Raw genomic sequence first — 205,225 nt, forward strand, 5'->3', positions numbered from 1 at the left:
TTGTTCTGATCCCCCTGTTTCACTTCTCCTTGCTGCTTTTATCCTTGCTTCTGTGCCTCCCAAGCATAACACTCGTGCAGTCTTTCAGCCCCTCCATTTGCAGGAAGGGACTCCCTCAGCTCCAGCAGACCTCATTGGGTTTCACTCTGCAGCATGAGGTTCTCTTACGAGGTTGTGCATCATTTCCCACGATCTTGCTATAGGAAGCCTGGCTTTTGTGGCTGATCAGTTAGCTCACTTTCAATCTGCTATATTAGATGCACAAAAGTAGTCTGAATTGAACTGGTTTCAGCAAACACCTCTAGTATGTAAAAACAAAGACATTAGACAGATGTTGGAAGAGAAGCAGCAGCCACAAGTGACTGCAGAACTATTACTCAACCAATACATATCATGGTTAAAATATGTTATCAAAATTTGGAAATAAACTGGAATAAAATCACCAAAGTGAGTTAAAATGGGTGAGCAAAAGTTTTGACAGACAGAAAGCCCACAGAGCAATTACCTACTTAGTCTACGTGCCACTAAAAATAGTCATCATGTCTGCTGTGGAAAACAGAGAGATTATGCACAAATCTACTTAGAAATTTACTGCTCTGTTGCCTTCTAAAAGGATGAGTAATGTTTTATTGCTCTTCCCCCGTTCTCCAAGTACCCCTATAACAAAGCCTTGAAAGAGCTGGTGTCACATTCACAGAGCATCCTTCTCATCTTCTCCTTGCCACGCTGAACAATATTCCACCTTTGATCAGTGGGTCCTCTCTTTACTTCAAAGAGCCACATAATGCTGTTTAAACCCTTTCTCAGCCACAGAACATTGCATAGGTTGCATTCAAACTCTCTGATTCCCATAAGCTTTCTACATTTGTTAGCCTTAAGAGTTTAATAACGTTTGTATTGTACCTTCTAAGAGGCATATATCTCTGTGAAAAGAAATTCCTTCATAATCAGAACTATATGAATTTCTGTTATCTGCTTTTCAGATATTTGACCAAAGACCCTGAGCTATGAAAAGGAAAATGTCAGTGACTGATGTCATGTGCAACATTTTTAAATTTAAGCTTTTATTTCCTCTGCAAGTATTTTTCTGCCTTTTTTGCAGTGATTTTAGAGTGAAATCAGATTTTACCTTTACGGAAAGTCTTTTCCAAACTAACTCTTTTGCCATTGTTTAAAGGTTGTTTAAAAGTTCATCGTCCCTCTGGTATGTCCAGAGAAAGCAAGACTATACACTGACACAAATACTGAGACTGGTATTAAATGAGATTTCAGATGTAGTTTTGATAATACAAAGCATTGCCATCCCTGAACTAAAAAGCATGATGATGATACCACCATCCTTCCTTGCTCTCTTTTTCCAGAGAATTTCTGTTTCTTGGGGCAATTGGCAGATACAAAAGGCTGGCAGGTTCTCAGGAGCAAATACGTGCTACCACCTTGTTTCATTGTGTTGGGTGTTTAACTATGTTCATTTTTGGTAGAAAAGTGTAAGTATCCTTATTTTCAGATAGAAAGAAGCAATCTCAAACACCTGAGGCTGTTAAGACTCCTTGGAGTCATACTGTGGCAGAAGTATGGTATAAACCAATATCATATCAGTAGTGACTGCTGTTTTAACTGTACAGCCCTCTAATTATGGTGCCTTTTTTAATTACATGCACATGTTCTGTCTTCTAGTGGTCACTGAAACAGTAAGTATAACAGGCATTGATGTCTTTTATTCTAAGGGTTATCTAAGTAAAATTATGCCACTCACAGAGCAAATGAACAATTTCTTTCCAACAACCAAAATTACAGATGTTGCTGACCCATGGAAAAACTCCTGAATGATGACATTACAAAGTATCCAGATTTTTTTGTCAGGTGACTTGAGTCCAGGCATTCCCCATTCTTCATACTTCAGTTCATAGTCAAGAGATGTTTGTGGTAAAATGAAAGGCAGGTGCTCTCACCATCTTTTCTAACCACGCAGCCCCACTGATGGGGCAGGTCCAGCACTCTCAGCTGTCCCTGGCTCACCTGACATGACGGGTTGCAGCTCAAGAGCTGCATCCCACCCTCAGTCCTGCCTCTGAAACCAAACAGAAGTGCACTTGTAGCATCTTGCAAGAGTATTACAATTCCTCACTGAGGAAGATGAAAGGCTGCTAAAAAATGGTGTAAATGGGACTCTGCCTTTGCTCAAAGGGTGGAGAAGATTCATTCCTTACCTAAGAAATACATCTATTTCTTACTTGAGTCCACTCTTGTGAAGCGGCCTGAGTCACCACATTCACCAGGACAAAGTTATTTGTAGCTACAATGGCCGTGGTAAACATGCATTAAATTACAGCTAGACATTTGCAGGTGAAGCAACATTTCCATGACAGCAAAATTCACGTGGGCTCAGATGATGCAAAATTAATGAAAAAAATCAGCTATCACTGACAATAAACTTCTGCATGTTATACTGTTTCAGAAACCTGGGGATTACAGGAGATAAGCAACAACACCTCTTCTTGTTCAGATAAGATTATACTTGGAAGACTTCGTTTTAACTATATTTTAGATCCAAGAAAAATGAGGGAGACTGGGAGATACCGTGAGAATATCCTGCTTCAAAAGATACTCTCCTGGAGCCCCATATCTCTCCTTGGCAATCTCTTTCCCTGATCCCAAGCTTAGCAGGGATATTTAATATAATCTGTTAAGTCCTTCTCCTTCTCTAACGTCAGATATATATGTGCGTTTTGAAATGGGGAATTACAAAACTATTTGCACAGCACAGGGAAACCTGGATTAAGTCTTTCATGTGTTTATTTGTTAAAGAAAATGTGCAATAGCAGCTAGAAACAGAAGAGGGAGCCTTTAACCACAGTATCAGCTCTTTTTGCAGTTTTTCAGAAAATGAAACAAAACATGATTCTGTATGTAAAATTATTTCCCCAGCTGATGAAGAGAGTCCTCAGTCAGCTCCTGAATACTGCTGATCTCCCTGGGCTTGGGCAGAGAGCTTGGCTGGTACCACTTCCCCATACTGCAAGTCTCCTTAAGCTAGGAGGTTAATATGCAAAAGTGAAGATGTGAATTCAAAGTGGACGCTCTACTCCATGGAAACACAAGAGCCAAGGAGATGCTCACATCTCTGACTTCAATGCAGTGGCTTTGGCTCCTCATGTAAGTAGTGGAGAAGTGGATGCTCTGGGAGGAAGGAGGGAGGCTGCTAGGTTAGCCATGCTGAACTACCCTCTGCAGATGTCTACCTACCCATACAGGATGCTTAGATACCAAAGCAGAGATGTGTGTCCTCACTCCTGTCCCAAGTGCAAACTAACTGTGAGGACCTCACTCTCCTTTGAAGTGGGAATGAACTACACAGCACAAAGGCACTGTGAGTTCGTGCTAAGGGGAACTGTGCATTAGCTGGCACAGGATACGTGCCATGTGCACACTACAGTGACCCCACTAAGTGGACAAGCCCCCAAATGGTCCTCAGGCCACGGTGCCCTGTGGAGCCCTTGTTCTTCCTGATCACGTCTGACCGGTCTGGTTCAGTGTCTTTGGGTGCCCGCAACCAGCAGTGACTCTAGGGTTGGTATTCGTACCAAATGTTGTTTAAACTTAAACCACACATGGAAGACAAAAGGATCTTGAAACAACAGGGCTGCTGACAGCTCTCTTATCTAAAGCCCCACCATCTTGATTTGAGGTGTAGGCAGTGGAAGCCGCGACCTTAGCAGCAGAGTCAGGCACTGACATTTCCCCACTTCTGGCAGAGGTATCTCCACTCTGTGCCGTCCCATGTCCTAAAGCCAGGACCTTCCCTATATGCCTGCCGATGCCCTGCCATAACACAGTTACCAAAGTGAATGTAGCTGCGGGAAGACTCTCTCCCCTCTCTCCTGCCTTCTCTCCTTCTCCAGCCCCTTCTCGGCTCCTGCCACAGAATTTAATCCTTCAGAGCTCACCCTGGGCTGAGTTTTGTCGATGTTGGAGCCAGCTCTACATCCTTCAGTAGCAAACCCGAACAAAGCCATCTGCACTCTTGAGAGACATCAGATCAAACAGCTCCTTGACAAACAGTTTACCAGTGATAACCTTTAGAGAGCTCCTTTGTGCTTTCCATCGCTGGCCCTGCTAACAAACTCATGCTGGTGGACTCAGAGTTGAGCAAGGCTCCTCGGCCTTGGCTACTCGCCCAGGGTCTGGCAGCAACTTAGACATTTAGTGAGGATTTTCTTACCAGCTACTATTGTAGTATTCATGACTGTACCAATTTAACCACATGTAGTGACATAGGGAGCTTCCAGGCAACCAGGCTAACACAAACAGCACAGTCTTCATAATTTATGGACAGAGCAGTTCCACAATTTCCTTTTAGCATTGCATTTTACCATCAAATCACTCTTCACAGTAACAGCACCCTCCATCCCAGCTCACAAATAGCATCACCACAATACAGCCACCTCCAATGTTTCCAGTTGTACTCCTGAAGTTAAGGGAGAGACATCAGTGATTTTGACCAAAAGCAGGCAACGTCATTTGAACATGATACAGCCACCACTTGCCTCCAACGTGTCCTGAATTAGTGCTAAGGGCTCACCCTGGATATTTTTACACTGTGAACCATGTCGCTCAGTTCATCTGCTCACAGAAAGCCATAGGGGTTTGCCTGACTGGGATTTGAAGATAAAAAGTCAAGGGGTCATGATGTGTCAAACGGGAAGTATGCACTAGTCCTGAGTCATTGCCAGCTAAATCCAGTGAGCACCAGAGCATAGTGTTCCCTCCCCAGCCGACACTGCTGTTTTGACTCATTGATTGCTTCTTGTGTTTTCTTCATATCCCCCTGGCTTTTGTAAATGCATGACACAGGAGACTCTTCAGGACTTTCAGGAAACTCCCTCTACCCATTGCATCTTATTTTTTTAATTTATGTTGTACAAGTTAATTATTTCCTTCATTTCCTCTTATTCAGTGGGTCAGCCTCTCCAAAGAAGCAGCATATCCTTTGTTTTCCCATGTTAAATTACTCCATTTTCCCACGTGCTCAGAAATAGACACAGGCCCCATGCAAACAGGCTCTACCTCCCCGCATCCCGCAGTCCACAGGATTATGTGACAGCACAGTCCCCATCGCAGACATTCAGCTGGGGGAAGCACGAACCCAGCTGCTAAACCACAGCACCAGGAGTACTTACCGCCCTGAATTCAGACTCAATGTGGAGAAAGCATGAATGCTAACGGCGTTCCACACTGCATCACGTCCATGCATCGCTTTCTTCCAGCAGCTGAGAGCTGGCAAGCACTATAATAGGGGGAGAAATCAAATAAACTGCACAAAGGTTTCAATCTCAACCAGGCTGAACACTCAGTTCCTAGCAGTTTGCTCCTTGAAGGTGAGGCACAAAGCCAGCGTGCAGCTGCTGAACCAAATGTAGCTGTTAACTGCAATAGAGAGACATCCACTCATGTGCCAGCTCATGCTCATTCTCAGCCGGAGCACTTGTCACTTGATGAATGCAAGGTTTGGCACACAAGGTTTGGAAATTAAAATCCTGCCAACCTTAAGAATTACTGTATGTTGATTTTCAGAACTGCCATAAAATATAGACGTCTCTCTTGTCCACTGTTTCCACAGAGCTCATTAATTTTCATTACTGCATATTATTAACACCTTCAAAAGAAACAAAGGAACAAGGCTTAGTCCACGTGATGAGTGTGCCACCAGCAGACTGCACTGGTAAAGCACTCCTAACACAGACATAACGTTAGCAGCAGGACTGTGCTTTACAACAAACGTAATAGTCCCATGGAGACCAGATGGAGCAAGTTTTACCAGCAAAGGTGCAGCCTCCAGGTTACAGCTACATTAGGGCTCTTGCTGGTATGGCTCTGGCGATCAGAGATTGCACCAGTTCTCTCCTGCGGGTGCTCTATGCTGTGGCAAAACACAATACCCAGGTGAGCATTAAGCCACCACAGGTAGCACGTAGCATTCAACAACTGGCAGTGTATGTGGCAGGGAAGCAGGGTACCCAGAGAGATGGGAGTGAACACATTTTAATTATCTTTGCACTTGGGAATGCAGCCTCTATATTGAAGTGTAGACACTGGAGCTTGGCTCTGACAGAATTTCGTAGCTCAGTTATGGCAGAGATAATCCCAGGTAGACCTTGGTACCCTTGAGCTGGCTCTGTTCTGGTGTTTGCATCACATGAGCAATCCCAGGTGGTTTATGAACTCCAGTGCAGCTATGAACCTACCTAGCTCCATGTACACACAGACAGATACGCCTTTCCCCCTTTCCCTGGCCACCAAAGAGCAGGCCGGACCACCAGGGAAGCTGGCTGCAGACACATTTAAATGACTATGAAGCCTAAGTCACACAAGCTAGCACTGAGTCAGTGAGTTCTGATGGATTCAAGGGGGTTGTCACAGTGTCTCTGCACGGCACTCAATGCATCCTTCATAATCACTAGTCTTTTTGCCATTATCTGAAGCATCTCCACCTCCTTTGGCCTAGATGACAGAGAGCTGACTATGTAGCCAGCCTGTTGTACTGGTCCTGCCAGCAAACAGTGCCTGGAGAATGTTCATCTGCAAGCCTACAGTAGGTTATCGCTCCTGAGAAAAAATGTAGGCAACATACTCTCCTGGCTGTTTTTGAATCAAAATGACCATGACTACTGTGTTCATGCTGAATTTAACATTGATGCTGTATATTAACCATGTGTAAAGTGCCCATGACAGATCAAACACATCTGTAATGAAACCCGAGTCCCTAAGGGTTGTTATGATAGGTAGGCATTATGCTGCTTGATTCCCACGACAGCTACATGTCTAGACATGTGCTACATGTCTTCAGTCATCACACCAGTTAGACAAAATGAATGCTAAACTTGGTGGGCCCAGATGGTGTTCATTGAGGGGTCCTGAGAAAACTCAGGGACAAAATAGCTGAATTAGTAACAGAAGTGTGTTACCTCTTGCCAAAATTATACTTGAATACTGGGAGCCAACTGTAATCAATAATTAAAAGAAGGTTCTGAGGTGTCCAGAGAAATACAGTCCTGTAAGCCCAATATCTGTACTGAGCAACTAGTGAAAAGTCTAAGAAGGGACATCACTAGAACTTCTGGACCTTTCTGGGAAAAGCCACCACGGCTTTTGTAAAGGGAACTCTGGGCTTAACAGCCTTGTGGAGTTCTTGGAAGAGGCCAGATGCACATGGAGATAAGGGTGATCCAGCAGACCCAGTCTACCTGGATTTACAAAAGGCTTGTGGCAAAATTCCTGATCAAAGCTTTTTAAAGAAAACTAGGCAGACATGGAATAAGAGGGAAGGTCCTCTCATGGAAAAATAACTGATTACGAGAAAAGAAATACAGGGTAGCAGAAAAATGATCGGTTTTCACAATGCCAGTTACTCACCAGTGTGGTGCCAGACCTGGACTGTTCTGCATGTTCATAAATGGTCTGAAGAGGGTTGAGCAGTGAGGAACAAATGTTTGCTGATAACACAAAGTTAGTCAAGACAGTAAGCACTTAGGCAGGCTGCAAAGAATTGCAGAACCTTGTAAGACGGACTGAGCAATGAACTGGTGGATGAATTGAGTAAGCGTAAAGTGAGGTGCATGAGGGAAAAACATCCTAGCTTGACATATAGAATTATGGCTTACAAAATGACTGTAACCACTCAGGAGAGAGACAGATTTACAAGCAGCTGCACGAAAAACATCAACTCAGTGCTCAGGAGTAGGAAAAAATAAAATAAAATTGAATGTTACGGGCTATTGGGAAAGTAACAGGGAGCAAACCAGAAGTCATCGCTGTACCATCCATGGCTTGAACACTGTGTGTAGCTTGGTGACTGTATATGGGAACAGGAAGGTCTCAGAGAAAGGAAACAGGATTATCATGTTTTGAACAGTGGCTGTACTGGAAGGACTAAATTGGCTAGGACTCCTCAACCTGGAAAGTAGCTGAGAGAGAGGAAATACAATACTGGCCTTCAAAATTGCAACCGACTGGACAAGACAGTTAGGGACTCATTCACATCCTCTTCTCCTTCAAGAACCAGGGGCCACCAAGTGAGGATAGTGGATCCTGGTTCAAAGCAAATAAAATGAGGTCGATTTTCACAGCAAGACACCCAACAGGTGTTACTAATTAGACAAGCCAAATCAGACTTAAGGAAACTCTCATGCTGAAAATAGCTAGATGTTGGGAGAGTACTGTGGGGGATATGATTCATGCCTGTACTGTTTCTACTCCTCCCTGGGTACCTGCCTGTAACTTCTTTCTGTTGCTGCTACGCATGCTCTTTGAGTTACAGATTAATCCTCCTCAGCAGCAGCTTTCCTCACAGCTGCCAATGAGCGTAGGTCCCCGAGCCTTCATTTGTCTCCTTTTTTTCTGAACTTCAGAGCACATTTCAACAGTCTCATAGCACAGCATGGTGCAAAGCAACAAACTTCCCTGGCCACATCTTATGCACATCTGGTATGTTGGCCAGGTGCCTTGTGCAGCAGTCCTACTGTTTTTTGACACGTCACTTGACACCTTGCTGTCTTGTTGACCTCCAAAGGCATGGGTGAGCAGATTACCCTGGCTGAGCTGGATGGACTCTTGATCTGAGCCAGCAGAGCCATTCCTACAGTCATAGGTGGAGGCTTGCTCCCTGCTGCTTAGGAGTTTAAGTAGAGGCTTCACAGCTCCTGTGCTTCAACTTGCCTTGTAGTTGCGCAGCGCAAGCAGGTGTTGGTGGTAAAAGACACAGTCTGACCCTCTCCCTTGTACTGAGCCAAGAGCTCATCCAGCAAACCAGCCAAACACTGTTCCAAGTCAAAAGTAAACTTTCCTCCCTCCGCCTGGTTTAACTTTAACCCAGGACTGATCCAATCCACTCCAAGGTCACACATGCTTGTGACAGTACAAGGTAACAGTGTGATCAAGTAGTCAGGATACGGGAAAGACTAGTCCACCTCTCTTTAGCTGCAGCATGTCCTTGAGCTGCTTGTGAAACCATGACACTGTGCACATAAATTACTCCTGGGCTACTTGTTCTTGCACCATCACTACCTGGCTGTGCAGGCACCGATTCAACGAATTTATTCAAATCGATTGAACAACCAACCTGGTCTATCTGCTCCGTTAATTGGAGCAAAATAATTCACACTAAATTCAGGATGAGGATTTGCAATGCAGCTACAGGTGGGAAAAATTTCCCACAATTTGTCCTTGTTTCAAGGACAAATAAAAGCACAAAGCAAAACAATTATGCAGATTAGTTTAGTCCTCATTGCACTTGAGTTGCAGCAAAGACAGACACACTTGCAGCATTGTATATCTAGAAGATACAGATCATAAAAGCAATTGGATGCTTGATTAAATTCTCAATACCAGTTCTCTTCCCCTCCTAACCCCACAAGTCAGATGCAGAGGAAGACGCTCCTCCCTACCCACCCCCCAAAGACACGAACCCAGATGGTACCACTAAAACAGCAAATGAAAAGCAAAAACCAACTAGACTTAAAAGATCTTTTCAGCTCCCAGTGAGCATAGTCTGAAGGAATAAGCTTCACCTAGATGACTGGTCTCCTTGAATAGTATTCTCCGAAGTTTGTCACATGTAGTACAGCCTCCTTTTAAAATAAATCTATAAATTAAAACTTTTTCTCAAAAAGCTTTCAACAACACTGCAGTAATGTCTAACTCTTACGCAGGTCATTGGCAGACCTCTGCTGTTGCTGCAGGTAAGAGATCAAAGATTCCTCCTTGCAAACTGCTTTGTCGATCCACAGATGAAGAAGCCTAGAAGGGAGAAGTGGTCAATGAGCTGCAGCGGGTAGTCTGATTGATTATTTGATAGTCCCCAACTCTGATCCCATCAATAACGGGAAAGGAAGAACAAAGAGTGAGAGTATAAATACAAGCATTATTTTGTGTACTTCTGATTAAATAATGACAAGAAATAAATCCTGTCCCCCAAAAGACTGGCTATATTAAGCATATTCTTTTTCAGCAATTTAACAGTGATCCATTAATCATGAGCAATATCTTTGTCATATTATATAGACATACACAGACAATTCATCATCTTTACAGCGTACAACCTGTAACCCTTGGACCCCTGGCAGAACACAGGTAGTGCTGTAATCACATGAACTGGATGCCCTTCCTTCATGTTATTCACTACCGTATACAGAGCAGGAAGCACACTGGGCTGTTCAGCAAGACAAAGGACATTCTCATATTCTGTTTATCACACACAGGCTAAAAGAAGAGTTCAGACAGCAGTTTGTGAAGATGGTGCAACCCCCTTCTTCCCAAATCCTTTCGGTGAACTATGGCCTCTTACGTACAGTTATCTTCCAGTAAGGATGCTGCATTACATCTTCAGTTCAGTAGTAAATAAGCAATTATTTCCCTGAGTTTTTGTCAAGAAACAGGAAGAACAAACTGTTCATGCCTGAGAAACATTTGTGTTCCACGTCACCTGAAGAACTGTAAACTCTCTGCTCCTCAATGAGACATTGATTAATACAAGTTGTCACTTTAGCTTGGACCTCTGAAATACCACGACACAACATCCTACTTTCATACTAAGCACCTGCTAAGAGTTAGTAGACAAGACTGCAGCAGACAAAAGGAGAGCTAGAGCTTAATTAATCCTTAACATAAGAGAGCAAAGGCATTAAACAAACCTCTTAGTCTTTATTACATTTAAGGAAAAAAAAAACATTGTTACCAAAGCAGGGAAAGAACATGGAAACCAAAGAACAAGACAAGGGAAGGAACAGACTAGTACACAGAAAAACATGATTTATTATGTAAATACTTATGGCCTTTAAGCTGTACAAGACAGCTCAAATTCTTGCTACAGTTCAATCTACCTTCTTCCTTACTCTCCATATTTGAAATGGTGAATATTTCCTATCTATATACCAGCTGTCCCAGAGCACTTTTTGGACTGAGGGCTTTTCCATTTGCTTGTGTTTGTAAGGAGCCAGCTACGCCTAAGTCCCAGATAGGTCACCTGGATGCGAGTCCAATGTACAACTTGGTGAAACTTATCAGGGCTGCAAGATTTGAAAAAATGCATTTAAATCCTATGACCAAACATACACCCATTAGCTTTTCAGATTAAAAGTACATGCGATTCCATATTCCTGAGTCGTCACAAATATTCTGGGTGAGAGAAGAGGATTTAAGATATTTCAGAAATCCACTGGGGCTGAAGTTTGCTATCTTGTTAATGTGTTTGTTTATATTTCATTATTCCCCCACAGTTAGGAACTGTTTGGTTTTAGTTATCTGCTAATAAGGGAACAGTTTTGCTATAATGAAATGCATCATCAGGTAAATTTTACTTAACCTATTTAGACATTACAGCTACAGTTGTCAGACTTCTAATTTACTATTAGGAATAATATCTTCGTTACCTGAAGCCAGGCAAGTTGAACAAGTCAGCATTTTGAAAAGCATGTAAAAGCATAAAAGAAAGCACCCAACTCAAATGTGTTATAAAAAAATCTTATTTAGATATCTTAAATACAAGGCACATTATATGAAAATCAAATAGCTATTCATCAAAACTTTGTTAAATAGCCCCATTTAAGATCATGTACAGGCAAGCGTTAAGTAACAGTGCATAATCTCAACTAACATTTTATCTCAATGCTAGCTGACAACAAGTTCAGCTTGCCAACTCAACAGGATAACCTTACAGGCTTCTGCCATGTTAGTATTTACAACATGAAAACAATATAAAACTACATTATACTAAAAATAAGCAGTCACATTGCTGGACCCACACCAAGATGGTGAAATGGATTCTCCCTTCCTTCTCTCTATGGTTTCATATAATGTTCAGTGTAAGCAGGTACACAGAGCAAGGTCCTACATACACAATCTGTTTAATACATTCCAGTTAAAGCCAAACAAAACAGATTTCTCTGTTAATTAATTATACTAGCAACACTACATAACATTCCAGTGACATTTTGTTTTTTAACAACTTCAATATTGAACGAAAATATCTTCAACCACAACTCGCTTCCAAGTCAGCAGCATTTTTGCAGAGCATCAGAAACGTCATTATTTTTTCCAGTCTACTGGGAGGATTTATCTGCTTAGGATTTCTACAGAGGGTAAGCAGCTGCCAGGCTTCAATGTAATTAAAAAGCAAAGATGTTTCTTCAGACTCTCTTGTACAAAATAACTCAGTCACTTACATCCTTTCAGCAGTCGTAATAAAAGTTCACTCTTCTTCTAGGATTAAACTCAGTAGGTTGATTTAGTGGTCCCATTTGAATTTGAAGAATAAGAATTTGATTTCTTGAGGTACCTGCTCGATGAGAGAGACACTTGCATCCTCCGTGTAGTTCGCACACTTCGGCAAATAAGAGCATTTTTAAGGTTGTATCTGAAGTCTTTTGAAATATAGTAATAGATGAATGGATCAATACAACTGTTCAAAGTAGAAAGACACAGTGCAGTTATGTACGATGCATACAGATAGCTCTGGCTGGAGGTTTTGAGGAGCAAATAGTGCACAACAAGCAGCACATTGCTAGGAGTAAAACAGATGAGATACATAGACAGGACAGTGATAATGAGTTTGATTGCTCTTTTTCGTTTCTTCCCAGCGCTTATTTCTGAGATGGAAGCATTCAGAGTCTTAATCATTAGTATGTAAGCGACAGCAGTGAGGAGAGCTGGGATTAAGAAAAGTCCAATTGCAAGTGAGAGGAAATAATTGAACATGTCATGAGCCAAAACATTTGCAGGCAATACATCATGGCAGGTAGTAATGTTAAGATCTGAAATGTATGTTGTCTGATTAACAAGATACAATGGAATGGTGCCCAACAAAATCAGTACCCAGATAGCAAGGGAGATGCCCAAGGCAATTTCAGATTTCTTTCTTGAACGCACTATGGGGTTCACTACAACCCAATACCGTTGCACACTGAGACACGTAATAAAGAGAATGGAACAGTACATATTTCCATAGAAAAATCCAACAAGTACTTTGCAGAGACCTTCACCGAATCGCCAATTATTACCATTTACATGGTATGCAATCTTCAGTGGGAACCAGACAACAAAAAGAAGGTCTGCCAATGCCAAGTTAACCATATAAATTACAGCCGGATGTTTCTTCTTCGTTCGGAAAAAAAAGACCCAGAGGGCCATGGCATTGCTTGGCAAACCAATGATAAAGACAATGATATATACAATGGGAAGAAAAACTGTAGTCAGCTTTCCTGTGAGGACTTTTGCTGCAAATTCATCCACTTCGTAGACCTCTTCAGAGGCATTATTTGTATTTGAAGCCTTCCAGCCAGCAAAACTTCTTCCTTTTGAACTGCTGGTTCCACTATTCTCTAAAAAAAAAGAAATTAAGCAGTTGCTGTTACTGAAGTGCAGACTTTGTGTCCTTTTTAAAAATAAACTACACATCATTATTTACTCTGAAGAATTAAAGAAGGCCTCATCAACAGAAAAATTAAAACTGGTTTTCATACACTTGACAATTTTTCCTCCCTTTGTTTTAAGCTTCTTATCCAAAACACAATCCATATCCCTCTTCAAGGATTGTATCAGCAACCAAAATGCTTTTCCACATCACCAGTGATATTAAAAATACCTTGTTAAAATGGCTGTCAGGTGCTCCTACCATCTGAACAGTTACAACAGAAACTGCTTCAAGTACCACAGGTCACCATTATCCTTTCACGTGGCAGTGCAGGATTACCCAAGTGTTGAGACTCATAAAACTTCGCAGCAGGCTAACATAGCTGCAGTAGAAGCTTCCTCAGTTTTAGACAGCCTGAAAATCAGGTATGCAGTAGAAAAGAGCATGCTGTCCTCAGACGAGCTAGAACTGAAACTGTCAAAAGGTAATGCCAAAAGCTAAGCACTAGTGATCTCTAGGGAAGGAAAGATGCATGTTACACCATATCTGAATTGAAACTTGAACAGACTAACTTTGTGCATGAAGCTGCAACAGGGCCAGTCATCTGAGATCTCCTTCCAATTCGTGGCCAAGATGGTCAGCCAACCTCCGCAGTTTCTACTCAAAGTGCTAGGTGGTAAAGCTGACAGCTATGGTTGCTTCGTACACGAGACAGCTATCGCTTCAAGTTTTGCTCTGCTTCTTCGAATGCCACAGGGACTTACAAACCATATGGGCAAGCCAGCCATTCCTGACTGCTCTGTCTTGTACGACAACCTTCAGATGGCTCAGTCCAGAACCCCCAAGACACCCTCCAGACCCAATACAATCCCCTCACGCTAACAAGTTAAACTGCACAAGCAGATACTGTCCATGAACTCCCCCTGTTCCAAGAAGTCAGACATCTGCCAAGCTAAACTGCACAGACATGGAACTTGACTGTCTGTGCGAGATGTATTTTTAACCTTATCTCAATTTCTATCAATATTTGTGGATTATTTTAGCCACAGAAAATCCCAACTGGAGGATACAGGACAGTTTTCTTGAGCTCCTTTATACTGGAGTATATATACTCCTTTATACTTATACTCCTTTATACTGGAGTATAAAGGAGAGTTTTTTTGAGGTTTGTGTACAAGCCCTGAACAGTGTTGAAGGATGGCCCCATTGTTATTCAATAAATAGTAACTTTGATATAATTCCAGAATGAAAAATGCTTACATTTTAAAGTTTAAGAATTCTCACACAAGAAATATGTAAATACACAAATATGCATGTTTTCCAGTATAGATTCTCAAAAGTAGCCCAACTTTAGATAGCTGTTCCTTTCAAGTTATTACTGCAAAAGTCAGATGTACAGAATTAGTGTCCTGTCTAGACTGTGTGACCTCCTAAAGAGGTGTACAGAAATACAGTATATATTGGTGTTCTTTAGAGTTTTGAACTAAGTTACCCTAGCTCCACTTAACAAGGATTTGACAAGCGCCAGGCACAGACACGCTTCACTGGAAAACTGAGGTGTAAGAAAACTTTTTGCCAGTACAAGGACATGGACAAATCTTTGCAGTAGACTGCATGAAGTCTAAATTATATGAACAAAACAACAGTCCTAAAGAAAATTAATTCAAATACCAAACAGTCATTTTGGCATATATGTAGAATAATTATAACAGTGCAGAATTGTACAAATCCTGCTCTCAGATCTTCAAGCCACATGATTATGTCAGCAATACTGTTAAAGATTGCAAAGTTTACTCATGTAATACAGAAATCCCAGGTCCCTAACCCAAGCCGTGAACATTAGAAGCCATAAAACCAGCTGGAAGAACATAGCTTACATAGATATCAGATAATGTAAATGATGATTAGCTAGGCAGGCTTATAGCTTAGCTAAGAGAGATCCCAGAGATGCTTGGAAGTAGATCCTTTATTGTAAGCTGATAGCAGTTCTCAGAGTACCTTAATAAAGTGCAGTGTACAGTGCTATGTTAAGCAGCTGTCCATCAGTAAGTAGCTGATATTATCAAATTGCAGTCATACTATTTGTATTCCATTCCAAAGACTTTACCAGTAGAATACTGGTAAATACTACCACTTTGTTCTTATTAATGTTTTGTGATCAGATAAAAAGCAATGCTTTGCAATTCATCGTCATAGCTTGGGTTGAAAAAAAAAATAAAAAATGCTCACCAAAAAGCCCTGAAGTGTTAGTGTGATACAAAAGAGTAAGAGCTATAATAAAGTGAATTGACAGACACGTAACCCACAGACAGGACTTAGTGTTACAAGAGTGACAGAATAAAGGTTTGTTTTATTCTACTTTTGAGGACATAGTCAAGCTAACTGCATTATTTCAGAGACCAAGTCTTGCTTTTATGCTGACTTCAAGTAGTTCCAGCCTCAAAAGTTCTGACTGCAGATACTGGGCAGCTTTTGTTAGCCCAACTGGCACCCATACAGGGAGACAATTCAGTGTTCTGTTTCTCTTTGTAGTTAACACTCCCTCACCGACCAACCAATCCTTTGTTAGGTATGTGCATTTTCTACATCCTTTTATTACTCTTTCGTGCTTGCACTTTTCCATAACAATTGAGTTTTCCAAGCTGAGTTTCACCCTGCCTGACTCACATACAGAGAATGCAGTTGACTTGCTAATCTGCCCACGGGAAAAGCTTCCTTGGCATCATGGGGAAAGATATACTCTCCTCCCACAACAAAAGACTGTTTCAACACCTTAGACATTTGTCCAGAAGATATAACCCACTGCATACCAAAAGAAGGACTATGTCTACCCTGCAGACACAAAAGTGACAGCAGCACAGAGTATCCAAATTAACTAGCTTAGGTCATGGTAGTAATACCCACACAGGACTAAGGTTAAGATTACCCTGGTTTTTGGATCTGCAGCTCAGATTCACCACAACCCTATAATGGCATTAGCCTGTTTGAAACAGACACAATCGCTTTTCCTTAGCTTATAGTGCATCTCTCTTGAGTGGGATGGGATCACACTTCCAGCTCATTTCACCTCCCTACTCCAGAAGATCAAGCAGCCAGCTAAAAACCTTTAAGCAGACTACTCCCCCTCCCCCCCAAGGTGACTGCAAATTCGCCCCGGCTCCCAGGTCAGATAACTAGGATATTAAGAGGCAGCCTACTATCAGAAACTCCGCTCTGAACAACAAAATTTGCGCTTATCTAGTATCTATTTGTTGAGAAAATAGGACCTACCATAAGCTTGGCTTCAATATTTACATAATATTTACGCATACACTTTTACTATGTAAATAAGACCAGGATGAACAAATACAGGACTCAGTGCAAAGGCATGTATACATATGGCAATGGGGTTTACTATAAGAGGTAGTGAAACATGAACCTTAAGGCAGTGAAATATTAATATGACTAAGGGTTTTTTTCCCCAAACAGCACTTATGTTCAATGAGCAATAATACAAACTAACAAAGAGAAGAATTAGGATTAAAAAAAATCCTAGCTTTTCAGAGTTGGGAAAAACGCGAGAACACGGTCTTTAAGGTTTTTTATGTTTATACACAGCTTTTAGGTAGGTTGCTAGCCAAGAACCAGATTACATACAGCACCGATGCGGGTGAAGACAGGCCACGCGTGCCAGGCAGCTCCCGCGGAGAGCCCGCGTAGGACCTGCGGTCCCGCAGCCCTCGCCGCCAGCTCTGTGCGCCGCAGAAGTCCAAAGGGGGCTGGAAGCCGAGCTCGGCTGCTTGCCCGTCGAGCTGCTTTTCCCCCCTGGCGGGGAGTCCGGCCGGCCGGCAGCGCCCTCCTCGCGGGTCGCGGCAGCTCCACAGACACCGGCCCGAGTTTTCCGAACCTGTTCGACTCCGCGGCAACCTCCCCCAGCCCGCTCCGGACTCCCCGCACCCCAGCCGGGGGCCAGAAACCCGCTCTTCGCCGCCGTTCAGCCCCGCCGCCGCCGTGCCTCGCCCACCGAGAGCCCCGCCGTGCCCCCCGCACCGCTCCCCCCCTGAAGCGCCACCGCCCGCAGCCCAACCCGCAGCCAAGGGGCGCCGAGCAACCAGCACTGCATCCGCGGAGCCCTGGGAGGGCTCGGCCGTCGCCAGCTGAACCCAGCCAAGCCGGCTCTAGCACCCGTCGGCGGCAGCTCGCACTCCTCCTCTCACCTGCGTGAGCAGCGGCTCCCAGCAGCGCACAGACCAGCAGCGGCAGCAGGCACAGCCCGCGACGCGCAGGCATCCTCCCGCCGCGCTCCAGCCACCACTGCCTCTACCCCACAGCCGACCAGTTTCACCTGATACCTGAGCGAGGAGGGGGAGGAGGGCGCGGCCTGGCCGCTACCAGCCGGGCAGCAGGCGGAGCTGGGCCAGGCCACTTCCCCCACCCCCGAAGGGCTGTAGGGCTGCCACTAAAATGGCGGGGTGAGCCCAGCCGACGGGCCCAAAGCGCCCGTCTCAAAATGGCGGGGGCGCCCCCTTCCCCCTCCCCCTCCCCACTCGAGGGGGCGGTTGGTCTCGCGCCTTGTCTCACGTCCTGTGTCCCGCTCCGTGGGTACTGGGGCTGAGCAGGTGCTGCGGGCCTCGGCTCTCACCGCCCTCTCTCCTTTCCTCCCTCCCTCTAAAGCTGGCCCTCCGGCGGTCACCTGGCCCTAAGCCCGCCAGTAGGAGGCCGGCCGTAGGGCGGGGGCGGCTCTTACCTGCGGCAGGTGCTCTGTTGTCGGCTTATAGCTGAGTAAAGCCGAGGCGTACCGTTTGAGCGGCCATGTATTCGGAGGTAGTCGTGGTTCACGCCGAGCTGCTGCTGGAGCGGAGCAGGCTGTTTCTGGGACACGCAGGCTGGGATTGGGGGCAAGCTGGCGAGGCAGCGGGCTAGAGGGGCGTTTTTGTGGGACAGCATTATTCCTGCTGACTTGTAACATACTGCTTTGTGTGTGCCAGGTTTCTTAGTCTTCTTCATTATGTTGCCATATGACAGACAGGGAGGAAAATGTGTAATGGCTGCCTAACCTGAATGCGTTTGTGTTACTGTGCTGGTGTGATCCAGGGTAAGAAAGGGGTGTTTTCACTTGTCAGCCTCTTATGCTTGGAGTACACCAACTTCCTTTTGTTTTTGCAAACAAGGATTTCAAGAACAAAACTAAGCACAGTGCAGTGCAATGCCAGCAGTGTTTTCCATTTATCCACACAATTACGAATTTAAGAAATGTTTTTAGGTTTGTAAAATCAAGCACACAACTTATCAAATTCCAAAATTAAAACTACATGTTCAACCCTGGTTCACACCTCTAGACTAGTTCTCCAGTTACTTCAGTAATGTTCTCTCTGCATCAGCCAGTCTGCAAAATGCTCAGCATTCAGATGGTGATAAAATTGTTGGGGGTTTTTTTTCCTGTTTTGGATGGATATCTTATGAATATACTCTGTTCTATGTTTTGAAGAGAAAATTGTTACTTTTGTGGGCTTTCTGTGATGGCTATGAAATACAGCTGTGGGTTGGAGGAGGTCTGCATTGTTCCCGTTTTACAGGTGGAAAATGGAGTAGAGAGGAATGAAGGTAAATGTACTTGGAAGTTTTGGGTGTCTGAGTCGACATCAAGGGCCTCTCTTTTTTGAGTCTTTGTTATAAGTTACTCCATACTCAAAGCACAGTTCCTGTTCATCATCCACCCAGCTAGGACTGTTTACAGATTCCTCATCCTAGTCTTAGCCTCCTGGCTAAGTACCGGGAAAGTCATAGCCTATCCCTCCAGACTCCCTCCCTGTCTCTTTCTGTCTCACTTGCAGTGCACTTTTGTTTACTTTACCGTTACAAACCGCTTCATGGGTGCTTAATCTCCTGCTCCTAATCACCTTGTCCCAGTGACTTGTAGTCTTCTTATCCGGCTTTTTATCTAATCTCCCTTTCTAACAGGTGTGTACATATGTGCTGGCTACCGGTCTCTACAGTGTTTTCCCTCTCAGATCTGTAGTACTGAGGAGTGGTCGGTCCTTCTCTTGCCCGGTTCTTCTGTAGCCAGTGCTCTCCTGCCAGCATCCAGTCCCAGTTTTCGCTGTTCTTTTTTTCTTGATTTATTCCATCCAGTCTGTCTTTTCGTCCCCTTTACATTCAAAGCAGACAGCTCCTTCCCTCTTTTGCTTGGATCCAGCAACAGTGAAAGGGACCGAGAATATAAGGGAAAAGGATTCATGGCTGTCACTAAACAGAATCTGCTCTAGGCTGTCCCACGACAGGTCAGTGCTGCAACTGGAGAAGTCCTGTGGCTGTGTGTAGAAGCAAGTGTCACTGCAGGTGAATCTTCTGGAAATGCAACTCTTGGCTTAGCCTCTGTTGAGTGTAAGGAAACCATGTTAACAGAGGTTTATAATTTGGCTAGGTTTTCATAGGGTTGTCAGAAACATGTAATTGATATGAAGATCATCTCTCTTCAAAATCTTATAAACAATTCATAAGATTCTCAAGCAATTAAAAGTGGAGCTTATAAGAGGGAGTGTCAGGCAACTTTAATACCAGAGAACTCTATCAACCTGCCTTATAAGAGAGACCTTATTGTGGCCTTTCAGTACGTAAAGAGGGTTTATAAGAAAGATGGGGAGAGACTTTTTGCCAGGGCCTGTAGTGATAGGACAGGGGGTAATGATTTTAAATTAAAAGAGGGTAGATTTAGATAAGATATAAAGAAGAAATTCTTTACTGTGAGGGTGGTGAGGCACTAGAACAGGTTGCCCAGAGAAGTTGTGGATGCCCCATCCCTGGAAGTGTTCAAGGTCAGGTTGGATGGGGCTTGGAGCAACCTGACCTAGTGAAAGGTGTCCCTACCCATGGAATGGGGTTGGACTAGGTGATCTTTAAAGGTCCCTTCCAACATAAACCACTCTATGATTCTATAACAAACTAATGGTCTTTGGCACCTGTAAGCAGTAGTTCCTGCTGCTCTGTCTGTGCCTTGCTAACAAGCCTTTTGTTCTGGTTTTGTTCTATTTACTTTTATCGAGAAGTTAGTGTTCCTAGCTAACATCTTCAGCAGGGATAGTATTTGTTAGGAAGATTGCCCATTTATAGTCTACAAATGAGTTCTGCCTCATGACTTAAAAAATACTTAATAGAAACTAGAAATTATCTTGCCCCTGTTCAAATCACTGGGACCTCTGTACAGAGCAATGTCAAACCTTCGCGATTTTTAGGTGCGTTTATTGAAGACAACAACTGATTTGTCAAACCTATTTACAGTTCTAGTGTGCCATTTATCAAACAGTTTGGAAAGAAAATTTAACAATTTGTAAATAAACACAAAACAATTAGGTTCTTGTTCACACTTTTTTATCATTTGAAAATAACCACAATAAATACAACTGCCACAGTAAGAATAAGTACATACCTATAGATGCTTATTAAACCTCAATTCTCCATTACAGATTGGTAGTTTCTTGGGTTTTCTCCTATACAATTTTTTCTGCTACAAATACATACATATATGTGTGCACGGGTATATATATCTGTATATATATATATATATATACTGCTATATTATACTATAATGAGTTGGGAAGAATCATCTTGCACCTTTATACAGTGGCTTGAAGGGAGCTTTGAACTTGCACGTTGTTGGTGATTATCAAAGCATACCCAAAACTGACAAAAAGATAAGTGAGCATCTTCCCTGCTCTAGCAGTGGTTGTCTGGGGCATGTTATCAGGAAAGTCTCATGCACCTTTGGGCAAAGGGCATCATTGGAAATGTGCTCTCCCTTGCACTTTAGGTAGCTGGTGGGTGTGGTGGTATTAACACAGTTTCGCGCAGGGGCTCCAAAGAGGACCTTCCAGGGTATACCCCTTAGGTCTTGATTCATTTTTAGCAGCATAATAGTGTGATGTAATCATGAAGATGTATGACTGTCAAAGATACTTGGTACCCCTTTATTAAATGAGAAATGGATCTGGTTTCATTGCAAGGCACTTGTCAGTACTTGTGCAGTTTGTGGTAGGGTAAATGGGTGGGAGCATTTTCAATATACAGAGCTTGTTTTGTGTGCTTCGTGTCTCCCTGGGAATTTCTGAATTCAGATGGCAAATGTGTTTTCAGTGTGTGGCTTATTGTAATCCTACCACATGTCTGTTGGGGGAGAAGATAAGGGATGACTGTCTGTGCTATATGTCTTACACAAATATATGGATTTTTTTTTTTAAGGTGCAAGAAGAGCTTGGTTTTGGAAGGGAGAGGAAATAAAAATCTCCTAACTAAAAATCAACATGTCTTGTAGGGATGGCACAAGCACTTAAAATATCCTTCAAACAATGCAGTTAGTGTAAGGGTTCAAGGAGGGAGGGTGAAGTTTGGTTCAAATGAAACAGTGTGAATAATTTCATTTTAAAAACTAATTTAGTTTTTGATTCAGAAGAAGCTGATGCATCATCTCTTGGTGCTTTAGCCCGTCCTCAGGGTAGCCACCTGGCATCTTAGAAACTAGGAGAGTACCTTGGTACTAAGTTACTGCAAGGCTCTGCTTCTGCAGTGCAAGACCAGGTCTCTGGGTATAATAAGCCTTTTTGATAACTCATTTCAACACAATGAAGCCCTCTATCCTTCCTCCTTGTGTTTCTCATTCATCAAACCCCCTGTGCGATCTTAAGCAGTCTGTCTCACTTGTTTTCCTGAGCGTTTGAACAGGTTTCTCTATTTCCTGCTCAGTTCTTGTTGGCCTTGCTGGCAGGCTCGTTAGGTACTACGTAGTGGTTGTCACTAATGTCCTTGATGCTCTATGTGCGTCCAGCAAGGATCCTAGGAAACAAAGAGGGGTTATGGCCAGCTGCTGTATATTGTTTTGTTTCTTCAGTACCAAAGATCCATTTTATTTCACTCTGTATTTAGGAATTCACTTCCATTCCCTCTCTTGCCCCATCTGCCCCAAGATTCTTGCAGTTTTTGGAAATTCTGTCCATGGCAAATATGTGCTTTATAAGCATGTCATGCTGATGTGCTATTGTGTTGTTACTACTTGGGGTGCCAGTGTGGGTAGCATATTAATTCATGGCATTTGGGGGTTACTGTGTTGGGGGAAGGGATAGGTACTATGGGTTGTTTAAGGTGTCCCTTAATGGTTACTGGGTGTCATCCTGATTTTTCTGACTTTCTGTCAGCAGTGTCCTGTGTTTGTTCCTGATGTTTGGCCTTTAACTCTTCCTGTACTTTCACTTTTCTCAAAAGCAAGGAGATCCAGGGCTTGTGCTGGAGGCATGACAACAAGAAGTGGCAAAAGGTCTAGAACAAAATGTTAGGTATGCCCGGTGCCCTGGGGGTAGAAACATAGATGGCCCAAACCTGACTTCACACTGACATGAAAGTGCATCTGTGACTCCTGTTCACTATGACCTTGCAGTAATAGGGGACATGCAGATTTAACAAAACAGCTTGGTCAAAGCAGAATATAAAGCAGTGCTTCTGCACTTGTGTTAACAGGTGCTTAACCTGTGGTACGTCTGCCTTTGAGTGTGCCTACAGCTACATAAAAAAAGCATGTTAAGGTGCCAAAATCAAGCAATTGAAAATTAGGAAATGGTATAATTTGGGCTTCTTGTGCAATCTTAATTCAGTGTGCTTGTGCATATGCATTTTGAAAGGGGTTTAGTTATGACATATCCAGTCTTTCTGTGGTGCAGTGCATGGAGTGTGCTCATGAATAAACAGATAATGCCGTACTTATACGTCTACTTACATGTATAGATATGCTCAAGATACCACCGTTTAGCTAGTACTGACTTCTTATCCTGCTGCTGTTGTAAAGTGGGGGAAGTACTCTCTCTGCATAGATAGGAATGCAGAGAAAGGGATGTGCAGATTGCGTGCAACTTATCAGTGCAGCTACTAGTTTAGGCTGAGTTAGTCTGATATATGTAGTGCCATTCTGTTACCTGTGATGAGGAAATTAAACAATGGATCATTATTAAGCCAGGATAAAAATATGTAATAGCTCAACAAAATGAAATATTGTTATGTGTTGGCATGTTTGTTAGAGTGAGTGTTAGTGTGTCCTTTATAATAGCCAGCTTGTCTCCAGAGCAACCAACTGCAAGCAGACAATGGTAAATGGGAGATTGCATCAATACATGGAGTTTAAAATAAGGTCAGCATTACAACAATGGAAACAAGATTATGAAAGAGCTGTATGTTCAGGTATGCAACCTGTTTGCAGTAGAAATATAGTGGGGAAGGTTGTGGTGGAAGATTAATCGCAGTATTAGTTGTGATGAACTGGATAAGGATTTTCCACATCTTTCTCTTTCAGAATCCTGTTGGTCCATCTCACATAGGTAGTTTATTGATGGCTCATCACAGAGACAACTCAGTTTGTATTGACACTATGGGACCATACAAACACCAAATTACTTTTAGGAACGGATCTTTATTAGGTAACCATTAAAAGTGATAACTGAAAATGTTGAAAGCATTCTGAAACATCTTAAAAGCCCATAACATTTCTCAGATAATTTCTACTCTCTGTATTCCTTTTAGTAATATAATTAAACCACACCAGTTCCAAGGAATTATTTAATTAAATTTTACAACAAAACCTTTATGATGCCAGGAAAAGGTCGCAAAGTCTGAGTATAGTGAAATGTTAATTCTAGCCAGTGAGAAGAGGTAAACAGATTTTCCTTCTGGAGATTAATTAAATGAATATTGGGATACATTGACCAAACTGAGGAGGGATTTCTCTTGCCTTTTTTTCCTTCCATTTCAGTTGAGCTACTATTTGTATGTACTGGTTTGTAAAACTGTTTTGAAGGAATTTGAAAGTTATTTTCCGTATGGATCTATTACAATTCTTGTCTAGTGTTTCTACATCTGCACTGGAAGGAATATAGGGTGGAGTGTCTAAAATAACAATTCCTCTTAAGGAATCTGAATCATTATAGTGAATCACAGACTCAATGGGAGTCAACAGTATTGTCTTGCAGCAAAGAGGGTTGTTGTCTGTAACGTACGTGAAGAAGTCCTTCCTTAATTCAGCACCAGTAAATTATTTGTTGGAGGATATTTTTAATTTGGTCCATATCTTCCTTAAAGAAAACTGGACAAAGTCCAGAGAAGATGTGAACAATTGGAACAATCTGGAGAATATTTGGAGCAATTAATTTTGTTTGGTCTAAAGAAGATTATGGAGAGATGTGATGACATACTTGAAGTATGTCCATGCAGCATATTTTCCATGTTCACTGAGTAGGCCGAAATGTTAGCAAAGTTAGATATTGGGGGAAAGGTTCTAACAATTGGCACTAGTTTTACTGAGCTATCACTTTCTAGGGAATCTGTAGGGCCTCCATCACCAGCAGTTTCAAAGCGGTTTAGACAAACAGAAATGATGTAGGCATGTACAGTTCATCCTGGCAGGAGAGGTAGGTGATGCTGGAAGTAGCCTCTTCCAGCCCAGCTGTTAGTGACTCTACAACAATGTTCCTAGCAGAACAAAAACCCAGTCCTTTATTACACTGACCTTAGTGGTCTTACTCTTGTTTGGGATCTGAATACAAAAAGATGTGATGTGTGTTCTACATTGTGAGTCAATTTCAGTGGTTTTACACTTGGGTACCTCTGTTCAAAAACAAAGATAGCTGCTGAAATGCTATCTAGGCCCTGTCTTATCTGATTCTAGCTAGGAAGAGTTCAGATCCTTAGGTCATGCTTATCATTACTGAGCAATCAAGAATCAGGCAACAGCAAAGTCTCCTGCTGAGATCCATCATGTTTTTGCCTCTGGGGAGAGGAGCTTGTTCAAGCACCTCTGCATTCTTGCTTCCCCACCACACAGATTACAGCAGTTTTCCAACCAAATGAAGGACCAGGACCCCAGAGGGAGAAGCATCCAGGTGGAGCACTGCAGGAGAAGAACACCAGCTAGGTTTCAGAGTGGCAGTAGACATCTGGGAAACCCCATGGGATTTGTACCCATTTTGAAGAGCTAGACAACAGGTGTGGAAGAATGCCAATCATGAACCACAACATTTGGTAGACACCAGGGAGAACTGTGCTTTGTGTGTCTGAGACAAAGAGCGTGAAGACACTTACACTGAACCACACACCTGGTCACCCTCAAAGAGCAGCATCAAGACGTGGTTCTCAGAGACTTGGGAGCTGACTAAATCATAGCCTGATTTTGGAAAGTGGGGAGACACAACCCAAAATCTGGGTAGGGGACCATGGATGGTCAGTGCTGCCAGACATTTCAGTAGTCCTCTGACAAGAAAGAGCTTAATAAGAAATTAATCCTGTGTACAAAACAGGTGTGATCATACTCATGTGTGACTTATGTTTTTCCCCAGAGGGATAGGCCGTATATTGGGGGGGGGGGTTAACTATTGAAAAAAATTTTTTTTTTTAGTGTTTGTTTATTTTACTCCTTCTGCATTTAAAACACAAAAATGTCTAAAAAAAGGTGGTTATTAGGGCCCTTAAGGGATATTATAACCTCTCCCCTCTCTTTCTGGGCAGTAAGATTAAACACATAAGTAGTTCTTCAGTTCAGAAATGCAATTCCAAAACAATCACTAAGGATTGGTCCTTTTGCCTGTATTGAGCTACTGCAGGTTGGGAGAACACCATGCAAGCAAACTGGAGTATGACACAGTGTCCTGGTTTTATCATGACCTTTTTGAACTGATTTGTTCTCTGCCTTGTGGGTATATGTCTCAGATTGTTAATAATCTGTAGTAAGAGTAACCCACAGTAGAAATAACCTACAGATATGCTAATGCAGTTACTAGCCTGACTATTGGCTTCCTTACTGCCCTTGTTAATTTGCTTTATTTCTCCTGCTCCTGCCAGCCTGCAGAATAGAATTGCCTACCTCATACATCTGCTTTCACCAGCCCTTGCATGTTTCCCAGTTCAGTAGAAGCATGCATATTTTTCTAGTATTCTGCTGCTACACAGTTACTACTCCTCACACCACAGTCCCAGAACACTGTCAGAAGAGGATTTTTTCCTCCATCTTCTAGCTCACCTCTAGGGGATGCCTATGGAAAAAGAATCCACAAATCAAGATAAAAAGCCTTATGATTTATGCGTGGTGACCTGGAAATACTTTTTTTTCTTTCTCCCTCAAGATCCCTTCATCTGTTGAGGTCTTGCCAGAATTACAACATACTGTGCAATGTTTAAGTAAATCCATGGCAAATCTACAGAGGAGAAAAGTGTATGTGGAGATGTAGGGATGGGTGGAAGAAGAGTTGTGTGAAAGGAAGAACAGTCTTCCTGAGAACAGTCTCATGAAATGTAGACCAAGCTCCAGCTGTAGGCTTGCTCTAACCTAACTATAGTCAACAAAAGGCAGGTGGTGCTCTCACACATGTGAAACTGCTGAAGTGAACAGTCAATAGAACTTGAGCTGTGATTTGGCCAGTGCCTTCTGCCCGTCTCAGTTTTAGAAAGTGTTGGTTTCCATTACCTCAGTTTTGTTAACATTATCTAAACATCTTGGTGTAGATAAGGCCTGGGACAGCTGTAAGGATGGATGAACTCTGACTTAGAATTGTTGATGGCTCCTGAGGAACTTACTTAGGATTTGCCCAAGCAGTAATGCCATTCTCAGTTGTGAAAGTCAGCCAAGAGTCAGCATCCAAGAAGTTTAATAGCAACAATGAGATCCTGTCTGCACCATTAAGCACTTGCTAACACTGGGATCTGTCTAATCAAAGTGTCTTTTTAGATTCCAACTGATATTTGCAAAAAACAAAATGGAAATGAATTCTGAGAGCTTCACAGAAGGCTTCTATGACAAGCTTTTAGTTCAGTTGAACAGATAGACATGTGACATTCATTCACAACAGTGCCAACTGAGGTAAAAATTATATGAACAATTCCAGCATTGTAAAGTAAAGGAGGACTTGAGAACAAAATTTCTAGATCTGAAAACCCTCTTACTCTAAATTGTGTGGTGATTTTGTGATTGCTTAATCAAATTTCTCTTCTTACGACCTGTCTCTTACCCTTCCTTGAAAACTGATACTTGTAATAAACAATAAAAGTCATAACTGCTTTAATAGATAAGAAAATACGATTTGTTGAATCACAATATCATTTTCCTAAATGGAAAGTGAACTTAATCTAAGGTTTGTGCAGTATCAATCCATCTCCCCTTTTTTATTCTGCACTCTTTGGAATTTTATGATAAACTGCTAGTCTGAATTGCTCTGTAAGTTGTGTGTACAAAATATGGCATTTTGACCACATATCCTGACATTGTGGAAATTTTAACAGAATCATGCATTTATTAACTTCTGACCATGAATTCCATTTTGGGCATTTGACATGACCGTTCAGCTGATCTGTCGGTATCTGTGATGTGTTCTGGAGTCTCATCCATGTTATATCCATATGTTCTTAATTTATCAGCGATCTAAATAAGATATGAAAAATTATAACTTTTCTAGTCATCATGATAGTGAAATATTGCAACAGCCGTCTGGCAGGAATGCAGGGGAAAAAGATAAAGACTTCTAAGTCTATAGCTTTTATTTTTTCCTCACCATGTGCATGGACCTGCACTATCCCACTGCACCCCTGTGTGCTGGCCCATAGGCTGGTACAACCACATGAGGATCACGGGATACTCATCCAAAAAGAGGCAGAATTTTAACAGGATCAGTTCTCCATCTAGTTGATGACACACCTCTGTCGATGTAAAAGAGGGAGTGTTTCAGAGATGCGTACAAAAGTCCAAGGGCACTGCGTGGGTCAGGCAGTTCATATGGCAGCAGTCCTTGTTTATGACATTTAAATAGCACATGGCATTAGAGTTCAAAAGGCAGCATGGCAAGTAGAAGGAACTACTGTTTTGGCATTGCCTGGTTTGGCAGGGACTAGGATCTTGCCTGTTGCAGTTTTATGCTGATGAATTAAAATGAAGGAAGTTAAGCAACAGACACGTGAATGTCTCTTAAAAGCTAGATTGAATGGGATTTAAGTTAACTTCTACAGCTGGGAATAATAGAAAATATGTTGATCCAGTCACATTAACAATTTAGGCTCTGATAGAGTCCAGCAATATTTAAGGCACATGATAGAAATTATTGAATAACTTCTGTATGAGACCTAACTAAGCAGCCGAGAACACTTCGGTTTGTCTGTTCACATTCTCTACTACACAACTAAGGGCTGGGGCCATCCACTCAAACACCGGGAGCCAGGTTCAAACATAAAAAACATTGTACAAAGGACACCCAGCAGGTAGGAGACCTGTGGAGCTCCTTGCCAAAGGATGCTGGGGGTACAAGAGGTTTTGATAAGTTCCTGGGAAGACTGGGCAATGCTTGCAAGAGAGATCCATTGAGGATTACTAAAGAGACAAACCATAACTGACCTGGGAATTTCCCTGAGCATAATGTAGTGTCAGAGTGAGAGAGCAATTGGGAAAACACCATTTATGTTTGTCCTCCTCTTTCTCTTTTCTGTGCATCTGCTTATGGTCACTGTTGTGGCTGGTATCCAGACCAGTGGGCCTTCCTTTGAATAGTGTGGTCATTTGCCCTTATTCTCAGGCTCTTCTGAGATGTAGGTTAAATTTATGTTAGCCAGTTTGTCAGCTGCTAATCTGGCCATGTGGCATTATGGATGTCATTCAGGTTCCACTCTGATGTCCTCCAGTGCTTTTCCTCCTGCGTGCCTGGCAGAGATGCAGTTTGCTGATGGAGAGGACTCCCGGAGCAGCTCCATGCTCTTCAGGTAGAACAACTGAGTCATGTGTTGGCAGGACATGCGGGCTCAGCTGGGCGAACACAGCCAAATCCTGCAGCAGTGGACTGCAGTAAGGCTCACAACTTGAGGGAGGTGCTGGCACTTCTTAACCTGCTTTTGCAGAGCTCCCTGCATCATAAGTTATCTGAGGAAGGATAGGGCAGATCTGTCCACGCTACCTCATGACATACCTTACTGCTTGTTTGAGAACAGATACAGTTAGTTGTGGCTTGGGGATGGGCTTGGCGATGAGAGAATTAGAAAAGCTGAAGGAGAAAAGATATCTTTGCTAGAAACTGAGCATCTCCCAGCTCTCTACCATGGAAGGGATGTGTCTGTCTGGTTTTGAGCATATATGGTCTTTTCATAGTTTCAATGTCACCCCTCTCTATAGCTCTAATAAATGCTGTTTTACCATAGTTCAGGTGGTTTGCAAATTGCTTTTTTGGGAATTCCTGCCATTATTGGCACTGAGGTGAAAGGGGACTGCTGTTGTCCTACTTAGGAATTATTTGTTGAAAAGCACAGAGATTGGAACCATTTATGTAATTATTCTACCAGCAGGATTGTGTCTAGAAGCAGAGCCCGGTGTCCACAAACAAATTAGTTTAATGCAAAAAGTATGCTGACTGGCCAGGACTCCAGAAAATCATTTGGAAAGTCCCCATGCTAAGAAAGGACATGAGGAGGAAATCCACGCAGCTATGCTGACTCACACGCTTTCCACACAGCCATCCTGTCTGTTCTCACAGTGTTTATTCAGTGTGGCAGGATCCAGCCTCGTCCCCTCCCAGCATCTCAGCCCACCTCCCACTGTCTGCACGATCAGGGCAAAACCACACTTTATCAGATCCAATGCTGTTATTTGGCCCAAAATTGAGGACTACCACACTATCAAAAAAAGCTAGCGTTATGACCAAAAATAATGTTATTATTCCATCATTACATTTTGAGGAGGGACTTCTATTTTTGTAAAATAACTATTTGTGATTGAATTATTTAATTTACGATTGGATTGTTTATTTTCAAGTTTAATGAGCAACATAGCCATAATTATTATTTCGCATTTAGAAAAATATTTTTTCTTCTGCTTAGCTGAAACTTGTCAAACATTTAAACTCCAGATACATAACAGTCTCCTATGAGCTAGATGCCGACTATGAAAATGCTTAGTCAATGCGCATTTAGAAGTGAAGTGAACAGAGCTGTTAGGGTTTGCAAGTTACATGCTGCACATGCACAGCAGCTACTTTTACCATTAAAGAGGTGAAAGTGAAAGACCGTAAAAGGGTGGAAAGGACAGAAAAAGATGCTTCCCTCTGCCTTTCTGCAGGGCCATGGAGGAACTTTGCTGCAACCTCTGGACGCCACGTTGTCCCTGCTCCTGCCCGGGCTTCCTTTGGGGGTGGCAGGGGAAAGTGATTCCGCACAGTACTGTACTGCAACAGCCTCACCCTGATCTCCTGAGCACAGCACAGCAGTACAGAAGTCCACCGCAAATGTGGGGCTATTTGTGCAAGGCACAGAATCAGGAAACCTTTCCATTTCCCCTCTTTCTGCCTAAAACTGTTCAGTGTCTTTGGGGGATGCACAAGGTGGAAGCAGGATTTATATTGTTAATCCTGCTTGTGAGGAGCAAGCAGTTAATTACTTCAGGAGGGGTGAAATATTTTCTTCTGACAGTTGTGCTTATTCCAGTTATGCTGGATTGCACCAGTCCTAGGCAATTTTCAACCCTTGTGTGGCCAGGTGACTGCTCCTTGCAGTGAGATGCTTCACCCCAAGGCACAGGCATAACAACGCTTCGTAAGAGCCAGTCATTCACCTGCTTCTTGTGAGGGATAATACTCTTTTTGTGCTGGCCAGTTGTTCCTGGTTCCCAGGCGGTGGTATACTTGGCAGCAGCCAGCATCTCTTATAGAGGCTTCAGGTGCCTGCTCCTGCTGAGGTCCTGGCTTGGTGTCTGCTTTAAGCCCGGGCTTGGATTCCGCAGGCACAGCTCCTCCTGGGACCCTCTTTCTGCTGCACTTAAGGCAACTAAGCTCACAATTCTGGCTCTTGCTGACTGAGGAGCTGTTTTCCCCTTTCTCTCCCTCCCTCCCAACCAAGCTTTGCTCCAGCAGGATGAGGCTGGAGATCTCCCACCAGATTCCCCACAGCTGGGGGAAGCTCCCTCAGACTTGGTCATGAACTCACACCCACCAGCTTCCTTTGCTAAATCCAAGTAAATCCTTTTACACTACAGTTAATAATTTTAGATTTAAGTAATGGAATCTTACCTTTGTATAGTCTTCTAGCAGTCAAGGAATGTCTTTTTGCGAAACAGTATAAAAGGCTGAAGTGCAAGAGCAGCAGTACTTGCATTTTAATTGCGTAAAAATTCTGTGTGGCTGTTACAGGTACTCAGTGTATGAGCTGTCATCGCTGGGTTTGATGGCAAATTAACTAGGGGTGTGGGCGTGAGAATTAAGAAAGTCTAAATATTCCACAAATGTTTACTGAGTGAAAGCTATATTCCTAGGGTTGCAAAGGTTAATTCCCCATATTTAATTCAACATATCATTTGATGATGTCAGCTTCAACACTAGCCTTATTGCTGTGCATTTTCTGCAAAATGAAGTGTGATGCATTTCTACCTCTTTTTCTCTATTGCGGTACCAGGGATTTGAAACAAAGAAAACGTTGGATTTTATTCTCCCCACTGTGTTTAGGTTTGTTTATGCTTTGGCAGAAAAGCTGGTTGATCTGGTTTTTCTAGGATGGAGTAATTACTGTATTACCTTTCCTGACCTGGTGAAAGATCTCTTTTTTTTATAGCATGTATATCATGGCCTACACACGATAATAATTGAAATATGATTAAATTACCTGTACTTATAGAGATAAATTACATTTAAACTATGTAATTAAATACTCAGTACAGGTCATAGGAGACTACAATGAAGTATTGTATGAAAATTTAAAGGATTTATGAAAAGTAATTAGGTGGTTCAGGGTGAAGACCTGTTCCAAAGAGCTAAAACTCGTGGTATCTGGCTTCCAACTCCCCGCAAAGAGTGTAGTCTTGTTCCTGCCAGCCTCCCATGCTGGGCAGAGCAGCAAGAGGCAGCCCCAGCAAGCTTGGACATGAGCACTGGTAACCTCTGGGTGAACTGCAGGCGCAGGCTGTCCTTCCTGGAGAAACCCAGATTCTTTTGGCCTTATTGGGAGTTATCTGTATCCTCTTGTGGAAGAGAGGTCAAGACAATTCGTGTGAGTGGAGCTGGGGGACAACATGTCCTGCTGTCTCTGCTCTGTAAGAGTCTGACACCAGAGTAAACACCCTGACTGCTGAAAATAAACAGCACGAAAAACACCACTGCTTTGGAGTGCAATTCCTGCAGGCACTGAGCTAGGGGCCTTGGTGCCTAAGGGCTCAGATGGAAACTGCTGAGGGGAAGGGTGCAGCCTGCCCCATGGCTAAGAGACATCAGGTGTCTAATCCAGAAAATTTAATTTCTGCTTTGCTACTGGATGTGGTAAAACAAAGTTCTTCCTTGCTCTCCTTCTTCTCCCCCCCGAAAGAAACCTACAGAGAAAGAGAAGGAAGAGGAGCAGCGCTCTTTTTTACCCATTACCTTAAGGATTGTGAAGATCTAGGATTAATGTATAAAGGGGATTTCAGCTCACATATCTCCTTACCCTAAGACAGAGCTCCTACCTTCAAGTTAAAAGATACTCTAGTGCTTGGATATTTTCATTTTCTCTTGGTGAAACTATTCCACTTTGCTTAAAGTACTTAGGTGCTCGTTGGCACACTGGCATCTTGCATCCTATTTATTAACAATGACCTGGCAGGTTGTGACCTAACACCACAAAATCTTAAAAAATGTGAAATAAAAACACAAAGGGACGATCTGTGCATTGCTTTCCACATTCTCAGTGCCTCCAACAATGAAGTGGATAATTAACATGCAGCAAAACTTCACAAAATTTTCGGGCTCATCCCCAAGAGCAATGAAGTCTCCTGTTTCATCACTGACTTCGTAACATAATGGCAAACATGACATCCCCACACAAGACCAGCGTTTCTTAGAGTGCTTGGTTGTGGAGCTGTAAAATAATGCTTGCCTTTCATTTGAGCTTGATAGTTTATGGCTTTTTAACTAGTATGTATTTTCCCTTTTTTTAAGCCTCTCCCTTTAGTTCACAAAACACTACCACATGCTAGGCAATTGGAAAAAAATCACATCTGTTGAATACTAGACAGTGGTAACAGCATGTCTGTAGTCCAGAGTTAAAAAGAACGTGTTGACAGTGCCCACCCAGGTTCATATTACTTTGCAAGTAATAAGCATCAGTTTTTCATTTATTGTCTGGAGCTTGACCCATTAGAATATACACAAGTTGCATTTTTAAAGGATTTTTATTTCTTCTGGGAAAGTTAGGACTTTTTTATTTCAGACAAAAGCTGGATTCTCATGTAACTAAGTTCAGCATTAAAAGTTTAAGAAAAAAGCAGTAATTATTACAATCCTCATAATAAAGCCTCTTGGATGGTAATTATCAGCTCTTCAGGGCAAGGATTGCATAGTGGCTTACTTAGTATGTGCACTGTTTTTGCTTGAGTTTTCTAGGTGCTATCAAAATATACATTCAGCTCACTTATAAGGAAAAACCCAGCCTGAAGTGAAGAAATGAGGAGGTAGCCTGGAGTGATGCCAGTGTGTGCTGATGCCAACACTGAGCTGTTGGCACAAGAGCTCACTGTGCATGGAAGGCAACTGGGATACGCGTTGCTGCATATACCTTTCTGTTTTCTGTTCCCCACCCATGTGTAACTATTCCTGTTACAGTAAAATGAGTCAGATGATACTATGCCGTACCTTCCCTTCCACAGGATACAGGATCCCTTTCCCACTGGACACTGCTAAAAGAAAAGAGTTGAGGTCTCTCAGTTCACCCAGTAAGCCTGTGCCTGAGTACACTATCTGCATCTTCTGATTATTATCAGCAGTCAAATACAACTAAATGATATATGCTGAAAGATGAGCTGGTGGGGAGGAAGACCGGCCTGGCTGAACAGAGAGATTTTGCTGGAACTCAGGAAAAAAAAGAGTTTATGACCTTTGGAAGAAGGGGCACGCAACTCAGGAGAACTACAAAGATGCCATGAGGTTATGCAGGGAGAAAATGAGAAGGGCCAAAGCCCAGCTAGAACTTAATCTGGCTACTGCAGTAAAAGACAATAAAAAATGTTTCTATAAATACATTCACACCAAAAGGTGGGCTAAGGAATCACCATCCTGTACTGGATGTGGGGGGAAACATAATGACAAAAGATGAGGAAAAGGCTGAGGTACTTAATGCCTTTTTTGCCTCAGTCTTTAATAGTAAGACCAGTTGTTCTCAGGGCACCCAGCCCCCTGAGCTGGAAGGCAGGGATGGGGAGCAGAATGAAGCCCCCATAATCCAAGAGAAAATGGTTAGCGACCTGCTACACCACTTGGACACGCACAAGTCTATGGGCTCTATGGGATCCACCCAAGAGTAGTGAAGGAACTGGCAGAAGTGCTCACCAAGCCCCTTTCCATCCTTTACCAGCAGTCCTGGCTAACTGGGGAGGTCCCAGCTGACTGGAGGTTAGCAAATGTGGGACCCATCTTCACGAAGGGCCAGAAGGAGGATCCAGGGAACTACAGGCCTGTCAGCTTGACCTCGGTGCTGGGGAAGCTGATGGAGCAGATCATCCTGAGTGCCATCACGTGGCACATACGGAACAAGCAGGTGATCAGGCCCAGTTAGCATGGGTTTATGAAAGGCAGGTCCTGCTTGACCAACCTGATCTCCTTCTATGACAAGGTGACTTGCTTAGTGGATGAGGGAAAGGCTGTGGATGTTGTTGACCTAGACTTTAGTAAAGCCTTTGACACCGTTTCCCACAGGATTCTCCTGGAGAAACTGTCTGCTCATGCCTTGGACGGGCGTACACTTCACTGGGTAAAAAACTGGCTGGATGGCCGAGTCCAGAGAGTGGTGGTGAATGGAGTTAACTCCAGTTGGCGGCTGGCCACAAGTGGTGTTCCCTAGGGCTCAGTTTTGGGGCCAGTTCTGTTTAATATCTTTATCAATGATCTGGATGAGGGGATCGAGTGCACCCTCAGTAAGTTTGTAGACAACACCAAGTTGTGCGGGAGTGTTGATCTGCTTGAGGGTAGGAAGGCTCTGCAGAGGGATCTGGACAGGCTGGCTGGATGGGCTGGGGCCAATTGTATGAGGTTCAACAAGGCCAAGTGCTGGGTCCTGCACAGCAACCCCATGCAACGCTACAGGCTTGGGGAAGAGTGGCTGGAAAGGTGCCCAGCAGAAAAGGACCTGGGGGTGTTGGTTGACATCTGCCTGAATATGAGCCAGCAGTGTGCCCAGGTGGCCAAGAAAGCCAATGGCATCCTGGCTTGCATCAGAGATAATGTGGCCAGCAGGATTAGGGAGGTGATTGTCCCTTTGTACTTGGCACTGGTGAGGCCACACCTTGAATACTGTGTTCAGTTTTGGGCCCCTCACTACAAGAGAGACATTGAGGTGCTGGAGCGTGTCCAGAGAAGGGCAACGAAGCTGGTGAAGGGTCTGGAGCACAAGTCTTGTGAGGAGTGGCTGAGGGAACTGGGGTTGTTTAGCCTGGAGAAAAGGAGGCTGAGGGGAGACCTTATCACTCTCTACAACTACCTGAAAGGAGGTTGTAGAGAGGTGGGGGTCAGTCTCTTCTCCCAAGTAACAAATGATAGGAAGGGGAAATGGCCTCAAGTTGCACCAGGGCAGGTTTAGATTGGATATTAGGAAAAATTTCTTCACCAAAAGGGCTGTCAAGGACTGGAACAGGCTGCCCAGGGAAGTGGTTGGGTCACCATCCCTGGAGGTATTTAAAAAACGTGTAGATGTGGCGCTTAGGGACATGGTGTAGTGGTGGACTTGGCAGTGTTAGGTTAACAGTTGGACTCGATAATCTTAAGGGTCTTTTCCAAACTAAATCATTCTATGATTCTATGATAGGCAGTTCTTTTATTTATATTTGTAAATTCTCAGATTTAAAAGAACAATCTTTTGTAGTTAGTGTTATTCCTCAGAATGGTTTATTATCTCACTATTTTTGTCATAAAGAATGTAAGGTTCCAATAGACGTTAATGGATAGTTTCCGTCATCTGCATTTCCTGCGGTCCATATATTCTCAATTCATCATAACTATGTTTGAAATAGCTATTGAGAACCTGGCTAATGGGAGCTTTTCCTCTAACTTTCAAGGGATGAAAATATCACACTTGATCCCTTACTGGGGTTGGCCTCTAAGGAACCGAGGCTTATGGATTAAAGGGCACATGTTGTAGCTATTAGTTGCTTTCAAAAGGCTTGAAAAGGATATTTTATTGTGCTTAAATCAGAAGACAGTTACCTCAAAGTGCTTCACAAAATAAAAATACTAACTTTCAGATAATTCAGAAAAAACTTGCATTACTAAATTCTGATATGCAACATGATAAAAATTGTGATGAAATATTTCGGGGGATTAAATGGATCTCATTTCATCATGTGCTTTACTAGAGCGACCAGTTATGACTAGAACTGTTTTTTTTTAAAAAAAGGACAGACTTTTGAATTTGGCAGGGAAACATAAGCCTGAATATGATACTTTTACAGAACAAAAAAAGGAAAAGCATGAACAGTAGCTCCAGTTTATGCATGCAGACCCTGAACAGTCTATTGTCCTCCCAGAAGTTCAAAAGGACAGATCTCTGTCTTTCAGCATATGTTTTTTTAATGCAGTTGATTTACTGCTTGTGAAATGTTAAATCCAAACGTAGACATTAAGATATTTTAATTAGTCAGTTAACATACACCACAAGTTTTCCCACCATTTTTTTCCCACCACTATTTTTAAGCCTGTCGTGTGTTCAGTCTGGTTAGTGTAGTGGCCACTGGAAGTAGCTGTATTGTAAGAAGAAGCTACAATACAGTTACAGTGGTACAAATGTCTTAGTCCCAGTAATACTATTCACTGCAACAAGTAGAATGGCAAGACAGAGAAATTAAATAACTAGGTTTTGCTGGTAGACAAGTGTCAAGAGAGATCAGTATAGTTTGGTTCCTCTGTTCCATCACTGAATACACACGAAGGTCATTACAAACTATTGTCTATCAGCTTTCTTTTAAGGCAGATGAATTAAGAAAATCTGTGGAACTGATGGTTAATTTGGGTGTGGATCCTACTACAGCTTGATTTTGCACACTGATGCTTGTACATAACAAACTTGGTTAGGCTGCAGAGCTGCTTATCAAAAGGGCTGTCTATACTGAACCAGTTCTTCCCCTACTGAGCTTCCCAGTGCCAATTAGCATCATCTACAGAGTGGAATGCAGAGGAACAAAAGCTGATTATCAGTCAGCGGTGTCATGCTGTTGCAAAAAAACAGACAAACACCATACTAGGTGTAGCAAGAAGAGCACAAACTGGAAAATGAACCCACATCAATGTATTCAGCATCAACAGAGCCTCAGCTGGGGTATGGTGCCAGCACCGTGTTTCAGGAAAGATACAGACAGAACAGAGAGGCCAGGGAAGGAGAACGCAAGATCTAGAGAAATCTGTTAAAGGCAGTTTGAAAGGATGGGAGTTGTTTAATCTAGAAATGAAAAGACCAGTGGAAATCTTTAAATGCATAATTGCAAAAAAACCAAACCAAACCAAAACAAAGAAACCAAAAAAGAAAGGGAAATAAACACGCCGGCATCAGATGCTGAGGGAGGTTGTGGAGTCTCCATCACTGAAGGTTTCTGGAAACAGGTTAGACAAGCATCAATGAGGAGTGATGTAGGGACAGCTGATGCTGTCTTGTGGCAAGCCAATAGACAAATACTTTCCTGAAGACCCTTCCTTCTATCCTGTTTTTAGTGACTCTAGCACATGAACATTACTGTTCCTCTACACTCCATAACTGCTGAGATGGGCATATCGCCATGAGATGTCAGGATAGTCTTTGCGAGCTCTGTCTCCTAAATTTGTTCCTTTGTGCTTCTTGTTGCCATACAGACTACAGAAATGGAAGAGCTGAACCTGTCCCTTGGCTATAGCAGGAGTAACTCCTGACCCTGCTCAAAGCACATATCTAGCTATGGATCCATTTATTTTCTTGTAGGCAATTAGACATTTCTAAAACAGCTGGGCTGCAGAACCAGGAATCAATGTGGATAGAACTGGGGTGAGTAAGCATTTATTAGAGGAAAAGGTTTTCACGGCTATTAACTTTGTTGTATTACCATACATGTGAGTATGGTACATACCATACATGTGAGCTTTTCTGACTCATTAGAACAACTGCCGTTACACAATGGTCTGAGTAAGCCACTTATTTTGTATGTGTTCTGGGTAACAACAGTATTAGAACAGATTAGTTCATCGATATTTGGCTAGATGATAAAATAAGGCTTGATAAAATAAGGCAGAATGTAGACTTGCTTCTACAGCATTTGAAGACAAGAGGGTTTCTTCAGAAATTGCACTCCTGTGTGCTTCCCGAGCACACGGTGAAAGACAAGAGAGAGAAGACAAGAAAAGACAGGAGTCCCCATAATCAGTGTATGGTAACAGTTGAAGAGAGGCTTCTCTTTTGGACAGGAGCTCTAAGGGCTGTCCTCTTCAGTTTAGGCATCTTGGTTGCTTCCAGAACTTCAGTGGGAATGGGCTATATAATTAAACTTCTCCCACCAGCAGAGGCACACTTCCTCTTTGTCCTTTCACTCTGACTATGGAGGGACTTCGAGATGTGGACAGAGCACTAAGCTGGGCTCCGACTTGGGGAGAGGCCTCCCAGGGTCTGTGCGTTTAAGTAGGAGGAGAGTCTGTTTGTGGTATTAATTGAGAAACCTGCAAGAGCTGCACTTTAGCACATGGTTAAAAGCAGAGCAGACCTTCAGCAGGTAAAAGGCTCAGCAGTCCTGCCCAAGACTGGGAAAAAGAAGGGAAAATCCCTTGAATGCAATAGTGAAAGCCAGGGAAAGGGTGGCAGTCTCATGGTTATTAATGATTACCATATCCTCTATTTAGATCAAAAGATAAATTTATTTTATGAACTGGTAGTGAGTCTTTCTCTACTATCAACTTTTCCCAGGCCTGCTTATTTGTGGAATCATAATACAGTGACAAGAAGCACAGCGAGAATAACATGTGGAAGTAAGTAAGCTGCAAAACAGCTAAGTGTTTGGATGGTTATGAAGTCATGCTTTCTACCCGGCAGTGAATTTTACAGTCGCTATTACAGAGTGAGCGTTTCTGACACACTTGGCAATGCTGGTCTGGGTTGTGCTGAATCTCACTGAAATGGCAGGGTGTAACAACTTGCCTTTAATTAACGAAACAGTTATATTTGATGGAACTGGCTGCTACACCCTACACCAAAACCAAGATATGTGCAAAACATGTTGGTGGTGACTCTAACAGAAACCTCAGCAACAAAGCCTAGAAAGCTTTTCTGGATTGAACACTGACTACGCAACAACAGGAGCTGTGAGCAGAGGAAGAGAGCCCTGCTAGTCTCTAGCTAATACCTGCAATCTTTGTGCAATTACAGTTTTTAGTGCAATGAACAGAATTGCCACAGTAAACATCCAGCTTCATCATTTGTACCTTTCCAGATGAACTGCTCACAACACTCAGCAGGGTCTTAGAATAAGCAGCAAATGCTTATTCTATATGCTGAAAGTTGATTATAAAACCAGGGCTATCATAACAAGCTGCACTGGTCATCATAGTGCAAAGCAAGCTGTCCTTACTCTGCTCCAGTCAAAACATTCTACAGTTATAGTAGGTTCTTGTCCAATACAACAAGCAAGAGTAAAAAAACTCTCTAAGCAAACTCTTACACAAAGGACAGCAATGCTATGTGTCCCTACTATTGTCCCAAAACATTTGTTTCATGAGTTTAAGGAGCTACCACCACTTTCAAGGACTCTCACACATGATATTTCAACTTTGCTTATCAACTCCAGGTGTTTTTCTATGTGGCATTTGTTCCCAGTGAACTGTATTGGAAGATCATCCTTTAAAAATTCTTCCTTTTGTTGTGTGCAGTCTCATTGCTGCAGAATGTAACTTGAGGTTTGCTAGAGAGGCCCTGGTTTTAGTCTGTGGGGCTGGATGTCTTTATCAGTGTCATTATAAAAAGTGATTAACTCTGGTTATGGCTCATAAAACATCTGTTTTCTGTATTTGAGAAAGAAATACAGGAAATTCCTGCTTGATAGTGCTGCTGTTACAGTTACAGCAATTGATTAAAATAAAACTCTGGTAAATAACTAACACATACACATATACATGCTGGGCACAGGGCTGTCAGGGTGGGTTCCCATCTTGCTTATGCTCCAGAGTGGCTGCATCTTGGGCATCAGCAGCATTTGTTAAGATTGCTCTGTCATCCCATGCACCCGCAGGTCCCAGGTCAGCAGAGAGGCTGTGCCAGTTCACTAACCCAAGGATGATGCCACCCCTACCTCCCACCTACCTCCTACCATGGTCCCACCCTCCTCATGTAGTTCCTTCCTCCTCTTCTCCCATTGTAAGGTCAGATGTAGGTTGTTCCTGTTATAGGAGAGGAGTAAACCTGTGGCTTACACAGGAAGACGAGATGCTGAAGGAAAGCTGGAGGCAGCTAGGCTTTTTTCTTTGGCAGTGTGACCAAGAGAAGTTATTCCTCAGTCAAAGGAAAGTCCTAAATTAGCCTATCCAAGGTCACTCACATGGGCAAAACCACACGATTTTAGGCAGGAGAAGCTCATTTGCAGTCTCATTAAGCTAAGTCCCGTTTCCTCTCACCAGAGGTGGATAAATCTTAATGAAGTCTTGTAAAACTCAAGAGCTGTGCCTGGTTTGTGGCACAGGCAAGGCTGGCACCTGCCTATTAAAGGGGGCAGCAAAAAATCCTTGCCCTGCATATGCTAGAGGAAGCCCAGGCTCTGCCTGGTCCAAGTGCCTTCAGGCATGGCCGTCCCTGTGCTTGGGGCCAGAGGCTGGGCAAGCTCCAGAGGCACAGGCTGGCTTGCTGCACACCCCAGAGCCTGTACGCTGCTGCATGCAAGAGCCCAGGCTGTAGCAGAGAGCTTCAGCCATGGGGATGGAGGAAGGTGGAGGCTGCCTTCATCCTGCCTGCCCCTCCTCCTCCTCAGTTTGGGTGTGACTGTGCTCATGAGGGTTGGACAGGTGGGCAATTGGAGGGCCAGGAGGGCCAGGACAGCCAAGCCGCAGCTGCAGAGGCACCTGCTGCTGCCCCAGCTCTCCCCAGAGGCCTGGGGGCTGCTTGCCCCCAGCTTGAGCTTGGGGACGTGGTGCTGGGCTGGGTACACGAAGCTCTCATTGTAGCTGCAAATTGTCTGCCTGGTCTGCTGAGAAGCATCTCACTAGTTTTGCAAGAATAGATTGGCCTTTCTTTAATGGTTTTGAAAATCATGACAATTAAATAAAATTTAAAATCCCATTTAGATTCCAGTATCACTATCCAGCTACTACAGGTACCTCTCTCCCTCAAGCAGCTGGCTAAGCACACACAAGTTTAAAAGAAGACACTGTAAATATCTTTGTAGAGTTTCCCATATACTCATAAGAGAACTGTACCCCTCTTCTCTGGGCAACGCTTCTACAGACCTCGGTTTGCCCCCAGGGTCAAAAAATAGCACTGAATGGAGAAGTGGCTTTTCCTTGATGCTGCTCTTTGCTCAGTTTGTTCTTTACGTACTAGTCCGGAAGTAGGGGGTGAGGAATGAAAAAAAAAAAATCTTGTTTCATTAGAGTACAAACAGGAGATACTGTGATCAAGCAAAGATAAAATATTTTGCTTAAAATAGCAATAGCTCTTGATGACTGATTTTCAAGTTAGGAAATATTTTCACTGCTTTAACAGAACACGTCAGTAGTTGTCCAGACTCTGCTGTGCTACTGATCTTAGTTTAGAAACTAAGATAAGAAAATACAAACCTGGAAGGCTACCCAGAATAGTTTAAAGTACTCAAAACATTGTCTTTTTTTTCCCCACCACAATGTATCAGTTAGGCTAATGAAAGATAATAAACCTTTAGACAAGCCTGTCTCTTAAACAATCCTGACATTTTAAATGTAATTTTGAAAGAATTTTCAGTAATAAAATTCAGTATCTCTGATGCAGAGATATAAAAGGCTTAGAAATATTTTAATTTAACCATTTAACGAAAAAGTCCATATAGTGCACAGCAAATTTACAGATATGTTTCATCTAGTGAGTGAAGTGCAGTAAGTCCCTCCTTTCAAAAATTTTTACTAAGGATAATATGCAAATAAAAATAGGAAAATAATACTAAAGCAAAGTAAGACATCTAAGCTGAAATTAAGAGCTTCTGTAAATATAATTTTCAGTGGTAGGAGTACTATTTTCTTGGTCACCCCTAGAGTGATAGCAAGCAGAAACCTTCAGCATATTTTTCATTTCCGTGGACATTAAAGCTGTGATAACTAACTAGATGTATTATATTCTTTGCTGGGTAGAATTGCATGTACCTCTTAGAGTCAGCAAAGGTGGAGACAAAAAAAAGTGTGAAAATAAATTGAGAGAAATTCTACAAGTGGCACTGATACATAGCTTTATTCCTTAGGTATGTGACCTATAGGAAAAGCATGCAAGAAAAATATTCTTGGAAATACAGTTAAACTACTATTCCAAACGAGGGAGAGTTATTAGTACTTGAACAGGCAGATAAAACAATGTAAAGGTTTGGGTAGCAAAGTTTTCTCCCTCCCTCTCTCTGTTCTTCCCCATCTGGGACCGAGTTCTTGGTACTATGTGCTTTTAGGCAGCCGTAAAGCTTTATCTGCATACATGCTCTGCAATTATTCCGGTTATGCTAGCTGACCGGATTTTTGAACTTAACAAATTTCTCACATTTTATGATTCCTGGGAAACATGTCAGATGTGAGTGGTATCACTACAAATCCGTAAGTTTGCTGCAGGCAAGAACACATCTTCTTCTATTTGTCTTTGCAACGATATTGAAGAGCAATGAAAGACTGGAGTAGGCAGTAAAAATTGTTCATTGTAAAAGAGAACAGAGAAGAGGAAAATTACAGGAGTGACCATATCAGAAAAGACACATTTAAATCAATGTGTTAAGTTGTAATGAGTAAAGACTAATTAGCTGACAGTAAAACCTGTGTGATTTGAATGTAGATCCCCAAGGCACCTTGCTGTGTAAATAGTGAGGAGGACTGTGTGAGAGATTGTCTTGGACAAGAAACACTCAGTGTTTAGGGAGGTTATCAGTAAACAGGACATTATAGTAGGAGGTGGCAGTGACAAAACACACCCTTCGGAGCTGGACACCTGTTTCCAATTAAGTGCTGTTCTGCGGAAAACGAAGCAGACTCCCACAGCATGTGTTCAGCAGCATCATTTCCCATCAGTGCTACCACTGGCTTCTGTTCCACCGTATCCCCTTCTAGCAGGTACACAGGGTCCAAGGGAGGCTCCACACCCGTTGAAGTATAAACTGAGTAGATGGACTTTGGTGTCTGGCTGAAACAGACGTTTGAAAGGTTTGGTCTTAGGATTCTAACCTGCTTCCCATATTGCTGATGGTGATTGCTCTTTCCCTTTTATAAGCCAAAAAATTGAATTATTTAAGCATATATCTGAAAAAAAAAGAACACTATAAGGAGCCAATAGTAATAAAATATTTATAGATAATCTGGCTCTGAAAGTCTGTTCAATTATTTTCCTTTTCTGTGTTCAGGCTTCTGAGGGAAGCAGCAGTGCCCTGCCTGCCATCTATCTCTAGCTGTCGAAGGGAGAAACGTGGCAAGCCAGTGTGAGCAGGGTGCGAGCCCCATGGGAAGATGAGCTGGGAGAGCCCTGTTCCCAGGCCCTGTGGCACTGCCTTCTCTGCTGCCTGGGCACATGCTGCCCTATCCCAGAGGATGAAAAAACATACATGAGAACTTCCCAAGATCGCTGCCTCTAGTACATAATAGTGCAGCACAAAAAAAACACTGAAGAGCCTGAATTCCTAACACAAACCCCAAAACTGATCAAACAAAGGCAAGGACAGCAACTTTCCCAGGCTTACTATGGAATGGAGATGAATTTGACTCAATATGTCATTCATTTTTATTTTGGTGAGGGAACGCCAAGCCAGATTTTCATTGCAGGTTGACTTACTGGCTCTGACCTTGATGGAGTTACATCGCTGTGTGTGATGCATTTGAGCTTAGTGGCATGCTTTAAACGTCAGGCCTTGCTTTTGAGGAGAGAAGCTTGTTTGTGGTGCTACAGGCACCATTATTATAAGGCTGGTAGCATAAAGATACAAAAAATTATTCCCCAAAACTTTGCTGAACCTTTTTACAGGTTCTGTTTCAAATAAAGTCACCCACTCTTCCAACACATTTCCAATACTTTTTCACCTTTCAAAATCCATGTTTGTTTAGAGGGCTAATCAGTATTTCACAGTTCAATGTGATGTTCAGATCTGGTTCCTAATGGTCTCCTCCCCAACAAGCCAAATTACAACAGCCATACCTAGTTATTTTAATGCTCTCTAGTGTTGACTTGGATTATAGCATGTTACTTCTTCAGATGCTCCAGCTGTATTAGCTATCACTAAGCCATTTCTATAGCACTTGCAAAATGCGAAATGCCATGAAAAAGGACTTACGTGGGCCATTAATTTTAAACGTGTGAGAGGTCTTGTTCATTTTTTAATTTGCTCAGCATCTTCCGAGGTCAAACTGTGATCAGATCAAAAAGATGAAAATTATCAATAAAAGAAGGCCTTACCCAGGAAGTTACTTAAATACTGCACCCGGCATACCGGGCCCTTTTCTGTCCTCAGCTCTCCGAGAGCTCCGCTGCAGAGCCGTAGCTGGTGATCTACCAGCTGGCTTGTACTCTCTTTCTGTTTCTGGATCCCATCTCAAGTAGGGAGAGATCCAGTTTGCCTGATGCAAAATATCATGAACACCCTTTGCAGCCATGCTCACATTTCTGACTAGGATTCAACTAAATAGGGAAACAGAGCTAACAGCCAGCAGATCATTCTTTATCTGCAGTCAAGCTGCAGGGAGCAGGTTATAAGGCTGATGCATGCTTGGCATTACCTGATAAAATGGTTCTAGTGCAAATGCACCAATCTCTCCAAAATCCTTGCCATGCTAAATTAAGCAACCCTTCCCCTGAAATAAGTTATACCAGTGAGAGCCGCTCTATGAGGTGTTTTGCCAACAGAAACCATGCTGATCACAGATCTTGCTCCTGCCAGTATTGCTACAGCATGAAGCTGGCATATCTGGAACATTAGCAAGCTTTCTTCTTATGCATGCTTAATGCCTGACACCTCCTCACCTACAAATGTTATTTGGCACAAGTCTGTTAGCTTACTTCATACAGAAAACGACACGGCTTAACTGCGACATTATGAAAAAAAAGAAAGAATGAGTAAGAGAAGGTATGGGTGAAACAGCATCTAACACCGATGGGTTTCATTTCTTTTGGTCAGATTTTTCACTCCTTCCCCCTGAAACAAGCCATTCATTTTCTTGCCCAGCTAGCAGTGCAAGGGTGCATCATGCATGAAGAGGTGGGTTAGCTTTTCCTGTTAGCTTAAGCATGTCAGTCTAAGTTGCAGTGCTATTCTGGTTCATCTTCCTCGAAAGGTGACCACCTTGTGGTTTGCTGCATGGCCATGCTCACCAGTTATAACCTGTTTTGCAAATGCTGTTTCTGTCTAAGTTTGTCTCTATAAACTGCTGCTGCTTGAGCAGGTCCTGCCCTTCCTCTTGCCATCAAATACAGCAGCAAAAGCAGACACTGAGAGCTGTAGCACACTCCAACTAACCAGTTGCACAGAAATGCCAAATTCAGTAAGAGTTGAGCTGCTATTGCCTTGGTATGAGACTCCCCAGTCACGTAGCAGTTTGCTTATTTTTGCAATCCAGTCAGGCTGAAGCCTCAACAAAATACAGACAGAAAGCAGAAGTGTGACACTAGCTGTGGGAGCTTAAAAGAGGAAATAACTGTTCTTGCTTCATTTGCTATGAAAAGGTGATATTTGCTGTATGTTTTAGCAAGTATTATGCTGTGTGGCAATTGGCTTGTTGATCACCTCTCCACATGTAGCAGAAATATGCATTTGCAGGCTAGCAAGAAGCTTGCTAGAAGCACTTGCAGAGCATCAGTGTGAGTAGGATGCCTATGCATGTATCATTGAATGGTTTGGGTTGGAAGGGACCTTTAAGGGTTGGACTCAACCCACCTGCCATGGGCAGGGACATCTTCCACTGGATCAGGTTGCTCAGAGCCCCAGCCAACCTGGCCTTGAATGTTTCCAGGGATGGGGCATCTACCACCTCTCTGGAAAACCTGTTCAGTGTCTCACCACTCTCATCATAAAAAATTTCTTCCTGATCGAAACCTACCTCTTTCAGTTCAAAATCATTACCCCTTGTCCTGTCACTGCAGGCCCTGGTGAAATGTCTCCCTCTGTCTTTCCTATAAGCCCCTTTTATATATTGAAAGGCTGCAATAAGGCCTCCCCAGAGCCTTCTCGTTTCCAGGCTGAACAACCCCAACTCTCTCAACCTTTCTTCATAGGAGAGATGTTCCCTCCCTCTGATCATTTTCGTGGCCCTCCTCTGGACCCACTCCAACAGGTCCATGTCTTTCCTGTGCTGAGGACCTCCAGAGCTGGATGCAGCACCCCAGGTGAGGTCTCACCAGAGTGGAGCAGAGTGGCAGAATGACCTCCCTCAACCTGCTGGCCACACTTTTTGTTATGCAGCCCAGGATACAGTTGGCTTTCTGGGCTGTGAGCGCACATTGCCAGCTCATGTCCAGCTTTTCATCCACCAGTACCCCCAAGTCCTTCTCTGCAGGGCTGCTCTCAATCCCTTCATCCCCCAGCCTGTATTGACACTGGGGGTTGCCCTGACCCAGGTACAGGACCTTGCACTTGGCCTTGTTGAACCTCATGAGGTTCACATGGGCTCACTTCTTGAGCCTGTCAAGGGTTGTGTTTTCAAACATGCTTGAAACAAACCCCAACTATGTAACAGATCTAAAAAGCAGTCCCCCAGGCTGTAACTACAGGAAGCACAAAAGTAATTTTTTCTGCCGGCAAGGAATGGATGACCATACTTTTAAGATGCATTTGGATTTTGCTGAAAACCAGCCCCACCCCAATACAATAATATGATATTAAACAAAATGAAAATGTATCTATCTGAATATGTCTCATAAACATTTGTGGGGTTTTAGCCTTACAAACTATATATACATATATTTTTAGCGCTCATGTACTTAGAAAGTGGCAAATACTTGAAAAGAAAAATCTAGGGAGACCCTGGTAATGCAATATTTAATTACACTTAAGTCCATTAAGGAACAGACACAAACCAACAAGACGTCATGGTTAGAAAGAAATTTCTCACTGTCACACTGTATGCAGAAAGATTAGGCATCTTATCACTTGTGCTGGACTGAAGACAGATTTTATCCATTGCTGTACTTCTTGGCAGATTCCTATGGCAAATCCTACATTAACCAAATTTCTGCTTAATTTAGTTTCCATTTTTGCATACAGTCCTATTGCCTACACGCTCGTTTCTAAAACTGATTTCCTGTTATTTGGCATCCTTTAGCATCCTTTGTAGTAAAAGAATGCTACACAGAATGAAATTAGCTATTGGGCTCTACACCACAGCAATTTTAGTAGACATGGACGCAATGTAAAATATTAAAAAAATCCAGACTTGGCAGGAATAAAGGATATTTCCAACTCTTAAACACGTGCATGAAGATCAATCATGTGCAAGAAAGCACACATTTGCAAACTGCATAACAAGATGAAGAATATGGGTTTTTCAGTATATTTTCTGGAGAGCCATTCAACATTTATTTATTGTGAAATAAAATTTTGGATTTTTTTGTGAAATTAATTGTGAAAAATACCACATTCCTAACCCAAATGCCTAGCATACACTAATGGTAGGAACACCAGAAGAAAAGCTAGTTCCAGCTGCTGGGAATTATCTCCCTTGACACATTACACCAATCAATAGCTGGTTTTGCTCACATTCCTAAAACCATACTGTTTTGAAGTGGAATATATAAAAATGTAAAATAAGCAGTTTCAGGTTCCAAGAGGCAAAATAATGCTAAGAAAATGAAGTTTACAGATAATTCCAGAAGTAATGACAAACAGGAAGAAAAAAGCCTGGAAAGATATTTCCACTTTCTTCAGGAAGTAGTGCATAGATGGAGTGGTTCCATAAATAAGAATTTAATCAACCTGATACAGTTCAAAATCCTAAAATGGGTTTTCATAAAACCCCTGCAATAAACTGAACTAACAGTACAAAGGATTTGTCTGAAAAAAGGAGTTTATTTGAAAAACACTCAAACCCTATTATTAAGAAATTAGTTTTCCCCTCTACATTAACCTATTTACATATACTATATATACCTTACAGACTTATAATTTGAATTGTGCATTACTATAATGAATCCATAGAACCATGTATTGTACAACAACTTGGTGTAAGGTTTTGCATTTCTTGGATATAATACAGCCTTTTTTTGTCTGAAATTCTCTAAAAATTAAGCATGTGTAAGGCGTTATCTCAATGCATTGCTAGCAATTTCCCGTAGACGCTGTTATTCACATTAGTAGAGCACGTAGCCCTTCTACTAGTGGTAGACATTAACTGGCCACTGCTGTTACTACTGTTAGGATCGGAAGTCTCTTTACAATGGAAGAGTCTGAAAAGTTGTCTCTGATACTCAGAGGAAGCATAGTAGTAAATAAAGGGGTCAATGCAACAGCTAATGCTGCTGATACAAACACAGAGTAGATAGGCAAAGTAGAGATACTCTAGGCTGTTGTCATAAGAAAAATGGATATAATGAATTAATAGGAGGACATTTGTTGGTCCAAAGCAAATCACAAAAACAGAAAAAACAGCCACACACAAGAGCAAGGCACGTGTCTTCTTATTTTGTTTGGCAACAATGGTAGAAGAACTAAGACATCGAATGATACACACATAACAGACAGTAGAAATTATAAATGGCACTACAAAAAACACAGAAGAGAAGATGGAGAAGAAGCGGAGGTAATAGCTGTGAAGTTCAGATTCTCTTAGCACATCGTGGCAAGTAGTTATATTTAATTTGGGTATTTCCACCGTTTGCTCTCTGATGAGAAAAGGTATAACCCCAGTTATTGCTACAAGCCATATGAGGAAACAAATCAGCGAGGCACGTGTTACTGTACGCCACCCAAGAGACTGTATGGGATATACCACTGCTAAGAAGCGATCGAAGCTTATGCTTGTCATAAGCATTATTGAACAGTACATGTTACAGTAGAAGGCAGCAGTGATGAAACGGCACATCTGAGGTCCAAAAACCCAGTCGTTTCCAAAAAAGTGATAAGCAATCTTAAAAGGAAGCACGCTTACAAACAAGACATCTGCAAGGGCTAAATTCAGCATGTATACTACAGCTGGCTTTTCAATTTTCATTTTTTTCAGAAACACAAGTATTGCTGTAATGTTCAGAGGGAGACTCAGCACAAGCACTAAGGTGTAAACTGAAGGAACAAAACGTGTCAGCCATGGACTAGTGAGGTATCTTGCAGTTTGCACTGACACTGTTTGTTGTTCGTGTATGAATGATCCAGTCTGATTGGTGGCTCCTGATCCGACTTCCGAGTCATTTTCAGTATCACCTTCAGGAGGTACAGGGTCATCCTGGTGCTTTACAGAAGAGAGTACAAAGCTTCTGCCCCGTGGTATGCTGCCGTTATATGGGAAGGCTGAAAAATAAGAAAGTATAAAGATTAATAAGCAAAGATTTACATGCTATGGGGAAGAAAAAACATCTTTCAGAAAGGAAAGCTAAGACCATATTAGCAACACAAAATAGTAAGGTTAATTCCTGATTCAAAGTGCAGACCGCCCACAGATGTTAGTCCAGCCCTTTCTGTTTTAGGTCCTGTTACAAGTTTGGGTAAGATGTCCTCCTTTGTCTCCTATCTCTTAGTTTGGAAACTTTTTATGAGAGGGACTCTATCTATGCTTAAGGACCCAATCTCATCTATGTATGTTCTCTTTGGGCTACATTAACACAAGTGCAACAGTAAGTTTGCCACCCTTGAACTGTCTTTTCCAGACCCTTCATACAGTTTGTAAGAAATGAGGTGCTGGGATAAATACTGGTATTCATACACAAAATTCCTGTTAGAAGTACTCATCACCAAAGTAACAAAAAGTTAAAGTGGAATTAAAACATCAAATTACTGAGATATTTCTCTGTCTCTGGAGACATCTTACTCAACCTGGATGGCCCCCATCAAGACAGACAGCAGAAGTCTGCATGCAGTTTTCAAGGCGGATGTGGATCAACTCCTTCCATCTGACAGGCAGCCACAGATTGCACAGAAATATTTCCCCAGTTCTACTTATTCTACCCCACGGTGTACATCATTGAGGACAGCATGTGTCCAGTGTGCCCTCGGGGCACTTCTGAAAGCTGCCACTAGTGTTCCCTCTATGGCAGGGTCTTCTGCAGCATGGTTCAGTGGCTGTGCCTGAGAAGAAAAGTGTCAGGACAGGGTATCTCTGCTTTTTGAATGTAGCTGTCAAAGTGCTGAATGTGTGGTATGAGTTTATTTATGTAAAAAAACCCCCACAAACAATCAACAGAGCTACTTTAGACATCATTTCAGAAAAGCTGTTTGTAGGGAGACATTTTGGAATACTGTCATTTTCAGCTTTGGCTTAATCTAGTTAGGTGTAGGATCATTCAAACATATTATGGGCAGACAGAAGTGACAGAGTTACTGCTAAAGTAATCATTCATCTACTTAGCTGTGCAACTGTCCTTTGTTGAATCTAGACAACTAAAATAAAAATGAAGGTGTGTTAGCTTAAATCAGCGAGCTGAAAGTACATAGGCATGATTTACCCATCTAAGATGCTATTCATTAGAAGCAATTATTTGTTCTACAGTAATTCAAACCACTTTTTTATGCAGATGAGAACAAAAGCATCTGAAGGAGGCAGATGGCAAAGAGAGGAGTGGCTGCAGCTTTAAGGAGGCACTGACCTCTCCCTTTGTGCACAGGCTGTGCAAGAAGGGCCCTGGCCAACTTGAATTTTGGTGAAATTCAGACTTGAATGTGGGCGGAGATTAGAGGAGTGGTAGGGAAATTTGGCGATTTTTTAAAGCTGCTGTGCTATACGTATTATCATGCTGTGTCACAGCAGCATTCTGGGGGCAGAGAGGACAAAAGAGGGGAAGTGTTTGAGATAATGATTTTTGTATGCAAAGTGACTAGACTGCAACCTTTATAGGCCAGCAAAAAAGACAGTGGATGAGAATTTGATCCTGGGAGCTTGTTGCATAGACTGCAGCGGGAACAATTCAGTACTTACACTGAAACACAAATGCACAGAACTATGTGAGATTCAATGCTGGCACAGAAGGGCACTAAACCAATTTACAGAGGGGTCTATTCTGCCATCTAAAAGAGAACACTAACAAAAGGCAAACCTATAGATCCTTAATCTTTAACCTTACTTCAGAAGTTTAGTCCAAGCAGTTGGATGGCTCAAGGAGTCAGCTCCTAGGTCAGCAGCTCAGGTGCAAAACAAGTTATATTTAACACCTCTAACTTCAGCCTGTGAAGAACACATTCATCTGTTCGCCTGTGGCTGACACGGAATAGTAAGGTGATTTCCAGTTCTTAATGATCACTGCAATAGAAATCTGTCACAACTGACACCATTGGTATTCACCTCTTTTGGGAGGATCATAATTATACTTGAATAAAAAAAAATAATTTATCATGCCCAGAGGCAAGTCTCCATGGTAAAAACATCATTAAGAGTGACAAAAAAGCTTGAACAGTACCTCTGTTACCTCCAGTACATACAAGTTTTATAAATTTAAGACTTTGAATGCTGTGAATATATATTTCTTCCACTGACATTTCTAAAATGGAAAATTTCTGAAATGGGAGACAAAGACGATCCTAGTCCCTGAAGGTCTACATGTCCATCTTGGTTTCTCCACCGCTGAAGAACAGTGTGGAGAACCAAATGAAGAGGTGACATGGTTTCATGTGAGGAAGGCATGTTTTTGGGGAACACAGATATACATGGACTTGATGAGAGGGAGGGTAAACCTGTGTCTGGAGCCAGGAACTGTATTGCCAAGATGACCTCTGCATGACGTGGTAACTGAGGTGCTTCCAGCAAGCACCTCTCTCATCGCAGTATCTCTGAACTTTGAAGGGCTTTGCCTGTGCTGCCTGACCTGAGCTAGCAGTGCTGCAGTGACTCACTTTTTGAGGACTAGTGAGCAAACCAGCCAGACCTACTGAGGTTGATGATTGAGGTGAAGTCACTTAATGTGGAAGCGCTTGCTGGTAACCTAACCTATTTCTCGTCAGTGACTCCTAACTTAGAACAGTATGAAAATATGCTAAAGCAAAAAAATTATGATTGGGCCAGTTATCTTTTATCAACCACTGACCTTTGTCTTAGCAACTGCTTATAGTTACTCTAACATTGCTAATAATTTTAATTATATTCTGAATACTTGGAGCTAACTTAGTTACAACTTTCTTAGATGAAAGGATTTAGAGTCTGCATTACTCCATTATCAAACTTTTAGAAAAGTAGAATCCTATTACAAAAATTCATAGTTTAGTAGTTTAGTTAAAATTCTCTGGAATAATACCTTAACTTGGTGAAAACTACATGTTCTTTGTATAAGCAAAGACTTTCTAGTTTCAGAGTTGAACTCAACCTTGATGCTTGTTAATAACATGGTTAACAACACCTCCATGCTGTGTCCTGTGCTCATTCCATGTCTCCACCTTGAGCTTAGATGACATGAGGTACTACTTGAAAGCTAGCTCTTATGGAAAAATGCAAGGAGACCTCAAACTTGCTATTGCTTTGCCACTTGATAAGATAGGGAGTGGGAATTTAAACTTTCTTGATGAAATTAAATTTGATTTTAATTTAAAAGAGTGATAGCCACATACCAGTTCTTTTCCTTTGCAAAGCTGCTCGTATGACACAGTGTCTGTATGTTATTAGAAAAAACAATAGTGCACTTCATGCTTTCTGAAACAGAAAGGAAGATAGTTACTGCCCTGAGGTTCTGGATTCCGTTTGTAACAGTGTTTATTTGAAAAAGCCGATGATCAGAGATTTATACATAGAAGGGAAGAGGATGAAATGATGTCATATTATTTCAAAAGATCTTAATAAGCCTTGACAATAAACATAAAGGTCAGTAATGGGAAACAGGCATTACCTATAAGCTGGGATAGTACAAGACAGCCAATACAGTAGCTCTACAGAAAAGATTTTAAAACTATTCTTACATAGCTACAGCTATACCAGAATCTGTCACATGTTCCTTTCTAGCTGTTTTAAAGCTGTAGATATCATTTTTCTCTAAAACATATTTCACTACAGCTTAAGTAATTTTTAATAATACAAATAATCTGTTAGGAAAACAGAGGTAAAGCTTGTATAATGATCATAAATGTTCAAATAGTCATCCTATTTTTGCTAGGCTGTCACCTGATCTGTTTGGAAGAGGTCAGACCTGGTGGATTACTATTTTTATGACTGATAGTATTCTCATTGCTGATATGACAGAGTTAACAGCTGTATCAAAGTACCTGTAAAATATAAATAGGTATAAAAAAACAAGACTAAGAAACTAAGAACAAAGAAAGAGCAGGATAAAGCACTAAGGTTTTATCCTCCTGGTATGCAGTCAGGACACTGAAAAATATATATACAGTCTTTCCCTTTCTTCCAATAAGGACTTTGAAAGGCAAAAATTATGTAGAATCAGTGCGATACTCAAATTGCCTGACGTTTTCTTTTACAGCCTCTGGTCTTTGCACTGATTCTTCAACAAGGACATAGAGAAAGGATGTAGAAAGCTCAGTCAGTTTGGGATTGTTTGATTTTAACAATCTATACTGTGTTTCCATCAAGTACTCCCATCAAGTACTACGTATTGTTGGTCTCACAACCAGCATATGCATATTCTGCTCACCCTGAAAGACACTGCTTTTTTTTTTACAGAAAGCTATTCTATAATTTCCTTTCATGTCTACTTTCATATGGAGAGGCTACTATATGTACTGTTCTGTGAAAGGAGAAGTAGAGATCAAAAAATATGACGGCTTCAACCAATCTTAAAAAGCACTATTGAGCTCCAGAAGAAAATTTTGAATTATTTCTGTAGACCCGTAAATCTGGACAGGATGTTACAAACCAGTCATGCTCATGTCCCAGGGGATACTTTGTGAAGTGGAAAACTAAAGATTAGGCTCCTACTCAAGCCAATTAAATATATTGCCTATGTGCTACTGGACAACTATTAATACTGATTTCTGGGCATTACTGATGACAGCTGCACCCATACCGCTGGCTTATAACAAAGGCAGTTCTTCATATCTCCCCTGTGTATAATCCACAGTGATAAGCATCTAGAATCTAAATTACTCAGTGCCCCATAAATTAGGTACTCACAGGCAGAATGTGAAGTGCATGCCAGACACGTTTATAAACAAGGTAAGACACAGTCCTGTAGGACAGATGACTTATTTGCTTTTGTAAAAATAAAGACCATATTGTCTTTAAAAAAATATTCTTTAGCCCACATCTCTCTGTTTATACAGAATTCATTATTGTATTACATGAGTGATGTAGTAACAACTTGAACACATTTTCCTAAAGTATTGTTTTCTTGCACCCAGAGGTCTGCTCCTTTTTGCTTTCCTTTCTCAATCACATTCACCACAGGTGCTGGCTTCAAGCAATGATAACATCTCCCTATCCAGCTATCAGTGTCCCAACACAGGAAAGTCCGGGCAGGTTCAGACCTCAGCCAGCCACCTTGGCAGCACCTGGTCGGCTAATCTGCAAGCACCTAGCGCCAACCCGCTGCCAAGCCATTGCTTTTTCACCCACCTGCAGAACCAGCACAGGTCAATAACGTGAGAACCATGGATGTTGAAGGACCAAGGGAAAAGCGAGGGGAGAAGCTGCGGGTGCAAAGGCAGAGCATACCTGGGGATACAGCAGTGCATGGGCGATGGGAATTAAGTACATTATGGTGGGGTGGAAACAGGGAAGCTTCTCTGGGACAGTGGGGAAATGATATTATTACAGTGGGAGCGACCACAAGGGGAACGGACGACATTTTCAGATGGCCAGGCTTTATTAGTTCTACTGCACATGAAATAACTTGTTTTGAATTTTTCTTTTCCTAGTGATGTAATACAGTAACTATTTTGATCATTATTTCCTAATGAAGCAGCAAATAAATAGTGTAATTTGGGGTGCTCTTTAATGAAGACTGTAATTGCCAAAGGCAGGAAAACAAGTTTGAATGTTTCCCTAAACTGGAAGAATAGCATCCAGCAGTACAATCTTTTTTCTAGCATTAACATTATAGATTGTCTTTTGCTCCTCTCCCCCCCTTTTCTTTATAAGGACATTTTCCTTAGACTCCAATACAAACATGGTTGTGGTCTCTTCATTCCCACTTGTCCTTGTGCCAAAAGGTTGTTTAGCCACAATTATTTGCCCTCTCTGATACTTCCCTCCCAGGATAATTAAAAACACTAGCTCTGTCCTCTTTCAGCCCTCAATTTAGTAGTCAAAGTATGCTACACTCTGAAATTTCCCCTTAGCTGTTCCTGTAATCAGCCCTTTTCTGTACGTAGAGCTTGAACCGAGTCTTCCCAGCACGCGTCTCATGGGGCTAAGGTATTTGTAGAGCAGCACTATGATCACTATGTCACTGAAAGAAATAATAAACTGAATTTACAGAAAAAATTGTTGCTAATGTCTAAATACATAATCTTGCCCTTTGTACTGTTGTACCTCTACCAGAAACTGGGAAGATACATGCACGCATGTCTTCTCTTACCTTCCTTCCCTCAGCATCTGCATTGTCAGACAAGCTCTGAGCTAGACAGATCCATGGTCTCACCAGTTAGAGCGCTGATGTTGCTATCCGTGCTATTTCTAACTGAATAACCATGGAGGTCATCTGCTTGGGGTGGATATTCTGAACTATTTTGTGTTGGCAGATCTTCCAAACGTTGCACTACCTACAAATTCAGCTGGCACTCTGTCATCTGAAGTTGTTAACGAACGGCAATGCCAGTTTTTTAAGGAAGGCCACCAGCACGTCTCGCCAGCCTGGTCACTTCTTTCCATCATAACTTGCTATTGTGTGGCTGCCTCCTTAGCCATGGGACAACCGTAAACCATTCTTCACCACCAACAACCGTAGCTGTGGCATTGTGCCCTTCTCAGATCTGCGTATTTCAGGTCTACAACACTTCTGTTATTCAGAGAACTAGTTCTCAAAAAGTATCTGTCTGACGTTGCTTTACCCAGGCTAACTTTGTTTTACCCTCTTGCCCCTGCCACGACAACAAACCTAGAGCAGCGTTTCACCACGCCGAAGAAAAGGCGACCTAAGCTCCAATTAAAACTTCAAAGCGGGAGACCCTTGCCCCGGCTACCTGCCGGCCAACGATGCTGTGCGCTAACGCGTATGCTGTTTATTTTCCTCGGCCAAGGCGCAGGGCGCGGCCCCGCTCCCATGGCAGACGGCTCCGCCGCCGCCCGCCGCTGGCCGGCCGGCCGGGCTCCTCGCTCGGCCCCCGCCGGGCCGCCCGGCCGCCGCTTCCCCGGGGAGCTCACCTGCGACGGGAGCGCCCAGGCCGGGCAGGGCCGGGCAGGGCCGGGCACGGCAGGGCAGGGCAGGGCAGGGCAGGGCAGCGCTCCCCTCCCGTCCCCTCCCTTCCCGTCCCCCGGCAGCTCCCCCGCGTGGGGGGGGAAGGGGACTCACCGAGGCGGGCTGCGGCGGCGGGCGACGGGCGCGGGCAGCTGAGGAGCGCCAGGGCGCAGAGCAGCGCGGGCGGCGCCCGCGGCCCCATGGCCGCCGCGCCGGGGGGGCCGGGCGGCGGGGAGCTCCCTCCGCTCCCTCCCTCCGTCCGTCCGTCCCGCGCAGGGAGACGCGAGTGCAGCCCAGGCGCGGCGCCGGGAGGCTGGGCTGGGGAAGGGTGGCCCCGGGGCCGCCGAGGCTTCCTCCGGCGGGAGGGGAGGCGGGGGCGCCTTCCTGCCGCGCCGCCCCGGCGGAGAGGGGGGTGCGTGCCGGCCCCGCACCGCCCGCCGCGGGGGCGGGGAGGAGAGCCGGGCTCGGCGGCACCGGCAGGGAAGGGGAGGGCAGGGCAGGGCAGGGCCTGCCGCCCCCGCCGCACCGCAGCGCAGCGCAGCCCAGCCAGCAGCCCCCGCGCTGCGAAAACGGCAGCGGAAAGCGCTGGCACCCAGCTGAGAAATGGGAAGGCGGCGTGGGCTCGGGCAGGGCGAGAAGGCAGGAGGTGCAGAACAAAGGGTTATGCTGAAGGAATTATTCCAAGCTAAGTTTGCCAGATTTTGTTTGTGCAATCCGAATTGCTGATGCCCCACAGGAGCACAGTTAGAAGGCCAGTTGAAATATCTGCATTAGTCATAATTGAAAGATCATGCTCATTCAGAAAAGCTCCTTAATACATAGATCTGCTTTGTATAAAGTAGACAACATCAAAGCTTGCTTGCATTGCATGGGTTCAGTAAGCGGAGTGCTCTACAAATACAGGACAACCTAAAAGCGATTAATTACCCAGCTTTGCGGTCCTCGTGTCTGTCCTTGCAAGACCCTCGAGGAAGTGATGCCACTCCTGAACTCCCAGTGGCATGTGCCTTTGACAGGAAAGCTTGTTCTGGCCTTCAGAGCTGCTCGTGGATGAAGAGCTGGTTGAACTGACACCTATGTGAAAGCTATAGAGGAAAATATTTTGGTAACTTTGCAGCTATTATTTAAGCTCTTTTCTTTGAAAGTACATGTTCTAGTGGTGGTCTGAGTGCTTTGTATTTCTTAGGCCTATAACACAGTCAAAAGCTTTACAAATGGACATTCTTTGGTTTGCTAGGGTATGCTGTCCCATCCTCAACTGTATATCCTATTTACAGCAATACAAACAAAAAAGGGGGAAGGGAAGCTCCATTTAGAACTTGTTCGTATGTATGAAGTGCCTTTATTACTGCAGAAGCACTTTGTTCTTAACCGAGAGTAAAAACCATGGAAAAGAAATACTCCTGATTGCAAGTACTGGTTCCCAGTAAGTTCTACGTCCTTAGGATATTCTTCCCACAATCCTACCACTTGCTACGTTATAGCACTGTTAAGGCTGACTCCAATTTGTGTAGAGCAAGGACAAGTAATAAATACAAGTTTTACAGCTGGCCAGCCTTTCCACAGCTCTGTCATCCCAAACACACTGGGGAACCCACACAAAACATGTTATACTTAATCATGAACTATTCTTCTTCATCTGTTTAGAAAATACCTTAATCAGAGATGATTTCTTTTCATCTATTTGGGAAGAGAAAGTGAAGCTATTCTTGGGCATTCCTGTGGCCTCACAGCTCTATAAACATACCCAAAGGTAACACTTAGAAATTTCTAAACTCAAAATAGAAGTGAACTATATATCAGCCTTTCCTAAAATAAATGTGTATTTGTAAATGTTATATCAGACCTCAGGAAAGCATACATTTTCAGTATCTGTATTTAAGGTTCAAGAAGCCTTAACCAGTGGGCCAGTGCTTGAGGGACAAACCAGTCTACAGAGTTTGTGAAAGATGTGAAAGGAAACTCAGATTGTATCCACAGGGAGTACCGTAGTTGCAGCTACAAGGAACAGTCATAGGGCTATATCCTTTCATCTTTGTAAATTAGATTACTATAAATATAGTAAGTGAATGAAAGAAACCCTGTGTTTGTTAAATTTTGTGTCTGTATATGGGAACCAAATTTAAATTAATTTTCATATCCTGTAGTTATGCAAATCAGATTGCTACTTTCTCTCTAGCTAAACCGATCATAATGCAGGTGAAAAGTTCACAACTTCTAAAGCTTTTACCAGTTACCACTTTTTAATTCTACTTCTTGCACCTTTTTCAGAGCTTTGTTTTTTGGCATAAGCGTGTTACAGGACAAAACTTAATTCCTGTTAAACACACTAGGTCTACCAAAAAAGCCTACAACTTAAGTAAGATTGCTACATCGTTACTGTTTGGGGAAACAGCCATCTTTCTGCTGTTTAATACACAGATTACCCTGATGCATGTCTGGGGTGGATGGTTACTGCTCAAAGAGAATGACGTTAGAAGCGTATCTGAGAGGCAAAATCAGCCCTCCAGGAAGAGGGTTGGCTATCTAGTTGTGAACTTTTTGAAATCAGATGTTTCTGTCAGTCTGGATTTGCTGTTGGAGGGAAGTTTGTGGCGCTGCTCCTGTGTTCTTTTTTAAAAAGACAGCTAAGGAAGAAGGTTTGCATATAAGCATGAAGTGAAACAGAACAAAGCTATTGCTTGTGATGGTGTTTCTGTCCACTTGGCCAAAGAAGGAAGATGTTGTTCTGCAATTTTGTAGATAGTTTTGGAGCTTCAGAGCCCTATCAAAATGGATAAGTTCCAAAATAAACTGTTAGCTGCCAAGCACTCTTAGTCAACTCTAGACTAAGAGTTGCAGTAGAAAAATGCAAACTGCGGGGCTAACAGACTAAGACCATTGGCTATTATAATTTCTTTTCACTACCACCAGTTAAGGAAGACAGAGTTGAGAGACAGGCAAGTCTTTCAAGGAAAGATGCATTTTCTCCTTGGTGACAACTGATGCATACGCTCTATTCAGCTGTACTGGCTTTTTCCTCAGGTTTTCCACCAGCAATGCAAGGCTTTCCACAAGAGTGTTTCATGAATGAAACTGGTTTCATCAAGTCCTACCTAATGTTGAAGACCATACATTGCAGCTTACAGCAGCCTCCAAAAAGCCTTTCTTTTTTGTTGTATTTAGTAGCTGTCAGAACCATAGGACAGCAGTGGTTGGTACAGAATTACTTTGCTCCTTTGCATGGTACTTGGTACTACTGTCAATCTTATATTTAGGTAGGAGTCATTGCGGTCAGTCCTGTTTGTTGTTTGTTCAGTGAGAAGGCCCTAAACTGAACTAGTTAATCAAGAAAAAAAGCTTCTAAAGGACTTTAAAGAAATTAAATGGAAATTACTCTTTGATGTGCACTAGAAGAGCAGGAAGCCCCAGAAATGATTGGGAAAGGTGAATGCTAGCACCCAGACTGTACCTTTCATTCATGTCATTACCTGGGAACCAAATAAGCTTTCCTGAGCTTGCGTACATCAGGAAATAACTGAGGAACATGCTGTTCGCATTAGAACTAAGGAGTCACTAGATCCGTCAAGTGCGTTACACAAAACAGCATATCCAGGAGTGACTTACTCCCCACAAAGGCTGTGGGGCTCTAGTATGTCTCACCAGCAGAACTGCAGGCTTTTGACACATTACCTCAAAGGTCTGGTCTTAGGATCAACATCCCACCTACGCAGACTTACCTACTCAGCTAGAATTTGTTAAAAATATGTAGGGATTAGTCAAGTCTGTTACAAATAAAAATGGAAATGAGATTATGAGTTTAATTCATATTCAAGTAAGATTCACTTCTCTCCTTAGGAAGTAAAGTGCTGCTTTCACCTTCCCAACCAGCTATTTTAAGTGAACCATTTTATTAATATGGTATTAATACTGCAGCATTTATGTCATGTTAAAATGGCTTATAACTAGCTAGAAGAAAAATAGAAGCACGTAGGAACTGTTTATCTTTTAATTAGGGATATTAGCTGTTTTGAAGTAGTCAAGTGTTCAAATTTAATGCCATGCATAAATGAATATCTCTAGTAAGTGTAATAATTTTTTCAGCTTGTATAATACCACAGGTCACTATACCAACTAAACTTGTGGTCTATATATGTGCCACTGACTTTACACTGTTTTATTCCACCTTCAGAATTAATACTTGTTTAATATTTGCTTTTACCATGCATTCCAGAATGCCTTGCTGTCCATCTTTTAAAATGTTTGTCACAAGGAAAGTGGGAGTAAGAAATGTTTTATCTTGGTTTATGTATTTATCACATTACCTACTGTACACACTTTTGCTCTGTAGATATAATTGGTAGTTCATCAGCAAAATCGTCATCACGTTCAATGGCATAAAGGCCACAAAGTCTTCACTGCTGAGCAACCTTCCCAAAGGGTGTATGTAATTAGATTCAATTTTATAAAAGCACTGAAAGAAGTTCTTTCACTACCATCTGGACTGCTGCTTTAATGACTCTTTTAAATGAAATTTCGAAGCCAAGCCAGTTTAATTAGGTAATGTTTATTTTACATAGAACAATCTCCAAAGAATATTTAAAAAAAAAACAATCTAAATACTGATTTTATTGCATTTACTTTCTTACAAAAAAGACAGACAGGCACAATTTACGTATTCAAATACTTCAAACTGAACAACTGTTAGCTATTCAGATTTCCCCAATGCCACTCCAAAGGCTGTGAAAGTAGAAAATGTCATTTTACATGAGGCAGTAGTGCATTTAGTAGGAATGAATCAGAAAAAATATTTTTGTACAGTAAGACGTTATTGTCACTTTACCTATAAAATTTTTTGAATTGCACAATAAGTTTGCTTTACATTGACAACTGCCAGAAAAATAGGCTTAGTATGTAACTAAATATTTGCCCGAGCTATCCCCTAGAAACAAATTAGGATGTCTTTTGGTAAATACTTAAAGTCTAGTAAGAACTATATTATATATCTGAGGTAATTTAAAAATGTTTTAATAGGAAGAGGTTTATGTATTCAACTAAAATCAATTTCTGCCTACCTTAATATCCATACAACCACAATAGTTGAGTGTCCTAAGCAATATTTTGATTTGAAAGTACCAACACCAATGAAATCTGGAACTGTTTAAATTAATCTATTTCTTATTTTTCTGTTTCATTATCGATGCTGAAAAGGCACTGTGTACATTCCTCTGAACATTTGGTGTTTTAGGTTTTTTTGAAGTTAAAGTGTCCAACAACAAGCTTCAAACAAATCAAAAGCAAAAGAATACTGAATAGAATTCCCACTGATGGATGCAGTCCATGATATCTGAAGACACTCATTTTCCATAGAACTTCTTATTCAACAAGAATATGAGCAAATTCACATTTACTTTAGCTTTATCGAACATTTTCATTACAGCCACACCTTCATACTGCATCTGAAGCAAATCCTGTAATCAGAAATAAAATAATTAGTCTCTGTTTGAATCTACACCTTACAGCAACAAGATGGGGTCATTTTTGTTGTGTGATAACCATCTCAAACTCCAGGTCCTTCACAATTTAAACAATTACAAGCAACTATTGGATAGGTGTAGAAAATATTACATGTCCTCTAGATCCCAAATTGTAGACAGTAACAGTAAACCAGAATAAATACTGTTTTCTGTGTATTTTCATTTTCTTTTGGTATTTGCGGCTTGCCACTGAGCTAATGTGGCATTTGGTTTCATGCAGTTGCTCCAATATAAACATTAACCCAACTCCGTGCCCAGCATCCTGCGGAAGTTATATAGTTATTCTCCACACGATCTGCTGCTCTGTGCTGATTGAATAGTTCATGAATACATATAAAAATCTGAAATAGTTTATATTTAGAGGAAATGCAATGACGACTATATAGCAAAGTAACAAAATTCAAACTCTACCTGGAAATGGAGCTGCACTTTTTCCATCTCAACCCCCAAAAATTTTGCTTTGATTTCAAAGTCACCCACTTCTTCTCCAGGTGTTATATCAAACATGACGTTCTTAAACCTCAAAACAAAAAGAAGAGTACTTGATTATGTATGCTGTGCAGTTTTATATAGTTCAGAGACAGCTTTGGGGAAAAAGCATGCAGAACACAAAAGAACTTTGACCGTAAGCAGTGTAAATGGTGTCAAATGAACCACTGCATCCCTACTGCAATGTCTTCTTGGAGACTTTGTGGTGTACATATAGCATGGAATACAGAGCCCTCAAGTCTTTTATATTGGGAAAAAAAAAAAAAAAGGGCTGTGGGAAGTTCAGGTAACAAAGATGACCAAGCATCCACAGGATAGGAACAGGGCAGCCAGATTTTTGTTTTGCCATGCCTTAGTGTCTCCTTGCAGCTCCGTACACACTCTTCTCTGGTTTCAGTTTGCCTCATGTGTCTTCCTCTGCCTGATGAACCCACTTGGAAAAAACTGCAACCTGGAAAACTTTTTTCCATGCAGAAGACAGATGGAAGGGTGCAGAGGATGGAAGATTTTCACTACAGCGGCCTCAAAATGGATAGGTACAAAAGGGATGTTAAACCACCACATCCATTCACCTTGCCATAGTGAGGGAAGTGCAGAAAACCAGGTGTTTACTCAGTTATATGAAAGTGATGGGTCAGGAAATGAAAAAAATAACTGCTACAACTGCTTAACAAGGCAGTCATTAGCAGTGAGTGTGCTTTTGGACTTGTACTGGCTCCGTCTAAGCTAATGCCAAAATAAGCTTATTCAAATATTTTCCCAAGGTAATCATATAGCAAGGTACAAGGAAAAAAAATGAATGTTGACAATTAGGCTTTATCATTCTTCCGAATGTAGAAGTCTGAGGTAATTTTAGGTGTGGCACAGGAAATTGCTAAGATTTCTTTTAACAAAAGCCAGGCCCCTTAAGAAGCTATTGATTAGAAAATGCTCTGAATTGTTTTATACCATACTTACTGGTTGGTTTGAAGATCTTCAATTTCTAGGATGACGCCTTTTTCATGCAGTCTTGCAGCTGTATACTTTAATGAGGCCTGCTTCAGTTTTCTGCTTCCCTTCACCTCCTCTTTTCCATCTAGTTTGATTGACCTCCGTGAATTTCTGGGAAGAGAACAAGAAAAATGGCTTTTGATTTATCTACCAGGTCTTTTATACTTCAGTTACTCTTCTAGCCATATTTAGCTTTCTTTCACTTTTTGCCTTTTTGCACTCCTATTAATGAACAGAATTGACATTCTAAACAAATCTAAGAATTAAAGGGATTTTTAGCACACAGTGAATAATCTAAACACTTTGGCAATGATTTTGAATCAACACTTTTTAGCACTTTTTAAAACTCTACTGTAAAATGCAACCCTGATCCAAAAGGGTCCACAATCATCACTTTAAAATAGCAATGTGTAAGCATACAGTAACATAGGTGTTAAATAAGATTGACCATTAGAGTTCATTTTTGGATCAGTTGGGTATGGACTGTGAAAGCTCCTGTTTATATCAGTAAAATGTTTTCTTTTTGACACTTCAGTGGCATTGGCAGGGGGGCTTGCTCTCGAGTAACTGCATCATACCTGAAGAGTAAAATTCTTTAGGCATTTATTTCCCCCTTTTCCATTCTAAAGACAAAACCCAATCCTTTTAACAAAGGAAGAAAATAAATAATTACTTCCCAAAGCTACATGACTTCAAAGCATGCTAATGGATCTGCAAAGTAGCACCAATTAAATATATTGAACACACATATACATCTCAGGCCTCTTTCTGTAAGGCAGCTTTAAGTAAATGGAAGACTTTACTTTCCAGGTTTTGACTCAGGTCACAGTGACAACTCCCATGGACTTTTTAATCCATGGATTGTCAATCTGTTGGAATCAAAAGTTTCAACTACAGATTAACACCTGCTCTCCCTCCTGATAAAACACACTGAAATATTAAAAGACAAGACGACTCAACTCACTTTCTTGTTAAGTTGTCTAAACAAGTTTTTATATAGGTGTTGTAATAATTAATTTGTTCTTCATAAAATGCTGTCTTGGAGTTAAGTGCATTCAAAGTCTGCTGGAGTTTCACCAATTCAGCTTTTCGATGATGTCTGTATCTTCTTTGATTCCGGATATCCTAAATAAATTTATTAATGTAATTGGTTTATTAATTTGATATTTTAAAAAGTCTCAGCTTATTACTATTCAAATCTGTAATTACATAACCTGACATAATTACTGGGAGAAAGCATGAACTGTCATGTTAGTTCTCACAAGCATGGTACCAGTAGCGAGTACTACAGTTTACACAACTGTACGGAAGACAACAATCACATTGCTACTCATGTATACAAGTGGTGGTATCTTGAACTCTGCTATGGTCTCCAGGGCATGACAGACAATTTAAGGAAGACGTCATCTTCATGCTATAAATGGAATTTTTCTCACAGCTAGTTTCTGGTGAGAGGCCTAAGAAATGAGAGCTTAGGCTTCTGCTAGGTAAGAACTAGCTACTACTAAACTAGAGCTTGGGTTGAAGGTAATGGTTGAGTTGAGGTAGTTGAAAGTAAAATAAAAGCAACTTCCAGTCCTAAGGCTTATCCCAATCTTCAGATTACCTTAACGGCTCAAAACAAAACATCTAGGCTTATAAATAAGAAATTAAAAAGAATGGGGCACTGAATACATATGTAGAATGGTTTTGTCTCAAGTGGAAGCAGATACAAACACCTGAATCGAGCAGGGCTTTAAAATGGCACTTCAAAATAGGTGTAACATGACATACTTAATTGTATTAGAGACTTAGCTCACGTGAGCTATTTACTCATTTATATATTAAAATATATTTGCAACTTTAAAAATACATATTTATAATATGTAAATAACTCATGAGCTATGAGTAATTAAAGATAATCCAGTATTACTCATGAGTAAAGAAAATCCACTACAATAAGATTCTTACAGCCAGTATTGGGTGTGGATTTGGAACAGGATTTGCTGGTTTGTACACGACAGGCCCAGTGCTTTATCAACCCCAGGATGGGCACTGCATTGGCCCACTATTCTCCTTGTGTCCTGCCCAACCACTGCAGATCAGTGTTAATACCAATCAGAGAATGTTTTGGGGTTTTTTTAAGTCTCTTTAAACCTTACCAAGACTACATTAATTATTAATTGAAACACTGACAGGTAATACTGATTTCTTTTAAAACATAAAAAGCTATATTGAAACACATTGTACTGGAGAAGTTAAAACAGCATCAGTATCAAATCTGGATAACAAAGTCTGCAGTTGTATGTTATTCAGTTCAGGTAGTTATGCACGAGAGTACTGCCTTTCACATTTTGTCAGCAAAGATGATTTGTTTCTTATGTGGATACTTCAGCAACTTACTGTAGCATTCTCTGGAAAATGTGTATTGTACATCTCTGGCTGGAATGGATTTAGGCTAGATGCCTAAAAACCATCATTATTCAGGGAAGCATGTTCCATTTACCTTAGCGATCTCATTTATAATTTCCTGGTACTTAGTTGCTGAAGACACTAGTCCTGCTTGTTCCAATGTCCGGAGATTTCTCTGAATTTTCCTTTTCTTTTGTTCTATTGGTAGCTGCCCATCTTCAAAAATAGTCTGACTGTGCTTTATTTTCTCTGGAGTTTTGGAATCTAAGATGGCACGTTTTTCTGCAAGTTTCAAGTGCTCAGATTCCTAGGTTAAAAAAAAAGAAATCCAGAACAGTTATTTTCCATCTCACAATAACAGTTAAGTATTCAAGTACAATGAATTCTCAAAGGAGATTATCAAGAGTCAAGGTGCGGGCTTTATTTATATCCTCTTACCACATGGTCTGAAAGTGCTCCATTTACTATGCCTTTTGGCATACCTTAAGTAACTAATCAACACCTAGACATGTGTTCCAATTAATCAAAACATGTCTAAAATCAGCCAGACGACTCAATGACTTCAGTTAGCTGTGGGAAGACTGTCCAGATCTCACAGGTGCCCCCTACATATGCACACCCTGAGGTAAGCTAAAATGTGCATGTTACTGAGATGTAGCTTTGTGTGTCAGTGTCTACAGGGAAGTCTTCAGCTGGGAGCTCTTCCCACTCAATTCCCATACCTAGGATAGCAGTAGTTCCCCAGGCAGATGTTTGCTTGTATTGCTTAAGCAAATAAACTATGTGTCAGGGAACTTGAGTTAAGATACTGAAGTTCATGAGGGAAAAAATAAATCTAGCAGAAGGATTCACCTCAGGCTATTTGATTATATCATAACATAGGAGAGGAAAAGGCCCTGTTTAAAAAAATGTAAAGAAAAAATATTATTCTAGTTGTGCTAGTTGACAGCCAGACTTAATTTTTCTTTTCCTCTGAAGCTGTTACCAAAAAGTAAAAGAAAATTTGCAAGTCTCACATTTTGAAGGCTCTAGATCTGAATAGTCTAAAACTAGCAACAACGATTTCATTGTTATAAAGTGGTGGAGAACGCTGTCAGAGATCGGTTAAGGCTTTCGAATAGCTATAATAAAATATGTACTTTCTTCCCTATTCAGGCACAGTATGGCACTTACCTGTTGTGCAGTGGCTGGTGTTTCTAGTATTTCTAAGAGCGTATCCCCTGGCTGTGTTCGTATCACATCCACAATAAGTCTTTTGGTCCTTTTAAAAAGGATATATGGATATTACAAAACGGTTGTCACTGGGTCACTTGTGCATTTCATTTCTTCAACAGTAAAACTAGCAAGCTCCCCCTTTATTATGGATACTTGTTAATGTTTATGTTTCCTAGCTTTTTATGTTTCAGAGCTTCCACTAATAATGTTGAACATCTGGCTTCTACACAGGTCTGAATAAAGAAATACATGCATACTTTTCCCCCTTTTATTTTAGAAAACAGTTAACCAACTAGCACAGTAAAACAGTTACTGTTAACATAATAAAAATCCAAGCAACAACTCACATGTAGATTTTAATTATGATCATGACAAAACAGCAGATAGGAATGTAATGTTTGCAAAGCCTGAGCAATGCATGGTTCCATTAAGGGTCATATTTACTGAACAAGTGCAAATGCACTCAAAACTGCTGAACTTCTGAAGGAATTTTACATCCGCTGCAGTGCATTTATGCACACCACTTAAGGGCAGATGTTTCTCTAGTAGCAGCAATGGACAAGGAGCATTTCCTTGCTAAAAAAAGGGAAGCTGCTACACTCTGATATGTATACCAGTTCTTTTTTTGGTAAGAATGTATCTCATTCCTGCTGCCTCTTCATCCATAATGCTTGCAAGAACATCCTGCTACAGAATTCTGTTAATTTAGAGGAGACAGTTACGAATGAGATATATCTCATTATTCTTAAAATTTAACAGAAACTTGAAGATGCAGCTTAAATTTCCCAGAAAAGTGTCTAAATATGATTAAGGCTTCTGTGATAAAACCTCACGACTCAGTTTAAAATGATAGTTTACCTACATAAAGCTGGGGTTTTTGGTGGTGTTTTTAGGACTAGAAGTTCTCAAAAAATGCGATGAAATGGGACAAAAGTTTTACTCATATACAGGCAACATCCAAAACTACTGAATATTTGCGTATGATCCAAGCTTCCATGGAGGGGGCAGCAAGGCAGGAATGACTGACAGCACAGGCAGACCTGAAGCACTGCTCCTTCCATGTTAGAAGGCAACCTGCTAAACCTCCTGGAAGCTAGTTTGCTCATCCAGAGCTGCTGTTAACTGCACTAGCACGTTCAACATCTTCTGAAGGACTGCTGTTAAATGTATTTTTCCTTCACAAACTCTCTTGGAATCCGCTCCAGTTTGCCAGGAAAAAAAACCCAAAACAAAGCTAGAAAGCTTTCCTAAAGTTGGTTCATTTGGGCTACATCAACACATTACTGGCTTTCTTTGCCTGACACAACCTTTGTCAGTCTTTGTAGACCGCGGTCTACATTAATGTATGTGGGACGATGTTATTGTTTTATGCACTGCCTTAGAAACAAGCGCTGGTATGGCCAATAAGACACGAGGCTTATTTCCACTTCCTCTCCCCACGTACCAAACCTGCTCAGCTCTGTTTTCCAGAAACACCCCACTTGGGCCTGGATGCCTCCCCCTTCACCTGCCACTTGGCATGTGGCACCTGTGCACTCAGACCATGCAGACCAAGCACCTTGCATACAGTCCTCTGGATAGGGGTACCAGCAAATCTTAGGGTTCTTCACAGAAGCCTTAACAAAACCATTTAAAAAGCAAATATATCAGTATTTCTATAGAAGAGGCACATCACTTGCAGAGAAACAAGGAACATTCAGTGAATCAGCTGTGACTTGAATTTTAGCCAGGTGCCTAACATTTCACAGGCACAGCAAAAAACTTCTCTACAGCTAAGGTAGGAAAGCTAAGCATCTGTATTTACATATCTCTTGTGTAAAAGGTAGCGTAAGTATTTTAACTTTTGATATTGCTGCAATTTAACACGGATTGCTAATTATTATTCCATGAGATTATTTACTAAATTTCCTCAAAATGTGAGAAATATTACTTGAAAGCACTTATGCAAGGGAGAAGTTAAATTCTTTTGTTAATTCTCATGCTATTGTTTCAAAAGAATCCTCTACACTATGTGGAAATAAAGACATTTCTTTTGGCCTTGATTTTGCATATTTTTAGGGATTCCATTAAGGGGTAGCATTTTACTCCTACACAGAGGAAAAAAGGACAGGAAGCACAATGTTTACTTTTTTTTTTTTTTTAAGGGACAGCAGCAGGCATATCCTCATTATAAAACCAGCCTGGGAACAGCTCTAGAGCCTTGGTCTCTGGAATACCAAGTGACTAACACATTTTTTATTTGACATTGCCATTGCAGTCCCTTTACTTTAGATCTCAAATTATATTTGATAACAAGTTACAGAAAAAAACCTCAGTGTTTTCTTGTTTAAGCTTCAGATCAAATATGTACAATTACAGTGGAAAAACTCCTCTTCCTTTTAGGATAAATAGTTACAGTTTTCTTGCCCTTAAAATTAGATTTTTTTCCAGACATTAAACAGGCATTTATGGCTTTATATAAATTGCACCACTTACTACAGACCTATAGTACAGTTTTATAGGCACGAACTTTCTTCAGAAGTGAAACTTCACATATTACCTCATAAGTTCAGTTTAGTGATTTTTGATTTGGAAGAAAAAAATACTAACAGATTAGAGTTGAATTACAGCCTGTATCTATACCCCTAGTGCTTGCAAAGGAGTAAAATCCTTATGCTGTATTTCCTTTTAAAGTGAACTTCTAACCTTCACACTTGTGGGGTAAAAATAAGCATAGTAATAGAGGAGAGCAGCATCCCATTCTCCCCCTTGTTCAGGAAGCGCCAAGATCTTAAATAAGCCAATCCTTATTCTGGACAGCTTGAAATAAATTCAAAAAAGAGAGGTGCCAATAATTTGATACTAAGTGCTTTTATAAAAATATTTTTGACTATAAAGTAGCCTGTATCCCAGGGTATCCCAGTAGCCGTTTCTTAATTTTCTCACCAAATAGAGTAAACATAATTTTCTTTCCCTGGATAAAAGCATGCACTATTCCTGCTGAAGTGACAGTCGTATCCTGTTCAAATGTCTGATGGCAGTACGTCAGGGAAACGTTTTCCTTTGAGGGGGAGGAGAGGATGGTGTGATACTGTCCATCCCTTACAAGGCCAGGCAGCTTTTCATCTCTGCTTTCCCAAGGCTGTGGTGTTTTAAAGCAGAATGCTTTTACAACTTCATGGAAAAGCACTTACGAGGTTAGATAGTGATCCAGTCATGGTCCAAAACAGAAGTGGCACTGTATTTATCTTTCTGTAAGCTTTCTGGAAGAATTGACAGTTTCTCTGACTTTTGCAAAAGATTGAGTAGGACTGAACACAAACTGGCTTTTGAAGACTTAGTCCACTCAGTATCTCAAAAATGCACTTAGGCAGGGCAGCAGGGTGGAAGCAACTTATTTTAAAAAAACAAACCACCAAACAAAAAGCATCACCAGAATATAGGTTTTTGAGCAAAACTTACTTTATCATCAGGCTTTTGAGATCCTGATCTTCACCTTCTCGTAACTCATATTTGCTTGTTAGAGACAGTGAAATCTCAGTTTTTGCAAGTTGATTGAGCGTGCTTTCCTTGTTGGGGTCATTGGGATCAACAGCTCCTTCCCCTGTAAAGAAACGTTTTTACTCCAAGTTTGATAACTTTCCCGTGATTCAATGCATAAAGCGAACAGGAACCTAGATAAACCACTGTGAATCATCAGAAATATTAAGTTTATTAAATAGCACAGCCATTCCTACCGTTTAGAAGCAGTCTTTTTTTTTTTCTCCATTGAACAATCAAAACCATAAGCCAGCTATTTATAAGCCCAGTAGAATATTTTGGAAACACCACCAATTCTTTCTTTTCAAGCTACTGATATGCAAGAAACTCGCATGTCTTCTTCTCAAAGAAGAATACAAACAATTTAACATCCTTTGTCCTAACATGCAGTGATAGTAAAAAATGAAAAAGAGTAGCAGCTATGTTAACAGGCTATTCACTTGGAAGCTGGTATTATCCATGACATCCTAGCTACTTCTGAAACAGTTCACATCTTACTACAATTAAGGCAAATTAAATATCAGTCACATGTATTCCTTATAACTCTCTAATAAATTGCATAATTTTAAAAACTTCACTTTTATTTGGATAATTAAGTGTCAAAATAAAAAATGGCTGTTTTAAGAATTCTCTGTGCACTTTTTGTAAGTTTCTAGCCAACACTGGCAAATCTTAAAATCAGGTTATTAAAAATCACTTGTTTTCTACCTGCAATTTGAGCACAACTGGATCATTCCGCTTGAAACATTATTAATGTTTGGATTTTGAATCATGCCATTAATATTTAGAGTGAATATTGCAGTTAGAAGAAGGTTCAACTATAAGGAGCGATGTTACAAAAAGTGTTCAGAAAATAATTTTACAGTAAATGAAGAAGCTGTCACTATGAGACACATGAGGGTATTTAAATCAAGCCCCCATTTAATTCTGCCCCTAGAGTGAAGTTAACCATAAAGACAAAGAACAGCATACCAAGGAAAGACTCTACATCAGGAACAGGTCCCAGCCCTTCCAGCAATTCGTTCAGCAGGTCATTCGGCTCACTGGCAATGGCATCCTGGTGTTCTAATAGTAGCTATAAACAAGTGTAAATGAAGTCATCATCCCATCAGAAAAAACATTCCCAGTGTCTTTATACTTGTAAATAAATCTAGAGACTAAATGCTGAAAAAACACAGACCTAGTGTGATCAGGATTATGGAGGACCCAAGGGGGGAAGCATGCTCAGTTCTGAACTGTGAATTTAGAATTGCTCTTGCTGTAAGACGGCTTGCCATGCTCCTCTGGCAATCATCTCTGGAGTGCTGAACATCACAGCTGAGCAGAAGTTTAAGATCTGCCTTTAGGACTAACAAAGTGTCACAGAGTAAAGAGCGATAATCCCTAGCAGAGAGCATTTCCATGCTGCATCCTGAACTAAGCACACAAAGGAATGAAGACAGGGTTGGTGGTCCACAGAAAGATACCTATTTTCTGTGTATCTGTTCCAGTAGCTTACAATAGCATCAGTGATACCTTTCAGAAATGACTATATTTTGTAAGTGAGAAACCAGCTATGCAGCACGGGCTGCACAATTTCTAATAGACTTTGAAGCTGCAGGAGATCTGTGAACATATTCACAATAACTTCCATTGCAGCTGGGCACATTCTCAAAACTTTAAGCCACAAATATACTGGTAAGCCAAGTTAATAAAGGGTATGAACAGGGCAGCAACATTTTCTTAAAAACAGGCTCTCACTATCCATGAGAAAAGTAACCTCATGCTGAGTTAGATAAAGCCAGCAGCATTAGTGACCGCTAGATTCAACAGTCCATTCCCCATAGAAATTATATTCCTTACTTGAGAACTGATGGAAAGACATAATGTCACCAAGCTTCACTGAAATTTAGCTACATGAAAGCATGCACAATAGGCAAAAATTCCAGGATTATAAGTATTTTAAACACCGCAAGTTATAGTCAGTCAAAAGTTACTGGTTACTAGAAACTTACTGACAGCTAAAAAGCTTATGTCCAGAAAAGAAAGGCATTTCAGATGTACTTACAAGACAGAAGTGAGCATTATAAGCCCATAACTATTAACCTGGTTAAACCAAGTTTCTCTCTTACATGCAGCAGCTACCCCACACTGTATGTAATGTTGACTATGATACTGTGAGAACTGCTGAGAAACGCTATGTGTACTGACTAAAACTCAACCATGCTTGAGACTATACAAACACAGAATGAAAAAGACATTTACAGGACAAATTCTTTGGGGCGAAGGCAAGAGATACATAGGGAAGCACCAAAAACCAAAGCTGATGAATGCAACAGATCCCTCATTCCAGCTACATCCTACAGAGGTGTGCAATGAAAATTAAGAGTAGGCAAGTGCCATGGGAGATGATGACAGGGCAGATTTGAGAGCTTTTTCTGAAGCCAAGCTACACATGACAACAGACAAAATGTTTATGCATCTCCTGTTATTTAAACTGATTTTTTTTGGAGCTGTATGACCAGAGTGGAAAGTTTAGTTTACACTTGCAGGGAACATGCAGTGGAAGAAGACAACTCAGATGAAGGCTCAGGCTCTCAGAGAAGGTTTGGTGGAAGAGGTGGCACAGGAGAAGGAGGATAACCTGCTAAATATGCAGATAGTGTACAGTCTTCAGACCTAATTGCTTGCTTCCTCTAGAGAGGCAAGTGCAGAGGGTCATGTTATCAAAAAAGACCATCTCCTTGACCTCCTTTGTTTGGGAATTTGCTTTCATTAAATTACTTCATATTTTGTAGAGTATTTTACCAGCTAATATAAAATTGCGTAGTAATACTTTGTGACATTAGGATCAAATAACATATTTGACATGCAACAGACCCACTAAAAGGAATATTTGACCACGATTAGTGTTTAAATGTAATCGCTGATCATAAATATGTAGGCATAGGTCTATGTCTTAAAAAATTAGAAGAAAGAATAGACACAAAGACAATCCAGCAAATACGTTTTTAGCAGACTAGGCTATTAGTTTTCACTTGAATAAAGCTAACTTGTAATGTGGTGTACTGGGAGCTGGGTATTCTACCTTTTCCATAGTGTATCTGACAATATTTGTGGGAGGTTCTTTGTAGGGTTTTTGGTGGGGGGTGTTGGGTTTTTTTGGGGGGGGATGAGGGGGAGTGGGGGGCAGGGGAAAATTTGCAAGCCAGGAAACAGATAGTAATATCCCAGCTTTAGGAGGACCATGACCACATGGTCATGACATTTAACTTACACCCTAATGAGTCATACTACAGACTGTGGTTAATCTGTTCTTTACCCACGATAAAGAACTGGCAGGATGCCACAGCTTAAGTCCTTCTGAATCAGACGTTTGCATCTGCTTCCAACAAAACATATGACAGAATACCAGAGTCACAAAATACACTGAATTTTCCTCTATTCCCAGAATCAAAGGAGCTTCTTCAAATTGGTGTCAGTTTCTTAGCCAAGACAGGAAAGTATTTGTAAGTATAAATAAGTTAGAAACGTCACACTAGATGAGAACAAAAATGTTCCTCCCTCCCATCAGAAAATGTTATATTCTAATTGTTATTCAAGATGATGCTTGTCGTAGTTTAACCTGTCAGGCAGCTAAACACCATACAGCCATTCGCTCGCTCCCCCCTAGTGAGGTGGGGGAGAAAAATCAGAAAAAAGGTAAAACTCATGGGCTGAGATAAAAGCAATTTAATAGGACAGAAAAGGAAGGGAAAATAATAATAATTTAAAAGAATGTACAAAACAAGTGATGCACAATGCAATTCCTCACCACCCACTAACTGCTGCCCAGCCCGTTCCCCAGCAGCGGCCGCACCCCCCCTGGCCAACTCCCCTAAGTTTTTTTGTTCAGCATGACATCATATAGTACAGAATATCCCTTTGGCCAGTTTGGGTCAGCTGTCCTGGCTGTGTCCAATCGCAGCTTCTTGTGCACCCCCAGCCTCCTCACTGGCAGGGCAGTACGAGAAGCTGAAAAGTCCTTGACTTAGTGTAAGCACTGCTCAGCAACAACTAAACCATCAGTGTGTTATCAACATTATTCTTATCCTAAATCCAAAACACAGCACTATACCAGCTACTAGGAAGAAAATTAATTCTATCTCCAGCCAAAACCAGGACAAAGCTTTTACATGGAAGCAGTTTTCTAGGAAAATTGCAATCTAATACTCAATTCCAGACCATTTCAGAGATGAACTGAAGAAATAGTTTCAAAATGAAGAATGAGCCCACCCTAAGCCTTCCCTAGAGACTGTTTTTTTGCAAGTATTTCACAATCTATACACTTTAGTCTGTTGACTAGTATATTTTCATTGACTTACTGAATGGGTATTGATAATTTCTTCAATGGAGATATATATGACAGGTTTGCTAAGGGTCACCATGTCAGAGTATTCATCAATATTGAATTTCTCTTCTGGTTCAGGAACATCACATGCTGCTTGAAAAAAATTCCTAAGAGAAAATGAGAAAGACTTCAATAATTGTCTCCTAGAAACTCACTTTAGTTAGCCTTCATAGAAAAACCACAATCAAGTCTTTGACATCCATTCTATTTCTCTTATTAGCTGCAATCTACACTTAGTGTTTGAAGGAACCTTTTGGAGGCAACACATTTACACATCAGTACAAATGAAGCGTTCCATCTTTCCTGGACAGCGGGTGGAAGATTGTTTTAAAGGTAATTTTTTTTCTCCTTATTCAACAAGGAGTGATAACTTGGTAAATTTTAAACTCTTAGAGAAGTCTGTATTTAATGCTCTAGAAGTTAGGAAAGGATTTCCACAGAAAGACCCTCTGATTTTATGAAGATACTTTGTAGTATGAAGTGTGCCAACAAGGAATTATTTGACATAGCTGCACAAAATTACCACTTGGCCTACAAATGTTTAAAGTGCTGTTGCTAAGACATTGAGCTGCTCGAAATGACAGAAAATGTGGTATTGTTTATAAATGCAAGAATCTTGAGAGGAAAAAATGCAAAGTATGGTTGAAGCTTTACTTTGACATGATTAGCACATACATGGAGAGCTGAGACCTGCTTCCCAAGATGACAAAGGGCATCTCTTCAAGCCACTGGCAGCTTCAGGGATGTGCACAGACAACCAAGAAACAGCAAGATCCTCCCATCAGAGGACCATTTTGTTTTCCAAAGTGAGAGGACCCGAGTTGGAGTAGCTGGGAGAAACTGTTTTAGATGAGGCCTACAAGGATGCTGCAGGAGCTGATCTGCCTTCACTGTGCCAGCCCCGTGCTGTTGAGGATGATGCATGCTTCAGGCTCAGGAGACCTTTAAAGTTGGTATTAGGAAAAAAAAAAAAAGGGGAGAGGAGCTGGGATTCCTCAGTTTGGAGAGGAAAAGCTGAGGGATATGATCAAGTTGTACAAAATCACAGTGGTGTTGCTTGAGATGGGTGCAGAATTCGTTCATCAAATCCCACAGTAATGAGACAAGTGGATTTGCAATGAAACTAGCAGAAAAATACTAATTTCAAATAAATGAAAGGAAGCACTGTTTTAACCAACAGGTGGCAAACTTCTGAATATTGCTACAGGAGGATGTTGTGGAGGCAGATGATCTCAAAGGCTTAAGAAGGGTTTGGACAAAATTCCTGCACAAGTTCATAAACTCACAGTAAAAGATCTAGGCAGGGCCGGTAGCTTTTAACATAGCTAATATTGCAATTACAGTTGCTGGGTGAGTACAAGGGGAACTGGCAGCTGAGAGCAGCCACCACTTGTCTCTAAGGAGGGTTTAGTTAAAGTATAGAGCACAGTCACACAGAGACTCAGTTTTGTATAAAATTAGCTTAATGAGGAGAGGGATTCTTCCTTTTGTAGCGATCAAAGGGCCAGCTGGAGTAGGGTCTTTCATTAGCATTTGTTATTCTTGCTATAACACTTTCTACCCTATTGTTTCTTCATGTTTGTGTCATGCCCTTAAATACTTCAATAAACAGAATGACTAAATTTAAGTATCTTTGTGTTCATGGCTGATGTCTCAAGGAAACCCTTTATATGAACAGTGCATTTGCTTTCACGAAGGGCAGACACTAAAGACAAGTTCTGAAAGTGGGTTTGTCGCAAGACTCAACGACACTTCAAGCTAATAATAGCAACCACCCAAAAAGATGGGCAATAATCCCAAACAACTTGTGTCTCAGAGTGTAGCAAAACATGTAATTTCCTGTGACTGTGCAAGATGAAAGAATAAAATCTGCGTGGAATCTCTTGGCAAAGATGAAAGAATAAAAGCAAAACCTGCAACTTTTTCCTGACCAATAAGTTTTTTCCTCAGACAAAACATTCAGCTGTCCTCCTGACCCAAAGAACACATTATTTCTGCTGGATAATGAATCGCCCCACACTGCTCTCACAGTCTGTGTTTGCAGTAAGGAAGCCTTCCTGCAATCAAGCCAGCAGAGATGATCAGTTCTCAAAGCAATGCTCAAGCAGAAATACAGCCTGTTACTCCTGCTTCAGCTTCCTCAGCAGTGAGGATATCTCTGTGGCAGGTCACTCATTTTTAACGCTGAGCAGGGAATTCCTATAAACGAGGAGTCCACCTGCCTTACTCATCCTAGAGGAGAGCTCTTACTGTGTAGGTATGTGTGAGGGCTTTGCATACCTGAACTTCTGGTATGTCTGCGAGAGGTAAGTGTTCATAGATGACAGATGTTCGCTCTCTCCTTCAAAGAGTTTGTTAGAAGCAGCGTGCTGAAGGACTTTTGCCACGCAACCTAGGTTCCTCCTCTGGTCAGGGTGTATCTGGCCCCCGGCTGTCATATCAATTATATCAAAACCATCAGGAGCGACAATGGCAGGGTTCATGTAGCGATAGTACAGGAGGTTGCCGACAATCTATAAGAAAAAAATTAAGAGATCTTCCCTTTGCCTACAGTCATTATATTTTACAAAACACGATCAATCATTTCTACTTCTGAATTAGACCATAGGAACCAGTGCTAGAAGAACCCCCAAGACATACGTGTTACTTATATGGCTAACTGAAAGAGCTTGTGGTCTTTTATAAGATATGCCTCTTACAACACCTCTGTGAACATCAGTTATGGCCTTTTACAACCACATTTCAATTTGGTGCTGGCTTCAGGTCAGCTAATGCAAGGCATTGAGCTGAATACAAAGACAAATACAACTCCTCTTTCTTCTAGATTTTGCAAGCTTCAGCTCCAGAGGCTTATTCTCTGAAGTGCTTTGGATATCTGCCAGCATTTAATGCATTCATTGACAAGGGACCCGTTGTTTCTCATGAGGGCTGCATGCAGCCCTAAAAGACTAGAGAACAGATTTTTCAAACTGCAATTTCTGTAACGATGTTACAGTAACTTGTATTGTGCAGCCAGTGGCTTCAAATCATTCCTGATCTCAGAATCAGGCAGGAATTTTCTTTCTGTAATTTGCCTCAGCTTATGTGTAGTCGCCTGCAGAACTTCCAACTTACACATTTAAAGGCTCTCAGTTGGGTGCCTTATGCTCCATTTGCTACTTATTTTTTATCATAGGTTGAGCAATGCCTTAATCTGTATTGCCGGAGTGATAGGCAGAAGTACCCCATAAATGCTGCTTGCAAGGATTTCCAATGCATTGTTAAAACACACAAAAGCAGAATTAATTTTTCAGCTGAGGAGTTTGAAGTCCTTTAGGCACCAGGATACTTTTTTTTTTTTTAAACACTGAACAGTATCTTTATGAAAACTAATGGGGAAGTCCTGTTGAAATGAATACCTTGTAATTTTAGAACCATTTCATTAAACACTAATGAAAGCATCCTTACTGAGGTGCAGATAGTTCTAGTTTGAGAGAGCTGTCAGTCTCTCAGCTGGCTGGAAGGCTCATGGAGCAATTCCCCTAAGCCCTCTGAAGAGGCATCGTGGCTGTGGTAGGTTAGCGATGGCCAGTGTGCCGGTACCATGCTTATCACTCACACTTTACTTTTCAGTCTGTACAAACATCGTTCCTACAACTTTTACAAGTATCTTAAGTGTAATGTAATGATCTACTTGCAAGTCCTTTTTAAAACCCTTCCTCATTGTATTGAAATTACAATGTTAATGCAATTCTTTTTAATACATTGTTTTGTAATATGTCTAACAACTTGGGCGTGGGGGGGGGAATGAAAGCCACAGTGTTCTCCATTAAAGGATTGCTGGTGGTAAGGACGATAGTACAAAACCAAAACCCAAGATGATTTAGATAAACTCCAACCTTCTAAGAACAGTTACTATCCAAACCAGGTTGAGCACTGTCTTTCATAAGAATTGCTGAGCACCCAGTTAAGATAGCTAGGCTGTGGCAACAGAGTTCCCTTCTCCTCCCCTTCCACCACCCCTTTGCAATCCAAGAAGTGCCAAATTCCTTCAGTAAATACTGGTGTTCTCAGTTCCTCAGAATGCTTAGTGTCAATAAAAATCCCCTTTGGTATTAAAGGAACAAGCTGCTGGAAGTTTGCTCTCAGAAGTCTACCTTTAATAGTTCATCTTCTGTTGCATCTGGGAATTTCTCATGGAGCGAGCTCTTCAGAACTTTGGCTATATATCTCATTCCATAACTACATGTAGAACAGATTAAAAGGAAAAATATTGGAAAGACTTAGACAAAACACAAAACAATCATTCTAGTCAGCCAAGTTATTGGCTTTTCCCCCAGCCACTTAAAACACAAAATGAGATGATAATAGAAAATAGAAAATGTTTCAAGTACAGGAGACATTCACGAGGCTGCTAAAGCAGAACCAGAGAAGTAGAGAAACCACTCCCTCTACTGGGGAAGTCATTCGAGAGGCACGTATCACAAGCCATGTAATTTGAAAGGATCCCCATCGCTGAGTTTCAAGTGAAACCTCACTGTGCACATGAACTGCAGCTTGGAGAGTCCTAACTCAGCACTTACGGCATCATATTGAGAGAAGAGAATATGGACGTGAGAACTTTGTCAGTTACTGCTCGCAAACTCTGAATTGATGATTCCAGTTTATTGACCACTTCTGTGTGTGTTAATGCTTGTTCTGTGGTTACATCATATGGTAATTTGCTGCAAAGCAAACACATATTAAACCAGGCTAAACATATTTGAGAATAAAATAATTTTTTTTGCTTCATAAGGGCCACCAGTGAACAGGAAAAAACATCAGACAGATAACCGTTAAGTTGGCTAAGTAACAAAAGTCTCAGATGCATTAGCTTCCTTTTTTTGGAAGGGGCCACTTTTAGTGGGGGTGCACATACCATCACGTACCTTCCCTTAATTACAAAAGGGGAATCCTAATTTAGGGCATGCATCTCCACATCCCGGTCCCAGTATAGCTCCTCAAAAGCCTGGGACACTACTAACATGCTGTTACAAAACCTGGGAAAAAGCCTATAAATTCTTCCATGGCATAGTCTACTACACTTGTAAAGATTAAGTAATTGACTGGTGAAGTTCATGACCAGGAAAGTGATCCCTTTGTTGTTCAGAGCAGGTTAAAGTACCTGTTTTTCAAGCATGTCTCCCCAAAAACTCTCGTGCTGCAGAAAGATGGGGAAGGTATGCATGGCCACAAGTGCAATTTGTCAGAGAAGGAAAGGGAGAACAGAACTGAAGGATCCCTCAAGTATTTAAATGGTACAAATATGTCCACCTTCCTCACTCACCTGGCCTCACCGGTCTGCATTTCTAGCTGGTTTACCCATGACTTATACACATCCACAGGACTAGTGTTGATTATGAGGGACTTGTCCTCCATGATCTCCTTCACCACTGGGGCCAGGAGCTGACGCAGAGTATTCTGTCCACGAGCACCTCGATTGAAGCTGACGACCATCTTAATGACGGTGGGGTTTCCAGTAACGATATCCTGTATCTGGTCTACCTTAGAGCTGTATCAAGAACAGAATAGTTCTCAGATCTGACTTATGTATGCAGTTATCCATGTTTTCAAAACTGACCTTTTAAAAATTATCCTATTTCTATGTTGAAACGTGTTTATACAGCCTATTTCTTAGGCATTCATATAAAACAAGATTATAGAAACTACTACCTGAATTCTATGTGTTATAATAATGTCCCTGGAACATAGCATAGTTAATGGCAGCTAATATATACCTGATTCAGGCCAAATACCTGTTCAGCAAATACCTGTTAAGGGCATAAAATAAGATTTTATTGTTTCAGGCTAAGCCACCGCTCTCCACTTACAGAAAATGCATTTACATGGAGAAAGAAAAGACTTTCTCCATCCTTAAATACTCAAGCACAAAAGCAAGAAACCCTGGTGTCTATTTTTTTCTAGCAATTTTTTCATACAAAAATATTGTCCACCATAGAAATATTTTTTTCTGAATTGGAAATAGCTTGAGTTAACGAATAAGTTACCCAGAAAACAAATTTCTCTAGTGACAAAAATATGTATACAATTTTACAGCAGTTTAAAGATTAACCATCAAATTCTTTTAGGTATGAAGTATTCATTGAACTGTCTGCAACACAAATTAACTGAATTCTTCTTGTGAGTGCACATACTTTATCTCCTCTTCTAGAGCAGTTTTGAAGAGTTTGAGAAGCAGATATTCTTCTCGTTGATTGGAGGCATAGTTGTAGAGAGTGAAGATGACCGTATCCATAAACTTGGTTGATTTGTTTTGTGGCATCTGGAAAATCAGCTTTGCCAGATACGTGGGATTAGTCTACAAAATAAACAAATTACTTAAATACTATTGTCCAGGACAGACTACCCCCACTTGGGTAGCAGCTCTCTCTACATTTCCATTAACTCCAAAACCATTTATGTTGATTCCCATATACGTCACTTTTCCACACTGGCTTTACTTTTTTCCAAATCCTAATGTATAAGAAACACTGAATACTGCACAATTACATATCTGTGAGCAGCACCAGTAAGGATTTTATTTGTAGTCTCCGAACAGTACTGCTGTGCATCAGGTCTATATATCCGATGACAATTTACCAAATGACAATGGCTATCTACCAGGAAGACATTGCATACTACATGCCCACTTAAGTATTAGAGGTCATCTACCCTGGGAAGATATAAAATTCTTCTAGAAAAACTTTAGTGAGATGAGATAAAAAGAGCACAAGAACAGATACATTATATGCTGTCAGCTGTATAGCAGACAACTTCCTTTCCACCACATACAATGCACAGTAATAGTGACAGTAATTTACATGGACAAAAAGATATCTGGAGGAAAACATTTCTCTTTGTCTTCAGTATGGACTGAAGTTATTCTCAAGAAAAACAAAGCTATATATCTTGCACTATTTAAAGACAGCAAGGATTTTCTGAATTACAGGAAATAGTAGAAGTTGATCATAGTATTTGCTGCAGACTGCATACTACTTTGGAAATCTTTTCATAATCACTACAACAATCACTAAAACAAAGCAAGGAATATATTTCCAGTTTTTCTTTAGCAATTTGTTGCCATGCTAATTTTTACATTAAGATTTACCTGTAAAAGGTAGAATAAATGTTGATAAGCCTCCAGTTTTTTTCTTCTCTCTTTACTCAAACCTTTGATACCCTGTTTGTCAACCATAACCATCTCTTCCAGCTGACTTTTGCTCTTTTTGTTAAGTTTCTTACTGTGCAGTACCACATCCTGCAGACAGATGATCAAAAGTCTAAATTATATATTAACAAAAAGGCAAATTGGAAAAAATTAACATTTTCCTAACCATGTTAAATGCAATATTCCTTCAAGGGACTTTATTAACAACTTTGTATATTTTGCTGCTCTATTCACTAACCAGTCTTTTGAACATCTTTATCTTGTCACCAGTGTGGCTTCCCAACAATGACCATCCAGAAAACCTAATCTCATGTACAGAGTCATTCATCATTTAGTTAACAATGAACAAGCTCTCAAATATGGTCAGAAGTCTACTCCATCCTACCACAGAAAAGGTGCTTAAAATCTGCCAAGCAATTGCTATTGTCCACAAGTAGCAAAACAACATTACCACTCAGGAGAACAGAACAACCTCTACCACAAGGTATTTTGACAAGATTACTTAAGACACACAAAGGAATTGCTTAATTTATCAGGAGTATTTTAACTAATTGCGGGTGACCAAGCACTGGGACAGGTTGCTCTGAGAGGTTGTGGAGTCTCCATGCTTGGAGATATCGAAAAGCTGTCTGGACATGGTCCTGGGCAACCTGCTCTGGGTGGCCCTGCTTGGGCAGGGGGGTTGGACCAGATGACCTCCAGAGGTCCCTTCCAGCCTCAACCGTGGTGTAATTGTGTAATCCTGAGCTCCTTCAACACACGGAAGTGCTCAGTGCATGCTACCCATGGAGCCTGAACAGAGCCTGCTGACCTGAAGAGTGATTCTGTTTTTCACCAGCAGTCCAATCTTTATATCCATTAAGTTCAAGTCCTTCTCCAGCTGTTGATTGGATCGAATTTTTGTAACCACTTCTTCCCTTAACCTTGTTACTTCTAGTTCTTCTTGAAAGTCTAAGTCACTTTGGTCCAAGAGGTAGGCAAATTTGCGCAGGACAGTCAAGGGTGGATTTTCAGCACCAACTACAGTTGAAGTAAATAGGCTTGTTAGTTGACATAATACTGAACACTCCTAAAACCCTCAGGAAACTGATCACTCTGCAGAAAATTTTGGAACTGCAGAGAGAAGTTTATGCCAGTTAGAGCAATATTTTTGTCATACTGTGTAAGTACAGCTACCTAAAATACTTTCAGCTGTAAAATAATTTGTTTACAAACACTTGCACCTTCTTTTGAAGGGAAATAGGAAACTGAGAAATCCTGGGTGAAAGTTTTAGAAAAAAAACTGAACACATTAACATACTTCTCCCCAAATATACAACATTCAACTGTTACCACTTACTTAGTGTTCTGTAGTCCTCCCTGGCTTTGTTTGCTCTGAGAAATGCTTGTATCTTCACAATTTCATCATTCTGGAAGGGACCAAGATTAGGCAAAAGAATCTAGTTATGACACATTTCTACTCAGAAACACACTGCAGAACCTGCACCCTCTTTCCTGAGATTCCCCAAACTGCCCGTGCAGTCATATTACCCTATTTTAATGCTTCATGTTCAAAATTGGGGAAAAGGACTTACATGATCCTTGAAGTATTGCAGCCGCTTCCTGTAAGCTCTCTTTGCTAGCCACATTTTGACCCATGACTGAATCTGAAAATCAAATAAAAACTTCACAGACACTGCACAAACTGTTTTGTGTGTTTGTGTTAAACTGCCTTCTGACAGTCCTCTTCTGCAGGCATGCTGTTCTCACATGCTCGGTGCCATAGATGACTGTACCACTGGGCTTCTACAGTCCAGTGACCAGATTAACGGGCTTTGACTCAAATAGCAAGTTGTGTTCAAGGCTCTACCACCCATGTGTAGCACTATCTTTGGAAGTAATTTCTACTTTCAAGTCTCAGCTCTCAGTTGTAAACCAGTCTCCTTCAGACATAGGAGATCAATATCCCATCTGCGATCTACGATCTAGTCATGACATAGTATCCCATTAGCATCTCAGAAAAGTGGATGCTTTTCAGACAGATAGATTTGACAGCTTTTAATGAAATGATGACACACTGTCAGCTCAAATATTTTCTAATTTAGTATTATGGAAAGAGGGAAGGGTAAGGAAATCTCTATTATGAGCCACTCAAGTTCGGCAAAGCCTGACAGAAGTCAAACGCAGAGCTTTCAAGAGCAATTTACTTACGCTGTCAATTAAACAACTTCCAACACCATGCAAATTTCTGGAGCACAAATCCCTCCAGTTTGCTTTCCTGGTCTCTGATTCTCAGGTGGTGGAGGACCAAGGCAAGGGATAAAGCATACTCAGGCCCCAAAACACAGTGGGATCTTACCTTAACAACAGCAGCAACATTGCCTTGAAGCACCTTTAATCTGCCAACATAGCTCTTCCTTTGTTTGAATCCTTTCCAGAAAGCCTATTTTATAAAAGGCAGGAAACCATTTATTAAATTCTACATATATGCACTAAAATCATTAACAGTGTTTATCTTGTACAGAAAAACTGCCATTGTGGTAAAAAGATAACTAAGGTATAAGTAAGCTTACCTCTATATTTTTAAGGTGCTCTGATAAATTTCATATTAATTTTGGCCAGTCTCAGCACAAACACTTTGTTGTCCAATGCCATTTCCTTCCCTCCCCGAAGCCATCCTTACTCTTATCACCAGTACACCCACATCCTTTAGCATCCCAGTCACTGGCTTCATCCCACACAGGGAAGACTCTGCCAGCTCTTGCACGTTACATCCAAAAGCTGTCCCCTACCTAGCTGGACCCCCATTGTTCTTGGCCTGGCCTCTTTCCCAAGTCTCCGATCTTCCAGAGTCACTCAGGATCATCTTGTACCACAGATAACAACCTCCCAGTTCCCTCACTTGGCTCTCCCTTTCCTAGCTCAGAAGCAAAATCTTGACAAGGAACCCAACAACAGGGCTAACAGATACTCTCACTGCCTTTACTGTATTTTGCCTTTCATCTCTATCCAGCCAGTGACATCAGCCTTGTTCTCTACTTGTTGTCCTTTGACAAGTAATTTCTATTTTAACGCCTGAGAAAACTATCAGAGAACAACTTTATTTACCTACATTTTTCCATATTTTTGAGCCTGTTCACAGACCCTGAATACTTCAAAGGACAGTACGGTCCTTTACTGGGCTCAGACACCACACCAGAAAGTGAAAAGCCAATCCCCATGACAGCTGCTAGTGGTAAAGGTATTTATCATAATGAATTGTTAAATTAAGTTACTATAGATCAAAAAAAATCAGTTGTATATTTTTCTATAATGGGGGGGGTGTTGACTGATTGTTTTTCAAGACTGGAATGAATTTCTTCTAAGAGGAGGTGGCTATTTCACCATTTAAAACCAGTGTGCATGCATTTTTCAGTGTTCACACCCTCAGCAGAAAGTTTCCTTTATACTCCTTTTGGAGTTCAGAAAACTGAAGACATCCAAGAAATACTGCCAGAGCCCAAGAACACCAGGGCGGCTGCCACTCCCTACCCAGCTATGGCTTAATAGAGCAGAGGTAAACCACTTCCAAGTGGGGATAGTCTAGAAAGGAATGTGTTTCTTAAGTCATGCTTTGCCAAGGAATTTTTGCTTCGATACTCAACAAATATCTTCTAATCTTGTACTGTGCATAGTTAGGTGTACCATGCAAAACCTGAGCACCTCAGAATAAAGCCAGGGCTATGTATTTCTGAGCTTCTCACACTGAAGTAACTTAAGACTGCAGGTGGATATGATCCATTCTTTTAAAACTGGATATTTGCTATTTAAAAACACAATTACTCCAATGAGGACAAGAACATATTTGTAGATGTAGAAGTTTGAACTGCTGCTAAGGAAAACAGGGAGACAGACCTATTTGAGAATTTTATCAGCAGTAGTAATCAGCCACATCACCTGTCACATGCAGAAAGTTGCCCAAGCCATGTTACCTTCTTGTTCTAGAACAATACCTGTATTTTGATGGCAGATGGTTCCTGGTTTTGAAGGTATGCTTTTCTCTCCTGATAATTTTTTCTGACTAAGAATCCCCTTGCTCGGGCTTGCAGCTGAACAATCAGATTTTCATTAGCAAGCCAGAGCTGCTTTCGATTGTAATCTGCTGTAACTTGCCCAACAATGCTCTGTTAACAGATCATGGAAAAAAGTCATTTAAAGGCAAAAAACCTCAAGCCAAAATCACCCTGAAATTTGGTCTGTATTCTCTCCATCATCTGTACAGCTTACATTCATCTTATCCAAGCCTCTCTGCTTTACCCCTAGATTTTAATCAGTGTGAAGGAACAGCTACTTTGCTACCACTGAATTTTATATGAAGGGTAACTGAACTCAGAATCACAGAATCATATAGGTTGGAAAAGACCTTTAGGATCATCAAGTCCAACCGTAAACCTAACACTACCAAGACCACCACTACACCATGTCCATAAGCACCTCATCCAAATGTCTTTTAAATACTTCCAGGGATGGCCACTCAACCACTTCCCTGGACAGCCTGTTCCAATGCTTCACAACCCTTTCAGTGAAGTGAAATTTCCTAATATCCAGTCTAAACCTCCCCTGGCGCAACTTGGGGCCATTTCCTCTCATCCTATCACTTCTTACCTGGGAGAAGAGACCGACCCCCACCTCTCTACAACCTCCTTTCAGGTAGCTGTAGAGAGCAATAAGGTCTCCCCTCAGCCTCCTTTTCTCCAGGCTAAACAACCCCAGTTCCCTCAGCTGCTCCTCACAAGACTTGTGCTCCAGACCCTTCACCAGCTTCGTTGCCCTTCTCTGGACACGCTCCAGCAACTCCTTTCAAGCCTCAGTTATTCAGCTGGATATGCTATTTTGAGAGAATTTTTTTTATATACTTTAGGAGAGTTCTGCTTTCCTAATACTTACAAGTTTTTTTGTACAAGTCAGACATCTAGAAATGCTAACTGAATCAGGGATCTCTATAGAGAGAAGCATGCTCAAGTATTGCTGCAGTCCGAATTTCAGAAGGACCTACACTGTGACTTGAGCTGTTTGTGCAGCAGAGTAAACCTGTAGCCTAGATGGGCTGCATCAGAATAAAAAAAACAAATTGCATAGAAGCTTGGGTGGTCTACTTTGTTCTAAGTTATATTTCATGCTAATGCTAAACCTCTACAGTAAAGGAGTTTAAGTATGACACTCATCCTCTTGAACTTGGAGATACAAGAATGCTGTCAGATTATTAGAATGAAATTCCTTGTCATAGGCCAATGTGAAGTCCATAAAACATAAAAGGATATGAAAGCAATCAGACTTTCCTCCATCACTGTCTGCTGGTGGCCATTAAAAGGAATGCTGTAACTTCCAGTTAGGAAGTCCCTGATCATTGTCAGACATCAGACAGGAGGCTGTGCTATCACTGTCTGCTTAGACTTAAGTTGCTACTATTGTCAGAAGCAGATAATGAACTAAAGTGATCTTCAGTCTCACCCAGCACAGCCTCTTCCCTTGATAGTACCATGCCTTGCTCTCTCTCAAATGTTTATGCTGCATTTGCAATAAAAGCAAACATTTCAGTCACCTACCTGGATTTCTTCACCAGTTAACCATGAAGTTTTTGGTAAAACTCCTTCAGGGGCAGCACAAGTACCTTCCTCAGTTTCCACATTGTAATAGTAATCATATATGTTTTTCATTACAATTTTAATCCATGGACTTTCATTAGAATCTAAAAGCAATACATACCATTAGTACATATTTGTGCCCTGTTACACTGATAAATTACAGCTCTCCCTACCCCTTTCCCATCTCTACATTTGCTACAAAGCCATTTTACATGCATAGTCACTATATATCTTGGGCCAGTTTGTAGTAAGGATGTTTTCAAAATATCCTGTTAGGTGGATCAGGATCATTCTTCTAGAACGAAACACCTATGAAGTTAGTACAGATCCACTGCCAGCTTCTCCAAACCCCAACATGCCAAGTTAGTGCTTGCTCCTGAAACAGTGTGTGCTATGTCTTCCATCACCACTCACATAAGTGGAACTGAGACCATGTTTGTAAAAAAATCTTGTTCTTGTCTTCTGGCCAAATGCTGGCCTTATTGACACTTAGCTCACACAGGACATTTCCTATATCCACATCATTGTCTTGTTTAGTGCTTTGGTAAACAAGGCTGTATCCTGACAGGCAGGAAAGCCTCATTTCCTCATGGACAAAAGGCCCCAAGGTAAAGCTGATAAGGTCATTTGTGCAAAATGCCCTCTCAGAAATCATGTTGCAGGATGAAACATGCCCATCTACTGTATGAAAGTGTACTACATTGACGGTAACTTTTTTTTAAATTGTTGGCTAATCTTGGCTGCATTAGCTATGACCAGCTTGCAGCTCTAACATGACAAAACATCCCGTTGTCTTGCTATGGGCAGATTCTAGCCCCGGCTTTTGCTGATACCTGCTGCTCTGGCAATGCACAGGGACCATAAATGGGCCATGGACAATCTGGCAGAGCTTGTCTTGATCTTTGACAGTAACCTGTAAGGCTGAAGTGTGCAGCCTAACCCTTCTCTTCATCTGCTAACAGGAAAAAAAAAATCAGAGAGTAATATGGTTTTCTGAGAGGATGGACTAGTCTATTGACAGTCACTATTGACAGTGCCCTAAATTCACTCAGAAGCTTGTTTGAGACTCCAGGAAGTCTTAGCTAGACTTCTTTCTCAGCATGTACTGTAGTCTAGATGATGTGTGCAACAGTTCAGCATAATGTAAAAAGCACTTGGGCAAATATAACGTTTCTCAAAAGATTTAAAACCAGCAACTGTCTTCCTCAGTTTACAGTGATTTTAGGTAAGCCTTCTGTGCTAGTTTTCCAGTTGCCTCAGTGATACGGACACGTGGAACTGTCCTATTCAGGAGGGTTTCTACCTTCTCTAGTTTTCAGGTTCTTGGCTTCAGAGAGGTTCCTGAAGTAGGTTTCAGCACACTCAGGAATGACTCGTAATCCAAACTTGGACTGCAGTATCATCACGATTGGCTGTGAATCACCCTTCTCCAAGCTCTTGTTAATCATTGATGTTCCAACAGCCACTAGGGTAAAATAATGACATAGAAAATTAAGTGGTTTATACTCTATGTACCCACAACTCTAGCCTCCAGCAACTTTGATAAAGGACTTCTAAGGCTGGCACACACAAACAGCATGACATACACAGCAATTCAGTGCTTCACCCATTTGCAGCCTCCTTCATGCTTGTACGGACAAGTATTTCAGAGAACAGCAAGCTTGTTAGATAGAAAACGTGCACTCCGCCCAGGCTGGGATGCAGTCACAGCACAACTGAGAGCAGTCTGAGGGCATAGCTGCTCCCCCATCAAGTGACACACCAGATGACACCAGAGCAGGGGTTGAGGATGGCAGGTGCCCCCACACTCAGCCTGCCCTAACAGACAGGCCATCATCTGCTGATTACTTGGGAGCCTTCTAGGGATGCATGAAGTCATTAGGTTACAAGCTGTAAACCTTAACGTTCACTTTTACTGTACAAAATGGGAATAAAAACTGTTTGCCTTGAGCAAAGTCTTGCAACATGAACAACATCCTGGTCAGGATCCTGAAGTGACCCTTTCTTGTCCTCACCACCTGGGGGCTTGTTTAAAGCTGATGCAACAAATTCATGCCATTGAGTTTGCCAGAAATGCAGCTTTTGCTTCCAGGGCACATAAAAGTGCCCCGAGAGGTGGTGCTGTGAAGCATGTTCAAACTTTGAGGTTATACGACATTACCCATACTCTGACTCAGGACTTCCTAAGTGTCCTTTGCTTTGAGCAGGTCCCACCATCACTGAAGGAGCTGATACCACCACACCTGACAGCATGTAGCAACACACGCCACTTCCAAGTGCCGTACACAGTAGAATTATATGCTGCTTTAGAAACTGCTGCTCTGGTCTTTAATGGTGTTCTTCACATCTAAATTCAAGATCCATGCACAGAGGAACAAGTGAATGGACATATGGCTAGAACATATACATTATATACTGGCTTAAGTGAACCTGGCTACATTTGCATCCCACAGCTGCGCTTCACGCTGCAACACCAAACACTTTTCCTTACCTTGTGTATATCCAGATCAATACAAAAAAGGTCCCTTTCCATACTCAGTGCTCTGCCTACACAGAGCTAACCCAAAAGGTGCCAAGTATCAGGAGCCTACATACAGGAGGCGCTGCATGAGACTGAGCTGTCAGGAGAGCGTTTCAGCAAGAGAAACAGTTTTTCTTTGTGGTTAGTTTGACTAAGGTGGAATGGGTAGCTTTGGCTAGACAGCAACAGATCAATCTCCAAATACATTGGCAGCCAGCTGAGAAACAAAGTGAACACACATCACCACCGTCTGGATTTCTACCAGATAGCATCCTGCTATTTTTCTGTGCTTCGAAACAAACCCCTGCCAAACACGCATGTGCTCCCCACGAGACTGGAGATGACTTTGTACTACGGCTGTGGTACTGTGATGCCCCGGCATCCAGCCTCAGCAGCAAGGAAGCAGGAAAAACTGGGAAGCCACACATTACCAGCTTGCCGCTGCTAGCCCAGGTGGCTCTGGGGGCTCAGCCCTACTCATATACAGTCCCATATGCCTCGTCAACCCTGGTCACCAGTATTTGAATGCTTTTCTTCCTCCTTTTCATCCTATAGTTACTGGTGCTGGAAGCTATCATAAGGACAAAAGAGCACACAACCTAGCTAAGAGTTGTTTCTGTAGGTACCCTGCTGCCTGGCTTTTTCTCATCTTTTAGTTAATTATGCCTTTATTTTTGAAGGAAAATGTAAGAAAAATGTTTAGTAGGGAAAAAACCCAATTCAACAGAAATTATTCCTTTCCATTGAAGTATTAGCAATTAAGACTGCGGCTGTTGCTCTAAAGAAGGGCCATGTGAACCCTGTAAAATTATAAGCTAAATGGAGCTTAGCCATCCCCAGCTGCAGGAGAACTTTGGGCTCCAGTCTGCTCCTGCAGCCATTGGGATGCCAGTACCAAGTCACTACTGTGAAGGGTTCTTTTCCACACCCATCCTCCCTTCAAACAGCCATGATATACAAAGATGCAGCTCTCTGGTGTGATAAGGCTGAACTTCCAATAGGGCCAAAGATCAGCTTCTTCCTGTAACATGGACTCTCTATGACAGGTCCTGCTTTGACAGACTGACTCTTCCTGTGCAAGACTAAGGCCGGTATTGCTGTGTATTCCTGAAGGCTATACAGCTGATATTTGGCCAATGTCATTTTGTCCTCCATTTAGATAAGGAGTACAATGGTTGAACTGATTCAAGTAGTGAAGCGAGGTGATGGAAACTGCACAGCAAACACCACAAAGAATCAGTAAATGCTGGTGCACTTCCTAAACACATCTTCATAAATGAAGATACAAGATACAGAGTCCTTTACTGACAGGGAAGACAGTTTGTAAAAGCCTTTTAAAATTTTAATACTGCAGTATTTAATATTTATATAAGGATTAAAAACTAGTTTGGAAGGGATCAAGACCGTTTCAGTATAACTATCAGTACCTTCTTTTATTTTACTGCTTATTTTATTGCCATTGCTGCAGCAATCTCAAAAATACACTTTGTTCTGACTGAAAAATAAATCTTTGACTGCCTTGCAAAAGTTCGAGTGGGATGTGGGGAGCAGTTTGCCTTTCAAAAATAGCTTCTCTGAGATAGATCCAAAAAAAAGTTCATTTCCAAGCTGTGATCAAGCTGAACTTTAAGTTTAGACTACGTGAACACAACATGCTAACTTCCCGAGACAGGATGTGTTTGTTATAGGAAGTATCAGGTTCTGTGCCGTGGGGAGATTTTAAGTCTCAATTTTTAGCTACAAAACCTTAGAGCTCTTCTGAAGAATGTGCTGTGCTGACACTGCTTCCTTTCAACCCAGAGGGCAGAGTACAGGAGATTAGCAGTTATTTCCACAAGTGGCTTGTTAAAACAGTTCTACTGATCATACTTGATTGTGAAAAGCCGTGTATGTACTACCAACACAGATTATATGAAAAGATTTTACTACAACAACTAGCTAGTGTATGGAGCAGTGGCCTATCATTAGCAACATTGTATAGTATTGGTATATGCATAATGCTGTGCTAATTTCTGCAGGCCATTTATGAGATATATTCTTAATGCTTTTAGACCAGTGGACACAAATGAGGATGTTTTCAAGTTGCTCTTTAGCTTTAACTTACATCTGTTTATAAGCTATGCATTTCCTTCCCTTCTCTGCACTCAGATGTTTCCTCATGCCTCTGGGTGGCATTGATAAGAAGCTGGTTTTGTCCACAAAAGAAGGTATCTGCACTCCTGAGTACAAGAGCTCACTTGGGACAATGTGTGTGTGTGTGTGTGCCTGACCCCATCTCAGAAAGCACAAGTCAGGTGCTTTCCACTACAGATGCGTGACCTACGAAAATACTTCAAGTGTCTTCAGTGTATCTGACTGGTTACATTAAGACTGTATTAATTGATTAAATCAATTCTAAAGTAACAGTAACACTAAATGCAATGTTTCTGTAGCAGGGATGTAAGATTTTGTAATAGCTAGCTGTGTGTGTTTTCTTCCACCCACAACTTCCCAAGCACTAACTACTGACATAGCCTGTCTATAAGTAAACAGGCTGCCACACTGCACTAACGAAGGCTGAATGCAGCGCTGCAGGAATGCGCTGACTTCAGCAGTTGTATTCACAAGCTCTTAGGGTGCAAAAGAAGGCAACACTGACTCACCCGAAGCCAAGTCAAGCAGAAGGCGAACCAATATCCAATGCCAAGCTAACAGCCTCAGCTGGTCTGTGCTGACCCTGGGCAGGAACAGGTAGGGCCGCCACCACGCTCTTCAGTGTGCCCCATACACCCAGCTACGCTTGCTTCTACGTTACTTGCCAAAGTTTATTACATATTATGAATATTTTTCTAAAATTATTATATTCAATCCAAACTTTGACAGAAGGTGTTGGGTGCATCCAGTACACAATGCTCTGACAGGATAAACCTCGGCGTTTTTCCTACAGATTTCCTCCTCTTTGCAGATTGGAAGAGCATGCACTTCTCCAAAAAGCCCGAGTGCTCTTTTTACACTACTTTTAAAGTTAATATGTTTGTAATTTTTGTTTGTTAGGACTTAATAAAAGGCATTATAATGAAGTTTGAATAAGCAAAGTTGTAAACATATAAGAATTTGGTCTTACAACATGCATCAAGATTTTAGTCTTATATAAGTAAAATAAGCTCCTGAAGAGTATATCCCTTCTCATCTACATATCCTTCTGTTTCTCCAGCTATGTCAAGATACACTGACACTAGAAATCTTGGTCATGCCATTAACCTATATAACCAAATCTGCTGAATTATTAGCCAAGCCTTAGGGATTACCACTTTAGATAAAAACAACACCACCCCTGGAGATCTAAGTCACCTTGAGTTCAGTATGACAAAACATGCATTCATTTCTTTTGATGTATTTAAAGGGCTGCCACACTTCCCTGAAGTGGAAAAAATAAATTAACAATTTCAGTTTTTCAACACTAAAAAAAACCAAGAGCAATGCAGATGCAGGTTAATGCTTACAGATTGCTGCTTCTTTTATATTGTTATTGGCATCACTGATTCCTTTTTGTATTTCATCCAGCCACAGAAGTGCTGATTCATCTTGGGATTCCTAGAAAAAGAATAGAGAAAAGTTTTGAAAAAAACTGGAATTATAGCAAAAGTTGTCTGAACATACTGATAGAGCTCTGATATACAATCTCCTCTTGTGAAGCCCTTACCCGTGTTCAAATACAAAGCTCTGAAAGTTTTCATGTATAGAAGACACCATCCTGCTAAAGATCAATACAAATTTTGAGCAAAGCTAGAAACATTTTCAATCCTGTGACATGTAGGCAAAGTAATCTGAGTGTCAAATAAAACCACACGTTATCAGGCAGCACTGTTATAGTAGCATAAAGAGCACAAAGCAGAAAACTGCAGGAAATTGGCTTTCTTTCAGAAGCCCTTATTTGGAAAGGATCGGCATGTATACCTGAGTACACATTATGTTAGAAAATAACAGTGAAAACTGACTTAGATCAGGTTTAGTCATGATGACTTAGCTCAGGTGGTGAACGTTTCAGGAATTAAGCAGCAGAGCAGGTCTCGCTCTTCCTACAGGCTAACAGTGCATGGCATTAAACCCAAGTTAAAGTAGAAGGTGCAGGAAAGTGGACTCAGCATCCTCACTAACCAACCCTTCTCCGGCTGCCCAGGTTCACAGGTGAACCAACACTTCAGCTGAGAAAATAGGGTTTCAGAGCTAAAGTGACATTTAAAATCTAATCCAGTAGGTGAGGGAACAAAATCCATTCTAAAGACGAAATAGGAGTGCCAGGTCTATAATAGACTAACAATGAGAGAAACTGGAATGTACTGATTCAATAATGATCTAGGAGTATATACACACAAATATTTCAGGAAAAAAAAACCCAGAAACTCTCAAGCTAAAACAGTGTGGACAGAGAACCAGCTTTGCAATGAATATCCCTGGTTTTGCACCCAACTCCAGGCCAAAAATCCAATAAATCTATTGCCCACAGAAGTTAAAGAGAAAACAAGGTAAAAAATCCGAAAGACAGACTTTTCAACTTGCATCATATATGTAAACAAGGTAGCAGAATATCTAAATAAAATCAAGTAGCATTAGGTAATTGCATGACAGTGGACACACCGCAAGTTTTTCTAACAAGAAAGTTCGAGTTAACACTTGAAAGAGTGTATACTAAATTCTCAAACTACTGCCAACAATTTTGAGAAAAGGATTGAGAAACTGAAAAGAATTCCTTATCTGGTGTCCAGCCTTTACACACTAATTACAAGAACAGACACAAATACTGCTCTGGAGCCAAGTACAGCTTATGCTGAGCCTCGCCGCTAGCTTGGAAGCCAGACCAAGACTTGGGCTAATTTTGTCTGCTGAAGCAAGCTGTTGTTGTTTGGCATTCAAGGGGGGAAAAAAAAAAGCCAGGCAGAGAAAAAGGAAGGGATCAACAAAACAGCAGATGAAAATAGGGGAAAGGTTTTAGAGGCTGCAGGCTGTGGAGGGGTGGGAACTGTCTGAGCAGAGCCAGCAGCCAGGTCGAAGGAGCACAGGCAGCTAACAGTGGGTAGGGAGGTAGAAGGCAAGGAAGAGCACAGTTTTCTTAAGGCATGTTTGTATATGTGGTTTGCTTTCACCTTTGCATTTGCTAAACCAAGATCACCACACTCTTCCCCAAGCCTGACTTCTTCCTCGAGAAGGGTACAAGATGCAGCAACACGGCATTTTCCATCTGTGGATGAGACCCTTGAGGATTTACTAAACACACCCTTTGATTTTTCCAGGAAACACCTTTTTACCCCAAATAACTGTATGTACAAATTCCAGTAGAATCCCCCACATTGGCTTCAGGCTCGTGGTAAATTAGGAGTTAAATTGCTGCTGTAAAGCAATTTTATCTCTGTGTTGGGCAGAGGCTGAAACTGAGTCATGTGTGCATATTTGGATACGTCACACCCTCTTGCTGTAGTAGACAAAGAACAAACTAGCTCCTTACCATAAACCTCATGCTTACAGGATGCTTCTGGAGGACAGATCAATCATTCTTTAGTCCCTTAGAGGGGAAAAAAATCCCCCACAAAACACCTCTTGAGATGAACTAGAACAGCATTGTTGTTTGTCTAGCTGGATTTCACATACTACAATGAAGATACTGGTTTTCACTGGACTGCTCTCTCTTGCCTCCAGTCTTTTCACAACAGGTGAGTCCTCCTTGTGTATCTGTTCCATATTTTTGCCGATAACATGGGCTTTTGGATAGCGTTGGCACTTTGCCAGCTTAAATGGGTTGTACACGTCTCATTACAGAAAACTATACTCTAGGAAGTCTTACTTAAGGCAGATTTTTATTCTTCTATTTCAGGACAGCTTACCTCCCCCCCACTCACTTTCTATAAGGAATTTTATTTAAGGGATCTTTCTGTGCTTACGGAATATGCATCTTCTCTCTAATATTTCTGTAGAGATATGATAATCTTAAACCTGTAGAGTCTTGTTCTTTCTGCTTTAAAACATTCAACAGAATTACGACTTCACGGATGGTGTTATTAGAAGGAAATGCTCAGATAACTATTGTGACAAAAATAACCAAAGGAAATGATCAAATAAGCAGCCCATTTTTTTTCCTTACTAGTATTAAAGCTGTTTTCAAACCAAGCTCAGTTTTAAAAGCTATTGTATGTATATAAAATATATACATACACGTGCATGCACATATGTGTCTTTTAAAGAGTGACTAAAATTCATCTTCTGGATTAACCATCCAGAAAATTACTAAAAGGGATTCAGCCTTCTGGTTATAATTCCAAAACATTCTACCATAAATCTGCCAGTGAGCACTGAGAAAACTGTTTTCCATATTTTATTCCAATATGGAAGGGCAAAAGAAAACCCCACAGGTTTTCATCCAAATTTCAGTTTGCTTTTGAATTCCAGTTTTAAGATGTATGCTCTAAGCTTCACACTACTTTTTTTGCATTAAACACAGCTCAGAAAAATTTTAAATGACAAGATTAATTACACAGCTGTTTATTCTGCAAAGTCTATTTTGCAACACATGGTTTTAGAAGGTATTTTGAACATGTTTGTTCTTCATCTGGAAATATCAATGTCTCTACAAAGTTCTCTACTAAAGACTGAGGAACAGGCATTAATAAAAGTGGCACCATTGCCTTTGCCCACATGCTAACGGTATTTACTCACCGCAATTTTCCCTGCTGCATGAAAAGTTTTATTCACTTACCAATAAATTTTATCTAGTATCAGCCCAAGTGTTTGTTTTCAGTTCAAGACTAAATGCCCTTCCTCATGTATGAGAAGCTGAAAGGATCTGGTTTGCTTTAGTCAGAAGCTGAAGAACAACATTAATTTGACATGTGAGATCAAAAAAATTGAGGGTTATTTCAATTTCTAATTTGGAAGTTTCAGCCTGTGTTAGGCAAGACAGTGCTTTTTGCATCTTTTGCAGTTATGTGTTTCATTCGTGAAGTGACAAGGATAGTATTGCTGTTTGCTTTGGAAATTCCGATCAAGCCTAGACCAAGGCTGCTGCTTATGTGATGAATTACCAGCATTGCTACTACTGGGAAAAACCCTCTACAGGTGATAAACATTACACAAGTGTCTGCTATTTTTTGCCACAGATTACTGAAAACATGCAAAATGCAGAAAGATCAATTTAACACTAAATTCATGCTAAATTTTCAAGGTTGGGTGTGAGATGACAAAGTGAAGATTGTCCTTGATTACATTTGATATGAACACCCAAAGCAAAGGAGAATGCCACCAAATTTTTTAAACATATGTTGCTTTTCACATGGAGATGTTTACCTTTCTCTGTACCTGAAGGTGAATTATATTGCTAATCCAGTAGTTTGCCCTTTTCCACAATTTTAACTTTTTTTTTAAGCTTCAGAATTTTCACTGAATGGCTCTGCAATTAAAACCGTGTCTCTTATCAAGACTTTCCGTGGAATTGCAGCAAGAGACTATGATTACATCCCCCCTTATGCTATAGAAGGGGAGACAACGACCATCCATATCAGAGAACACAAATGCTCTTCAAAAAAGTTGAATGACTCCACTTTAACAGAAGTGAACAACACCACGCTGGAGTACCTGACCAGTTCTCTGAGCACCAAGCTAATACCTGCCATCTACCTCAGTGCTGTTTTATTGGGTGTACCATCTAATGCCATCATTTTGTGGATGCTGCTCTTCAGGATCCGGTCCGTGTGCACCGCCATCCTCTACACAAACTTGGCAGTTTCAGATCTGCTCTTCTGCATCATGCTGCCCTTCAAAATAGCATACCACATCAACGGGAACAACTGGATTTTTGGGGAAATGATGTGTCGAACTACCACTGCAGTGTTTTACGGCAACATGTACTGCTCCATTCTGCTGCTCACGTGCATCAGTGTCAGCCGCTACGTGGCCATCGTTCACCCCTTCACCTACAAGAGCCTGCCGAAACGTGCCTATGCCATCGCAGTCTGCGCTACTGTGTGGACCATCGTCTTCTTGTACATGCTCCCGCTTTGCATAATGCAGCAAATCTATTACGTGAAACAACTAGACATTTATACCTGCCATGATGTGCACAATGCCTGTGAAACAATATCTTCCTTCCAGTTCTACTACTATGTTTCTTTAGCTATCTTTGGGTTTTTAATACCTCTTGCAACTATTGTTTTCTGCTATGTCTCAATTATACAAACACTCAAGACTCATGAATGGTTCTGGTACGTTAAAGTCAGTCTTTTGATCCTTACCATCTTTGCTATTTGCTTTGTGCCAAGCAATATTATCCTTATTATCCATCATATCAACTATTACTATTACAACACAGATGGGTTGTATTCTTTTTATCTAATTGCTTTATGCCTTAGCAGCTTAAACAGTTGTCTTGATCCTTTCCTTTATTTTCTGATGTCGAAAATGAGAAGTCAATCCAATATTTATCTGACAATGGTTAAAATATCCAGGGAAAAATGAATTTAGTTCTATATTTATCTTATTGGAATTATGATTTTGTATAGTAGAAAAGCTGTCAGCAGCAAACCTCAGGTGCACCAATTAAACTTAAAAATTAAAAAGTGTTAAAAAACACAGTCTCAGTAAAATGTACTTCTTTCCACACACCACACAAGGAATAGCTTCAGAAATACACTTCTCCAGCTCTATAATTTTGTCACATGTATTGCAACATCTAGTGTACATTCAGGGAAGTGGCTCTGCACCTGCATTTCCATCTGAGAAGATCACTTTTATGGCCACAGAGAAGAAACCAGAATATCAGTCACCATACCACAGCCTCTGAACACCAGAAGAGGAATCAATATCTGAACAGCAGATATTGATTTCCAAATACTTCAGATTAGCTCTCAGCCCACAATCACTGCAGGAACAGTGATGTGTAAACAAGTTTTTGTCCTAATGGAAAAGGGAACAACTAAAAGCACTTTCTAGGTGCCTGGGAGCTGTCAAGCTTTGCAGAAGCTCCTTGTCACATAGCCAAGACCAAATACTGCCCTGGATGTTGGAAATAAAGAGCCAGAATCCCTGTAGGTTCAAGGAGTGGTAAATCTACAGCTGTAGACATGGAGCTTGACACTTCTAAGGCAGCATCTCCTATGAGGCTGCTTAACTAGCTTTACACTGGAGACTTGTTCTTCCACTTCGTCAGCGCCTGCACTCCTCTAGTCCATGGAGATTGCTGGGAGCTAACCCTTATCAGTGTGAATCCAGGCATGTATTATTCTTGCTTGGTAAGCAAAACAGGAAAGCTATTTTGTAGTATTCTCTGTTTCCACATCCTCACAGGAAATACCTACAGCGTTACAAATACTGAAGCTAGTTGTGATTGATCGTCCATGTTAAAGCAAAGAGTCAACTTTTACATTTACAGAAACTCAAAAGCTACATATATACTGAGTATAAGTTCCTACAAAACGAGCTTAGAGGTTGGCATTTGTAACTGCAGCGTGTAAGACAGCGATGAGAAAAAAAAAAAGTTTTACATCAGTTTGATAATGGTATTGTAAAAAACTTTACTTAAATAAAATCATTTGCACTAGAAAATGTCTTCAAGGAATTTGCAGCCTGGTAAGACTCGCCCTCTTTAATTTCTTCTGGCTCCTAATTTAAGTTAGTTTTAATCATGCCATTCCCTCAACATGCAGAAGAACAGATTTTAAAGATAACTTTAAAATAATCCAGATGTTATACACCTATTGTAAATATTAAAAAAATGTGAACCTAACTGTAAAACCTGTGTGCCTATCACTCAAAAAATAAAATAACACAGGAACCATTTCAGAGTTCGGCACATCTGTTTAACTTTTCAGGTATCCATAAGACACTCCCTAAACACAGGGTGTCTCTTCACTGGGACCTGAATGCACTTGGTTTGAAATGGCCTTGAGAACTCTTAGAAGCTGTGGTTTAAGATTACAGGAATAAGTACATTCCAGGTTTGCATTTTCAATTTCAAGCAAGGAACAAGAAGGTGTGATCTGAGATTAAGATCTGTAACAGGTACTGGGAGATTTGAGTGCAGACTCTACTTCCCCAAAGCCACCACAGCTACAGGGACGTGACAGCAGACTGGTTAGAGTTAGTGAGCAGGTTTGACTCATATGTTTTTCCAGATGCTGGGGAACACAGGAAGTTCACAGGCAGATCTATCTGATCCTTGTAAATCAAATACTTCCTTTTACCACAGCTCACTCTTAAAACATGCTAAATACAATTAAGGGCAGATCTGCCTTATAAAAAGGGCTCAGAAAAAAAGTGGGGAATAGACTTTATCATTGCACTATCTTTTCAATTCTGTTTGGATTTTTTTTTTTTTTTTTTTTTACAGAAAGTTCAATCTAAATCATGCCTTTACCTAAAGAATGGTGATGCCTGTGTGACTGACTAGCATAGAGAGTAAGTTAGATTAATGCATCTGAGTATTTCTTTTGGGACCACATATAGTACAGTGTCTTGCTCTCTTCCTAAACAGGAGCAATGCTCCTGTTAACAGAGGACATGTTTTAATTAGTTGTCAAAGGACTGCAAAACAAAAATACCTTAGGAGAGAAAGGCCAGCAGAAGTCTCTAGGAACATCACAAATTTTGGAACAAGAAGATTTCAAAGAGGTTGCACAGTTTTTTTTCCAAAACTTGGACACACCCCTTTGTTTGTACATTGACACAGGGACAGTAGTAGGCACCGGATTTGCAACCGGGGACCACAGCAGGAGTGAACCAGGGTAGGGCTGCTGTGTGCACACACGTGGGCACCTGTGGGCTTGTATGTGTCTGACTGGGGGACGTCCCGGCTTGCTATGCATACACAAAGGGTCTGGCATGTCCTGGGCCAGCACTGCGCAGCCACCACTTGCACAGACACTCTCTGCATGCAAATACCAACCCTGGCCCTTCCAGGACAGGTAAAGTAGTCAACATGCACTAAATCCTCCCCAGTTCATGCAGCAAGAGAGGAGGCTTTTCAGGATCCAGGGCTCAGTGAAACCAGCCCTTACTTGGGAACCCAAGCAAGAAATTGAGATGTGCAAACGCCTTTTGAAAGCTCTGGTAGTGGATTGCAGAAACACACTGTTTCACAGCAGGTACCACAAGTAAGGTGGCAAGATAGCCAGAAGATATTTCCACAAGCCAAAGTTCAGGGACTTCCTCCAGCTGACCATATTACTTTGGGAACGCATTATGTGAATTTTAAGCATCTTTTCCAAACACTGGACATTTTAAGTGCTCTGCTAGTAGCTTTAGCTAATCCTGTGTTCAGTCACATCCTGCAAGCTGTTAGGCTGATCTTTGTTTATGCTTCCCTGAGCTGTGATGCTAACCAGGGCGCTGCTTTTGGGGAAGCAGATAGCAATATCCTGCTGAGATAGGTTTAAACTGAAGGCACATACAAGATGGCCAGCTTGTTGTTGCATGATAAAGCTAGGACAGAAATACATACAAAACTACACTATTATAAAACACCAGATTTAAGCAACCGAGACTCCTCAAAGTACTTCCCAGAGGTTTGTTAAGGAACACCGTGACTCTTTCAGCATGACTATGAATCCTTTCTGACAAAAACCTCAATTCCCATCCATATTGTAACTACCTGCCTGACACAGTCTAGTAACTAGACCCTTGCACAAATTCATAACTACATCAGGGCCACTGCTGCACATGTTTTGTAATAGCTGCAGCGACTTAGTAGAGTTAAAAATAAGCAAGGTTATGTCACATCAGTAGTGACACACATGCAGAATGTGTCTTGGTATGAATACATTGAGAATTAACCCCTTTTGTCAGTCAGAATAAGTTGTAGTGGAAAATTACTTAGTGCCAGTTTCTTGTCATTGGCTTATTTACAGCCCCATTGGCACAGCTAATCCAAACATCAGGGGAACACAACAGGGACACATGTGTAAGTGAAAAGAATTGGCATTTCAGTTCTGACAAACAGCAACAGTCAAAGCTCTAACCTTGCATTTCTGTGCTTTGGCGTGGTGCAGAACATCCTGATAATGCCTTGCATTTACTGGTGTCACATCTTGCAGCTTGGCTGTGGGCAACAGTAAGGTTTCTAGAGTTCTCGTGGGATTTCCTTGGTCAATTGCTTCATTAATGTGGCCAATTGCAATGATTCCTATGAAAGGGAAAAGTTATTAAAGACAGTTATCAAAGAAAGATGCAACTTATCCGATATCAGGTACAAACAAAGCAGTAACACAAAGGACAGAAAAATCAAGTAATAAGAAGCAGAGGCAGCAACAGCAGCTGATTTAAAATTATTTTTTGCTCAAATATTCATGTGAAGCTATTAAGTTGTACAGTTTTCCTTTCTGCCACAGTATTGATTCATCTGAATCTACCTCTGCATAAAAATCAAATTTATCCTTGCCGAAAAAAAGGAAAACAAACTTTCCTACTTTCAGGGCAGGAGTATCTACATGAAGCTTAAGGAAAGGTTGAGCATCACATCTAAATATTTTCACCTACATATTGGTTCACAGTGCTGAAAGTCTTATTTTCAAGTGATTTCAGACCAGATTACTTGAAACCTTGATTTGGACAAATACATACATACTGGCCTCCCAGCTACAGCATTACATAGCTCCTTAACCTCATTTCTTTAAATTTCACCTTAAATAACCAATCTGATAATGTTGACCTTGTAAGAAATCACTTGATTGTTCAGACCAGTGGCACTCAGGACTTCAGTCAGCAAGCAACATGGCCCAGTATATTTATTAAATACCTCAAACTCATTTTATTCAGACTGGTCTCAACATTTTTAAATCAATTTCAGCATGCTGAAACACACTGCTTGGGGTACTTTCTCCCTAAAGCCACCCCAGAAGGGCACCAGCCAAGGGCTTGCCCATCGCCTGTGAGGGATGGCATCCCTGCTGGCAGCGGACTGTCTCTCACCAAGTCTCTCCCAGACCCACCACAGCCCAGCTAGTGGGGTCACAGATCCATGCCCTCATAAGGCTTTGGGAATGAGAAATTTTTCTGGGGTGCTACCAAAGAGGGACCATGCAGACATGCAGGCTTGCTTCTCGAAACAGAGGCCACCCTTCTTCCTCCCTTGTCTGCCCCAAATAACCATCCCTGGGCAGAGGCCAGCGTCACTGAAACCAAGTGCAGCTATTTTAGTACTAAAGACTGACTCTCCTAATGTAAGACCACCTTAAGGCCTGTTTCAACTCCTAGTGACTGTAGAGATTCAGACAAAAAAGTTATGTCAGTCAAATGAACTGCTCAGCATCCCACCCTGCCAGAGGCCACACATTGTGAGTAAGCCGCAAGGGTCCATGGCAACCGCTTGACTAGATTTAGGAAGCAACGATCCAGTCAGTTTTAGTATTTCTATAATACAAAGCTTCTTTTACCAGCATGAAACAGTAGCATGCACAAAACCGATGGCACTGCAGGAAGGGCACACACACAGTGCGTCAGTGCCACCCTGGAAACAGCCTGCGCCTTATGAAGGCTCTCAAACTATACTCCAGACTTCCTAAATGGCAAGCCATCTGAAAGCTGCCCTCTACTTTCCTTGCTCCAGCAAATCAGGATAAGTTGATAGCCTCAAATTTTAGTAATAAATAAATAAATCAATCAATCATACTTCTCTATCAGGTGGAGAAACTTGGTCCTTTAGCATTTTTGAAGCACGAATGCCTAGCCATCACATTTAATGTAACAACACCCTTTTAGGGCAATGCAGTTACATTCAGCTTCAAAAATAAACTCTAAATCCATTCATATTAGAAGAAGTGGGCACAAGAAGCTACTCTCAGATAGGAAATCAAGTTACCTAAAAGGAGAGCAGGACAGATAATTGCACTGCATAACTTCTTACCAGCTCACTTACGAAAAACAAGGACTTGGAAATCATTTAACATTAAAAACACTTTTCCACAGGCACCGCCTGTAATTTCTTCCCCTATGCCCCAATATGCTCTTTGCTTACAATTTCTGCAAAATCCCCAAAGCGAGACCATCCAGTGCAAATACTGAAAGATACTGCCAAGTGGGCAGAACCGTAGCATTTGTAACACTGCAGAAGGCAGGCACCCTAGGATATCTTTCAGCTAGCCAAAACCTAACCAGGAATGCTTCAAGGACATTTAAAGACCAACAGGCATTCAAGATTACTTAATGCTCTTCTCTCTTGAACAGTGTCTGTACAAGGCCATTCAGCACAGAAATTTATGTACCAAGGACCAGACTATCATCCCTGCAGGCGATGTAGAGGAAGGATTACTTACTTTCATTTTCTTCTTGAATTTGCATATTAACCATGTCAATGCAGTTCTGGATATCATTCCAGCTTAAATAATCTTGGCCTTGAGATGAAGCCTCTGACTTAATAGACAATAGTGTATCAGCATAACTATAAGAAGATATAAAATACATAAGTGTATTTCATATGCAAGATAAACTGCCATAAAGAATTAGTCAGATGTCTCATCCATCATCTAGTGCCCAGTATTTTTTTCAATGAAAATTTCAGACCAACTTATCTCTTGCCAGAAATTATACAGACATGGAAGCTGCCTTGCTGGTTCTACGCATGCGTTTCAGGATCTGAAAAAATGGCCCTGTACACTAATTCAGAGCACTTCTCTTGGCAATGTGGGGGATGGTAATACATACGCTGGACATAGACTTTGCTGTATGGCGCTACAGATAAGTTTGGGAGAAACTATGGTCGGCTTCTTGCTACACTAAGTCAAAGACCAGAATTTCTGCCCTAGCATCAGGTAGCAGCACCTCCTGCTACACCTTCATGCTCCCTCCATGTGGAGGATGATGGGCCACGGGCAGAAGGGCATAAAAATTTATGCTCCTCTCTCCACAACTCAAGGTCCTCGAAGCACAGGCTCTGTAGCCTGTGTCTACTCTTCTTAGAAGGATCACAGATGAGTTGGAAACCTTCACAGTAGTGTAAACTCATGCGTACATAAGTTAAATAATTTTCATATTCCTGAATCAAGCATACAACTGCCACAATATGTCAGACCAAATACCTGTCTTCTATTTCCAGCAGAAGCTTGAAAAATGTATGGTTGCCAGAAAAAAATAGAGGAGGGAATCATCATTTCCTCCTCTGATTTGCCCTTCCAGCATTCAGCAGCCTGTGTTTAAGGGCTTGCTGAGCTGGAGGCTATGTATCACTAATATTTGGAAACAATGCTGTGCTCCATTAATTTATCTACTCTAATTTGAAATCTTATATATTCTTGAGGAATGAGTTCCACTATTTAAGTGTTTTGTGAGATGGCAGTTCCTTATGTAAATTTTAAACTTGATATTTGATAGTGTCCAAACTTTCCTTGTTCCAGTTCTCATAAGAAAATAAAAACTAAAGTTATGAGAGAAGCTAGCAACTTTTATTAACCTTCCCCACAACATGCACACTTTTGCAGACCTAGGTCATATTTCCCCTAAACTCTCTCTTCTAGCAAATGCATTCCTAACAAGTTCATCTCTTCTGGTAGAAAGCCATTGAACACCATCTCCCTCATTCAAATTTTTCTAGCTCTATTTATTCCTTCTAGTATTGTGCAATCAAAGCTTCCTGCAATATTCAACATACGGCTGGCAGCATGGATTCACATAATGGCATAATAAAGCTTTATTTTATTCTCTACTCCAACTAACTCCTAGTGTTTCATTTGTATTGACTGGCAGCTTAACCTAAAGATCAGGTCACAGTAACACCAGCCAAAAATGCTGCACTTAGACACTTTGGAGCCCATTTCTGTATATTTATAATGTTTCTCTTGCCCACAACCACCACCTCACATTAGCAGAGGCCAGATTAATTTTGCAAGTGGCAAGTGGCAATTAGCAAGTGGCAGATTAATTTTGCTCCACCTTATGACATTCTGCTCCCTCTAACCAAAACACTGGCCTCTTATTCCTATCCTGACTGCCCTCCTTCCAGCTTTGAGATAACTAGCAAGGGCTGCTCTCAGGTTCATGTCCCCTGGCAGCCTGGTGAAGATCTTCAGCCACTCTTGTCCCTTTTGCCTAGTAATGCCTTCTAGAAGCGCATGGAGGTTTCTACCACCCGTGACCAAGAGGCAAGAACCAGCCCGTACCCCCCATGCTCCATCCCAGACGCTGGGGGCTCCGGTCTCACACAAATCGTAGTGTTGCATGATATTTTTTTCAGATATGCAAAAGAGCACAGAAGTAGCAGCACATGGCTGTGACAAGTCAGGCATATGGCAGTGCAAGCAGCTGGCAGCTGAGTGAAGGCTATAATTTAATGTTGAACATGCACATGTGCCACAGCATTGTACTCAGCTTTTAGCAAGCAGGACTGTGCTACATTTTTCAAAACTTTGCAATTTTCAAGCAAAAAGAGTCAGCCATGGTTTAAGGGACCTCCTGGACTGTAAGGCATTAAACGCTACCTCATTCCAAAGATCATCTTTCAGTATTGCAGAGAGGTTACTGATTAACAGTTTCCAGCTATGGTTGGTTCATGGGTTAGTGTCTGCACAAATTCTTGTCAGACCTTAATGTTTGCTTTCCGAGGATATTTTCCCTGCACCTCACACATCCTCTGCCCTCAAACATCTGAGGCTGTGCAATTGCTTATACTTACGGATATACAACTAGTTCAGCAATTGTCACATTATCACTTACTAACTTGTAACATGGATGTTTATCTTGCAGCTCTTTCAACTTCGTAGCCACAACACAGGACAGCCCACCTAGTAAAATGCCTACTTATCCTTTTGCAGAAGTTGCCAAGACTCATTCAGACAAGACAAAATGAACCTTTACCGTTGAAAGTTTTCCTCTTCCAGATTATTGAAGCCAATGCATGGGTTTCTGAGATGATTCTTTATCATTAGGATGTCCTTGTTTTCCAAGGCCTGGTTTAGCAACACAACAGCTGACAACATTTCTACTGCAATAGATAGTTCATCATGTGCCAGGTAGTTCTGTAGGACAATAATGTACCACAGTCAGGAAGCTAAATAAGCAGTGTAACGAATTTGAGTTACACAGTCTAGATACCACCAAGGAGATGGACTTGACTTAAAAAGCCTGGCAAATTTCCTAGTCACGGGCATGTCAGATTAACACAACACTGGTGGTAGAGCTTACTGGGTTTGCTACACATCCCTTCAGCCTTTCCTTCTTTTGCCCCACAGTCCCATCTATTCTGGTCTTACCCTCATAGCAAGGGATTACTTTTCTACACAATATGTAAAACAGAGTTAGTCCTCAATAAGAGCATGCAACAATTAAAAAATATCAGTCAATTTGTTGCAAGACAAGAGCTCAGCCAGAGCAAAGTGTGTCAAGAAACAAATTCTGTGATTCAATATTGCCTATTCACACAAACCAGTCATGCAATACATAACACCATGGCAAGAGAATTAAGTCTGATTTTATACAACATGCTATGTTTGTGCTCTTTCATGGTTTGACTATGTAACATCCGTGAGCAGGTTGTAAGCTTTTCACTCTTACCACTGCATTCTGTTGTTGGAGGTTGAACAGCTCAGTCTGATAGACAGCAGCAGCAAACGAGTGAACAACAGGCAGCTGTGCCTCCGGTTTCATCAGTGCAACCAGTGTTTTACTAGGATCACAGTTACGAATTGCAGTATTGATATTGTCAACTGCTATAAGTTCTAGAGAACAGCAGGGAAAGAAAAGCCTATTAATTTTCATATGCCGTTTGCTCTTTATGCCATGTAGATGACAATTAGGTTATTCCAAAGAATATAACTTGCTATCATTAGAGAAAAAAAACATTTAAGTGAGATTCAAGACACATCTGCTAACTGTTGCAAAAACAGTGTCTATTCAAAGGTATGCAGCAAATAGTGGACTGGAGGACTTTAAAGTTTCTGGACTTTCAAATATTAGAGGCTGCTTATTGTACCTTTAACCCAAAACAAGGAGCTCAGCCCAGCCTAGCACAGAGAAAGACCTAACGTCCCTTCTGGTTTTGCCTGTGGCAGGTACTGCTGGGTATGTCAGCTCCAGCACCCCAGTCTTGCTTCACCCGAAACACTCCTTTCCTTCTGCGCCTGTTTCCTCCCTCGCCTCCTCCTTTCAGCAGGACCTAACTCAGCTAGCTGGAACAAGCCTGTCCTGCAACAACAACAACATTTTTATTGTTCATTTCAGGAGGCCTGGTAGGAATCAGCCAAACATGTTGGAGGGTTGGAATTTTGAGATGCTGAACTGATGGAAAACCGCATGCTACGGCTTCTAGGACTTCCTCTGCATGCTATCACCTGTTTATTTGTTTAACAGTGTAGAAGATCAGTCCTCACAGGCACTGTCATCTAGAAATTATCCCCTTCTCTACAGCTCAAATTTCAAATTCAACTGGCCACCATAGTGGAGTATGAGCATAACCCTTTTTGGTACCTGAACAACTTGCCTGTTTTGCTTTTTGCTGAAGTGACTTCAGCAGAGGTTTGAACCCCAGCAGAAAAATGCTGAAAAACACTTCCCACGTGGGCAGCTGCAGAAACCTTACAACACCCCTTATCTTAGTCACAGCCACTGTAATTGCACACCTGGAAGAGCCAGCTCTGAAGAAACCTGGGCCAGGACACACCCAGGAACACCTTGTACAAGGGACCTCTCTGGTCTTGAGCAAAGGGAAACAACCTTGAAGGTTAGAGCATGTGTGGCACAGTAAAGAATGACAATTACGCAAATGCCATTTCCATCAGCAAAATAACCCCCATCTCCTCCACCTTATCTTCTGGCTGTTCTGCATACTATTAACCAGGGAATGCTTTTAGTCACCACTGACTGCTCAGGTCTGTACAACACTGCTTGTACAGCAGACACTATCCACAGTTCGTGTATGCAGCAATACTCAGATCTTATTATACAACACAAAGACTTTGAAAACCTAAGTAACCAGGCCCACCTAAACAAGCCCCTCGCCTCTCATTTCAATTGCTCTGAAGCATGGTCATATGGGGCCATGTTGTTCTTGAAGGTTCTCTCTATTGGCTATTCCTGAGGTTAGAAAAAGCAAAGGCTCTCAAAGCTACAGCATACATGCTTTTCTAGAGAAAAGAGCAAAGAGGAAAAGAGTCAGAGTCCACAAATGGACTAGACTAACTCTGTAGTCAATAACCAAGCTACTGATTTCTAATTCAGGAACTGAGCATGCAGCTTACAAAACACACTTTACATTGTTCACATTCCAATAACAAAACTCACTATTTTTTCCTTTTCAAACCAAACATAAGAAATAAGTTGCTTTCCAGATCGCTGTTACAGCTTTTCATACATCACATTTTTCCTCCTCATTTCCTTTACCAAAGAGCAACTCTTAGAGAAAGTACTGCTCACCATGCCTAACCAATCTAAAATAAGCTAACTTTTGAGGTAGTAAGTCAAACTTAGCTTCTGGCTTAAGCTGACCTCACAGTACAGCCTTTAAGTCACATTACAAAAGCAATCAGCCTGGATTGAAAGCATTGGAAATACCAGAGACAAAACAGCCACTAAGCCATGCCCAGATGTATCATGAAATGACAGCAGTTTAACAGAAGCTGAACTTCCTAGCAAAGAAGTTTCCAGTCAAAAGCAGCAATACATGCACTGCAAATTTAGATCCCCCTTAACTATATTTTTTACAAAAATTTTAGTTTTAAAAACTATAACTTGTGTCTTGTGACAGTCTTAGCAGGCTAAGAACAGGTTAGCTTTAGATACATGTATCTAAAAGTGAGAATAATTTTCCTCTGCAATGTGACTGCAAAATATTCTTCCATGAGATAATTCTATTTTAATTCTACAAGGATGGTCATTGTTCCCAAGTGAGGGTTAATACTGCACTGTCAAATATTTGTTCAAGCCATCAAGCCATGCATTGTCTTTAGTTTTAGCCAATGTGTTTACCAGTGGCTCAAGTTATTCAAAGAAAAAAGTGTTAGCTACCTCAGATAAAAAGAGTACATCCAATGCAGCACAGATTGGTGACTTGGCAATTGTGACACTGAGAAGAACAGTTACAAAAATAAAATGCAATGCATATGGTTTCAGTTTGAGAAACCTCGTTTACATGCAAGGAATGGTGGATTCAATTCATCAGCTTAACGTAATTAAACGGTGATGGTAAAAAATGAGTATTAAAACAGTTACTCACTAAGCTTGTGAGCCTCAGCTTCCGCATTGGCAACACTAACTTCTTTCTGTATTTCACTTTTGTCGAGCATATTTGGAACCCCTGCTATCTAACAGATCAGAAAAAAAGATGTAATTATGCTTTTAAGTTTTGATTGGAGATAAGGGATAAAACCCTTTGATGGGACACTAGGATTTGATTGTACTATCCCCTGTACATCAAATACAATGTCACAGTAAACACAGCATTAATCTTTCCCTGTGATTTTCATCTTACTCAAAATGATGGATTTTCTCCTTAAAACCCAATTGACTCTTTCATTTGCTGTTAATGATTCAATATGACCTTTTGTTGTACTCAAGTTATAACTCATTTTCAAAGCAAACATAGCATTAGGGGCTGCATGCTATATCTCAAATTTTCTTCTTATATCTTAGTAACTACTTATAAGGACATCATGCTCTTTAGAGCAAATGCAGCTACTTTGGTGTCAATTAGCACATCAGTTATTCTAAAATTTTCATAAAACTGTTTCATTAAGTGATGCTGAAGGTAGAGTAAAGGCAATTTCTCTCCAGATTAAAATCAGCTAAAAAATGCAAACTGATGCGTAGTACCCGTTCCATTCAATTACCTGCATTTTCTGTTCTTTAGAATCACACAATTGCAATAGGTACCATGAGGAATTTTGCGGCAGAACTTCAAGTAGGCTCAGAGCAGGACGGTTCAAACCTGCCATCAGCGCCACTTCATCTTGCCGGTCAATAGCCTCATTCACTTGGACTAAAGCTATGTGAACTGAAATGAAAACAATGCTCATAAACAGCAAATACGCTTTTGTGGAAAAAAAAGTCCATTGCTGTCAGCATCTCACTTTTTGTAAAAGCCAGCCAGGGTGGCAGTCTTTATCCAGCAGAGGATTATGTATTTTGAGACCAATCCTGCGAAGGGAGTTTCTGGCTCTGTGCAAGCCCATGTGGGAGCAATTCAACCACAGCTAACTGGAAGCTTATGAATGAGAATTTTGGCTCTATATAGAAGAGGGGGTCAAAATTTACAGTATTCTGCACACAAGAAGAACTCAAACGTAAGGAAACAGAGCAGGCAATAAATGATTCAATTTTGAACTGAGGAATCCTTACAGCAAAAACCACAAACACAGACATTAGCCCCCAAAAGATTAGTAGAGAAGGAGCAGCAAGAAAAAACTGTTGTAGACAGACATTAGCTACTTCTGCGTATTTTATAAGTTTCCACAGACATATTTTGTTTGTTCCTGTGGGTTTGAGTCATGTTCAACTGGAATCTGGAGGATCATGTGTTATGTGCACACTTCCATAAGGATCCAGAATGGCTTACTGTTTATCTTATTGATATTGCCTTGAATCTCAGCTTGTGTCAGGAGCTCCTCGTAGACGTCTCTCTCCTCCTCAGAGATTGTGCCGTTCTAGGAAAACAAAATTGTTGCTAGTACACACAAAACTTTGCAGAGAGAAAAGCTATCAGTGGGAGTCATTAAAAATGCATTGGCTGAAATACTTGCTGGGTGTATTTATAAAGGAATTTGTTGACCACATGAACCAAAGAAATTAGCACTTCACAGTAGCTGGCTGAGCAATATTTAAAGCATTTTCTGCTTCCTGTGAAATAGCCATGTAAATATAGTGTAGCATTTTTCAACTACAGAAAGCATTAGCTTCTCATGTAAAATAATGTAAAATAATTTCATGTTAAAGATCTGTGGTGGAGGTTATACTTTATGCTCAAAAAAAGGTATCTTTTTTTGGCAACTTTTTAAAGAGAAATTTTTTTTTTTCTAAAGCAGTTGATAGAGAAAACCAGTCTTTTTTGTTTTTAGTCTTCTGATATTTAATCCTTTGGTCAAAGTTAAGCTACATCACACTTGTAATCATATTGTTATAAAATTGGCTGTCAGCTTGCTGCATTACCATTATTTATCTTATTTAGCTTAAAAGTGTTTTTTTCCTAATTGCCCTAATTTTTAAAGTTAATTTAACTTAATTTTTAAAATGGTAATACTACAGCATGAGAAGCAACATCAAGGGACATGTATACTAGGAGTGCTAATAAAATACCACTACCTTAAGTCTTGCATTTGATTCTTTTCTCCTTTTAGCTTCAAAGAGTTCATTCTGGTAGTCCTGTGCAAGTTCCTCATCCACGTTTAGCAACATTGCATTTGGGTTCCTCAGAGTTGCAATGGTTTGCTCAGCTATTCCCTTCTCAATAGCTTCGTTAATTGCTATTACTGCTGCATGCACTAAAATTAAAAGCATAACCCAAAATTTCAGTAAGCAAAATGTATTCAGTGCAAATACTTCTAATTTCTTGACCCCAGGCTTCTTGTAAAAAGAAAAAGCAAATTACATGTGATTGGCAGTAGAAATATAACTTCCTTAGTTAAATCTGGGGAGATCGCCAATCAACAGCAAATCACTTAGTTGTTGTTGCAAGACAACAAAATAATTCTATTAACAGAAGTAGCAGTAAAAGACTCAAAGAACAACAGCTTATATGTATGTATGTATGATCACGTGAGTGACCGCAATTTATGTGATTCCTGCCCATTCAGTCAGCTGCCACATGCAAGTTCTCTGTTCCTTCAGCTTGACTCCCTGGGACTGACACTGACCTCACCAGGGACGCCTTCAGAACACGAGGCTGGAAGCCTTCCTCCTCACATACATGTCCCATGTATCCCTTTATTATTAATACTGCCACCATTTCATCCGATTTATTTGAAATAAGAGTTTAATATGTGTTCAGCAATTTACATATTCCCCCTTCAAGCATCCCACTCCTAATGCTTCCCCTAGATCGCAGCAACAAAAGCACTCAGTGTCTGCTCAAAGGTGGCACATTGCCGTCTGTTCCATGTTTGCCCTTCTCCCAAACTAGGGGTTACTATTTTACTGACAGAAAATAAAACATGATTTACATTTTATTGTTCAAGCCCTATGTCATTTAGAAGGCAATTACATGCAGGAATTGAAAGCATTTTCAATAGTGTTTCTCGGTTAAAGCTTCTTTTGTGTCCCTAGAGATACAAGACATATGAAAGTATTGTCTAAACTATATCTGAAAGATATTACACAAGAATAAGGAAATTCAAACTCCACAAAACTTGTCCTCTAGAAAACACAGTTAAGACTCCACAAGCAGGGTGCAACCCTGCATACCACATCTAAGCCTGTCTGGGACGAACCTTTTTCCTAACTGAGGATCTCCATGAGCAGCTGGGGAACAAGAGAGAGTGCGATATAATGGTTTCTACTTCTTGTCACCTGCAAAGCCACAGGACAGCAAACTTCAAATGGGGGGGAAGAAGACCCAAAGGGCTCTGCAGAGTTCCCAAAACATTGTTGCACAGGAAAAGGGGAAAAAAGGTGCCATAGGACGCACTACAGCCATTGACCAGCTTAAGTGTTAGGCCTTTCCTTTGAGAAAACAAGAAAACTTCAACTACTAAATGCTTGACTCCAAGATTTTAAGTCAGAAATGCTCTTGTTTTTCCACACAGCAAATTTACATGAATGTACAAAATCAAAACCTCTTGCAGCTGAATTAGGTATAGAGTAATGGCTAACACACCCCTCCCAGGTATTCCCTGCATAGATTTGGCCCTGAGATCAGTCTAGATGAAGGACATTCTCTAGAGCTACAGCTTGTCTAGACCTTCATGCCACAAAGACACCCCAACAATTGTCTGGTGGCACATCCATCTCAAAGATTTTACAGACATTGCTATATAAAATGTAATTCCTGATAAACGTTTATCTAGATCCTACCCCAAAGGAGGAGCACAGCAGCTCCCTATTTATCACCAGAGCAGCTTGTCTAGGATTTCCTTTCATGCCACCACGAGATGTGAGTGAAAACGATTGCCTTCTTTCCTTATTCTATCAGTATTTACTTGCTACGTGGCCTTGCATGATTTTGCTAAACTGGAAAAAAGAATTCAGTAAAAAACTTTTTCTGGATTAAGTTTAACTGAGGATCTATATATCTGAGTTTAGAGCCTTCAGTTTCTTTCAGTATATGAAAGAAATGAAAGATGTTTGTCAATGATTAGGAAATTTGAGTTTTTAGAAAGACAAAGGGGTGTACAAATTTAGGCAAGAAGAACAGGAGAGCAGACCATTGGAAAATCAACATGGACAAATGAAGCATGAAGTGAAGCTATACATTCTCAGAGAGGGCAGTTACTGGAAGAACTTGCCTAGCTCTTGGTGGATCATCCATTGCTTAGCATTAAATTCATGCTAGAAAGTTGTTCTAAGATTATTTCTCTCTAGATCAGTTCAGCATAGCATCAGAGGGGAAACATAAGCAGCTGGCATGATGGGGAAGCAAGAAGAAGGTCAGACTGGTTCCATTGACATTGAACTCTACGAACAGGGGAAGTTCAGACTGGACATTAGGGAAAGGTTCTTCACCAAGAGGGTGATCAGTCACTGGAACAGGCTCCCCAGGGAAGTGGTCACAGCACCAAGCCTGTCAGAGTTGAAAGAGCATCTGGACGACGCTCTTAGTCATATAGTTTAGTTTTAGATAGTCCTGCAAGGAGCAGGGAATTGGACTCAATGATCCTTATGGGTCCTCTCCAACTTGAGATATTTTGTGAACCCCCAGCTTAACTTCAAGGGGCTAAGAGAAGACTGAGGTTCTTAGACACACATATCATCCCTGCATCCTCATGTAAAACCCAACACATAGGAAGGACATAATCTCTTCCACAGTTGTGTGAGAGGCCTCACTGACATAAGTGGAACTAGCAAAAAGAAGTCAACACATAGGTTCAAGGTTAGGAGAGATGTGAACAGGTAGTGGTGGATGTTGTGAACCCGCCTACCAAGAGAAACAGTGAGAAATCTGACTGGACTTGAAAGTATTCTAGAGGCATGGAATAACAGAGAGGGTTACTTGCAGAATAAACTCGCTTTGAAAGCACTTGAGCTTGCTCTTTGCGCACTGATTTCTACTACTGCTGACAGCACAGCAGGAGTCATCAGCAGTTATTTCACTTCCTATATCCTTTTGCTTACTCCATTTTGGAAGCAGGGTGGTAGACCCTTTCCTCCAGCAGGATCTCCATGTGCAACCTCACTAATGTGTGAGGGTTCCCATAGCAGATTTTTCCTGTTCTGAGGCAGGGCTTGTTATCTACAGCAGACTCCTTGCCCAAAGATACAGAACCAGCATCAGGAAACCCTGCTTTTCTATGGAAGACTGAAAACACTTCAGAAGTTAAAGGAAACCCTACACACACTATAAAAAGCTTTCAGAGAAGGAAATTGCAGCCCTTTCATGTCCAGGGAAGGAAGGAAGCTCCATGGAAAAGTGCTTTGTAGTCACTAAATCTCTGAAAATTTGCTTAAAAAGGAGACAAACTATCCCCACATCCAAAGGCAGTATTTTAAGAGCTAGCTTTATGGAAGCATGCACATATTAAGCTATAGCAGGCTCCAAAATATACAACACAGAAAATGTGAATCAACACAAGGAAGCATGTTTTAAGTTAAGGTCTGGAAATTTCAGCACGCTAAGTAACATCATGAATCAGCTTGTTTCAATTATGCTACTTTGCAAGGTTTAACAAAGTTGCAATGGAACTTAATTAAAATTCATCCTTTATTTCCCCTGCTCCCCTCCCCGTGTGTACAGTCTGCAGTACTGTTACTGGTTTGTATCAACGATCCTCCCTGCCATTGAACATACTCAAGCCAGCCCTTCTGTTCTTCAGTTTGCCCCTCTGAAAAAGGCTAGGATTTTGAACAAAACTAGAGCTCAAGTGTGGATTTAAGTGGACACACTTCATTTCATGTCATTTAAGTTCAAGCAATTTTTTTTTTTTTTAAATATCACTTCATTCCACAAAAACTGAAATGGAGAAAAACCAGATTTACAGATGGATAGGCTTGGGCAGCAAAAAAAGCATTTAATTTTGTTTTTGAGTAGAAGCTGTTAAGACAGACTTAAAAGGACCATAACTGTACATCAATCCCCCTAAAAAGGAAAAGCTTATTTTGGATGCACCAGCAGGACATGCCCTCCAGCAGGGTTCTACCATGCTGTAGGTCACACAACCAGTGCTCAGACAGATCGAAAGCTGCCCATGGAGGCAAGTGGTTCCTTCACGTACAGACCACCACACGTGAGAGTTGTCTATCTGGAACAGTGCCTTGTCCTCACAGCAACCTGATCAGGTGTTTAAAGAAAACTGCAAGACCCCAACACAGGAAGGAGGCACAGAGAAGACACCCTGTTCCCATGGCCGACTCCATTGTACCCCCTACAGTGCAGAGGCACATGCAGAGCTCAATTCGTCATGCATCATTCTAGAGGAACACTAGCTACCAAAACTTTAAACCCATGCAAAAGATTGTAAGAAATCTTTTTTTTCTGGTAGCACTTCCTATTGTTCAATGGAGGTGCTCAAAAATGCAGACTGAAAAATTGCAAGAGGTCTTGTAACAATGATGCAGTGTGATAATCAGTGAAAAATTGTTTGCTTTTCTTGTTATTTATTAAGAGGTGGCAAACTAGATGAATTGAAACGCAGAAAATATTTTGTTAGTGTTCTGTGAAATTATCCAGCAGAAAACAGAACAAGAGCCACACTTACACGCAGCTTCATCCACTGATAATTCACTGGCCAGAATCCCACCAATTTTACTAAAAGATGGCATCTGTATACCATACTTCTCTAGCTCCTTTCGCATGTTGCTGATTTCTTCCTCTGTTCACATAAAAAAAGAAATGTTATCAGAACAAAAGCGTAATAATTTCATTATGAATCACCATACCTACAAATACAGGTGCAATGTTTTTGCCAGGCTTCTTTGTAGTGGCCAGAGCTTCTTAGCAGTTTTTCCTCCCCATTTTGAAGGAATCTAAGATATGACAAGTATTCCATGCAAATTCACTCCCTTCTGTCCTTCAGAGACTGAATTCATTAAAAGTAACAGCCTCCCACCTATTTAATTAGGATGTGTTCAGAACAACCTTGCGGGAGGAGAAAGACCATAATAGAAAATATGTACAATGTTAGCAGATTTACTGGGTGAAGAAACCATCTAACATATGATTAGATGAGCATTTTATTACCTGTGAAGTCTACTTTTCCCAGTAGGTCCTGGATCTGTGGTGCTAATCCTAGTTTGAACAGATATAAACTGCAAAGAAGAAAATTAGAATTTAAAGTCCTGCATGTGGTTCAGGTGTTCGCTTTCTGTACAAGAGAAAAGCGCTTTTATGAAGCTTGTCCTTTAACGCTTGACTTTCATGGGCCGATACAGGATAAATTAACCCTACAGTTTTCTTTATGCTGTATTTTTAAGTCTTACAGAAAAAGAAGTCTTTTTTTGACTTGATGTTTCAAAGAAGCATCTTTAAGAGAGGCACTGCCAGGGTATCTCAGATCACAGGGGATATGTAAACAAGTAGAAAACCTTAGTGGAAGAGAAGTAAAGAAATTAAAAAGCTAGTATTGGGGGGAAAAAAAAAATCAAGATGTGAATGCACATTAGTACAGTTTATAGCTTTGGATCTATGTACTGTTTTGACTTGCACTATTACATCCCTGTAATTAATAGCTGAAGACACAAAAATCACTGACACCCTTCTTACTAAGTGTAGAGGAATAAGGACCTATAAGTCCATCCAAGCCTGTCTCAAATATATTTGTGTCATTAGCTATTTAGCTTTTGGAAAGTGACATAAGCTCAATTTAAAGTGCTATCCAGGAACTAATATTTTTGTTTCAATATAACATGAAAAATATCTATGCTCATTATTCTTAGAGCTCTGGGGTGCTGTCTGAAAAAACAGCTGAGTATGTACATATTTTCCTCAATATCTTCCAAATGCAAGGCATGTATTTCTCTACAAAAGACTGGTGTTTCTACAATTTATCAGTGAAATTCAATAAACAAGTGAGTTTTGCAAGAAGGGATCAAAAAGGTAGATTTAAAAATTAATGCATTCCTCCAAAAATATTATTTTGCACCTCTTCTTTAAATCACTTCACCCCAACTTCATACACTGCAAATGTGTATTGTGGCTTGGGGTTTTTGTTTCTAGAGGGGCACATTTCCCTTTTGTGTTTTTTCAGCGTTTTTTGCTATTAGCAAATTACAGGATGATATTTCAAAGCAAGTATTTGTAGCCGTCACATTTATTTCAGATCACACAGAATCAGCATTTCATCTTCCATGCTACCACAGCTACTCCTCTGCCCTGTCACGATCTGGATGGACACAACAGCACATCTCATGTAGGTCGACACTTTTGACTGCTGCAACACTTCAAATTTATTGCAGCTGCCATTCTCACCTTTCAAAACAGTCTTAAACACAAGTTAGCTATAGCAGGAAAAAACCCACATGACTATAGTAACGAACGAGGTCCCTCCATTACCCTGATCTCCCTGCCGGTCTTTCCTTGTAGGCTTTTAAGGAGATTTTACTCTAAGTTTGAGAGAGGGACACAGTCCTGGTTGAAGTGCTGGGTGTCATACAAACAGTTATGGAGATCAGCAGCATCACAGAGCTACACTGGCTTTTTTTTGAAGTCACCACAATAAAAGGACAGAGGAAAAAAAAAGTGGTATGAACATTAGAGACTCATATTTTTGCTGTTCAACACTTCCAGGAGGATATTGAGCCACGTGCATTACTTCCTACACTCCTTTGTTTGGATAAACTTATTAACCACCAGGTGGTGCTCAAAATGTGCTTCGAATCTTCCAAGGAACCCAAAGATGCTTCAACCCTGTATAAAGGTATAATTAAACTTGAAACAGCTCACTTAATGCTTTTATAGTGTAACTTGAACCTCAGGTAACCTGCATAAAATCAAAAGGGGGGTCTTGGGGTTAAGAAAGCTGGACACGAGGCATCAGGAGCAGGGGAGAAACAAAGGCAAAAGGGTAGTTCTCAGGTGAAGTTCCCTTTGCATCGTCCATGCAGAACTGCAGTTCACGTCAGCCAGAGGTTCCTGGGTCTTGTTTTAAGCTTAGCTCATGTATAACATGCCATAAAAGCCAGATCTGAAAATAGTGTGCTTTTTAAAAAAAAACAAAACAAAACAAAACAAAACCCAAAATATATGCTTGTTATTCTGCTGCTTCCTAGGAAAACAATGTTTTGAAGCTGTTCAGCTTCAGAGGGATAGTTTGTCCAGGATGTAGCAGTGATCTGCTTGCAAAGATCATTTGAAAACTACATTTTTCAGGGGGGAAAAAAAAATCTCATAAGCACTACTATTTATGAAAAATAATTCATCCCTGTTAGCATCTTAATTTAAATGAAGCAGTTCTTAACCTCATTTAGTCCAGGATCAAATCCAAATTGGCTTTCACAAGAAAAATGGTGCAAGAAATGAGAGCTATGCCTTTGTATTTTTCAATTCTGACTCTAAGAATTGATGTTTCAACAGGAGAAAAGCAAGAGGGTAATTATATTCAACAGGAGTCTAGAAAGCGTTTGCCAAGTTGCTCCTTCCTGGCCAGAGCAGTGCTGTATTTGACAGTGCAAGTTATTCCACATACTGTAAGTGCAATGGTCTTCATTTCAGTCTTGAACCAGGACATATCCTAAAAATATATTTGCTTAGAGTCATTGTCCATCTTCAGGCCCTCTAGCAGCTCAAACATCAGCAAAACCCCAAATAACCAAAGACTTTCCGTGTCAAATGTTAATGTTTCATATGTCAAATAGACGCTTGGGATAGATGGAGCTTTTTGCTCCTATTATCTACAGTTAAGGCTATTTCATGCTTCTTAAAGGGGCAATTAAAAATAATCTTATCAATTTTAAGCACTTAAATTACGCATACTAACTGTGTGTAAAATGAATTCATGTAGGAAAGATCTCAACTCAAGATGGCTTCAGGATTTCCAAGAATGGGAATAAGAAAATATCCTGTCTGTGTTAAATTTACATAGTCTTGTTGGAAAGCTCAAGAATCACGTTGCTTCGGAGTAATGAGTCGATAACAACTGAGAAAGAATGGGAAGTAGGTCAACTGCTCACCTCTCTGAGAAAGTGCTCAATTTTCCCAAGTTATAAGACTTTGAAATTTGAGCATGTGCTCCAAGAAGCATTAGAATTTAGCATTTAAACCCAATGGTGATTCTTCATATAGTGGTCACGTGCATATGCTACAACTGCAAAGGTGAAAAGCCTGCTTGCAATTGCTGTTTCTAGGTGCTGTGGTGCTGGACTCTGAAAACACCAGGGAGATGGACTTTTCCGGGGTCAGTGAACCCTGTACTGATTTCCTGGAGAGGGTGCCCTAACAAACCCAGACAGCAGAGCGGGTGGGGTGCACGATGTGGAGCCAGGGGGACAGACACCAGCAGGTCAGTAGTTACAACAACAGCAGAAGGGGAACAGAACTGGACTCCTGCAGCTCAGTATTCCTCTGATGCCAACCCAACTGGGAACACTGCTGGCCAAGCAAGTGCCCTGTCCTTAATTCTCTTGTTCCCAGACTGCTTTCAGTGTAGGCTGTGTGCCATTCAATATTGACACTGGAGTTTGATTTGAAAGACTCCAGTGAAGGACTTACAACATGCATTTTAGGCAAAGGCATGAAAACAAAAGAAGCTCAACAACTGTTTCTTCGATTCTTACATTGTGCATGGGATGCAGGCTCAGGGTCCTACACTTTCATGGGAAAGCATCGTAAGTGAAAGCATTGCAGGCCTATTCCCCTTCAGTGTGGCATGAGACACTTGGTATAAAGTCCATTTCTAAAATAATAGCTTGTAAGTACAGAGTTATAGCTTTGTGTCGTTATGCAGCAAGGAAATTTAATTCAAACAAGACAAACTTGAAAATGAAAGCTGAGACAACACAGACCAATTCTGATACTGGCATAAATCTTGGGGCATGTCAAGATGGAGAAAGGAAAACTTCTACCAAATGTCAACCCATTGCAAAATTCAGTTCAAGATGAAAAGAGCTATTGCTATTTCAACAATTAGGCAGGTCTTAAGAAGGTGTCTAACGGATGGGCTTATTGTTCATCTAGCATTCAAATCCACAGTTGATAAAGTCCTCCTCCATACATGAGAAAGCAAATATCTGAAAACCTCATTGTGTTCTTCCACCTCCTGCAAAACATCTGGGCCAGCCCATAATGTGGCCAGAGGGGCACGCAGTCCATGGTGTCAGCCTGAGCTGGTTAACATTAGAGCCCCATGTGTCCCCTTCAGGAAATTGCTTCAAGCTTAGACAAGACGCTGGCTGACAGAACAGACACCACTACTAAGTTTTAGGTGAGAGCTACCCTCAAACAGCCCTGGTGATACTGTCCAGTTAATATTATACCAGGCGTAATAATTTCAAGTGGCAACACTTGTCAAAGATGAAAAAAAAAAACAAACCAGGCCTGTCAACTCTGAAGACCTAGCATTCAAAAGAAATATGATGAACTTTGGTGGTATCCCTGTTTATTGGAAATGGGTGCACATAGCAGAATGCAAGAGTAGGCACATCATTTCAAGGATTAGACCTTAAAAAAATTTCGATTGCAGCATGTATTGAATGGTTTCTGACCTATAGCCCCGAAGCAGCTGATGTGCCTTTGAACACCATTAGGAACACAGAAGAGAGTTTGGGGCATTAGTTAATTATGTTCTCTGCAAGCCTAGTAGGCAAGAAAGTAATGAAAGGAAAAGGTCTCCATGTGCAGGAAATGAGCTGGGAGAGCCACAAGAGGGAGGAGCTGCTGTGAACACCAACTGCCCCTTACACCAGGGACAGCATGAGGCAGATGTTCGTTACTTTTAGTATTAAACATGAAGAAAATCCTTAAGGCAGGTCATAAAAAATAAATCTTAAGCTCTACCTTCAGTGGTGTGGTAAAAGCCTTCCTGACTTGACATTCAAAATCAAGTTGCTCAGAACTTTAAAGCTTGGAAAATATTAATTTTTACATGAATGACCTCAGAATACAGTAATTATTTGCTCCTCTTTTGAGACGGAAAGATGTCAGTTCATCATTTTCACTCTGATCAGCACATCTGCCCCATGGTTATACTAATATTTTTCTGAGTTTTTGTTCATTTATTTCGTTTCTGTTGCAGTATGTGTTTTGAAATGGTATGTGCACTTTGTGAGGCGGTGTACTCATTGAGAGGGATGTCTGCACTAAATTCAATAGTTGTTAATTCCTATTTTGAAAATCATTTGGCCAATAGTCCTGACAAAGTGGGACTTTTGTCTCCAACTTTAAATTAACAAACTTGTAAATTCTGATAAGGTTTTGATATACTGGTTCCCCTAAAGCCATTTCAAGACTTACACTCCTAGATTTGGCAGTTACTTTAACTTTTACTCCCATCAACAGTTACCTTAGAGCATGAATGCAATATATCATCCTAGGGATGTTTTTTCTATCGTAGACATCTGTAGTCTCTGGATAAAAGATCTAAAAAACAAAGAGCACAGTTAAAGGAGAAGACATTACCTAGCAGAAAAGTAGCTAAAATGAGCTCTCTGCAGAACCATACCTTAAACTTATAGAACATCAGCTGTTACTTCTATACAGTTATGAATCAAGACTCTTCTGATGTTATTTTGACTTTATCAGTAGTTTTCATAAGGAATAGTTTAATAAGGCATAAAAGCTACTTAAGAGGAAAAAAGGAAGATAAGCAGACAGCATTTCAGGAAGATTTTTTATAAAAGTTTGTCCTACAGACACCCAAAAACTGGGATGCAGTTACAATTTGCAAAGCCTCATTGCAAACCAAACCTACCAAGTATGATTTAAAAATGCAAAATTCTAATTGCCAGCACCCCTAACTGTGCGAATACATCATTTACAGAGAAAGATATTCAGAGAGAGGAATATATTAAGCAATTTAGCCAAAAAGTCACATCATAACTTCCAATTCTGGTTCTGTCACTAATTTGTTCCTGGCCTTGGTCCCAGTCACTAAACATTGTTTTGCCACAAAAATAAAATAAAAGACTTAGCTAACCGTGAGAGTTGGCAGCGTGCTTCCAGCCTGGGCCGGGCACTCGGGACTGCACTGTCCCATGGTTAGTAGGACAAGATGGAGTAAGTCAGAAGCACAGTGTCCTCTTCATCATTTGCTCACAACAGATTTGGGAGGGAGGCTCAGGAAAGCTTTTTGCCATGACCATCCTCCGCAACAGAAGCAAATCCTTTCAGAGGAGGGATGGCAGGGTGGAAATCAGCCAGCTGAATGAAGAACTCAAGTTAGGGGGAAAAAAAAAAAAGCCTGACATGGGAGAGGCAGGAGTCTCCTCATCTCTACTGCATTTCAGATGGCAGTCACAGGTACCCTTTGTGCTTATGGTCACCTGCAGCAAGTTTGCCCACAGTGACCAGCCACTAGCCCCTGCAGCCCTTCAGGCAGCCATCGGAACATCCCTGCTGTGCTTGATCCCACAGCACATGGGGGAGCATCGGGGCTGCCCCAACCCAGGCACCCCGGGACAGCTGGTGGGCAGCCTGGGAAAGGGAGTACTCCCCACAGGATGTGTGCGGGTGCTGCAATGTCCAAACAGAGTAGGTGTTTCCACACAGCCCTTTCTTAAAGTATTTTCATCTGAAAAAGACTCACTGGTGCCCAGAAACAGCAGCAGAGGGGGGAGATGACAAGTGAAGACCCACAAGGAAGAAGATAAATATGAGAGGTGACTCAAGAAAGCAGCTGGCAGAAGAGGAGCAGCAGCATAGCCACGCAGATGCACTGGAGCGTGCAAGGACAGTCTGGAAACAGGGTAGAGGCAGAGAAACTGGGATGTACATTAAGAGGAAGAGGCAGCAAGAGACACGATGAGAGGTAGTAACCTAAAGGAAGCAAATATTTAAGTTTTCCATTTTAAACCATATGCCTTTCAGGCCCCCACAGAGACTGTACTAGCAATAAGACATAGCTAAAACACTGCTAGCGTCCCCATTTGTCTTCCCACGAGAGAAACACCCTGAGCATTTCCACCCACAGCACTCAGCCACAGCAGCCTCAGCCCACACACACTGGCAGCAGTAGCACGTAACTGACACTGCCACTGCTTTCAGCATTACCTTCTCTTCAGATTTCTTTCCTGAATTACCCCTTCCACATAGACTTACTGTAAGCAACTGCTTATGCTCAAGCAAATGAAAGGGGATCTCAGTGAGTCAGTGCCTTGAGCTAGTTTCTTTGCTGAAATTTAAAGGCTTACCTTAGGCAGACCAATGGACTCCATTGCTCTTAACCACTGCACAGTGTTGTCAGTGTGCCGAAAATGAAGGCCAGATCTCTGTTGGAAACATAGAAGGAAAAGATGATAAAAGTCACATAAAGCAAATTTTGTAATTATTGATCCTCCTGCTGCTTCCCAATTTTATATCCTGAAGTTGAGTTCAGGGAATTTTCCCTTGTTTGAACCTGGAGACCAAAGTGTCACAGCCACAATCCTGCTAATGAAGCATCCTAACACATCAACAGCCCCACGCTGTCCAGCTCATTCTTTTATGTAACATAAGCCAAATTTGTACCCATCTGAGTGGACTGTGACTGAAGTGGCCATTTGTACAGCCCTTCAGTAGTCTTTGGGAGTAAAGGCTGGCTGTCAAACACCAGGAACCACTACCTCCAAAATTCAGAAGTGGTAACACTGCTCAGCACTACTGTGAACGAGAATAGATAAGGAGCTCTTAGTCACTGTTCAGATTTACCTGAATACCTGACCCTCCCTACAGCCTACGCAAGGAGCAGTTAAAAGAGCAAAGTGAGAAAGCTTTTTCTTTCTTTTTTTTGTTTTCCAGTTTTTGAGGATTCAGGGTAAAGGGGAAAAAGAAGCTTGAACTCAACTTTTGGAGATTTTCAAGAGAAGCATTTAAATGTAATCAGAATTCTTAACCATGGTTCTGTTAGCCATATGGGACCTAGAACAGCTTCAGCTTAATTTCTCAGCTCTTGAACAACAGCCAGTGATTACACCTCAAAAATCTCCATTTCAAATTTTTTCTGCCCCCTCTACATGTTGAGATAATGCATTCCATAGTGGAACTACCGCATACACATATATATTTTCCTATATTATTGAGGATCTTGGAGTTAACGAACAGCTCACACAAGTAGCAAGCTAAGCTTAGTTATTGGTAGCTTCTTTTTTGCTTCTCAGTGTTAAATTGGTAAAACACACACACAGATCTAATGACTGTACAAAATCAGGAAAATTTGGAATAATTATCAAGTTTAATTACTGAATTGCTTTTGGCTCCTATTCCTAATGAGAAATAATTGTATAGATGGTAAAGCTCATGTTCTCCCTGGAGCCAGAAGTGTAATTTGTTCAGCTTTAAAAACATTAAGCGACAGTAACATAGTTTTTCTAAGGGTAAAACATTTCTAACTTGCTTCTTAGTGCTGTGTGTCTTCCATCTAGTCCTGACAGCCTTACGAAAGAAATGCAGAAAGTTAACCAACGACACTTGGGTGTCTTTAAGAGTTGGAAGACAGACGCTACATTTTTTTTTTGTCTTGTCAGTGAGAGAACTGAAAAAGTTATTACCTTGTAGCGTGCCTGCTCCACATCGTAGATCTTTTTGTCTGACACCACATTAGGGGCAAAGAATTTTGCGAGCTTGGCAAGGTAAACACCATTTCTTAAGCCTTCCTCTAGCTCCGTAGTTGGGGGCAGCTCTTCTTCCAAGCAGACCTCCATCCACCTACAGAGACATAATTTGAGAAACATTGTTATTTGTGATTTTAATAGAAGTGACGTCTTTCACCCACAACTATCATACTTTTAATGTCACTACCAATGTAGTCACGATCAGTAAGAGAAAAGGGCACAGGCTAAGAAGAAAATTCTTGTATTAATTCATATGGCAGATCAAAATGACTAGACAATCATATCTGCACTGTGTGGTCATGACCCATCAATAACCAAACAACATGCTTTGAAGTATACATCCCCTAAGGAGTCTAATTTCTTTTGTGTTTTCACACTGCTGTGTGAAAATGCTCAGATCTTTTGAACAGCACTAGGCTTTTAAATAGACAGTAATTGAAGCTGAAACCAGAAGGAAACACAGAGTGCTGTGTATTATTGATGTTTGCATTTAAAAAACTCTGTGACAGCTGTGCAAGGACTGAAGGCATCAAGGCCAGCAATGTGCTGGGTGAGGCTGGTTCCTGCAGCCCGGGTACTCTGCAACCCAAGCTCTCAGCAATGCTCATCTCAGTACAGAGCACTCCTGCAGCTCATCCTCCTCCTGCATCATGCAGCAGCTCTCCACATTCACCCATGAAACACATGGTGCTGGAGGAAAGAATGAAGGTTTTGGTTGAAACAGCCCAAAGTACTTTATGGATTTGAGGTCTGCCTGGCAGTGAGTTGGATGAAACATTCCCACTGCCTATCAGGTGGGATGGCTTCTCATCAAAAAGTGATTAAATCTTTCAAGGTGGTAAACTAGTTTATGTTTGAGACTTAGGTGTGATAGATATGGTACTAGATAGAAAATGGTAATTATTAAATACATAACCAGTTCAGAAGGCCAGTAACAGACATAAAACCATATTATCCAGTATGTTTATATTGAGTAGCCAAGAGAAACTGCTACCAAAGCACTTCTGAAAAAGGTTAGCATCCTAATCACTGGACCAGAAGTTCCTTACATTGGTGGTCTAAGTGTTTTGGCCCTGTGATATTATTCTTATTTCTAGCAGCTAAATCACATTACAAGAGCTATAAATCTGATTAGTTCTTTCCCAGTATTTTTTTTTTTTTTGCTTAGGCAATTTCTGCTGTTGTTAGAAGGACATTAATACCATTACAAATGGACAGGAACAAAGCTGAAGAAATTAGTTGGCTTGTACTTACTGTCACTAAGGCAGCATTGCTGTATGCTGCGTGAGACAGCATTACAAATCTAACATCACCTCCACTGGGGTAACTTCAGAAACCAGGAAGCGGGATCCAAGTTGAAAATGAGCCAGTTTTTCCCCAGCCACAGAAGAGAAAAAAGCTCACTACATCATTTTGTTTCACATTACAACTCTAGACAAATGACCTACTCCATTACACTTTTGGATTTGTTAAAGGACATATGAAAGTTGTTTCACTGAAGCACAGACTACCCAAATAGCTCTTCAGGAAACCACCAGTCCTAAATCTGGGACAATATCACACAAAGCTGCATGGAGCGAGTGTCATTAGGAGAGCTGTAGTTTGCAGTATAAAAGCTGCTTTGGTGAGGAGAATCACATCCCTGACAAGTTTCTCTGCTCCATCCAGTGTTTCGTGTTCTCGTGTTGTGGGTCCATTCCACGGGTCCCAAAAGTCACCCTTATTAATGACATTTTATAGACTAAATACATATACACACTAAGGCAAAATGTCACAACATTGGTCTTCTCCAAAACAGAGGGCAAGGAAGAAGAAAAAAAGAATGTGTACTCCCAGCAAATGTGGGTTTCACCTGGGCCAGTTATCTCTTTCTGTAGAATTTAATTCATAAAACGTGTCTTCTAGAAAAAGAGTTGTATGGATAGCAGGAGGAGCTTGCTGAGCCACAGGAGTTATTCACCATGAGCTGAAGCTGATCCTGTTGTCCAATGGACCATCTCCAGTGAGATGAACCGTATGCCCCCAGAGCAGCATGTAGTACCTTGCACTGGATCGTTTACACTTCTAATTCTCAGTTTTCTTATGAAAATGTTGTTCTGACATCTTCAGTTCAGGGCACCAAAAAAGATTACATTGAAATTATCTTCAAAGATACACACGTGTGCCCCCCCAAATTGCTTTTCTCCTTTCTGGTACAAAAGTTTGCTACTTAGAGGCAACTTTGCCCTGGCCCTAAACCAGCTGGTGCAGGAGCTCCCCCTAAAAGCCAGCCAAGCCCTGCTATTTGGCCTTTCATCACAACAGCTCTTCCTCAGGCTTTCTTTCACTGTACAACTAAGGTTCACCAGCAGAAAGAGCTCCACATGTCAGTGCTGGTCCAGGTATTACATTTAACTGCCTTATAGTTGAATGTCCATTAGCAAGGCATCACTTAGCACTAAGAAGGAAGGGCTAATAGCAACCTGGGCATGACACTAGGGGAGAAAGACAGCCTTCAGAGCATGCCTAGGTTGTAATTTATAACCCTCCAAATTCCTGTTCTTGTGACACAAAGAGCTTGCTATTCATAACCTGCTGCTGGTTTTAGGAGGCAGAGGAAAGGATGCATTTGGGTGGGTTGTGTCTGGTTTTATAAAAGGGTCCATATAAAATTGAGTCATTCCTCAAGCTCTAAATAAGATGCTGATCCAAGGTGAAAGCTACTCCTCAGCTTTTCAGACCTCCTGTTATTCAACAACAGCAAAACTGTTTTGGATGTGTTTGCAGCATAGTGAAGAGCCTTTAAGAGCCTTTAAGCCTTTAAGTTAATCTGGAATCATGCTATTCTGGACAGGGAGACTGCTTTGTCTAGTGGGTAAATGCAATACACTGAGCAACAAGCAGGAAACAGTATGAAGAAGCAAAGAAACCAGAAATAATAAAAAAGGGGGTCATGAAGAATACAGTTATCAATCCAACAAGTCCAGATAAACATCCAAGCAAAGTCTCTTTTTAGAATGAGAATATTAGTAACTCAGTGGAAAAAAGGAAAAAAGAAAGAGAAGTAAACGGAACAGACCTGAAAGATGCAATGAGTTTCTTTCCATTTATAGCTAAAAATCTATAAGTGATATCCATTCTAGAAAAACTCACAGGTCTGCAATAAGGCAACTGTAACTTACAGCTTTTGGGAATCAGTCTCCAAGACTGAGAACACAGCTACAGCTGTATTACATATAAGACAGGTTTTACCAGTGTCTGGAAGTTGCAGAACTTAGCTATAACAAGATCTACTGTGAAAGGATTTACTCCATTTTGCACGTGTTTAATCAGAGGAAGGAAAAGCCTCAGGATTTGCATGAAATCCTGCAAATATACAACCAACCTTGTAAGTTTTAGTTATGCAAACAGCTGCCCAGCTCTGTTACTCTCTCTCCTAGTATTTATTGAGACATCTGTAGCACTTTTCTCCCTAGTGCTTGCAGTTACCGTAGTTTTGTTCTCTTTACATTGATTCAGTTAAAAGGGAATTGTGGTTTTAAACAGAAAAAAGAATTACTTTAGGTTGTGAGGTTCTGCTTTTTGAGACACAGTTTGGTGAGTTTATGAAAGTTATTATATGACACTGTGCCTACAGCAGGAGTAGACTGGACTGAAAAAAACCCAGAAATCCTCCTACTCCTGTTTCTTTAAGTGAAACAGAGAATATTCACCTGACAATAAGGATTTATAGGTACCTTTGGAGCAATTTATTTTTCTTCGGGGCTAAAAAAGCAACATTGCCTTTGGCTTGTGCACTGTTTTCGTGAGCATACAGTACTGCAGCATCAGCACCAGATTTAAGCTGTTGCAGAAACTGTTCCCCACAAAAACTAGTTAATACCATGGCTATATGAGAGGAAGGGCCTATAACTCAATGTTAGACAGTATGTTTTTCTTCAGCATGAAGCTTGTGGAGTAAGACTATTATAGCTATCAAATGTGCACGTGCATTTCTGCCATTTCTTTTTCTGCAATGCAATCCCATAACTAATACTGTGTTTTTAACAACCTTAACTTACTGACAAATGTATGCCATGAAAAGCTGCCACAGTGATGAACATGGTGATTAACTTGGTCACACATTACAGCTAAACCCAAACCCCACTCCATGGTGGAGGGACAAAACGCAATCTCAGGAAGCAGATAAAAATGTGCAACGTCCCTGAAGTCCTGGATAGCACCATCAAAAATTAACAATCATTAGAACAGCCCTGCAGAGCTACCCATGCCAGTTTTAGTCTTATCATTTCGGTTCAAACATGCATAAACAGATGTTTTCCTGAAGAGAGATACTTGGGATCATACACCACTATGCATAAATACAGCCTGCTTTGATTTTCATAATACTGCAGTACTTGCCAGCACAGAAACTGCTTTTTGATTTGCCTTAGACAAAAGCCCAAACCCAGACCTGATCAATGGAAATAAATCTCCAAAACTTTAGTTCCAATACATAGTACTAGAAAGTCTGCCAGGAGTGAGTATTGAGGTACAATTTCCTTTTACTTTGCTCAGTTTTGTTTTGACTCTTAGCAATCCAAGCCCATAACAGTTCAGCAGTGAATTTCTGGCAAGATAACAATGATGACTTCTGTGCCAGACCCACAGGCAGTAAACATCACGCTGCTCACCAAGAGATTCCAGTTTCCACATTTGACCACGCAAAACAGCAGCAGTATAATGAGCTCAGGCTTGCACTTTAAAAGCCAAAAAAGCCCTGAATCCCATTCAAGGCAAGGGTCAAGGGAACTGGAAGCACCAGCGCTGCACTGTGAACTTAACCAGTTATGAAGTTGTCATTGACAGTCTGTGTGATCAGCAAAGCACACGCTGTTGGCTAAGGGACTAGAAATGCTGGAGCCAGTGTTCAGCAGAGAAGAGGGAATACATTGTATAACCCACCCAAAGCCCAACGCATTTGGCACACACTGGATATTGCAGCAAAATTTATACTTGTGCTGCCCTGCCCTTTCAGATTTATGCTGCAAGATGTGGATCCAAGGGCACCAGGTTTTTAGCTCCTGGGAAGCAGACCTTTGGAGAAGCAAAGACAGGACTCCAGAGCCAAAACTCAGAACACTGGATGCCACCATGAAAAAGGTATAGTGAAGACAAGGTAAAGCCACTCATTTACTACTTCCCTGGCTCACAACCACAGTCTTTCAGTCTGGTTCAGCACGCACACACTGTGAGGAAGTGAAACAGACCGTTGACCTAGAGATTACAATGCAGCCATCTCATTCCAAACAAAGGGTGAAAAAATCTTGTTGCTAGAAAGTAAGAGTAACAATCAGTCCCAAAGCAGAATGTTAGATTCTAACTTTAAATGTCTGTGAAGTGGTGGGATTATTTTAAAGTCAAAACCTTTATTTGAAGATACTTAGAAATATACAATAGTCTGAAACATGAGAACTCACCGTTTAGAGTTCCACGATATTATGTCTTTAGTTTCTGAGTCTAAAGATTTGTTAAGAAATCTCAGCTCTTAACTCATTTGCTTTTGTTTTTTAATACAAAAAAGATGTATTTCTTTCCACCAACAGTCCCATAAATATTGCTTTAAAAAGGAGGGTGAGAGCAGCAGAAGCAAGCTAGGTGTATGGCTTGGCTGAGCAGGAGTGGTGGTGGTGGCATTGGTTGGTTTGTAGGAAAGACTGTGTGTTAACTTTGGAATTTGTTCTCATTAGACTGCAAGCTTTAGCATGATGCATATCCTAAACCAGAAACCTTAGAAAAAGGTTGTTTTGCAAACAACCACATGCTATTTCCAGAGCAAAAGCATGCAAAGCTTTCAGCCATTCCATGAAAAGAGATACAGACAATTTGGATACCATATGGCAAGAAGTACCAGTTGTATAAAAAACCTGCACAAGCTTGGAGGCTCTACTTAGAGACTGTGGAGAGCAGTGACAGAGCAGGCGGCTAAGAAAACTGCTTTCTTCAGACCTTTTTTCTCACATTCTGGTGCATTCTGCCCCAAATCTTCCTTACAGTTGGAAGCCTTGGCTCAAGTTAGAGCTACAGCCCTCTGCTGCCACTTACCCCTGGAGCCAGACACTCTGGAAACATCGTCTTCTAGATTTGAAGCTCTAGATTCATACTCCAGTGACAGTCTCTACTGAATCTCAAGTTGTATCCATCCTAAAAACATACTTTGTCTGAAAGACAACAACATTTTGTGATCGTGGGTCACTGGAGCAGTGTGGGGAAGGAAGGCATGATGCAGGTCGTTCCAGTCACCACTTCTCTTATGTTGCATACAAGTAGTAACATGAAGATAGTGTCATGGAGGACACCGTGACTCACTTGGCTACACAAGATCTCAGAACTTCAGCATGTAAAACAAGCTTCAAATCCTTTAGCAAGAGATTTTGGATTAACTTGTAGCACTTGAGTTTTTTACCCTTCCGTAAGTCATTTCAAATTCGAAGTTGCAGATCTCTGGGTCTCCAGCTAGTGTTAGGTTTAGCAGCATCTCAGCTTATTTTTATGGTTATGATTTCACTAGGGAGGATACTGACTTTCAGTAAGAGCTACACTGAAGACTATGAAGCATTCATGTATGGATTCTTTGCGCATAAGTATTAAAATACAGATCTCACTGCACATTGCTGCATTTTGTTGAGTTGTGCACCCCTCTGAAGTTTGTTGCAACATCCATTTCCCTGATCAAAGCCCTTCTGATGCACTTCATATTCAATTTAGATGAGTAGAAGTGAGCAGCAGTGATGACTTGCCTACCCTATACAGCACACTAAACCAGCAATAAATCATTTCAGCAACATTTTTCCGCACCAGATTTCTGCTGCCATGGCAACACTGCCATATTTACAAAATAACCTTAAACATGTTATAAAATTCTGGTTCACAAGATGGCAGCACAGATACTATTTGTTGTTTTAATCTGTTTTATTCCAGCCATCCCTTATGTGGGTTAATCAGTGATTAGAGTCCACAAGGCAAGGTGCTGCTCAGGAAAACTGTTCTGGAGTCCCAGCATGGCCCCGCAGCCGTCGCAGGCTGCTGGGCACCTGGCAGCAGCCAAGTCCTGTTTACTCAGCACTTCTAAGGTGGGGGAAAAAAAAATAGTTAGAAACTCTCCAACAACAACCCTACAGGCAACAGCAGCACATATGCCTACGTTTTGTGATGGGCCCCCAGCCTTTGCAATCAGAAAAGGCTTTGTTTTGCTGTCTTCTCTTTTTGCAGAGATATTAAGATTTAGCACTGGGTATCAACCACAAACTCGACAACTGCTCTGCGAGATAACACACTGAGTGGGGCCCAACGCTAACAAAGCCCAGGCTGATGGTCACAGGGATGCCTCATCGTATCCCCCTGCTCTTGGCCTGGCTCCAAGCTGCCAGTGGCTGGGGATAAATGCTGAAGAGGCAGGAGAGAACAGAATACTGGGAAGGGAGCTTGCCACGCTGGTGGAGGCTGAACAGCTACAGGGAGCATTTGTCCTTAAGAAACCTCACCTAATTCTTCTCAGCAGAAAGAACAGTACCCAACAGGTTAGCTGAGCAAACGAGGTGGAAACATTAAGTCAGTGTTCAAATGTCTCAGGGGGGGAAAGTATCTGGGGAAGATGTGGGCTGAAGTATTCCTTTTTACAGGAGGAATCAGTTTTTCATTTGGATGAAAAGGGGGAAAGGGTAAAACAGATCAGTCCTCTCCTAAAAACCTTGGAAATTCTGTGCAACTAAGTTAACACAATTCAGATTGATGTGCATCACCCAGCTGCAAAGTCTAGACCTCTTTTAACAGCCTTCTCCAATAGGCAGCAGAGACCACAGCGGCAGAAACACAAGTCTTGCCTATGTTAGTCTGGCAGCAGTGGCTCAGCAGCCTCTGGAAAGCGTAATTTCAGACAGATGACAGACTCAAATCACTAATGAAATTTCAGGTAGTGCAGACATTAGCTCCATAGCACGTCCCACATGCAAACACAAAGGGTCTCCCTCCAACTCTACAAATCACATAATGCTTTTATCTGAAAAGGAGGGAAGCTGAATTTGGCATGTGAATTTATCTAAACTTAGTATTTCACCAGTCTGTATAGACACTGATTTGATAAACAGAAGCAGACACAGCAATAAAAGCATTTTTATACAGTACAGCATTTCTTGGTGTGGAAATGTTGCAAAACAAGTAATTCCCCCAAACATACAATGTTTGCTTTAGAAAAACACTGTGATTGCAGACTCCAAGACCATAGTTTAGACTTGCACATTATAGTGTCTTGCTACATGCTACTGCAGTTTCCTTTGCTCTATTATGTCTTCTACAGCTGCAGTATAGTAATGCGGTTTAAGGTACCTTCTCAAAAAAAACAGCATATGGTATTTCAGATTTACCAATTTAAAGGGTTCTGGCCTGGCATAACCTCATTGTCCTCCAAGCAACCCACTTAAGTGGAAGAGCAGCAGAAGCCTTGGCAAGCCAAAAAAATGTTACAGTAAAATAACCAATAACGGGTCCTTCCAATAACCTCCACACTTCCGTCAGGCTACTAATCTTAAGTCGCAGTTACAGTATGTCTTTACCCAAAGTCTACACCCTGCCACAGCAGTAATTACTATCCAAATGCGTAGAAAACAGACCTGTAGTCCCTACAAAGTGATCTCTCCAACAGTGACTTTGATGAAGCTGCTACTAAAACTAAACCAAACCTGTCCATCAGGGAACCTGCATCTTTTGTTCACCCTCTCCCAATTCCAGTGCATCACCAGATGTGCTGTTTCTAGCAGCTGTCAAGCTAGCCACACATGGAAGGACAGCTAAAGAAACATCAAAACACCACAGTCATTTTTACATCGAGATCTGGTATCTTACATGTTTGCCCATTACCACTGCACAGTGCCTTCCATGCAAGTATTAGTCCTCAGCTATCCAGAGGGATATGCTATTACCTTTCCTTGCAGGTCAGATGACAGACAAACATTACCACTATATCTGTAATCAACACACTTTTCTAGGGTAGAAAAGTGACCCGGGGAAGTACCTCCAGTGTAGATTCAGCATAAAAGCTTGTACATTGTACAGGTGTTAAAGCCAAATCCATGATTCAAGACCACCAACAGAAAGATACAGCTCTACCTGCAGACCTGCATATTTACTTGGCAACTGATGCAGCTGGATCAGCAGAAACCCCCAAAGGAGGTGCAGACTAAAGAGTATGTCAAGGCCACACAGGAGACCTATGGCAGAGCAAGAAACCAAACATCCGGCATGGCAGGATGCAAGATGCTGTTCTGACTCCTTGACCAGGTCAAGTCCACTGGATCAGATTCAGGTATTTATATTTTACTGTCTAACATCTGACAAAGGTTACTTTTGCAAAAGCAACTAGCTGCCAGTACACAGGTACAGAAACCACAAAAAGGACCCAAGAAGTACAGCTACTAGACAGGCAGCTGGGACTCTTAAAGAAAAGTGCAGGTCAGCAGCCAAGTAAGAATTAAGACACCGATGAGAGAACATGATGTTAAAGAAGTGAAAAGACTGAAAGAGCCAGCTTGTGAAAGGCTGAACTGTTGTTAAAAGCATTTAGTGTTTTGTAAACACTGCAAAACAGCAACAAGAGGGAGTTTGCAAAGTTTAAACTTTGTCGCATGTCAAAAAGAAACACAAGACAGAGGAACAAAGTTAAAACCAAAGCATTTAGGTGAGAAACTCCATGCACAGCACTTAGTTACCTTTTTCTGTTTTCTTCTTCCCATGGTTATGCAAGCAATGCTCTCCTTCATTTTCACTTTCAGTGGCTGAAAGACAGTACTCCCCCCTACCTACTCAACAGTCTATAAAATTTTGAGAAGCATATGCATACAAATCAGGCCTGCAGTAGATGACAAAAATGTAGGCAGGAGTATAACAGCATTTAAGAATCCACAAAGAAATGAAAACCCAAGAAATTCATGGTATTGTTTTATACTGGTGAAGACAAGCAGCCTTTCTAGAACAAAAACAGCAAAAAAATTCACAAGTGCTCTGCAGCCTGACCTTTATCATCAGAACATAAACTAAGAATTGTTGAACAAAGCTTTGTAATCTCCAGGACCCTATCATTATCCCAATTTCAAAACTACATAGTGTTTTCTATAGAGCACGGAGGCAGCCAGTTAACACTGATTTACACTCAGGGCAGTATCCAAAATTTCTATACAATACATAGATATGAGCTCTTGGTGAAGACCTGGCTACAATTTTGTCGGTGCAAGTTGGAATTTTTATTGAGGACATATGACTAAAAGCTGCATAAAATAGTCATGGGCATCTCAAACACATTTTTCCAGACAATATTTAAGAGTCAGGAATAAAACCATTCCTTGAAGAAAATGGACCTGAGAAACTAAGTGTTAGAACAAGCTGATTTAGCTGCAAAACTCTGAAATCTTCCCTTGGAACTGTTTATATATTAATGCACTTAGGTAGCAATAGGACAGAGTAAAAGCAAAGCTGTATTTCAAAGACGAGGCTAGGAAAAAAACCTGATTGTGATCAGTATGGTAAAAATTTAACAGTGTAATTAATAGCATCTCATGCAACAACTAGCCAGTGTCCAGTGACAGCACTTCTGTTTTAGGGTTTTGAGATCACCATTCCCAACCTCTGTGCACAGAAGACAGTCTCGTTTCCAAGAACAAACAGTGAAATATCCCCAAGTGATAAAAATCTACCATGTATGCCCCAATATTCAGGTTACTCAAGATAGTAAGAGAGGTTCAAAAAATACTTAATCAGCCAAGAGCCTGCCAGTCACCAGACAAGACATTAGGCACCGGCAAAAGCAAGCTACCAGGTCACCACTTGATTCAAAGGCAACAAGCAGGTCAATGGTATATCAAGTCTGGCTTATGCCACCTAACACCAACCAAGAACCCCACCACCACATGACTTAAAGTACCAGTGCATAAAAATAAGTGTTTTTGAATAATTTGAATGGGCAAACCAGCTATCAGCATCTACGTTGTCAGCTGACTCCCCTGAGCCAACCCACATGCTCTGGCTAACTCACCCTTTAAAACAACCACCACATCCACAGCTGACCCAGGCTCTGCTGCCCTGTAACACCATTCCCACTGCAGCTACCACTCAGGGCAAGCTGTGAATGCCTCTGGATATTCAGTGTCATCACGTCAACCAGCAGAAAAGCAAAAAGGCAGGCGACTTCTTACCGGTGGTATCCCAAGCCAACAGTGTTGCACACAGCAGCCACGCAACCCCAGGCAGAATGCTATAGCCATTACTGGTCACCCCGTTTAAACACGAGATGCCATATGCATGAAAAGTCTTATTAAACCCACTTTTGGATGTTTAAGACTACTTATGGGAAGCCTCAGTGGTTTACAGGAAGTGGAAAATAAAACAAAGTGCTCCTTTGTTTCCTTGTTCATGCATGGAGAGGAAATAAAAATAGAAGAAATTTAAAATCAGAAGGAAAAGCTTAACAAGTTTTAGAGACTATTTCAAACTAGTTATGGAGTTTATGTACTACAACGACTGTGTTTCCAGAGAGATTTCAGCTTGCTGTAACCCTCTAGCAAACCTTCAGGTGCACGAATCCTGGAGAATGGTTTGCTCATTGATTTCTATAGGAGTCATTTCTCTGAAAAACAAAAACTACAGAGGAGCTCAATGGAAACAAAGCTGCTGCAAACTGCTTCAAGCAACACAGTGCCCTATTTGGAAATACTCCTGTACCACGTCCCCAACATCTCCAAGTACTTTCAGGCACAGGAATAAATGTAAAAACCTCTGTATTAGAAGACAGAAGTAGCGCCAGTCATTTTTATTTTGAAATCACCGAAGTGAAACACAGGACAGGCACCCCAGGCACCCTGATGAACCCCCTTTCATTAGGAAACTAACTTTTAGGCTGGTAAAGCTCACTTTACTATTGCCATAGAAAGATTACTCCATCTTAAAAAGGCATAAGGGGCTACCATGCAATTTCACATTAAAAAGATGACACATTACTATTACATTGAGACTCCTCCAAAGATACTTAATACAACTGTGTTTACTGAAGTAGAAATTAATAGGACAAGAGAGAACAAACATTAAAATGCTTTACAGGAGCACTCTTGATTTTCTTAATAAACAGCAGTTAACTCAGGGTCTCTGAACTGCAGTCAGCCAACAATTTAACACAGAAAAAAAAAAATCTACACCCATGAACTTGAACCAACAAATATTTTAAGTCAATTTACCTCACTGCCAAGCCTATTAATGACCTAGATACTTCAATCAAGTTAATCAGCAAACCATCACAGCTTGTTAGCTCTCAGCCCTACACCAAGACCTAAGTGACTCAAGTTGCTATTTTGACCTGCAAATTTGCTCCTCCTTTTTCTCTTCCCATTTCTCTGCACTTATCCCAAGCAAGTACAGCACCTGCACAGTGCTGGTCATGGAGGCTGGGAAGATGCTGCTGCAGTTATAGCCAGAAGCCACACAACCCTAAAACTGGATCCCCAGTTCCCCCTATCATTTGTAGGGCATGTTTTTGTACGGTTTTAGGAGGGCTTGCATATTTTGAGCTACTGGTAGTTGCAGCCTGCAGAGCCTGACCGTTGTGGGTAGTACAAGATCTCCTGTAAAAGAGGGCCATGGAGATGCTACTAGCTTTCACAGCAATATCTCCTGCAGCACGCTGAAAGTTTAGCCAAGAATATTAAAACAACAATACAAATAACTAATTGACCAGCCTGCGGGGTGGCAGGCAAGGTGGCGATGGAGAGCGTGGAGACACTAGTCACCCACCAGTGCTGGGAAAGCAACTGCCACAGGGGAGAGGAAGAGGAGTGCAACCGTCACCATGCCACACGGTTCCTGTCAACAAGAGACATAGGCAGGAAGAGCCGACTACAGCAGCAGCCAGATAAGGGGGACCAGCAGGATGGACACCAGGATAGCAAGATTTACAGTGGGGAAGAGAAAGCCTCGTTGACAATGCTGACAGAGGTCTGAAAGGGGGTGTGGAGGGGTGGTGTCTCTTAGTCCAGGCCAAGACCAAGATGCAGCAGTACCCCAGCAAAAGGAAGATGTGCCCAACTATAAGGAATGCACAAGATTCATGCAGTCAGATCAACTCAACTGGTGTTACTAGAAGTCTGGATATGAGCACTGGAAGAGGTGCTTGACAAAGGGAGGGGAGTTGCCTGTGGTCACAGTAGATTTTGCTGAAATATTGAATCTAAAATTGCTCAAGAAATTCTTACGAAAAAAAGAGGGAAGGGCCCGAAAGAGAGCGTTGGGAGTATGTGCACAATTACATTAACAGGAACAACTTGAAACTAAGGAATACACAGTTCTAACTCTGACACAGAGTGCCTTCATCCTTAGACATTTGCCTTCATCTAAGATTTAAAAAGTATGTCTTGCAGAACTTCTGCACACTTCCTTTGATACTCAGCCAAATCCTTAAACAGCATATTTTACTTCAGCTTTCCATATGAAGATGCAGCATAATCAAAATGTCTCCACACTCTTCTCTTCCTCCTCAGGAAAACTAATATGTATATTCAAAGAAACTTAACAGCCCAGTTGCTCCTAATTTTGAACATGAGCGTTACACTCTAAGACTGCATTTTAGGAGTGCAAATGTTCTTGCAATTAAATGAAAAGCCCAGCTGAAGTCCCGTGTCTACAGATGCAGACTTTTCCTGTGCAGAGATGCAAGCTGTTTTTTCTCACTAGGCTACAAAAACACCCAAAGACTCTCACAACAACTTACCTCTACTTCAAATGAAAAAAGGGAATGAACATAATCCTCTTGCCTTTCTATCTCCCTCATAACAGAGTCAGCCACTAAAACTTCAGCTGCTTCTAGTACCAGCTTACAAGCAGGAGACAGCCATTTCCAAGTTGCCTAGATTGGTGGTGTGTTTTCATCACCACACTTCAGTACGGGGAATTTCTCCAAAGTGGAAAAGCAGATCTCCATCTGGTTGCAAAGCCACATCTTGCCCAAAGGCAAAGTCACCCCATCTCCCATGGCATAAAGTTCTCAAACCAAAACTTTGCAACAGAATCCAAACTTATAATTAAGCATTCAGCTACTTTCAACATATTTGCTGTCAGAGGACTGTAGGTTTATCCTAATGTCAAATGTCCAGTCCCTTGAAATTCAAAAACTGCATTTAGAAGATACCTGCATGTGTCCTTCCTTCTACCCCACCACCGCATATAGATTAAGCTCTACTGAGACTACCCAGTAGCATGCTAAAAGCTTCATTAAAAAAATCAAAATCATATTTCAGCTATTACGCATCTGTCAGAAGTAGGCTTCTCGTGAAGGGAACGAATAAGCATTCATACAGAAGAAACCAAAAACAGCACTACCAAATTCTTTAAGGTAACCTGAAAATCCAGCATCTAGGTGGGAAGGATGTTTATAGATATACCCATATAGACGTTTGAGGAATTTTGATGCCAACATACAAGTATCTGGGCACCGCAGTCAAGCAAAGCAAGTGGCTAGGCAAAGGGTGTTCAAGAGCTTAGCAAACCCCAAGTGTGGCCCACCCAGTGACTCAACATCTGACCAACATTTACCACTCACACTATACCTCTGCTGGGCATTGCCATGAGGGACAGGCAGTCTGCAAGCACATCAAGGTGACAGTTTAATGTGGGGAGCAGGGGAAGTGTATGAAAGTAAAGCAAAACATACATCCAACCTAATGAGCCAAACGGGGATGGGAAATAAGTAGGCTGGATGAGATGTTGTCCTGGTTTAACCCCAGTCAGCAACCAAGCACCACACAGCTGCTTGCTCACACCACCAGCAGTACCACACTCCGTCAGTGGGACAGGGGAGAGAATCTGAAGAACAAAAGTAAGAAAACTCATGGGCTGAGATAAGAACAGTTTAATAACTGAAATAAAACATAATAATAAATTGTAATGCAAAGGAAAAGAGGGAGAGGGGAACAAAACACAGGAAAAACAAGTGATGCAACCGCTCACCACCCACTGACCGATGCCCAGCCCATCCTGAAGCAACAGTCGCTGCCCCCTGGCCAGCTCCCCCAGTTTATATACTGAGCATGACGTCCTATGGTATGGAATAGCTCTTTGGCCAGTTTGGGTGAGCTGTCCTGGCTGTTCCCCCTCCCAGCTTCTTGTGCGCCTGGCAGGGCAAGCTTGACTAGTGTAAACACTGCTTAGCACCAACTAAAACATCAGTGTGTTATAAACATTATTCTCATCCTAAATCCAAAACACAGCACTATACCAGCTACTGGGAAGAAAATTAACTCTATCCCAGCCAAAACCAGGACAGATGTGCACAGCTCCTACCTGAGCAGCAAGCTTGATGAACTCACTTGATAGCTACTAGAAACCAAAGTATTAAACAGCAACTGTTTTTCCACTAATACACTTATAGCTTATGTTGTTATTCAACAAGCGTAAATTAAGTTTATGCACAGTAACAGACAGTGAACCCAGCATTGAGAGAAATCCCAGACTAATTCTTTTGTCCATCACAGATCGCTGCAAGTACATAGTCTTTACTTCTCTTAGCTCTACTGAAAAATAGCAGAATGTGCCCAGCATACACACAGCATAATGTCCTAACTCAAAAGATATCCCCTTCACTCAGACAAAGAGCTGGAAATTATTCTTCTCTAGATATTTGTACAAAAGTGCTTTGTGTTCAATATGGCTGGCCAGGGAAAGGCCGTAAGCATTTATCCTTCAGAAATAAGTATTTTTCCTTTGCCAATTGATTCTTTTACAAACATGTTAAATGAAAGATAAGCTGTTCTTTTCAATACCACTCTGGTGGCAGATGTAGTCTTAAGGTACGAACAGCTTGTTAGCAAAAGCCTGAGTAACTTAATTCTACCTCTATTAATATATATGTTATTCTTGAATTATAGCACACTCCATTCACACAGCTTACTTTACATAAACACTGCCTCTCTGCTCCATTCTGGCTCGCTTTGAAAAAAATACTCTCCTGCCACTGCAGCATTGTACGACAAGCACACCATATCTCAGGCTGAAGTATTTGCAACTGGACAGAGAAACACCAACTGTGTGGAGCAAGAAACAGTCAAGGAAACTCTAGATTTAGAGGGAAACTAAACTTAGATTTTTCAGACTGTTTTCAGGTTTGTTTGGGTTTTTTTTCATGCATTGCATTTTTAAACTAATTTTAGTAGTTGTGTATTCTACTACTGGCAGTGCTTATTGGCAAATGGTCAACTCCCAGTCTCTCTCATGTTGGGTGTTCTGGTTAATTAGACCTTCCTATATGCAAATTTTTGCAGTATTTCTATGAGCTCCTAATCAAACATAAACTTTACATGCACAAGTTTTTTTTTTAAATTAAAATGAAGATATTTGCTTACTTAGGGGGCAGCACCATACATTAAAGTAATTGTTATATAAGCAGTAACCACACATCTTCCTTTACTTTGAGGCATTTTATTAGAAAATGATGGTGAGCAAAACTAAAACACTGTCTTTACATTGCCAATTACCACCATTCAACAGTGGCCAGAACTTAAAAACTGCCTTTGTATTATCATTTGAATTGTATCCGTTTCTGCTATTTAGATGAAACAGCAGCACTGTAAGTAAGAACAAAAATTAACCTGTAAAGAATTGTAGTTCTTTGGTTTAAGGAAATATTTTTCAATCTCTCCTTGGTCCTCTGTCAAAGTGACTTAATTTTCTCTGACAAAATACCTGGATGACAAATCTTAATCCTATTTGTTTTCAGCAATTGCTGCTGCCTGCATCTTGCATCTTCTCAAAAAGCTAGAAGAGTAGGGTCTTTTTTTCAGAGTTTTTGACTCAGTCTATTGCTATTTTACCAAGACTAAAAATAAATTTATATTAATGTAGTATCTTCCATTAGTATTACATATGCTTACAAGCACAGACATAAGGCTGCCCAACAGCCCTGCAGTCACCCAGTTTTGGATCCACAAGTCTTGTCACAGTGAAGCTCCAATCTAAGTCTTGGAATTGTTTCAGCTCTGTTCAACACATGTGAGTTTGAATTGCCAGAGTTTTCAGAGAAGAAACTATACATGTCAAGGGAAAGCAGAGTGTTTACTGACACTCAAAAGCATCTAGAAATATTGAAGTAATGTGGATGCAACTCAGGGTCAGGGCTTGAAATAAATGACTGAGAAGAGGAATGCATTGCAACCCATTTTAGTTTTGCAGAAATTATATCAATTAGTTCAGTACTTTGCTCTCCTAACACCTAACACATGTGATTTATGGGTTTTGGGTTGTTTTTTTTTTTTACTACACTTATTTAAAACCATGCACTGTGGACATCCTTTGGGCAATGCATTTCTGACCTCTGAAGAACAGTTATCTGCATCAGGATGAACAATATCCAACTTTCAATGCTCTTTAGTTACAGGCTGGTGGAAGAGTAATCTTTTCTGATGGTACCTGTCACCTCAGTGCATGAACGGGAAATCCTGCTCCAGAAGTGGAAGGCAGTCAATGACCCCCTCTAACTCCTTTTAAGTTACAGGTGCAAGACATGATCTGGGTTAGGGACAGTTGAAGGGCAAAGACCTCTTTCAGAAAGAGTTTTAAATTATGGTGAATTTGAGTTCAATGCTATATTTAACGGTCTTACCAGGAACATCTGTTTGTATGCTGGTTGCAATAATCAGGAGCAGCAGGAGCAGCAAAGCACACTGCTCTGAGAGGCAGAGCCAGCACTATATCACACAGGGAAATGAAGTGCACAGGCTGAACATGGAGACTTATCCTGCTTAGTGCTGTCCTTAATACAGGTGGGTCAGTTTACATGCCAGTTTTTATTCACTGGTTAATTTTTAATACAGAACACAGAGACAGAGATGAAGTAATAAGAAACATGCTGCTCAGTTCATTTATCTTGGGGATACACTGTATACTATATTTCCAGGCCAGGGTCAGACATCTGAAAGCGTGATGGTTAGTAGCAAATGAAATTCCACATACATTCCCAAAGTGGCAGAATTCAAGTTGATACATCTTTTGTTCCTCTCCTGTCGCTGGCAGGAGAAGGAAAAATCGATGTTATAAGACTGTTTATTTTCCCACCAAATCTTACCTGTTGGCCTCTTTTGCCTTTGCCATTTTACAAGGGAAAAGACTTTAGCCCCAGTCTTATTTGATGCAGGTTCACAGCATTTTCACCTGCCCATGCCAGGCACTGGCCAGGAGGCCCATCCACTGTGTGTCAGGGTTAGAACACCCTGAGCCGCTGTGGCAAAGGAGTCCTGGGGATGGCAAGTTAGTCCCCAGGGCAGCCCTTCCCTGGGTCCCACCAACAGCGCAAGGGCCATCAGCAAACATCGGCTTTTCAGACCATGTGACAGGGTGGGGAAGAGGACACAAAGAAACATCTCATGTCAATACATTAGACATTTGCATCTGAAATTATGTCAAGCCACTCTAGTGAGGCTCAGGCCATCATTTCAGAGTTGCTTTAAGGTACAGATAGATGGCCACTGAACAAGTTAGCATGCTTCCCCCCCTTCCCATTCTCCGCTGCTTATTCTTGCCTGTATTTTCCCTCCACTTTTTGGCCACACCAGTGCCCCAGGGGCTGAGGGGAGAGTGGGACCAGGGAACTGATGCTGCCAAGAACTAATGCAACACCACAAGATACATATGTTAGTGCTTGACCAGATCAGTTCCCTGGTCTGACACAGCTTGGCTGTGTGAACTGCTGCTGGCACAAGGCAGACAGCAGGAGAACAGGATTACCCCTGCAGTCATCTGAAAACACAGTTCAAGGAACACTACAGCTTTTCTTTATGCCTTTTGCACTACCTCTGTATTTAATAAGTGCATATGCAATTATAAGGATTTAAAAATTGAGATATGCATCTGATACGCAACTATTTCCTTTTTGTTCTTGTCAGCCCAATTTCTAAATAGCCTTTGGTTTGTACGTGGGATATTACATTATCCAAATTACATCATTTTCTGGCAACTATGGCAGGCCTAGCCTGTGAGTCACTTTCCAAAATGAGAGGAGAGCCACATTAGGGAAGAACGCGCAATTCAAAGGTTTGTATTGTTCTAGTGGACCGTGGGGTCCACGCAAGTTCAGTTGCTGCTCAGTACAGAAGACCAGCTAAAAATCTCACTATTGATTTAAGTGAAAAGGAGCATCTTAGAGAAGCAAACAGGCAGATATATGTTGTACAGTCCCAAAAACTAGAGCTATGTGATCGCATGCTTGCACATATTGGTTTATTAATGGTTGATGCATAGCAGGTATGCAAGCACTCATTGAGCTGCGCATTACTTTACCTGCATTTGCCAGCTGAGTTTCCACAGTTGTAAGCAGCAGTTTTACTAACCCTGTGCACAAGGCAGGGCCAGGAGACTACAACTAGCTTCCTCTACTCAACCCTGTCCTACCCTTCAACTAACCAGTCTGAGAAAGAGATGGAAAGACACCCAAAAGACTGGGGGAACAATTTCTTATTACAGACTGTCTTGAGGAGTAATGCTAATTATCACAGAAGTGTTTCCAGTTCTTCACCAAATCCAGACACTTATCCACCCCGAGAAGAATGTTTCCTCTCTAGTCACTAGCTGGACCTTGTTTGTAAAGCCAATCTTCGTTTCAAAGTCTGACACGGTTTGGGAACTAGGATACTATCTGGGCAGAAGATTAAAAGGCCTCTCCACAGCTGACAAAGACACTAGAAACATTGTCCATACATAAAAGGATGGGGCACATTAACCTATGTTATTTTCCTTTTTGCTTTTATTTTGTAGCTTTGGCAAGATCTGACACTAACTCTTTTCGAGGTATATTGGAAGCATCTGATCTCGCACAACTGCCGAGTCTCATTTAAAGTATTTAATAACTGGAAAGGCTAACTGCACACTGAATCAGTCACTTTAAATGTGAAGCTATGCAAATGATGGATTTATTACTTGCTTAAGTTTGGGAAGTTTAGGAGACAGCTACTCCAAGAAAGAATGAGCACTGCTCATTGAGGGCAGTGGTGCATATAGGAGCAAGTTACAGGTTGGCTGTACTTCAGACTCAAACCACCATTTCTCCTCTCCCAAATAATGGGGATACCTGAAAACACCAGAAATGCTGTGACAGAATTTGCTGCATGTGTACATCTCCTTCAGGTGACACCAAAAACTCGGACTTTTTCCAGAAGTTGCTACCTCTGGTCACTAAAGTAATAACAACTGTTTAAGATTAACCACAATTTTGACAATTTATATCCAACTTATGTACTTTGCATGTGGTTCTGCTCTTCACAAGGTTAACAAACCAACACAATTACCGTTAAAAAAAGCCACTGACATGTTAGTGTAACATGGTCTACCTTCTTTCAAGTCATCTGCTACTTCACCTTTCTGAGGTCTAGTCAAGAAGAGGCCAAAGCCACACTGCATTCTTTCAACTCTAGCAGAGAGCCTAACATCCTGAAGTATTTTAGACTCCAGTCATGAAGCACACTGATTTCTCCCAGACAGACAGTGCTAGATCAGTATTCAGACACATGTACCTGATCCTCTCCATGGGCCAAGAAGGCTTCAGCAGAAGGAGGGTATGGAGTAAAGCTGGTGCTAAGCCAGCTCTGCCCTGTCCCATCTCCACCCTACCCTGAGTCAGTCCACATCAGTCACTGAGACATCATCCAGATGGTCTCAACCTCTCCCCTCCACTGCCGCTGTGCCTCTGACAGCAGAAGAGCAGCAGAGGGGCTTCAGCATCTGTGCCTTTAGACCTATATACAAGAGGCAGCCCAATGTCCCCCTCTGGCTACTAACACCATTTCACAGTTAGTCACTGAAAGCACAGAGGCTTTCATCATGTTTTGGTTTTTGTATCATTTTCAACTGCCAAAAAAACCTCTCAGTGCCACCTCTTGGTTTTTGCTACACTCATGGAATGCTACATTAGTAGTACATGTTTTTTTAAAAAAATAGTCACTAGGAAGGCTCCTTAAGCTAAGCTGTTCTATGTTTAGATGCTTTTAAAGCTGTTCCTGAATGTTAGAAAACATTTATTCCACCAAACCATGAGGGCGTGTTTTCATGGAGGGGTGGAACAGGCTTACCAATGCAGCTTGTCTTTTAACAAAAATGTAAATGACGATTTCTGAACATTAATCATTTTAATGCCAGGAAACCCTACTGGTTCCTGTATTTTATATCAAATTATTCAAAGCAAAATGCTTCAAGACAGACAAATCCAGGGTTTGTTTTCTGTCTGCTTTTCTAAAATGGAACACCACTGCCTGTGGCTACACCACACCACACTAAAATTGCAGGGTAAGCTAAAAGCAAAGTCAGATAGACCTTATAGCTTCTCAAAAATGTGGAAAAATGGGTCTTCTCCACACCTGTGAAGGTGGTAGAAGATGAGAGAAGAGCATGGCTCTCAAAGGAGTGGAGGAAAGGTTTTGCCTAATTCCTGTGCTCCCTGAATATGGGTGCAGCAATCACTCCTGCTCTTATTAGGCAGATCAGGTATTTGATTAAACAGCTACTGCCCCACAGGTTGCTTGCTAGCTGAAGGAGCAGTAACCAATGCCCACCTGGATGAGTTGAGTCTAGTCAGTCAAATCTGTCATACATACATGCAAGTTAAAACCACAAAAGGAAAGCACTATTTCTGATGAAAAACTGGAGATCTAGAAAAGCTAGTCAGCAGTACCATTTTGGGTCTTGTCAACCAGAATGAAGTCTTGCACAGTTTTGTACGTACTGTTTATCCTTACATTCAAAGGCCAGTACTCAAGTCAAACTACTGGACTAGCCAGATCTGTCGCCTGCTTTGTTAAATCCTCTCCAAATACTTACAAAATCACTTTTTGTCTGACTACATTTGATATTGTTACTTTTAGGTTACAACAAGGTTACAATAAGTAGGTTCTCAGCTACTTATGTGAGGAAGTATCTTAATTTCACATTCTCCTTAATTCACTCTCAGAGAAGGATTTGTCATCATGATTAAGTGTGTTGGGCTCTCAGTATCCAATGATGAAAGTTAATTGCACACTTTACAAAGCAAGTCCAATGCAATGCAGTTTCCTCCTGCCATCAGGACAAGGCAGGCAGACCACCAGGAGACTTAAAGCAAATAGTTTAAGACAATTCCAGTCCTGTCTCTAAAAGGTTGCCTTCTGAATGGGGTATGTTTGTGTTAATTTTGAACTTCATTATGAAAAACAGCCTGAATATCAGAAGCATGCCAAAGAATATAAATTGGAGTGACAGTTACACAGGCTGGACAACAGATCCCATAGTTCTATACTTTGCTCCCCAGCACGTTCAACACAAAGGCGTGCAAATATGTTTACTAATTAGTCTCAAAACCCTTTGAGTCTCAATTTCTCAGGACTTAACAGAGCAATCTTTTTTTTTTAACATGTCATTTGTCTGAACTACCTACTTCAGAGGATCAGCTTGTAAGACCTATGGACAGCTTGTGGATGCAGGCATAACCTGAGCCTGAAGAAATGCAGCAGGTTTGTAGCTAGCTTCAGTTCTGAGTACCATTAGCCCTAAATTTAAGGTACAAAATTCAGGCTTCTTTGCACACAAACACTATTGGACATTATTCAAACAGCTGTTAGAGCACAGTCATTTATTCCAGCAGTTGCACTCTGAGAACACACAGGTGTGTGCAGATGGTGCACTAGAAAAGCCACATTCCCAAGAACTGAAGGCTCAAAGTTACTTGGTTGCTTCCAAAGGCATAGAAACACGGCACTTACAGAACCACTTCAGACTGAACTTCAGTCAATACTTTTTTTTATGAATACCTCTAGACATTTTTCTGTGCATTTACATGGAATGTACAAATGACTAAGAAGGACTCCTAATTATCCTTAGGAGAGTTGAGTTGCTCTGCTCAGCTGCTGCTCAATTTTTTTGGCTAGTGCAACAGATGAGAACTCCTCAGCTCCATAGAAAACAAAGGCCATCATCAAATTATAGGTCATTACCCCAACATCTTCAACAAAAAGCAAGCATGTAAGTCTTCTTTAAGAGGTCAGTGTTTTTCATTAGGAGATGTATTCACAAGTCAGCTGTTTTACGCAATTTGAATACTTGTTCTATGTATGCTTGCTATTAGCATCTCTTCTACAAACCTCGTCATTGCCATGTGTCTGAGGACACAGGTACTGATTAATAACCTTCTGGAAATGCTTTACGCTGTCCTCAAGGCACAAATGGCTAGAGCCAGCTAAGCTGTTGTGCAGCTCAAGATAAGTTTACATTCTTGCCTGAATTCTTAGCCTGGTATTTTTGAGCCATATCTGGATTATTAACACAAAAAAGTGATGCTACATACACAGGATCTGAATTTAACCATCTGGACACAAGTTAGATGCTACAGCTGTGTAACCCATCCACTTTCAGCAGTGAGAACAAGTACAGAAAGACTGTGTGTCCCTGTCACTACCCCTTCAAGTGGCAAGCACACTGACTTGCAAAGGCTGCTTTCCAGTAAAACAGCTCAGCACTGTCACTGAACACACCAGATATATGCTCTTATGCTTAACCTATATTTAAACCTTTTTTCTTGTAACTAAGTGGTATTTAATTGCATGCTGGATGGGAGTAATTTTAAAACAACAAGAATTATTTTCTTAAGAACCTAAAGCTGGTGCTTTGGAATAATTTAAGATTGAAAAGGAGAATATGGGTGGGGTTTTTTGTTTCCTTTCAAAGCCCTGAAACAACCCCTTCATGATAAGTTTTCATCTGTTCAGTAGTGCTTACACAGAGGGCTTCTCCAATACATCCATTTCATCACAGGAAATGAATCTTGGATAGAAAGGAGCTTGGCAACTGTCTAACCAAGTGTGGTTACTCAACCAAACTAAAGCAACTAAGCCTAAGCCATTCTGATCCAGAAAAGGCTACTACAATTGCTGAGATACCTCCAGATCTCTGCAAGTACCCTGATGGAAGCAGCAATAACCTCGAACATGTGATTAATACCTAGGGAGAAACCTTGGCATCCAGCAGAAAGCTATTTTCATGAAGTTTCATTATTGCTTTTCCACATATTATAACCAGCCTTTGACTCACTACTGTCATTTCTAGTACTGATCTCCACTGTACCAGAGAGTTTCCCAGTAAAAGGGAAGCCAAACATCTCCTTTCATTATTTGAGATAACACTTATGAGTAAGACTAGTTAGGCCACAAATACTGGGATTTATTTAAACACTTCCTACTTAATCGTGACAATATCTTATCAGCAAGCCAGTGATATGGTTATGCGGACTTAAGCATACGTACGGTCATGGGGAGAATCAGATGGAACCACAACCTAGAAATAGTGAATGTTAATTTGATTTCTAGATGAAATGAAAGCCACAGCCAGCACTATTTTTCTTCACTTCCCAGTACAGACTGTATCACACCACTCACCATTCCTACAAATGCTAAACTGAAATACCAAGTGAATTGCAATAGCTTCCAAATTCAAGGATAAAAGGCAATCATTGTTTTAATGCCTGCAACCTGTGGGGTGAAGATTAACAGTGACTAACATCTGGCTACCATCAAATCACCCTTTGAGCATCAGAGAAGAGCATCATCTGAACCAAAAGTATCTGGTGTTTCTGCCTTCGAGCACAGCAATTGAAAAATATCAGTCACCAATAAAACTTCCTTTCTGCTTTCCACAGTAGGGCCAAAAGGTGTTGCACAGATTAATAATCCACAGGACAGATATAAAGGAGCATTGGAGCAACAAATAGCAAAGAGCAGATGTAATTTAACTCTGGATTTCCATTTCAGGATGACTTTCTAGCTAAAAATAAATTCCAGGTAACTAGCAACAGACCTTTTATCCCTCCTCGGCAAGGCTGCCTGCAGCAGGCATGGGTGAAACAGGAATTATGCAAACAGAAGTGAACCTAGTGTGCATCTCTGTTGTAAGGAGGCCTACATATGGCTTACACCTTCACTTCAACAAGGGTTTTCCTTGTCAGAATATGTTGCTGCCACCACCGCAATAGTATCAGCCCTGCACAAAATAACAAACAGCTATATTGATTCTCTTTTCCAGGGTTAAACAACATCAGCCAGCAAGGAGCATGGCACAGGAGTTGAAGCAGTGCCATGGCAACCGCTTCCTTCCCCGGGACCCAGCAGCTGGACCCGGGAGGAGAAAACCTCTCCCAGGTTGCATCGCAACTGCTTCGCTCCAGGGTTGCATCACAGCTGCTGGGGTTGGCTCTGAAAGAGGGGGAAAGCTATTCAGGCCAGGGAGGCTTAGGCTGTAGCAAGGATGATTTGCATGAAAAAGAAACCTCATGCAAACAGACTACACCAAGGTGTAGACACACACTTATTCCTAAGTAGACCAAGTGTCTAGGTGATTTATTTTGACAAATTTTGCACCTATTAAGCCCCAGTCTGAACATCGAGTGAGAATCAACAGATGCAGATCTGTTTTCCATGTCATTATGCTTGTTCTCATGTAAAAAGCGGCATTCTCGACTTGATAGCATGCAGTTATGGGGTAGGATGGCTTAAAAGGACAAATATTGTACAATGATTCCTTTCAAGCACAGCATATTGGCAAACCTCCATCCCTTGCAAACAAGAAGTTTGACCTGGGGGAATGAACTTTCCTAGAATTTAAGATCTCATGAAAAAATATAGTTACTGTTTCTCATTAGAGCAAAAAGCTAAAATGGAAAGGCAAGGTATCACCAACTTTCTGAGCATGCAAACAGGCTGCTACAGTGCTTTAGTCATCATTTACTGTCTTTACAAAACCAGGGAGATTATATTGATTTCATACACTTTTGCTCCTGACGTTCAGGATGAAGACCCATACCTGTTTGAGGCAAAGCAGGGAACACCAGTAAAGGGTGGAGGCTAACTGTCAGTTATATAGAGGTAGCAAGTCTCTTTACCACCCCAAATGCAAAGGCGGAGGAAGATGCAACAGCAGGTAGAACTGGGTTTGGCTGTAAGAGAGAATAGTAGGAGGGAAACTAGAAGAAAACCTCTTCTTTCTTAAACCAGAGATGAGGAGGCAGAACAGGAGTTATAAAACTTCAGGAGGTTTGGATTCTGCTTTTTTTTTCCTCAAAAAAAAGCAGAAATACACTGGCTAGATTTAATCTAGGGTTGGGAACAAGACCTGTTGAAAAATACAAGATCTCACCCTTACAGCCACCTTCCTTCCTGCTGATGAGGCATGCTTCTTAAAAGGATGCTTTCCTTAGCACACTAATTTTCATGCTTGCCACTAGCTAGCAAGCAGCTTTTAAAATATTGCTCAGACTACCCAAATAGTCAAGGATTTTCAGCTTGCTGCAGATCAGGCATAGCAATTTGAGGCAGATGGGAAAGACAGCAGCTAGGGAAAGCCTTTGAAGTAGGGATACAGCAGGCAATGCTGTGCTTACATGGGGGTAAAACTCTGCATCAGTTAGTAGATGGCAAGTAAGAAAGAGCTCTTGGGTTTTAGGATTTCTTAATGAAAACATAGAAAAATAGAAACAGCATAAAGAAATGCTCAATATTCTTGCACAGATTATATTTCTGCTTCTCAGTGCTAAGAATAACTGCTATAATGAGAAAGACGACAAACACTTCCTATATTTTACTCAGGAAATATTGCTAGAGTTTGCATGAGAGACATCTGCAGTAAGGCAAATTCTTAAAGTTTTCCTCCCATGCAAAGTCAAAATAAGAGAAGACAAAAACCACAGTACAAGAACTGGAACATAAGTTTCATGTTCGCTTCTCAGAGATGACAAATAACAAGTCAGGAGCAGATTCAAAGTTAAGCAGGAGGCAGTGAGTGATCCTGAGCAGCTGACCCAGGAATACATCACATGAGACTTTATCTGGCTGAGTTTTCTTTTTAGACAATTCACAGATCACACATTTTGTACCAGGACAGTACAGAATACTGGCCAAGCAGACTCCATTCATCCCAAGAATGATCCTCATCCCATGTTTTGATGACTCCTTAGGTTTCGTCTTCTCTCCGCATTCCCAGACTACTTCATTGGTTTGATGGCTTTTTAACTGTGCTTCTATAAGCAACACAACTCTGTCTTTCAAGTGCTATTCTGGCAAATGTTTTGTTTTGTTTGCTTTAAGTATCTTGGCTATTCAATCCTTGACTATAAGTATAATGCACATCTTCAAAACAAAAAACACTGCCAGAAAACGCATTTACAATAAGTATATTAACACTGTGTTTTTAACGATCAGAATTACTATAGCAAATTACCATTTGATTGTCAGGTATCTTGGTTGTAGAAAGCTGTTTAATCTGACATGTTCAGAAGTTGTTTAATCTGGGAGTCAGTGACTATCAGGTCTTAGGCACCCCAAGAGATGCAAGCTACATACCTACTGCCAAAGATAGGCCAGCCTTGTTCCCCTCTGTGTAGCTAAGTGCCCTAACAAGTACATGGCTAGTATTCCCTAACAACTACATAGCTAGCATAGGTATGGTGATAGTTAAAGCACATCTAAGCTACTTCTAAAAAACAAGGAACACAGTGTGCTTTAGCAGTTCATCATTAGATGCAAATCATTGTTTACAGCATGAGTAGACGTAAGTTTACAGCTCCACATTTGGATGAAACAGAACAAAGACCTTATCTCTACAGATGTGAGCACTCATTAGCACTTGTTCTGAGGGAGGAGCAATGTTTTAACTGTACCAATTCAGAATTTCCAAAATCAGAAAGAATTTTAAAAAATAACCAAGAGTAATATCGCTGTTCATAGCATTACATGAAATATTCCCACCCCAGTTGCTAAACTGAGAGAGGGTTCCAGTAAGACTATGTGCTGGCAGCCACTGGAATCCCACCATGGGGCAAGCCTGCTTCACCTGATGGTCCTCCAGGCTGCCATCTCCCTGCACACCATGTTATGCCCCGAGTCCTTATCCATCCCTTTCATGGCAGCTCCAAGCAGACCAGGTGGAGAAAGGTGACAAGTCTCATCACACTGAACACCAACCCTTTCTACCCACTCCTCAACAGCACAGCCTTGCACTGTCCTGTCTGTCCCCCCCCCCCCGCCTGCCTTTTTAAGGCAGGGAAGGAACAATCTGTTTTCATCCTCTGAGGCAGCTTCTCACCTCATCCAAAAAAACATCCTCAGGCCTCCAGCCCCTCATTCACTACTTTTCCAGCTTCTTGGACTGTTTGACTATGATCCTGTTGGGACAAGCTCTTAGGAGAGGCTTGCAGAGTTTGCTGGAGCTGTTCCTCTGCTCCCTGCATGGGCCACCCTTACCCCCACACACCATCAGGCCATAAGTTTGCTTTTGCTCTTCATCTGTTTCCTCTTCTTCAAGCTCACACTTCAGTTTGTCTGACATCATCCTGGCCTAATTTCTGCCATAAAGACCGTTCACGACTGCCAGCTGATTTTCCCAGGACACACTCTGAGGCTAAAGCAGACGAACAGCAAGACTTTCTTCAAACTCAGGAACAGGCTCTACCAGCAGTGGCTAGGGAACTGCAACCCCTGACTCTGTCCCTAACCGTCAGATCCAGCTGATGGGACAAAAGGGCCTGATGAAGCCTCTCACCCAGAACAGAGCTCTTCATATTTCTCTTCCCTCCTTCACTGTTGACAAAACCATTTGGTTGCAATATCAGAGGGAACATCTGAACATCTTTCTTTTACCCATGTCTAAGTATTGCTATTTCCTTCTCCAAATCTTATGCTTTGACTCACATGATGACAGCAGTGAACCATCTGCACTGCACCGTGTTCAAAAGTTTTGAACCTGCCTAGCAGAAAGCCATGTGTGTTACAGCAGCACTATACTTACTATGCAATGTCTTTTATAGATACTGAGAAAGGATATTCACTGTATTCATCCCTTATCTATTCAATTAGGTCACTCAAAGTTCAGTGTTGCACACACCACTGCCACACAGTGTATCTGGAATACAGTATTTTCTCGAGTACTTGGAAAAAGCATGACAAAGACAAGCCTTAATCAATGTGACTACCTATAAAAAAAGCAAATTTAAGCAATATAATAACTATGTCAAAGTCTAAACCTTTAACCCTCCTGATCTGAGATTTATATCTTCAGTTGTAATTCCTTATTAGTGAAGCACTTTTCTAATATGAGACCTAATGGGAGTGGAAGGAGAGAAGTGGCAGAAAAAAAGATTGTGAAATACTTTGGCAGCTAGCATCAGGTCTGTACCCTTAAAAGCATTTTAGTCCCTCCAATACACACGATCAGGGGTGAAGATTTGCCAGCTGTAATTCTTCCACACCAGAAGAATGGAGCTGCTGCAGACTTCAACAAGGCAGGCACAGAGATGGACATATAAAGAGCTTAAGAGACTGCATTTTTAAAGTTTTAGGAAAAATGCTATTAACAGGCTTTAGCAAGTTGGGTGCATGTTTCTTTACCATTCACATCATGGAAAACTGTCAGGCCTGCTGAATACATGAACAAGTCAAACAGAACAAAGCTATTGGTCCCTTCTCACATATCCAGGTTCTTTCCCAGGTCTACAGGACAAACAGGTCAGGCTCACTACAAAGCACCTACTGACTGTTTCTAACAGTTTCACTTAGGAAGGTGGCAGGGGTCCATCTTCAACTCCCACGCAGGTATGCCAAGTTTATAATTCAAAACACTTCCAGTCTCCAACCTTGAAAATCCACTGTGGGACTCAAGCTATTTCACTTATTATTTGCAGCTGTTAAAAAAACACTTCTGCAGATCAAGTCATAAGTCTTTAATCTGTCTTGACAGGTTTATATCAATTAATAAATTGTAGTTTGAAGTCTTACCTCTAAGAAAACCTAGTTCACTAGCACCATAAGCCAGCATAGCTAACAGAAGTGAATTACAACAAAAGCTTATTTTTATCACCAGCTCAAGCACTTTTGACCTTTAAGACATGACCTCTATTCAAGTCAAGATTGCACTTTAAACTCATTAAGTCACTTTCTAGTCTTTCCATACTACGTCAGGGTACTTCATCACAATTTCTGAATGTGCGCCTTGAGAGAAAATTTCCAATAGATGATGAAGCAGGAGAAAAAATGCCCGAGGTTATTCCGTTCTTTTGGCTCCTTGATCAGACTCCTTGGAGTAATATGGTCATCATGAAAACATTCTGCAACACTGACTCAATAGTATTCTAACGTTTAAATGTCAGATGTGGATGAAAGCAGCATTGTGCAGAAGCTCTAACAACTGTTATTTTAGAAAGTGCTTTATCAGACATTACCAAAGATGTACTTCTAAACAAAGCAGTTTTCTTGTTTTACTTGCATGCTCTAATGCTCCCCAGACAGAATTTTTACTAGTAGGCAGCCATGTGAAAGGATTTAGTGCTTCAAGGTGATAACCATTTTACACTAGACACATGCTTATTTTAATAGTGGCACTCAAAAAGCTGAATGCCTCGTGTTAAATATTTGGATGCCTAGTTCAGCTAACAAATTTGCACATCCTTTTCCCAAATCCTTTCTCAGCCAGTCTTGAGAAGAGCAGAAGTTCCTCTTCCATAGTAGGAGGAGGAAAACCCCAGTTGCAGCTTCTGCTATATCTGCTTCCACTGCTCTGCTACAGATGCTCAAGAAACCCAGTGCCACCCCTGCAAGGTGCCAGCTCCATCATACTGCCACATGTCCCAGCACAATTCTCTGGCCTGAAACAAGTGGATAAAAGAAAGTGACCAGAAGAGAAAGGTCAGGAACTTTGTTCACCCGCCTCTTAAAATGAAACTGAGAAGTGGGAGACCTAAAGCCAACAAGAGGAAGTCATTCCTTCAGTGCCTTCTTTGCAGACATCAGCCAAGAGCTCAAAATTTTTTTCTTCAAAGAAATGGACTGGTTTTCATGCCTGCCAAAAGCACAAGAAGTTGTCATAGCATTTAGTTTACAAAAATTAAATGTTTGTTTAATCTTATTCTGTCACTCTCTTGGTTAAAAAAAGAGCTATTTTGGTGTACTATTTTTAAAGGCTTCTGGAAGGTCAGAAAGACATTTTTGTACCAGTTTTATTTTCATCAATTGCAGGGCAACCAAAAAAAGAAAAAAGAGGTGCCAAAAGGAATTTGCTCTTCCTTGAAAACTCCCAAGTGGGACTTTCTCTCAGCCCTACTCCCTGCCATTTCTGTAAGCAAGAGAAAGATAAAGACTCAGGTAAAAACAAAATATTCTACAAATTTCTTGTTATGCTTTTTTTGTTGCAGATGAACCAAAGCCTTTCATGTGCTGCAGGCAGAGACAATTTTTAATAAGACACCTGCTTATTCACATCCTGGGTTACATGAAAGGCCACACAGCACACTTAGCATTAATTATTAATCTAATCATGTTACCAAAGTACCAGCTAAGCAGGATCTTCACAGAAGATAGGATTCCTCCAGTGACATCCACTTCACCGACAGCATAGAAACAGAATAACTGGAGAACCCTGTGAACTCTGCCCTGAGGAAGTGGCTTCTTTTGCAACACATGGATCTTGACATTGGTTCAAATCAGAAGTACTGCATGCATGTTTCACCTTCGAACTTGCCAGAAAGTAAAGGATTAATGAAAATTCTGCACTGCAATGTAGGCGTCAAAGTTTTTAGGAAGTCTGTGAAGCAACAGAGTTCAACCATATATTTTTAAATCTAATGACAAGCCACAAGAAAGGAAAAGTCCTTAGAGATGGACAGATCCAATTCTTTCTGCACTAAAGTGGAATCCAAACAAAAACTGCATAAAATACAATCTTTTGCCAATACACAGATTTTGGCCTCACTTTCAGAAAGCAGAGTACATACAAATAGCAGCTTTGCTGACCCCAGTGAATGTTCAGTACATCAGGAGCCCTTTCTAGATTTCAGAGGAGGTCTTAATTCAGCAGCTGCAGTCTATTGCTTCTTCCTTGGTATCTCAGGTTATTAAAGGTCAATCTTGTTAAATCCTCCAGTTACCCCTGCTTTCCTAGACTTTTTTTGCACTGCAATGGACAAGTTCAATCTTTTGTTAGATATCTTTACAAAGGTCTGAAAATGCTGTTTAACATGTTTTTCTAAGAAGCCACATAATTACTGTTGACATTCAAAATACTGTTGCAATCTCAGCCAGTAACCACCACAGCAAATAGATTAGTCCCTACCAGTTTTCAGGCACTGAAAACTCACGCAGACCCTATCTTTCTTACTTATAGTCTTCTCTGATGATAAACAGATTTTAAAAGGAACACAAGATGCTAGAAAATTATCAAGAAGTCTCCCTGGCCTCCTAGTTTCTCCTTAACATAGTAAGAGTGCATAAGCACATGAGTAAATAACACCTTCTGGAATAAATTCCTGTTTTAAAGTACGTTCTCTCCTATTACTTTTCACTAAGGAAAACAATATGTGCTACTAACCATCATGTGATATCACTTTGACCTTGAGGAAGTAGAGAAAATGTTGAAATTGGAATCACAACAGAAGTATATTTATTTAGCAGCAGCAGATCAAGGTCTCTCTGTGGGGACAGAAAGCAGCAGGAATATTAAAAATGTACCCACCAGCTTTATAAACTGAACACAGAAATATGCCAATACCATTCAATATGTTACTCTTGCATTTACCAAGACTTCAACTAAAGTATAAGCTCTCCCAAAAAAAGATAGTAGCTATCACAGTATAAAGTATTAAGTTAATCACAAAGTTAGATCAGTGCTCTTGGGGAGGAAAACTGGGGGAAGGGGACACAAACAGGAGATGTGAAAATACTGTAAAAGCACGCTGTTAAAAATCCAAAAACCTGCAAACACACAGGTCTTTCAGTGCCATCAACACTATAAAAAAAGCCTGCTTTTTCCCCTCTCCCAACAGCTCATGTTCAAAGAAGTGAAGAGTTTTGATTTCTGTTTTTGAAAGCAGGCGAAGAAACTGCAACTCAAGAGTTACTGGGTGTATCAAGTTGACTCTTCCCTATTCTGTAGACGTTCATCAGAAAAATGGGAAGCCCTAAAACCTGACTTCAGTCATGAATCCCATTGAACTCTGTTCCAGCAAAGAGAGTGCAGCTGAGACCAAGGGCTGGCACTCCCTCAAACATGCTGCAAAGCAAATACCACATGACCAAGTCTGTGCATCATGTAAACGCAGGCATGCTCAAAAATGCACTGAGCTTTCCTTGGGCCATGACAAGGGAGGTGACACAATCTGCATCTTGGAAGCTGTCATGAAAGGAAGATGTTCCAGCTTTTAGCGTTCACCAATGCCACATTATTCCATTGCTTTTTTTCTTTGATAGAGAAAAAGAGCTTTGGCACAACATGTAGATAGATGTTTGATGTAAATGATGGTATTTACCCATCTTAGAGGAGCCTGTTTGACAGCCAGCCTTTTAAAGACATTCCTGCCACAGAGCATGACTTATGATGCATTTGAGGCTCTGACGCTTTCCGTAAGACCAGTGACAGGGCGCCCTGTGGGTGAGCATGGCTGGCGCGCAGCGGCATCCCCCATTGCACCCCCTCAGCCTTGCGGTCCAGGAGCAGCAGCCAGGGTCCATACCCTGCATTCAGCGGCCCTCCACAAATTCCTGCCACTTTTAAGCCTCCAGTCTGGCATACTTTTTGCCTAACTCCTGTGCACCATTCCCCTTTCCTCGCTCCCTCTGCTTCTCCCTATTCCCCTCAATGGGAAACAAGCACACCGATGCCCTGAGTGTAACTGCGCTGTAGCAGGGCAATTCCTGTGCAGCAAGGGGTGCTTGGCTGCAGGAACCACTGCAGCTTTTATTGCCTTCATGTGCAAATGCTGCCTTTGGCCCTACAACAGGCAGACTTCAGAGGTCATGAAAAGCATTTGTTTTAAGGCAATTTCATTCATTACAACAGTTCCTCTTAGACTCTTACTTACTGCACCAAATTTTATTATACTCCCATCTGCTTTTATGGTAACCAAGTTTTAGAAATAGTTGTTGAGCTATAGATGGCAGAAGAGCTCGAGGTGTCAGACTAGCTTTATCACTTCCCTTGCAGGGCAAATGCACCACCAATAACTCAAAACATTTAACAACCCAGGTGGGAGCAATAAGAGCCAGGATCAGAATCCAGCCTCTCATCTCTGCTACCCCACAAAACAATACAAGTAGGGTACTCCCACATCGAAGGCATTTATAGTACATCTTTACAATTGCAAATCTATGAGCTCTCATCCCAGGGCAAGCTAACTGTTTGTCCTCTGGGTAGCTGGAAAATTATGCATGCAGTTAACCATCATCCTGCCAGAATAAATCTGTACTCAATGCCACAATAACAACTCACTTGTCAACACTTCTTAACTCGAATAAAAGCAAAAGCCTGCAAGATTGTCTCCCCTTCAAGCTGGTAGAGCTGTTACACTTGGAACTAGTAGAGGTCTCTGCTTCCAAGCCAGGACCTGCCTAGCATTTATAGTCACTGGAAGACATGTGAAATCCTTCCTAGCACTTCAAGCTCAAGAGCAGCTCCATTCATTCACTTGAGAGGATGCATTCATAGCCCTTCCCCCAGAATCAAATTTTTCAGGCTCAAAACCCATTCACAGCTCTCAGTCTCTATTTCTGAACCTAGTTTCAGGCCTTAATTGTCAAGAATGATGCTAGCATGCAGTAGAAATAGTGGAATGCATTAAGTGTTCAAGGCCATGTCCTGCTGCCACTGCAAAAACAGACAACCACTATCTCACAGTTATTTATCTTGCAGCTAATACAAGGCTAATTCTGAATGCATACACTGTGGGCAGTTACAGCAAGGATGTTTTGGGCCACCATTTCTCTTTTAACAGAAACAGGTAACTCCATGGATTGTTTTCTCATCTACACATGCACTGGTCTTAAAGAGGCCCTCTGACCACCTCATGTGATTTGGAACTGCAAAATAAAAACCTGGCAAGGAATATTTTTTGTTTGGGTTTTAAAGAAAACATTCCTTCACACACATGATTGAATAAGTTTAAGTTGTACTAATTCAGGGATGCATACCGGTTTCTGAACTCGGTAGAAACAGATACATCACTTAAATTTTCCAAAGAGTGGCTTGGCTTAAAGAACCTTTTCCCCTGTTAGTGTTAAGTCTAAGATTAAAGAGATTACCCTGAAATCTCTCCTCCAGTGCACTACAGAAAGTGCGTAAGCAATTGGAAGAAGCGTGGGCAGCTGGAAAACAAGCCAACAATGAAGCACCAAGAGCCATCTTCACTGCCTTCCCTACCTCAAGCAAGGTGGAGCAAACTTGAGGGTTTTACCTGGCCCCACACAGAAGCCTGCACATGCTTATCACCACATCTGTCAACAAAAATAGTAAAAGCAATTATGGGAGGCTGCCACACTATCAGCTTCAAATGACAGTGGCTCCACATCAAGAAGAGAAGGTCTCAAATATCTGAGCTCCTGCAAGGTGTATACATGCTCTTAGCAACCGTGGGACACTGCTATACCCCACCTCTTAATAAATCCTTGAATTTAAATGCAGGTGAGTAGAAAGCCATCTTTCTTAAAGCACTGAGAAACAACTGAGAAACACTGAGACCACAGCAATCAAAAGCACCAGACAGTACACACAGCAAGCCACAGAACCCCACTACTTAACCAACTTGGTGATAAGTCTGACCAAGTGTTGCTATAAAAAGCATCTTCCCAAGTCATAACTGTCAGCAACCTAGTCCCTCACAGAAGACTGCCACTCATCAGTGGGGAACACTGTAATAGCTGTATCTGCTAACACAGGATTCATGTGGTCTGTAGCGAGCAACATCAACAGCCAAAGCACTTTCTAGCATTACTCCATACCTAAGATAGTAGGTACAAACTGTCACAGTGCTCCTTCTCCAGTCAGTGAATTGTTGAGATATTTGCACCAGAAGTGATTTTTAAGGTAACCCAGACCTATTCCCTCAGCAGCTGCCTTATCCCATAAAAAGGAATAAGTAGCTGCAGCAGCTGGAAGGCAAAAGCCAGGTGTAAGGTCAAACCTAGACATTCAGTGAGCACTGATCCCTCCACTCCCTGCATTGTTTTTCCAATCCAGAACTGGAGGTATAGTGCCACATTGGTTCTTTCGCAAATCTGAACTATTACTGGACCAATTTTAGGATCTCCAGGCCCAAAGCTGTAGCTAAGCAAGTCGTAGGGACCTGGATTTCTAGCATCCACAAAGCTATAGCAAAACCCTCCTGCTCTAGAAGCATGTTTCTTCTGAACATGCAATTTCTTGTTTCCAATACAGTGAGATCTCACCAGCACATACCTGTGGGCTCCTCACCAGCAGCAGTGGTCTACAGAAAGTAGTGCTATAAAGGGTACCAAGTGAAGTTGTGCTTCACTTCTGATCTATGAAGAGCCATTCACATCTCCCCACAGCAGTTTCTGCGAGAGCCTGAATAAACACTTCTTCCAAAGATCAACAGCTCTCCAGGACATGGCAGTTGGGAAAGGAGGATCTCAGCATGTGAAAAGTACACTCCTGCAAGGGAGCTGTTAAAAAGCAGGTTCCATCAGCCCGGGTAATTTCCTCCTCTGGTCCAAAGCAAACAGACTCACAAACACGTAGCAAAGCTTTTTGAATGCTACTCTAGGGTTACAGCATGATGGGATATGTGCCAGGCAGAATGCCAGCTACACCAGTAGGGCAGCATGCAACCATTACAACCCAGTCCAGCGCGGGTGGCATGGGCATGCAGCACGCATGCCCTGGCACACATACTATAATTTATTCCATCATTAATAGGCAGGGAAGTAAAGGCCTGAGCTGCTCTCAGATGAATAGGAACTACACCCTGACTTACTGAGCAGAGTCCAAACAGTGCAGAAGGACCTACCCAAAGGTTAAGAGCAACAGTTAAACCCTTCAACACTAAGCAAAGGATAAAACCTAAAAGCCCTTCCATCCCACAATTACTACCACAGGTTCTTCCCAACAGCAACTTCATATGAATACCTTAGGCAAGGTGCAAACCTCAAGTCCATCTGCTACCTCTAATACCCACAGCTGTGTTTCTCCCTGCACAACTCAGCCTCAAGCTTCCCTTTACCATCCTCCCAGATATGGAAGTTTCGGTTGGTGATGTGCAAGAATCCCTGCCAGCCTCCCCGGCAGCCTACTTCCCTACTCCTTGGTGTGCTCCATACAGTACCATACCATAATGACTCAGCTACTACTGATACCTTAGTGAGGCCACCTCAGGTTACACTTAGTATTAACTAGGAGCTACTCAGGGTGCAAAATGAAGCCATCATTCTGACAAGATCTGACAAGCAGTTAGTCTCATAGGTGGAGTATAAAGTCAAACAGGCTTTCAAGTTGCACCATGGATAATCCAAGTTGCAAAGGGAAAAGTGAAGGAGAAATTAAAATGCCATGTGCTCTCTTGGTGAAGCTCAACCTACAAACTACACCAATGTGAGGGCATCAGAGCATGAACTAGCTTCAAGCTTGTCATTCTTCTATTACAAGAAAATCACAAGTCCTCTTACAACAGGGTGGTGCCTAAAACAAAGGTGGAAAACTTCAGGAAAGAGAACCGCTCTGAAGTAACTGTACTGTTAGCTTCAGTGCATGCTATGGGATAAGTGCCATATGGTTTAGTCTCCAAAAAAAACAAAGGTCACATCCATCATTACTCAGCAGCATTATCCGGCAACTATACACACTGAGCAATGACCCATAACATGTGCATGAATTACCTCAACATCCCAGTGAGCAGGTCAATGCATCCTGTACAGAAACGAGTTCTCTCATAGTAGCACAAAGGTTTCTCTCTCCTTCAGATCTTACTATTAAGACTTTTCATATGCAAATATCGCTATCCAAGCAATTATTGGATTGATATCACTGTCACTTGCATATGAAAACTCTGGCATATCTGCACAATTGTATAATTATCTGGAACAAAAAACTGTTCAACTCAATAGCTGGCAGTCTGTCTGCTAGGTAAGTACCCTTAAGGATCAAAACATGAAACAATGAGTATACTTGCTGATTAATACCTCTGTGGGGACTGAGCTACTTCAGGGACGGGTATATCCTGGCTAAGTAGGATTCTTCCAAGAATTTTATCTCTTGAAGCATCTTACTTTCAAACGTTTGACCTTTACAGAGCTGCTGCCAGCCATTCTCACTGGTGCCTTATTAAGCTTAAGGCAGATAGAGGGGGGAGAGATGAGAAAAACTTCATAGACTACAACGTGTCAGTAGACTCCACTCCCAGAAGAATTATTCTCTTGACAAACCCGTACAAAACAGGTTACCAAGAAGTACTTTAACATTTTCTGCTTATAGTCAGCTAGTTGTACAGCTGTATTACAGTTTTATGCATTTACCTCTAAGCACAATACTTTAAAGATTTTTCCTGTAGTCTGAAAGAAATAGACTTAAAATAGAGCATTTGTGTAGCATTAATTCACTTGTGAGCTGCCAGGGCTGCATGGTTACCACAACTTTGCTCATGGAGAAACAGCAGCACATAGCCTTGCTGAATTCACTTGTATCAAGTCTTTGTAGGACCTCAGTACCCCCCCAGGAACAGGGTGGGCTCCAAAGCAATCCTCCATGGTCCCACAGTCCTGACAACTGAAGCACCTTGAGCTTTCTATGGTGCTATGGTACTGCAAAACTGTTAGCTTTAACTGAAGCTAATTAAGCACTTCAGGGCTTGACCTTTTAAGTATATTAAACTGCATGTACATTTTTACACAGCAGCTTCCAACTGTTCTCACCAGTGACCAATACCGCAACTAGCCATTGCAAACCAATTTAATAAAACCCAATACAATGAAGGAGGCAGGTTTTGCAACCTAAAATTGATTATTTGATTTTCTAATGTAAAGAAATTGGAAAAGAATGAGGATTTACATTTTCAAAATAAAAAATGGCTTCTCAAAATAAATTTCCTGGATAGTTTTCCTTCACTGTGTCTTCATTGTCCAAATGTTGAAGGTAAAGCTTCAGTGTTTCACACAAGTTCTAGTCCTATTCAATGGCTGAGTAAGAAAAGTAAAAAGAAACAAGACAAATGCTGGCAGTTCCAGTTATGAAATTGCAACATATAAATTGTGAAACCAAGTGTATTCCATTGCATGCAGAGAGAGACGAGGTTAGTAGAATGAGGCCTCCCATGGTTCAAATTCAAGCTTAGCATAAGAAGGTATAATTTCCAAGAAGCAAAAAGAAATAGTACCTGCCTAATTATGGATGATTATAACCCTAGCCAGCCACAACAGATTTACTGTAAACTTGGTTTGCATTATATGCCAAAACTTCAATCCCGGTTTAAAAGCCCTCAAATCTGTATCATCATTTACAGTAGCCAAACGCATATCTGCAAAGAGACAAGCAACAACAAAAGCCAAATCAAGGCAGAATCTGATGTTCTGGGTATTACAAAGATAATCTTTGGAAAGGAGGATTTTGCGGTAAATTTTATCCATTAAAATTAACCTAATCCAATAAGACATTAGGGCTTGCAACACAGCTGTTCATGCCCACCTTAAGCCTTTGTTATTTAACAGAAGAATTTCCCAAGTGATACTGGAAATGTATTCCTGTAGCCTCTGGAGAGCTTCTGTTTGAGGCACCCATGGTTACATTGCTTGAAGTTAGTATATCCCTACTCCTAATTGCTTATTCTTGATTTTATTCTTCTCAGGAGTTCAAGGATACTGGAGGCTATCCATTTTTCTCTACTTTTTTAATATGAAATAAAATCTCATTAAAGACAAAAGTAATAAACCAAATGACATATGAGCAACCAAAAACTTGATTTATCAAATGTGTGATTTGGGGTAGAAATGCACCAGCAATTTAACAGAACAAAATGTTTTTTCTCCATTATTACATATAACACCCTATTCAAACATTACTGACCTCTGCAGATATTACAAGCCTGCTCACTGTGTTTAAAAAACAATTTCCTATGCTGTATACATATAACAGACTGTGCCTAGCACAGAAGGTATTTGCAGAAGCATCAGCTACCAGCAACAGGATTCTTCTTTCATGTTAAACTTGGAAAGTTTTTATTAAAGCTGGGCTACAGGAAGTAAGTGTGCAAACAGTGGTCTGAAAAGCAGCTGAAAGTAAACATTCTTCACCCTTTTAATTAACTCTGGCATTTCAAAATGTAGAGCTGCTATAAAATAATATTTTGATTACAAATATGGCAAGAAAAAAACATAACTCCCGCCATAGTGCTGTATATAAAACCATGCTCTGCCCCAATCTTTTGCTATTTATTGCTTATTTCAGTATTTCTTACTCTTCAATATGGGCCAAAACACATTGTGTTTGCACACTGCTGATTAGCCGAAACAGTATTTACTGTCAGTTAGCAGCTGCCAGCTGAATGGAGAAACTCACCTTGCTTTACTCATTTCAGTCTATTTTCATTGCTATCTATAGTATCCTGAATACTAAAAAAATCCTCTCCATGCATTCAGGTTTTATAGAAGGAAAAAAGCTTGCAACAGTAAAGAGAAATCAAATATGTCAGAGAGGCAGTTCCCACTCCCAGGTTTTGCCCAGCAGGGCACTGCTGGGAGCAAGCAGACAGCAGACAGCTCTGGGTGGTTTCACAACCAGCTGCAGCACCTGGGGCCAAAGGCACTATCCTAGCTCCTCCAACCCAGCCCTACCTCCACAAGCACACAGCTGGGGAGGGGGCCCTGTGCATCCCAAGGGGGCTGCTCCAGTGCTGGGGAGCAGGGGAGAGCATCCAGCTGGGACCTCTCCATTCAACAGCAGCAAAAGCTGATCCATCAGCTGGCACCAGCTGCAAAACTGCACCCCCAGAACAGCTGAAGGGCCAGACCCATCATGTGCTGCCACAGTAGCGTGCACCCTACACCCAAGCCTCCCAAGCTTGTGCCGGTCTTGTTCTGCTGCAGTTTGAATTACGACACTGTTGCTCCCTCTGAGGTTGCTATCTCTCTTTCCAGAGTCCCCAGTTTTGTTCAGGCTCTGTTGTGACAAAAAAAATGCTATAACCATGCAAGTACAGAACAGACAGCACATCAACATGTTTCACCCCTAATCAAGTACACAGAGAGGGCCATAACCATGCAATGAGAAGACGTACGGTATTTTCTCATGCTGCTGTTTTACCAGGTCGGGGCTGGGGAGAATGCAGCCGTGCACCTTCGTCACCTCAGCTTATCCCTGCCGCTAGCCTGGTCCCACTGGATGGCATTACTCGCCTCTTGAAGAAGCAGGGCTAGGGGCTACACAGCTATGAGACACAGGCATTTCTGCTTGTTTCTGCAAGTTTTTTGTATGTGTTCATTGCTCGGTTGTTTTCACATTAGTAAGAGTCCATCTTGGGGCAAAGTCTCATGGTGCAACTGAATTATCCCAACAGTTTGCTGTGAATGGAGAAGTTTCCCTTGCCCTCTCTTCCGCCACAGCAGCTCTGACCACCCGAGAGCACCCCCAGAGCCTTCACCACCCTCTCCTCCCTAACACGGATTGGAATCAGTGTGTTGAGGCACAGGAGGAGGACATTCAGCAGAGCTGGGCTACTGCATCAGCTCCTCCTGTGACAACCCAACCCCTTGGCGAGGGAAGCACAAGGCTCCTTACACTGCAGCACTCATCCCCACCTCATGCAGTAGCAAGCATTGGCCATGAACATTGGCCAGTAAGTTCCAATTTTCTGAACTGAGATCCAGAAATGCTTTCAGGTACCTAACAGCCCTGGGAGTGACTGTTCTGGCTGCAAAGTCCCTTCACCTGCTGGCAGAGCTAAAGGAGTGTTTCTTCTAGAAAACTGCTAATGACACAAATGCATATGAAAATAGATACAAGGAAGAGCAGGGGGTTACTCATAGCAGATGCTAATTTAAGTCATTAATTGTAAAAATAGCTTCACATTTCCTTGTGAAATATGTAGAGATGCTTCAAACGAACTAGATGACTTGGGTTCAAAGTGACAACTAGCCCTGGGAAGGGAGGAGAGTGAAAAAAGCCAGGAAGATATAATAGTAATAGAAAAGGCTGGATTTGGAGACTAATTGTTATTCCTAACTTGCCAGAAGGCAGCAGGTAGGAGAGTTGCAACAAACCAAGGAGGAACTTTGAGTAAAATCAAAGCTTGACTCACTGAGGTTTCCTGAGATGGCGGAGCTGATCTAACCTCTCAGCAAGTGAGATGGAGACCTGCTCCCTCCCCTCTTCTCAAGTGTGTGGCTGTACCCCATCCCCTTCTTGCCAGCACTGATTCTCCTCTGACCCCTTGGTCAGACTAGTCAGCTCACTAAACCACTAGAAAACTAACTAAGCAAGAGAGCTACGAATTTCCTGCCAGCACAGCAAGCTGAGTCAGCTGACCAAGGGCAATCTCTTGCAACTGCACGATGGAGGCAACAGGAGCACGTGGAGCAGGACAGTCCTCTGGCAGCAGTAAGACACTTGCCACCTTAAATATGTGAATGGGGAATCGCTCTGCCATGGAAAGAGGAAGAAAGAGCAAAAGAGACAATGTTTGCTACAGCAAATGGGACACCATAGTGAATAGGAAGTAAGAATGGCTGATTTTTATAACTCCCCTAGGACAAGATCATTGGCAGCTAGCTGCCCCACGACTCCTAAATAGGTAACTGTCAGTGCCACACAGCGATGGTGAGGGCAACAGTCTGGAAACAAAGCCCAGGCCACTGTTTTATGGTTGATTCCTGACTGAAATATGCTGGGTTACTCCATTCTAAAGATCCTATGGTTTGTCATTGCACTGAGGTTTCCCAGCTTGCACTGCTAATCAGAGTTTCTTTTTCTCTACAGAAATTCCTAGGAAAGTCATCCAACTAAAGTTTAGGACTAAAAACACCATCATCAACAAATACAGAGCAGAAGCAAGACACTTACCAATGATGCCCATGGCAATAGATAGAGTGCAACAGGCATCTGAAAAATTGACCAGACTGAATGTAAAATGTGCTCTTACATACGATAATAGCAGCACTTCAAGCTACTCCAAAAGCACAAGGATATTGCACCTTGTTTCCTTGCTTAGTAATTATGAAAATATTATTGAATATTTGTTTTGAGAATGAAGTGTACATAGCACAGTACATTTGCACAAAGGTGATAAAAATCCCTGTGCACTTGCAGATTAGTGCTTCATCACAGGCTGTCGCTTCAAGAGATGAGTACTCCTGACCAATGGGTTAGAGGAACTAAAGGAAGAGCAGAGTCCAGGTTACCTTATTGCCCTACCTGCACTTACCATTGAAACACTGAGATTATATGGACCATTAACCCAGGAAGAGCCCAGGTGATTTTCTGCCATCTTAGCAATCTGAGTCACTCCACAGGCACTAGCGCCCAGAAGGGAGCACGGCCACACAGCCAGAAACAAAAGACTTTCCCCAGTTAGTCACATAGGCCTGACTCAGCTTATCACAAAACGACAGCCTTAGGTTTTAGTACCCAGCCCCTACTTTCATTGAAGATGGTCACTGCAGTAACTCTGAGGACAGTGTTGTGATTATTTCTAAATCCTTCTTTGAATTAAACTTTTCACGTTGGGCATTAGTTTCTCATATTGAATGCTATAAAACTCCAACATTAAGTTAACCCAAGTAATTCAAGAAATTGACTTAAAAGTTACAATGCTTGTGAACGCAACAGGCCTGAACTTCTCTGCTTAAAGGCCAGGTATAAGTGTGCTTTCATTTACTTACCTTTTTGCTTCTTCTAAGTGGCACAGATACTCATAAGCAATATTCTGACGCCTCCTCTCATCCATTTCCTCCGCTGAAAGCCTTTCATCGTCGACAATAGCTGCGAACAGAAACCCATATCAAGTTACACATGAGTCGGGCATGATTGTTAGAGCAATTTTACTGAGAACCTAGGCAAATTACTGCGGAAGAGAAATTAAAATAGCCATCCTTCCTCAAAATATGCCTTTTATAGCATGGTGCACAAAGATTAGATCATCAAGAAGATGCTGTTCTCTGTACAGTGAATTCCTCAAGTTTCACTTGTTTAAAACCAAGCGTGTATTGCTCTTTGTCCATTGCCTGGTTTGGGGGCAGGATGGAGCACTCAGACACATAGGGTTGAGGCTGGGAGCCAGCAGAGTTTCAGCTTACACATCCTCAGAGGAGTTTGAGGACTCCATGTGGAAGCTCAGAGGAAGCCCTGTGCTAAGCAGAGCCTCAGCAGTAGAGACAAAGACAACATTGCACTGCAAACATTTCTCAAGGGCAACTTGGGAACCAGCTGCAGCCTCAGCAGCCTGCGAGACTGACAGACTGAGCTGCCTCCCACTGATGGGGCTGTTGAGGGCTGTAGTCAAGTGAGCAAGCTGTGCCATTCACACCCCTACTTACTGCTGCAACTGCATCACCTCCCATAAAAGCACTCTCCCAGCTTATTAAGGATGACTCTGTGCACATCTCCAGCTGCAAACGACCCTGGTTATTAACAACTGCTACCCCATGACTGGTCTCCCTCTCTTTGTAGGGTACAGAGGGCTTCTGTGAGCAAACCTGCCATTCTTCCAAATGTTTCTAGCAATGAATCTGAAGGATCATACAGTAGTGCTAACTTCTGGCTGAGTTTCAATCACAGCATGTGAAGCTTTTGGAAACAACCCTCAGCATAAGCCAGTTGTCAAAATGATACCCTATTTGTGCTAGCGGCTGCCGAAAGAGCTGGCCCTGCCCTCCCTCGTGTTTCCCAGCCACGCACTCCCATCATCTCTCGTGTCAGAGCTGGCAATCCCGCAGCTGCATCAGGAAACCAGAACAGGGGGCAGCCCTCACCAAAGAGCGACAGCTATGAAGAGACATGCTTCTAGGAAGATCAGGTCCCTCATCTGCGTTGCTGCACACCTGCGGGCATGCTGGTGCAGGCACAAGGGAGAGGACGAAAACACAGGGCTGGGCCAGCCACTCTCTGTGGCAGGCCACAAGCTGGTTAGCTAAGAACATCAAGATGCATCCTCAGTAAAAAAACCACAGGCCCCTCTCCTCCTCAAATGCACTGTGAGACGCTTTTTTAGTTCAACTGCCACAGAGATTGCACATGCCACGAGCAGGTTTTCATCATTTCCCTGACACAGCTGCCTCATGTAGTGGGTAAACACCTTCCAGTAGCTGATACAGGCAACTCAAGTAAAAGGCACTATAATAAAGCAAGAAGCTGGGCTTTACAAGTACATGCATACTTTGAAGGCTGTACCTCAAAAAAAAAAACCAACACAGAAACAATCCCACATGCATTTACTGAGGACACAAAAGAAATGACACTACTCACCCACGTTTTGGATTGCTACCACACATTTGTTAATGTATCATATAGCTGCTTTAAGCTTTGTAGTTTCAGTTTTAATCACCACAAGCATTGATATCTGTCATCTTCCTTTGCTTTTAAGGTGGCTCTTCCTAATTACCCAGAAGTTTCATACACTGATAAAACAAATAAGTGTCTTGCTCTGAGCCCCTTTTAAGTCTGGTAACTCCAATAAGCATGACTCACTCTAAAAGGAGCTCCCAGATACTGTAATCAGGTCACCACTCACTATGAACCAAAACATTAGTTTGGAGGCAAACATGAGATGCAGGTGGTAAAACACTCAGCCTGGCAAACTGGCCATGGAGGCTTGTCTACTGCTGCTCTTGCCCACGCCACCATCAGCATGTCCAGGACAGGCTGCTCCCACTCCCTGACACAGCTCCTCTGCTATGGAAGGGTCCTGGCTCCCCAGAGTGAGGGAGAAGTATTGAAGAGCCACCACGCTGAAATGTAACATATCACTTTATTATTTGTGACATTGGGCTCTAGGGCCACTTTTCAAACATCATAGCTCTCCCTCAGCTATGAGAGCCCCACAGATGAAGACAAGTGCCATCAGAGGAGCCCAGCTGACCATCCTAGTAGACTATGGCCCCATAGACCAGGATGGGACAGCCAATACCAGACCAAGCCTTCATCCTCCACAACACAGCTCCCATGCACTGTTCCTTTTAGCTCATTAAACAGCCATTTACTCCTGCCCTCCAAACACAACTCAGAGCCATTAAGCAAAGCAGCAAAAAAGGCAGCTTGTCTGAAAGTAGGAGTAAGAAAACCACACAACCCATTTGATAGGTATCAGTCTAGGAATTTACCTGAATAACACTAATGCTTTACAATCTAGTCCTGGATCTACACATCCACAGGTCCCTCCCATCCTCAACAAGGACATCCCAGATCAAGCAGCCCTGGCCAGCCTCAAATCCCTCATTAAAATAATTTGCAAAGATTGATTCAGAGGGTAGATGAAGTCACTGACAGATATCGTGGGACTGTAATAGTTCTTCTGCTTAGGAAACCCTCCAATAATGAGGGAAAAGGGCAAGAGGTGAGAACGAGTAAGTTGTAGACACTGAAAAGTGGAGAACCCAGATCCTTTCTAGAAGAGATACTGTATCAGCAGCTCACAGGTAGGAAATTAGGCTTCTTTCCTGCCAGGGCCAAAGCTGCTGTTTCTGGGCTGAATATCTGAGCACCAAAAAGGCAGAGCACAGGGAGTGCCAACACCTACAGTGCTTACGCTGGGAGGATTCTCTTGCAACACCGGCTTCCGATATGACTGATTACACGCTTTGCCCTCCAGCACATACTGGCTTCAAAGCGACAGTGCTATCACATCAAATAAGCGGTTACAAACACTTTTAGAAATAGCAATGACAACCTGCAGAATAGAGGAGGCCCCAGGACTGAGCTGCAGAGGAAACTGCTTTGAAGACTGGGGTCCTTAAAGTCTAATCTACTGTAATATATTTTGGCACAGGCTTCAGTTTGACTAGAGCCCTGCATATAGCTTTCCACAACTTCAGACAAACACCCTGTGAGTGCATCCATCAATCCAGCTACATCAAGTTCAACACACAAACGAGCTTGGTTTGAAGACAGAAAGCTCAGTCTTTGTGGCTAACAGGACAAGTGTTAGCCAGAAGACTGGGAGATTGATGAAAGAATAAACACAACTCTGCTGTATTGGTAACTTCTTGACAGTGCTCAACTCACAAGGGAAGAGTTCTGTGATAAAGGTTGTTACGGGGCAGAGTAAGCAGGGCTGGGCTTCTCCTGAAGATCTCCAGCCTGCTGGTAAGGCCAAGCAGGATCCAGGCAGACAATGTTGCAGCTGAAAAGATCCAAATGCCACAGAACAAGGCACATGCACACTACATAGAAGCTATACAGGAAAAAAAGGCATCTAAAATAACATCTTATGATTCAGTTCATCAATTTTGTGACTTTTGATTTGGAATTAAGAGGAAAAATATCAAATATTCCCTCAAAGAGGGAATGTTAAGAGTATGTCTGGACTACTGACAAGAACTAATAAAAATGCCAGTGTAGCTAGCCTAAAAGCTCTCACTTTCAATTCATTTTAGATGTTGCCACCCTGTTAGCCAATGGTCAATGCATACAAAGCACATGTGCTAAGACACCAAGTTCCCTCATTATAGATAATCCTTCATGGAAAAACACTAAAGGAAGAGTGTGTAGGAAACACTGCATGGAGCAGCAAGCAATACTAAAGCTTAAATTGCCACACCTAATTTTGAACAAACATGAGAATAGACTTATTCTGACACTCAGTATGATGCAAGAATTGTCTAAATGAATTCTTCCCACAATTGATTCAATGGAAATAAAGTCACATTCTACTAGCAATTTCTTAAGTATTCTCATTCCACATATTTCTCACAAAAATAAGTCTGTTTGCCAGGATGTGTTCATACACTGACACCTGAGCGTCTTCCATCAGCTAATGTATCGCACTTACGTCCACTCTCATCTTTGTCTGAAATATTTGTCTTGTGTACCACCATCACAGAGGAAGCAGAAGAACAGGCAAGGCAGTAGCTAGGACTAGTGGATGTTTGGGGTTTGGTTATGGATTGCAAAAACTTTCTGATGATCCCTGATCCAAGACAGCCACCCCAGTTGTTCAAATACTTGAAGCTCTCTCAGCTGCTGACCACAGGGCTGCTGCCAATGCAACCCAAGGTGCTCCATGCACCTACAGTCAACGTGGCACAAGCAGCATATTACTGAGTCTGACTCAGCATTAATAGCATTTCAACTTTCTGGATTTGAGTAAGTTTTCAGAAATAGGGCCACCACTTCTGAAGCTGCAATATAATTACTGAAACCAGTAATCAGCCCGGGTGTGCAAGAGCCACTGGAGCCATGACCTTACTAACAGTGTCTGGAAAGAGATTCAAAACTTCAGGTTCACATAAGATATGCTCAGTTTACACAAGAATTTTAAGAACAAGTGCTGGCTGTGTAAATGTTGCCCAAGTTCAGAGTTAACCCTCTTATCACAACCATGGCAAGGATTTTGGAGGTCCCAGGGTCACAGAGATAATCCACACCAACACTGAGCTTGCCGGATCTCTCCCATTAGTATATTTATACTTGAGATGACATTTAATAAGAGGTGTTTTACACCTAATTTGCAACAATTTTCAAATGAGCCCGTGGATCCATGGATTGTATTTTTAAATTAAGCTAAACTTGGAACTTCTATAATACATAACCAAAGACCATGTAAGGAAAAGTAATGTTTGTTTTAACTTCTGAATGCAAATTTATAGAACACTTTACAAGGCATAATTCTAAGTTATTCAGGAATAACAATTCCCCAAACAGACAGTTTTTGTTATCTTAAACTGAGGCTGGAAAAAACCCTGCAAAACCTACAGCAGCATTTAAGGCTTCCTGGTCATTCATTTGCACTCAAACATATGACTATCTGCAACAGCTCAGGAACAGCACGTGGCTGCTTCTAGCAGGCAGACCCTTTAAAAAGGCATTTGCCACAAACATACTAAAAGACTTCTTACACTGAAGAAGGCAAAGAAAGGAACAGAGGCTTTTATTTCCCTGGGCCAATCCCCCTCAATTTCCTGCCACCAGAGACTTTTTCCCATGGAAAGTGAGACGTGAGCAAGGAGGAGGGTGGCTCTTTTGGCACCACAAGAGCAAAGCTCAATACACAGGACATAACAGAGGACAGAAAGAACAAAATCCTCTTATGGTGACAGAAAAGAATTTGTAAAGTCAGGATTGAGGGAGAAGAGATACATGAGCAAATACTGTAAAATGCTAGAATAAAAGTTTTTCACCAGCGTATGCGAGTTAAACATTAGCTAAACCACATTTGGCAGTCCCAGCTGTGTGCCATCCTGGCCACATAGTAGGTAACACAAGGCAGTGCTCCAGTCCACTGGCGAGAAATTCTGCAAATTCTGCATATCCCGCCCTCACACCTTCCTGCCTCCTCCACCTGAGCCCAACCCCACATCCCCAGTATTAGCACACTGAAAAGCATTTAACAGAGCCATGCTGTAACAGCTGAAAACACAAAAACAAAAGCTGAGCCCCTCTTGCATAAAAACTCTTGACTGACATTTTGCTGGCCATAGCCAGCAACGGTGAAAGCTGAGCCCAGTACAGCAGGCTCTAGGCAGCATCCCATTTATGTCTGCCTGTACCGTGAGGACAAGCTGCGAACATGAAACATTTGCCATCACACTTCAGTGCTGTAGTTTCAAGAAAAAGCTAGTTGCATTTTAGATGGTCAAGGTGACTTAAAACCTTTGGTTATATGACAGCATATAACTATTTTGTCCTAATGTGAAAGAGGCCAATAAATTCAGTGCCATATTTTATTCCTAGTAAAACTTGTACTTTCATGTACCCAGCACCCCAGGGGTGCATGCCCAGCACAGTTCAGCTCTGTGTGGTCACTCCTAGGTTGGCAATTCAGGTGCTGCTACTGCACCAATGCAGCACCAGCCAACCCCCATAACTGGAGCAGGTCTGAGCTGGCAATGCTCTCTGAGGCAAGCTCGCTGCTACCTGGGCTGCCCTCACTGCAGTGGGGCAGGAGCTTACGGCCCTGCCAGGCAGCTGGAAAATACACGGACAGGATTACATGTACAGATATCAGAAAAAGCACTGCTCAAAGCTACAGAGGCAGAAGGAGTTCCCTCCTGACCTCCACTCCCAATATCAACTTGCAGATATCCAATGCAACAGCTTGTTAAATATGCAGAAAAAAATATGCTAACTTTAACTATGTTAACAGAGATAATTCAGTAGGCTACTAAGAAAAAAATGGCTTTACAGCACCAAACACCTATTACAGGTGTTCTGTTATTAAGGTATTTAGTACCTTCAGGTCTATTGTTATGCTGGAAGACATTACCTTTGGATGAAAAATTTAAGGCTCTGATTAAACAGCTTTCTTTAGACTTCCTCTGTCAAAGAGCACAGTCACAAGCAGCTAGTGCATGTCCCACAACAATAAAACCAGATGGCCTGAGCCTTTTTCTATGGCTCTAGTTAAGGGAATTCAGTCCATTCCCTGAACATTTGCTCCAAGAAAGGGCTCTGGACAAAGGCAAACACTGCAAGCACTCAAAAACCTACCACAGCTGTGAACTTGGAGAGCAGATTCACTTTATTAGAGTAATTCACTTTATTAAATTATAAGGCTTTTCAATATGACATTTTTCAAACTTTTCCAACATTGAACTACTCTCCTCCTCTCTTCAAAATGACTATGTCTCTCCTAATCTAGTTATTACACTCTCCTAAGCATGCAGGATCAGATTTTCATACAGAAATACACATGCATCTTCTAGTCAGCAGGCAGACATTATCTGCACTCACAAGGATCACACAGGATCTACAGGGCCACTGCTCTGGACCAGATCTCACTGCCAGGCACTGCACAAACAGGGAAAACAAACACACACCATTAGCATGGGAGTGTTGACAACGGAAGTCCAATGAAAAGACATCCTGATGTAAAATTAAAATTGTTTGCTAAACCAGTCTTTCCCTTGAGCCTTCTCATAGAGCCTCATTCACCCTTCTGAGTCCTCCTCCCCCCATTTACTTTAAAAAGACCTTATTGCAGTCTTATGTACCTGCTACTGCAAGTCCAACCACATCCATTTACAGAGACTGAGCATTATTACAATACATGGACCTTAGGACTATCATACTGAGGGGACAGTGATGCAACAGCAACCACAGCCCCTGCTCCTGGAGCCAAGTGTCAAAACTGCTTGATTTCACAGTCTGTCAAGCGCCAACATTGGCAGAAGTCTGTGGGACTCCTCAGACATGTCTCAAGATACTTGAATTCTCACAAAGTTTAGAAGTCTTTTAACCACACAGACACAAGATAGCTTTGGCAGTCAGCAAATGACCACATGTACTGCCAGAATGTTTAACATTCAATTTTCTGCTTATAGGTATACACATGCTTTACTCTACTTTTAAACTTCAGGCTTTCTACAATACCATCAAGTGAGACTTTAGTAGAAGCAATACATCAAAAGACATTAAGTAGTTCTGACATCTTACTGTATAATGATACCAGAGCATGGCCACCTCTTTTCTGCTAGAGTCCTTTAACCTTGTGCAGAAAAATAACATGGTTCATTTTATCTTAACTTCAGTATAATTGTTCTCTATGTTTGGAATAACAAGGAGACAAAGTAATGGAGTTGAAGGAAGTATATGAAAATCCAACTCCAAAAGACCTCAGTTAGCTTCAGGTGTTGCCATCTACAATTACAAACATGAAATGCAGTTTATCAGCCTATTGCCCAACCACTTCCACCTATACTTAACTGTCAGTATCACTGTTTCCAGCAATACTTCACATAAGTCCTTAATAAAATTGTAACTTTTTATCTTTGTGTACTTTTCTAGCTTTGTGTACTTTCCTACTTTCACCTCAAGGCACAACAGGTTTCCCCAAGATTCAGGGGCTCAAAGAACACCTTTAAAATTCTGGATCCTTTCTATAAACTACCCAGGACCATCTTAAAACTCTTTGCTAATAAACCCTCAGTCTACATTCCTAAAAAAGTTGCAAGCCTAGGGAAACACTCAGACCGGTGGATCCTGAAGAGGCAGTGAACACCAGTTACTTACTGGTGTTCAAAGAAATTACAAGTTATTTCTTTCCCTTACAGGCCATCCTATCTCCTTTGCCTAGTCCAAAAGCCATTAACAGGGCCAAGCTTGGACGCAGCTTGGAAAAGGCTACACTGGTAAGTAGTCAGTCTGGTTGAAAGGTTTGCTTGGTTTCCACATGCTTACAGCAAGAATGATATTTTTCATGTGGCCTTTAAAAGAGGCAATTTTTTTTGAAAGGCTGGTTGGTCAGATTAGCACATCACTGGAGGCTTGAGGCATTCAAAATAATATTGCACATTCCAGCAGGAATTTCCAATGGGCTTTCCTTCTCCAGAGGTTAATTCATGAGGAAACAAATAGTAAAGCGTGAAAGGTTCCTCTGTCAGCTTTATATGTTCACTGCTTTTTTAAATAAAGAACTTGTTATTTGAATTCCATGTATTTTGACACATTTGCCATTTGCTCCGTTCATTTCACTAGAATTACTTTAACCTGTTTGCTTTTTATTAGCAATATACATTAACAATCTTCAATAAAAGAGCCGAAATTTTACCATATGGATTCTATTTTCTTACATTTCACCTACTGTGGCCTCAGTTCAACTTAACACAAGCAGAATGTAAATTAAATAATGAAAAGGACAGTGTAATATTGCCAGGCTAGTAAAATACACTACTCAACTATGAAAGACATAGAAAAATGTTAGCATCTACAGCACACCTCAGTATCAACCCTGTAACTGGGTTTAGTCAGAAGAAAAATGCTAAGTCTCTGGTCTACAAATGCCATCAAATTTATTTCTAGCATTAGAAACTTTATATTTCATTTTTCTCTGAAAAGAATTGCAGGTATATCAATAAGTCAAATGCATACGCACACCTACATAAAAGGAGGAGAGATTTGTAGAGGGTAAAATACCTTGAAGATTACCCAAAAAGGGTGAAAAGCTCATCTGAAAGGCATTCATCCCTACACATGGAGCTGGAAGCTGGAAGCAGAGGCACAACAAGTTAACAGCAAAAGGAGAGATGCCTGCAGCCTTCTGCTGAACCCCAAAGGCAACCTCCATTACATGTAGTCACACCACCACCACAGCCGCCTGTGGCCACAACCCCACCCATAAACATTTGTGATCAAGTACGGGGCAGAAAGCCACCGGAGAAGCAGAGGGGACAAACAGGAAAGAGGGGCTGGAGAGCATTGGTAGGAAGGGCAGGGCGCAGACTGAACTCATCACAGTGGCAGCAGGAAACCCAAATTCAGGTTTGTCCACCCCTCATGTTTGCACATGTTGATGTTGACCATGGCTCTATTGCACTCCTGCTGCAAGTTTAGATGTTCTGCTGTGCAAACAGCAGCTAAGATCACCCTAATTAAGTTGTTTGAGACATCTTAGCCAACATGCAGGACCAGAATAAAGTACAAGGCTTACAGTGGCATAGGTGGACCCTAGGAACTGAAGAAGCTAAGCATGTCTGACAAGAGGCACTGATGCTTCACCAAAACGCAAACTAGTTGAAGTCCACGAGAAATAATATAACACTAAGGTTTTTGGTCACTGTCGTTATTCTTTGGTAGAAATTCAAAAGACCAACGGCCATTTAAGCAGTAACCAATTAAGATAACGCCCTGCAAATGCTGCACAGGATTTTTGGCTAAATCAGAACCTTGTCCGATTTTTTTCAATCTTGAAAGTGTCAAAAAGCTCATCTGCATTACACTATGAGACCAGAACAGTGATTTATAGATACACTTGTAGTAAACATCTACTACCTGGAGGCTACTTTTTGCTGTGAGAAAGGAAGAAGACAAGAACAAGAGGGACAGGGGGAGTGAGTGAATGGAAGGGAAGAGCCCCTCACACCTCCTGAAAGAAGTCCAGCACAATATTATTTGGAAGGGAACAGTTGCCAAATGGATTCAATATTCAGATCACTGGGAGGCTGACATCAAAAAGCTTCCTACCAGCAAACTCACAGTACAGTAACCAGCTGGAAGAAATGTGGTAAGGTGTAGCTTAAAGAACAGAACAGGAGGATGACAAGCAGGAACACTGGAGTGAAAGACAAAGAGAATCTGAGGAGAAAGCTGTGTCTGAGTGTCACTGAGTAACTCGGACAAGAGCTACACGAGTCTCAGGGTCTGAACCATAGACTCAGAAGGACTGAAACACCTGTCTAGAAAAAGCCATAAGCAAGACCATCACTTAAGCACTGAGTAAATTTGAAATCACCATGAGAAAGACTGCAGTGTAGAAACCCTCAGCCCTGACATCTGGTATTAATTCTTCCTTCGACAGTTTATCACCCCCTGCTCCTTCCCCAGCCAGTCTGTTGCAGAGCCCTTCTACCAAGGTCCAAACAAATCATCTGCTTCACTCCTTCCATACTGTGAAAGGAGCTCCAGAAAATACCTGAAGTGCTGCAGCACATTTTCCCTTCAAGATACAAACACAAGCATGTGAATAAAAAAGAAAAATATGCATGCCATGAGGTTTGCAGCCTTAAACTTGGAGAACACGTTTCCCTCTGACTGCCTTGCTTTTTGTTCCTAAATAATTATTACAGTTACAATATCTTTGAAGTTTGTAATTCAAATTCTTTGATTTACAGGCACAATGGCTTTTTTTAATCTTAGTGGGGAGAAAAAAAACTTAAGCATTAGGGATACTACATCTGAAAATTTAGTTTGCACATACAGACCCATAGAATGAGATTGAACAATTTTAACACAAAAAATGGCTTAAAATTCACAAGAACAAAGAAATGCTATATGATGCAGAACATCAACATACAGGTATGGTAAGTATGGCAGTTCTTGCCCTCCCTCTGACATTCCCAGCTCCCCTGGGAAGGCAGCTGAGCTGCTTGTGAAACAACTCCCCAAACTGTTGTGCATTCAGCAGCTCTTTCTGCAGCTGAGATGGCCCAGCACAAGCAGGAACCACAAAAAAAAGGATGGAGGTGCAGCATCAGGCTCACAAGCTAGGATCTCACCCTACAACCTCTTGGCCTTGCCAACTGTGCTGGTCCACACAGGTGCAGAAAGGCACAGGGGATGAAGACGCACCTTCTTTGTTCCTGCTTCATGGGTGAGATGATATGTTCCTGCAGGAAGAAGACAAACTAAGTGTATCCGTGCAGGTAACCAGTTCTGAGGGAGTCCCATGTCAGCAATGACCTCAGTTATCACCTGAAGTCTACTTGGCTGCCTCCACTCCACAGCAGGCAAGCAAGTGCTTGCAGAGTTATTGGAACTGGCACCGCTGGCTCCAGGGTAACCTCCTCCCAGTGCTCCCTGCTAGGTCACTTCGGGAGTACACCACATAGGCAGGCAGACATTGCTTGCAGGGCAATTGCCCACGCTGCTTCTGGACAACTGCAGCCCCTATTTCTCATTTAGATACATACCCAGTAATAAGAATTATTTTTTCCTTCATCATCAGGCGTTAGAACCACAGAAGACAACAAAAGCACAAAAGATTTAAGTCTTTAAGCACAGACCTTTGAGCAAGGTTTGAAAAGAGCAGGCAAACCCCCACCCTTTCACTGAGTACATCCAGTACCTAAATACTGAGAGTCAAAACTGCTCTGAGTGGCAATGACACATCCACCACTGTACATATCACTGCAAAATCATCAGATATGGAGTGAGCCAGATGTTCCTCCTAACTTATCAATAAACCGAGTACTGCCATTTCCAGATCAAGTCACTGACAGCTGCACTCACAAGATAAATTTTCACCCAAATCATACACTCACAAGTTTAACTGTATTAGTTCTACTAAATTCTTATTTCCTCTAAACTGACTTAAAACTTTGTCAATATCATCTTGAAGAACTTAATTTTTCAGGTTACTTGCTTGTGTCTACTCCATAGCCCACTCCAAAAAGTAAAGTTTAGGTTAATGCAGCAAGTACTGATGACCGGATAGCCTCCTCGCTGCCTTGAATCCATTTCCACTAATGAAAGCACCACAGTGACAATGCTAAATATCAATCATGAATAAAATATCAGGAGCATATCAGAAGCATTGTTTGAACACCTCAAAACAAGCATTCTACTTGAAATAGCAATACCAAGACCACTAAAATAAAGGAAGCGTAGATAGCTTTCAATCACTATTATGGCAACCATAGTACAAACAACATGCATAAAGTTAGCATCAAATTAAGCAATGTGTTTGCAAGTTTTGAAGTCTCTACCCAACAAGGAAATTCACATCCTCAAGGGCTGAGCACTGACTTTTGTCATCTTTTGCATAGCTGCAATCCGTTTCCTTTGTTGAAGCACTACTTCAAAAATCAAGACTTTTGCTAAGACTTGTAATGGTTCTTCCTCCAAGCTTTGCCCTGGTTTCCAGCTTGGAGACCATACCTTATGGTCAGCCTCCTTATTGTAACGCATTTACAGCTGCTACAGGGAGCAAAGCAGTCTGAAAAAATAGCTGCTCCATCAGCAGTTTCTTGCCCAGGTGAGTCTCTGCCATTCCTGTTCTATATGGGAACTATTTCTGTAGAGACCCAGTGTCACAACAAGCCTTGTTGCAGCAGTATTTTTGCTTCTCCTGGCCTGCACACTAAAGGCTGTCAAGAGTAAGCACAAGTAGAATACTTCTACCTAATTGGTAACAGTTTTCAGACAAATGGTCAACTTCCAAGGAAGTCTATACTTTAACTTGAGGAAATTAAATTGAAATAACTTGATTGGATGTAAATTTGCATCTCAAATGTGCCCAAGAAGCAGGTTCTGACCAATTCTGCTACTGCTATAGGAGCCCAAAAATCTCAACTGCTCATTTTTTCATCCTTTTGGGGAGTCCAGATAAGCCTGTCAATGAGCAGCATTTGCAGCCTGGACAGAAGGAGCCTACCAGTCAGCACCCTCCCACCATAGTTTTAGGAAAAAGGATATGATACAGATCAACGTTACAGAAATCCACCTCTATTTTCATCAGAAGCCTCTGTAAACATTTATGGAGCTACTTAATTTTGTTTAAGCGTGGCAAAAAAAAAAGGGGAAACTGCTGAGTGTTATTGCCATGGATCCCTGTTACAGGAAACACCAGCCCTTGTTTTGCCTGTTGCTACCCACAATACTAAGAAATTTGATTCATTTTGTTCTAAAATAACTCACATCAGTGAAATCTTCAGCAAAACCATGTGGTCTTACTTCTCGTGGTTTGTACGAAGATACAAATTGGAGCACAAGCAAGAAGCTTGCTTTACATGTGATAAAATCTGTATGTTTTCTGGAGCTTTCTAACCCATTTGTTAAACATCATTACTATAGTCAGAGGTGATGTAAATTCAAAGCAGCAGACAGTCACATCCAATCCTTGCAGGTAAGCTGTCTGCCCACCTTCGGTAGTCAGCTGCCATGGAACTTCAAATGCCAAACCAAGGCTGGTTCATCTCCCAGCCTCCACTAAATCACAATAAAGAAACCTATGCTCTGCTATGGTCTGAAAAGTAGTATTCAAAACAACTCGAGCTCAGATGTAGTGAAATCACATTTACTGTGTGCCTGGTTTTGTAAAAACAGCTGACCATTTTTCCTTGGTAAAAACTCTGTCCCAGATTCATCTAAACATAATCCCTGCTCTCCCCAGGACTCCTTCTTGTTCCTTTTCAGTTACACTGCCACATATCCATGCTTATATTTCAATGCATTATTTATTATGCTATACTGTATTGAGAACATATGGAATTTAAGACTTGTTTACCAGTGAACAGAGGCCAGCCAGCTATTGATTGGATAAATCAGTCGGGATTGAAAAACTAAGATTCCCAGAACTAAGCAGTAGATACTGCAAGTCACATCTCATCCCTACAGTTTTGAGGCCTTCTAAGTCAAGAGTAATTTTACCAGCAGAAAAGAGTTGGAAAAGCATCTTGAATCTTACTTAATGCACAAAAAGCATTTATTTTTCTTTCTTGTTCAAGTAGTCTAGTATTTAGACAGTTTCTTACAATTTTGTTACCACTGCAGCATTGCCTGGCGAACACTGCAGTGCCTTTACTGACACTTCGTGCTTTATGAAACTACAGTGCTAGAGACAAAACTCCCTCAAAAACATTTCTGTAACTCAAAACTCCAGGTGGCAGGAGAGCTGAGAGGAGCCCCAGCAGGCAGCCGGGCAGCTGGGGTGACAGTGGCACCGCAGCAGAGACAGCTGGGGGACACCATGGTGACACACACTGCTCCTTCCCGTGTGCCCCAGTCCACACTCATGTGCTGCCTGCGCATTTTGCTGCCCAACCGCACACACGCTTTCCAGATATATCTGTGCAGCAGTAACACAACTTAAATCAACTTGACCTGCCATTCCTCCAACCGCTTGTGCTCATCCCTGCTCCAGCTACTACATCGTGTTGGCAGACCTGCCTGTGGGTTCATGCTGTGAGCCAGACCGGGGACCTAATCCAGCCAAAAATTATCCCATGGAAGGAGTCGAGGCTGCTTCTTCCACCAGCAGAGCTGACTGAAAGCACATGCAAAACCACAGCTTCAGGGTGCGGTTCCAGAGCAATTTTAACACATTTAAATTCTGGCTGCCACAGTCCCACCTGGCCAGAAAGTGTCATCCATCCTTCCTCCCGCCTCGGGCCGGCAGGCACAGCTGTGAGATCTGCAGCCAGCCCCTGCAGAGGCCTAAAGTGACTGCAAATCCAGCAATGCAAATCAGCTCTGCAAGGAGAGATTAGCTTCCTGGCAGATTAGGTCTCCGTGCCATCCTATGAGCATTGGCGAGTGGTGAAGATCACAGCAGAGCTGCTGAAGGCACCTCAGCAAGTTCAGGCTGCTGAAACCTCACCAGTTGCAACAGTCTGCAGCAAGGCAGGAGCTGGGATCCCAATGTAACTAACACCAGTTAAAACCAGCATCTTCTCTCATGAAAGAGGATGAGCCTAGATACAGGATCAGGTTTTCAGCAAAGCAAACCTGTGCCCTTGTTTAGTTTTCAAACTTTTTACCTTATTTCTAATCACTTCAACCAGACTATTAGACACAGATATCCCTGCACTTTTCTATAATTCCCAAAAAAACAGCTTTGAAACACCCCTTTAAAAACACAAGTAAAACATTTACTGGCCTATAGTTTGACACTTTACAACCCTGTGAAAGAGTGGTTGCCTTAATGAAGCACATTTCTGTACAAAGTTTGGATGTTTCCCATTCCAACTTCCCCTGGATTAATCTGTGCTGGGCTCCTAGAAGCTTGTGAGGCTCCAATCCTGCAAATATAACCAGTGTGCTGAACAGCTTTACAAATCAAGTGCAAATGCAAGAAGATACCCTTAATTTTCAGGAGAAACAGCCAGTAGAGGATGGATAGCATGCATGACTACGTATTTCCCAGCAGACTTTGGAGCCTGGTAAGAATCGGTTTAAATACCTTGCTAGATGCCACAAGAGCTTTTATTGCACTTTGAAAGAAGCAGGTCAGAGTCCACAGGGGAGGACTGGCACAGAGCATATCCTTCATCACCCACTTTAGCTGAAGATGCAGACTGCTTTGCCTGATACAGTCAAGACAAGAGAAGCACCTGGAGTGAGGACAGTAGTTTCTGCCAGCTTTGGAGCCTGGCTGACAGGCAGGGCAGGCACCACACCTTAAGGCAGCAGGTCCTTAGGGGCTGTTGATAGTGGTTTGCCAGTAGTTGTGAGTCAGAGCTGTAAGGTGCTCCTTGAATCTGACTCCTGGAGAATTCATACCTGGCTGACCTCTTATCTTGGGCAATAAGTGATAACAAAGAACTGACATAATTCCTCCAGGTAAGCGTTTCTTGCCAGTGCATACTCATTTGAAGAAAACAGTAATTTAACACTGAAATCTGCCACCAGCACAGGTTCTTAATGGCTGTTTATTTGCTTACACATTTCAAAAGGTATTTAGGAGCCATGCAGATTTTGTATGAACACCACCTGATTCAGTGTCTCCCTTGATGGGTAGCAGGGAAGTTGATCTCCAAACCAAAGCATCCCTTTTCTCTACTCCAAAGACCTCCATGCAAGGACCATATCCCCATCCCCTTCCTCTCCTGCCACATGGCCCACCCCGACACCTTACCAAGGCCCTTGGCCACCACACAGCACCCTGGAGGCACTGCCTGCCCCATGAGGCCATCAACACCATGGACCAGGATACCCTTGGCCGCTGCCAATAGCAGCTGGCAAAACACAACTGGAGCAGTGCCGGGGCAAGGTGTTGATCACCAGCACAAACCTGCCCCTGTGCCAGGTGCTTGGCAGGCCCCTTCTCCCCCCAGCTGTGAAGTGTCCAGAGAAGGGCAAGGAAGCTGGTGAAGGGTCTGGAGCACAAGTCTTATGAGGAGCAGCTGAGGGAACTGGGGTTGTTTAGCCTGGAGAAAAGGAGGCTGAGGGGAGACCTTATCGCTCTCTACAACTACCTGAAAGGAGGCTGTAGAGCGGTGGGGGTCGGTCTCTTCTCCCAGGTAAGAAGTGATAGGACGAGAGGAAATGGCCTCAAGTTGCACCAGGGGAGGTTTAGATTGGATATTAGGAAATTTTACTTCACTGAAAGGGTTGTGAAGCATTGGAACAGGCTGCCCAGGGAAGTGGTTGAGTGGCCATCCCTGGAAGTATTTAAAAGACATTTGGATGAGGTGCTTATGGACATGGTGTAGTGGAGGTCTTGGTAGTGTTAGGTTTACGGTTGGACTTGATGATCCTAAAGGTCTTTTCCAACCTATACAATTCTGTGATTTTGTATGCATCCTGCAGACAACTGTCTTCAAAGCCCAGCTGGCACCAGGCTGAAGAGGACATCATTGTTTTCTGAAGGTGAATGCAAGTGCCTAGGTGCAGGAAGTGCTGACCCATGAATGAGCTGAGCAGGGCCCAGCTCATGTCCCAGCCCATCTCATCAAGGATCGGCAAACAAGGTGCCCGCAGCAGGCACTCCTCCTCACTTGCCTCCCCTCCCCATGGTGTTGGCGCCCGGCCCCTACCCTCCCTGATTGTGCTCCCCAGGACAGGGTCGGCATCACTTCTCCTCTGTCCAGCAGCTGCGCTTTCATTCCACAACATGTGGCAGTTCAAGGATACCTGCTCCAAAAAAACACCAGAACAGCCTGAACAAGTGAAGCAAACACAGCAGGTTAATCATTTCCTGCAAGGAGCACAGCACAGGAGAGCACACTCTCTTATCATCCCACTGAAATATGACCCACCAGTCCTGCCTATCACTGCCAGGCATTTTTTCCACCTTATATGTAAGATTATTCCTAGTAAATCATAGTCAGCTTGAATCAGCAACAGTATCAAGCAAATCTGGAGCTAGAACAACTACATAACTGAAACACCACTTAACAGAAGAGGCTAGCTGCAAATCTGCCTACTTCCTATTCCCTGCCTCGAGTATTGGACTTGGTCTAGCACATTCACATGTGCTATAAATCCTGTTTCCAGCACAATATTAATATTTCCTGTTTCAACAGTGTTCAAGTAGCTTTAAGCATGCTGTAACATAGCTCTGTCCTTTCTTTACCAACAGACTTCAGGGGAGATGAGCCTGCTTTGTACAGAAAGCACACAGAGAACCACTCCTACCAAATGAATTATGTGCAGTTGGTTAAACAAAGCAGTTAAACTTTTCAAGTTCTCATTCAGCAGTTTAATTATTAGCAACCTACAAAAGGGTGGAAGAGATAAACAGTGTATTTGGTTGCCAAATTACACCCATCAATAAAAAAAGAAGAAAAATGTTCTCATAAGCCACAAGCACTACAAAAAAGTATACGCCCAAAAGAATATATATGCATAGGATACAGTTAAGCTTTCTTTTTTTTTAAGCTTTAAAAAACCCATCTGTTTTCACTTAGAAAAATCCCATGGAACTTTTACCAAAAGATTTTTTTTCTCCTCTTCAACTGAAAAATAGCCATTTTTTTCCCTGTTCTTAATAGACATGCAGACAAATTTATAGTTTCTGAAGTTAAACGCTTTTCGAAAAGGCACCAGTTTGCAAGTTTTCACATCCTGCCGAAGTAAGAAGCTAGGTGCAGTTTCATAGAGAGGCGTAGGCTGCATTTCACTTTAGGTTTGCCCTGTCTGTCTCCACAGGCAGGGCAGTTCTCCCTCACAAAGCTTCACGCTGCTTATTTGTCTCATCTCCTAACTCCTAGTGCCAAACAAAAGCAGTCCTGGGAGCCAGGACCAGAAGCACAAGCAGTGCCCTCATCACTGGGTACCAAAGTCCCCCCATATTTACCCATCTATGCCCAGTGAAGCTGGCTTTCCAGCTTTGGCAAGAAAGATGAAGACTTCTTTAGCTGCTTGTCTCCAAGGGATGTTTTTGATGATGCTGAAGCATCTAGTTTCTCTCCCACTCTGTATACAGGGACCTGGGGCATACGTTAATTCAGCTACTCTGAGCATGGAAATAGCTGAAATCCTTTGCAAATCCAGACACTCATGGCCACTGTAGCTTTATTACCTTCCTGTAAGTGTGGTGAAGCCATTCAGACATTTCTTACAGAACGTAAGTATTCATTTCTGCACACAGGTTTCAGGGAGACCTAGTTATACAGGACCTGAGAGTGTTAGGAAAAAGGCATTCTCAAAGATACACCATTGCCTGGTTTGCTATCTTTGTATGTTCAAAACTTCACATTTAATCCTTGAGGCACATCCAAGATTTATAGTTTTTCTCTTCGTAATCTTCAACTGCGCCAAGCATTTGTGTTGTAAAAATGGCTCATACCTTGAGTTGTATTACAAGTCCCAGTTCTCTGCAATTCTGCGAACCTCTGCATCTGATTGTGCTGGGATTGGGAAATAAACCAGGCAACAGCTGTAGCCAGACTGGAAACCAGCTACATAAATTCAGTTGCAGTGTGCCTGTTAACATGGTTTCTGCTGTCTAAGCTGCTTCCTTGTACTTGATGATCTCACTTTATTTGGTGCTGGACATGAATATCTGAAAGAGTCAATGGAGCACCAGCAGAAATCTCTTCTGCATCTTTAAGCTATTGATAGCATGCAGAGTGGGAGGCATATTTCAATAAGCAGTCCAGGAAGCCACAAGGCTTTGGCCCTAACAGGCGAAGAAAAGGCTCAAAGACTTTGCTCTGAGCTCCTGTTTCTCCCATGAACCTTGTTCATCCTGAACTAGCACCCACCCACAAAGGCATCCTCTTGTCTAGTTTCATTCAGCTGTTTCCTGACTTTAAAGATTAAAATGATCGTCTCTACAAATTTTTTCTAGATGCGTATCTCTGAGTTAATACATCAGCAAAACTTGTAATGCAAAGCTAGTTTTTAAGTTAGGGATACGTCTCCCCAGTTACTCACTTTGTGCTGCAAGGTCTTGTGGCCAGGGACACTTTTTTCCCCAGTGGTATCCATCAGGCTACAAAATGTAGCCAAGATTTGCGTATGTCTTCCTCTCTAGTTATCAAAGTGAAATGCTACTGATAACCACACACTGGTTCATATATTTCCTAGCAGAGAATTATCATAGTAAAATGCTAACCTTCTAACATTCTAAAATGCTAACACAAACTCTGCCAGGAGCCTGAAGCCAAAGTCAAAAGTCCAAGTTAAGTTAAATGTTTAAAACAGTACTAGGTTGCTAAAGCAAGGAGTCTTAGCATTTTGATAGCCTAACTTGGACAACTTATTAACTCTTCTAGGAAATCCAGCATAGATGTGGTGTTCAACATAAGGAACTGTTTGCCGGTGATCCAAAGTGCAGTTTTGGTTATACAGAGAACCTACAACTTATGAAGGGCTTCATAAGAGCTCAGATAATGCTGGTCTAAGTTTTCTAGTTAGGGAGCCTTTTTTTTTTGGCTTTTTAAGATGCTGCTTCTCTCCTCCTCCCAAAATGACAGGCAAATACAGTGTAGATAAAGCATGTTTGCTTTTCTAGACACAGGCTAAAAAAACAAACACACATCCGTATTTGTGATACCACTACAGACAAGGCTATGGTTTGTTCTTTGGTGTATGGAGTTCTCTGAGTTCTTTGGTGTATTTTTTTAAAAACATAGGCATCAGCCTGGCATATTTGAGGAGTCTTTGCCCAGTCCCTTGGAAGGAATCTTATCTCAAAGGTTCCTGCAGCAAAAAAATCCATCCTAAAAAAAAGAGGATGCGGTGCAGTACAGCAGCCACAACCTCTCACTCACGGAAAGACAAAATAGCCACTGGAGCTTGAGCAAGCAGACAGCATCGGTCAGAGGGGAAGTGGCATCAGAAAAGCCAAGAAGGATGCTCTCATCCACTCCTGTCCCTGGGACAGGAGACCAAACACCAGGAGAGTGTCTACAACTCAAAACACCAACTTCTCCCTGGTCACAGCAGCAAAAAGCTCTGAACTATCATAGCAAAGCATAAATACTGAGAGGACAGACCATATCTTAAAAACTATATTCAGCATCCTTAACATAGTCATTCTTTCCCCACAATAAATAAGGCTTGAGATTCCTAAAATACTCTGAGCAGCTCTGGCAATAAGGTAAATCATCCTCAGTGCCCAGGCAGGAACCAAGGCACAAAGGATGAGCTCTCTGCTTTAAGTCACAGCCTCATCTTTGATCATATTGGACTTTATGGCAGACTAGCAAGTGCCACATGTCCAGACTCACACGTTCATATACCAGCCAGACCAGATCAGCACAGGAAAGCCCCTGTTGCTGGGGGCCTGGTGGGCATACCATGTACATTAGAGGAGTTTCTGCATGTCAGGCAAGTGGAGAAAGCACCAACCCAGGGCTGGAGCACCGTGCAGCACACTGTCCGGACCCTGTCCTACCACGCAGGCAATGGCCCAGCAAGCTGAGATGACTGGGAGCTTGGCTTCACAAGCAAAATATTCACCTTTGCTAACACCCTAGCATGGGCACACAGCCTAGGTCTCTAGTAACCACTTAGGAATATGTTATCAGTACTGACAACTGTGAACACACCTTCGAAAGTCTCTCATCCACCTACTAGGTAGCGCAAATGAAAAATGAAACCTACCGGCAGGGTCCGTGGACTGGGCCAACCGGCAGGCATCAACAGAGGAAAATGCTCAGGAGGGCACAGCACCCTCCGAGCTGAAGGTCTCACTGCCAAGCACCACCTTTTCTGTCCTCCCTGGGTGGAAGTGAGGTGACCCCTAACGTTGTCAAGGGGTTTTGTCCTTCTTTCAAAAAAGAGGTTTCAGAACCTGTTTTCAACAAAGCTGCTGTGCTAAGACCTGGGAAGCTGCTCATCAGACCACAGAATGCCAGGGTTCTTGTGAGCTTTGCAAATAATTTGCCTGTTCACATTTTGCGATGTCTGAAACGTCAAGAGGCATTTCTTACAGGAACGGCAAAGCCAAGGGCTTGCACTGCTCTGCCCATAGGAACCGGGAGAAAGCACAGCGCGGTGCAGGATCCCAGCACGGCACAGCAATGCTGAGAGCCTTGCAGCAGGAGGAGGGAAGGTGCTTCAGGGCTTTTCTTAAATACAGATTTGGGAAACAAATACACCTCCTCTGAAAAGAGATGCCTGGTACCCGCACTGCTTCTCGCCTCACCCCAGTTATTATTTAAAGTTACAAAGTTCTAAGCAAAGTTATAGCATTAGAAAGCAAAGTTTTAATTTTATAATCCGAAATTCCGAGGTGATAATCCAAAGGTTACAAAGTTACAACCCGGAGCTATAGTCGCAATCTCAAGTTATAAAGTTACAACGCAAAGCGATGCCTATAACACCAAGTTATAAAGTTAAAACCCAAAGCCCTAGCTCTAACCTAAAGCTCCCAAGTTGCAATGCGGAATTACAGCTACAATCCATTCAAAAAGTTTCAGAACAAAACCCAGCCCCGTGAAAACCTGTTCAAAACCCAGCCGGAGCTCGCTGCGAGCTAACCTAAAACAATCCGGAGCGCTGCGCCCTGCAACAGAGTCCGCTGGGCGGGTTTTCTTTCCCCCCAACTCCCTCTTTTCCTATTAAACCGAGAAAGCCGGCAAGGGAGGGGGGCCGAAAAAGGGGGGGAGGAAAAAAAAAGAGTCCCGAAGCGCCCCCCGACCCCACTCACAGCCGTAGCGGGGCCGCTGCAGGGGCGCCAGCTCCTCATGGTGCATCCTGCCGCCGCCGGGAGGGACGGCGCCGGCTGCCGCCCGCCCTTCTTATGCGCGGCCCGGGCCCCGCTGATTTGCTGCCGCCCGCCGCCGCCACCGCCCCGCGCGGGGCCGAGGCCACCCGGGGCGGCTCCGCGCAGGGCCGCGGGGCGCCGCCGACCGGGGGACGCGAGCGTGCGTGCGGCGGGCGAGGCACGGCCGGGAGAAGCAAAAAAAGAAAGGGAGAAAAACAAAGAAAAAGGGAAAAAAGAGGCAGAAAAGAAAACAAAACACAGAGCAAAAAACCCTACAGTCGAAAAGCAAAAAAAAAAAAAAGGCAATTCGCGCCCCCCGCGCCGCCCAAAAAAAGGCGAATAAAAAGAAGCAACAAAAAACCCCAGCCCCACGGTGAGAAAAGCCAAGGTGCCTCCCCTCTGGCGTGTTGGCAGCGCAAGGTTGTGAAGAGGAGTCAAAAACCAACCCCAGGACTCCCACCTGCAATTTTGCTCTTCGGAAAAACTCTCGCTCCCCAGAAGCAGCGTTTTTGCCAGGCCAGGAAGCCACCGCTGCGATCTGCAGGGCAGCTTTGGAGTGAGCTGTGCCTGCGCAGGCCTGTCCCATGTTGGTGACCCTTTCTGAGGGGTTTTGCAAGGGAGTGGGGCATGTGCCTGCGTTTGTGGCTTCCCTGCAGGGTGTCCCCGGTATCTGCAGAGAGGGCTTGATTTCGGACAGCGGAGCAACAAATCCATGGGTCAAAGGTTCATGCTTTGTGGCCACAGGCTCCCTCCCAGGTGGCATCTGAAATGAACCCGAAGATGGGCAGGGCCAGGGGTTTCTCAAATGGAGGTGCATTATAGGACAGCACCGTGTCCTCCTGGCAGTCTCTAAGCCCCTGACATGAAGTTTGCTGGAAGACAGAGAGTGAAACTGTGTATGCGTACAGCCACAACCTGCCTCGCAGAGCCTGTGGGACATGACACACCTGAGCATGCTTGTGGTTTAATGCATAGCCAGATGCCAGGTGACTCTCGGTGGGTGTTTGCAGATTGTCTGGAAGATTTCAGTCATTTCTGTTTCAAAATAAAACAGTGCTGGATCTATAGAGTCTCCTCTGCGGTTCTCCACAGGTTTGAGGATGTCTGTAGATTGTCTTCAAGTACTTCATTTTGCTCATTCCCTGTCTCTGGCTGTGCTGGGTATGGCTCACACGTTGAAAACATGCTGGGGCGGAAAAGACACTCCTGATAGTAATTAAAACATGGATTATTCAGGAGGAAAGGACTGAAAGGGTACAGGAGAAAAATGATGCCCGACAGGAAACACCGTTACTTTTCTTGAGGTCATTTTGGTTTTCTCTGCTCCCTTTTCCTCCACCCCTAGAGCCCAGGGACGATGACTTACTGTAAAGGTGTGTGATGCAGACACTGGTAGAGCCACAGTCTGCACTTGGCTTTCTGAATGCTTTCTTGAATTTTAAGCAAGAAAGCACTTACTTGCTTCTCCTCTTATAAAAGAAACAAAGTGAGTGACCAAACCCAACATGGAAATGAAGAAATTGGCTTCCACAGTTTAAAGTGCGTTTGAGTTAATTGAAAACATTACATTTGGTTTAAATGACCATTTTTACTCTGTTTTATACTGTTATACTTAGCCTAAGTCAAGAAAATATTGAAGAACACTTTCTCCCTCCATTCCTTTTATTCTTTGGTCAAAACTAGACACTTCAGAGTTTTCTTTGAAATATTTTTTCTGACTAAAATCAAGTGGCCTTGTCCCCCTGAAAAGCTTATTTTTGACAGAGCTGCATTGTGTTTTAAATGCCAACACTTCTCTCTTGAAAAGTGCTCAGCCTGGTCTGCAGGGTGTGTAGACATGGTGTGACTTGGTGGCAGGAGGGTCTCTCTCCTGGAGGAACCATCTGGCAAAGCTCCGGAGGGTGTCTGTGAGATGGTGTCTGTCTCTGGTGTGTTTTCTTGCTCCCTCACTTCCTGTGGTTGAAAAGATGAGGGTGTGTGCAGCCGTGGTATCACGTGCATGTACATTGACACCACTGCTGAGAAAATGTTCATCCTTGTCTCTCAGCCTCTGTACCTGCAACATGTCCTCTCCCTCCTCTGCCCCATGGCTCCCCTTGCCCTGAACTAGCACCAACGTTTTTGTCACCACACAGGGACCCAGCTAATTGATCCAGATGAAAAACTAACTGTTTTCTTTTGGTAGGGTTATTTCTCAGGCCAGCAGTTACTCCGTCACTTTCACCCAGCTGCCTCTCAAATGCAAGTGCCAGCACAGAACAGGGGGCAGCCTGGGGGGAGAAATGAAAGGCCAGGGTAGGGAGAAGTGAGAGTGGTTTTTTGGCAGCAGAAACCTCCTTAATGCTCGCAGAACAACAGGCACGACAGGAACCAAATGCTCTCACCAGGAGATGAGACAGGTAAAAGAATATTGGAGTAACAAGCAGCAGCCATGCGGGTCTGCTCATGACCTTTTGCATTAGCTTTGTTAATCCCTGGTTTTATGACTTGAAAGGCAAGTTCCATCAGCTGTTCGTGGCTTGAAGATTTAGACACCTCTGGCAGGAGCCAGGCAGAGGGGTGGCAGCCTGCCCCTGCAAGCTGCTGGGTGCTGCACATCAGGCGGGGGAGCAGCCCCTCTGCACCTCCCTCCTCTCCTCCCTCCTTCTTCCTCTTCTGAAGCACCACCGCAGCTGCTCCCAGCAACCGCTCAGCTGGCCAGAAAGTTTCTCTGCAAGAAAGGCAGCACACCATGCATTCTCCCACCATCTTGCAGGAACTTGATTGCAGTAAATGATGTAAAGCCAACCACAGACTCTTAGCCAGCCTACACCAAACCTAAGGCTATGGACCATATTCTCTTTTAAGTACATAAGCGCTCTGCTTTTATAGTTACTAAGAAGCATGCGCTTAAGAAATCAGTGTAGTCAGCTATCTAGAGTAAATGTTTGAATGTGAACATTTCCTGTTCGCACGCTGGGTCCTTTAATGGAGCTTAAGATCAATGTCCTCACCATATTATCAAGGACATTGTGCTGTGGATAACGTGTTTCCCACTGCATTCTTGCTAACAGTCCAGCTCCAGCCTCCGCACCTGCCCATGAGCGAAGCAACGTGTCCCCATAGGGAGTAAATGTGGGAGCAAGCTCAGGGTGAATGGGCTATATTTAAATACGCCAACTCTATTTTCAGAGGCAGCTATGGACTGCTCCAGATCTAACAGGGAAACAAGCTGATGAAAAACTGAGAGGAGGGAGGGTGGAAAATGTACTCTTCCTACATCTCATTGCCTGCACTTGGATCAAAACACTGCAGAGGCCTCTGCTACTTCATGTTTCCTGACAGTCCTGTTGTGTACAAAGAGATTTTATATGGCAAAGGATATTGATATTTGAAATTCTTGGGTGGCTTATGTAGCAGTGACGCAAGTACATGCAGGTAATTAGAGACACTAGGCTTTTTGTTGGAAATAGCAGCTTTAATGTCACTTTTTCTGTGGCAATACCTTTATTTTATTGGTAAATCGTATGGCTTCGCTGGCTGCATTTGTCGTACAGAAAGGAAAACTGCATTTGCTAATTTAAAAGAGGGGTTTTTTTCCTATTAAGTATTGCAGAGAAAGACCATATCCTTTTTATTTTCACAGGACAGAAAGCCTGGGCTGGAGAGATTGCCCTGGTAAGAGGGAGCAGGGAGCTTCTCCTTGGGTGGGTCAGCCTGAATCTGTACAGCACAATACGTAAGGAGATTAGCTCCAGGCAGGTTCCCAGTTACCACAAGGACCTTTTCAGTTGTTTCCTTTGCACAGCTAATTAAAGGCTGACAAGCTCAAGCTGGACTTGCCGTACTGGTGCTTGTGAAGACCCAATAACAGTGTGTTGTAACCGAAGGCCGTCCTTTACGTTCCCTCTGCGGCCAGCAGATCTTTCCCTGACTGGTGAGATGGACCCTGGGTGCCTCAGCATGGTGGGAGGGCCCCTTCAGCCCTGCTGGACATCGGAGGTGGCCAAAGGGATGGTAACTCACAGTGGCTGCGGTGGCAGAGCTGGTCCGCCTGTACACAAGTATTTCAGTGGGAACGCCAGGTGAACCCAGATTAATAATTTTGCATAAATGGTGGTGAAAAGGCCATGACTGCTATGTTTATGAATCCAACCCAAAGGTCAAGAGGCGCTCCAGGCAATGTTAGGAAACACAAAATCGGGAAGTGCCCCATCAGCACGACTGCCTCTATGCTCTGCTCTGGGTCTTGCAAGCAGCTGCCTCCACGGGGAAGGGGATCAGCTGCGGTGATCAGCACTGGGAACAGGGCTGGGTTACAGCCTCCCCTTCAGCACGGTATTTGTGTCATGCATTATTTATTGTCATGAGATAAGTAAACAAATACGTCATCACATAATGGGCCACAGGGATCCCTGAAAAAACACAGCTAGCATCAGTGGGAAGGCTGTAACTCCCCTGCTCTGGAAAAGCAAGTGACTTGCTTGCCTCTGCTCCCTGCCTTGTGCTCCCAGAGGGGAGAGGAGATGGTGCAACCCAGCGCTCCCCTCCCTCGATTCCCCTCTCAGCTCTTCCCTTCCAATGAGTGAGGGCCTGTGGTCACAGCAGAAACCCTAATTAAAGAAGTATATTGAGCTCAAGCTAGACCAGAGCTATGTCACTCAAAGTATCCTAAAGAAATGTGAGATTTCACAAATTCAAAATACCATGGCAAACTGAATGGGAGGGTAAAATGGAGGCCTGGAACAGAAGTGCTGAAGCGCTTTTATCTCTCAGCAGCAACGGTTCCTTCCCATTGAGGAGGTGATTTTAACTCCCAAACTGTCCTGGCATACAGTCAGAGGCAACACTGAATACCAAAACTCGATGTCTAGAGGAACACGTTTCTCAAATTTTATAACGGCTGCTAGGGTGACCCAAGGTAGGAAATACACTTAACTGAGCTCTCTTGGGCACCAGTCTAAATAAAAAATAATAATTATGTTATTATTTGTCTTGAAATTGAAAACCCAGTTTTTAAAAGCAAAAGAGATAGTTGGTGGGATGGAGAGAAAACAAACGTGGGTAACTTTGAGCCAAACTTTTAGAGAAAGAAACCCGATGTTTATTAAAATGTGCGCAAAAGAGTGTTTTTGTATAGCACTGACACCTGAAAAAGAACACGATTAGAGAAATTACTTCAGTGTCAGAAGACTGTCATCTTTCTACCACTTGCAAATCTCACGTTGTTTGCCTTAAAGCTGCAGGTACCAAAGTAAGAAGGTGCTTAAGCACCCTCACTGAAGTTATTCCAAGGAAAAGAGCCTTTCTAGATCTTGTGTTTTGAGGGAAAAGCTGTTATGCTTATGGGGCTATCTGTAGGGTCACACCATTATCTCAGTCATGGGACTGAGCTGACTTAATGTTCCTCTTCCCTGCCCAAAAGCTGTGATTTTTTTCAGAAGCCAGCTCAGCTTGAAAGAGCTGCTTAAGTATAAGAAAGGGGGGAGTGGTGTGTCCTGTGCTTAAAGTGAGAAGCAGTGGTGGGGTGGGAATACCAAGTTATACCATACCTTGCTGTGTCTACCTCCACTGCTTCATGCTATGCATCCTAGCCTTACCTAAGGTGCATTTCTAAGGTGTACTTTTGTAAGTCCTTTCCTATCAGTTGAGGGGTCCCTCTGCTTTTCCCATCCTGGCAAGACTTGGTTAAATCCTGCCTGTCAAGGTAGCTGAGAAACCAGTTTCTCTGCTTGAACAGGTTTAAAAAAAAAGAAGTATTTGTTCAAAAATGTCTTGGACAAATGCCCTGGTTCCTGCAAAAGTGGCAAGAGTTTAGCAAGACAGAGGTGGAAATCTTTCTGCAAGAACTCTGCCAGAAAAGAGCTTTTCCTATTTGTCTGTTGGAATAAATATTTATTCATTTAACAGAGTACTTCAGAGTGGAGTAACCCTCCTTGTCTAGACATAATGAATGACCATAAAAATGAATTCAGAACTGTTTGGAAGCAGGGAACATCTGTTCCTGGCTGCAGCTCACAGATTCAGCAAAAAACCATTCTTTATCGGGTTGGTTGTAGCAAAAGTAAAATCTTGATTGTTTCCTCACATGTTATCTACAAGCTATAAGTGGTCTGCTTGTGGCAGTGTTTGTTTTTTGGGGGGATTTTTTTGAGTTTTGGGGTGGCATTTTTTTTTGTTTTGTAATACAGCATCTGTGTGCTTCTTTGTGATTGCATGTGCTTAGCAATGTTTCCACTCCGCTAAAAGTCTATGCATTATTCACTCATTAATGTATTATTTATTTATTACTCTCGAGGCAGAGTGCTAGGAGCTTTACATTTACAGCATACCGAGTGACAGCTAAGGCAACCCTACAACTATTTCTTGCCTGCCAACGGTTGCCCCACAGATAAAGCACAGGCTGAACTCCCATGGATTTCCACTAGACTAATTCTGGTCTTCTTATTCCACCACTTTTCCACTGGCATGGCTCCAGCCTTTTGAAAAGCTCCTCATTATTCACATTAGTGTAAAAAAATGAATAACGTGTCTAAAAGACTGACAAATTCAGGCTCCGGGAGGCTTGGTGAGGAAAGCTAATTCCGGCATCCAGGTCCCTTCCCAGGGAACACGGTATCAGCAGCCTCCTCTTATTTAAATCAAAATGGCTTCAGTTTGAATTACACTCCTGGAAGCAGCTTTGTTGTTTTTCTAAGGAAAAAGGGTATTCCTCAGATAACCAGATCCCAAATCAGTTGTGGCTGTAGCATTAAAATCAGTATGTGAAATTCCAGGTAAAAATTAGCCAGAAGCCTGTGTAGTTTGGGGAGAGCTGGGATCCCGATGCTGGTTCATTGGGTTTTGGCAGCACCGCTTGCGGAGAGCAGAGCAGCCCTCTGCTCAAGACTTGTCCCACCAAAACGTGTGGCACAGGTGAGCCTGTCCAGGTGGCCCAGGACACTTTGCTCGACCATCTCACAAGGTCCACGGTACCTGGCCAGTGGGTTTACACACAAGCAAAGGATCTCAGCCTGCTGCTGGTCAATGATAGCTGAAACTCTGTGTGAGCTTTATATTAGTAAGGTCTTTCCTGATCCTTTCCATTAGCTATTTTTTCTACTCCACCTGTAGGTCAGATTGGCAATTGCACTGTTTCAACGCGGACCTGTTTATTTTCTACAACCGGATTACTGGCAGTAAAATATGCTCCCTGACATGGACAGCGTTAATGTTTCCACACAGGGAGGATCCTGTATCGTAGTGAACAGATTTTTTTCTTGGTTTCAACATTCATGTAACAATAACAACGCGAAGTAACATATTTAATTACAGATGACTTCTTAAACAGATGTGTGCTCTTATCCACCTTTTTTTCTTTCAGTTTATGATCAGTCAATAGTTCTGATATTCTTTTGCCAGGCAAAGTCCAGAGTTTTTCCCTGGGAATTGGGCTCCATATGCCCGTGCGTCCCAGTCTTTAATTATGCATTTTATATGTATTTTAGCTCACAAAACATGGTATGACAGCCCTACCAAAGACTGGTTAGAGTTGACACTAGCAGTGTAATACTGATATTGCTGTAACTCAAGAGTATAGCAATATCTTACTGTTCCTTGTTCCTACTCCAACATCTTTACTAATAGCTAGTGACCTCTTTTTTTTCTGAACAGATTCACCATTTTATTCAAATTTAAAAAGCTCTGATTTTAGCTAAAGTCTGAAAGAACCAAGTCAAACTCCTCCTGCATACTGAGAACCGGGCTGCTGAGTAATTGTTCTCGAGGACCCTGGGCTTATTTTCCATATAATTTTACTGGACAGTAACAAAACAATCATTTCTGTAACTCCTTATGGACAGAACGGGAGGAAGGGGGGAAACATATTCATAGACAGCAGTTCACCAATGGCCCAGACCTGCTGGGTGGGAAATAAACCTGGGCAAAAAGACCCTAATTGCTGTGTAATCCTACCTACCAGGAGGATTCCCTTTCAGATAGTCTGGGTCTACCACCAATGCTGCAATATTTTTTGTAGGCAGGATCTGGAGTTTTCAAGGGAGTCCTTGGGGGAGTGTGTGGAAGGACAGCCGCTCAAAGCTAAATGATGTAGCAAATATAAGGGTCCACTAATGGCTTCACTTCCAGGATGCTGGAGAAGGTGGATTACTCTTAGTTGTATCTGATTTCTCATTCCTAGTCTCTGTAAAGTCCAGTCTGACTGCAAAGAAAAGGATGTTTTTATTTAAAGTCAGGAACCTCCTGAGATTCCTGGGGTTAAGTGGTTTGCAGTCTGTAATGGCACACAACACAATTAAATACGTTATGATATAACCTGTTGTAAAGTGCACAATTCAGAGCTATTGTAACCACTGACAAAAACACTGTTGTTCTGCAATAATCCAATTCTGTGCATTCTCATTAAACTTTTTAAATTAAAGTGTCATATGCCTGTGGGATAATTGAGATCAGATCTGTAGCCTAGGCTGTATCTGCTCAGAATTCATCCAAACTATCTGGATATCCAACTAACTTTTTAAGTGGTTACAGCAGGCATTTCACACTTTATTCTTGTAGCTAACGATTCTTAAGTACCTATTTTTTTTTCAACATTGGACAGTGTGTTTGAGGAATACTTTGGCAATTTCCAATTCTGTGGCTAGAAGTGCCACGGTCTGGCTTTTCTGAAGGCTAACAGAAGTTACTCAAGGATTGATAAGGCTAACATTGGTTTGTCTTCTCATTTTCAGAGCTGGAAACATTGCCTGGATTGATTAGTGTAGGCATTTCCAGATGTAGTTTGTTCAGGCATTACCACTGATGGCAGCAGCTGCAGCTTCTGCCTCTAGGTCTAAATGTAGGGACAGCGTTTGGCTTTCTGAGCAGAAGTCTCATACAGCACTTTGAAAATGGCAGTGTACCCTAGTGCAGCCACTAGTGGTATACAGATCACAGCTGACAGTGCATAAATCAGCAGCTGATGTGGTCAGGCCCTTACTTCAAGCTCTATCCTCCTCTTCCAGGAAGTCTCTCTGTAATAAGGCTTTTGGTGTCTTCCCAAGTTATTTTGGACATACAACTTTAGCCTGCTATAGTAATACAAAATCATTACTGCAGTCCTAATCAGACCAGTTAGTTCACTCTGAGAGCCAGAAGCCACATGGCGTGAAATGCATCTGTATGCTTTCTGCAGAAAGAGTGGATTCACCTGTGTACTGTGAAAGTTTACATATGGTGCCACCAGAAAACGTACAGAATGGCAGGATTTTCAGTTCAGCTTAATATTCTTAGGAAAATCTATGAGGAACTTTAAGCCAATATTTATTTTCTTGGCTGTCAATGTAAAGTGCTATAAAAAAGTTCCAGACGTGACTAGATGGGATGGGGAGCAGTTCAGGTTAGATACTGATCTCACATCAGCCCAATATCTCATGTGCATAACTTTACAATTGCAATGGATTAGATAATAATCATAGCCTAGTTGGCATCCCAGTGGAAAGCAAAGCATATGGAGGATGCACATGGTCTATTTTAACATTTAGTCTCAGGTATACACAGTGCCGGATACCACAAAATGTCTCCTCCTCTTACATTTGCACGCACAGTCTCTATGTACTTGTCTTCTCTCACGCAATATATAGGCACACACACCCTGCTCTGAATTAAGTGTCACCTTTTTGCTAGCATAGCTGTGTCAGCCAGGAGTATGTACACGTATGCTTGCAAAATTCTTCAAAGAAATGCGGTCCTACAAGCCAAAGTGTCCTTTTTGCAGGATGATGTGCTCCAACACAAGATTCCCTGCTACTGTAGGTTTTCTAGAGATTATGTGAAGTTTCTGAAACGTAGCTATGAAGAATATGTGCAAATCTTCTCCCACACTCCCTTTTGGATTGCTATCTTATCTTCTGCACAAAAGAGGTTGATTTCTTCCCGGAATGAGACTAGGAGACACAAGCATAAAAGCTTCATCTCCACTAGAGGATGAGAGCAGTGTAGTTATACCACCAATCCTTTCAAATGCAGGTAGATGAGGGTATACATGTAAGGAGACTTAAAATATGGATTAGTACTTCTGTTGGTCATGCTTAATAAACAGAGAAATTTTTTTATGTACTGTACCACAAAAAACGCCAGCTGCCAAAGGACAGTCATAAAATCATACATGTCCTTGATTGTTGGGTTTTGCAAACAGTGCTCTTGCATGAGCTGAAAAATGCTTCAATTCACATGTAGCTTAACTTTTCCCTATTAGTGACACAGCTGAAGAGGCTCATGTGTTTTGTTTAGTCCATCGTCTGTTTGGAATAACCTATATTTGGAAATTTATTTCCAATCCAGCCATGGAGATGGCAGAATATAAATAACTCAGCAGTTTTTTGTTATTTTAAAGCTACCACATTTGATTTGTTGAAGCTTTTTGGAGGCCCTTAGTGCACAAATGCACTGAAGAACTAATGTTGTTGCAGTGCTGCTTCAGTTTTTTGGGTTTGGGGGGTTTTTTTGGTGAATACCAAGTTCTTATGGAACCATAGTTTATTGTATAAATTCCCACTGGCCTTTCGGATGCATGTATCATCGTACCTTGCAGCAGTATGCTTTTCACACAGAGTTAGATTAGACCCTTTGGGTGACAGCATACCCCTGCAGTGCAGTTATGTAGTGAGAGGCCAGATGTCTATTTTGTGCAATTATGTGCCATAAAAATATGAATCCCTGATGGCTAACTAAAGAACTTTGTCTTTTGCAACCATAGCAACTTTTACTCTGTCTTTTTTTATGGTCATTTAAATTTCTTTAACTTCATTAACTTGTTCCACGTTTTCTTTTAATACATGTTCAACCCCTATTACAGGCACTAAAGATGACATACATCGAGAGCCTTTGTAAAAGACCTAATTAAGGTAAAACAACTGTTTTCAGTACTTCGTGGGTAGTGAAGAATGATGTTCTGGCTATCATCACACCTGATATGTATTCATGGCAGAGAACAAATCTTTATTTGAATATAATGGAGCAAAAAATGCCCTTTTATTAATCTGATGTACACTAAATAACTTTGCATTTGTTACATGGATGATAAATTTATAAACACTTCCACCTTTTATAGATTTATACTGTACACAGTCATCCTACACAGAGCATGCCCTTTCACAAGTATACAGACAGCTTTCCTCAGGGGACTTAATCAAAACACTTGGTCAAACATTTTGGAAGTTGGCAATCTGACATAGAGGAGTATACTGGAAAGATGAGTTCACAATTGTACCAGCTGGAATTGAAATGAAAAATTCATAACTCCAAAACAGAGAATTTATCAAGGCACACACATGCAAACACATATATACAATAGTGATGACTGTAACCTGCTTTACAGGAGAGCACGCACAGCAGTAAAGAAAACAAAGAAAGAAACAGAGAGGTCAGGACCATTGCCAAGATCTTGTTGCAGATTAGCAGATCTGGAAGTAAACATGTATAAATGGGAATTCAACTTCAAAGTAGCTCATTACCGTATATACAATATGTACATGTTTCCTCACACTAAGAAATGGAGACTGTCAGAAATGGTTATGATTTTCCTGACAACATATGCACACTAACACACTTGCGTTTTTGTACGTGAAAGACAGTTTGAAAAATTGTACTCCCAGTTGGCTCAGAGCAGTTGGCAATTTGAGTGGAAGTTCAGTAGGAGAAACCAAGAACAGAAAATAGCTCACAAAAAACTAGGAAAGAATACATGTTTCCCTTCTGTTGCTCAGCATTAGAAAATGCTAACAAGTTTTTAAGAAAATCACTAACCTGACAATGCCAATAAATTACAGTGAAGGCAAAGAGCTCTACTTTCAGTACCTCATCCTTGATGCCTGACTTCTGCACATATGTCATTACACTACAAAGGAAACTGCCCACTTAAAAAAACTTCTAATTATGTAGAGTACATTGTCACATATATTTGAGGCCAAATATGAGATACAATTTAGTTGTCAAAATGTTATGCAGCTGAGGGTAATACAGCAATTTTTTGGAAAGTTTTAACTGGGATTTTTTATACATTATTCTACAGAAAATGTCTAAAATAAGCTGTCAGTTGATTCATTAGGGTTGCACCATGGGATGCTATTAAAAATCCTTTTACTGTTTGGGAAATGTTGCATCTATAGGAAAAAGCCAGGCTAAAATTATTCATGTTAAAAGGAAGGGCTAAATGAACAAATTTATCTCACACCAGCAATTCCAGCATGACCATATACACAATCATGTATTTAATATTCTGAAAGAGAAAGCGAAGATCCCAATCCTGCAAGTTGTTTCACTGATTTAAACAGGAATCAGTTTACACACACAATACTAGTTTCATGTAACACTTTGTAGGATACTAAACCACTAGGAAGACAACATATGCAGTCACTAGCAACTTGGTGCATTTTTTTTAACTCTTTATAAATGAGCTAGCTTTCCTACAGTACTAATTTCATGCCTGCTCTTATTTTTGTTGCAAATATCAGTAAAAACTTTCATTTCACTAGTGAAGCACTAATGAAATCAGTCTTCATATCAGAGGGGATCTGTGGCAGGAAGAAACAGGAAAGAGCTGTAAGGTTTGTCCAAAAATGATGATGGGAGGTTGCGTTTTGTAAGATCGCTCTCCAAATATTAATAT

General features: G+C 41.8%; 4 protein-coding genes across 7 annotated transcripts; 1 reads left to right on the forward strand and 3 right to left on the reverse strand.

Annotated features, from left to right (window-relative positions):
- Positions 1 to 10,614: 10,614 nt before the first annotated feature.
- F2RL1 (F2R like trypsin receptor 1) lies at positions 10,615 to 17,980 on the reverse strand. Its single transcript, XM_072860140.1, has 2 exons — positions 17,602 to 17,980; positions 10,615 to 13,373 (listed from the first exon to the last, which is right to left on the reverse strand). Exons 1-2 carry the CDS (start codon positions 17,672 to 17,674, stop codon positions 12,268 to 12,270), a joined length of 1,179 nt encoding a protein of 392 aa, XP_072716241.1. The 5' UTR covers positions 17,675 to 17,980; the 3' UTR covers positions 10,615 to 12,267.
- A 30,582-nt stretch (positions 17,981 to 48,562) lies between these two features.
- Positions 48,563 to 57,578, reverse strand: F2R (coagulation factor II thrombin receptor). The gene is made up of 2 exons (XM_072860073.1): positions 57,110 to 57,578; positions 48,563 to 50,018 (listed from the first exon to the last, which is right to left on the reverse strand). Exons 1-2 carry the CDS (start codon positions 57,195 to 57,197, stop codon positions 48,823 to 48,825), a joined length of 1,284 nt encoding a protein of 427 aa, XP_072716174.1. The 5' UTR covers positions 57,198 to 57,578; the 3' UTR covers positions 48,563 to 48,822.
- A 3,989-nt stretch (positions 57,579 to 61,567) lies between these two features.
- IQGAP2 (IQ motif containing GTPase activating protein 2) lies at positions 61,568 to 192,617 on the reverse strand. Of its 3 annotated transcripts, XM_072859711.1 has the most exons (38): positions 192,544 to 192,617; positions 170,237 to 170,336; positions 126,492 to 126,648; positions 125,157 to 125,234; positions 123,311 to 123,387; positions 118,057 to 118,124; positions 117,575 to 117,688; positions 113,031 to 113,209; positions 112,288 to 112,375; positions 111,563 to 111,726; positions 110,950 to 111,037; positions 108,294 to 108,457; positions 107,598 to 107,758; positions 105,065 to 105,189; positions 102,773 to 102,936; positions 94,277 to 94,367; positions 89,577 to 89,738; positions 88,235 to 88,377; positions 86,642 to 86,812; positions 85,009 to 85,092; positions 84,245 to 84,316; positions 84,010 to 84,079; positions 83,482 to 83,690; positions 82,611 to 82,760; positions 81,658 to 81,821; positions 80,790 to 81,014; positions 80,047 to 80,187; positions 79,621 to 79,705; positions 77,765 to 77,997; positions 75,459 to 75,591; positions 72,088 to 72,190; positions 71,038 to 71,179; positions 67,555 to 67,642; positions 66,476 to 66,688; positions 64,955 to 65,115; positions 63,958 to 64,101; positions 62,923 to 63,031; positions 61,568 to 62,445 (listed from the first exon to the last, which is right to left on the reverse strand). In XM_072859711.1, the coding sequence occupies exons 1-38, from the start codon at positions 192,587 to 192,589 to the stop codon at positions 62,332 to 62,334; spliced, it is 4,980 nt and encodes a 1,659-aa protein (XP_072715812.1). In that variant the 5' UTR covers positions 192,590 to 192,617; the 3' UTR covers positions 61,568 to 62,331. The 3 variants fall into 3 exon arrangements, with proteins under 3 accessions (XP_072715812.1, XP_072715813.1, XP_072715814.1); XM_072859712.1 differs by lacking the exons at positions 110,950 to 111,037; positions 111,563 to 111,726; XM_072859713.1 differs by lacking the exons at positions 105,065 to 105,189; positions 107,598 to 107,758; positions 108,294 to 108,457; positions 110,950 to 111,037; positions 111,563 to 111,726.
- On the forward strand, positions 96,260 to 100,550 carry F2RL2 (coagulation factor II thrombin receptor like 2). Of its 2 annotated transcripts, none has more exons than XM_072859715.1 (2): positions 96,260 to 96,481; positions 98,194 to 100,550. In XM_072859715.1, the coding sequence occupies exons 1-2, from the start codon at positions 96,424 to 96,426 to the stop codon at positions 99,273 to 99,275; spliced, it is 1,140 nt and encodes a 379-aa protein (XP_072715816.1). In that variant the 5' UTR covers positions 96,260 to 96,423; the 3' UTR covers positions 99,276 to 100,550. The 2 variants fall into 2 exon arrangements, with proteins under 2 accessions (XP_072715816.1, XP_072715815.1); XM_072859714.1 differs by having other exon boundaries at positions 98,188 to 100,549.
- Positions 192,618 to 205,225: the final 12,608 nt, after the last annotated feature.

Source organism: Ciconia boyciana, chromosome 4, assembly GCF_034638445.1.
Source record: "Ciconia boyciana chromosome 4, ASM3463844v1, whole genome shotgun sequence".
Lineage (NCBI taxonomy): Eukaryota > Metazoa > Chordata > Aves > Ciconiiformes > Ciconiidae > Ciconia > Ciconia boyciana.

Bases quoted from the DNA above. Each gene is read 5' to 3' on its own strand.
- F2RL1 (XM_072860140.1), bottom strand. From the start codon at position 17,674: ATGCCTGCGCGTCGCGGGCTGTGCCTGCTGCCGCTGCTGGTCTGTGCG. The intron at 13,374-17,601 runs GTGAGAGGAGGA...CTTTTTTTTTAG, and splicing joins GGGAGCCGCTGCTCACGCAG to AGAATAGTGGAACCAGCAGT.
- F2R (XM_072860073.1), bottom strand. From the start codon at position 57,197: ATGGGGCCGCGGGCGCCGCCCGCGCTGCTCTGCGCCCTGGCGCTCCTC. The intron at 50,019-57,109 runs GTGAGTCCCCTT...CTTATTTTTCAG, and splicing joins CGCCGCCGCAGCCCGCCTCG to CCTTCCCATATAACGGCAGC.
- F2RL2 (XM_072859714.1), top strand. From the start codon at position 96,424: ATGAAGATACTGGTTTTCACTGGACTGCTCTCTCTTGCCTCCAGTCTT. The intron at 96,482-98,187 runs GTGAGTCCTCCT...TTTTTTTTTAAG, and splicing joins CTCCAGTCTTTTCACAACAG to CTTCAGAATTTTCACTGAAT.
- IQGAP2 (XM_072859711.1), bottom strand. From the start codon at position 192,589: ATGCACCATGAGGAGCTGGCGCCCCTGCAGCGGCCCCGCTACGGCT. The intron at 111,727-112,287 runs GTAAGCCATTCT...TTTTCATTTCAG, and splicing joins CAATATCAATAAGATAAACA to TTCACATAGCTTTAGTCCAA. The intron at 111,038-111,562 runs GTAATTGAATGG...CTGATCTGTTAG, and splicing joins CTAAAGAACAGAAAATGCAG to ATAGCAGGGGTTCCAAATAT.